Source organism: Hemitrygon akajei, chromosome 20 (assembly GCF_048418815.1).
Source record: "Hemitrygon akajei chromosome 20, sHemAka1.3, whole genome shotgun sequence".
Taxonomy (NCBI): Eukaryota; Metazoa; Chordata; class Chondrichthyes; order Myliobatiformes; family Dasyatidae; genus Hemitrygon; species Hemitrygon akajei.
Window position 1 is genome coordinate 32,822,649 of NC_133143.1, and position 209,648 is coordinate 33,032,296.

General features: G+C 40.1%; 1 protein-coding gene across 1 annotated transcript; it reads right to left on the reverse strand.

The window, feature by feature from the left end:
• Nucleotides 1-32,426: 32,426 nt before the first annotated feature.
• LOC140713932 (collagen alpha-6(VI) chain-like) lies at nucleotides 32,427-165,997 on the reverse strand. The gene is made up of 42 exons (XM_073024629.1): nucleotides 165,910-165,997; nucleotides 156,258-156,358; nucleotides 142,058-142,651; nucleotides 139,059-139,670; nucleotides 132,496-133,119; nucleotides 130,382-130,945; nucleotides 129,013-129,573; nucleotides 127,877-128,443; nucleotides 122,961-123,530; nucleotides 121,205-121,524; nucleotides 118,475-118,553; nucleotides 108,341-108,489; nucleotides 106,406-106,498; nucleotides 105,687-105,740; nucleotides 103,741-103,812; nucleotides 103,634-103,660; nucleotides 102,600-102,644; nucleotides 101,295-101,348; nucleotides 100,720-100,782; nucleotides 86,170-86,235; nucleotides 82,107-82,160; nucleotides 79,112-79,147; nucleotides 77,669-77,731; nucleotides 74,381-74,443; nucleotides 71,620-71,682; nucleotides 65,667-65,729; nucleotides 60,564-60,614; nucleotides 59,446-59,481; nucleotides 59,275-59,337; nucleotides 58,223-58,285; nucleotides 47,715-47,750; nucleotides 47,578-47,614; nucleotides 47,060-47,074; nucleotides 45,960-46,010; nucleotides 44,748-45,241; nucleotides 41,101-41,200; nucleotides 40,237-40,911; nucleotides 36,272-36,338; nucleotides 35,318-35,376; nucleotides 33,972-34,031; nucleotides 33,830-33,834; nucleotides 32,427-33,525 (listed from the first exon to the last, which is right to left on the reverse strand). The coding sequence occupies exons 2-42, from the start codon at nucleotides 156,352-156,354 to the stop codon at nucleotides 33,370-33,372; spliced, it is 7,521 nt and encodes a 2,506-aa protein (XP_072880730.1). The 5' UTR covers nucleotides 156,355-156,358; nucleotides 165,910-165,997; the 3' UTR covers nucleotides 32,427-33,369.
• Between the last annotated feature and the right edge of the window lie 43,651 nt (nucleotides 165,998-209,648).

Below are 209,648 nucleotides of genomic sequence, written 5' to 3' on the forward strand. Positions count from 1 at the left end.
TGAAAGTGTATCGAAATCTATGAAAATACTGGCGTGGAAACTGAAAAAAAAAAGAGAACAGAAAATACAATTCATAGAATTAGGGACCAAAGAAGGAAAATGATAAAAAAATAAGCTAAGTGAAATTCAAGAAGCTTTTGAAGTGTTTTACAAAACTCTATATTCCAAAGTTCCGGGGGAAGCATAACCCAAATTGACACCTTCTTGAATTCTCTAGAGTTACCCACTTTAAGCAAAGAACAAAATAGAATGATGACTGCTGACATATCTGAAGTTGAATTAAAAGCTGCAACTAGTAGGCTTAAATTAAGCAAGTCACCAGGATCAGATGGGTATATGGCAGAGTGGTACGAAGAATTTAAAATTGAGTTAATTCCTGTTTTACTCCCCACACTGAACTGGGCTCTAAAAAAGGCACAAATGCCACCAGGTTGGAAGGAAGTGATAATCTCAGCTATACCGAAAGAAGGCAAGGATAAAATAGAATGCGGATCATTTAGACCAATATCCGTCTTAATGTAGATTATAGGTTATTTACCTCCAACATGGCCAAACGATTAGAGGAGTTTCTACCCATACTGATACATAACGATCAGACAGGTTTTATACGACAATGCCAGACACAAGACAATATATGAAGGACACTTCACATTATGTATCATATACAAAAAAATAAAATCGGAGCAATAGTGATAAGCGTGGATGCTGAAAAAGCATTTGATTTGGTTAATTGGAATTTTCTTTACAGAGTTTTATATAGATTTGGTTTCCAAGACACAATTATTAAAACTATACAGACACTATATGACAATCCTACTGCTAGGATTAAAACCAATGGATATTTATCAAATAATCTTACCCTAGAAAGGGGCACGAGACAGAGTTATGTATGGTCACCACTACTCTTCGCGTTATATCTGGAACCATTAGCTCAATACATCAGACAAAATGAAGATATCAGGGGAATTACTATTAAAGGGACAGAGCATAAATTGGCTTGTTATGCGGATGACATTTTGATCTATCTAGGGCAACCAACATACTCTTTACCTAAATTGATGCAATACTTTGAACAATATGGTCAATTATCAGGATACAAGATCAACATAGATAAAACCCAATTACTTTCATATTACTTTAGCCCACCAAGAGAAATTGAAAGTTGATACCCCTGGGCATAGCACACAAAGTCTTTCAAATATTTGGGCATCATTGTGCCAAAAGGTTTGGCAAAATTATCAGAATGTAATTATCAGCCTTTATATTAAAAAATTAAGGAAGATGTGGCAAGATGAAACCTGATTACTTTTTTCAGTCTCAGTTCAAGGATTGAGACTATTAAAATCAATATACTAACCAGACTGTTGTATCTCTTTCAGACCCTACCAATAGAGATTAATCAAAATCAATTCAATGAATGGAACAAGACGCTATCAAGGTATATTTGGCAGAGTAAAAGGCCTAGAGTTCATCTCAAAACTTTGCAATTAGCAAAGGAAAAGGGGGGATGGTGCTTACTTTCTCTTAGAGATTATTATTTTGCAGCACAGTTGAAAGTTGTGATATGTTGGTGCAACCCACAATATGACGCTCAATGGAAAAACATTGAGGAGTGGGTACTTCCCATCCCCATACAAGCAATTTTGGCTAATAACAACCTGCAAAGGTACATAAATACTATTGATAACCCAGGGGTGAAATTGACTCTTAAAATATGGAAAACTACTATAAAAGAATATAATCTAGAGGGAGATATTGCAATTCTTAAATGGTGTGCATATGACTCGGATTTTACACCAAGTAAATTGGATGCTAGATTTAAGGACTGAACAGCTAAAGGAATAACAGTTCTTTGCAACATAATGAGAGAAGGAACATTGTTCAGTTTTGAAATGCTTAAAGAGAAACACTTATTAGAAAAACAAGATTTTTATCGGTAGTTACAGATGTGACAATATGTTAATAAGACACTTAAAAATGTAACCAAGGCAAATACATGCTTGATAGAGCTCTTTAGAAAAGCATATAATTCAGATAATGGTAGTAGAATTATTTCAAGCATGTATAAGGGGTTGTCAAGTCTTAAAACACATTTGACTTCATACATTAAAACAAAATGGGAGAAGGAAGGAGGGATAATTATATCTGAGGAAGAATGGACAACAATATGGAGATATCAATGGAAGTGTACCAGTTCACAGAAATGGAGGGAGTTTGGATGGAAATACTTGATAAGATATTTTATTACACCCTCTCAGAAATCCCATTATGATAGTAACCTCCCTGTTTGCTGGAGAAATTGTGGAAATCAAAATGCAAATCATTATTATATTTTTGGGAATGCCCTGTTATCAAAAACTATTGGAGGGGGACACACAATGCCCTACAAGACATCTTTAAATGTGAAATACCCTTGGAGAGTAAGACCATATATTTTGGATATATACCAAAAGAGGTATATATATATATATATATGAGGTATATATGATATATATATGAGGTATATATGATATATGGTTGAAAAGAGATAAATATTTAATGAATATACTGTTGGTGGCTGGTAAAAAGACTCTTATTAGGAAATGATTATCACAGGAGAGCCCAATTTTAAATACATGGATGGAAATTACAATGGACATTTACAAAATGGGGAAGATAACAGCATCTGTTAATCATAAGCTGGAACAATTTGATTTATACTGGGAAAAATGGTTTAACTACATAATGCTTCATAGGCCTGATTTTATTCTCACAAATCAATGAATCTGTTGTAAAAAAAAAATCACTCCCTACTTGTACACAGTTCTTTCCTTTTGCTTGTTTTTCCTTTCCACTCTTTTCCATAAGTGTATACCTCAGATAAATACTTTATGGAGATTTGTGATATATGTGATTATATGATATATATGTACAATGTCTGAAATACATCTTATGGAAATGTTTGTTTGATGAACTTCAATAAAAAATAAATTACAAAAAAAAGATGATTGTCAATATCTTCAAATTCTTCATACTTCCTCGACTTGTTGAAATAGTAAAATCATTTCAATTTCACTCCCTGCCATTTCTGAGCATCTCTAAGCCTGAATGCTTGAAACCACAATGTGCAAAAGCAATTCTAACTTGTCATACTACTTACTTCTTGGCAACTATCAGTGACAGAAGTTACTGCTCTTTTTAAAAAACAGAAACACTTACAAGTGTCACTATTTTAAAAAAATGTTTGCTCTAAGTCTGGTGCTGCGAATGTCTAACGGCCACACTATCTGCTCAAAATTGACCCTAATTAAAAACTAATTGGAGTCTCCTGTTCAATTAAGCTACATAGTGTCCCAAATAAATAAAGGGAAACCTGGCTATTTTCTCAATTATTTTTGTTCTTTAAGAGTAGTTCTAAATTAGCACCTGCCCCGATTAACCAAAGGCTCAATTAACAGTAATTGTGTGTACATAATTATCAATACTGCCATCTGTCTTCTATGGCAAAGCCAGTTTTGAAATCAATCTACTAAGTCTCCATGAATTCTGAATGCATTAATCTTCTGGAACTGCATGCCCTGAGGAAAGTTGTCTAAATCTTAAAAGTGAAACAGAGAAAAAAAATAAAGTATAGTATTATAGAAGGTTTGGAACAAGGGCTGTTCCACATAATGAGCTAAAGGATAGGCATAGTTGGAGTCCATGCAAGTACCTAGGCTAACCTTTGAGTTGTAGGAATTGAGAGAGTGCCAGTTCTCCCAATCTGATTAAATGGTTGCTGGTGGGGAGCCGGTTGAAACTTTGATGCAATAATAAATGTAGAACTTTAACTATCTTATACTCTGTTCACTCTCAGTCCTCATGCAGATTCTTGACCTCTAAAACTGTCTGACCCACCAACATCCTCCAGCAGTTTGTCTATTTCTTCCAGATCTGTAGTCTCTTTCCTGTGTGAATGTGTCTCTCAACAAAGTTTAACTTCTTGGTTACTCATAATGCATGATGAAAGTTTCTTAAATAGTTTTGATTTTTTAAAATTCAGTTATTTAATGGATACTGACATGAAAGTTAGACATGTTCCTCCTATCAATAGTTCCTCCTGGTTGGAGCACTCTTATATAATGTATTCACCCTGAGTTATTAAAGCTCATGTAAATCAATGACAAACAATGATTTTTAACTGCAACAGCTAGTCATGTTATTCAGAAAATTAATTCAGTCTTTATTACATGCAATACTTTGCAAACTATCTTTCCAAAGTACATTTTCTTTACAAATACTATCTGGTGAGGCATTTTAAGACTTATTTATTCTATAGTAGAATCTAAAATAATACACTCCAATAAAGAAAATATTACCATAGCATACCCCCTACCATTTCTCTGCTGATCACCATAATCTCATTAACAGAAATGTTTTGCTCTACTACATCAGTTTCTTTTAATATATTCCCAACTCATTTTGAAATAAAGCAAAGATTTTATAAATTGAGCATACTGAGACATAAAGCCCACTAAAAGTTCATCAACTTTGATTTTAAAGCAATTTCACAGTGTAATTTTGGCAACCATCAGTCAAAGTGACTTAATAGAAAACCAGAAGTACACTTGATCTTGCTGACAAATTGCAAAACAGCAAACACTGTCTCCAATCACAAACCCAGGGAAAGATGTCTGGCTCTACAGGAAGGCAATCCAGTCATCACAAACTTTGTAAGGTGCTATTGCAATTTTTAAAATTAAATTTACATAATGCCAGAAATGCAGAAGCTGGATGTGGGTTTTTAATTATGAACATCATCTGCTGCATGTAAACAAAAAAAACCGGCATGGATAAACATCTCACTTTCATGATTTTATTCTCCTGCTACATTACAGCGATCCAAAACAAAAATATTTCCATAGAAATTTGCATAGAACATAACCATAAAACAACTTTTTTGAGCTAATTATACACCAGGAGGATACTCACAATTGTCTTAACCTACGTTCAATATTTTGATTTAAATATCTTCATCCAATACTCTCTGCAAAACGGTCTTCATACTGCAAAAAGGTACCTGCATTTAAAAAATTATATATAGACTAAGTTAAGCTTTCATTTCTCTTACACTCTCAATCCATTTGCTGAAACAACTATATAAAATGAAAGGTACTACTCACTTCTCCCCCTTATGCAGTGACTAGACTGTGACTAAAGCTTTGAAACCTTTTATATAACAGGAATAGCTGCCTGCAAACCACACCTCCCTTTTAGATCCCAGACAAGAGCTTGATAATTAAAGTCTACCAAAATACTAATATTGTCTTACGTTTTACATAAAAGGCTAGGACTTCTGTAAAACTCCTATATCCCAGCTAACCAAACGTTTAAAAGAATGAAATTAACAGCCAGTCGAATAATTCTCCTGGAAGTAAAATTGCCAAGTTTGTTCAGATATGAGTGGAATGCCACATAAATCTGTACTGCAGCTTCAGCTTCCTATTACTTATATTAGTGATTTAGATGAAGCTGCTGAGAGTATTTGTTTGCTAAATGTGCAGATGAAAGAAAGACAAGTAAGTCAGTTGTGAAAAGAATACATGGAGATAGGCTGACAAACTACACAAAATTCCTTCAAATGGAGTACAATTTTGAAAATTGGGAACAATTCACATTGACAAGAAAAATTCTAAAAATACTTTATCTAATACTAAATATCTGCAGAGCTCTGAGATACACAGAGATCTGATCATTGTGAATGAGTCAAAAATAAATCAGTATGAAACATACGGCAAATAATCAGCAAATCTAGCAGAATATTGTGGTTTATTGCAAAATAGATGTACAGAAATAATGTTTGGACTATATAGAACAGAGGGAAGACCACAACTGAAATTTTGTTTACAGTACTGGGGTGTTTATTTGGAGATTTTTGTAAATACGTCAGAGAAACTGTCCTGATACGGCATTTGAAATGAGTATGTCAACTGTTGAAGAAAGAATGAAGAGGATATACCTGCAACCACTCAGATTTAGAGAAGTGAGAAGTAACTTGAGTCTTTGAAGTCAGGAGCAGGCAGGAAAGCTTTCAATACAGAGGTAAACAGACATTTGACAGGGTTAACATATGTTATGGGGAGGTGTTGTAATCCATAAAGAGGACTACAAGAAAGGATTGTAATAGGATATTAAACATAACTTTCAAAAGGGAATGTTTTTATGAAAGTAAAAGAGAGTGGGCCAAAATAAAGGTTTCATCACAGACACTTAGAGTAATCGGAAGACTATAAGAACGTAACATAGAGCAGCAGAATTAGGCCATTCAGCCCATCAAGTTTGCTCTGCCATAGAATGATGGCTGATTTATTTTCCTCCTTAACCCCATTCTCCTGCCTTCTCCCCATAACCTTTGGCATTCTTATTTGTCAAGAAGCTATCAAACTCCAATTTAAACACACAAAATGACTTAGCCTCCACAGCCATTTGTTGCAATGAATTCCACAGATTCATCACCCTCTGGTTAAAGAAATTGCTCCTCCTCTCCATTGGGACTTCTGTTCTGAAGCTGTGCCCTCTGACCCTAGACTCTCATGCTATTGGAAACAACTTCTTCATGTCCACTCTATCCAGACCTTTCAATAATCAGGTTTCAGTGAGATCCCCCATTATTCTTCCAAACTCCAGAAAGTACAGGCCCAGACCAATAAAAAACCTGTTTATAATTAACCCTTTCAACCCTGAGATCATTCTCGTAAGCTAACTCCAGGCACCTCTCTAATGCCAGTACCTGCTTTTTTAGATACGGGTCCCAAATCTGCTCACAATACCCCAAATGTGGACTGACTAATGTCTCAGAGAGCCTCAGTATTTTACCCTTGTTTTTATATTCTTGTCCTCTTGAAATGTATCTTAAAATGGATTTTTCTTTCAATTCCCCTTCATTCTTAGTTCCTTTCACATCAGGACACAAATTTAAGTAGAAACTAGATAATCTGTTTCTGGGCAGAACTTTAAGGGAAAACAAATTTGGATATAATTCGAACAACTTCTTACAGAATATGACTTAAATACTGTGAATTGACAACCAGCATAATGTAGACTAAATGTTGCAAGAACAGCAGAAGTTTCCAAGTGCAATACTACAGTTTTTTCCAAAATGTTAAACAGAAAAAATTGGGACCACCTACTCAAAATTCTTTGAGAGTCACTGCCAATATTTTGCTCCCACTCTCTCCATATGCCATGATTATATGATAACTGGATAGTCATCAAAATCTGCTTCATCCAATTCATTTTGAATGTTTATGTCAATGGACATCCAATAGTACTTAGTGAGCAAGTGAAACTGTTCTGTTTTGTAACTAGAAAACATTAAAAAACTAATCGAAAGGAAAACAAGGGAACCAGGAATGCGAGTCTAACTTCATTTTTATTTTAAGCAAGTCACATACGTATGGCATGCCAGCCTAACGACATATACTATTTACAGACTTTTACATATAACCCGCAAAGCATTATGTAAAAAACAAAGAATGATTGATCAAACAATATATTTACAATATTACACAAATATTACTGAAATATTAAAAACATTACACTCCTCCCTACTTACCTATAAACTCTCACTCAATATAGAATAGATCTCAACTTATATACAGTATATAGAGGTGTGTATATATAAGATTTAATCATTGTAGAGGCTTTCTGATTCTTGTGGGATAATGTCTTTACAAGATGGGCCACTCTACTTGGCAGGTGATAATTGTGGCTGTGAAATAATCTCACATTCTGGGGCCTCCTCCCTGGTGGCTGTAGGAGTTGACTCTGAGACTGCAGGAAGTGATTCTGGCATTCTGGCCACCTTTCTTCTCGAACAATTGACTCTATCCTCCTCAGCTGTTCAATGTGTCACCTCCAGGTGAAATCAGATGCAATCTCTACCATGTAGGAAAGTTGTCCAGATCTGTTGCTCATCTTTCCAAGTACCCACTTTTGATCACCTCTGTAGTCCCCCGCCAGGAGTTCTTGTCCCATGGGGGGGAGACATCGAAATGCCTTGTTTGAAGAGTCTTCAGTTTGCCTCAGCTGCTTGTCCTGTGTGCTACTTCTGAGGTTGGGTTTGAGGAGGTGCGAGACTGAATGCAAGGGATGACCTGGGAACTACTTAGCTGGTGAGTTTTTTATTGTGGGGTGTGCTGCATTGTGATACAAACGTAGGGAATTGGCAAGCTTTTGGTTCAGTGTCAGTGTAGTTTGATCTGCTGACGTTGCTCGCAGTACATCCTTCAGACTCTGGAAAAAACTTTCTGCCAAGACATTTCTAGCTGGGTGGTACGGTGCAGATGTAACACGTCTTATTCTGTTCATTTTCAGGTCGACTGAAACAGTTTCACAACAAATTGTGGTCCAATTTCACTGACCAAGTGTTTTGGAATACAATTCTTAAGAAGCAGCTTCTCAATACATCAACAGTGTACAAGGCTGTAGAGGAGGCTACTGGCTACTTTAGATGTTACAACTCTCAATTTTCCACATATGATAACCCCTGTCAAAGGCCAGTTCATCCTGGTGTTGGTAAAATTGGTGGAACTGGAGTTTCTGCTGAATATTCCATACATTTTGGGTGATCATGTGGACCTGAGATAGTGTAGGGTCTTTTCTGATTTCCCTTTGGATCATCCCTGCTGTAATAGGGTATCTTTTCATTTGCATTAGGTAGAATATATCAAGTGGATTGTTCTCTTTTGTAAATTTTTCAGGTACTGTACTTCATTTTCCAAAGGTAAATGGGACAATCTGTCAGCATTTCCATGATTAGTCCTCCTCTCGAATTTGATTTTGTAATTGTGCCCTTCAAGACACAGAGCCCATCTCTGCATTTGTGTTGCTGCTGTTAGTGGAACACTTTCTGTGGAATGAAAATGGACACTGGTGGCTGATGATCAGTAAATAAGGTAAACTCTCTTGCACACAAGTACAGGTTGAAACATTTTACACACCAATCCAGACTCAGGACATCTCTGAAAATCTGCAACAGTAAAGGAACGTTTTGCAAAAGCTATGGGGGTGTTCACTTCCATCACTCATAACATGTGACATGACTGCATCTATCCTATAAGACAAAGTATCACAGGCCAGCTTCACTGGATGATGTGGATCACAATATGTGAGTGAGTACCTTTTGAAAATCACCTCATACTGCTTTGTCCGTTGCCATTTCTTCCTATTCTGTAGTAATGAGTTCAATGGGTGGAGCACCATTGGCAGCTTTCGCAGGAACCTGTTATTGTTACAAGGAGTGGCTGAAGCGACTGGAAGTCGACCCAAGTGTGGGACACAGGCACGGAGACCTGACATGGAGATAGACTTGGACATGACCCGGACTCGGACCTGGACCTTGACCTTGACCTGGACTTGACTCGCATTCGGACACAGAGCCTGGACTTAGACTTAGACTTGGACTTGGACTTGGACACAGAACCTGGACTAAGACTTGGACTTGGACACAGAACCTGGAATAAGACTTGGACTTGGACTTGGACTTGGACATGGACACGGTGCCTAGACTTGGACTTGGGCACGGAACAACAAAATAATGACAGTCCATTTCAGTAGTGGCAAAAGGCCTGCTTGCTAAGCTGGATACAAGATGACAAAACTACAGCCCATTCGAGTAGCAGCAGGTGGCCTGCCTGCTGAGCTGGATACGAGACGACAAAACAATGACAGTCTATTCGAACCTTGGCTCAGAGAAGCAGCAACCGGCAGCAAATCTCAGCTGGCCATTGAAATAGCAGAATTCGTACCTTTGGCTCAGAGTGGCGGCAAACAGCTGGCATCTCAGCTGGATATGAAAACGACCAAATCCACAAAGCAACCCTGGGCACCAAAGCCACTTAGAGTCCACAAAGAATGGGGACCCGAATCGGGCACAACTGCACTTGCTCAGGTGACAGTGCAGCACTGAGTAGCTGTAAACTGGAGCTTTTATGCGGCAGCTTCGAGTGAGGATCAGGTGCCTTAATCAAGGTGCTGGATGGAATTCGGGGAAAAAAGGAAATACAAACGTTTGTAACTGGAATGAGGAGTCCACGGACTGGACCGTGACAGTTATAGTAATTGGCAAATCCTAAAAAGGGCCGCAGTTGTGATATGTCCTTTGGTCTTGGGGCAAAGCAGCACTTCCTGAATTTTCTGAGCATGCATATGTAAAGCTTGTGTATCAAAATTGTGACGACAGTCATCAATGCTTGGTTTAAAGAATTCACACTTGTTACATCATACTCCGAGTCAATAACCTTCTAATCTTTTTAACACTGTCTAGAGCATTTGGAGATGTTTCTTGTCATCCTTATTTGTAACAATATCATCCATATAACACTGAATGTGTGGAAAGCCTTGCAGCACCTGATCCATAGCTTTCTGCCAGAGGGCAGGTGCAGTTGCTACTCCAAACATAAGCCTATTAAAGTGATAATGCCCTTTGTGAGTGGTGTGAAACACTTTGAACTCTTCTTCCATCTCCATCTGTATGTAGGCCTCAGATACTTCCATTTTGCTGAAGTGTTTCCTTCTGGAAAGGTTTACAAAGATATCCTCTACCCTGAGCAGAAGGTATTGATCTACTGTTAGTACTGGGTTGGTGGTGACCTTAAAATCACCATAGATTCTGACAGACCCATCCTTCTTAGCTACTGGGACCACTGGTGTTGTCCATGGGCTCCACACAAGCTTGGCAAGAATTCCTTCAGCCTCTATGCGATCCGGCTCTCTGGGCACTTTATTATGAATGGTATAAAGAGCTGGATCAACTTTGTAAAACTTGGATGTGGCAGTTTTGTTTAACACTATTTTACCCTCCATAAGTTTGTGCTTTTCAATGCCTTCCTTGTACACTTCTGAGGCATCACCCAGTACCTTCCTTAATACACTTTCAGAGGATGTGGCTTGCAACTGGTGGATGGATCTCCAATCAATCTGTAGTTGTCTCAGCCAGTCATGTCCCCACAGTGCTGGCCCTCCTGTTTAATTTACCACATACAAGACCAATGTAGCTTTTTGGTTGTATTCACTGTTACAGATGTCATTCCCACAGGAGCTTTCTTTTCTCCAGTATAAGTTCTTAATTTGATATGTGCTGGCTTCAGTTCATAATCTTTGAAATCCAGTATTAATCATTTTGTGGAATGACTGAAACAGCCAAGCCAAAGTCTAATTCCACCTAAATTAATTTGGCATTTGCTTCTGGTGTAAGCCATATTGCTTGCCTCGTGTTAGTTTTCACAGAGTGAATCTCAATGCTACCCAGTTCTGTGTCACTCGTATCAGATTCTTCATCAAAGGCAGTCAGATTAATACTCTTTTTGAAACTGCAACTTGACTTTTTATCTTATTTCTTCCCCATGCAGTCCATTTATTATAGTTTGCCTGACATGCTCTTTCAATATGTCCTATTTCATTGCATTGTCTGCAAATTTCACCTTGAAATCTGCATTGATCTGGTATATGTGAGCCCCTGCCACAGTAACAAAATCTGTTCGGCCAGGTCAGCTTCTATTTAGACATTGCAATTTTGTTCACTCTCACTTTCAATCCTTTCTGCAACCCAAATACATCTCAAACAAGAGAAAATCTGAAGATGCTGGAAATCCAAGCAACACGCACAAAATGCTGGAGGAACTCAATAGACAATATACAATAGGTGCAGAAGTAGACCATTCGGCCCTTCGAGCCTGCACCACCATTTTGAGATCATGGCTGATCATCTACTATCAATACTCGGTTCCTGCCTTGTCCCCATATCCCTTGATTCCCCTATCCATAAGATACCTATCTAGCTCCTTCTTGAAAGCATCCAGAGAATTGGCCTCCACTGCCTTCCGAGGCAGTGCATTCCAGACCCCCACAACTCTCTGGGAGAAGAAGTTTTTCCTTAACTCTGTCCTAAATGACCTACCCCTTATTCTCAAACCATGCCCTCTGGTACTGGACTCTCCCAGCATCTGGAACATATTTCCTGCCTCTATCTTGTCCAATCCCTTAATAATCTTATATGTTGCAATCAGATCTCCTCTCAATCTCCTTAATTCCAGCATGTACAAGCCCAGTCTCTCTAACCTCTCTGCGTAAGACAGTCCGGACATACCAGGAATTAACCTCGTGAATCTACGCTGCACTTCCTCTACAGCCAGGATATCCTTCCTTAACCCTGGAGACCAAAACTGTACACAATACTCCAGGTGTGGTCTCACCAGCGCCCTGTACAAATGCAAGAGGATTTCCTTGCTCTTGTACTCAATTCCCTTTGTAATAAAGGCCAACATTCCATTAGCCTTCTTCACTGCCTGCTGCACTTGCTCATTCACCTTCAGTGACTGATGAACAAGGACTCCTAGATCTCTTTGTATTTCTCCCTTACCTAACTTTACACCATTCAGATAATAATCTGCCTTCCTGTTCTTACTCCCAAAGTGGATAACCTCACACTTATTCACATTAAACATCATCTGCCAAGTATCTGCCCACTCACCCAGCCTATCCAAGTCACCCTGAATTCTCCTAACATCCTCATCACATGTCACACTGCCACCCAGCTTAGTATCATCAGCAAACTTGCTGATGTTATTCTCAATGCCTTCATCTAAATCGTTGATGTAAATTGTAAACAGCTGTGGTCCCAATACTGAGCCCTGTGTCACCCCACTAGTCACCAGCTGTCATTCCGAGAAACACCCATTCACCGCTACCCTTTGCTTTCTATCTGCCAACTAGTTTTCTATCCATGTCCATGTCTTCCCCCCAATTCCATGAGCTTTGAATTTACCCACCAATCTCCTATGTGGGACCTTATCAAATGCCTTCTGAAAATGGAGGTACACTACATCCACTGGATCTCCCTTGTCTAACTTCCTGGTTACATCCTCGAAAAACTCCAACAGATTAGTCAAGTCTGATTTGCCCTTGGTAAGTCCATAGTGGCTCGGCCCAATCCTATCACTGCTATGTAGATATGCCACTATTTCATCTTTAATAATGGACTCTAGCATCTTCCCCACTACTGATGTTAGGCTGACAGGTCGATAGTTCTCTGTTTTCTCCCTCCCTCCTTTCTTAAAAAGTGGGATAACATTAGCCATTCTCCAAACCTCAGGAACTGATCCTGAATCTAAGGAACATTGGAAAATGATTACCAATGCATCCGCAATTTCCAGGGCCACCTCTTTTAGTACCCTAGGATGCAGACCAGCTGGACCTGGGGATTTGTCAGCCTTCAGTCCCATCAGTCTACTCATCACCTTTTCCTTCCTAATGTCAATCTGTTTCATTTCTTCTGTTACCCTATGTCCTTGGCCCATCCATACATCTGGGAGATTGCTTGTGTCTTTCCTAGTGAAGACAGATCTAAAGTACTTATTAAATTCTTCTGCCATTTCTCTGTTTCCCATAACAACTTCACCCAATTCATTCTTCAAAGGCCCAACATTGTTCTTAACTATCTTCTTTCTCTTCACATACCTAAAAAAGCTTTTGCTATCCTCTTTCATATTCCTGGCTAGCTTGCGTTCGTACCTCATTTTTTCTCCCCGTATTGCCTTTTTAGTTAAGTTCTGTTGTTCCTTAAAAATTTCCCAATCATCTGTCCTCCCACTCACCTTAGCTCTGTCATACTTCCTTTTTTTTTAATGCTATGCAATCTCTGACTTCCTTTGTCAACCACTGTGGCCCCTTTCCCCCCTTTGAATCCTTCCTTCTCCGGGGGATGAATTGATTTTGCACCTTGTGCATTATTCCCAAGAATACCTGCCATTGCTGTTCCACTGTCTTTTCTGCTAGGATATCCGTCCAGTTAACTTTGGCCAGCTCCTCCCTCATGACTCCACAGTCTCCCTTGTTCAACTGCAACACTGACTCCTCCGAGCTGCCCTTATCCTTCTCAAATTGCAGATAAAAACTTATCATATTATGATCACTACCTCCTAATGGCTCCTTTACTTCAAGATCGCTTATCAAATCCTGTTCATTACATAACATTAAATCCAGAATAGCCTTGTCCCTGGTCGGCTCTCATACAAGCTGTTCAAAGAATGCATCCCGTAGGCACTCTTCAAACTCCCTATTCTGGGGACCAGCACCAACCTGATTCTCCCAGTTCACCTGCATGTTGAAATCTCCCATAACTACTGTGTTATGACCCCAGCCCTCTCCTTTGTGAGAATCAAAAAAGCCCTAGTGAAGGGGGGGGTCAATGACCCAAGAGAAGAGAGAGATACGTGCAGTGTCCCTCGTTTCACGGCGAGGCAAAAGCTGGCGACTGTGGTCATTGTCTCATGGAGACACCTTTGTGAATTGGGAACTGTACTACATGTATACCCTCAGGGCAACGTGGGTGGAGAGATGGAGAGAGAGTGCATCATCCCAACCTGATTGACATCTGAGACCCCGTGAGTTCAGATAAAAGAGGGGTTGTAAAGATGGCCCCCCAGACGCACCAGAAGACACGCTAGAAATCCTGTGACAGCGTTTAATAGCGACAGCCGGTGGGGGGGTTCGTATGCGTCTTTTCCTTGCCTGGGATTGGCGACCTCACCACGGAAGAACGGCTTAGCTACAGGAGAGGCCACAAGTGAGCGGCCATTCCCCAATGAGACTCCGACGGATCGAACTCATAAAGGTTGGAAAAACCCGCCGGGTAACTGTTCCCTACAATCTCTATCGCTCTCTCTCTCTAACAAAGTGCACCACCGCGACACCCCAAAAGACGGCAGCTGGTGGAACTGCAGTGGCCTCGAGAGACTTTTAGATATACATTGGACAATATATACATTACCCCTAGACAACGATAGAGCTTATTTCTTATTGATTATTACTATACCTGCGCTTTAGATTGTGTATTGACAACGTATGTTATCTGAATGTTTGTATTAAACTTACTTTCGTGCCCCTTTATAAATAAAAACGTTTAAAAATGGTACCATCAGACTTCAGCGGACCTCTCTATCTTTGCTGGTAAGTGATCCAGTTACGGGATACGTAACAACTGCGACATTACTTTTGCCACATGCCAATGTTAACTTCCTATTCAACTTGCACCCAATATCCATGCTACTGTTTGGTGGCCTATAGACAACACCCATTAGGGTCCTTTTGCCCTTACTGTTCCTCAGTTCTATCCACACAGACTCCACTTCTCCTGATCCCATGTCCCCCCTTGCAAAGGACTGAATCTCATTCTTCACCAATTCCCCACCCCCTCTGCCACATTTCTGTCCCTACGATAGCATGTATACCCTTGTACATTCATTTCCCAGGTCTGATCTCCCTGCAGCTATGTCTCCGTTATCCCAACAACATCATAGTTACCCATTTGCACCTGAGCTTCAAGTTCATCTGCCTGATTTCTGACACTTCCTGCATTCAGATATAGAATTTTTAGCCCATTTCTCCTCTCTCTGTTTGAATCGCTGCCTATTGTGCTTAACACAGCTCCCCGAACTCCAATCGGGCTATACGCTCCTAGAATTTTGTTGTCCTTCCTAAATTTACTTATTCTTTCTGCACATTTAACTCCACGTCCCGTCAGACCATCCCTCTGTACATGGGTCCTCCTTATCACTTGTTCCGCCTCACTTTTCTCTACTACACACTTAATATTCCGGAACCGTGTAGTCCCCACCTGTCCTTTATTCTTCATCTCACTATCCTCTCTCACATTCTAGTTCCCCGCCCCCTGCAAATTTAATTTAAACCCCCCAAAGAAGCACTACCAAACTTCCCTGCAAGAATGTTAGTACCGCTCCAGTTCAGGTGTAAACCATCCCTTCGGAACAGATCCCACCTTCCCTGGAACAAAGCCCAATTATCTAAAAGCCTGAAGCCCTCCCTCCTGCACCATGCTCTCAGCCACGTATTAATCTGTATAATCCTCCTGTTCCTTGCCTCACTCGCATGTGGCACAGGTAGCAATCCTGAGATTGTTACCCTGGAGGTCCTGCTCTTCAGCTTGGCACCTAATTCCCTGAACTCCAAACGCAGGACCCCCTCACTCATCCTGCCCACGTCGTTGGTCCCTACATGGACCACAGCATCTGGATTCTTGCTTTCCCTCCCAAGAATAACCTGCACCCAATCTGAGATGTCTCGGACCCCAGCACCAGGGAAGCAACATACCATCCGAGACTCCCGATCTTCCCCACAAAATCTCCTATCTGCCCCCCTGACTATAGAATCCCCTATCACTACCGCTCTCTTCTCTTCCCTCCTCCCCTTCCCAGTCGAGGGTCCAACCTCAGTGCCGGAGACAGGACCACTGCAACTTGTTCCTGGTAGGTCATCCCCACCAACAGCATCCAAAACGGTATACTTATTGTTGATGGGAACGGCCACAGGGGTGCTCTGCTCTCTCTGTCTGCTCCCCCTGCCTCTCTTGACTGTCACCCATTTGCCTACCTCTTGACTTTTCGGTGTGACTACCTCCTGATAACTCTTATCTATCTCTGTCTCTGCCTCCCGAATAATCCGTAGTTCATCCAGCTCCTGCTCCAATTCCCTAACTCGGTCTGATAGGAGCTGCAGCTGGATGCACATATTGCAGGTGTGGTCATCAGGGACAGCTGTGTTGACACTGACTTCCCACATACTGCATACGGAGCACACCACTGCTCTAACTGTCTCCCCCATTACCTAATCCCAGAAGTCAGAATAAATGAAAAAAGAACCTACTGACCTTACCTTTTTACCTCAGCAAGCACGGACTCAGGCTCACTGATTTCCTCTCACCGAAGTCCCCTTGCGCCGAAGCCCGCTGAGCCAAAGCCCAGCACTTTGCTCCCACGCACTCTGCTGCCCGCTCCTGAAAGTGGGCCTCTTTTTAAACCCTGTGCTCGCCGCTGACATCACCCGCGCCTGCGCAATTTTACCTTCCTCCTCAGGTACTGTCCAGGTAGGTCCAACGGTCTCGGCCTACCTACAACGGCTGATCCTCTGATCCTCCCATCTCCAGTCGTCTGTCAACCTCGAGCACTCCTTACTCCCGCTCCGCTGCCCTCACCGACACTGCCCGCTCCTGAAAGTGGGCCTCTCAGTAGTCCTGATGAAGGGTCTTGCCCAAAATATTTACTGTGCTCTTTTCCATAGATGTTGCCTGGCCTGCTGAGCTCCTGCAGCATTTTGTGTGTGTCTCTGTCTGTAGTTTGCATTGATACAGCTATTTCAAATGCTCTTTTAAATATATGTTGACTTCCGGTGAGATGGCAATAGTTCAATCGCTTAAAACTGTCGCTCCATTTCATTTCTTGTCTCCGCACTCCTTAACTCTTTATTTTTTACTCCAGACTGTTAAAATTCTTGTTCTCCTACCTGCCTGCGAATATGCCTGTCCTACAATGGCCTCAAAGCTCCCTAAATCTGGGAAAAAAGAAGTATCTGCGACTGTGACTGTCTCTGGTTCCTCTGCCGACATTATCTCCATTTTGGAACAAGACCTCTCCAACGTGCTTCCACGATCAAAAGGTTTTTCACTTGATGTCGATGAAAACAGAGAATAAATGTGCATGGCCTAGAGCCCAACTTGGGCTTGGCCAGAAAAGTAGAGTGGGCTCTGTCTAACTCAGGTGGGGTTGGAAGAATATCCTTCGCAAAAATCTCACAGAGTAAAGAAGAAAAGAAATTCAACAGGAGATCCACTTTCGATAGACTCTGGCAGACCAAGTATTTGTAGATTATGACACCTGCTCTGACCTTCAAGATCAGTTATTTTGGATGTTAACTTGGGGTTATGCTCTCAAATTGGAACAAACGGCGTCCAACTGCTGAACACGACATTTTAAATCTTTGGTAGTTGACTCAAGATGAGAGAGACGTTCGGCATGATCCTCCAGTTTGGAATTAATTTGATCTGATTTTGACTCCAATGAACTGAAAGAAGACTTATGTCTGTTCTGAAATTGTTAGGTTGTGTTTAAGAAAACAATGAAATAGCACACTGCCGTCACCATCTGATCAGGCACTTCATGACAGCATTTTTAGATTTCTCCGGTTACCCCGTCCACACTGCTCCGGCCAATCCGGCGTTTTCAAAATTACACACTCTGGAGAGCGTTGCTGAAAATCTCCATTCTCAGGGGACAAAAATGCTGTTTTAGTGTGGATGGAGGGTAAAAATGAAGAGAAAAAGCTTCGGTTACGGATTTATCCAGTGTAGTGTGGATGTAGCCTAATATGGCCGATAAGTACTTTTTTTCTCTCTGGTTTCTTTTCCTGTTTTCTTTTTAAATTACTGATTTTTTTCATAGTTTCTCATGGGTAGGCTCCTCTGGATTATTACTTTGAGTTAAGTTTAATACTTTTTGATAGAGTTGTTTCTCTTTTCTTTATGTATAATTTTAATTTGTAGTGCATAAGTTCTCTGGTTTTTTGCATTGTTAATTAAACAGAGCTTACGATGATGTTAAGAAACTGGACATTGGTTTTTGGAGTGGTTATTTTTCAGAAGAGCTTGCTGTTGTTTTTTGGTAGTTTTCTTGTTCCGTGATTTTAGAGTCGGGGTAGGCTCTCTAGTGCAAACACTATTTATAGAACCTTTAGTTATTTTTGTTACTCAAGAAATTTTTTTGTCCTGATTCTCTTGTTTTATACTTTTGCCCCAGAGCTGTTATTTGAATGTTTGATTCTGTTTATGCCTACTACCCTTTACGATTTTTAAAAATGACAATGGATGACCTGTTGAATCTTATTAGCTGGAATGTTAAGGGATTGAACTATCCTGTTAAAAGAATGAAGGTGTTCTCACATCTTAAGCAGCTCAAAGCTGACATTGCTTTTTTGCAAGAAACATATATTCGTAGTTTTGATAACTCCTATCTTACGTCAAGGTGGGTGGGACAGCACTTCCATTCTGCCTTCCCAACTAAAACCAGGGGGATCTCAATCCTCATTAATCAAAATGTTCCCTTTGAGCTTCACAACAAAGTACCTGACACAAGCGGTTGTTTTATTATTCTCTCTGGGAAATTGTATAATACCAGAGAAGTCTTGGCTAACCTGGATGCTCCCAATTCAGATAATGTGGACTTTTTTGATTGTTTTTTCTCTTTATTGTCTGATTTGAGTTTATATTCTCTTATATTGGGTGGTGATTTTAATTGTTGATTAGATCCATTTTTGGATCAATCGTCCTCTGTTCCTAGACTACCTAGTAAATCTACTTTATCTATTCATTCTTTTCTTTATAATTATGGTATCTCTGATGTGAGGCATTTTGACATCCTACTGAGAGAGATTATTCCTTTTTTCACATGTCCATCATACTTTTAATAGAATTGATTATTTTTAATGGATAACCAGCTGATTCCATCTGTTCACTCTTGTGATTATCAGAGTATATTGATTTCAAATCATGCCCCAGTTACCCTGTCTATAAGTTTTCCTGGTTTCCCACAAATGAATAAACATTGGCACTTTAAACCGACTTTGTTGTCGGATAATGATTTTGTATAAGTTATGAAGGACCAGATAACTTGTTTTTGAAACACTAACATGTCATCTAAAATCTCATCCCAGGTTGTCTGGGATGCCAGGAAAGCATATTTGAGGGGTCAAGTAATTTCATATACTGGAAATCTCAAAAGAAAGACTTAGTTAGAGTGATTGGATTTGATTAGTCAAATTAAAGCAACAGACCAACTATATGCCCAGACCAAAAATCCCAAACTGTACAAGAAGTGAGTAGAACTTCAAACTAAGTTTGACTTTACTGCCACTCAACCAGTTAAATGCCAACTTCTTGAAAGTAAGAGCCAATTTTATATTCATGTTGATAAATCTGGCAAATTTTAGTCACCCAACTAAGACGCTCTAAAGCTAAATAACAAATTACAAAAATTCAAATTGGAAACGGGAACATTACTTCGAATCATTCTGAAATTAATGACACATTTAAGAATTATTATCCTCGACTTTATACTTCTGAATCTTTAAATGATAGTATCTCTGTTGAGCATTTTTTAAACAGTTTAAATATTCCTTTGCTTTCTTCTGATCTTAAAGTAAAACTCAATGAGCCATTACCACTAGAGGAAATATCCTCTGCCATTACTGCACTGCAGTTGGGTAAATCTCCTGGACCTGATGGGTTTTCTGCAGAATTTTATAAATCATTGTCCTCACTGCTTTTGTCTCAATTATTCATAATTCTATCTGATTCGCTTAAACATTGTAAATTGCCAACATCATTTAATGAGGCATGTATCATTCTTTTAGCCAAGAAGGTAAAGATTCAACAGAGTGTTCTTCATATAGGCCGATTTCTTTGTTAAATGTTGATGTTAAAAATTTGTCTAAACATTTGGCTCGTAGATTGGAGAATCTTCTTTATTTCTGAAGATCAAACTGGTTTTATTAAAAATTGCCTTCACTTTTTTAATATACAGCATTTATTTCATATCTTATATTCACCCTCAGTTGGGACTCCTGAATGTGTCATTTCACTTGATGCGGAGAAAGCGTTCGATAGTCTCGAGTGGAATTATATTTTTGTAGTTTTTTAAAAAATTGATTTTGGACAAAGTTTTATTACATTGATTAAATTGTTATATTCATGTCTCATTGCTTCTGTTTTGACCAACTTTCAGCAATCCCAGTCTTTTAGCCTTAAACATGGCACCCGACAAGGATGCCCTTTAAGTCCCTTACTTTTTGATTTGACCATAGAGCCACCGGCAATTGCATTTCGTGGCTGTGCTGAATTGACTGGGATTTGGAGGGGAGGTGTTGAGCATAAAGTTTCTCTTTACATTGATGATCATTTACTTTTTATATCAAACCCAACTAATTCCTTACCGACAATGTTTTAACTTCTTAATAAATTCAGTCATCTTTCCGGTTACAAACTTAACTTACACAAGAGCAAACTCTTCCCAATCTGTAGAGAAGCACAAGCATTAGTATTTCATGACCTCCCTTTTAAAGTAGTTAATAATCAATTCACTTACCTTGTATTACAGTAACAAGGAACTTCAAGAATCTTTCTTGAGAAAATTTTACTAATCTTTTAAATTCCACAAAACAGAGTTTGACACAGTGGTCACCCTTGTCCATGTATCTGGTCAGTTGAATTAATGTTATTAAAGTGTATATCCTTCCTAAATTTTTATACCTATTTCAATCCGTACCAATTTTTATTTCTAAAGTTTTTTTGATTTGTTCTATTATTTCATCCTATCTATGGAAGGGCAGACATTCCAGTCTTAATAAAGCTCCCTTCAAAAATCTAAAAAGGAAGGTGGTAAGGCCTTGCCTAATTTTCATATATTATTGGACAGCCAATATTTGCTGTCTTATTTTTTGCTCCTTCTTTCATAATCAGTCTGACTGCCTAAAATGCATGGCAATGGAGTTGAACTCTAGAAAGGATCTCTCCATTTCTGCACTTCTTGGATCCGCACTTCCTTGTCACTTGCCTAGCCGAATTGTTAATCCTCTTATTAGACACACTCTGAGAATATGGGCTCAGTTCAGAAAATATAATGCCTTCATGGTTTCTCTCTCTGTAGTCATAATTTACACAATTATCTTTTCCTACCTTCTATGCAAGACTCAACATTTCATGATTGGTGCAGAAAGGACATTAGTCGCTTTGAAGATCTTTTCATAGATAATTGTTTTGCAACTTTTCAATAACTGTCTGTAAAGTTTAACATATGTAATACTCATTTCTTTAGATATCCTCAAATTAGATATTTCATTAACCCTTTAATATCCAACTTTCCTGAGATGCCCGAGGAAAATTTTGTGAACCTGTTTCTTTGTATTAATTCATTGGGTTAAGTTTTACTATCTACTATTTGTGATAAGTTAGAGATCTTGAGGCATGCTCCCTTCGATAAAATTAGAACCTCCTGGGAGCATGATTTAAATATTTCTTTATCTGATGCACTTTGGGATTCAATTCTGAAGTCAGTTAACTCAACCTCTTTATGTGCTCGCCACTGCCTTTTGCAGTTTAATGTTGTAAATAGGGCTCATCTGTCTAAAACTAACCTATTGCAGTTTTATCCTGACATCAGTCCCACTTGTTTACAAGTGCAAAGGGGGCGAGGCTTCTCTTATTCATATGTACTGGGTTTGTCCTAGTCTAGAGAAATTTTGGAGAGAATTTTTTTTTTAACTTTATCCCATATTCTTAATTGCCACTTAGAACTTAACCCTCTGATTGCTCTTTTTGGCATCTTGGGTGAAGCAGACATTCATTTGAGTCTGACTAAACATCGAACATTATCTTTTGCCTCTCTTTTGGCTAGACGGTTAGTTCTTCTTAGGTGGAGAGATGTCGCCCCACCCACTCATGCTCAATGGCTTAGTGATATTATGTCCTGCTTAGACCTTGAAAAGATTCATTATTCACCTCAATTTGGACATAAAGTTTCATAAGGTGTGAGGACCTTTTCTTGAATACTTTCGTAACTCCTCTTTAGATTAAGTTTATCCTTTTTACCATAATCCCTTACTTGCAGCATTTTTCTGTAAGTTTTATGGTTTTTTTATGTGAATTACATTATAGTTTTGGTAGTAGGCATTATATTTTCTTTTTTATATATGTTTACAGCTCTGTGGGGTTGAACGCTCTTATTAATTTTTCTTTTACACATTGAAATGGTCGGCCTGGAGTTTTGTAGTAGGAGGGTGGGGAGGACACTAACTTTATATGATTTTATCTTGGGTGCTTTTTCCTTATTGTTATGAATTATATATTAGACACGTTTGTTTTGCACAAAATAAATCTCCATTTCGTTGATGGTATTTTTTGTTGTTGTGTTGTAGAAACTCAAAAAAATTAAATTAAAAAATTAAATACATGTTGTGCTCAGTTAAGAGCCATTTTTGAATGCCTTCTTGTAAGATTCCACAAACTAAATGATCTTTTGATGCATAATTAAGCCCGTGACAATGCTCAGACAATTGCTTCAATTCAGCTATGTGTACTGAAATGGTTTTGCCTTCCTTTTGATTATGCTTTTGAAACCTAGAGTGTTCTGCAATCAACAATAGTTTTGTTTGCTGGCTTGGTTGGAGTAGTCAAACTTCTAAGCAGACAGTATGCTTTTCCACCTGATGCACGCAACAAAACTGGTACTTGTTTCTCATTTGCTATTCCATTTTCTTTTAATTACTGCTCAATTTGTTCAGTGTACATAATCCAGTAATCTCTTGAGTAATTGAATGCATCTATCTTTCCAATGTAGCCAGACATTTCAGCTTTTTAAAAATTTATGAATATTATCACCTGATAATATCCCATGAATTTATCCTCTTTTCTTCCCTTTTTTAACACAAACATGTCCTTTCTGAAGAAGCATGACTTACACTGTATTTATTTTTACTTGACCATTTCTCACAGCACTTTCTTGTTTAACTCGAGCACCTCGCTGCACTTCTACAGGTAAGTGGTCATCTCAGGTTTGTTTAAAACTTCCTCATTATCACTGTAATGTTATATAACTCTAAAACATAAAAACTAATTGAAAGGAAAACAAGGGACCTGGGAATGCAAGTCTAAATCTGTCTTTCACTTTCAGCAAGATGGATACGTAAGATGTGGCAGCCTAATAACATATGCCATTTACATACTTTGACATATAATCTGCAATGCATCTTGTAAACAATGAAGAATGCTTAATCAAAAATGTACTCAAGTATTACTGAAATATTTAATACACAACAAAACTGTTCTGGTTTACTTATTAACTAGAAAATAATACATTACAGATCAGTGCTCAGGCACAGCTAATAATACTTAATATCAATAATTTGGCTGAGGAGAGCAAATGTCCAAGCTACAAGAAAGACAGGGCCTTTCTCACTTTATGCTATAAAATTGCTCCGATTGCTGACCGACTGCGGCCTAACACTTTTCCAATGACCGATGGCGTTTCACCTCTTTCCAATCGCTTTATTATTTCCACCTTATTTTCAATCGTGATCGTGATTATTTTTCTGAACAGAAACACCGCTGATTCAGAGCTCTACCACCAGGTCCTAATGTCTACCGCACTGAGACAGGTTAAATAAGGTATGGGGTTCCGTTGGGTCCTAAGGTCCACCGCATTGAGTCAGGTTGAATACGAAAATTGAGCATCTGTGTTTTTTGGTATCCGCGAGGGATCCCGGAACCAATCCCTCGCAGATAAGGAGGGCCAACTGTATTGTGTTTAATTCTGCTTGTCTCATCACGGGAAGATTAGAAGGCTTTGCTGGAGGTGTAGTACCCCTACAAAAACATAAATACGCTATGTTCATGCATCAGTCACTTTATGGAATGAGTATGGCGTGTACTACACTGCTCCTCCCCAGTCATTCTGTCAGGCATGAGCAATCAATTGCATGCTGAAGATTGAATGAAAGTCCTTACAAGTTGATGGCAGATTCAGTGCTCAATACTATAAAAGAATATGAATGAATGAATGAATTAATTAATTAATTAAATTTTATTTCGCTCAGTACAAACATAACAAAAAGCATGGTTTTCAATGATGATTTCATAAAGCAAAATTAAAAGAGTACCTTGCCTATTGAATCTCCGAAATTTCAACTGAACACTTTTGCATGTTTTCAAGTAAGATCCCATTTCTTCTCTCAACATGAAATGATAGTCACATGAAAGAAATTATTTTAATGTTTTTAAAGATTATTTGAACAATTATTTATAATTAAATCAAACAGATTTCAACCTTGTCACAAAGGCGCAGAGGTTTACCAGGATGCTGCCTGGTTTGGTGTAAATGTATTATGAGGAGAGGTTAGACAATCTGGGGCTGTTTTCTCTTGGATGACAGAGGCTGAAGGGAGATTTGAAAGAAGTCTATAAAATTATGCAAGGCAAAGATAGCATACTTTTCCCAGGATTAAAATGCCCATTACTAAAGGGCATGTATTTAATGAGAGAAGAAAACAACAAAGGATATATACAAAGCAAGGTTTGTATCAACAGCCGAGGTCAGGGGTGGCACTACATGTACAGCACGTAGAAGCATTAAAGAAACTTTAATGTTTTTAGAAACTTTTAGATAGGCACAAGAACATGCAGAGAAAGGAGGGAAATGGACAACACCATAGTTTGACACAACACCATGGGCTGAAGGGCTTGAACTGTTCTACATTCTAAATCTGATAAATATAGAAGCAAGCAAATCACAGCAATAACTAGATTAGTCAGGGATTAGTTGTGAGAGATCACAAGGATATTATTTTCACAGAATGGGGAATTGTAAACAATAGGATAGGTGGGAAATTAAAATACATTGGCAAATTCTGTGGTTTTAAAAATTAGATTTCGCAACATTACACCCAGTCTGCCTGCAATGAATAATATTTGCTTCAACTACACTGCGGACAAAGTTCTTTCACAAGGGTGTGGACAGAAAAATAGACCCAAGAATTGGCACTACATTTAGAAATTGCCAATCAAATTCCCTCCGAGAGGAATGAGATTAAAACGTCAAACATAAACCAGAATGCAGAAATCTTTTTCTGTTCTTAGTCATAACAGTGTCATTGTGTCTGGCTTGTGAGTATTACAAAGTAGCTCCTGCCTTTCCCACCCCCACCCTCATCACTGGTTAGCTAAGTGGAAATGTGTAGTCAAACTTGAAACTGATTTGATCTTGATTCTGAAGTAAGGCCTGTGTTATGAGACCTGCAGGATCGTACTGTGAGTGTTACTTTAAGAGCGCCTGAGTGAGGCTGGACTATAACGTCAGTCACAGGCTGTGGCAGCCTGCTGTGGACTTAAACACACAGAGACAGAGAGTGAGAAAAACGGGAAAGCTGTTGGAACTTCAGCTCATCACTGCTATGGCTTGGAGCTCTCCTATGCCCAAAGGATGTGGAACTATCACTTCGTATAATACATATGTGTGGATTTCTTGGAGTATCCTGTGGTGTTACTTTTGTGGGCCCTTTACCTGGAATCAGGGTGCTATGTGATATCCACATGAAGAAGATATTTCTGTGACTGTCACCTGGTGGTATTCTAGTGGATTTTGAAATGGCTCGACGGACGAGATCTTCAAAGGCTGTTATTTTGTTTACCCAGCCGGGAAGCTGTGATTCTTCATAATAGCGTTCCTGTTTATATCCAGGATTATAAATCTCTCCCCTCACTCACTTATTGTGTAGCTTACAGAACATTTCTACTTTACCATTTTAAGACTTTAAGAATTGTTCCTAAACTTGATGGTTTGGGAGCTACACATGGATACACACATGTATATACATAACACTGTTAATTTCTGTTTATTTCATTAAAGTTACCATATTGTAAGTAGATACTAATAAAGATACTGGTTTTAACATTAGAACCTGACTCAGTGTATAATCTATTGCTGCTGATCCATTACATAAATTGGGGGCTAGTCCGGGATATGAGCAACATTGGAGCTTACTGATTGATTGATTATCGATCTCAATGGCTACTTCCCTTTTGATTGAATTGTGTGTTGAAACCAGCAGCAATGGATATTGGGGCATTTCTGGCATCGCCAGACCCTGAGGCATTACGGGATGCCAGAAAGGACAACTTCTTGGCCATTACTAAGTAGCTGGGGCTTACTGCGGTGAAACGGGGTATGAAAAAGGTACAGATTCAGAGGATAATAGCTGAGAACTATATTTCTTTGAGGAAGTTTGAAGAGGGGGAGTTAGGAAGTTTTCCTGAAAGTAAACCCAGTGATCTTGAGTTCCGGTACAAGTTGGAAAAACTAAGGATAGACGACAGAGCTATTTGACAAAGGCAATTTGAAGCTGAGGAAGCAGAAAAATAAAAGGAGGAAGCAGAAAGGCGGAGGGAGTTTGAGCTAGAGAAGATAGAGGAACTACAGCAAGGGGGTCTAGTGTTTGATTCTGGTGAGAAGTTTGCTGCCAGTAGGGAAGTTAAATTGCTCCCTCCATTTGATGAAACTCAGGTTGATAAATACATTCAGCATTTTGAGAAAGTGACTCTGAGCCTAAAGTGGCCGGAAGGAAGCTGGCCTCTCTTGTTATAGAGTGTAATTAAGGGTAAGGCTCGACAGGTTTATTCTGCCCAGTCAATTGAAGATGCAGCTAATTATGAGGCAATGAAACAGGCTGTGCTTAAAGCCTATGAACTGGTTCCAGAAGCCTATAGGCAATGGTTTAGAAATTTGAAGAAATCTGTGAAACAGACTTCCATGGAATTTGCTTATGAAAAGTCTGTATGTTTTGAGCGATGGTGTACATCTAAAAATGTGGATAGTGATTTTAACAACTTGAAAGAATTGGTTTTAATTGAAGAATTTAAAAGGTGCGTCCCTAATGACATAAAGGCATATTTAGATGAAAAGGATGCTGCCATGTTGCAAGAGTCTGCTAAACTAGCAGATGAGTTTGCCTTAACCCACAAGTTCAAGTTTACCCCAAGTAAGAGCTTCCAAAAGAGTAGCATGGATAGTCAGGGTAAACCAGAAATCAAATTTGGGACGAGTGACAAAGGTAAGGATGAAGCAAAGCAATTAAAAGAGAAACATTCTGGTCCTACTTGTCACGATTGTAGGAGACCTGGTCATGTTATGGCTAACTGTTTCCTGTTAATGAAGACGAAGGAAAAGGAGGCAGTTCCAGATGCCTGTGGTGAAAACACTGAAATGCCCATAAACCCACAGGGGTCTGGACATTCTGATGAAGCTCTGTCAAAGGCTAAAATATCTGGTCGGGTTTGGAAAGGATTCCTTCATTTTATATCCGATCTGTTTGCTTCAGTAAAAAAAGGATCAGCCCCGGTACCAGTGAAAATTCGTCAAGATACTAGGGCTTCTCAATCACTTATATTAGACAATGTTCTGAAGTTTAGCGATAAGTGCCACTGGTGAGGTAAATCTTATTCGGGATATTAGAGGTGATCCTGTTTCTGTACCTCTGCATAAGGTAATTTTGAAGACAGGGTTAGTTATAGGACCGGTTAAAATAGGACTACAGCCCAGTTAACCCGGTGGATGGTGTTCCTTTGTTGTTAGGGAATGACCTAGCAGGTGGTAAAGTTGTTACTGCAGTGCAGCTGACGACTAAGCCAATCATTGATTATTCAAAGATGGATTCTTAACATTTATCCCTCCTGTGCAGTAACTTGAAGTATGGCTAAGAAATCAGCCAATGCAGATAGTTCTGTGCAGTATGATTCTGCTACCCATGATAGCCAAAATTGGGATTCAGTTTTTGATGACTTGTCAGGGACTTTTCTGTCTTCATTGTTTCACCAGGATCCAGGTATTAAATCTGACAATAAATATTTGTCTCTGTATAGGGAGGAGTTTATAGCAGAACAGAGCAAAGACCCTGAGATTGAAGCTTTAAGAGAAAAAGCTCTCTCAGGTGATGTGATTAGGAAAGTGCCAGTTGGGTGATATTTCAATGATGGAGTATTAATGAGGATGTGGAGGCCACTTGATATTCCTGCAAGTGAGGAATGGTTAATTGTTCAGCAAGTTGCAGTACCTAAAGTCTATAGGAATGAGATTTTAACTTTAGCCCATAGTAAGCCCTTGGGTGGCCATCAAAGTGTGAATAAAACTGTGAACAAAGTTTTGAAACAATTCTTCTGGCCCAGTTTGAGGAAAGATGTTGCAACCTTTTGCAGGACTTGTCACACTTGTCAGGTTGTGGGTGAACCTAATCAGGTCACCCCAGTGGCCTCACTCCAACCTATTGCTGCATTTGGTGAACCCTTTTCTAAATTTATTGTGGATTGTGTTGGCCTATTGCCAAAGACTAAAGCTAGCCATCAGTATTTGCTAACCATCATGTGTACAGCATCAAGATTTCCCAAGGGAATACCTCTCAGAAATATAAAAGCCAAAACATGTGTCAAAGGGTCTCAAAGTATTTCACTTTATTTGGTTTGCCTAAAAAAATTCAGTCTGATCAAGGAAGTAACTTTATGTCAGGAGTATTCCAGCAGATTGTTTATGAACTGAGAGCTAAACAACTTACGCTGTCTGCGTACTATCCAGAATCACAAGGGGCCTTGGAAAGATACGATTCTACGCTTAAAACCATGATTAAGACATTCTGTATTGAAAATGAGAAGGATTGGGATGAGGGAGTTCATTTGCTTTTATTCGCAGTGAAAAAAATCAGTACAGGGATCCCTAGGTTTTAGCCCTTTTGAACTTGTGTTTGGCCACGGGGTCCGCAGACTGTTGGCATTGTTAAAGGAACAGTGGTTTAACAAAGACTTGCATGTTAATTTCTTAGACTAAGTTTTGAAATTCAAAGTCAAATTACACAAGGCCTGTAGCCTAGCAAAAGAGAGATTAAAAGTGTCTCAAGACAAAATGAAATGCTGGTATGATAAACAGGCTTGTGTGAGAAAATTGCAGGTGGGCAATAATGCCCTTGTGTTATTACCAATCCAGACAAACCTGTTACAAGCATGGATACCATAGATCTTATGAGATAGGGTCTGAAGTCAATGAGGTAGATTTTGTAGTCGAAACACCAGAGAGGAGGAAGCCAACACAGCTGGTACACGTAAACATGCTAAAACCATATTTTGAAAAGCAAACAGCAGCTGTGTCTGTTGGTGTCAATAATAAGGAGTCTGGTTTCTCTGGGAACTCATTAACTGATGCATATTAATATTAAAACAAACATTGTCCCAGCTAGACTGACAAATTCAGCTGTTTTGGGAACACTTGATAAGAAATTAGCACATTTACAGCCACAGCAGCAGCAGGAGATGATGCAGTTAATTATGAAATATAAAGATTTATTTACCAATGTTCCCAAAAGGACCACAGTCACCTGACATGACGTAGATGTGGGAAATGCCAAACCCATAAGACAACATCCATATCATATAAACATAGAAAAATGTAAACTTGCTGAGCAAGAAATTGAGTATATGCTAGAAAATGGTATTATTAAACCTTCAACATTAGATTAGAGTTCACCTTAAGTTATGGTACCTAAACCAGATGGTAGTATTAAGTTTTGCACTGATTATAGAAAAGTGAACTCTGTAACAAAAACAGATGCTTATCCCATTCCTAGACTGGATGATTGCATTGACAAGGTTGGAAAAGCTAAATTTCTTCCAAAGATCGCTCTTTTAAAAGTGTATTGGTGTGTTCCATTAATAGATAGAGGTAGGGAGATTTCTGCATTTGTAACACCTTCTGGGTTGTATGAATACAATGTTCTAACATTTGGAATGAAAAATGCTCCAGGAACATTCCAGAGAATGATTAATTTGGTAATTCAAGGGTTAAAACATACAGATGCCTATGTTGATGATTTAGTCACAGGGAATGACACCTGGGAAACACATATCTCTGCAGTGGAAGAGTTGTTTGAAAGGCTCTTGAAAGTCAATCTTACAGTTAACTTAGCTAAGAGTGATTTTGGCCATGCCACTGTGGTTAAGGAAAATGGTTGAAGAAACTCCAATTTAGCAACAGAGTTTAATTTTTCTGGAGTGTGATATCATGATAACTCACATTAAAGGCAAGGATAATATAATTACTGATTGCCTTTCCAGATCTTAAACTGCGATAGTCGAGTGGAATTTATTATTTGTATACGCTTCTGCAATGTATTGTATTAGTCTGTAGTATGCTATAAGGTAACCACAAATGTATTGTTTCACGTATTGTAGTTTTCAGTTAATTTTTGCTCATAGATCAAAATTTTCCTTTTTTGCAGGGGGGGGGGAGTGTTACGAGACACACAGGCTCATACTGTGAGTGTTACTTTAAGAGGGCCTGAGTGAGGTGGGTCTATGACGTCAGTCACAAGCTGTGGCAGCCTGCTGTGGGGAGGGAGGGAGGAAGAGAGAGGGGGAGAGAGAGACACACATATACACACTGTTATGAACCCTGTAACTGGGTCACTTACCAGCAAAGATAGAGAAGTCCGCTGAAGTCTGATGGTACTATTTTTAAACGTTTTTATTTATAAAGGGGCACAAAAGTAAGGTTAATACAAACATTCAGATAATATACGTCGTCAATACTCAATCTAAAGTGCGGGTATAGTAATAATCAACAATAAGAAGTAGCTCTATCATTTGTCTAGGGGTAAAAATATTGTCCGATGGAAATATCAAAGTCTCTGGAGTTCATGCAGGCTTTTAGCCTTTTGGGGACCGCTGGGTTTCACGTGTTGGAGAGAGAGAGAATTTTTGGTGAGAAAATAAACTTGCCAGCCTTTTGGACTCAAATCGTTGAATCGGGAAGGTGGGTTCCCCGTTGTCAGTTCGAAGTCCTTTTTGGGGTTATCAGCCACTCATTCCCCAGGCTAGGGGAACCGATCCACACGTGGCTCCCGAATAGCTTCCTGTCATCACGGGAGCGATGAGCGATGGTGTCTCCTTCTGGTGCGTCGCTAGGGTACTGCCTCCTGCAGCGCCCTTTTTATCTTGCCTTGCAGAGTTGTAGATGTCAATCAAGGTGGGGTGATACAATCCCCACCCCACATTGCCCGAGGGTGTGCACGCAGCCCTGATCGCTGGCACGTAGCATAGAGTCGCAATCCACACAGGTGTCTCTAAGAACAATGGTCAAAATCCGTTGCTTTGTATTTCTGAGGATTCTCTCTCATTTCCTGGGTCCCAGACCCGAATTAATAGCGATCTTGCGATTCTCAGGAAGGAGGGGGCTGGGTTCATAACAACACACACACACACACACACACACACACACACAAACGCTGTTGGAACTTCAGTTTGTCACTACTCTGGTTTGGAACTCTCCTTATGCCCAAAAGGTTGGGTAGATTATCGGCACGCAGTGCACAAAGAATGTATGAATTCGTATAATCAATATGTGGGGATTTGTTAGAGTACCCTGTGGTGTCACTTTTGTGGGCCCTTTACCTGGAATCAGGGTGTTATGTGATAACCACTTGAAGATGATATTCCTGTGACTGTCACCTGGTGGATTTCTAGTGGATTTTGAAATGGCTTGACGGACGAGATCTTCAATGGCTGTTATTTTGTTTACCCAGCCAGGAACCTGTGATGGCCTTCCTCTCTACATTATTTCCTGGATTACAAATCTCTCCCCTCACTCACTTATTTCATGGATTACTGAACTTTTCTACACTACCATTTTAAGACTTTAAGAACTGCTCCTAAGCTTGATGGTTTGGGAGCTACACATATATATACATAACACTGTTAACTTCAGTTTATTTCATTAAAGTTACTGTATTATAAGTAGATACTAATAAAGATAGTGATTTTAACATTAGAAACTGACTCAGTGTATATTAAAACTTACAAATAAATCCTATTTTCACTTCATAACCTCAGAATATTGTAAACCAGCTAAAAGATGTGTATTTCTATTGCTTGATTGGGCTACCATTGCTGGCAGAATGATTTTATTCACATGCACATCTTCTTCCTAATCATGTTCATGAGTGTGCAGGAAATGATGAAATAGAAATGGAACTGTAGCTTTGGGTTACTTTGTTTTATTTCAAATCAAAAAGCAGTATTTTTTGTAGATGGAACATATGCATGAACAAATTCTGAGTATAAACATTTGCTGCGAATAAAGAAAACCAAGAGTACGCTACATGATACGACAAAGACGTGTTAATGAAATGAAGTTATCCTGGTTACTAACGGAGCTTTTCCATGCCCTGACACAGAATCTAGCACACTAAGGACTCGTTAAGGTCTAAGGTAGATTCACGTTATGAGCAGTATATATTTACAAGTTTCAACATCTATTCCGCAGAGGTACTGGTCTCGCACTTTGGAAACAGACGCATGTTATTTTTTTAAAAAACTAACTTCTAATTTGTGCAGATAAAATAATACAATTTACATATTTATACTTAATGCTTGTTTATCTCTTTTATGTCAATTTCCTTGTATAATGAATTCTGTTCCTCTTGAAGCCTTGCACTCCTTGTACTACAAGAGTTATTGCAAATGAATGAGTCCCAACACTGAATGGCTGAGAGCTATTCAATTACAATGGGCATCACAGCCATTTACTCTTATTTACTTGCTCAAGCAGAAAATTCCAGCAAAAAGGATGATCATTTTAGTCTGTAGCTGGACTCCTGGCTGACATTGCTCTCTTCCATCACAGTCCAGGGTCAAATACAACCATGGCCCAAGTCAAAGTTGATATTTTCTGACTAATTCATAGGATAAGGATACTGAGCCCTCAAGTATACAGATTCTGAAACAATTATATCATTGCACATCACACACAATGCTGGAGGAATTCAGCAGGCAAGGCATCATCTATGGAAAACAGTAAACAGTCGAGACCGCTCAGTCCTGATGAAGGGTTTCAGTCAATCTTTTACATATATGCTGCCTGGCCTGCTGAATTCCTCCAGCATTTTGTGTGCATTGCTTGGATTTCTAGCATCTGCTGATTTTCACTGTACATAATTGCTACAACATTTTCTAGTGTGATTTGAGGCAGATTTCTTTACAAGGGTAATGAATCGATGCTTATTTCCTTCGCATCCGCCATACCAGAATTGTTGACAAACTTGCAGACCGTTGTCAAAGTACCACTTTAAGTCATAGTTCTAGCATCTTCACATATTGTCGAGGGATCAGTCAGCTGTAATAAAATGAAGAAATGACATAACAGGATTGTTTTTCCCAGGATAACTGACTAGATTTTCTAATGGACCAAAATATTGCAGGGATCACTGCATCTATCCCCAAGCAAGGACCATGAAATTTGTCACAAGAACATGCATCACACCAACTTAGCATTCTCTGCAGATGATTTAGCACATGTGTGAATGTGGTCAAATACCTTTTTGTATGTGCTGTAACACCAAAACAGAATTGACTAGAATATTTATTTCATGCTAAATCACATACCAAAACTAAAATATGGAAAGGGAAACAAGACTGAGATTAAGAGATAAAGGCAAAAATTGTATAACATATTTAAAATATGATGGAATGAATGTTTTAAAGAGTATTGAAAAAGGAGTGCATGCTATTATCCCATTGCATTTACCATGAAGTGTGTTTGCTTCTGGTCCCTCTGCAGATATTTCAAATTCTTCCTCAACTTCAACTAAATTGCAAAAAAACATACTTTCAGTGCAAGAAAAGGTGCTTGGGAATAATTAAGGTATCGTGTCATTAGAAGTTCAGTTGTATAGCACAGCTGGTTTACTTTTGGAGAAATCAATGCATTCCATTGACAAGTAATTTGGTAATGGATGTGGATAGTGAGTTGACTACAGAACAAATAGGAAAAGCTTGAAAACCAATTTCTGATTCTGTGTTTAACTCTACATGTAATGTTGGAGTTGCTCTCTGATTTGATTATGACAAACCGCTAACTTTGTTATTTTTACCATAAAATCTGGTAAACTGATCTTATATAGCAACAGGGTCTCAAAGTTGCCACTGCAGCATTGGTTAAAATACTTCAAATTAAACAAAAATGTTTAATTTTTTAAAAAAATATTTGTAATGCAACTTCAGATACCCCAAAACATATTAAAGCATTTTTACAGCCAGTTATGAACTTTCAGAAAGGCAGACACTTCTAACATAGGAGCACAGGAGGTAAATTGTCAACCAATCTCCCTTCACACAGGAATGAGACTAAATAATTTGATTAGTCTGAACCAAAATCTTCTCTGCCCTTAATTAAAATAAGGTCCGTAAGGGTTAAGGAAAACAGTGAAAAGGCAGGAGAAGGGGATTAAAAAAATAATGATTGAATGACAGACCAAACTCAATAAGACAAATGGTCTTATTCTGCTCCTATAGCTTTTGGTCTTATGTACACAGCATATTCTATGTCTATCTATAGAGAGCAGGGTGGAATTTTGAATAACATTATGTTGCCCTGTGGACTATCCGATGGTACTGCATTGTGGTCTGAAATGTTATCCAGAAGTCTCAATGTGATTCTTGAACTTCTGATGCACATTTCAATGAATTGGAACAATTCAATTCTGAATTTGATTATCTCATGCACATAGCAATTTCTGGAAGAAAGGCTGCACTACAAATAGACAGTCCCATAAGATACACTAAAATTGATCGTGTTGTTTTCCTGATGCCTTGGCCAGTACAAAGTTTACAGCTGCTCCTGGTGGCATGAAATTCCAGTGGTCCTATTGCCTTTGGCTGACTATACCACTGATAAGTTTCAACAACATGGAAATAATCCATGAGCAGACAGCAAATTACTTTGCTGTAATTATAACACTGGCTGCTCAAATGCTTTGCTTCCAATACTATGTGTACATAAACTGTGCACATATTATAGTTTTAAATAACTTAGGGGAAAAAGAGCCTGCAGACATCGCATTGTAAAATTATATAAATTGTCTTGTTTCTCACCTCTGTAGCTCCATTCTGGAATTAGATCATCATTTGCCGCAATTCTGAGATTATATTCTCTGTAGAACAAGCAATAATTACACAACTGGCATTAGAGTCTAAAAATAACTTGAATGGCCACAGTTTTATGCACAGGAGTGGAACCCAGTATAACCTCCTGGTGCTGTTGCCCATCCATTTCAAGATCCCATGTGACATGTGTTCAGAGATGTTCTTATGCACACCACTGTTCTAATGCATGGCTGTTTGAGTTACTATTCCCTTCCTGTCAGTTTGAAACAATCCAGCCATTCCCCTCTGATCTCTCTCATTAACAAGGCATCTTTGCCCACAGAAATGCCGCTCACTGGATGATTTTTTTTTTTTGTTTTTGGCATGATTCTCTTTGAACTCTAGAGATTGTTGTGTGTGAGAATCCCAGAAGATCTGAAATTTAGATGCCATGATAACTTAGCAGTTAGCACGATGCTAACAATCCGGCTCTGGGTGTCGGAATTGGAAGTTCAATCCCAGTGCCACCTGTAAGGAGTGTGACCATCCGCCCTGTGGAATGTGTGATTCCTCCAGGAGGTCTGGCTTCCTCCAAGAGTTTGAAGACTGTTAGCGGGTCAATTTGTCATTGTAAATTATACTGTGATTAGGCAAGAGGCTGTGGCTGGAAGAGCCTATTTCACACTGTATCTCTAAATAAAAAACATTCTGAGATACCCTGTCTGGCATCAACAATCATTGCATGGTCAAATTCATTTAGATCACACTTCTTTCCCATATTTGGCCTGAACAACAGCTGAACCTTTTGACCATGTCTGCATGCATTTATGTATTGAGTTGCTGCCACATGATTTGCTGATTGTGTGTTTGCATTAACTAAAAGGTCTACAAGTGTATCTAATGAAGAGTTTATACAGAAGACTTAAGCATAAATTTAATAATCCAATGCCTTTTAAAACATACCTTATACGTCCAGGTAGAGCGTCACATTCCTCCTTTAATTGTGGAGGAGGGTATTCATTGATTTCAACTGTAAAAAGCAAATTTTAGTAAAATTAGTTTTTTTAAAAATGTAAGCACATCAAAATCCCTAATGTTTGTTTTTGAGTACAGTACATCAAAATTAAAGTCATCAGTAATGATTACGTATATATTAGGATTAATTGAATTCATTCTAAAGGTTTTTTTATGAAAACATCAGACTTGGCCCCAATCCCAGATATGCTGTATTTCCCTTTGTGACATCATGTGCAGGTGAAGTTTGTAGAAATAGATTCAGATCTGCAGGAGTGACAGCAATAGAATAAACGATGGAGGTTGTTATAAACATTGGAAAAGGCCAAAGATCTGGGAATGATTTATGAACAGGTGACAATATTGAGGACAAGCAGGTTAATATAAAAGCTGAATATATAAAGTCCTGTTCAATTTCCTACACTGAAGCATTTGCAGTCCAAAGACCTTTGAGAACTACTTGAACCTGTAACACAGTAGAAGCAATGCATTTTATTGCACAATTTAGCAGATTACAGACACACTTAATACTGATGATGTAATCTGTACCAATGGATATATGAATTAATTGACATCAGATTAATAGGTGGTCTAACTGGGATATTTTAAGGTGATTAAAGATATCAGGAAGTGTTGATAAAAAGTTCTCTCAGGTCACAAGTCTTAAACTTATAATTTAAACAGAACAGTTTAAGGATGTGCTCCGCGAGTATATTCTACATAAAGGCTGGAACTGATTTGTTTAGTATAAATTGCTAAATGATTCAGGAACAATTTCTTTCCCTCTGCCATCTGATTTCTTAATGGATATTGAACCCATGACAAGTTTTTGCACTGCTTATTTAACTATTATATATACACACACACTTACTGTAATTCATTGGTTTTCTTTATATTGCATTGTACTGCTGACGCAAAGTTAACAAATTTCACAACATATGCCGATGATGCTAAACCTGATTTTGATTCTGATTCTAAGATCCATTCTGATCTCTTTAAATCATTTTGCTGAACTGGTTCAGATCTTACAGCCATTGCTCCAAACGTTCAGAGTCAGGCTGACAATCAGGTTTATTATCACCTTATATAAAGACAAGAAATTTGCTGTTTTGTGCAGTACAGTGCAAAGTCAAAAATGATTGTAAATGACAAAGCAAATAAAAAGTGCAAAAAAAAAGGAATAATGAAACTGTGTTTAGGGTCCCTACAGTAATCAGATGGCTGAGGGGATGAAGATGTGTCTGAATCACTAAGAGTGGGTCTTCACGCTCCTAATGGTCATAAGAATAGGGCATTATGGCAGTGGAAAAAGTGGTACAATATCATTGACTACATGACTAGACTTTGAGCAAGTATTGAGAGCAATCAGGGCATTGAAATGTCCAGAACAATTTCCCAAAGGAGGCTAATTAACCAAGAGAAAATACCGAGATTCTCACCAGGTATCTAAGAACCCACAGAAGTCAGAGGGTGAGCAAAGTTAAAGTTAAAGTTTGTCCTGAGCTTTATAGGCTCATCAGGCTGGTGCTTATGCTGGTTTTCATGGTGTGAAGCGACTGAGAGTACGAGAATCCTCCCCCGATAGGACACCAGTCTATCATGAGGAAGGGTTAGCAAGCCCCATGACATCTTAAGAAGGCTGATGGAGATGTCGCAATCTGTTTCTTTTTTTAACATTTTCCTGTTTCTAACTGACACTGGACAAGTTTTTTTGTTGCTTTCTCAGAATGTTTTTTGTTTATGATAGACTGCTTGAAGCTGAACACAAATATAATCTCAGACTACTTGCATCACGTAGGAATTTGAAAAAAACAAGAAATGAACTTTTATTGAATATAATGTGTTTAATTGCATAATCTGCTGATGCTTTGCAATAGTTCAACTAAGCTAAAAATATTTTGTAGATGATTTTGATTTGCACTCAGTGCCTAGGGCTCCTCAATTGTGTCCAAAAATCAGCTGGCAGTGATGGATTCCAGTTGCCCTGAGACTGTTTGTTCATGATTGCAATGTCTTGGACAAACCTTCACCATGCTCATCACTGACAGCACTAAGATTTGCAGGGAAGAACGCTAAATAGGAATGTAGACAAGGAATCGTTAGTGACATGTTGCACTTCATGGTTTTGTATGCTTGAAGCATGTTGTCAACCAGCTGTCTGCCTGCAGTTTGGTACTCTGTGGTTGCCCAGAGCATTTTCAACAACATCCTTGAATTCCTTCCATGCGATTTTTTCTGGTCCCACTAGAAATTCTTCAAATTGCCTATTGTTGATGACCTGTTTGATTTGTGGACCCACAAAATGCTTTCCTAGTCTATGAAACATCTGTCACAAACATCAAAATCCTTCACGGAAATTTATAGCCTTTTTAACACCTGTCCTGCCATGCAGCATCTGCCCTGCCTAAGCATGCCCAGGTATGCCTGGACAAGATAGAGAACTTTTCAGTTTACATTGTTGGCAACATTTTAATTGACTTAAATTATGAATTGAAAAAACAAGTATAGGTGATTTTTAAAAACATTTATGTGATAATTACCTGGATGAGGAACTGGAGGGATGGGTTAGTAAATTTGCTGATGACACAAAGGTTGGAGGTGTTGTGGATAGTGCGGAGGGCTGTCAGAGGTTACAACGGGACATTGATAAATGCAAAACTGGGCTGAGAAATGGCAGATGGATTTCAACCCAGTTAAGTGTGAAGTAGTTCATTTTGGTAGGTCAAATATGATGGCAGAAAACAGTATTAATGGTAAGACTCTTGGCAGTGTGGAGGATCAGAGGAATCTTTGGGTCTGAGTCCTTAGGACGCTCAAAGCAGCTGCACAGGTTGACTCTGTGGTTAAGAAGGCGTATGTTGTATTGGCCTTCATTATTCTTGGAATTAAATTTAGGGGCCAAGATTTTGCCTGGATTGGGTAGCGTGCCTTATGAGAGTAGGTTGAGTGAACTTGCCTTTTCTCCTTGAAGTGATGGAGGATGAGAGGTGACCTGATAGAGGTGTATAAGATGATGAGAGGCATTGATTGTGTGGATAGTCAGAGGCTTTTTCCCAGGGCTGAAATGGTTGCCACAAGAGGACACAGGTTTAAGGTGCTGTGGAGAAGGTACAGAGGAGATGTCAGGAGTAAGTTTTTTACTCAGAGATTGGTGAGTGCATGGAATGGGCTGCCAGCAACGATGGTGGAGGTGGATATGATATGGTCTTTTAAGAGACTTGTAGATAGGTACATGGAGCTTAGTAAAATAGAGGGCTATAGGTAAGTCTAGTAATTTCTAAGGTAGGGAATTGTTCGGCACAACTTTGTGGGCCAAAGGGCCTGTATTGTGCTGTAGGTTTTCTACATTTCTATGTAAGAAATTTCCGGTGATTTTCATGATCAGCAGTGCAAAATCTGTAAGATACACCTAAAGGTATTCAGGAAACATAATCTTTGTTGTCCAATGCAATTTGCAAAATGATTATTACGTTGACAAATTTATTTTCACCCTATCACAAATATTCCCTCTGATCTGTTCCCCCTTCCCTTCTCTACAATTTAACACATTCATTTCCTCTCCTTTATGAAGGAACTTCACCCCAAATCTCTGACCTCCTGACTACTTCCAGCTTTTTTGTTTTTAGTCTTGGATTTCATGCATCCAGTTTGCTAGATTCCTCATGTGACAGAGCAGTTAACCAGGGCAAGCTACAGCTGGAAATCAGCATAATGATGGATCTACTTAGCCCTTTATCCCTTGGTACCTATCATTTCACAAAAGGAAGCAGAATTTGAAGTCTGCAAATCCAGAAAACTGAAAATAATTATAAAGAAATACATTATCAAAGGTCTGGCTAATATAGAAGCAGGAATTTCTCTATGTAAATACAGGGTCACTTTTTAAATTTAGTTTTACATTAAGCGTAACTTACGTGTGAGACTTTTCAGGAAGGCCCGAGCGAACCTTTTGGCGTAAGCCGTTTCAGAATCAAGCAGCCAACCAAGGTGAAGAAAGTGTTGGTTAAACGGAAAACTAACAGTTGTATCCAGGTTGAATCTGCCAGTTTCCTTACCAAGGAAAACCGTAAAGACCACAAAACCTTTGCACCTTGCTTCCTCAGACACTATGTTTAGCATTTCCATGCCAAGAGCGCTTGTTCCTCCCGCAAGTATTACAAAGATCACTTTATGACGGCGTGCAACTGGGTTGCTGCTAAAAACATTATTCATGGTCCATTCAATAGCATGGCCAACCCTAGAGGGTCCATCTAACTTATTAAATGATTCTTTAATGTACTTCTTCATTATATTTTTGCTGTTGTACTTCAAAAACCCAAATTCCAGATTGACTGGCTTACGACCAGTACCAGGGACGTAATCTGCTGGTGAGTGTTGTACCATTGCCACCCTGGCATCATTATCACTGATGTCTGGTCTTCTTGAAATCACAAACATATCCAGCATTGAAGTGAGGAAATACTTAATTCTTTCAAAGTCCATTGTTTTCATATTGTGTGAACCATCAACAACAAAAGCAATGTCCATGCTGATTGAGATTGGAGGTGGGGACATATTGTGTTGACATTGGGCCCTTGGTTGACACATATCTGTGAAGAAAGAAGAAAGCTGAATGTTTAGATCTAAGGAATCTGCGCAGATCAAGTACCTTTAATTTTATACTTAAACCATTTTCCTATTGTTTCATACCAACAATGCAGAAAAACATAACCTCTGTAAGTATTTGTTGTTAAATTTTGATTTACTATACTAACAACTAAATCCAGCTGAAGTCATACCGAAACAGAAGGTGCATAATCGGATTGTGCGTAACTGCTCCTGGACTTGTCGCTGCTGTTTTGACAATGAAGCTACTCGAAACGTTCTTGTATCATCAACCTTTCTCAGGAGGAAAGACAGGACATTAAAATTTCAAAAAAACAGTAATTTCTACAACTTTAAGGTATACAAAATTATGATGGGTTTAGATAGGGTAAATGCAAGCAGGGTTTTTCCACTGAGGTTGGATGAGTCTATAACCAGAGTTCATGGGTTAAGGGTGTAAGGTGAAGAATTTAAGGGGAACATGAGCAGAAACTTTTTCACTGAAAGGGTGATCAAAGAATACAGACAACCTCAACTTATTTGGTCAAAGTCTCCTGAGAGGAATCGTAATTAATTCTCTTTCCACCTCCACAAGATTCCTTCAATGTTTGATCTTTATATTTATTATAGTATGAAATTTCATCAACATCATAATTCTTCTTCTCAAGCTTGTATATACTATTTGGCAAAATCTCTGGTTTTAGTTCAGCTGACACTGTCTGATCCTATCATCTGATACAGCGGTTTCTGGTTAAATGGGGCATCATTTATTTGGGCAGCCACTTATTTGAGACGATTCTTAAAGAACAAAAACTAATCAAGAATATAGCCATGATTACCTTCATTTATTTGGGACACAATGCTGCCTAATTGGGGCATGTTTCTCACACTCTGCATGCCACCTTGGCTGAGCAGAGGAGCACTTCTAGTAACAGACTAAAACAGCTGTTTTACAGTACGTTTTACAGCTGCTCCAGTACGTGCTGTATGAGGCATTCTTATTAATTGAACATCACTCAACTTCACTTGCCCCATCACGGAAATGTTCCCACAACTTATGAACTAATTTTCAAGGATTCCGCATCTCATATTCATGCTATTTATTTATATACTTGTTTATTTATATTTTTATTATTATTTTCTTCTTCTTTCTTTTGTATTTGCACATTTCGTCATCTTTTGCACTCTGGTTGAGCATCCTATTGGTGCAGTAATTAATTGATTCTATTGTGGTTATTGGATATATTGAGCATGCCTGCAAGAAAATGAATCTCAGGGTTGTATATGGTGACATTGATAATAAATTTACTTTGTACTTTAATCATTGAGAAGGAAGAAATGCACAGATTATTTTCTAAATGGAGAGAAAATTCAGAAATCGGAAGTGCAAAGGGACTTGAGAGTCCCCTGTGCAGGATTCTCTGAAGGAAAACTTATAGGTTGAGCTGTTGGTAAGGAAGGCAAATTCAATGTCAGTATTCATTTTTTGAGTACTAGAATATAAAAGCAAATGTTCAATGCTAAGGCTTTATAGTGCATTGGTCAGACTGAATTTGGAGCACTGTGAGCAGTTCATAGTCCCCTTATCAAAAAAAGCATTTTCTGGCATTGGAGAGTGTCCACAAGAGGGTCACAAGAATGATCTCAAGAGTGAACTGGTTAATATATGAGGAGTGTTTGAAGGCTCTGGGGTTCGCTATATGCGGATGATTTATTAGTTTACATTTCAGACGCTAGGAAATCTACTCCTTTTATGTTATCTATATTTACGGAATTTAGTATTTTCTCTGAACATAAACTCAACTTGCATAAAAGTGAACTATTTCTTATTAATAATTTTTCTGATTATTATGATCAAATACCTTTTAATATTGCTAAAATCTATTTTACTTACCTTGGTATTAAAATTACTAAAAATTTTAAAGACCTATATAAGTATAATTTTTCCCCTCTAATTGAATATACTCAACAAGCGCTTTCTAAATGGTCGCCTATGTCGATGTCATTAATTGGTCGAATAAGTTATTTAAAAATGGTTATTTTACCGAAATTTTTATATACATTTCAAGCAGTTCCATCTTTTGTTCCAAAAATATTTTTTGATAAAATAGATTCCATGATCTTGTCTTATATTGGGAATAATAAAAACTCCAGAGTGAATAAATTTTCATTGCAAAAATCAAAAAAAGTTGGAGGACTGGTACAACCAAATTTTAGATTTTGTTATTGGACAATTAATATTTGTTATATCACCCTCTGGATTCATGGTATAGATAACCAGGATTGCCCTTCATGGTTACATCTGGAGGAGAATTTGGTAAGGGGGTTTTCTTTAGCTTCTTTACTGGGAGATCCTCTTCCTTTTTCGTTCTCCAAGATAGTTAAGATAAGGTCTTAGTCCTATTGTTAAACATACTTTAAAAATTTGGTTTCAGTTTCGTAGATTTTTTATTAAATAACTTTGAACTCTCTAGTAATATCTATTCTAACTTTTTCTTTAAACCATCAACTCTGGATAAGGTTTTTTAATATGGAAAACTAAGGGAATAAAAACTTTTTTATATTTGTTTTCAGAGCATTGTTTAATGTCTTTTTCACAGTTAATGGATAAATATGATATATCTAGTGCACATTGTTTTAGATATTTACAAGTTAGGAATTTTTTACGTGATTTTTTACCGAATTATCCATTGGCTTATTCACCAAATTTGATTTATTCTATTTTTCAGCTTAAACCATTTCAAAAATGATTAACAGCTACTATATATAAACAGTTAATGAATGCACATATGATGCCTAATGATAAGGTTAAATGTACTTGGGAAACAGAACTTCAACATTCACTTTCAGATGATTAATGGAGTAAAATTTATTATCTAGTTAATAATTCATCTATCTGCACACATCACTCCCTAATTCAGTTTAAGATAGTACACAGGGCCCATATGTCAAAAGATATATTAGCGCTTATTTTTTCTAATATTAGCCCCATCTGTGACAGATGCAACGCTGAGATAACTACTCTAACTCATATGTTTTGGTCCTGTGTAAAGTTAAATAATTTTTGGAGGGATGTGTTTAGAATAGCTTAATATTATATTCAATTGACCTTGACAGTATATATTCTTTTGCTGCTACTACGTTTGTTGTATTATGTATTTGTTAAAACTTCTCCTCTGATTTGTATCTTTTTCTTTGTTGGAAAATTTCATTTAAAAAATTGAAAATGAAGGCTCAGGGGCTTTTGTCCTGCACTCACTGGAGTTTAAAGAATGGGGGATGGGGGTGGCGGGACAGATCACATTGAAACATATCTAATATTGAATGGCCTATATAGAAGGGATGTGGAGAAAATGTTTCCGATAGTGAGTTCCAATAGTGGGGAGTCTAAGACGAGGGGGCATAGCCTCAAAATAGAAGGACATCCCTTTATAACAGAGATGAGGAGGAATTTCTTTAGCCAGAGGTTGGTGAATCTGTGGAATTCAATGCCACAGGCAGCTGAGCCAAGTCATTGGGTATATTTAAAGCAGAGGTTGACAGGTTCTTGATTAGCAAGGGCATCGAATGTTACTGGGAGAAAGCAGGGTATTGGGGTTGAGAGGGATAATCAATCAGCCATGATGGAATAGCAGAACAAACTTGACAGGCCAAATGGCCTGATACTGTTCTAATGGTCTTATTTACATCCTTACATTGGGATCCCATTGGCAGATGGGGTCAATGACCGAAAGAGGAATTTGTATTACAGATGCAAGCATAGGAACCTTAAACAGGAAAATGTGATGGGGACCACAAATAAATGCGTCATTTGTAAAATATAGTAGATAGTATCATTTACCTGGAAGGCAAGCTGTATGTCAGGGACATCAGCAAAAGAAATGACAACTGGGGTGATGTCCAAGGCACTGAACTCGAGAGCTGCCGTCACGATTGCTGACTTGTCTTCAGATGGTCCATTAGTAATAAATACTGCTACCTTTCTGGTAAGAATGCCACCACGAGTATGCTTGAAAGTATTTCTTGCAACAAACCTCATTGCTGATCCAATATCCTGCCTTCTAGCTGACCGCTCATAAGCTAGATCCTGCAGTGATTCCAGAAATTTCTCCTCACTCCTGTGTTCTGAGAATCGTATGAACATTTTTGGTGTGGAGCTGTAGGTAAGAACTGCCACACGTGCTCCCTCTGGGCAAGTACCTTTGGTTATTTTAAGATCCTGCACCAATTCTTTCACTATTCTCTTCATTCTGTTAAATTCAGCTGGGGAAACATCTGATGACAAATCCAACGCAAACACGAGGTCCAGAGGATAAACAGGGCACTCAGAGCTTTCTGAAATGAGAAATCGCTCATTCTTTTAAGGTAGAAAAATAAAAATACACTTGTATTTTTGTAGCATGTTACATGGCATCAAAACTGCTTTCAAACTAATTAAATACTTCTGAAATGTAATCACCACTGTTCTAGGAAATCCAACAAGCAACTTGCAAGCAAGATCCCAAAAACTGCAGGTGAAAAACCAAAGAAAAAGTGCAGATGTTGGAAGTCTTCCATTGAAGAAAACAGAAACACAGAGCAGGGCAGGCAATATCCATGTTGTATACACCTTTCATTCAGAATTGAGTGTGAATTGTTAACTCTCTTTTTCATTCCATAGACTTACTGAGGTTTTCCCACATGTTCTGTTCTTTTGTCCCTATAAACTACAATGTTGCTATTTAAATAGTTAACAGTTAGATAACACATTGGACAGGGAAATATCCTCTCTTTGAAACAGTTTCATAGCATCATAGAATCATGTTACATTGATCAAGTGGCGATTCCGCCCAATATGTCAACGCTGTGCAGAATAAGCCACACAGTCACATTCACACAATTCTCCCCATTGACTGTGTACTTGCATTCCCCAACCTGGCGATATTATTTGAAGGTGCTGGATGCTTTTTCTTTTACTGCTCTCGCAGTGAGTGCATTTCAAATCATAACAACTCTGTATGAAAGTATTTTGCCTCATGATCCCCTATCCTCTTGAAATGGTTCTTGAACTAACCAGTAATGGAAATGCCTCCTTTCCACTTGTACTCTTTAAATCCATTATGACCTTGTATAAAAACAGAAAATGCTGGCAGAACTCAGCAGGCCAGACAGCATCTATGGGAGGAGGTAGTGACAACATTTCGGGCCGAAACTCTTCATCAGGAGGGTTTCCTGCACCAAACTAAAGGTGTAGCCATGGGCACCTGCATGGGTCCTAGCTACGCCTGCCTTTTTGTTGGCCATGTGGAGCAATCTATGTTCCAAGTCTACACCGGTATCTGTCCTCTTTTCTTGCGTTATATCGACGACTGCATCGGCGCTGCTTCCCTGCACACATGCTGAGCTCGTCGACTTCATTAACTTCGCCTCCAACTTTCACCCCGCCTTCAAATTCACCTGGTCTATTTCGGACACCTCCCTCCCCTTTCTAGATCTTTCTGTTTCTATCTCTGGAGACAGCCACTCCTGCTGAAGGGTTTCGGCCCGAAACGATGTCACTACCTCCTCCCATAGATGCTGTCTGGCCTGCTGAGTTCTGCCAGCATTTTGTGTTTTTATTTACTTCCAGCATCTGCAGATTCACTCGTGTTGCCGTATGACCTTGTATATCCTACTTAATCTCTTCTCAGCCCTCTTTGCTCCAAGGAAAAAAAAATCTCATTTCTACTAAATTCTGAGATCTCTAATATTCCATCATCAGAACTTTTATACTCTTTTTTAAATAATGCGACAAAAATGAGATTCCAGTGTTATTGAAGATTTAGGATGTCAGTCCAAATTCAAAGGTGCAAACATTAATTTATTATCAAAGTATGTATGAAGTATATAACTCTGAGAACTGTCTTCTCCAGATAGCTAAGAAACAAAGAAAACCACAGAAGTCAGATTCAAAGAGAAACAGCAACCTTCCCTCTTCCCCACTGCACACTACAAACGGCAACATGATCACCAACACCCTCTCAAAATCCCCTCACCCTGCACAAAAAGCAACAAGAACAAGAAAACTTAGGCTTTCAACAGTGCAATTCCCCTGTGTTAGAATGGAGGTATAATGACTTGATAAATGAATTAAAATAATGCAATTGTAAATTTAAAAAGAGCAGAAACACTCACTTGATGAACAGCAAGCTGGCAGGGGAAAATAAGGAAAAAAGATCTAATTACTTCCTTTGAAAATAAACATTACATTATAATTTAGAGATAATACATCCCTAGGGAGATGAAATTTAGTAACAAATACATTTTGCTTTCATCTAAAAATAATTTTACCCAGTTGTATTCAGTGCATTTAATATTATCTCATAAGAAAAATGTTAACAGGGAAATTATCACACTAGCTAAAATTCCTGTTGTGTGCCTGATGTCATGGAATAGTCTAAATAGTCTTTTTCTATTGTTTAGGATTGTATTTAAAGGAGCATTCAAAAGCCACTAAAACAAAAATTAAATGCATTCATCTGGGAAATTGATCACTTTTCTGCCTCAGTGTTTTAAAACTTTAGTGACATTACTGTAGTTATTATGAATAAGTGTCAAATTATATCTTTTCAAAGTCTTCTGTTGATTAGTAATTAAAAGGAATTAATTTACTTTAAAAACATGGTAATGTATTTAAGAACTATAGTACTCACGACAATTGTTTCGAATATATGACAGGAGTTCACATGACTGTAAAAGAAAAATTAATAATTCTGGATCTAGAGGATATCATAAAATTCATATTTTTGGAAAGAGTTTGCAGGTCACAGCATGCTTAGAAATGACTTACGCCAATGGATGTTTTCCCTTGTGATCCTTTCAAACCCTGAAACAGCAGAAAATTAAAATAGTCTTTTGAAGTTTTGCATGAGACATGATACACGCATGCATGGACTAACTCCATACTAATTTTAATAACTGAATGCTAATTCACCTCTAGACCTTTTTCCACCATCCTTTGTTCTAAATCCCATTTCTCCTTCCAGATTTTACCTACATCTTTAGATCTTGCCTTCTCAGAACATCCGAACAATCCACCTACATCAGTCCTCAGCAGAGGCCTCCGTTTTATCTCCTTTTGTCCCTCTCTTAATGAATGCCAAGACCAGCATTACATCGAATGCTTAGTTCAATGTCTTTACCTCCATGACCATATCTCTAGTTTTAAAAAAAAATTTTTAATCTCCAAATTTCACAATCCAACGAGAGCCTGCCCTCAAGGTTAGTTCCCCATTCGTCATTGCTGACTGCCAATGAAACAACAGTGACTGTCTTGATGGTCTACTTGTACTCACTCTAACCTAACCCTTTTGAACTTTTAGTAGTTTGCTGAGAACATAAGTTTACAAGACATAGGGGTAGAATTAGGTCATTTGACCCATCTCTACGGCACAATTCTATCAAAGTTGATTTATTATCCCTCTCAACTCCATTCTTCTGCCTTCTCCCCATAATCTTTGAGGGCCTGACTAATCAAGAACCGATCAACTCCGCTTTAAATCTACCCAATGACTTGGCTTCCGGAGCTGTCTGTGGCAATGAATTCCACAGATTCACCAAACTCTGGCTCAAGAAATTTCTCCTCATCTCTGCTATAAACAGACATCCTTCTCTTCTAAGGCTGTGCCCTCTGATCCTAGACTCCCCACTATAGGAAACATCCTCTCCACATCCACTCTATCTAGGCCATTCAGTATTTAAGAGGTTTCAATTAAATTCCCCCTCATTCTTCTAAACTCCAGTGTGTACAGGCCCAAAGCCATCAAACACTCCTCATACATTAACCCTTACTTTCCCAGGATCATTCTCGTGATTCTCCTCTGGACCCTCTTCAATGCCAGCACACCTTTTCTAAGGGACCCAACACTGTTTACAATATTCCATCTGCAGTGTGGCCAATGCATTATGAAGCCTCAATGTCACATCCCTTTATATTGTAGTCCACTCAAAATGAATGCTAACATTGTATTTGCCTTCTTTACCACCGATTCAGCCTGCAAGATAACCTTTAGGGAATCCTGGGCAAAGACTTCCAAGTACCTTTGCATCTCTGATTTCTGAATTTTCTCCCCATTTACAAAGTAGTCTATGGCTTTATTCCTTCTACCAAAGTGCATGGTCTTAAACTTTCCTGCAGTACATTCCATACACTGTAAGGACTAATCCCGCAACTTTATCATCTGTATTGGAAAGGGTGGAGTTGCTATATTATGGCAAACATCAGCTCTAAAGTATCTCCTCATACTTCTGTCTGCACCCTCACCTACCACTCTATATCAGCATAGGGTCCATCATATGATTACTGACCATATTTCCTCATGAGATCTTCTTTCAATAATCTCAAACCTCATGGTCATTCAACCCCAATAACAATTGGATAATCCCAGCAGAAATAATGTTTCAGTCTGCTCACATCCTACATAAATGGGTTATTCATACATTGACTCTATCCTTTCTCTCTCGTCAAGATGGCCTACCAAGGAGAGCTGCAGCAGTCAGATCTCAGGCACAGAGTCTGGCTCTTTGGCTTAGAACCGAAGAGAGGAAAAGAGAAGATCAGGAGAGAAAACAGGAAGTTCTGTAGACAAGAAAGACTCTTGGATAATATATCGAAGTCAGAGACATCTCAGACTGGTCCAGAAGGTCCAGTTGCTTGGCATTCAGGATGAAATAGTAAATTGGATTTATATTACCCTCAAGGAAAAAGCCAGAGAATGTTAGAAGACAGTTGTCCCTCTGACTGGAGGCCTGTGCGTATTGATGTGCTCAGGGAGTGCTGCTGTGTCTCTTGTCGTTTGTCATCTATATTCATGATTTGGATGACAGTGTGGTAAAATGGATCAGCACATTTGCAGATGACACCAAGAATGGAGGCATAGTGGATGGTGAGAAGGCTATTAAAGCTCACAAAGAGACCTGCACCACCTGTGAAAATGAGCTGAAAATGGCAGATGGAATTTAAAGTTTTCAAGTGTGAAGTGTTGCAGTTTGGGAGGGAAATCCAGAATAATACTTGGAGAGTGAATGGCAGGGCACTGAGGTGTGGATTAGAACAAAGGAGCCTGGGGTACAGATCCATGTCCCTTGAAAGTGACATCACACATACAGTACTCTGCAAAAGTCTTTGGCACGTAGATATATAGTAGCTAGGTTACCTAACTCTGTCTTTTATTTGTCAGTGAAGAAGAGAGCAAATCAGTAAATCTGATGGGAGCGAAGTATGTTGAGAATGACAAGGATGGTGTGCCACAGGAAGGATGTGGGACAGGTGGCAGAGAAGAAGTACCAGTGGTGGGGGTTGACATAGGTACAAACACACGCAGCCCTGAGATACCAGGCAAGATCATTTGATTATGAAAATTTGGTTTATTGATCATTACAAATGTCTCTCTGGTGTTGCCTTCACCCTTTTCCCAACCTTGATTCCGTATCCTTGACCCCCTCACACTCTCAGTCCATGATAGAGACATATCAGAATCAGGTTTATCGTCACACACGTCATGAAATTTGTTTTTTTTATGACAGCAGTATAGTGCAATATTAAAATGACTACAGTCCTGTGCAAAAGTATACAGTCAGCCCTCCTTATCTGCTGGGGATTGGTTCTGAGACCCCCCCCCCCCCATGGATACCAAAAATTGTGGATGCTCAAGTCCCTTATTTAACCTGTCTCAGTGTGGTAGTCTTTAGGACCCAGCAGAACCCTGGACTTTATTTAACATGTTCAGTGTGGTGGACGTTATGACCCGGCGGTGCAGCTCTGAATCTGTGGTGTTTCTGTTCACGAAAATAATCGTGATCATGATTGAAAGTAAGGTGGAAGTAATAAAGTGATCGGAGAGAGGTGAAACGCCATCAGTTATTGGAAAAGGATTAGGCTACAAGTCGGTCAACGATCGGAACAATTTTAATGGAGCATGTGAAAGGCCCTGCCCCAATGAATGCTTGAATGCTACAATTATTACTAAGCAACACAGTGGTTTAATTATTTAAATATGTATGTTTCTTAAGTGTTTTATATGCATAGATAGGTAAAATATGTACTATATACTAAGAAAAACGTTTGACTAACTGAAGCTAGATAATACCGGATGTACCTGTTCCGACTTCAAATCTGACTTAAATACGGACTCAGGAAAGGAACTCATTCATAACCCGGGTTTTTAAGTCATTTCTAGATGACTTATAATACCTAATACCTCGTAGATGCTATGTAAGTAGTTGTTATACTGTATTGTTTAGTGAATAATGACAAGAAAAAATTGTCTGTATATGCTCAAACAATGAGTGCTGGAGAGAGAACTTCCGGGTTTTCCCACACCACGGTTGGTTGAATCTGCACATGCGGAATCCATAGATAAGGAGGGCTGACTGTATATAAAGCATTTGCACACTGTTGCAGATTGAATCATAAAGAGAGTTTTGGCACATTGTTCTTTATAAATTAAAGTATGAGTGCAGGAGTTGGAATGTTTTGTTGAAGGTGTATAAGACCTTGGTAAGTCCAGCTATAGAGTACTGTGTCCATTTCTGGTCACTTATAGGAATGATAGCAATAAGATTGAAAGAGTGCAGAGAAAATTATTTGAGTGGCTGAGTCACCAGGATAGGATGCATCGGTTAAAACTCTATTCCCTGGAGCACAGAAGAATGAGGGGTATTTTATAGAGGTACTGTATACAAAACTATGACGGATATAGAGAGGGTAAATGCATGCAGGCTTTTTCCCATCAGGTTGGGTGAGACAGACTAGAGGTCAAGGTTTTAGATGAAAGGTGAAATATCTAAGGTAAGTCTGAGGAAGAACATCACCCTGGTGCGAGTGTGGAATGAGCTGCCAGTAGAAGAGATAGATGTGGGATGAATTGTACGATTTAACAGAAGTTTCGATAGATCCATTGATGAGAGGTATGAAGGGCTATGATCTAGATGCAGGAAGATGGGACCAGGCAGAAAATCAGGCCAGCATAGACCAGATGGGCCAAAGAACCTGCTTCGGTGCTGTAGTGCTCTATGATTCGATGTTGAATCACTCCTGCTTTTATCCGTTACTCTTCAGGTGCCTCTGCCAACCAACTCAACTTCAATGTGGACATCTGAACCCACTGCATCTCCATTTCACATCAGGCGAGTAGGGGCCTTAACTTCTCCCAAACAGACTGCCTAGTTTATCCAGTTGAACTTACTATACGGAACAGCTTGTTCAATTCCACTCATTTTCTCCAGGTCAAAGGTGTAGCTATAAGAAATCAAGAGTCCAAACTCCTTCTTGTAGGATATGTTGAGCAGTCCCTGCATTAGTCCTACTCAAGTCTTTTCTCTGACTACTTTTTTTCTAGTACATTGATACAGTAATTGGTGTTGCTTCCTGTATTTACAGAAAATTGGAGAAATTCATTATATTCATTACTAAAATCCACACTGTCCCCACTTTCTTCAAGTCCATTTCTAACATTCCCTTCTTTTATCAATAAATGTCACTATTTCAGCTTAGCTATCAATATTCGTTACAAATCCATAAAGCCCCACAGTTGTCGTGATGACAACTCCTCCTGCACTTTTTCCTGTAAGGGTTCATTTCATTCTGCATTCCTGTCATATCTGTTTTGATGATAAGACTTTCTATGCAGGTGATTCTATGATTTTTTTTCCTTAACCTTACAATATTGATAGGTCTTTCAAGCATGTCTGTTTTAAACAGAGATTCATATACCCATTCATGACACAGGAAGTAACTGTATTTGACTCCAAACAGAGCCAATCTAACAGTCCAATTCCTCCTTATTCTTGCTCAAATGCACAGCACTCTCCTTTTCATTCTTTTGCCATTTTGCAACACTAGGGGACAATTTATAGTAATCAGTCGTGATATATGCTTACTGCTTGGTTGTTTACTAACTTGTTTTCCAAACACAACAGCTGCCACTTGTAAGTTCAAAAACAAATGTAAGAAAACTTCCAACTAACAGTTCATTTAACTTCTAGTTGTAAATGGAAGTCAGTCTTCAGTTCAGTTCTTGAAATGTAAATGGAAAGCATTAATCAGCTTGAAGTTAAAACTTAGCTTTGTAAATAAGGTTTGTATTTAGAAAATGTTATTTCTGTGTATAAGCAGATGTTGGTCATTACAATTGCTTTCTTATGGCTCAAGAGTAGAATATAAGACAATATGTTCAATTTGAGTTGTTTCAAACAGACAAGCTGACCCTTATGTTGCTTAGTTCAAGGAAACTTGAAGAACTGATGTACTACCATTTAGCATATCAGTAACTAATGCATTTGTAGTTGCAAGGTTTATGAATTCAAGGAAGTTAGCTTTATAGTGTTACTTGTAAACTGTGAACATTAAGCTTATGTCTATCTCTCCAAAAATGCTTTTAGAGCATTTGTGTTAACGATATCTGAGGAAATATCATAAATGTGTGAAGTCATCTAAGTGGGAGAAAAATGATAAAATGCAGAAAGCAGTTCAGGCTTCCTAGGAATGAGGAAAGGAACATCAAGAAACTCTGAAAGGAACATGGGGTGAACAAGAATCCATTCCTCCCGCTTTGGTTTCTGCAATAGACAATGTGTTCACATGTATTGTGTGTGTTTTAGTTTATAAGAATTGTACCTGTACTTTGGAACTCTTTTATTCTAGGTTTAGGGAGCTTTCTCAATAAATGTCACTATTTCAGCTTAACTATTAAAGTTAGCAATTTTGGAAATAGTTGGTGTTTTATAAATGGTTTATAGTTTGGAAATGTTTAACATAGAAATCATTTGAGTTTTAAATGTACTTTAAGGTTTGTGTTGGATTTAAGTTTGTTATACTGAAAACAAATGAACTGTGTTTACAACAACATGCACAAAATGCTGGTAGAACACAGCAGGCTAGGCAGCATCTATAGGGAGAAGCGATGTCGACGTTTCGGGCCGAGACCCTTTGTCAGGACTAACCGAAAGGAAAGATATTAGGGAGAAGCGATGTTGACGTTTCGGGCCGAGACCCTTTGTCAGGACTGACCGAAAGGAAAGATAGTAACTATCTATTAAAGTTAGCAATTTAACTAACTATTAAAGTTAGCAATTTTGGAAATAGTTGGTGTTTTATAAATGGTTTATAATTTTTTAGGACTGTCAGGACTGACCGAAAGGAAAGATAGTAACTATCTTTCCTTTCGGTCAGTCCTGACGAAGGGTCTCGGCCCGAAACGTCGACATCGCTTCTCCCTATAGATGCTGCCTAGCCTGCTGTGTTCTACCAGCATTTTGTGTGTGTTGTTGTTGTTTGAATTTCCAGCATCTGCAGATTTCCTCATGTTTGCTGTGTGAACTGTGTTTAAGTCCTTTGTTAGCTGGAAAAATTTTCTCCTTGGTAGGGAGAGAAGACCCACCACCTGACCATAAGACCATAAGACATAGAACCAGAATTATGCCATTTGGCCCATCGAGTAAGCTCTTACCATTTTATCAGGACTGATATATTTCCCTGTCAGCTCAATTCTCATGCCTTCTCCCCATAAATCTTCATGCCTTGACCAATCAACAATTTTAAATGTGCCTTAAGTATACCTAATGACTTGGCCTCCACAGCCATCTGTGGCAACAAATTGAACAGATTCACCACTTTCTGGCTAAGGAAATTCCTCTTCATCTCCATTCTAAATGGATGTCCCTCTATTCTGAAGCCAACGTGCATGACCATATAATGTCCTCTCATCCTAGACTTCCCAACATAGAAAGTGTTCTCTCCACATCCACTCTCTCAAGGCCTTTCAACATTTGATAGGTTTCATTGAGATCCCCCCTCATACTTCTGAATTTCAGTGAGTACTGGCCCAGTGCCATCAAACACTTCTCAAATGATAAAGCTTCCAATCCTGGAATCACTTGCATGAACCTCCTTTGAACCCTTTCCAATGTCAGCACAGTCTTTTAACATAAAGGACCCCAAAATGCTCACAACACTCCTTATAAAGCCTCAACATTATATCATTGTTTTAATATTCTAGTCCTCTCATAATGAATTGCATTATGAGATTATGAGATTATGAGAAATGCACATTGCATTTGCCTTCCTCACCGCAAACTCAACCTGAAAATTAACCTTTAGGAAATCATGCATAAGGACTCTCAAGTCCCTTTGTTTTTCAGATTTTGAATTTTCTCTCCATTTAGAAAATAGTCTATACTTTTATTTTTTCTACCACTGTGCATGACCACACACTTCCTGTCACTGTATTCCATCTGCCACTTATTTGCCAATTTTCCTAGTCTGTCTAAGTCATTCTGCAGCATCGTTGCATCCTCAATACTACCTACCTCCTCCACCTATCTTTGTATCATCTGAAAGATAAGCTGGCCACAAAACCATCAATTCCATTATCCAAATTATTGACATACAACATAAAAAGAAGCAGTCCTCTGTGGAATACCATTGGTCAACGGGAGCTAACTGGAAAAGGCTCTCTTTATTCCCACTCTTTGCTTCTTGCAATCCACTAATGCTCTATCTATGCTAGTATGTTTCCTGTAGTACCATTGGCTCTTAACTTGATAAGCAGCTTCATATGTGGCACCTTGTCCAGGCCGTCTGATAATCCAAGTTCACAACATCCATTGATTCTCCTTTGTCTATCCTGCTTGTTATTTCTTCAAAGAATTCCAACAGATTCGTCAAGCAAGATTTTCCCTTAAGGAAACAATGCTGACTTCAGCCTATTTTATCATGTGCCTCCAAGTACCCCAAAAGCACATCCTTAAAAATCCAACATCTTCCCAACCACTGAGGTCAGACTAACTGTCCTATAATTTCCTTTCTCTGCCTCTCTACCCTCTTGAAGAGTGGAATGGCATTTGCAATTTTACAGTCCACCAGACCCATTCCAGAATCTAGTGATTCTCGAAAGATCATTACTAATGCTTCCATAATCTCCTCAACTACTTATTTTAGGATCCTGGGGTGCAGTTCATCTGGTCCAGGTGACTTATCTACGATCAGACTTTTAATGTTTTAAGCTTCCCAAGTATCTTCTCTTTAGTAATAGCAATGGCACTCATTTCTGCCCCCTGACACTTTCTTATTTCTGGCACTCTGCTAGTGTCTTCCACAATGAAGACAAGTGCAAAATACTTAACTTTATCTGCCATTTCATTGTCTCCTATTACTACCTCTCCACGTTAATTTCCAATGGTTGCTATCCACTCTCTTCTCTCTTTTACTCTTCACATATTTGGAAAAAAGTTTTGTATTTTCTTTTATACTATTGGTGAGCTTACCTTCATATTTCAGCTTTTCTCTTTTTATAACTTTTCAATGGTTTTCTGTTGGTTTTTAAAAGCTTCCCAATCCTCTTCCTTCCTATTAATTTTTGCTATAGATTTACCATGGTTGCCTCACTCTCCCTTTAGAATACTTCGTCCACTTTGGGATGTACCTTTCCTGCACCTTCTGAATTGCTCCCAGAAAATCCAACAATTTCTGGTTTGTCATCGACCCTGCTAGTGTCCTCTTCCAATCAACTTTGGCCAGCTCCTCCCTCATGCCTCTGTAATTCCCTTTGTTCTACTGTAACACTGATGCATCCAATTTTAGCTTCTCAAAATGCAGGGTGATTCTAATCAAATCTGGGTCATTACATAACACCCAATCCAGAATTGTCATTCCCCTAGTGGGCTCAATCACAAGCTGCTCTTAAAAAAAACCATCGGATAGGCATTCTACAAGTTCCCTCTCTTGGGATCTAACACTAACCTGATTTTCCCAATCTATCTGCATATTGAAAACCTCTACGACTATTGCAACATTGCATTTTTTACACACCTTTTCTGTCTCCCTTTGTAATTTGTAGCCCCCATCCTGGCTGTTGTTTGGATGCCTGTATATAACTTCCATCAGGGTCTTTTTACCCTACCAGTTTCTTAACTCTTCCCACAAGGATTCTACATCTTCTGATCTTATCTCACCACTTTGTAAGGATTTAATTTTATTTTTTACCAAGAGTCACTGCACCTCCCATCCGCCCACCCGCCAGTCCTTTCAAAACAATGTATATCCTTTGATGTTAAGCTTCCAACTATGATCTTTCAGGCATGACTCAGCGATGCTCGTGTCATACCTGCCAATCTCTATCTGGACTACAAGATTATCTATCATATTCTGTATACTGCATGCATTAAACTATAATACCTTCAGTTCTGTATTCATCATTCTTTTCAGTTTCGACTCCCTATACACTTTAACTTATCCCATTGACTGCAATTTTGCCCTATCATCTTCCTCACCGTAAATAGAAAAAAAGAGTAGTGTATTCATTCTTGGATACAAAAGCAACATGTTTGATTATTGATTAATTCCGAACACATAGAGAGAAAACTTTCCATATAGTCAAATAGCAACAAGTTCAGGTCACTTAATATGTTTAATAAATGAGGTAACATGTCATCATTGCAACTACAGCAATCCAGCTAAGAGCAAACTTCAATAAATTAGATGCAGAATTATCTGCCCCTTGACTTTTTAGCTGTGATCATGTAATGGAAATTCATTTTGCATATTTTTGCTATAATGTGGTTGAGTTCAATTTGTAAATTTGATAAACTTGCAAGGAAGATTCATTTCATTCATTCTCCAAGAAAACACAATGTCCTAACTTCTCCAGATTGTGATCTCAGCTGTGTCAAGCCAAATTATTTTTCAGAATGTTGCCCCATTGCATTTCCTGTCGTGAGCGTTCTTGTGTCTTGGTAAAAGATCTTTGTGAGGATATTTCATTGAAGGGAAGTAAACTGAACCAATCATGGTGGAGCAGACTAAAAACATAGATTTATATGTTTACTATTCCTATTCAATTAGTAGAGCTTTCTAATGCAGCTGTCTCTACTATATAAAAACACAGCCATCAGTGGCATTGATTTTTTTATAAATAGGTTTCAAAAGCAGCAGATTATTTTTTGCAACACCTTTTCTCTTGGCTTGCAGAATCAATTGGAAGAATGAAAATCTGTAAAATTATCCAAAAGTTTGATTAAAACCAAAGTTAAATACATATATATTACTATTTAGTGGATTAGGCACCTAAAATAAGGAATGAAAAATCTCATTCTGCCAAAAAAAATCTCTAGGACCTTCTGGTATTTAAATTATCAATTAGCTTTGCTTTGACATCTGTGATGGCACGAGAGTGGTTTCTTTTATTCTGAGCATTAATAAGCATATAAGCAAAATATACGTGAGAATGATTTCACATGCAGTCACTGGAAATAACTTAGCAACAAAGCTTCTAGTTTTCTATCCCAAAGTGTGTACCTTACCCTTGTTCCTGGAGCTCCTCCTTCTCCTGGGTTTCCAGGCTCACCAGATTGACCAGAGTCCCCCTTAAACAGAAATGTTAAGCTTTATTCAGTCAAAACAAAAAGTATTCTTATTTGTTATAAAATCTCTCTGCTTCCATCAGTGTAACATATCTAATCATTGTTCTTTCTTGATCAATATTCCAAGTTTCACACAATCATTTTGTGTTCTGATGACTTTCACAGCATTTAAACTCTTAAGGTTGCTTTATCCAGGAATAAAAGAGATGCAGAGAAATGTTGGAGGAACTCAGCAGATCAGGAAGCATCTATGGAGGGAAATAAACAGTCAATTTTGGGCCAAGACCCTTGATCATGACCGTCAAGGGAGGGAGTAGAAGCCAGAATAAGGTGGGGAGGGGGAGAGGAGTGTAAGCTGGCAAGTTGAAAGGTAAAACCAGGTGAAGGTGAAGGTAGTAGGTGGGGGGATGAAGGGAGAAGCTGGGATGTGATGGGTGGAGAAGGTGCATGTTTGAAGAAGAAGGAATCCAATAGGGAGAGGAAAGTGGACCAAGGTGAAATGGGAAGGAGTAGGGGCCCTAGAGGGAGGTGCCCTTAACCAGGAAATAATTTTGACAGTGGCTAACATCAGTCAGAGCATTTCTATATAAATTTTGTTATTCTTCTCTAACAAGGCACAACACTTTATTGATAAACAGCAACTGGAGTGTAAGTGTCAGAAATTTTACCTCAAGCCTGATGTTTCACAAGATGTTTCAACAACTCAACTCCTTTAAAGAAGCATGGCTTGTTGCATTTGGAAGATGTGAAGACGTTTATATGTTTTACCTATCAGGTGGACAGCAATTGGGTAAATTGGGTGGACAGCAATTTAGATGGAATAGAGGGAGCATATGGAAGAATATCAGGCATTGGTAAATTCATACACCATCTAACGTTTCAGAGGGATTTCTAAAAACATTTATTTTGTTAGATTTGCCAGCTCCCTTATATAAGACAATTTGGGACTAAACCTAAAAGGTTCAAAGCATTAAGCAAACAAATTGACATACTCTGCGTCCTCTTGATCCTTTAGGGCCTCTTTCACCAGGAGTTCCAGGGTCACCATCTGGTCCCTGAAAATTCAGAAGACAATTTACACAGATAACTTTCTCATGTCCTTTATAAATTAAAAAAAATACACTGTACATCTTTTTACAAACATAAATGTTTTCAACAAGTACCTGTGGACCAAGATAACCAGGGAATCCGGGTTCTCCCTTAAACAATAAGAAAGGGGAAGAAATTAGACTGTATTGTTCAACTAGTTATACTCTTATCAATGTGATGCTGTTATAATAGCATCAGATTACACAGATGGAATAAAATTCATACAGCAATGTATCACTAAACTTTCATACATATTTACATATATTGTAATGGAATAGGATAGGATAGATGTTGACTTTATGGACAAACTTGTCAGTCATTGCAATGAATAATAACAGAAATCAAGAGAGACGTCCATTTTACATTCTGACACATGGTTGATTACCCCAAAGACTGCTTATGCAACAGCAGCCATTTTACATAAGACGAGATTCACAGATGGAAATTGCTAACTTTTGTGAAGCTTGTCCATATTTGGAAAACTTAATCCGGTGATGTATATAATCTCTGTATAATTACTTTTGATATGTAGCAATGCATTATTTTGTTCATATGTTCTTTATAAATAATGGTCCAGATTTAAAGGGGGAAATTGCAGTCCTTGTGTAATTAACTCTGGGATATCTACGCACAAAAAAAGCCTGAAACATCAGTTGAAGAAGGGTTTAAGATCCCCTCCTTGTATTTTGTGGAATGGTTCCTTTCTCCAATCATGGTTATGCATTAGTTAATATTACAGAAGTATTACTGACAATAAGTACACTCACTAGTGCATATTATAAATATGTATGCTGAAGACCAGATTGAACCAAATTACTTCTAACACATTGCAGATTATTGCATTATTAGGACTAATATTTGCACTGTGCTTGTACATATTCAAAGAAGTATTATGCCAGCTGACAGAATTCTAAATGTGTATGATTATCAATGTGATCTACCACTCACTAAAATTAATCTGATAGAGTACAAGAAAAGAACTTTCATTTGTACAATTCCACTAGTGCACTTTAATTTCCCAATCTGCTTTTTCAAGAAGTGGGATTACACAGACCCCAAGGGTGATGACTGAAAGACTGATGCAAAAATAATGGTTTAGGAAGATGATCATGTATGTGTGCATATACCATGAAATTTTGTACTGAAAGCAAAATAAAACATTTGCTTGGTTTCTGGCATTTTGTTTCCTCACCTTTCGTCCGTTTGGTCCAGGATTTCCAACCATATCAATCCCATCCATGCCCTGTGTAATATGAAACAGAGTGCATGTGAGTCATCTCTAAACCCCTAATTGTATCACATTTGCATGAATTGAACCAAAATAAACATACATTTTGTCATTACAGAAAAAAAATAATACAAAAAGCAACAGCATCTCTGACTACTTGGCAGCTGGATGGAAAATCATAATGAAGTTCATCTTTGTGATAGGTTTTCCTTTCAGTTAAACTCAATTTACGCACTGCGTACAATCAGACACAGTCTCCACAACTTTTCTTAAATTCTTCAGTCTCCTCTTTCTTTTTTTTTAAATTTTATTTAATTGCATTTTTAAATGATTACAAGTGTAGAAAAAAAAGTATGTGACCCTTCCCCCCTCCCCTTAATCCCTCCCCCCTAACTTCCCTATATAAAAAAAATTAAGAAAGAAAGAAAAGAAAGAAAGAAAGAGTGCCTGGTTGTTGGAAGGTCTCCACATGCTCCATGGAGTTCTTAATAACTTTAGTATATATATTTATTTCTTTCCCCAAGTAACCATTAATTTTCTCTTCAGAGCACCTATATATTTAATCCTGTCTTTTGTAAATAAGGGCCCCAGATTTTCAAAAATGTTTCATATTTATCTCTTAAGTTATAAGTAATTTTTTCTAATGGAATACAGCCATAGATTTCTTTTTTCCAACAATCTATACTTAAATATGTATCTGATTTCCAAGTAATTGCAATAGCCTTTTTGGCTACAGCCAGCGCAATTTTTATAAATTCTTTCTGATATTTAAAGTCTCCTCTTTCTTAAACAGTCTTTCAGTATCGAGGATTATTTGCATCCACTTTTGTTTTGTGGGTTTGAGGAGAGACAGGAGCCAACATGGGAACCACAAACTTATCCACAAATGGGACAGATGATGCTTGACTGAGCACTTGAGTATGCAATTTCTGAAATACTATGTTCCTTCCATGCCGTACTCTGGGTTACAGTGTGCTTCCAATACAAAACCAGAAGATTCTCAATGCAAACACAAATGCTCCTTATCCTCTTGAAGTGATTATGTACCAGAGATCTCCCAAGAGTAAGTGGGTGTTTGTATTTCTTCAAAGAGGTTTAATTGCAGCCTTTACTGCTTCTTTCAACAGATGTTGCCTGACCTGCTGAGTTCATCCAGCTTTTTTGTAAGCCTTTACTACATTTGGAATGTTACATTCCAAGAGTCGGGTGTTCAGACTGTGAATAATATGACTTGTCCAATGTAGCTGATAGAATATAAATTGGACCTCACTGTTGACCTGGGAGTGGATACCAATATAGGTTTCCCCCACCAACCAAAAGTAGAGCGTTCCTATGAAACGGTTTATAAGCCGGAATGTAGTAAAGTGAAGAAGCAATTACCATTTATTTATATGGGAAAAATTTGTGAACGTTCGCAGACCCAAATAATAACCTACCAAATCATGCCAAATAACACATAAAACTTAAAATAACAGTAACATGTAGTAAAAGCAGGAATGATATGATAAATACACAGCCTATATAAAGTAGAAATACTTTTCTGCAATCATTGCAGCACTGTCCACTGTAGCGAAAATCTCACACAAGTGCTCTCGGCAGAAACACTCTCTCCAGTAACCTTTAAGCTATGAAGCTGCCAAATCATACCAAATAACAAATCGTACCAAATAACATGTAAAAATACACAGCCTATATAAACTAGAAATAATGTATGTGAATTCAAAGGCAACACGAGTGAATCTGCAGATGCTGGAAATAAATAGAAACACAAAATGCTGGCAGAACTCAGCAGGCCAGACAGCATCTATGGGAGGAGGTAGTGACGACGTTTTGGGCCGAAACCCTTCATCAGGAGTGAAGTAACATGGGATGGTCAAGGGGGGATAAGAAGTGGGGGGAGGGATAAAGTAGAGAGCTAGGAAGTGATAGGTTGGACGGAAGTGGGCTAGGGGGAAGGTGGAGAATTATGGGAAATAAAAGAGAAAGAAAGGTGGGGCTGGGGGGAGATTATAGTGAGGGGGGAAAAAGAGAGAGAAAGAAAACCAGACTGAAATAATAGATAGGGATGGGGGTAAGGGGGGGGGCAGGGGTATCAACGGAGGTCTGTGAGTTGGATGTTCATGCCGGCAGGTAGGAGGCTACCCAGGCGGGAGATAAGGTATTGCCCCATCGACCTGCGCATGGCCTCATCTTGACGGTAGAGGAGGCCATGGACAGACATGTCGGAGTGGGAGTGGTCTGTGGAATTGAAGTGTGTGGCCACAGGGAGATCCCGCCACTGCTGGAGGACTGAGCTCTGGTGTTCGGTGAAATGGTCTCCCAGTCTGCGGCGGGTCTCCCCAATGTATAAATGGCCATATCGGGAGCACCAGATACAGTATATCACCCCAGTTGACTCGCAGGTGAAGTGGTGCCTCACCTGAAAGGACTGTCGGGGGCCTGGGATGGTAGTGAGGGAAGAAGTGTGGGGGCAGGTGTAGCACTTCTTCTGTTTGCAGGGATGAGTGCCCGGAGGGAGGTCAGTGGGGAGGGATGTGGGGGATGAATGGACAAGGGAGTTGCGTAGGGAGCGATCCCTGCGGAAAGCCGAGAGTGGGGAGGAGGGGAAGATGTGGCTGGTGGTGGGATCACATAGGAGGTGGTGGAAGTTATGGAAGATTATACGTTGTCTGTCCATGGCCTCCTCTACCGTCAAGATGAGGCCGCACACAGGTCGATGGAGCAATACCTTATCTCCCACCTGGGTAGCCTTCTACCTGCCGACATGAACATCCGACTCACAGACCTCCATTGATACCTCTGCCCCCCCTTACCCCCATCCCTATCTATTATTTCAGTCTGGTTTTCTTTCTCTCTCTTTTTTCCCCCCTCACTATAATCTCCCCCCAGCCCCACCTTTCTTTCTCTTTTATTTCCCATAATTCTCCACCTTCCCCCTAGCCCATTTCCCTCCAACCTATCACTTACTAGCTCTCTACTTTATCCCTCCCCCCACTTCTTATCCCCCCCTTGACCATCCCATGTTACTTCACTCCTGATGAAGGATTTCGGCCCGAAACGTCGTCACTGCCTCCTCCCATAGATGCTGTCTGGCCTGCTGAGTTCGCCAGAATTCTGTGTTTTTAATAAAGTATGTACAGTGCAGTATCATTTACCGGAATTGGAAAGACAGCAAGCACACTGCTGATGGTGTATTAGGCTGAGTCGTTGGAGGTTGGGGTGGTGGGAGGTAGAGGAGACTGGGGTGTCATCTCATTGTCGTCTGTTTCCATTAGGGCAGGCAGGTCATCTTCTTCTATGTCTGACTGCCTCGATGTCAAAGGTCGAGGTTCATCGTCTGCTGTGGCTGATGTGGAAGGCTTGAGAAACGACAGTATGCTTGACTGCTTAGCCTCTCACATTTTTCTATCATACCGTTCTTTGTAAGCGCTCAAACCATCCTGCAAATATGCCCTAAACCTATGTACCCTTTCAAAATTAAAGTCATACTTTTCTGCAATCATAGCAGCATTGTCAATCGCAGCGAAAATCTTATGCAGTTGCTTCACGTTCAGTTCCTGGACGATTTCACTTTCGGTTTGTTCGCTACTGCATTTGGTTTCAATTGTAATCCATTCCTCTTCCAATTGCATCAGTTCTTCATCTATCAGTTCTTGGTCATGGGATGCCAAAACCTCTTTAACATCATCTTCCTCAACTTCCACAAAACCAGCCTCCTTAGCCAAACTCACTATGTCTTTACTTCCTTCACCACAATCGAAACACTTAATTATGTGTAATTTTATGCCCTTGTAACACCCTTACATGCTCTTTTAGGCTTTTCCAATACCTTAGAACTCATCTTGCTAACAGATGCACAAAAGAAATTGTCATAAAGCACAGATGCTCACAGGCACGTGTTTAAGCAATGCCAGCCAGAATGCAGTTCCAGGGGAGGAGCTTGGCTGCTCAGGGCACACGCTGCCTTTTATTGCACGTTGCCTTTTCTCATTATAGTGAAAGCACCTTCTGTTAGCAAAAACAGGGTAACTAATGTAGGTCTTTCATAACAGCGAGGTGTCGTAAAGCAAACGTTCGAAAAACGGGGGTTACCTGTATTGGTTCACTATCCTTCCAATGAACTTGGAGGAGTTTGCAGAGACAACATAGTTGGAATTTTCTCCGGTGCTTCAAGGTGCCTGCTGAAGGGATTCTAGATCTTAGAGCTATGCAGTAGGGCAAGGAACATAGAGAATGAGTTTTGTGCAAGTCCTGAGGTCTTCAAATACCCTTTTCCTGAACTGATCAAAGGTTGTATTGATAGTGAAGGTTACAGTTAGTGTTAGATTAATTTTTTCTTCAATTTTCCTTTGCCTAGAATGTTCAACATTTTCTAGGGGCTCACTGTGAACATTTGTTTTTGGAAGGGAAAGGTGGTGAACTAAGAGTAGGTTTGTAAAGGATTTTGGTCTTATGGATGTTGAGTGGAAGGTCTATCCTCATGTATATTTCAATGGTCATGTCAATAATGGCTTGAAGACCAGCTACAGCATTGAGCCAACATAAGCATTGTGTGAGTACTGTTGATTAGCTACCTAGCTTCAGGTGTTTTTGGATTTGAAGTGCAGTTCTATATTTCAAACTGTTCTAAAAGTAGCTTGACACAATCCAGTTTAGAGCAGCCAGCTTGTTTAAGATATCTCTCCCAAAGCCCCATCACTTTAACTATTCTTCTCCTCTCCTAGAAGCACACAGTACTTACCATATTAAAGAGGAAATTATTTTCTGTCAGCAAAATTTTGTCACATCCAGTAAATAAACATTCTGCAAATATCTTTCAATTGCAGAAACAATCAAACTGTTCGCCATCCTCAAATGAGACCCACTAAATACTTCACATGAACTATGTCCTTGGCTGATGGAAAACACTTTCCTAATTCTGTATTTCCAAGAGACCGAAGAACGTTGGTATATTCCTGATACTCACGATGTGCGAAACATCTGATTGACTCTGGCTGTCAGTTTAACAAAACAAAATCTCAATAAATTTCAAAAAATTTAACGGTGGCAAGGTAAAATCAAATTAACCTGTAGTCCACGAACTCCAGTTCTTCCAAACTCTCCTTTCTGACCCTCTGGTCCATCTTCACCCTGAACACAATTTCCATGTGAGTTATAATGTCATATTTAACATAACTTAGTTCTACATACTATTACAACCTTCTGTAGTGTGTGTCTCTGAATGATAAAAATCACTATTACTTAATCATGTAAAGTCTTTTTACTGTTTGAAGGGGAGAATTAGCCATAGTTAATGATCCCCAAAATACCCTGAAGTCTATTTTCAATCTAGTTGTTGGAAATGACAAATAGAACCCATCTTGAATGGGATTGTCTTTGACCTGTTTCATAGCTTAGCCTTATTTGTTCCAAGGCGTGCCATTTTCTAATCCATGAACTTTAACTGAACTGGTACAACTTGGACTAAGGGGCTGTAAGTGGTAAATAGAAAACAAAGCTTGATGGTAGGAATTCAGGAATTATGAAACTATGAAATTAACTGTACTTAATTGGAATGAGAACCAGTCTTCAATATTTAAAGTAAGTTGCAAGCAGTAACCAGTTTGAATTAAAAAGACAATATTTTAAACTAACAGTATTGTCTAAAGAACAAAGGCAACTAGCACACAGCAAGGGACTGCCTTCTCAAATGATATGGTTTGCAAACTGATGTGACCATAAGATGTTCTTGTGTGCATCATCTAAATGTAAGACATTGGAGAAATGATAGCTGGCCTACATCAAATGAAGCAACATTGGCCAAGTTATTTAACACCTTTGTGACTAATTTCAAGGAAGCTTGCAGATCAAACTAATTTTGTCCCTTAGCACATCAGACATAGTCACAGGCATATTTGCTTTATATTTGTGTACTGGGAGAGTTAATCCTCATAGCATTATTTTTGGGTGTCCAGATTATCTATTCTCAGAAACTTTAGATCATCTTTGTGAATTATTTTGTCTCAGCAAAGCTGAATATTCCATGTTGCCTCCCATTGTAGAAATGTAATTCAATGGAAGCATTATCAGACTTAAAATACTGAAGTAGATCATGTCATTGTAACTATTGAAATTGTATTGAATTCCCAGCTCACAACTTTGGAATATTCTTAACTGCCTCACAGCCATTGAAAAATGTGTACGTAAAGTGTAAAATTATCCAAATTTGGTACCTTCAATTTTTTTTCAGCACCACACTGATGTTTCAGTCTGGATTATGAGTTCAAATATTCAAAGAAATGTGAACAATATTAGCTGAAAGGTATTCTATAAACAAGGTATTTTTATATTACAAGAAACATGGTTGCAATAAACTTAGGGAAGCAACTACATTCAGGAAAGAGATCATTCCATGAGCAATAACTAAGAATTGGAATGAATCATTTCATGGCACACAGTTGTAATACATGTGCACTATACATGTCTCCTGACGGTACTACTGTTGAGTTCCGCTTTGCACATGCAAAACATTGTTCCACTAAGACTTGTATATAACATTTGCTTCTCTGTATGGCAAGGTGAACTGTTTGAGACTTTACACATGCTTACCAATTAAAATCTACCAATATTGAAAATCTAAAACAAAAGCTCTTTAGAGACCGTGTTAGGGAACTGGAGCTGCAGCTTGATAACCTTCATCTGGTCAGGGAGAGTGAGGAGGTGATAGAGAGGAGCTATAGGCAGGTAGTCACCCCAGGACCACAGGAGACAGAGAAGTGGGTAACAGTCAGGAGAGGGAAGGACAAGAAGCAGGTACTAGAGAGTACCCCAGTGGTTGTCTCCCTTAACAATAAGTATTCCTGCTTGAGTACTGTTGTGGGTGATGGCCTACCTGGGGGAAACAACAATGGACAGACCTCTGGCACAGAGTCTGGCCCTGTAGCTCAGATGGGTAGGAAAGGAAGAGGATGGCAGCAGTGATAGGGGGTCAGATAGGCGATTCTGTGGACGCAGGAAAGAACCGTGGATGGTAGTTTGCTTTCCACGTGCCAGGTCCGAGATGTTTCTGATCACGTCCAAGATATCCTGAAATGGGAAGGAGAACAGCCAGAGGTCATGGTACATATTGGTACCACCACATAGGTAGGAAAAGGGAGGAGGTCCTGAAAAAAGACTACAGGGAGTAAGGAAGGAAGTTGAGAAGCAGGACCTCAAAGGTAGCAATCTCGGGATTACTGCCTGTGCCACGCGACAGTGAGTATAGGAATAGAGTGAGGTGAAGGATAAATGAGTGGCTGAGGGATTGGTGCAGGGGGCAGGGATTCAGATTTCTGGATCATTAGGACCTTTTCTGGGGCACGTGTGACCTGTAGAAAAAAGACAGGTTGCACTTGAATCTGAGGGGGACCAACATCCTGACGGGGAGGTTTGCAAAGGCTATTGAGGAGAGTTTAAAGTAGAATTGCTGAGGTTGGGAACCGAACTGAAGTGACGGCAGAAAGGGAGGTTGGCTCACAAATAGAGAAAGTTTGGAGACAGTGCAAAAGGGAGGGTAAGCAGGTGATAGAGAAGGGACGCGCTCAGACCGATGGTTTGAGATGTGTCTGTTTTAATGCAGGGAGTATCATGAATAAAACGGATGAGCTTAGAGCACGGATCAGCATTTGGAGCTATGATGTTGTGGCCATTACAGAGATTTGGATTGTGCAGGGGCAGGAATGCTACTTCAAGTGCCAGGCTTTAGATGGTTCAGACAGGATAGGGAGTGAGGCAAAAGAGGTGGGGACGTGACACTGTTGATCAGAGATAGTGTCACGGCTGCAGAAAAGGAGGAAGTCATGGAGAGATTGTCCACGGAGTCTCTGTGGATGGAAGATGGGAAAAGGAAGGGGCCAATAACTCTACTGGGTGTTTTTTTACAGACCACCCAATTGTAACAGGGACACCGAGGAGAAGACAGGGAGACAGATTCTGGAAAGGAGTAATAATAACAGTGTTGTTGTGGTGGGAGATCTTAATTTCCCAAATATTGATTGGCATCTCCCTAGAGTGAGGGGTTTGGACGGGGTGGAGTTTGTTAGGTGTGTTCAGGAAGGTTTATTGACACAGTATGTAGATAAGCCTACAAGAGGAGGGGCTGTACTTGATCTGGTATTGGGAAATAAACCTGGTCAGGTGTCAGGCCTCTCAATGGGAGAGCATTTTGGAGATAGTGATCACAATTCTATCTCCTTTACCATAGCATTGGAGAGGGATAGGAACAGACAAGTTAGAAACGCTTAATTGGAGTAAGGGAACTATGAGGCTCTCAGGCAGAAACTTGAAAGCACAAATTGGAAACAGATGTTCTCAGGGGAACGTACCAAAGAAATGTGGCAAATGTTCAGGGGATATTTGCGTGGGGTTCTGAGTAGGTACGTTCCAATGAGACGTGGAAAGGATGGTAGGGTACAAAATCCGTGGTGCACAAAGGCTGTTGTAAATCTAGTCAAGAAGAAAAGAAGAGCTTACAAAAGGTTCAAAAAACTAGGTAATGATAAGATTCTAGAAGATTATAAGGCTAGCAGGAAGAAGCTTAAGAATGAAATTAGGAGAGCCAGAAGGGGCCATGAGAATGCCTTGGCGGACAGGATGAAGAAAAACCCCAAGGCATTCTACAAGTATGTAAAGAGTAAGAGGATAAGATGGGAGACAATAGGACCAATCAAGTGTGACAATGGAAATGTATGTATGGAACCGGAGAAAATAGCGGAGGTACATAATGAATACTTTGCTTCAGTATTCACTATGGAAAAGGATCTTGGCAATTGTAGGAATGACTTGCAGTGGATGGAAAAGCTTGGGAATATAGACTTTAAGAAAGAGAATGTGCTGGAGCTTTAGGAAAGCATCAAGTTGGTTAAGTCACTGGGACCGGACGGGATGTACCCCACAATACTGTGGGAAGTGAGGGAGGAGATTGCTGAGCCTCTGCCAATGACCTTTGCATCATCAATGAGGACGGGAGAGGTTTGTAGATGTTGTTCTCTTATTCACAAAAGGGAGTAGGGATTGCCCAGGAAATTATAGGCCAGTGAGTCTTACTTCAGTTGTTGGTAAGTTGACGGAGAAGATTCTGAGATTTATGAACATTTGGAGAGGCATTATATGATTAGGAATAGTCAGGCATGGCTTTGTCAAAGGCAGGTTGTGCCTTACGACCCTGATTGAATTTTTTGAGAATGTGACTAATCATATTAGTAAGGTACAGCCGTAGATGTAGTGTATATGAGTTTTAACAAAACATTTGTTAAGGTACCCCATGCAAGGCTTATTGAGAAAGTAAGGAGGCATGGTGATATTGCCTTGTGGATCCAGAACTGGCTTGCCACAGAAGGCAAAGAGTGGTTGTAGACGGGTCATATTCTGCATGGAGACCGCTGACCAGTGGTGTGCCTCAGGGATCTGTCCCGGGACCCCTACTCTTAGTGATTTTTATAAATGACCTGGATGAGGAAGTGGAGAGATGGGTTAGTAAATTTGCTGATGACACAAAAGTTGGGGGTGCTATGGATAGTATGGAAGGGTGTCAGAGCTTACAACAGGACATTGATAGGATGCAAAACTGGGCTATGAAGTCGCAGATGGAGTTCAACCCAGATAAGTGTGAGGTGGTTCATTTTGGTAGGTCAAATATGATAGCAGATTATAGCATTAATGGTAAGACTCTTGGCAGTGTGGAGGATCAGCGGGATCTTGGGGTCCGAGTCCATAGGGCACTCAAAGATGCTACGCAGGTTGACTGTGTGGTTAAGAAGGCATACAGTGCATTGGCCTTCACTAATCATGGGATGGAGTTTAAGAGCCAAGAGGTGATGTTGCAGCTAATAAGGACCCTGGTCAGACCCCACTTGGAGTACTGTGCTCATTTCTGGTCGGCTCACTATAGGAAGGTCGTGGAAACCATAGAAAGGGTGCAGAGAAGATTTACAAAGATGTTGCCTGGATTGGGGAGCATGCCTTATGAGAATAGGTTGAATGAACTTGGCCTTTTCTCCTTGAAGCGATGGAGGATGAGAGGTGACTTGATAGAGATGTACAAGATAATGAGAGGCACTGATCGTGTGGATAGTCAGAAGCTTTTCCCCAGGGCTGAAATGGGTAGCATGAGAGGGCATAGTTTTAAGGAACTTGGAAGTAGGTACAGAGGAGATGTCAGGGGAAAGTTTCTTTACACAGAGAATGGTGAGTGCATGGAGTGGGCTCCTGGTGATGGTGGTGGAGGTCGAAATGATAGGGACTTTGAAGAGACACCTGAATGGCTGCAAGGAGCTTAGAAAGAACGAGGGCTATGGGTAAAGCCTAGGCAGTTCTAATGTAGGGACATGTTCGTCACAGCTTTGTAGGCCGAAAGGCCTGTATTGTACTGTATGTTTTCTATGTTTCTATGTTTTTGAAAATGGCTAATTCTGGAAATACTTAGCAGGTCAGTCTGCATACGAGCAAACTGAAGCAGAGTTAATATTTCAAATTAAAGACTCTTCATCAGAACTGGGAAGACAAAGGGTGACTGTTAAGCTGCAGGGAGGGGGGAGAAGGGAGAATGTCATTAAGTACATCCGACATTTCCTGTTTTCATTGTTGAAGTCTCAAGTCTATTCAGATATCACTAAATTAACCTTTAGTGAGACACCTGTGGCTGAACAAATTAAACATTATCTTACGGTTACAATTAGTTTTGGTTCCATTTGAATGTCATTCCTGACAGCGGTGCTGGTTGTTCTGAAATGTCAAAATTGTATGAGTGTGTTTGCGTGTGTGTGTACCTGAAACTGGAAAGATAAAAAGGTTAAGGGAGCTGCCTGATATTAGTTATAATGTACCTTGGAGAAAGTAAGATTTTAAAAAATGTATGCAGAGGACAATGGGTAACAACTACATACACCTATTGCCCTCAACAAATGGCAACTGCTTGTACTCAGATTTCCATTTGCCATTGCAACATGTTCCATATTATTATGCACTAAAAGATGAAACACAGAATAAGAGATTATTCACAAACCTTTTGCCCTTTGAATCCATCACTTCCTTTCTGACCTCTGAAGCCTTTATCTCCAATTGAGCCCTGAAACACAAATCAAAGTAATGTTAAAAATAAAGCATGTATGGGCATGTTTGAGTGGGAAAGCAAATTGTGCAGAAGATACGGAGAGTCTGCAGAGACATAGATAGGTTAAGTGAATGGGTGTGGGTTTGGCAGATGGCGTACGATGTTGGTAAATGCGAGGTCATCCACTTGGAAGGAAGAATGGAAGAGCAGATTATTATTTAACTGGTAAAAAACTGCTGCATGTTGCTGTGCAGAGGGATTCGGGAGTGCTCGTGCAGGAATCACAAAAGTTTGGTTTACAGGTGCAACAGTCTATCAAGAAGGGAAATGGAATGATAGCCCTCATTGCTAGAGGGATTGAATTTTGAGCAGGAAGGTTATGCTGCAACTGTACAGGGTACTGGTGAGGCTGCACCAGGAGTACTGAGTGAAGCTCTGGTCCCCATACATGAGGAAGAATACACTGGCTTTGGAGGCAGTGCAAAGGAGGTTCACCAGGTTGATTCCAGAAATGGGGGGTTTGAGTAGGAGGACAGATTGAGTCGCCTGGGACTGTATTTGCTGGAATTCAGAAGAACGAGAGGAGATCTTGTAGAAACATATAAAATTATGAAAGGGATAGATAAGATAGAGGTAGGAAAGTTATTTCCAGTGGCAGGTGAGACTAGAACTAGGGAACATAGCCTCAAGATTCAGGGGAGTAGATTTAGAACGGAGATGAGGAGGAACTACTTTTCCAAGAGAGTGGTGCATCTACGGAATTCTCTGCCCAATAAAGCAGTAAATATATTTAAGACAAGGTTGGATGGAAGTTTGCATAGTAGGGGAACTACTATTGGTTGTGAGGAAGAGGAAGGTAGGTGGAGATGAGTCCATGTCCAGACCACCCATGATCTTATTGAATTGTGAAGCAGGCTCAATGGATCAGATGGCCTGCTTCTGCTCCTATTTCTTCTGTTCTGATGAGCCAATAATACAAGAGCATCAAGTTAGAGGGCCATGCCCATCAGCTTCCTGTAAAAGATGAGGCAATGGGGTAAAATCCAATGTGTATCGTTCTGAATAGCATGCTTCTCTTGACTGTTCAATAGTAGTGAGAAGGATTCAGTGTGAGATTGTAGGCAAAAAAGATAAAGTTGAAACAATTTCATGAGTTATGACTTTATATGGATTCAGAATAGAAGAATGCAGAAACTTATCATTTAATCTGAGACCAAAATGTCTTTAGGAACACTCAGTCCCACTGTATATTATAAAACTCACTATCTGCATCTAAAGCAAACAACTCTGATGTTACATTTAGCACCGTGCAAAACTTTGGAGTACTTATGCAGTAACTACTTCACAGCTAGTGAAAAATATCTAAGCTATAAAATGTAAACTGATTCCGATCTGGTGCCTTTGAAAGATTTCAGGAACTTTTAGGTCAAATGGCCTAAAACACTCCAAAAGTTTTTTTTGTAGTGCTTCAAAGAACAAAAGAGAAAGAGATTGTGGGAGGTTTTAAACAGGGAATTTCAATCTTTGTTTTAAGCTTAACAGCTGAAGGCATGATGGTCAATAGACAAGCAACTAAATTTGACAAGGCCAGAATTGGAGGATTGGAGATATCTCATGGGGATTCCAGCATTTCACGAAGTTACAGGAATAAAGAGGGGACAAGATCATGAGAGGAATTTACAAAAAGTGTATGAAATTAAAGCCAAGTCATTGTTTAACTGTGAACCAACCTAGTCAAAAAACATGGGGATAAAGGGTGAGTAGGACAATTTGAATCTAAGTACAGGAAGAGGAATTTAGGATCAACTCAACTTTGCAAGTAGTGAATATGGGTGCTCACTAGGAGTGTGCTAGAATTGTTCAGTATAGAACTATTTGTTAGAATTGGATTCTTGTTTCATGTATCTGTGATCTCGCCGGAGAGGCAACATGTGGATAAAACTATGGAGGGACCAGTATGGATCTTTGGTGAACGTGAAACTTAACATTCACAAATGTGAAGATTTTTTTATTTGCAGATATATCTCTCGTTACTGCTTTTATTTTGTTATTTATTCCTTTTACAGTCCAACAAAAAAGTGAGCATTAATCTATCACTCATCCCTGGAGTACTAAGGATCAAACACATTGGAGGATCTCAAATTGGAGGAAAGTCAATTTGGGCAGGATAGATTTCCTCTCCTGAATCACATAAGTGAATATTTAAGGGATTTCCCTCAATCCAGTATTTTATTGATTATCATTATTTGTGACAAAATAGGTAAAGATCGAACAATGCATCTCATTGGCTTTTGTTGAACCTTACAGTATGCAGATTTAATGTTGTCTATGATTCATGAAGTTTATTGGGAACAAAGAGCATTAGGATGTTGTGAGGTTGTGAAAGGACTGTTCCAGGTGCCATTCCCTGCCATCTTTACTATTTAGACAGTTAAGGGCCATTGGCTTGTCCACTCTACAGCATTAAACAGAATGCAAGAATGCATTCATACTCTATTTTATGCTGTCTCTTTGGAAAAGGGGTAAAGAAAAGTAGAAAAATGCTAATTTAGTAAAAGCTCAAGGAATTCTGGTCTGAGTTTCATAGTTAAGCAAGCTTAGTGGCAAAATTCTCAGCAATGCTCTCCATAAAGATCAAATTCTTAGCAAAGGGCTCATGAAAGTTCATATTTGTTACATAATTCAATAAATTATTGACATTACTCTTACTAACCTGAGGTCCTGACAATCCAATCTCTCCTTTTCTTCCAGGGGGACCAGGAATTCCATTAGTTCCCTGAAAAATAGGGAAAAACAAGATCCCTAATATTAGCAATGTGACAAAGATTAAACACATGCTAATATTAATTATTACTCATACCAGAAAATGGGTGAAACACCATTCTGAAATTTACTATAATCCAATCTTGTTTATTTCCATTATTTTAAATATTTTGATGTAAAAAAATAGCAAGAGACAGAAGTCCTGAATATTGGAATCAGAATGTACAGATGCTTAGACAGAAGAAACTATGTGATTTTTTTTCACCTTCATTTTGACACCTCCTGCCTTCAATCAGAATCAGTTTTAATATCATTGGCATATGTCATGAAAATTTTTCTTCTGTACATTACAATAAATAACTATAAAACTAAAATTTCTCTAAGTATATGTAATAAAAGAAAGTTAATTTAAACAAGTAGTTCAAAAAGAGAGGGAAAAATATTGAGGTAGTGTTCATGGGTTCACTGTACACTCATAAATCTCATGGCTGCTCCTGAAATGTTGACTGTGTCTTCAGGCTCCTGTACCTCTTCCTTGGTGGTAGCAATGAGAAGAGTGTATGTCCACAGTGATGGGTGTCCTTAATTATGAATGCTACCCTTTTGAAGTATCACCTTTTGAAGGTGTCCTGACTGCTGGGAAGGCTAGTACCCATGATGGAACTGGCTGAGTTTACAATTTCCTGCAGTTTTTTTTCCAATCCTGTGCAGTGGCCCCTCCATACCAGATGAATGGTGATGCAACCAGTTAGTATGTTCTCCATGGTACATCTGTAGAAATTTACAGTGTCTTTGGTGACATACCAATTCTCCTCAAACTCCTGTCATGCCTTCTTTGGAAATGCATCACTATGCTGGGCCCAGGATAGGTCTTCGGAGATGTTGACACCGAGGAGCATGAAACTGCTCACCCTTTCCACTTCTGATCCTTGATGAGAACTGATGCGTGTTTCCATGACTTCCCCTTCCTGAAGTCCACAATTAATTCCTTGGTCTTATTGAAATTGAGCACAAGGCTGTTGCTGTGACACCACTCAACCAGCCAATCTATCTCATTCCTGTATGCCTCCTCGTCACCATTTGAAGTTCTGCAAACAATTGTTGTATCATTGCAAATATATAGATGGTGTTTGAGTTATGTATAGCCATCCAAATGTGGGTATAGATAAAGTAAAGCAGTGAACTAAGCATGCATTCTTGCATTGTGCCAGTGTTGATTGTGAATGAGGAAGGGAAATTATTTCCGATCTGCACAGACTGTGGTCTCCCAATGAGGAAGTCAAAGATCCATTTGCAGAGGGAGGTACAGAGGCTCAGGTTTCGGAGCATATTAATTAGAACTGATGGTGTGATTGTGTTGCACACTGAGTTGTAATCAATAAGCAGCAGCCTGTTGCCGGTACTACAACTGTTTAGAACATCCAGGGTCATGTGGAGAGCCAGTGAGGCTGCATCCACTGTCGACCTATTGTGGCAACAGGCTAATTATAGAAGTCCAGATCTTTACTGAGGCAGCAGTTAATTGTAGCCATGACCAACCTCTCAAAGCATTTCATCATAGTAGATGTGAGTGCTACTGTGATAAAATGCTTTGAGAGGTTTATAAATAATACCATGAGGATCAATTATAATTGTTTTTAAAGCATTTTGAAACAAATGGCACAATTTTAAAAAGGACCAGAATCAGATTTAATGTCACTGGCACGTGTTGTAAAATTTGTTAACTTAGTGGCAGAAGAACAATACAATACATGATAATACAGGAAAAATTAAGTATGTAAATCAATCACAGTAAGTACATATATATGTATACCAAATAGTTAAATTAAAAATAGTGGAAAAACAGCAAAAAAAAAGTGAGATAGTGTTCACATTTTCAATGTCCATTTAGGAATCGGAGGGGAAGAAATTTGTTCCAGAATCGCTGAGTGTGAGACTTCTGGTTTCTGTGCTTCCTTCCTGATGGTAACAATGAGAAGAGGCCATGCCCTGAGTGATGGGGGTCTTTAATGATGGATGTCACCTTTCTGAGGCACAGCTCACTGAAGATGTCCTGGGTACTATGAAGGCTAGTAAGCAAGATGGAGCTGATGAATTTTACAACTTTCTGTAACTTCTTTAGATCCTGTGCAGTAGTCACCCATACCAGACAGTAATACAGCCTGTCGGAATGCTGTCCATGGTAAATCTATAGAAGTTTTCAAATGTTTTATGTGACAAACTGAATCTCCTCAAAATTCCAAATGAAGTATAGCTGCTCTATAGCCTTCTTTACAGCTGCATCGATATGTTGGGACCAGGTTATATCCTCAGAGATCTTGACACCTAGGACTCACTCTCTTCACTTCTGATCCCTCTATAAGGATTGTGTTCCCTCATCTTACCCCTCCTGAAGTCCACAATCAGCTTTTGGGTCTTACGGACCTTGATATGTGATATTTGAGGGTGGCAAGATAGGCTAAAAAAGGTTCTTATAATTGTGGGTGGGATCATAATTAAAATATAAAGTGAGAAAGCAAACATATTATGCTGAACCTTTGAAGCTGGTGGTTTGGGCTTAGTGAAGGCCGATGCCCCAATCAAGGAAGTTCTGCATAGGTGCCAAGGTTTTGGAGAGAGAACAAAACATTTACAAGCCTTCCAATATATGCAGGAACTTTGATAACTCCCCTTACAGAATGAGGGTTAATGGAAGTTACAATAGTGTTGCTTAAAGTTATGCAAGCATTGGATGGAAAATATGACAAGAGAATGATGAAAATAAAGGCTGGATCCTTTAGTTTCTGTAAAAGGATTTTCTGTTTGCTAAAACACTCAAAGATTAGCAGGAAATAAAACTGAGGAGGAAGCACAATTCTATCCTGACTCCAAACAATCTGGCTATAAATTAATCAATATTAATTTTCTTCTTTCATTAGTATTCTATTTGCAAATATTATCTTAATGTATACACTTAAGTTGAGAACAAAAATTTAAAATAATCATTTAAATTTAATGTCAAAAAAATCAGAGATCATGAAATTGTTTAAATATTTTAATTTAAATGTTCCACAATTGTATCTTTTTATACTCTCCTTTATTTAGCCAATAGCATTAGAGACTATTGACTAACTTGCTTCAATCTCTTTAGCCAACACTGCCTATTATATAGATTTATAACTGTAAATTATTCTGTTCAACAAATACACCAAATTTCCAGAGATATTTTGTCTTCCACATAATAACTACTTGCATTCACCTGTTGGCCTTGGAATCCAGGGGGCCCAAGGGATCCTCTGATACCAGGTTGTCCACTGCGACCCTATAGGAGGAAGATCTATGTTATTTAGAGAACTAAGAAAAGTAATCATAAAGGTTGCAGAACATCAATATTTCTTTTCTTGATTTAGAGTGAGATTTCCCATTCTGCATTCAATAGCCACAAGAGAATTAATTGCAACGTCCTCCTGGCCTGGACACCATGTACCCTACTTATCAGAGGAGAGGAGTAAGAAAAACTTCTGCTATTTCCGTTGAATAATCAGATTCAACTTGACCTGTTATCTGTTCCCAGCATTTTCTGTTTTTATTCCAGATTTCCTGCATCTTGTTTTTCGCTCTTCAATAGTTTTATCCAATTGCCATGTTTTGAATGGAAATTAAGAGCTACAATCACATCTAATTACCAATAACAAAATAATTTGGTTTTAATAACTGAAAACTACATAAATATGGGATTCATTTGAGAAGCTATTGAAGTTCCATATGTGGCCAATCTTCCCAGCAAAAAGTTGCACATATTATCAAATTGTGAGTTCCTTTTGAATGTAGCTGTTTATAAATATTACCATCCTAATTCATTCTTTTTGTATTAATTTCGAATTGGTAGATTAAATCATCTGATCAGATCAGACACTCATTTTGCACTGCAGTGTTAACCTCATAATGGAAAAGCTTTGTAAAAGATAAAACCAGTTCTATATTGAATGATGCATGTTTCAAAGTAAGAAAAAAAGAAAGGTACGTCACATCCGGAATTTTTCCAGTTAGCGGACGACTTCCTCCCACGCTGTTGCGACAAAGTGGGAAATTGCATACAAGGCAATTTACAGCAGTAGTTTGCCATTGCCTTCTACCGGGTGAGTTTTTTCAAAGAGATCACCAGCTCTTAACTCAGCACAGATGAAAAGTGTGCAGGGTAGCTGGCTGGATTCGAACTCAGGACCTCCTGCCCCGCAGTCCAGTGATGATGCCACTACACCAAAACCAGGTCATGTTTCAAAGTACATGTGATAAATAAATCTGAAATCTGAATAATTTAATCTGATGTCCAAATGCTCTGTCACTACATAATTCTGCAGTCTCAATCCATCAAAAATACATTCAGTGGCATGCTATGTACCAGCCCCTTAACTTGACTTCACAGGTACCACTCAGTTTCCTGATCCATCTACTCCCAGAACAAATAAAGGCACATAGATCTTCCCCAGCAAGCAGCAATCCAAGATAATATCCCCCCTTGTTTTCAAGGGACTATGGTATTGTTATTCCATATCAATACAGTGATATGCAACTAGATTGAAATAGACAAACCACAAGCCAATGATTTAATATAACAGACAAGATATCTGAGAATGAACATTTTCATACCACCATGCTAGAATTTCTCAGACTAAATTAGCACTTTAACTAATAAACGTACCTCAATACCCATAGCTCCTCTCCGACCAGGTCGTCCCTTTAAAGATATAAAAGTATATTTGATTTTGACTGTTGATCAAATCCAAGAGTTTCCATTGCATTATATAACAATATAAGGGTAACAATACTGTAGTTCATCTCAAGTAACAATCATAATTAATCTTCTGGGTATTTGGACAGCAATTAAATTTCCAGTTTCAATTTGGATTGGCTAACAGAGAAATTGTAATAGCAATAAAGGGATCATTTTCATGAGGGTGGCTGTGACTGTTGGGGTGCCATGAATATGGAGTGAAATGATTGAGTATAATCTATCCAAAATAGCTGATGATACAACGCTCAGTAACTGTGTGGATTGTGAGGAGGCTACAGACAGGTGCCGGGGTGCGGGGATGTGTGGGGGCTGTTAGATAGCCTAATGTAATGGTCAAGAACATGGCAAGTGAAATATAATGTGTGAAATCATGAACTGATCCACTTTGGTAAAAAAAAATGATAGCATCACAGAGTGTATTTTAAATATATTTTATATTTGAGAGTGTTGGTTTTTAGATGGGCCTGGATGAAACACTAAAAGAATATAAATTCCAAGAGCATCAGGAATCATTGGAAATCTCTCTCCAGTTTGGCTGTCGAGGCTTCGTCAGTGAACTCATTCAAGACGGAGTTACATTTATTGATCCCAAGTGCATCAAGTGATATGAATTACTGCAAAAAATGTTGCTGAGATCAGAAAGTAAGCATCAATCAATGGCAGATCAGGCATTAAGGGCTAGTGGTTAGTTTATTCTGCTATTAATGTTCTGAAAAAAATCAGTGCTTACTTGAACTCACTTAGAATCAAATAGAGTAAATGGGAATGGAGAGCACTGTAGTTAATCAAATCATGCAAAACAATTTACATATTTTAAACTGATTTAAAACATGTAAACAAACACCAGCATTCAAGAGCGGAAACACGATGTTAACTAGACATTAACAATAGGCTGCTTGATGGTTTGACCTGTGGAGCAAGTGTTTTGTTGCCAATTAATTCACTCTCCAGAGTGAAGTGGGCAGTATGTATTCTCACCAACTTCTGAAGCCATTAACTGCAGTGGTTGTTGCAAATTTTCAAAAAAAAAACCTTCACCCTTTACGAAGTTTATAAACAAAGTTGATGACGAATCAGCATACATGTCACAACCATGGATTCAGCAGCACAGTAGATACAGCAATTGTGCTTCAGAATTTGCACGTGTCAGCTAATTATTATTTAATCGTGATAGTATTTCACTCCATACTTGTCATCGTAGTGATTGTCGAGACTTGGACAGAGCATAGCAACACTTGACTTTTGTTTTGCATTGGCCTTCCCTGAGAAATTGGACTGTGGAGTCAGCTGACTCTGAAGACTCACTTTATTTGTTGAATGTTCTTTTCAGCTGCAGTATAGGCTTCGTTTCCCATTTGAGAGTTTTAGTTAACGGCCCTGTTTGGTCTAGCGTTTATTGTTTTATTTTCCCTTGAACACTGTTCGCATTAAAGTTTTGTGAACTATTGACCCACTTCAGCATCTCTCACTCTGCACTTGGGCCATATCCGAACCACAGTGACAATACAGGAGGGAGACTGAAAATGTGGCTGAGTGGTGTCAACACAATAACATCTCACTCAGCTAAACAAAGACCAAGGAGTTGATTATTGACTACAGGAGGTCCATGAGCAAATCCTCTTTGGGAGATCAGAGGTGGAGAGGGTCAGCAGCCTCAAATTCCCTAGCATTATCATTTCAGAGGACCTTTCTTGGGTGCAGCAGATACGTATCAATACATAGGAAGCACAGCAGTGGCTCTACTTTCTTAGAAATTGGTGACGATTTGGCACATTATCTAAAACTTTGAAAAACTTCTATATATCTGTTTTAGAAAGTATACTGACTGGCTGCATTACAGCCTGGTATGGAAACACCAATACTCTTGAATGGGAAAGTAGTGGATACAGCCGAGACCATCATGGGTAAAGCCTTCCCTACCACAGAGCACATCTACGAGGATGTGTTACAGGAAAGCAACATCCATTATCAAGGACCCCCATCATCCAGGCCATGCTCCCTATTCACTTGTACTATCAGAAGGGAGGTACGAGAGACTCGGGTACACCAGGTACAGGAACAGTTATTACCCCTTACCCACCAGGGTCTTGAACCAGAGGGAATAACTTCACCTGCCCCAACACTGAACTGTTCCCACAATCTATGGACTCAATTCCAAGAACTCTTCATCTCATGTCCTCGATATTTATTGTTCATTTATTTTGTTAATTTTGTATTTGCAGTTTGCTGTCTTTTGCAGAATGATTGTTTGTCCATCTCAATATGTGCAGTTTTTCATTGATTCTATTGTGTTTCTTGGTATTTACTGTGAATGCCTGTAAGAAAACAAATCTCAGGGTTGCATATGGTACATATATGAACTTTGACCATATATTTACTTTGAACTTTGAAGTTAGTAGTTTATCTGAAGAATGAAAAGCCAGCAGGGAAATGTCTGTATTATTCAGTCACAGCACTTGGAAATCTTCATGCTGAGGTACATTAGAGAGATAGGGAAGGTCAAACAACCTTATGCAAAGATTGCTAATCTTGAAACTGAGATTGCTGTCAGTATATTATAAAAGTATGCTTTTAAGTCGAGCCAAGTATTAGACACAGATAGCTGAATTGAACAGTCTGTTTTGAGCTCACACATAAATATTCCAAGAATTAAGTAATTGAATCTATCTGATAAGTACACACACAAGATCTAGTTTTAGTATATTGTGTTGGATTCAACTTGCCAGAACACCACCAAAATGAAAGCAATTATTGTTCCCAATTTAGAAATAAACATAGCAATCAGTTAAAGGCAAATGTATTTACAAAAAACTATACATAAAATATCAAAATAGATTTGTGCAGCAAATATGAAGAATTTCACACGCGTTCTAGGTAGCCAATTAGAAGCAAGGTATCTTACCTTATTTCCATCTTGGCCAACCTTGCCTGGTCTACCTCTTTGCCCAAATTCACCCTGTGGATTAAAAAGACAGGTAAAGTTTCACTGTTACTGCAATTGTAATCCCAACATTTTCACATATGGAAATGAGACCATAATGAGAAATCTCACTATTCTAATGAGTGTAGTTTCAAAATATTCCTAAATTTTGTTAGAAAATATTCTTTCCCTTGATGCGTTCTGTGACTTCCTCTGATTTTATTTTATCAAGCAATTTCCTTTTTAGAAGCTTCTATCTTGCCATATGATCCTGAAGCTGGGAAGGTTAAGCAAGAACACAAGCTGTATTTATGGCTCCAGTTTGAAAGTGAACAGTAATATTTAGATTAGTCTGGCTGAAGAGCAAGGAGACTGGAACAAGAAGCTTAAAGTTAGAATGACACCATTCTTACAATTGGGGTGATGTCGGGAATCACTGCTTTTCACTAATGTCAGAAAAATCTGCAAATTCTATCGCACAAAAAAAAGTCAGTGTTGCTCATTTAGTATAAACATTTTGAATCTGAGACTGGCATACATTTATTGGGTGAAGAAAATATGCTTGCTGCAGTAAATGGACTTCAGACACAGTTCAGTCATAACATAAGCCAATTGACTGGAGTTGAGTTTGTTTCTGTAAGTCAGTTTCAAAATGCTACAGTGTCTTGAGCTGTTGGGGGGGGGTGGGTAGAGACGGCCCTTCAGAGGAGATCAGCAGCAAGATTGGGAGTGTAGTGGGCAGCAAGGAAGACCATCATGTTTTGCAGCGGGATCTGAACCAGCTGGAAAACTGAACTAAAAAATGGCAGGTTAAATTTAATGCAGACACGTGTGAGGTTTAGCACTTTGGGAGGACCAACCAGAGTAGGTCTTACACAGTGAGTGGTAGGGCACTGAGAAGTTTGGTAGAACAAAGGGAGCTGAAACACAGATCCATAATTCATTGGAAGTGATATCACAGTTAGAGAGGGTCGTAAAGGAAGGTTTTGGCGTAATGGCCTTCCTAGACCAAAGTATTGAGTACAGGTGATGGGATGTTGAAGTTGTATAAGAGATTGGCGAGGATTATTTTGGAGTGTTGTGTGTAGTTTTGGTTACCTACCCTCAGGAAAGATGTAAATGAAATTGAAAGAGTACAGAGAAAAATTGCAAGGATGTTGCTGAGGCTGGGGGACTTGAGTTATAAGGAAAGATTGAATAGGTTAGAACTTTATTTCCTAGAATGTATAAGATTGAGGGGGGAATTGATAGAGATTTACAAATTTGAGGGATATAAATATGGTAAATGCCAGCAGGTTTTATCCCCTGAGGTTGGTCGGACTACAACTAGATGTCATGGATTAAGAGTGAAAGATGAGAAGTTTAAGGGGAAGATTTTGGAAAATGTTTTCACTCAGAGGGTTGTGTGAGTGAGGAATGAGCTGCCAGTGCAAGTGGTTCATGCGAGCTCGATTTCAATGTTTAGGAGAAGTTTGGATAGATACATGGATGGTTGGGGTATGGAGGACTGTGGTCCCAGTGCAGGTCAATGGGAGTACATTCAAGAGGAACTCACAATTTGATAATATGTGCAACTTTTTGCTGGGAAGATTGGCCACATATGGAACTTCAATAGCTTCTCAAATGAATCCCATATTTATGTAGTTTTCAGTTATTAAAATCAAATTATTTTGTTATTGGTAATTAGATGTGATTGTAGCTCTTAATTTCCATTCAAAACATGGCAATTGGATAAAACTATTAAAGAGCGAAAAACAAGATGCAGGAAATCTGGAATAAAAACAGAAAATGCTGGGAACAGATAACAGGTCAAGTTGAATCTGATTATTCAACGGAAATAGCAGAAGTTTTTCTTACTCCTCTCCTCTGATAAGTAGGGTACATGGCGTCCAGGCCAGGAGGACGTTGCGATTAATTCTCTTGTGGCTATTGAATGCAGAATGGGAAATCTCACTCTAAATCAAGAAAGGAGATATCGATGTTCTGCAACCTTTATGACTACTTTTCTTAGCTCTCTAAATAACATAGATCTTCCTCCTATAGGGTCGCAGTGAACAACTTGGTATCAAAGGATCCCTTGGGCCCCCTGGATTCCAAGGCCAACAGGTGAATGCAAATAGTTATTATGTGGAAGACAAAATATCTCTGGAAACTTTGTGTATTTTTTGAACAGAATGATTTACAGTTATAAATCTATATAATAGGCAGTGTTGGCTAAAGAGATTGAAGTAAGTTAGTCAATAGTCTCTAATGCTATGGGCTAATTAAAGGAGAGTATAAAAAGATACAATTGTTGATCCACAGGAGATGGGTGATGTCTTTAAAGAATACTTCTCAACTGTATCTGCTGTGGAGAGGAACATGGAAGCTATTATGTTCAGGGAGGAGAACAATGATACCTTGAAACATATCAACATTCAGAAGTAGATGTGTGGTGGTTTTCAAACACATGAAGGTGGATAATGCTGAATGCCTGATCCAGTGTAGCCTATGATATTGTGGGAAACAATGGAAAAAAATTGCTGTGGCCCTGGCTGAGGTTTTTGTATCTTGGTTAGCCATGGGTAAGGTACCGGGTGACTGGAGGATAGCTAAAATTTACCTTTATATTCAAACAGCTGAAAGAAAAAGCCAAGAAACTAAAGACCCATGAGTTTGACATCAGTGGGAGGAAAGTTCCCGGTTGGGATTCTGAGTAACAGCATCTATTTGCATCGGGAAAGACAAGAACTGATTAGGGAGAATTAGCATTGCTTTGTGTGTGGGAAATTCTGTCTCACAAGTGTTATTGTGTTTTTTTTAAGTGATCTGGATAATCAGAACATATGGGATCCAGTATGAGCCAGGCAGTTGGATATAAAATTGGCCTGGGCGTTGGATGTAGAGTGTGGTAGTAGAGAGTTGTTTTTAAGATTGTAGGCTTGTGAACAGTGGCATGTCATAGGGATTGATGCTGGATCCTGTATTTGTCATATGTGTTAATGATTTGGATGAGAATTTAGATGACATAATTAGTAAGTTTCAGATGACACCAAAGTTGGGTGGATCATAAAAGTAACAACAGGATCTTCATCAAATAGAAAGCAGGCAAAGGAATAGCAGATGAAATTTAAGTCAAAGTGATGCATTTTGGGAAAATAAACCACGACGGGACATTTACAATGAACAGCAAGGCCCTGGAGAGTGAACAGAAAGTAACCTTAGGGCACAAGTACATGGATACCTGAAAGCTGTTACACAGGTAGGCAGAGTGGTGAAGAAGATGTATGGCATGCTGTCTTCAGCCGCTATGTTTTTGTTTGAGCTATCATATTATGGTTGCATAAAACATTGGTTAGACTGTATTTAGAATATTGTGTGTAATTTGATTGCCACACCTAAGGAAGGGTGTAGTTATGCATGAAAAGACCACAAGTTCTCAATCTCATTACTCATTCATTTCTTCTGTTACCTGCTCTGGAAGGCCAGAGCTTCAAGGAGAAAATGGACAGGCTGGGACAGGTGTCTCTGGAGTGAAGGAGGCTTTGGGGTGACCTTACAGAGTTTTACAGAATTATAAGGAGCATAGATAAGGTAGCTAGCCACAGTCTTACCCCCACAGTAGGGGAGTCGAAAACTAGAAAGCATTGGCTTATGGTGGTGGGAACAAGGATTTGAAGGGGACTGAAAGGGAAAATTTTTCACTCAGAGATATTGGTTATGGAATGAGACACCAGAAGATGTAGTGAAGGCAGGTACAATTACAACGTTTAAAAATTAGTTGGACATATGCACAAATAGGAAAGGTTTAGAGGGAAATGGGATGAGCTGAGGTAGAGATCTTGGTTGGCACAAAGTAGATAGACCAAAGGGCCTGTTTCAGTGCTGCATAACTCTGTGGATCTATGATAGGAATGGAATTTTAAAAGTTCTGTATTTACACCTAACATACATGCCTGGAAATCCTCTGTCAACTTTGCTAAACACTCTACATACTAATAACAGCACATTCTATATTCTCTCTGAAATCCATTCTGATTAAGTAAGAAAGGAATAAAGAGTGTACCTGTAAACCACGTTGTCCTTTGTCACCCTTCCTTCCTTTAGAGTAATTATCTACACCAGATGCACCCTGAAATAAAAAGTACATGCAATTTACATACAGAATATACTCAAGGATTTAGTAATCTGACAAATTTGTCTCCAACCTAAAATGAGAACTCTTTTCCCATTTTTACAGAGGCTCAATGTTTCTAGTATTTTCTGGGGAATTTCAATACAGACATTTCTCAGTTTTCATTATTAGTAGACTTTAGTGGACATAGATGACCTCTGTGTCATATGATGTGCAAGAACATGATTGGAGAGAGTTCTGAGCATGCGCAGGAATGATAGAAAGATTGAGAACCTTGTTATTGTAAAACATGTGGTGGTTGTTGTTAAATAAAAGTTCTATTCTTCCAGAATATATTTCTTCATTAGTAACCCACAGTACATATGAATATAAAGAATGCAACATTGTGTAAGAAGTCGGTCTGGAAGAATAATAGCTTCCTAACATGGGAGAATCAAAGATAATTTTCTGAAAAAAAGAGTTAGAAGTGTTTTGGTGTGTGCCAACAGTTTTACAAATGGAAGGTTTGCAGCCTCCATCGACACTTCAATTGTCTGGGAAAGTAGTTGAGAGGTGGAGAAAATTTAAGCAATGTTTTGAATTGTATTTATCGGCAATTGATGCAGATAGAAAACCGGAAAAAAAATGAAAGTTGCGCTTGTACTTCACGTAATAGATGATGACGCAATTGAGGTATATAATCGTTTTATTTTTGAAAATTGAGATAATTTATATTTAAAATTGATAATGGACAAACTTGAAGCATTTTGTATACTGAAGCATAATGTGACATATTAGCGGTACAAATTTTTTACATGTAAGCAGAGAGCTGGTGAAACTATTGATCAATATGTTACTGAGTTGAGACACCGAGGTAAAACACGCGAGTCTGTAGAACTGACAGACTCTCTCATTAAAGACAGAATTGTTTGTGGCATTCTGGATAATAGTCTGAGAGAAAAACTGTTCAGTGAACAAGAATTAGATTTGGAAAAAGCTTTGATGCTCTGCATAGCTTCACAAACCATGATGTCACAAGCTAAAGAACTCTTCATTTAGAGCTGCAACGTAGATACTGTGAGGAAGCACAAACATATTAGAAAAAATAGTAAAATGACAAGAAAACCAACAGAGTGCAAGATGTCATCTGAGAGAAAAAAGCTATATGATCACTGTGAGTGGCAGCATCAGCCAAACCAGGGTCCAGCAAATGTGCAACGACTGTGGTGAGAAATCAGTTTTCATGTTGTTGCAGAAGTAGAAAGGAAATAAAACAAGTAAATGCAGTGCTTGAAAATGAACCTGAGGAGTTTTATATAGATGTGCTTTGTGAAAACAAAGTAAGAATGACTGGACTATTCCATTGCAAGTAAACCAAAACAATATTCTGTTTAAACTTGATACTGGAGCACAAGTAAATGTTCTTGCAGAATCTGAGTTTTATGCATTAAAGCCAAGACCAAAGTTACATCAGACAAATATAAAAGTGACTGGGTATTCAGGTGCAGGTAAAGGAACATGTGTGGCAAAAGTATCACACAAAAATATTGTGCACACGTTTTCATTTGTGGTGGCGCCAAAGAATGTACAGTCAATACTGGGTTTATCTGCCTGTGAGAGACTGAATTCAGTGAAAAGAGCCTTTGTCCTGGACAGTGACACAGAGTCAGAATACAGTGACTTGATGAAAGAGTATGAGGACTTGTTCAAAGGGCTTGGTTGTCTTCCAGGAGAGCACACAATTAAAATTGACAACACAATGCCATCTGTAGTACATCCATGTAGAAAAGTGCCTTTTCAATTACGTGACCAACTGACAGCAGAGCTTGACAGAATGGAATTGTTAGGGGTTATAAAAAGAATTGATGAACCAACTGAATGGGTCAATTGGCTTGTCATTGTTGGTAAGAAAAATGGAAAACTGAGGATTTGCTTAGATCCAAGAGACTTGAATTGAGCCTTTAAAAGAAAGCATTTCAAATTGCCTACTTGTGAAGAAATTATGTCACAGTTTGCTAATGCAAAGCACTTTAGTAAATTAGATGCATCCTCTGGATTCTGGCAACTTAATCTAACTGAACCGAGTTCAAAGTTGTGTAACTTTAACACTCCTTTTGCCAAATAATGTTTTCTTCCGCTTCCATTTGGAATTGCATCAGCTCCTGAAGTGTACCATAAAACCATTCACATGCTAGATGAGCACATTGAGGGTGTGGATACTTCCATGGATGATATTATTGTTTGGGGATCATTTAAACAAGAGCATGACGCCAGACTCAGACAAGTCATTGAGGCAACATGCAAGACAAACCTGAAGTTGAATAAAGACAAATGTCAGCTAGGAGTGACTGAACTTACCTTTGTGGGAGATATCATCAGCAATGAGGATGTGCATCCTGATCCATTGAAGGTTTCTCTTATTGAGAACATGCCAAGACCGCAATGTAAAAAGGATGTTCAAAGGTTCATGGGAATGGTCAACTACATGGGAAAATTCATACCCAATCTTTCGGAACAGCTTCCTCCATTGAGGCAGCTAACAGAAAAGAAAAATGAATGGAGCTGGAATCATGAACAGGAGAAGGCATGGCAAAATCTCAAGAAAGTGCTCACTAAAGAACTGTGTTGAAATTCTATGATGCTGAGCGACCCATCAAAATCTCATGTGATGCATCTCAAGCAGGCTTAGGGGTAGTATTACTCCAGAAACATGATAAGGAATGGCTAACAGTGGCATATGCATCTCGTTCATTATCTGATCCGGAAACAAGTTATGCCCAAATTGAAACCCACGGTATGTATGAATATAAATAACACAACAACCTCCACTTCAAATGTTAAGAAACATGACTTCTACCATCACACACTTATGATTCAACACTACCGCAGGACAAATATGGACACACAAGCTGTTTTTAAACTCCCTGAAACTTTTTACAAAGGGGCTGCTGGTGTCCAAAGACACTGACAATTAAACTTGAAATGAATCTTCTCAATTTAGTAGGCCTGAGCTTAAAGAGCCAATAATTTAGTGTAAAAAGGGCTAAAGAAAACATTGATTCCAAAACAGGATACTTTATTCGCATCTTAGAATTCAAGGCAGAATTCATTCATCCATTACTTGTTTACATCAGCAAACAACATCTTAATTCTGAGAACTTTTTTAAACCGCTACCTCAAAACATATTCAAAATGATTTAAAAACTACACCTGGGATTTCCTGGTGGTGGCTGATGGAGTAACAGCAATCTCCCATTGCTCTAACTCTAACTATCTTACTATTTCCAACCTGCCTTGAAACTTACTTTTTAAGTGTGATATTTTTTCATTATGGCTACATCAAGAAGTGGCAGAGGTACTAAAAAGGATGATCGCCCTGCTTCTTTGGATTCTATTATGGATTTGCTGCAAAGTCATACACGAGAAGTCTCTGAGAAGTTTCAACAATTCAGCTCTCAATTTAAACAAATAGATGGTAAATTGGATTCTATTGAGCAAACACTTAATGATCACGATAAATGTATAAAAAATAATGAAGCAATGTTGTCATCTCTGGAAACAGAAGTGGATGAACTGCAAAAGCTTTGTGAAAAGCAATTGAAGTCTAATGAAAAGTTAAGACTGAAGATTATCAACATAGAAAATAGAAGTAGAAGGAACAACCTATGGGTTTTTAGTCTCGAAGAATTAATCGAAGGTAATGATCCTATGGAATTCTTTGCAAACTTTCTGAAATTATTTCCTGAAATTTTGGCGTCTTTGCCTATGATTGATCAAGTTCACATGTCTCCTATGTTTAGACCTCCTAACAGAGATAGACCAAGATCAATAATAATTCATTTTCATAAATTTAAAACAAAGGAACTGTTAATATGTGAATCTCATTGATGAGGCATGATTGATTATCGTGGTGGCAATATTAGAATTGTTGAAGATTACTTGCCTGAGATTATGCAGGAACATGCTAAGTTCAAAGAAGTGATGTCCGAGTTTTTTAACAAGGGTTTTAAACCCTGCTTTCGCTATCCAGCTCGTCTCAGAATCACACTTAAATATGGTTCTTTTGAATGGTTTCATTTGACTGCTGAAGCACAAAGATTTTTAAAATCTGAAGGCTAGCTGCTTAGTTTGTCCTTACAGGAAAACACAAGATTAAATGAGAAACTTTTAATTTGCATATCCTGTCGAAGAGGCATGATTTGTTATAGGGTGGAATATTAAAATTCTCGAAGTCTGTTCGCTTGAGGTTATGCAGGGATGTGCTAACTTCAAACAAACTTCGTTACGTTTGACAGGGTGATTTAACACTTTCACGTTAGAACTGAGTAAATTAATAGTTTGGTCCATTTTTAGCATTATTTAAAGGGTTAAAATATATTCCAACCCACGCTAAACAATATCCAAACAAGAAATTCAATTCTTGTATATCAAAAATACAGTATTAAAGAAAAGGAAGTTAGTTACAAAGGTTTACCAGAAGTAAAAGATACCATTATTCATACAGAAAGACATTAAACATTTAATCTTATATCTTCATGAAAAAACAGGCTAAGCAGTTAGCTTTCAAATTTTAAAAAATCTTTATGCTTCAGCATTCAAATGAGATTCTCAGTCAAACTAGATAGCCAAGGGACAGGTTAAAACCCTTGTTAAAAAAATTCCAATAAGATTTCTGCTTATATTAAGAAATTTAAGGTCCCTATTATTTTTTTACAAGAAACGCACGTACGCAAATGTGATCATCTGTGATTTTTTAGCCATTGGAATGGACTTTGGTTTCATTCATCTTTTCAGGTCAAATCTAGAGGAATTTCAATTCTTACAGATAATACACTTCCCTTTGTCCAAAATAAAGTAGTGTCTGATACTAATGGGTGCTTTGTTATAGTTTCAGAAAAACTAGATAATAAATTAATAGTATTTGCCAACACGTATGCCTCAAATGTAGATGATCCCGGATTCTTTGCATGTTTTTTTCTCTGTTTTTACCAGATCTGAGTCTTTATTCTTTGGTGATGGGAGGAGATTTTAACTGCTGGCTAGACCCAATTTTAGACCGATCATCTTCTAAACCAGTGCCTCTTAATAAATCAGTTTAGTTTATTCAATCATTTTTATTGAAATGTGGTATTGTTGATGTTTGGCGTTTCTTATATCCTTTAGATAGGGGTACTCGTTTTTTTCCCATGTTCATCATACATATTCCAGGATTGATTATCTTTTTATTGATAGTCAAATGATTTCATCAGTTCGTTCCTGTGAATATAAAGAGATTGCTGTTTCAGATCATGCTCCTGTATTTCTATCTTTAAATCTCCCTGGTCTTCCTCAAATAAACAAAATTTGGCATTTTAATACAACTTTGTTATCTGATAAGGAATTCTTAAAATTTCTAGAGAGGCATATTATTTTGTTTTTTGAAGAGAATAATAAGGAAGAGACTTCTAATCTTATTGCATGGGATACTTTCAAGGCCTATAAGAGAGGACAAATTATTTCTTACACTGCGAGTGTTAAGAATAAAGCTAATAAAGGAAGAATTGAATTAGCCAATCAATTGAAACAATTACATCAAAAATATGCTATAGCTCCAGACCCTGTTTTATATAAAAGACGTGTTGAAGTTAAAACTAAATATGATCTTTTGTTAACATATCCAATTGAAACTCAACTTCTTAAAGATAAAACTCCATTTTACATTCACAGAGATAAATCAGGTGAAGTATTGGCCAACCAACTAAAAACTTCTGTAGTTAAACAACTAATTAAAGAAATTTGCAAAACTAATGTGATAGGACAACTGATCACTCTGAAATAGAGATTAGAGAATTCTATTCAAAATTTTACAGTTCTGATTCCCCTAAAGATAATACTGTAATGAATAATTTTCTACATCAATTAAATATCCCTGCACTTTCTGCAGATAATTGTAAACAGATGGCTCCACCCATTTCTTATGAGGAAATTGCAGAGGCTATACGTTCATTACACTTGGGGAAGGCTACGGATCCAGATGGATTTTCTAGAGAATTTTATAAGATTTTTTCTTTATTAATTATACCACAGTTACACTTAGTCTTTCTTTTTGGATTCTTTCAAATTGGATAGCTTGCCTCAATCTTTCTATGTAACCTCTATTTCACTTATCCTATAGAAGAACAAGAACCCAACTGAATGCTCTTCATATAGGCCAATTTCACAACTCAATGTTAATATGAAAATCCTTTCTAAAGTTCTGGCTCATAGGATTGAAAATATTCTACCTTCTATTATTTCTGATGTTCAGACCGGATTTATTAAAAAGTGACATTCCCATTTTAATATGCGCCGTGTATTAAATGTTATTTACTCTCCCACCCAGGAGATATTGGAATGTGTGATATCCTTCGATGCTGAGAAGGCCTTCAATCGGGTTGAATGGAATTATTTATTTAAAACCTTAGAAAAATCTAATTTTGGACCAGATTTTAATCAATGGATTAAATTACTTTATCTATCTCCTTCTGCTCGGGTTGTTACTAATTTTCAAAAATCCAAACCATTTAAACTTCATTGCGGAACTAGACAAGGCTTTTTGCTCTTTGATCTAGCTTTAGAACCTCTTGTCATTGCTTTTCGAGAATCTAATGATATCCATGGTATTTTAAGGAGAGGTATTACTCACAAAATTTTGCTTTACGCTGATAATATATTGCTGTTTATCTCTGATGTTGAGACCTCATTACCTTGTGTACTTTCTTTACTTTCCTATTTTAGCCACTTTTCAGGATATAAATTGAACCTACATAAGAGTGAATTATTTCCTTTAAATAATTTGTTATCAATTAATACTAATCTTCCTTTTAAAGTTGTAAGGAATCAATTTTCTTATTTGGGTGTAACAGTCACTAAGAATTACAAAGACCTGTTTAAAGAAAATTTTGTTACTATACTGAATCATGTAAAAAGGTTCTTATTAAATTGGTCACCTCTTTCAGTATCATTGATTGGATGAATTAATTCTATTAAAATGAATAGTCTATGATGCACCATCAATAACTCTTGGAGATGGGATGCAAATGATAGGCTTTTATTAGCTGCAAGAAACCACCACACAACATCCTGGAGACTGAGGGAGGAGCAGTGCCTTCAACCACCTTTATACAGGGGTCTGTGGGAGGAGCCACAGGAGCAGTCAGCAGAGGGGCATGTCCAGACAGGTATATGTAGTTCACCACATTCACCCCCCACCCCCCTTGTCTTAAAAGAGAGTCCCCATGGGGCGAAGTTTCTTACAAGTATATTTACAGGTTAAGTCTATCAGGCGGTCGAATCTGTCGCTGCGATCTACGTAGCACCGGTGGTGATTGCACCGGTGACAGTGGTTGTGCTGACTCCGGCCTGACTGGAGGTGTCAGCCCATTAGGCGTCAGTAATCCCTCATGCGTGTGCGAGGCGCTCGGTATGGGAGTGTCGTGAGGGGTCTGTGTAGGGCTTGGTGTGCGCGGTGTCTCGTGGGTATACACCTCGGTGGGTACGGGGTTCATAGTCACCGTGGAGTGTTTAGGGTAGGGGTCTGGTGCTCCTGCGGGTGCCAGGTTGTGAACAGAGACCATGTCCTCCCGCCCATCAGGTAAGACCACATAGGCATACTGGGGGTTCGCATGAAGTAGGTGAACCCTCTCGACCATCGGGGAGTATTTATTGCTCCTCACATGTTTCCGGAGCAGCACTGGCCCTGGGGACATCAGCCAAACCGGTAGGGTGGTCCCAGAAGCAGACTTCCTGGGAAAAGAAAAGAGTGACATTGGTGGACGTACATAACAGGGAGCGGATGGAGTGGAGCACCTCGGGGAGGACCTCCTGCCAGCGAGAGACCGGCAATCCCTTGGACTTAAGGGCTAAGAGTGTGGCCTTCCACACAGTGGCATTCTCCCTCTCCACCTGTCCATTTCCCCAGGGATTATAGCTCGTGGTCCTACTAGTAGCAATGCCCCTAGCCAGCAGGTACTGGCGCAGCTCGTCACTCATAAAGGATGACCCTCTATCACTGTAGATAAAGCTGGGATATCCAAACAGAGTGAAGAGCTGGCGCAGGGCTTTTATGACGGACGTGACAGTGGTATCGGGGCAGGGGATGGCAAAGGGGAACCGCGAGTACTCGTCGATTATGTTGAGAAAGTAGACATTGCGGTCGGTGGAGGGAAGGGGGCCCTTAAAGTCAACACTCAGTCACTCAAAGGGGCGGGTGGCCTTGATAAGTTGTGCCTTTTCAAGATGGTAAAAGTGTGGTTTGCACTCAGTGCAGACTTGGCAATCCCTGGTCATTGTCCTAATTTCCTCAAGGGAGTAAGGCAGGTTCCGGGCTTTCACGAAATGGTAAAATCGGGTGACCCCCGGGTGGCAAAGATGTGCATGGAGGGCGTATAGCTGGTTGAGCTGTGCACTGGCACACGCTCCCCGGAATAGGGCATCAGGGGGCTCATTGAGCCTTCCAGGCCGGTACAGGATATCATAGTTGTAGGTGGAGAGTTCCATTCTCCACCACAAAATTTTATCATTTTTGATTTTGCCCCGCTGTTGGTTGCTAAACATGAACGCAACTGAGCGCTAGTCGGTCAGCAAGGTGAACTTTTTGCCGGCGAGATAGTGCCTCCAGTGCCTAATAGCTTCCACTATGGCCTGGGCTTCGTTCTCCACCGCGGAGTGCCGAATTTCAGGGCCCTGAAGGGTACGAGAGAAGAATGCTACTGGCCTTCCTGCCTGATTGAGGGTAGCAGCCAGCGCGAAGTCGGAGGCATCACTCTCTACTTGGAAGGGAATAGTCTCGTCCACCACATGCATCGTTGCTTTGGCAATGTCCCCTTTAATGCGGCTGAAGGTCACGCGGGCCTTGGCAGAGAGGGGAAATGTGGTGGACTTGACCAGGGGGCGGGCCTTGTCTGCGTAATGAGGGACCCATTGGGCATAATAGGAAAAGAAGCCCAGGCACCTTTTGAGGGCTCTGAGGGTGGTGGGAAGAGGAAGTTCCAACAGGGGGCGCATACGGTCGGGGTCAGGGCCAATGACCCCGTTCTCCACGACATACCCAAGAAGAGCATGTCGGGTCATTCCAAACACACACTTGTCCCTGTTATAAGTAAGGTTAAGAGCTTTGGCCACTTGGAAAAATCGTTGGAGGTTAGTGTCGTGATCCTGCCAGTTGTGACCACAGATGGTGATGTTATCCAGATATTGGAACGTGGCTTTCAGTTGGCACTGGTCCACCATCCGGTCCATTTCCCTCTGGAAGACAGAGACACCATTCGTGACACCGAAGGGGACGCACAGGAAGTGATAGAGCCTGCCGCCCGCCTCAATGGCAGTGTAGGGGCGGTCCTCCGGGTGGATGGGGAACTGATGGTAAGCAGATTTCAGGTCTATGGTCGAGTACACCTTGTACTGAGCTATCTGATTGACCATATCTGCGATGCGGGGTAGGGGGTATGCATCAAGCTGCGTGAACCTATTGATGATCTGGCTATAGTCTACGACCATCCTATTTTTCTGCCCGGTCCGAACAACAACCACCTGGGCCCTCCAAGGGCTTGTGCTTGGCTCAATGATCCCCTCCCTGAGCAGCCGCTGCACCTCCGACTGAATGAAGGCCCTGTCCCTCACGCTGTACCTCCTGCTTTTAGTTGCCACAGGTTTACAGTCGGGGGTCAGGTTGGCGAACAGCGATGGGGGAGGGATCTTGAGGGTGGAGAGGCTGCAAGTGGTGTCAGTAGCGTGGCTGTTGGCATGGTGCTGGGTTGGATGTGCGGGTCGGTGGGTGTGTGTGGTCAGTAGCGGGGTATATGACGAAACCCCACAAAACAGGATTTCTGAAAGTGATTTGTGGGAGTGGCCCGTCATAATTCATTGTCACACTTTTCAGGTGGCTCTGGATGTCGAGCCCCAATAGCACAGGGGCACACAGTTGAGTCATGACCAGTAACGCAAAGTCCCGATATTCTGTGCCCAGCACCACCAATGTCACTATACAACCCCCCCGGATGTCTGTGGAATGCGATCCAGAAGCCATGGTGACCCTCTGGCTTACCGGCTGTGTCACAAGTCCGCAGCGTTGCACTGTGTCCAGGTGAATAAAACTCTCAGTGCTGCCCGTGTCAAACAAGCAGCTAGTCCTCTGCCCCTCCACCAGGATGTCCATCATTGACCTTGCAAGCTGGTGTGGAGCACATTGGTCGAGGGTTACGGAGGTCAGAGTTGAACCGCCATCTTGGTGACCAGTAAGCACCCGTGGGTCGGAGGCGGGGCAAGGTGGCGCCGACAAAGATGGCCACCCCCATGACTCGCACGAGGCGGGCAGGCAAGATGGCGGCGACCAAGATGGTGACCCCCATGCCTCACATGTAGTGCTGTTCGACCCCGCTTGTGGTTTAGACTTACAGGCCTTGGCGAAGTGGCCCTTCTTTCGGCAGCTGGAGCAGGTAGCTTCTCGGGCTGGGCAGCGTTTTCGGGGGTGCTTTTCGAGTCCGCAGAAGTAACACTACACGAACTTGCGACTGGCAGCAGCTGTGGTTGGTTTCGGGGAGTTCGTGGACTGACAACTGGCAGCAGCCGTGGTCAATTCGCCGGAGGGTTGTGGGGTCTGCAGCGTCCATGGGACCGGCGGGAGATCGCGCGGCTGGACAGCATCAGCATTGTGCAGAGCAGCCTCCAATGTGTCAGCCAGCTCGATCGCTGACTGTAAGGTAAGATCGGCGTTTTCCAGCAGCCGCTGGCGCACGTACACTGACCTGATCCCCATAACGATCTCCTGCAGTCGCAGGCCCGCACAAGTGTCTGTAGGGCCCGGACAAACTCAGCACTCGACTCTCCGGCCTGCTGCTGCCACAGGTACTGTCTTTTGAGGGCGTCCAGTGCCCCTTGGTAGGTCGGCAGGTCTCTGATAAGGGAGTACACCCGCGGACTGACCCTGGAGAGGAGAACTCTGTGCATGATAACAGGCTCAGTCACGCGAATCTCTTCCAGGTACAATTGGAAGCATGCAAGCCAGAGTTCAAAGGCAATAGCTGCTTTGGGAGCTCGAGGATCAATGTCCAATTTATCCAGTCGTAAAATGCTCTCCATGTTTTAAAATTGCAGCTAATAAAATTGATGCACCATCAATAACTCTAGGAGACGGGAGGCAAACGATAGGCTTTTATTAGCTGCAAGAAACCACCACACAACATCCTGGAGACTGAGGGGGGAGCAGTGCCTCCAACCGCCTTTATACAGGGGTCTGTGGGAGGAGCCACAGGAGCAGTCAGCAGAGGGGCGTGTCCAGACAGGTATATGTAGTTCACCACAGTCTACCAAAATTTATATATCTTTTTCAGGCATTACCCATTTTTATTCCTAAATCCTTTTTTGACTCTCTTGCTTCTAATTTATCCTCTTATATATGGAAAAATAAATGACCTCATTTAAATAAAGTTCATCTTCACAAATCTAAAAAGTCTGGAGGTTTAGCCCTACCTAATTTAGGTTTTATTACTGGGCAGTTAATATACGATATCTTATGCTTTGGCTATATTATATTAATCGTGTAGACTGTCCGGGATGGGCTTCTTTAGAAGCTAACTCTGTTAATAAATTTTCTGTTATTTCTCTTCTTGGATCCTCACTTCCTTTATCTGTAAGTAAACTAACTGATAATTTAATAGTTAAACATACTCTGAGGATCTGGATACAATTTATAAAACACTTTGGTTTATTGAGATTTCCCCTTTCAAGTCCTATTTATTCTAATTTTTTTAAACCCTTGTATGTATGTAATTAGTTTTGCTACAACAAGTGTATGGGACATTGGAAAAAAGTTGAATTTCCCCATGGGGATGAATAAAGTATCTATCTATCTATCTATCTATCTATCTATCATGACTGATTTAGTTTTTAAAGAATGGGACAGGTTGGGTATTAAATGTTTTGGGGATCTGTTTGTTGGAGGAAATCTTTTTTCATTTGAGCAATTGTCAGCTAAATATAGCTTACCCAAAACTCACTTTTTTAGATATTTACAAATCAGAGATTTTTTTAAGATCTAAATTATGCACATTTCCTATAAGCTCAGTTAAGAACTTACTAGACATAAATTTTAGTTTGACAGCTTTTCATAATGGTTCAATATCTAATATTTATGGTATGTTGCTGGAGACAAGGAATGTTCCTTCAGACAAAATTAAGAATCTCTGGGAACCAGATTTACAGACATCAATATATGAGGAAACTTGGAATGAAATTTGTAAACTGGTTAATACTTCAATGCTATATGCTTGTCATTCCCTCATACAATTTAAGATGGTACATAGAGCTCACATGACTAAGGATAAGCTATCTCGTTTTTATTCAGATTTATTTCCCTACTGTGACAGATGTAATAATGGAGAAGCTTCACTAATTCATATGTTTTGGACTTGTATGAATTTTGAAAAATATCGGAAGGAACTTTTTTCAAACTTTTTCCTTACTTTCTAAAGACAATTTTAAGCCTAACCGTCTGACGGACCTATTTAGTACTGTTGCAGAACAAGATATTATGAGGGCATCTCATTTACATATTTTGGCCTTTAGCTCTCTTATAGCTAGGAGGACGCTTTTGTTTAAATGCAAAGATGTTTTTCCTCTTTCTCATGCTGAATGGTTATGCGAGGTTATGTCATGCTTAGATTTAGAGAAGTTTTGTTGCTCAATTTCTGAATCTCGTCAAGTGTTTCAAACATTGTAAGGACCTTTTCCAAATTATTTTCAAAACCTTCAATGTGTTGTTTAAACTCAGATGTTGGCTAATATTAATTTTTATTATACAAGAAGGTATTTTACCTTCTTTTCTCCTTAATGAACAGCTTCAGTCTTGGTAGGCGTTAGGTTCTTTTTTTTGTAATCAATTAGTATAGTTCAGTATAACTTTTGATTAACTTATATGAACACTGGGTAATGAGATTGTTATTATGAACAGATATGCAATTGGTAGTTTTTTTTAAAAAAATTGACGTTTTATACACTTTCTTGTACTCTTTATTCTTCTATGTAGAAACTAATAAAAAATATTGGAAGGAAAAAGTACATGTAATAGATCTAAGTGAAGATCTTTGTCTTTCATAATTGCAAGGGAAGTCAATAGGAAGCTATATCAGCCATGGGGAAAAATAAAAGTTATTGAATTTCCCTTATTCTTATGACAATAGGTTTAGGTTAAAGTAATTCTTTCATACAACTAGGGCCCTTAATGTTACACTGCACAACCATTGTTCTGGGGATTAAAAAGACTTTTATCAGATGATTTATAATATTTAGTTTCACTTGTATTCAGCTACTTTCACCTTTTAGAGTCCACAGCATTTTACCAGAAAGTTTGAAGTATAGCAGGACCATAAATGCTGCAAGAACAGATCAGGGCTGAGCATCTTATGATGAGAGACCCTTCTATCAGTCCCAAGGGAAAACTGAAGTCGGTGATGGAGTACTACTACATCGACTCAGGCCTAGGGGGCCGGCGTCTGTGATGGAGTATTCTCGTAACCTTGCTCACTTCTAAAGGGCCTAGAGCATCTGAGGTAGAGTAGTATATTCGAAAAGAAATGGCTTAAATATTCACTCATTCTACAACTAGATGACAGCGGCTGCAATGCATACTGAATGTTGCACTGGCCAAACTGGAAACTCCTCCTCCTGGAGGGAGAAGGCCAGCAGAAAAGAGGAACTAGTATCAGTTTCCAGTTCCCTTTCAAGTTATATAATATTTCAACACTCCATTGTCACACAGTGTCAGATTTGTGGAATTCCTGTGGATATTGGACCAGCTTCATTACACCGTTCCAGAAAGCATTTTGTGATCGCTCTGACAAGAGGAAGTGGATAACAAGTGAATGCTAACCATGCTGGTGGTACCACTATCTTTGGAATGAATCACATGTAATTGGACCACTATTGACTTCCTAAACTCTAATTGTACTTTGCAAATATTCATGTTGGTTTGGTAGGCTTATGCTAGCACTTGGAGTGTTCCCATCAGACTGGTTGTCCCCCGTCTTACTTTGCTGTAACCAATATTCTCTCACATGCCCATCATCTCATTGATTCTCCTGCTAAATTATGTACACAAGGGCCAACAGAACCCAATCAACCTAATAACATCTCTTTAGAATGTGGGATGAAATCATGTGGTCACAGGAAGAATATACAAGGTTTACAAGAAAAGAATATTAAGAGAAAGATAGAACTTAATCCATCACAGAAATGGGAAATTAGCAACTAAATGTGACCAGGATACTTGAATTATGATCTAATCTGAAGTGGTAGCCGACTGGTCAAGTCAAAATGAATATTCAGCATCCAGCTTGTTACAAAATTCACTATGTATAAGCAAGTGCTGATCAATGGAATGATTAAAAAAGCTACAACAGGATGGTTGTGCATATAAAAGTATGGTGCTATCTGTTTAAAATGATTTAGCAAATATACATAATGTATAATGATGATTTATCTACTTACTGTGTCCCCTTGTAGACCTGGTTCTCCACGGTCACCTTTAGGTCCTCGAATGCCTTTGCTTCCCTGAAGAGTATATGTGACAGATTAAAATGAGAACACTGAGAAATATCAGATGAAATTTTCTGAAAGCTACTGGATGCAGATCTCTCTATGGGTCTTTGTGTACTCTGCTTATACTATTTTTAGTAATTGAACAGGTATACATAACTTGGCTGATCAACACTCAGAAATTGGGATACTCATAAAGAGGAACACAGAAACAAGATTGTTAAAGAGTGGAATTGCTAGCTTTATAAATGCACTCTGAAGTATAAAAAGCAGGGAAATCATAGTCAAGCTTTTAAAATCAACGCGAAAGCCAACTCAGGACACCACATGCTTAATCCTAAAATGAACTTAACCATAAATGAACAAATAACTGGAAGGCAAATGGGTTTTGATTATTAATAGTCTGTTTATAATGGAGGATGAAATAATCATATTTGTTATTTAATGTTGTTTAGTTGCAGACTGCATTTAATGTCTTTTGTGTATATTCTAAATTCAATAAAATCTGATCCAAAAAATGTTTTTACAGTATTTCCATCAGCCCCTTTTTCTCCATCGACTCCAAGAATTCCAGGATCTCCCTGAAAGATAATATATTGGATTCATTTACAAAAAACATTTATTGCATGAGATCAAAATGAAACAGAAAATCAATCATGCTACTACATTCATATAACATTTGCTTGCAATTTCAAATTACACAAAAGCACATTACAGCTATGAAGTGTAGCTACTATTTCAATGCAGAAAACTTTATAATCAATTAAAAGATATTCTCATAAATGTTAGTGACTTGTTAAATTATTTTTGGGATATTCATTAAGGATTAGATAGTAACTGAGAAATTTTAAAAACTCCCACACACTTTGAACTCCCACATGATCTTTTTCTATAATTTCATTTGGACATTCCTGAGAGATTAACTCAGTAATAAAACCAGCAAAATACAAAATAACTTCTTGTCAGATTGCTACTGCAAATTGGGAAAATCTACTATCAATATTACTGTCTGTGGTTTTCCATCAATATTGGTTGTGGCTCAAGGTTTCCATTCTGCTCTCAGGGTTGAAGATGATTTCTCAAATCCCATTTAAAGACTTGAACACAAAAATCTAGGTTCACATCCCTGTTCTGCTCTAAGTATGCTCTGTACTGTCAAAGGTGCCATCTTCTGGTTGAAATAAATCCCAAGAAACCACTTTGCAGGAGGAGACTGGACAAACAATCAGCTGATCTGATCAACATTTATCTTTGATCAGCATCCCCAAATAAGTTTCTCTGGTCAACATCTCATTACAGTTTGTGGGATCCTACTATGGAGGAATTGCCCCCTGTATTTCCTACAATACAAGATTGTCTGCATTATGGAAGTATTTGCTAAATCCTGAGACTGTGAAAAGAAGTTTATAAAGTCAGGCCTTTCTTCCTTTGTCAAAAAAGCCATGTGCAAACAGTAGATTAAGACAACAACCTACAAAGAATCCCATCACTTTTACATTTGGAGCATTCATTTTAATGGGAAGTGGGTATGTAAACAAAACCAATGGGTTCTGTGCCTTGAGACCTCCAGTGCAGGAAAAAGCAGAAAATTACAAAAGAGAAGTCTTTACCCTGAACCAAATTAAAATAGTATGAAAGGCGTTTAAAATGCAAAGCGTGCAATTTGATGCGATTATGTAAAAACTTCCTGATAACTGACAGATTTAAAGGCATGCAGGTTTGATAGGCATTCCAGTGGCAATGTGGCCCTTCAGTCCTACAGCCGAATCTAACCCAGTTGTGGGGAAATGCTGGAAACAGCAGTACAAAAAGTATCTTGAATCTTCACATACCTCCTCTCCATCTATTCCATCCAAACCACCGGCAGCCGTGTCACCCTGTCAAGAGAACATTAGTCCTTCAGTGAAATATGCGGTACCATATAGCCTACATTATAAAAAGGGACTAATTTATGTTGTAGTAACACGTTGCATGCGCTATTAGGTGTGTATTAATCTGTATGTGCGCGTCAAGTTTGGACTCTACCAATAAAGAACCATGAAACTTAGCTCCCGTCTCCAGCTTTTTTATTAATAACATAGTTACGTAACCAAGGCACCTACACAACAAATTGGCGACGAGAATTATGAACCTACATCTTATCGGAACGCTATGTTTCAGTTGATAACGGCACTCGGAGGAGAAGTGAGGAAAGGAGCGACACACGCATCTAGGCAGAGTACGCTGTTAGCGCTATCAAAAAGGTCATGTGAGTTAAGGGGAATATGAAGTGAATGCAAGGAGCTAGCTAAAAAGAAAACAAGGAAAAATGGATTAAATTAACATAATAAAGATAGCGATGATTGGAACCATTACAGTATTTGATGGTAGTATTGAAAACTGGGTAACTTACATTGAAAGAGTCGATTTATATTGTGATGCTAACGGTGTTAATGATGAAAAGAAAGCCAATATCTTACTCAGTGCTATGGGATTAAAAAACATATGGGCTGCTACGGAGCTTGTTAACCCGTGAACAGCTAGCTGACAAAACGTTCAAGCAAATAGTAGACACTCTCCAACAGCATTTAAATCCCACACCACTGGTCATTGCTGAAGGATTTAAATTCCACAAACTGAATCAGAGCAAAAATGAAAGCATTTCTGAATATTGTGCTGAATTGCACAAATGATCAGAACATTGTCATTTGGGAGTGGGTCCAGTAAAGAACCATGAAACTTAGCTCCCGTCTCCAGCATTTTTATTAATAACATAGATGTGTAACCAGGCCACATACACAACATATGCCTAACAGATAAATAGGCATTCTATAAAGTAATTGCAAAATTTGGATGGAAAATTGGTTAAGCCTGAAAGCATATTTACCTTCTGTCCTCTATGCCCTCTTGATCCCTGAAAAACAATGAATATTAAGTTAATCCTGGAGTTTTAAACCGAGCCAAGATGCAAATTCATCCAATTAAACCACATACCTTGTGGCCATTGGGACCTTGGCATCCATCTTCTCCTCGAGCTCCAGTAATACCTGGACCTCCCCTTCTACCCTAAAGAGCCGGAACACAGATTATTGGTGACAGTGAAAAGGCCATATCACAACATAAACATCATAGTAGACACTGTCCTTAAGCTTCAAAATTCCTTCCTTGTATTTTGTCTGAAATACTTTCATTTGCCACTCACCAAAGTGAAAACACAAAGGAAGTATGAAGGCAAAGGCTTGAATAGAAATACATTTGTATCAACTTTGTTTGTATTGCAAGCGATAGGTAAAGAACAATCCAACTCACTATTCAAGCCTGCTCTACCTTTCAAAATTTCAGAGCTACTTTTCTAACAAGCAAGAGAAAATCTGTGTAATAAACACAAAATGCTAGAGGAACTCAGCAGGCCAAGCAGCATATCTGGAAAAGATTAAACTGTCAATGCTTTGGGCCAAGACCTTTCATCTGAAGTGGGGAGAAAAGAGACAAGACCTCAGAGTAAGAAGATGGGGGAGGGAGGAAGAAGTTTAATGTAGTAGATGATGGGTGAAACCAGGAGAGGGGTTGAGGTGAAGTAAAGAGCTGGGAAGTCCATCAGTGAAATAAATAACGTGGTGGAGAAAGGGGTATCTGATAGGAGAGGGCAGAAGGCCATGGAAGAAAGGGAAGGGGAAGGAGAACCAGAAGGAGGTGATGGGCAGGTAAGGAGATAAGGTGAGAGAGGAAAACAGGAATGGGGAATGGAGAAGGAGGGCAATTACTGGAAGTCTGAGAAATTGATGTTCATGCCATCAAGTTGGAGACAAGCCCGATGGAATATAAGGTGTTGTTCCCCCAACCTGAGTGTGGCCTCATCACGGTGGTAGAGGAGACCATGGACTGACTTGTCAAAATGGGAATGGGTAGTCACCGGAAGATCCCACTTATCGTGGCCAACGGTGCATAGGTGATCGGTGAAGTGGTCTCTCAATCTATGTTGGGTCTCACCAAACTACAGGAGGCCATACTGGGAGCACCAGATACAGTAGATGACCACAACAGACTCACAGCTGAAGTGTCGCCTCACTTGGAGGGTATGTTTGGGGCCCTTAACAGTAGTGAGGGAAGAGGTGTAGGGTCAGGTGTGGCACCTGTTTCGCTTGCAAGGTTAAGTACCGAGAGGGAGATCAGTGGGGAGGGCCAAATGGACCAGGTACTCTTGTAGGGAGCAATCCATGCAGAAAGCAGAAAGTGAGAGGGAAGGAAAGATGTGTTTGGTGGTTGGATCCCATTGGAGATGGTAGAAGTTATGGAGAATTACGTGCTGGACACCGAGGCCAGTGGGGTGGTAGTTGAGGACAAGAGGAACTCTATCCCTGGAGGGGTGGTGAGTGAAGGGGTGAGGACAGACATGCAGGAAATGAAAGAGATGTGGGTGAGGGCAGTGTGGATGGTGGAGGAAGGAAAACCACTTTCTTTTAAGAAGGAGGATATCTCATTAGTTCTGGAATGTAAAGACTCATCCCAAGGACAGATACCATGGAGACAGAGGAATTGAGTGAAGGGGATGGCATTTTTTACAAGTAACAGTTTGGGAAGAGGTATAGTCCAGTAGTTGTGAGAAACAGCTTCACCCACTGTCACAACTGTATTTTTCTTGCAACTGTCTGTGATGTCTCTGCAAATTTGCTCCTCTAAATCCCATTGAGTATGGAGTGGTCTATAATATAATCCCATCAATGTAGTCATCCCTTCATTTTTCATCAGTTCCACCCATAAAGCCTCAGTAGGTAAGTCCTCCAGCCTGTTCTGTCTGAGCACCACCTTTACATTTTCCCTGACTAGTATTGACATGTCACGCCCTTTAATACCTCCACCTCTATCATATCTAAGCATTTAAATTATTCATGTACAAAACATCACTCTTGAAAAAACTTGCTATATTGCATCAGACTTACCTCTTTTCCCTCTTCACCTTCATATCCTTGAAATCCTTTTTGACCTTTTTGCCCCTGAAATTAGATCATGGCAAAAACAATTATCAAGCATGCTAAAATTAGATACTGGAAGCTTCAGTGTTAGCTCAAATAATGTTTTAATCAGACAGGATTGTTTTGCATGACCCTGAATCAAGACTTCAGATCAAATCTTAATCTGAGCCACTTTACCAACCAAATTAACTGATACAAGTCTGCAATTGTCCTGATTCTGTATCATAAAAGTTAAAGAGACAATACCATGTTAAAGAACTAAAGAATTGCTTTAGACACACGACCTGCATTTTGGCTCACTTATCAGCATGTAACTTGCAGAGTTCTGTCAGGAAATGTCCAGAAATTCTAACACAGTAAATCATTGTAAATATGCAGTTTGTCCAGATTGTCAAGGAAGGCTTTTCCAATTATTCTGGAGGTGCCAGAATACGGCACCATAAGGTGTGTCTGCTGGTGGATCAGGGAGGAACTCCCTTCATTTACACAGAAAAGTGAATTTACCATTAATGAGATTTTAATCTTTGAAACTAGTGAAATTTAATTGACATTGTACATCCCAACTTCCATTGGTTAAGGGACACAATAATGTTTAATGTTCAGAAGTTCAGCCATTTAATCAACAAACTATCAGAGCCACATAAAGAAGCCATATTCTGTTGAGTAGCATACAATTTTTGATTTACCAAAGATCCTCTTTTTCCTCGATCTCCTCTTTTTCCTGATTGCCCTGAGCACTTGCAAATTATTTTACAGCATTTTCTCTCTGCAATTGTGTCCTGCAAGAAAATATGTGAGAAAGATTAATCATTAGTTGGAGCATTTTTAAGATTAAAATATTTTCTATTTTATTTTTATTTATGATGTGAATGAAGAAAGATTAAGCTCCTTAACCACTGTGAAGGACAAATTGTAGTGGGTTTTCTTTAGAAGACGCAGTATTCAGCTCTAATTCCAGGGCATAATAAAAGATATGCAAACTGTAGATACATTAAGCAAAATTGTGGTTCATCCTCTGTGTCAGAGGTCTGCATAATTACACAAAGTTAGAGTCAGCCTCAAAAAAGATGCTTATGTATTTTTCAGAGGATGATGATAGCAAATCCTAGTGCATCCTAGTGCGGGGTACCATACGCTGTTTGGACAACTTAAACTCTGACCCAGATAGATGGGATGTTCACTCCTCTCTCCATGGCACTGAGGCTATGAAAATTGCCCCAACCTCTGTGCTCTGTGCCTGCTAACATAATGAACTGATACCAAGGCATTGGGCCTATTCCGGGCTGTTCCAGGGTTCGGATCTAAGGACTCATTTTGGTTCAGAATGTTCTTGCTCACTTCTATTGTTTGTATAATTTGAGTTTTCTCCCCCTTTCTCTGTACATTGGGTGTCAGTCTTTATTTTAAATTGGTTCTTTCAGGTTTCTTGTTTTGAGACTGTGTAGCCAAACAGATTTCAACGTCGTATAATTTATACATTCTTTGTTAATAAATGGACTTTGAAACTTTGAAATAGGTTGACATGTTAGCAGCTTTAGTATGGATACGTGTCAAATAGAACATAGAACAATACAGCACAGGAATGGGCTCCTCTTTGCATGGTGTCAGTGTTAAATACAATGCCGAACTTAACTAAATCTTTTCTGCTTGTGTGTGTTTACATCCCTCCATTCCATGAACATCTACGTGTCTATCTATCAGCCTCTTAAATGCTACCAAGTTACCTATTTCCACCATTACGCCCTGTCAGCCTGGTCCCAATACCTGCAAATGTTGTGTAGAAAACTTGCCCACACACTTCTTTCTAACTTTCTCCCTCTTATGACATGCATGAGCATGCCTGTTATATTCACTTATTTCAATGGATTCAAATCATGTATGAGGAATATAAGCATGTCAATTGAAGCTTAACTTTAGCTTCAAGGCCTCTATGATATATAAACATATAAATTTAAAGTAAGCCAAATGGATGCTAATTCATATTCTTTGCATTAATGATGCTGTACAAATTGTAAGTTACAAATTATAAGTTAATATGACAGTTCATACAGTCCCCTTGGTGCAGTAAAACATCCCACCATGCAGCACAGGAGCCCGTCCAAACAAATTCTGTAGGTGTGACAGACAGACAGGAATCATGATGTTCTCAAAAGGTCGTGTGACTAGATAAAATGCCAGGAAACTCACAACCAGGCAAAAAAGCTTTTAATGGAAACTACCCTCAATTTCCTATTTAAACTTATGACATTTCTCAGATGCGCAATTTAACTTGGAGTACATGATATAAGAGATGCACAACACATTGTTGATATCACTGCACACACCTAGAGGTAGATGCATTTCATATACACTGTGGGTCCAGATTATGTTTTATCTGGATGTTATTTGTCATTTAGATATCATATATTGAATTAGCATGATAAGTCAGGCATTAAGCCAGCTACATGTTCAGTAATGTAGTTCATAATTTGAAAACAAGTTATACTTTTCAGATACCTGATTTGCGCACTGATTCTAAAAAAGATTCACTTGTAAAACACAATTGACTAAATTAATAAATAGTTTATTGCAGATATTTTCTAATTCTTCTGATGACATTAGACTTTTACAAAATCACTTACAATTGCTGACAATAATTCATTTCCAATATCCGGCTTGTTAATCATCAGTTCCTCTCGGTAACCAAACCCTCTTCCAAACTCCAGTTCAGCAATTTTGTCAGCATTTTCTGTTCCTTCCAGGGGAACAAAGATCAGTCCATGGATATCCTCTTGGAAAGAAAAAAACAATGATTGTCCATTATTAAAATAATTTTCAACTTCTTGAATCCTACATTAATTAAGATGTTTCTCTTGGAATTTTACACTTTAGCACATTACAGGATCATAAGTGAACTTCTGTTCATGAGTTGTCTATTTACTTGTTGATATTTCCCAAACATTCCCATTGCTTCAGCAACTTCCAGTGGAGTTCAGACAAAAAATGTCGAAAAGCAGGCTTGGGAAATGAGCTCCAAGAGATGCAGAAAGATGAGGTGAGGGAATCCTAGAGCTTGGAGTCTTGGTGACGACTGCCCAGATGCTGGGCAGCTCACTTACATGTAAAAAGATATTAATCAGAGACAAAAGCTGTCCTCAATCTCCAAATAAGACCAGGTTTTGGGGGGGGGGGGGGTTCCAGTGACGTTATCATTGAGAATGGCAGCTTAAGTCACTAGCTCCTCCGGAAAAATGCGTATTAAGCCCCATTAACCCATTAAATATAGCACTTTTTGAAAGTATTTGAACTGAAAAGAGGGGCAAGAATGGGGAAAAAGAATGGAAATAAAAAAAGCGACACTGCGGAGCCTGCGGCCGAGGGGAGTGCAGCGAGCGGCTCTCCTACCCGACCATGTGCTAGTGAGGCGGACGCTGGGCCTCGTTCAGGTGAAGCAGCAAATATGATCGAAATTTTTAAAGAGGTAAGGGAGATCCAGAAAGATATAAAACAGCAGCTACATGATATTAAGTCAGAGCTCGCTAACGTCAATCAAAAAATAGCGGTGGCAGAGACTCGAATTGAGAAGGTGGAAGATCGCGTTCAAAACATAGAACAGATACTGAGTAAGATGATAAAAATATTAAATCAACAAGAAGATAAACTGCTTAATCTGGAGGGAAGGTCATAGTGGAAAAATATCAGAATATACAATGTTCCCGAATGAGCGGAGGGCTTGTCTATGACAGTTTGTCAGAGAGTTGCTGCGGGATGCGCTGGAGCTTCCCTCAACTATGGAGCTGGAAATTAAGAGAGCGCAGTGTGTGCGCGTCCCGAAGCCTACCCGAGATAGAACAGATAAGCCACGCTCAATGATAATTAAATTCCTTCAATACAGTACCAAGGTGGAGATTCTACGAAGGGCCTGGGGTAAGAAGAGGGTGCTTTTAGACATTGAATTAATATATTTCGACCAAGATTACCCCCCCCCCGCAGTCCTGCAGAAACATAAAGTATACTCTGAAGTAAAACGAATAGTAAAGCAAGAAAGGATTAGATTTCAAACTCCATACCCTGCTAAACTTCGAGTGTTTTATGAAGATGGGATCCAACTGTATCAGACAGTGGAAGAGGCGACAACAGACATGAAGGGAGAGGGTTGCCCGTCAGCATGATCAAACCGAGGGAAAGCCTGGCAGAAGAATTATCCCGCTCCACTTGGGAAATAGTGTGAGAATCGAGAAGGCAGGAGACGGGAGGAGGTGGAGAGAAGTATATCAGGAAAAGACTGGGAGTTTTCCAAAGACAGCCTTCACCCCCTCCAGAAAAGCCATAAGGTTTGGCAAACTTTAAAAATGCTGAGAAGCTAAATGGAAGCAAAAGTAGACAGTGATATACCTATCTCGAGAAATACTTATTATAATGTGGATTTTATATTACTTAGTTGTTATTCTTTATTCGCTCACTTACTCCTTTTTCACCACCAAAATATATATATATAGGAGGAGTACACAGGGAAATCTTTTCTGTGTGATGGATTTATTCACTGACTTTTATGAATACTGTGATGGGGGCCCTCAACTCACAAGTAGGAGGGGTTATACCCCGCAGCTAGACATTTCCTCGAGCTCAACGCAGGGACCAGAGACCAGAGACCTCAGCCTTGGAATCACACATTTGTTGCTATTTTCGTTATTATTTGCGTTTCTTGGTTCTTATTTGTTCAGGGAGTAGATCGATTAAGTTTTATTCTGCTAATTTCAATGATACATTGACAGAAAATACAGATGGCTAAGGACAAAGTAAAATTCATTTCTTTTAACGTCAATGGGCTATTAAATCCCATCAAGTATAATAGAATTCTATCCAAAATGAAAAAAACAAGCCCATGTAGTATATTTACAGGAAACTCATTTAAGTGATGATGAGCATAGAAAACTAAAGAGAATGGGCTTCACTAATTTGTTTTTCTCCTCATATAAATCAGGACATAGGAGAAGAGTTGCTATTCTTATCTCAAGTAAGCTAAATTTTGAAAAAGCATTCAAAATGGGAGAAAAAAAGGGCAGATATATTCTGGTAAGGGGGAATATAGATGGAAATTCAGTTACTCCATTGAATATATATATATATATGCACCCCCGGGAAGTGATATTGGTCTCTTTCAGAAAATTACTAATATTATGGTAGTGGAAACAGAAGGTCTCCTGATATGTGGGGGAGACTTAAATTTACAATAACAACCAAACTTAGACTCTTCCAATACAAAAACCTATGAAACAAAATCCTTACAAAGAAAGTTAATATAATTTTTCAGGATGTTGGTTTAATTGATAAATGGAGGGACCTTTTCCCTGACAGAAGGGATTACACTCATTATTCTGCTCCCCATTCTGGATATACAAGATTAGACTATTTCATAACATTTGGAAAAGACAAAGACAAAATAAACACTTGTGGAATTTGGACAATAGATGTAAGTGACTATGCACCTATATATTTATCTGTTGATTTTGACCTACAACCAAAGAATATTATTTGGAAACTAAATTCAAGTCTACTGAATGATCCGTACTTTAAGGAACAAATTAAAAAAGAAATTGGTCTCTACTTAGAATTTAATGATAATGGAGAGGTTTCACCTCCCATTTTATGGGATACTCTGAAGGCAGAAAGAGGGAAAATTATAGCAATATCTTCATATAAGAAAAAAATAAGGAATAAAACATTAGAGGAATTATAAAATAGGCTGAAGGAACTAGTGAAAAACACAAATTGAATTTGGCACAAGATACATTAGGGGAAATTTTTAAAATTAGGAATGAAATTAATAGTTTGGCTACGCAAGAAATCAGGAAAAATTTAATGTTTCTGAAATAGAGACATTATGAAAGTGGGTCAAAGTCTATGAAAATACTGGCGTGGAAACTGAAACAAAGATTGCAGAAAATACAATTCATAGAATTAGGGACCCAAGAATGAAAATGATAAAAAATAAGCTAAGTGAAATTCAAGAAGCTTTTGAAGTGTTTTACAAAACTCTATATTCCAAAGTTCCAAAGGGAAGCACAACCCAAATTGACACCTTCTTGAATTCTCTAGAGTTACCCACTTTAAGTGAAGAACAAAATAGAACGATGACTGCTGACATAACTGAAGTTGAATTAAAAGCTGCAATTAGTAGGCTGAAATTAAGCAAGTCACCAGGATCAGATGGGTATATGGCAGAGTGGTACAAAGAATTTAAAAATGAGTTAATTCTTGTTTTAATCCCCACATTGAACTGGGCTCTAAAAAAGGCACAAATGCCACCCAGTTGGAAGGAAGTGGTAATCTCAGCTATACCGAAAGAAGGCAAGGATAAAATGGAATGTGGTTCATTTAAACCAATATCTGTTCTTAATGTAGATTATAGGTTACTTACCTCCATCATATAAATACTTAAATACCAACATTTCCATAAGATGTATTTCAGACATTGTACATATTATATATCATATAATCATATATAACACAAATCTCCACAAAGTATTTATCTGAGGTATACACTTATAGAAAAGAGTGGAAAGAAAAAACAAGCAGAAGGAAAGAACTATGTACAAGTAGGGAGTGATCTTCTTTTAACAGCAGAGTCATTGATTTGTGAGAATAAAATCAGGTCTTTGAGGCATTATGTAGTTAAACCATTTTTCCCAGTATGAATCAAATAGTTCCGCCTTATGGTTAACAGATGCTGTTATCTTCTCCATTTTGTAAATGTCCATTGTAATTTCCATTCATGTATTTAAACTTGGGCTCTCCTGTGATAACCATTTCCTAGTAAGAGTCTTTTTACCAGCCACCAACAGTATATTCATTAAATATTTATCTCTTTTCAACCATTCTTGAGGTATATATCCAAAATATATGGTCTTACACTCCAAGGGTATTTCACATTTAAAGATGTCTTGTAGGGCATTGTGTATCCCCCTCCAATAGTTTTTGATTACAGGGCTGTCCCGAAAAATATGACAATGATTTGCATTTTGATTTTCAAAATTTCTCCAGCGAACAGGGAGGCTACTATCTGAATGGGATTTCTGCGAGGGTGTAATAAAATATCTTATCAAGTTTATCCATACAAACGCCCTCCATTTCTGTGAACTGGTACACTTCCATTGATATCTCCATATTGTTGTCCGTTCTTCCTCAGATATAATTATCCCTCCTTTCTTCTCCCATTTTGTTTTAATGTATGAAGTTGAATGTGTTTTAAGATTTGACAACCCCTTATACATGCTTGAAATTATTCTACTACCATTACCTGAATTATATGCTTTTCTAAAGAGCTCTATCAAGCATGTATTTGCTTTGGTCACATTTTTAAGCATCTTATTAACATATTGTCACATCTGTAAATACCGATAAAAATCTTGTTTTTCTAGTAAGTGTTTCACTTTAAGCATTTCAAAACTGAACAGTGTTCCTTCTCTCATTATGTTGCAAAGAACTGTCATTCCTTTAGCTGTCCAGTCCTTAAAACTAGCATCCAATTTATTTGGTGTAAAATCAGAGTCATATGCACACCATTTAAGAATTGCAATATCTCCCTCTAGATTATATTCTTTTATAGTAGTTTTCAATATTTTAAGAGTCAATTTCACCCAAGGGTTATCAATAGTATTTATGTACCTTTGCAGGTTGTTATCAGCCAAATTGCTTGTATGGGGATGGGAAGTACCCACTCCTCAATGTTTTTCCATTGAGCGCCATATTGTGGGTTGCACCAACATATCACAGCTCTCAACTGTGCTGCAAAATAATAATCTCTAAGAGAAGGCGGGCCCCATCCCACCCTTTTCCTTTGCTAATTGCAAAGTTTTGAGATGAACTCTAGGCCTTTTACTCTGCCAAATATACCTTGATAGCATCTTGTTCCATTCATTGAATTGATTTTGATTAATCTCTATTGGTAGGGTCTGAAAGAGATATAGCAGTCTGGGCAGTATATTCATTTTAATAGTCTGAATCCTTGAACTGAGACTGAAAAAAGGAATCAGGTTCCATCTTGCCACATCTTCCTTAATTTTTTATATAAAGGCTGATAATTACATTCTGATAATTTTGCCAAATCTTTTGGCATAATGATGCCCAAATATTTGAAAGACTCTGTGTGCCATGCCCAGGGGTATCGACTTTCAATTTCTCTTGGTGGGCTATAGTAATATGAAAGTAATTGGGTTTTATCTATGTTGATCTTGTATCCTAATACTTGACCATATTGTTCAAAGGATTGCATCAATTTAGGTGAAGAGTATGTTGGTTGCCCTAGGTAGATCAAAATGACATCTGCATAATGAGCCAATTTATGCTCTGTCCCTTTAATAGTAATTCCCCTGATATCTTCATTTTGCCTGATGTATTCAGCTAATGGTTCCAGATATAACACGAGGAGTAGTGGTGACCATGCAAAACCCTGTCTCGTGCCCCTTTCTAGGGTAAGACTATTTGATAAATATCCATTGATTTTAATCCTAGCAGTAGGATTGTCATATAGTGTCTGTATAGTTTTAACAATTGTGTGTTGGAAACCAAATCTTTGTAAAACTCTGTAAAGAAAATTCCAATTAACCAAATCAAATGCTTTTTCAGTGTCTACGATTATCACTATTGCTTCGATTTTATTTTTTTGTATGTGATCCATAATGTGAAGTGCCCTTCGTATATTGGTATATTGTCTTGTGTCTGGCGTTGTCGTATAAAACCTGTCTGATCCTTACGTATCAGTATGGGTAGAAACTCCTCTAATTGTTCAGCCATGATGGAGGTAAATAACCTATAATCTACATTAAGAACAGATATTGGTCTAAATGACCCGCATTCCATTTTATCCTTGCCTTCTTTCGCTACAGCTGAGATTATCACTTCCTTCCAACCTGGTGGCATTTGTGCCTTTTTTAGAGCCCAGTTCAGTGTGGGGAGTAAAACAGGAATTAACTCATTTTTAAATTCTTTGTACCACTCTGCTGTATACCTATCTGATCCTGGTGACTTGCTTAATTTAAGCCTAGTAATTGCAACTTTTAATTCAACTTCAGTTACGTCAGCAGTCATCGTTCTATTTTGTTCTTCACTTAAAGTGGGTAACTCTAGAGAATTCAAGAAGGTGTCAATTTGGGTTATGCTTCCCCCTGGAACTTTGGAATATAAAGTTTTGTAAAACACTTACAAAGCTTCTTGAATTTCACTTAGCTTATTTTTTTATCATTTTCGTTCTTGGGTCCCTTATTCTATGAATTGTATTTTCTGCTATTTTTTTTTCAGTTTCCATGCCAGTATTTTCATAGATTTTGATCCACTTTCATAATGTCTCTGTTTCAGAAACATTAAGTTTTTCCTGATTTCTTGCGTAGCCAAATTATTTATTTCATTCCTAATTCTTTTAATTTCCCCTAATGTATCCTGTGCCAAATTCAATTTGTGTCTTTTCTCTAGTTCCTTCAGCCTATTTTGTAATTCCTCTAATGTTTTATCCCTTATTTTTTCTTATATGAAGATATCGCTATAATTTTCCCTCTTAAGACCGCCTTCAGAGTATCCTTTAAAATGAGAGGTGAAACCTCTCCATTATCATTAAATTCTAAGTAGAGACCAATTTCTTTTTTAATTTGTTCCTTAAAGTATGGATCATTCAGTAGACTTGAATTTAGTTTCCAAATAGTATTCTTTGGTTGTAGGTCAAAATTAACAGATAAATATATAGGTGCATAGTCACTTACATCTATTGTCCAAATTCCACAAGTGTTTATTTTGTCTTTGTCTTTTCCAAATATTATGAAATAGTCTATTCTTGTATATCCAGAATGGGGAGCAGAATAATGAGTGTAATCCCTTCTGTCAGGGAAAAGGTCTCTCCATATATCAATTAAACCAACAACCTCAAAATGTGCATTAACTTTCTTATGTAAAGATTTTGTTTCATAGGTGTTTCTATTGGAAGAGTCTAAGTTTGGTTGTAATTGTAAATTTAAGTCTCCCCCACATATCAGGAGACCTTCTGTTTCCACTACCAGAATATCAGTAATTTTCTGAAAGAAACCAATATCACTTCCCGGGGGTGCATATATATATTCAATAGAGTAACTGAATTGTCATCTATATTCCCCCTTACCAGAATATATCTGCCCTTTTTATCTCCCATTTCGAATACTTTTTCAAAATTTAGCTTACTTGAGATAAAAATAGCAACTCCTCTCCTATGTCCTGATTTATATGAGGAGAAAAACAAATTAGTGAAGCCCATTCTCCTTAGTTTTTTATGCTCATTATCACTTAAATGAGTTTCCTGTAAATATACTACATGGGCTTGTTCTTTTTTCATTGTGGATAAAATTGTTTTATGTTTGATTGGATTTAATAGCCCATTGACATTAAAAGAAATGAATTTTACCTTGTCCTTAGCCATCTGTATTTATCTGTCAATGTATCATTGAAATTAGAATAAAACTTAATCGATCTACTCCCTGAACAAATAAGAACCAAGAAACGCAAATAATAACAAAAATGGCAACGAACTTGTGATTCCAAGGCTGAGGTCTCTGGTAGAAGACCCTGCGTTGAGCTAGAGGAAATGTCTAGCTGTGGGGGATAACCCCTCCTACTTGTGAGTTGAGGGCCCCCATTGCAGTATTCATAAAAGTCAGTGAATAAATCCATCACACAGAAAAAATTTCCCTGTGTACTCAAACATACACATACATACACATACGTGTGCGCGCACACACACACACACACACACACATATATATACACATACACAAATGTTACATACATACACATATATGCACACATACATATATTCTCATTTTGATGGGGAGAAAGGAGTAAGTGAGCAAATAAAGAATAACAACTAAGTAATATAAAATCCACATTATAATAAGTATTTCTCGAGATAGGTATATCACTGTGTACTTTTGCTTTCGTTTAGCTTCTCAACATTTTTAAAGTTTGCCAAACCTTATGGCTCTTCTGAAGGGGGTGAGGACTGTCTTTGGGAAACTCCCGGTCTCTTCCTGATATATTTATCTCGGCCTCCTCCCGTCTCCTGCCTTCTCGATTCTCGCACTATTTCCCAAGCGGAACGGGATAATTCCTCAGCCAGGCTTTCCATCGTTTTGGTCATGCTGTCCAGCAACCCTCTGGCCTTCACGTCTGTAGTCACCTCTTCCACTGTCTGGTACAACCGCATCCCATTGTTATGAAACTCTCGAAGTTTAGCAGGGTATGGAGTTTGAAATCTAATCTTATTTTGCTTTAGTACTCAATTTACTTCGGAGTATTCTTTACATTTCTGGAGGACAGCGGGGGGGGGTTAATCTTGGTCGAAATATATTAATTTATCCTCTAAAAACACTCTCTTCTTACCCCAGGCCCTTCGTAGAATCTCCGCCTTGGTGCTGTACCGAAGGAATTTAATTATTATTGAGCATGGCTTTCTATCCCGGGTAGGTTTCGGGACGAGCGTGCAGTGGGCTCTTTCAACTTCCAGCTCCATAGCCGGGGGAAGATCCAGCGCATCCCGCAGTAACTTTCTGACAAACTCCATCACTTACAAACACTCAGCTCCTTCGGGAATGTTGTAGATTCTGATATTTTTCCGCCGTGATCTTTCCTACAGGTCAAGCAGTTTACCTTCTTGGTGATGTAATATTTTTATTGTCTTACTCGGTATCTGTTCCACGTTTTGAATGCGATCTTCCACCTTCTCAATTCGAGTCTCTGCCACTGCTATTTATTGATTGACGCTGGCGAGTTCTGACTTAACATCACAGAGCTGCTGCTTTATATCTTTCTTGACCTCCATTATTTCTTTTAGGATTTCGAAGATATTCGCCACTTCACCTGAATGAGGCCCAGTATCCGCCTCACTAGCCCACGGTCGGGTAGGAGAGCCACTTTTTGTATTTCCATTCTTTTTCCCCGTTCTTGCCCCTCTTTTCAGTTCAAATATTTTTCAAAAAATATTATATTTGATGGGTTAACGGGGCTTAATACATTCCCTCTTTTGACCATATGATAGAAGGAAAGTCACTGAGGCAGCTGAAGATGGTTGGCCCTATAACACTTCCCTGAGGAACTCCTGCAGTGATATCCTGAGGATGAGATGATTGACCTCCAACCACCACAATCATCTTCCTTCGTGTCAAGTATGATTCTAACCAGCAGAGGGTTTTCCCTCTATTTCCCATTGACTCCATTTTAGCTAGTGCACCTTGATGCCATAGTCAGTTAAATGCTGCCTTGATGTCGAGGGCTATCACTCTCACCTCACCTCTGGTATTTAGCTCTAACCGTGGCACTCTTTGTGTAATAATTAAATAAATCCTAAGTGTAAATATCTAAAAGTACAGACCAAAAGAAACTCTTCCATTATACTTTAAATTATTCACCATCAGAAAAATTGGCACAGTGTGAGGCAAAATGAAACTGATATAATCTCTGTCTAGCCACTCAACTGTTTGGGTAAAGTGCCATTACAAGCTCAAGTAGAAGCAAAAGTTTCCTATTTTATTTTGTTTCCATTTCTGCATTGAAATTGCCTTCTTCTAAATATCTGAAAATATTCTGAGATTTGAAAACAAAATATGATCTCTGGATTCAAATTGAAAATGTGGCGTTTAATATTTAACAGATAAAATCACATTCCCGAACACTTCTCATTAATGATATAATTCTATGCCAAAAATTAGTGCTCACAATATCTTCAAAACAGTATTGCATGTAAATGCCAAGCAAGTTACCTTTAAGTCGGAGTTTTTCTGATACTTTCTTTAATTTAGTAATTTCATCATCTATTCCATCTGTAAATATTACAATTACCTGTAAAGAGAGGGTTTAAAATGTACAATCAGAATGGGTAGGTCAACTCAAGGAAACCACTGTATGCAGTTCACCAATTATTCACTCCTTTTTATAGCAAAGTACCATGAAGGGTTTAGCAATACTGCAACTATTTCCTGTATGAAGGCCTTATCACTGAAATAAATGTTTGGAATAGATCTACTACACAATACATGGAAACCCTGAAATATAGAGGGAAGATGCAGTCACCTCAAACACCAATGGAAATTCAAGTTCAAGTATAATTGTGGTGTGGAAAGTTGGACGATGGATCTCATCTTCAAAGATTACCTTGTTTGAATTTTTCCAGAGATATAGTTGACATTTGTATCTAGAAAAGAAGGGAAGCATTGACAGATTCTCTCTTCCTCAGCTCAAAGATTTCTATAGATAGTAACAGCAGCCTCAAAATTAAACAGCGCTTACTTCTCGGGAGGGCGGCAATGGCAAATTTAGATAAAATACTGAAGAGCAGAGACATAACATTGTCTGCGAAGATCTGTATAGTCAAGTCTATGGTATATCCAGTTGTGATGTATGGCTCTGAGAGCTGGACTGTTAGTAAAGCTGAATACAAAGGATTTGACACCTTTGAACTTGTATGCTGTAGGAAAGTGTTAAGAGTTTGTTTGACAGTGACAAGATCTGACAAGTCAAATTCAGCCAGGCTGCTCACTAGGAGGCTTGATTATGAGACAAAAGCTCAAATATTTTGGCCACATCATGAGAAGACAGGATTCCTTGGAGAAGACTCTCTCGTTAGGTAAAACAGAAGGTAAAAGAAGGAGAGGAGGATAACAGAGACTACGATGGATAGATAATATTACTAGACAATGTGTATGACCTTGGGGGATCATTGAGAGAACTTTCCAACAAGAAGGCTTGATGTTGAGGAGTCCATGGGGTCACCAAGAGTCAGATTTGACTTAATAACTGAACAACAAACTAGGTTTCTATATGATCTAGCTTACCATGTGAGATCTAATCAAAAGCCTTCCTAAAGTCCATGTAGGCAAGTGACCATCTACATCTCTGACCTCTTCAATCACCTTCATTACCTCTAAAAAAAAACTGTCACATTCATGAATCAAGATTTCATGCAGAAAGACATATTTGACAATTCTTAATCAATCTTTGACTTTTAAAACTTAACCCGTTAATATTTCTTTGTGAATTGCTTTAATCCTCTTCACTACTTGCCATTTTTCCACTTCCGTGTCATCTGTATATTTCTCCACAGTACATTCATTTCCTTCCTCTGTACCATTGTTATATTATAACAGCTCTAACCTGTGTGGCACTCCACTAATTATAGTTTGCCCACATAAGATAGACTCTCTTATCCCTACTCACTGTCTCCTGTTTGTTAGCCAATCCTCTAGCCAGACTATTATTTTACATCCAACACCATGAAACCATTTCTTGCCAAGAAATCTGTTGCATGCACCTTGTCAAGCACCTTCTGAAACTCCAGGTATACAAAATCAACTGGTTTCCCTCTATTCACTCTGGCTGAACCTTCCATTAAAAACTCATACATTAGTCAGAAAAGACTTCATGAAGCCATGCTGATTCTATTTGACCAGGTTATGATTTTCTTACTATCATCTCTATGTTCATTCATCCTTACATTTTTCCATTAATATTTGCCAAATTAATAAGACAATAGTTACCTGCTTAAGAATTCCATATTAGTGTTTTCCAAACCTACAGCAGTTTTTCAGATTCTAAGGAGTCTTGGAAGTTTCCAACAAAAGCATGCACTATCTCAATAGCCACTTATTTTACAATCTTAAAACAAACATCATTAAATCCAGAAAAATTATCATTCTCTGGCCCTGTTAATTCACCAAAGAATTAATTCTGAAATGTGCGATGATACAGTTTAACTCCTCTCCATTTATTAGCATTTCTGAGATGTTTGTAGTATCTTCTACCATTGGAGAATGAACAATATGTTGGTCAAACTCTTCTACTTTTTCTCTAGTCCCCATTAGTATCGCCATATGTCTATGTTTACTTTTAACTCCCTCCTTTCTTCTGTACATAAAGTCACGCCAAATGTTACTTTCTTCTATATATTCATTAGTTTGCTCAAACTGTTTATTTTTCTCCTTGATGATTTTATTTTACTCCTCCTTTACTAGAATCCAAATTTAACCTTATTTTTGGGTTTATTACTATTTTTTGCCATCTAAGATGTATTCTCCTTCCATTGAGTACATTCGTCAACTCCTCTGGTTCGCCCTGGTTTGTTCATTCTGTCCTCTCTCACCCACCCCCCTCATTTTTCACCCTCATCTGGACGTATTTTTTCAGGGAAACATATTCACTGAACAGCTGCCATTGTTCATTCATTGTTTAATCTGTTAATCTGTTTTAGCCAACTCTATCCTCAGTCCTTTGTAAGTTCCTTTATATTTGGCTCAGACCCAAGTTTCTTAATTTTAAACTAGATGATAAATCCAACCTTACTGTGATCTTTTACTTGTGATTCATTTTTTAAACCTATAAATCTTAATCCCAATAAATTATTCAACTTTACTATAGCACATGAAATGAATTAACATCAGTTGTAGCCAATGATTTCTTTTTGCAGGTATTGTCTCCCCAGACTTATCAAATGTTACCTTCACATTTCCTTCTGCTTTCAGACTAAATAGCCTCGAAAAAGATTGCAGATAATCGGCATTCAAGACCCTGTTGTCATTTTGCATTGATGTTAGTTCTTCCCTGATTTCATTGGACTTAAACTGCTTAAACTGCAAATCAAAATTCGAACTGGATCGGTGGAATCCAATCTTAGTTGTGATGCCATTGCCTGACTTGCAGCTGATGTTGTGAAGATCCATCATTCTCTCAATGATGCCACTCAGATGACTGCCATGTGATTCCAGAAATTCCACATGATTACTGAGATCTAGTCCCATAGCAATATCGATGGAGCATACTGGAAGGAAAAGAACCATTTTACAAACATGTTCCAGTGCAATCAGGTTCTCATCGTTTATTCTACTGATAGTGCCATGTATATCTAATGTCAAAAGGGAACAGTCTAGTCATTCAATTTCCAAGCAATTTAATGACAACGTTATTTTGTTTCACTGCTTAATCATGTGGAAAGGAAAGTCCCTCGCAATCAGCTTTGAGAGACCAGTGGAGATCAGACTCCCTACTAAGTTATCAGACATTTTAGACCAGCTTGAAGTCATGTGAATCTCTTTGGATGAAACATCCATCACAGAATAGGGCACAGAGCCAAGACTTCATAATGTCCTTCCACAGGACAAATTCTGCTACAACTCCATCCTTAGATTTGTGAATGATACCATCGTAATGGGCTGTAGTTCAAATAATGATGCGCTGGAGTATGGGAAGGAAATAGAGAGTTTAATAACATGGTGTCATGAAAACCAACTCTCCCTCGATGTCAGCAAAACAAAGAGCTGGTCATTGACTTCAGGAAGGGAAGCAGTGCACATGCTGTACATCAGTGGTGTTGCCGTCCAGAGCTTCAAGTTCCTGGAAGAGAACATCATCAATAACCTATCCTGGTCCCATCATGCAGTCACCATGATCAACACTTCTACTTCCTCAGGAGGCTAAAGAAATTTGTCACATCCCATCATCACTTACCAGTTTTTCTTGATGCACCTTAAAAGCATCCTACCCGCTGTATAATAGCTTGGTATAGCAACTGCATTTTGTGTTTGTTGCTTTGGATTTCTAGATTCCGAGAATTTTTTGTGTTTGAGATTCTGCCTTGTTATTATTTTACCTTGTTCTACCACAATGCACTGAGTAATGATTTAATCTTTATGAGCAGCATGTATGACAAGCTTTCTCAATGTATATCAGTAAATGAGACAATAATAAACCAATTCCATTTCCAATTTTAATTCCTGTCCCATTCTCAGAGATTATTCTACTTTTCAAACTACTCTTTCTATTCATCATTTCTGGAAGCTAATAAGTAATGCATTCGTTCTCAGGGTGCAGACTTGGCTATATTTTCTTTCTATAACTTATCAGAGGAGATAACAGACTGACATATTTCAAAAGTCATCTTAGAATCAAGCAAAAGGTGCAACTGATAGCACGACTAGAGTAAGCCCAATAAGTTCCCTTTCCTAAAGGAAATAAGTGAGCTTTTCACATTAATTTAAATATTTTATGGTTTTATTCATACCAATTTGTTATTATTTAGTTCAACCACTGGCAAGGTGTGTTTTCAAATGAGCTTGGGGGTCACATGATATCTTAACCGGTCTACACCATATTGCAAAACTGTAGAAATTTTACATATATACTCCTGACAATCTGTATACAGACAGTAATCAACACTGACCAATTAAATAAAAGGAAGAAAAAGAGCTATTCACTCACCTGATGATGGCCTTTCTGTGCAGATACTGCGGACGAACCTTTTTTTAATTTTCTCCAGGCCTTGAAAATTCTGAACCTGAAAGATGTTTGAGCTGGACCCTGAGATTTGCAGAAGTTGTCTCGGTTGTACTTTCCCTATACCCACAGCAAATACATTTATATTATCTTGTCTCAAGCGATCTGCTGGAGAACCCACTTCATCTTCTGAATCTCCATCAGTGAGCACAACCAGATTTTGGGGCTCTCCAGAGGCACTCCTACTACCTGCTTCCTTTGTGAACATGGAGACCAAATTTTGCAGGGCAAATCCAATTTTGGTACCTCCTCCCATTTGAGTTACTTGGTCAAGTTCAGCCAGCAAGGATTCCTTTGTTGAGAAATCTTTTAAGTCAGCTATTTTTTGGAACTCTGAACTGAACTGCGCCAGACCAATCTGCACTTTACTTGGGTGGATAGTAAAAATGTCAATCAGGTGTTTCAGAAATGATTTCATTCTGTCAAAATCAGTGTTACTAATACTTCCTGACCCATCCATGAGGAAAATAATGTCTGCTTTCTCGAGGACACAATCTATGAAAAAAAAAACAATTATGAATTTATCTCAGGCCACAATACTCCTTTCTTCCTTCCCCTATCTACAGCCCCCATGAAAGTGACCGATTCATGTTCTTCAAAATGGTTACATAGTTTTTGCGTTCCTTTAAAATATAAATATAGTATTCACAACAGACACATTGGTGGTAATACAATACATTGTCAGTGAAGCATTCCTTGCATTGCTAGTAAGGAAGCCATTGGAGTAGATATTGATGACATTGTTTCTGCCACCCTTAGAATATAGATTTAGTGTTCATTGCAGGCACATTAGTTTCCACAATCAATACATGAAGGTCCCAACTAGAGAGAGTGTGATACTGGATTGCCTATAAGGAAATGAGACAGGGAAAATTACAGAAGTGTGTGCAGGGGAACACTATGGATTTAGCAATCATAATTCCATCAGCTTCAAAACAAATATTCAAGAAATAAGAGAACAAGGATAGTAAGGGGCAGCACTGACCATCTTGAAGATCAGTGTATCCATCTGTGCATGGACCTGAACGAAATGAGGGAGACTTTAAATGGATTTTTTTCATCTATAAAACTCAGGCAAAATAGTAGTGAGGTTATGGACCATGTATGGATTGCAGAAGAGGAAGTGGTTGCTGTCTTGAGGAAAATTAGGCTGGATAAGGTTTCAGGACCTGACAATGTGCCCCCTAGGATCTTGTGGCAATCTGGTTTAGAAATTGCAGGGGTCCCGGAAGAGGTATTTAAAACACACTTAGCCAAAGGTGAGACGCTGGAAGACTGGAGGATAGCTAATGCTGTTACATTGTTGAAGAAAGGCTCTAAGATAAAGTTCAGAAATTATAGGCTTCATGAGCCTGATATCAGTAGTGGGTAAATTATTGGAAAGTTTTTGAAGGAGATGGATATATAAGTATTTGGATGGACAGGGCCTGATTAAGTATAATCAACATGACTTGTCATGTGGTATGTCATGTCTAACCAATCTTATAGTATTTTGAAGAATTTACCAGGAAAGTTTATGAAGTAAAGGCAGTGGGTGTTGTCTAAATGGACTTTAGCAAAGACTTTGAAAAAGTTCTGCTGGTCAAGAAAATTGGGGGTATAAAGAACAGTAAGAAGGCTATCAAAGCTTTTGGACAAGCTGGAAAAATTGGATGAAAATGGTAGATGCAATTGAATGCAGACAGGTGTGAGGTGTCGTATTTTTGGAGAACTAACTAGGGTAGGATTTATACAGCGAATGAAAGGACACTGAGGGGTGTGGTAAGACAGAGGATTCTGGGAATACAGATCCATAATTCCTTGAAAGTGGACTCACAGGTAGATATGGTTGTAAAGTGAGCTTTTGGCACATTGGCTGTCATAAATCAACCTACGGCATACAGAAGTTGGTATGTTATGTTGAAGTTGTATAAGAAGACAGAGAGACCAAATCTGGTGGATTCTGTACAGCTCTAGTCACCTACAAAAGGAAAAGGTATCAATAGGATTGAAAGAGTACAGAGAAAATTTGTTGACGGGCCTTGAGCACCTGAGATTTAGGAAAGATTGAATAAGATAGGAGTTAATTCACAGGAGTGTACAAGAATGAGGGGAGCTTAGGAGGGTTATATTCTTAACCCACTCTCTTTGTTGTCAGCCATTGATCCCTGACCCTTACATTCAGGCTTGCTGGGCATTTCAGACACAATGTGGAATATAAATGTCAAGGAGCAGATAGATCATTTAATTTGCTTTCTTTTTCCCATTCTCTACAACAATCCTGACATCTCTCCTTACCATCAGAAAGCCATTCCAATGCCCAAGAATGATTATAAATAAATGGCAATGGAGAGTATGCTTCAGAGCAAACAAACAGTCCTCACAGAAAATGCTTTGTATTCTAGTCAGCTTGATCAAAACCAGAAAAAGTTGGAAATAATCATCGCTTCAGGTTGCATTCATGGGGACAGAAATAAAAATAAAGATTCAGGTCCATGGCTTTTCATCAGAATTGGAATGCACCAGAAATGAATTCAGCATTAGGCTATAGAGACAGGGAGGAGGGGAGAAAAGGAAAAAGATGGAGAGATGGAGGCTTTAAAGGAACAGATTTGGTTGTGTCGACCGAGAGAAGGAGCAAAGGTTTGCCTGGCAGAAACATAAATCAATTAAATTTTAAATATCAGAGGAGACAGAGAAATGAACACAAATATATCGTGCTGGAAATATAAAAAACAGTAAAAAGCTGATCATCTGATTTGGTGAGTTTAGTGTGGAAGACAGAAGAAAAATAAGCAAGTTTTCAAGAATTCAGGTCAAAGTGGGAGAAAGAATACTTCAAGGTTGCAACAGAGCATATTACCAAAGTATAATAAATAATTTGTAAGATTAATGAGTCTAAAATATAGTAAAAAAAAAGTGATAAGATAGCATGTCTGTTGCCTTTCTGCTCATTGGCAACTCTGCCTTCACAACAGTTGGCCTGGATGTCCTCAGAGATCCTTGGCACTGATCACAATTCCAGCTGAAGAAGTCCAATAAGCCTGCGAACTGCTCGATCTTACAGAATGAAAGAGCCCAAGCTTATTACTTAATCTTGTATATTAGTCAGATATAAATTCTAAACCTAATCACTTTCCTTAATGAGAGATACATAAGCAAGTAGGCATGTAGCCATCCAGGAGTGTCTTAAAAGACCCTATTGTATCCACCTCCACCACCGTTGCTGGCAGCCCATTCCACGTACTCACCACTCTCTGAGTAAAAAACTTACCCCAACATCTCCTCTGTACTTACTCCTCAACACCTTAAACCTGTGTCCTCTTATGGCAACCATTTCAGCCCTGGGAAGAAGCCTCTGACTATCCACACAATCAATGCCTCTCATCATCTTATACACCTCTATCAGGCCACCTCTCATCCTACTTTGCTCCAAGGAGAAAAGGTCGAGTTCACTCAACCTATTCTCATGTCATGCCCCACAATCCAGGCAACATCCTTGTAGATCTCCTCTGTACCCTTTCTTTGGCTTCCACATCCTTCCTATAGTTAGGCAACCAAAACTGAGCACAGTACTCCAAGTGGGGTCTGACAGGGTTCCTATATAGCTGCAACATTACCTCTCGGTTCCTAAATTTAATTCCATGATTGATGAATCCACTGTACAGCTTCTTAACCACAGAGTCAACCTGTGCGGCTGCTTTGAGCATCCTATGCACTCAGACCCCAAAATCTCTCTGATCCTTCACACTGCCAAGAGTCTCACCATTAATACTATATTCTGCCATATATTTGACCTACCAAAATGAACCACTTCACACTTAGCTGGGTTGAACTCCACCTGCCACTTCTCAGCCCAGTTTTACATCCTATCAATGTCCCGCTGTAACCTCTGACAGCCCTCCACACTAACCACAACACCTGCAACCTTTGTGTCATCAGCAGACTTACTAACCCATCCCTCCACTTCCTCATCCAGGTCACTTATAAATATCATGAAGAGTAAGGGTCCCAGAACACCTTCCTGAGGCACCCCACTGGTGACTGACCACCATGCAGAATATGACCCATCTACAGCCACTCTTTGCCTTCTGTGGGCAAGCCAGTTCTGGATCCACAAAGCAATGTCCCCTTGGACCCCATGCCTCCTTATTTTCTCAATAAGCCTTGCATGGGGTACCTTATCAAATGCCTTGCTGAAATCCATATACACTACACCTACTGCTCTTCCTTCATCAATGTGTTTAGTCACATCGTCAAAAAATTCAATCAGGCTTGTAAGGCACAACCTGCCTTTGACAAAGCCATGCTGACTATTCTTAATCATATTATGCCTCTCCAAATGTTCATAAATCCTGTCTCAGGATCTTCTCCATCAACTTACCAACCACTGAAGTAAGACTCACAGGTCTATAATTTCTTGGGCTATCTCTACTCCCTTTCTTGTATAATGCAACAGCATCCATAACCCTCCAATCCTCTAAAAAAGAACTTCATCTAATCATATCACAATGGTTTATATCTGCATGTTTTAAGGCCTCCTAGACCACATGAATCAAAACTTTATAATTTACTTACCTTCCTAATTAATATGCATGGTCATTATGAGGACTGTGAACAGACAACTCCATTTTAAGTAAAAAGATCTGTTTACATGAGGTAAATTTATAAACTTCACTTCTGACTCAAAGGTAACCAAGATGGTATTGGGCTAACATCACCACCCCACATCCATCCCTCAGCTCCCCATCCTCCAACAGCAATGTCAATATAAAATGCAGGGCACTCCCAGGTTAGTAACTACATTATAACTAGTCACACACTGTTTTTGTTCAACTCAAAGGTACATATATACACATTACCTGGATTAGTTTTACTACAAATCAACTGAGATGTATTTTTAATTACATCAACCATGTTGTCAAATCTTTGCATATTGAAACGTTTTTTATCAACATCTAGTATTCCCACCAGCACTTCTTCTTTGCCACTGGATGGACTCACGGTGATGACAGTCGCTTCACTCTGTCCAATGTCTGCCTCTAATGATCGTTGCAAAGAATCTATGCCTTTCCTGTTAGTCATCACTGTGATGAACTGTGAGTCTCCTTTTAGGCTTCGGCTTCCATTTGCTAAAAGCTCTTTTGCCAGCTTAAGATCAGGTGTAATATCGACAGCTTCTGCTGCTAAGTTCATTTTGTTTATGGCTTCGCTGATCTCTGTTTTGCTCATAGATTGACTCAGCTGGAATTGGATATTAGGTGCATCACTGTACAGAATGGCACCAAACTGCACATTGCTGGAAGAAACAACTGAATTGTTCACCATATTTAACATGAAAATTTTCATCTGCTTGAACTCATCTGGCTCTGTGTTAATGGATCCATCAATTACAAAAACAATGTCTGCTTCATCTGTTCTCAGACAGGCTGCAGGAGAGAAGGAAAAAGACATTTACCTCATGTGGAATACCCATATTCTGAAACTGTTAGGATGCCAGAAAACTTGCAATTGGAACTTAGTGCCAGGTCACTTGAGAAAGGGACTGTACAAATAAAAGGTGTCCCTTGGTTTGACCCACATGGTTGGAACTATGGGCAATATTATAAGCATTCAGCGTTCAATAGCATCAGACAGCTGAGGGTGATAGAAATCAAAGCGCAAAGGATCTTCCCCAACTCACAGAGTTATCCACTATAGAATTACTCCAAATACATTTCCAACAGTGTCTATTTAAGTCCCTGACAATTAACAACTCCTTTACATCAGGGGTTCCCAACATGCGTTCCATGGACCACTTGCTTTATTGATATTGGTTCAGGGCATAAAAAAGTTTGGGAGCACCTGCTTTACATCTATTTTATGATCAAATCATGCCAAATGTTTTGAGTTTTGGCCACAAATTAACAAGCTAGTTAATCTTCCTCTAATTAAAGAAGGATTATTTTAAAATTTATCTTTTCTTTGTCATTCCATAAGAATAATTCAATGTTCTTACTGTCAACGTGACTGCAGATTTCCCAGTATATTTTTTGGTCCAGATCTTCAAGTTGAGTGAAGTCTTCAACATAATGAACTTTATCTTGAGATCCTCCAATTTCCAGAAGCTGACTTACGTTGGCTTTCGATACACCCACGGCAAACACTATGATTTCTTCATTCCTGATGGATGTTGCTGGGCCCAGGACCTCATCCTGTGCCTCTCCATCAGTGATTACTATGAGATATTGTGGGATTCCAGGCCGACCACCTTTAGACTGGGCAAAGTACTCCTCTGTAAAGCTCAGGGCAGAGCCAGTCATAGTCCCTCCTCCTATTTGCCGCACTGCAGTAATTGCCTTGCGTATATCATCTTGAGATGAATATCTACCAAGATTAAACTCTAGACGGGAGTCTTCAGCATATTGTATTAGACCCATGTGCACATTCTCTGGACCAATAGTGGTCCTGTTCACAAAGCTATGCATAAACTCTTTCATTTTCTGAAAATCAGTGGGACTTATGCTTCCTGATCCATCGATTAGGAAAATGATGTCACTCTTCCCCATCTTGCTGCAGGCTGTGAGAGAAAAGCCATTGTTATTCTGAGAATCTTGTTCTTTGTTCATGTTCTCCCATCCTAGCAAGTGCACTGTACAATCATAATGCAATTATTGCAAATCATTTCAAACTATCTCTATGCATATGACTAGACCAGATCCAGCCGTATGACGAGCAAACTTGTAGTGGGACAGAAATTGAGAATCATAGTCTTTTTTCTTCTATTAACAGTTTGCAAAACCTGAGCTTGAAGTGAATGATTTTGCAATGTGTCATCCTTAATACATCAGCAGTGCCAGGGGCCATTGCTTTCCACCCTTATTCTATGGGTTTGGAGGTGGCTGATGAGCTGAAAATGGGAACCACAGACCAAAGGTTTTCGATTAGGCAAATAGGTGAATTGTTTGATATACTTCGCTCTACCTATCCACTTAATATAATTGCTCAACACCAAATATTTTCTCGGATCCCAACAACCTTATTGTTACTCTGACTTTTATGTTCTTTAGTAATGTACTGTATAAATGGAAAAACAGAAGAAGATTATCAGCTATTTAGTAAAAGTAATGATCCAGATTGATGCAGAAAGAGGAATGTCAGGGCCAGAACTCAGTACTCAGTTTTATCCTTAGTAAGGATCAATAGTCAATTATAAATCCTCCTCTTTCTTTACAAATACTATTGTTCATTGGGCCCTCTTATGCAATTTTACAGCCATAACTTGTTCTATTTCTCATAGTAAACATAACAGAGTTACCAGGGAACAATAAAGCTAACAGAAGAATTCTCAGTCACCATTTAGAAGTGTTTTCGAATCCAATGCTTACCTTCCTGTGAACAGATTGCCCGCACAATGTTATTCTTTATCTCCTTCAATGCATCAAAGTTAGTGACATAGTAAACTCTTTCTTCAGTTCCTCCTGCAACCTGTTTAAGTTCTTCATTACTTGTATTCCCTACTCCTACTGCATAACAGATTATTCCCTGCTGTTCCAGATCTCTTGTGGGTTCTTCTACTTTATCATCTGCCTTTCCATCGGTGAGAGTGATCAGGACCTGGTGCACTTCATGTTTACGGCTTTCCTTTGCTTCGCTGAAGAGACCTTTCATGTAACTTAATGCACGGCCTGTCCAAGTTGTTTTCCTAATTTGAGAAATTCTTTTAACTGCTTCCTCCAAACTAGTTTTATTGGTATATTCAGTGACTGTAAATTCAGTTTGTGGATCCTTTGAATACTGGACAACCCCAATGCGAACCTGATTTGCACCAATAGTAAAAGCTTTAATAACCGTGATCAGGAATTTTTTTACTTCTATGAAGCTCTCTGGTGAAATGCTGGACGACCCATCAACCAGAAAGTAAATATCAGCTTCTTCAGTTTTAGTACAGGCTGAAAAAGAAGAATTGCTTTAGGTACTGAAGAACAATAAGAACACACACCAAAGTTGGGATGCTTACAGAGACAATGGCATTGAACATCCGATATTGAGTATCAGTTGGTAAATATATTAGCTCTGCAATGAATAGCAGTTGGCCACTCAAGCATTATACTTAAATGCACAACTATGTACTTTACCCAGGTATTTTCATCTTTTTTCTTCAGATTTGTCAGTTTACATTTTGAAGGCAACCATTGAATTTCAATCCACCTTGCTAGACCATTTCTTTCCAAATATTAACTAGGTGTTGCATAATTACTTTTCTGATGTGGGGTACAAATAAATATTAAAAACCTAGCACTGACTGACACAAGTAAGAGCAATTACAAACTAACATACCTCACTGCATACTGAACAAAATCAGAGGAACAATGCACACTTTTAGCTGACAGTTTGAGAGATAATAACAGTGAGTTCCTCTTCATTGGTCAAGGGCTAGTACATCTGACCTTTTCATCTGTCAGTTGAGAACACTGTGTCCAGGGTTGAAAGGCAAGATCTTATTGGTGATTCCTCCCTTCTCTTGGATCCAACATAAAGTAGTATTAGCAGAATGGATCAGGCTATGAAGAATTCATTACCCTTTAATCCAAGTTTCTATCTATTCATTTATGAGATGCAGATAAATCTGGCAAGCTCAGCATTTAGCATCCATCTCAAATTGTCCTTATAACTCGGTAGCTAACCAGGCTAATTCAATGGCAATTAATTTTCAATCATATTAATAAGTCAGAGTTCACATATTGGCAGGGATAATAGTGAAACTATAATATTTATCTCCCTCTCTCCCTCCCTCCCTCCTATTCGGGACTTTAATTGAATTGTCAGTTACTTACAATCACTACCAGACTGGCAGTTAAAGGACTATTCCATATAAACTTAGACTGACAACATGCAATATTCAGGGAGGATTACTCTGCTTGTTTTGTGTTGTTTTTCTGATGAAATATTACATGAAGTCTCGCTCGCCTCCATTAGATGGATAAGAAGGTCTCATGGTACTACTTAGGAATTTTTTTCTGATGTTCCAATCAATGTCATCTTAAAAATATAGGTTACCCAGGCATTATCATAGTCGTGCTTGTGACAGTACTCTTTGCATAACTTAGCTTCTACATTTCCTGCCTTGCAACTCTTCCAATGTACTACATTTCCTATAAAAATTTTGACAGGCACTACAAGAATGATACTTCAAAATGTGGAGTGATTAATATTAAATTTATATAGGATATACAGTTTTTAAACTAAGGCATAAAGGGTTAAATCAAACTCCAATAACTAGGACCATTGCAAACTAGAGAATTTAAAATACTTGAACATTTTGTTAAAACTAAACAATAATAATTAGACAGAAGGGATTAAAAGATATATTGAACAATTAAAAACTGAACTCTACCCTTGAATAAGTTTTATGTTAGATCGAATGTGCAATCAATAACAATAATTATCAGACTGGTTATGGCACAAAATTCATAGAAAATTTACAACATCTTCTTCAAACCTTCTTTAATGATGTCCTCTTCGACAGCTGTCCCTGAGGTTTGAGAGATAACCTCTATGCAAATCCTATTCTGCAAGATGTCTGCGGCAGGTGACAGCATGAGGAAATCCTCTAATCTTAAAACATATTGTTTTGGTGGATATGAAGCAATTTTCTCCAGCTCGTTTTCGGTGACATTCCCAATGCCCAAGGCAAAAATATTAACACCATTACGACGCAGTGAGATTGCACTGTCCGCATCCTCAGTCTGGAATTCACCACCAGTGATCAAAAACAAAATTTGGGGGATCCCTTTCCTGACACGACTGCCAGCCTGTGTCGTAAAATAATTTTCCCTTACAAAGTGAAGGGCAGCGCTGGTCTTTCTTCCTCTTCCCCCTCTATAGGGCATTGATCTTACATGATCCAAGATGTCACTCTTGGTGTGATAGGTTGTTAGTTTAAACTCTTCTTTTGGTAAGACACTGTACTGAGCCAAACCAACACGGACACGGTCAGCTGTCACATCCAGTGTATTGATTAGGCCTTGTAGAAAACCACGGATTAGCTGAAAGTTGGTGACTCCAATGTTGTCAGATGTGTCTACCAAGAAGACGACATCAGCAATTGAAGCAGTCGTGCATGCTGTGAGGAAACAAAACATTGTTCAGGTCAAGAATGATTAAACATGTGCAGAAGTAAATTAACAGCAATTTGTCACTGACATTGCTTTGGTGGTGACTTCATTAAAGTGAAGGGGAGTTCTCTGTGGCTCTCTGATCAATATTTATCTCTCAAGCAAATTTGTTATTACAGTTTATCTGCTCATTATCTCATTTTGTTGTGAGAAATTTGCTATGAACAAATTGGCTTTTGATTTTCACAGGAGCAACCAAACTTTGAAAAGCACTTAACTGGCTCTAAGCTGTAGCAGCATTGTAAGTAAACCTTTATTCATTCTAGTTTTGTCATTCAAATAAAAGATAAAATGATGAGAACTGGTTGCATTGTTTATGCTAGCATTACTTCAACTTCTGATGAATATTCCAATTAACACTTAAAATGACTAAGTTATTTGTTGCGACAGTGGAAACCTTTCCCTTGAACAAGGGAGTGGAACAAATGGGAATATTTTTACAGATGATGTCACAAAGCAGTTCTTCAAAGAATAAGTATTGGAAATCTAAAATGTTCTTTCTTCACAAAACTGTTGATGCTAGGTCAAATAACATTGAGAACATTGATTGATAGCTTTGTGTTAAGTAATGGTTTTGGAGGCTATGAGTTCATGTTGTGTCAACAGGCAATGTGGTACAGTTCAGACAAGATATAAATGAAGCGAAGACAAAGTTCAATTGTCTGAATTACCTCTGTTTAATATCTGAAAGCTCCAATTCATCATCAAAACACAAGTTTAGCACAGCATAATATCAGCAATATACTAAACTACAAAGTGTAAGTGTAGAACCTTCTTTCTGTTTTGTCCTTAATTAAATTTAATGAAGATTATCTTTCATACAATCATTTCAAAATAAGGGATTTTCTTCATTAGTATCAAAAATTTTCACTTTAATGTCATCATACCATAAGACATACTATAAGAGCAGAAATAGGCCATTTGGCCCATCGAGTCTGCTGAAGCATTCCATCATGGTTGATCTATTATCCCTCTCAACCCTATTTTCCTGCTTTCTCCCTGTAACTTTTCACACCCTCATTAATCAAATAGCTATCAATCTTCACCTTAAATACACACAATGACTTGGCCAGCACAGCCATTTGTGGCAATGAATTCCATAGATTTACTAAAGAAATGTTTCCTCATTTCTGCTCTAAATGGAAGTCCCTCAGTTCTAAGGCTGTGCCCTCTGATCCTAGACTGCCCCACTGTAGAAAACATCCTCTCCACTTTATCCACACCTTTCAATATTTGATGGGCTGTAATGAGATCCCTCCTCATTTTTCTAAACTTCAACGAGTGCAGAACCAGAGCTATCAAATATTCCTCCTATGTTAATCCTTTCATACCCGAGATAATTCTAGTGAACCCCCTCTGGATCCTTTCCAATGCCAGCACATCTTTTCTCGGATAAGGGACCCAAAACTACTAACAATATTCCAAGTGCAGTCGGACCAATGTCTTATAAAGCCAAAGAATTAGATCAAAGAATTCCAGCAGATTGGTCAGCTAAGATTTCCCCTGCAGAAAACCATGCTGACTTTGGCCTATTTTATCATGTGCCTCCAAATACCAGAAAATCTCATCCTTAATAGTTGATGTCTTTCCAGTCCCTGAAGTCAGGCTAACTGGCCTATAATTTCCTTTTTTCTGCCTTTTTATTCTTCATGTTCTGTTCAGATTCTGACTCACTGTAATGTCTCCTGGTGAAATTCGCTCTTTGCGAGTCTGAAACATTATATACTTTGTCTTTCTCCTTTAGTCATATTTTTTTTAAGTTTTTTAAAATTGTGAATTCTGTCAGTCAAAAATAAGAACAGGCTGCATATGTGGGAAGAAAAACAAGGTTAGCATTTTGGGTCAAAGACAGCTTTGCAAAGTTTAGAAGCTGTGTTCTGCTAACTTGTAACCTCTCTCTGATTCTATGATACTCAACAGAGTAGTTGACCTCTGTTAGAAAGTGCAGAAGCTACAAACCTGACAAGCTGACTAGCAGTTTGTGGCAATCATGAATTATCCTATACCAACACCCTCAAAGAACTAACCATCTTGACCTGGATAACTTGATAGGGAAGGAGAAAATACTAAAACAAGGATGGTTGATATACTGTATCATTCTTCTTTTCAAGTGAACACTGGATATTGTCGAATAACGCAAGAAGAGTTGACAAAGTGGAGCTATTTTTTATTTGAGGAACTGAACAAGCAGCCAGCAGCATGTTAGGTCAATGATGTAATATCCAGAAATATTCTTCCTAAAAATGATAGACATCTAAAGTGCATTTTCTACTCAAAGCTGTTGATACTGACAATGGGAACACATTGATTGACAGCTTTATGTTAAGTAATGATTTCAGATGTGTAAAGGTTAATGTGGTTCATTTCATGATATAACTGACTGGAAGACCAGGCTCAATTGGTAGAATGAACTCTATTTAACATTGAACATGCTACCCGAAGGAGCCTGGACTTCTCATCGTGCATCTTGGAACCCATCCAATGAGGCAAATGTTGCTGCAATTCACAGATGCACACTGGTGCTCATCGCCAACCTATCAGGAACTCAGCCTGTACATCTTAAAGTAGGACTTCACAAAACTTATTCAGAACAATCCATAAATGGCAACCTTTAACTTCCTAAATCTATAACTATAGGAATAGGAAGCAGGCACGAAGTTTTAAGCCCCAGGAAAAAGTACATACATTTCAACAAGAGGCAAAATATTGAGGTAAATTTAAGGTGAATATGCAGAAGCTATCTGATTATCTTTACAACAAGAAAGGGAAGCAACAGATCACCATTTTCATTTCCCATTAATACCAGACAGTTAGAGTGAAGACACCTTTATAATCAGCTCTTGACAAAGTAATGTTTAAAAATATTTGTGCCAGGACGGGATAAACACACCCGGGGAGACCTGAAGACCAAAGGACCATTAGGAGCAGAATAGGGCCATTCAGCCCATTGAGTCTACTGCACTATTCTATCATGCTGATCCCAGATCCCTGTCAATGCCATGCACCTGCCTTCTCAACATAATCTTTAGATGCTTTGACCGATCAGGAAATGATCAACTTCCGTCTTAAATATACACACAGACTTGGCCTCCACCACAGTCTGTGGCAGAGCATTCCACAGATTCACTAATCTCCAGCTCAAAAATATTCCACCATACCTCTGTTCTAAAAGGTCACCCTCAATTTTGAGGCTGTGCCCTCAAGTTCTGGATACCCCCACCATAGGAAACATTCTCTCCACATCCACCCTATCTAGTCCTTTCAACGTTCAGTAAGCTCCCATGAGATCCCCTGCATCCTTCTAAATCCTAATGAGTACAGGCACAAAGCTGCCAAACACTCCTCATGTGCTAAACCCTTCATTCCTAGAATCATCTTTATGCACGTCCTCTGGACTCTCTCCAACGCCAACACAGCTTTTCTGAGATATGGGGCACAAAACTGTTGGCAACACAAGTACGGCCTGACTAGTGCCTTATAAAGGCTCCGCATTATCTCCTAGCTTTTATATTCTACTCCCCTGGAAATAATGCCACATTACATTTGCCATCTTTACCACAGACTCAACCTGTATATAGGGTGGATATAGAGTGCGAAATGAGAAGCTGCTACGTGCTTGTTCTTGCAGAAACATGACACCAGCACAACATCCCATGCATCATCAGTCTTCAAGCCATGATACTTAGGGCTTGGGCATGGTTACGTAGCACAATGTTTTACAGTACCCAGGCTAAAATCCTACCACTGACTGTAAGGAGTCTCTATGTTCTTCCCGTGATAGTGTACGTTTCCTCCAGGTGATCTGATTTACTCCCACAGTGCAAAGATGTACAGGTTGGGGCTAGGATTAAATCGGGGGTTGCTGGCCAACATCACTCAGAGGGCCAGAAGAGGCTGTTCCGCACCGCATCTCAATAAATAAATATACTTTAGCGACTGCATCTGTTTATGTTATTGTAAATATCTGCATTATATGTGCGTCTGACTGTACATACTTTGTTTTGTATCTAACCATGGAGGAACACTGTTTTGTTCAGCTACTGTACCTATAGAAGGTATTCACCACCCCACCCCACCCCATGGATGTTTTCATGTTTTATTGTTTTACAACATTGAATCACATCGCTACATGGAGCTCAGAAAAATACAGGGCTATTGGTAACCCTAGGTAATTTCTAAAGTAAGGACATGTTCAGCACAGCTTTGTGGGCCGAAGGGCTTGTATTGTTCTGTAGCCTTTCTATGTTCTATGTTTCACAGTGGATTTAATTTGGATTTTTTGACACTGATCAACAGAAGAAAAGACCCTTTCCAGTCAAAGTCAAATCAGATCTCTACAGTGTGATCAGAATTATTTACCAATATAAAACACAAAATGATTGATTTCATAAGTATTCACCCCCTTCATGTCAGTATTTAATAGATGCACCTTGGGCAGCAATTACAACCTGGAGTCTGTGTGGACAGGTCTCTATCAGCTTTGCACATCTGGACACTGCAACTTTTCCCAATTCCTCTTTACAAAACTGCTCAAGCTCTGTCAGATTGCATGGGGATTGTGAATAAACAGAACTTTCAAGTCCAACAACAAATTCTTAGTTGGATTGAGGTCTGGGCTCTGAATGGTCCATTCTAGGACATTAACTTTGTTCTTTTTTAAGCCATTCTTCTGTAGCTATTTCTTTATGCCAAGGGTTATTGTCTTGCTGGAAAACAAATCTTCTCTCAAGTCGCAGTTCTCTTGCAGACTGCAAGCGGTTTTCCGCCAGGATTTCCCTGTATTTTGCTGCATTCAGTTTACCCTCTATCTACACAAACATTCCAGGACCTGCTGCAGTGAAGCATCCCCAGAGTATGATACAGCCATTACCATGCTTCTTTGTAGGGTTAGTGTTTTTGATGAAGTGTGTTGTTTGGCTTACATCAAACAGTGTTCAGTCTGGTGGCCAGAAAGCTCAATTTTGGGTTCATCATACCACAGAATCTTCTTCCAGCTGACATCAGTCTCCCACATGCCTTCTGGCAAACTCTAGCCAAGATTTCATGAGAATTCTTTTTCAACAGTGACTTTCTCTTTGCCACTTTCCCACAGAGCTGTGACTGGTGAAGCATCTGAGCAACTGTTGTATGCACAGTCTCTCTAACATCAGCCAGTGAAGCTTGGAACTTCTCCAAAGTTGTCATAGGTCTCTTGATGGCCTCTCTCATGAGTCCCCTTCTTGCACAGTCACTCAGTTTTTGATGATGGCCTGCTCTGAGCAGATTTACAGCTGTGCCATATTCTTTCCATTTCTTCATGATTGATTTAAACTAGACTCCAATGGGTATTCAGTGACTTGTAAATCTCCTGACTTGTGCTTTTCAATAACTTTTTTGTGGAGTTGCTTGGCGTGTTCTTTCGCCTTCATGCTGTAGTTTTTGCCAGGATACTGAATCACCAGCAGATGGACCTTCCAGATACAGGTGTATTTTTACTGCAGTCATTTGGAACATCTTGAATGCACACAGGTTTCAAAAACTGGATCTCCATTTAACTAATTAAGTGATCTCTAAAACCAATTTGCTGTACCAGTGATGATTTGCTGTGTCATATTAAAGGGGGGGGGGTGGTGAATACTTAAGCAATCAATTATTTTGTGCTTTATATTTGTAATTAATTTAGATCATCTTGTAGAGATCTGTTTTCACTTTGACATGAAATAATCGTTTTCTGTTAATCAGTGTCAAAAAAGCCAAACTAAATCCACTGTGATTCAATGTTGTAAAACAAAAGAACATGAAAACATTCAAAGGGGGTGAATACTTTTAATAGGCACTGTGTATTCATATGTTTGTTCAATAACAATTAAATTTGAACTTGATGAATGCCAAAAGAAACCAACAATACCTGCTGATCTTTCATATATTTTGTATAGATATTCCTGTTTTATTATCAGCTTGATTGCATTGTATATTTTGCTTGGTAACTGAGCAAATACTCCAAAATCATCACTCTGGAAAATAAATTCAGGAGGGGCTATTTTCTCCAGCTCAGTCTGGTTAGCATTCTTCACACCAACGGCAATAGCCTTCACCCCTTGTTTTCTTATCTCCCTGGCAGCTGCAGTGACATCATCCAGTGAAGGTGCCGAAGTAAATATTATAGCAATCTGAGGAACTCCTTGAGCTCGTCGACTTCCAGCAGACACTCTGAAGAAACCCTTGTTCAGAACATCAATGGCATTGCCCATTGCTGGCTCAAGTCGTCCCTGATATACAAAATTACTGGGATTCTTTATGTAACGTGTCACTTGAGCATTTGTTTGGAAGGCACTCAGTAAGAATTCTGTATAGAAACTAGTACTGTACTGAGCAAGACCAACTTGGAACTTGTCTGCCCCAATCTCAAGTTGAGAAACAACATTCAAAATGGCTTTTTGGATCCGTTGAAATCCTGCAGACCCCATCTTCAGAGAACTATCAACTAGAAAAACGACATCAGCATAATCCACAGCATAGGCTGTAAAGGAAATAAAATGATAGATTAGTTCAAAGAGCAAATCTAGAGAACTGTGAAATCCCAACCATCAAAATAGTTCCCCTGGTAATACATCATGGCAAAAATGCGAACTTCATTGCTGTATGTAGGAAGGACCAGAGTAAGGAAAGGCCATAGAAAGCAGAGTGGAGAATAGAGGTGAAAAAAAAACTGATGGAATAATAGAAGTGATTAAATGGAGGGATAGAGAATGTGATCAAATGGAGGGGTAGTAGATGTGATTGAAAGGAGGGATAGTGGATGCGACTGAATGGAAGAAATGTGGATGCAATCGAATGGAGGAGATGTGGATGCGATGGAATGGAGGGATAATGGATGAGACCAAATGGAGGGATAGTGATATGATCGAATGGAAGGATATTGATATGATTGATTGAAAGGAAGGATAGTGAATGTGATTGAATGGAGGGATAGTGAAATGTTTGAATGGAGCGATGGTGAATGTGATCGAAAGGAAGGATTGTGGTCGAGATCGAAAGGAGGGGTGCTGGTCGAGATCAAAAGGAGGGGTGCTGGACGTGATCGAAAGGAGGGGTGCTGGACGTGATCAAAAGGAAGGATTGTGGTCAAGATCGAAAGGAGGGGTGCTGGACGTGATCGAAAGGAGGGGTGCTGGACGTGATCGAAAGGAAGGATTGTGGTCGAGATCGAAAGGAGGGGTGCTGGACGAGATTGAAAGGAAGGATTGTGGTCGAGATCGAAAGGAGGGGTGCTGGACGAGATTGAAAGGAAGGATTGTGGTCGAGATTGAAAGGAAGGATTGTGGTCGAGATCGAAAGGAGGGGTGCTGGACGAGATTGAAAGGAAGGATTGTGGTAGAGATCGAAAGGAGGGGTGCTGGACGAGATTGAAAGGAAGGATTGTGGTCGAGATCGAAAGGAGGGGTGCTGGACGAGATTGAAAGGAAGGATTGTGGTCGAGATCGAAAGGAGGGGTGCTGGACGAGATTGAAAGGAAGGATTGTGGTCGAGATCGAAAGGAGGGTTGCTGGACGAGATTGAAAGGAAGGATTGTGGTCGAGATCGAAAGGAGGGGTGCTGGACGAGATTGTAAGGAAGGATTGTGGTCGAGATCGAAAGGAGGGGTGCTGGACGAGATTGAAAGGAAGGATTGTGGTCGAGATTGAAAGGAAGGATTGTGGTCGAGATCGAAAGGAGGGGTGCTGGACGAGATTGAAAGGAAGGATTGTGGTCGAGATTGAAAGGAAGGATTGTGGTCGAGATCGAAAGGAGGGGTGCTGGACGAGATTGAAAGGAAGGATTGTGGTAGAGATCGAAAGGAGGGGTGCTGGACGAGATTGAAAGGAAGGATTGTGGTCGAGATCGAAAGGAGGGGTGCTGGACGTGATCAAAAGGAGGGGTGCTGGACGAGATCGAAAGGAGGGGTGCTGGACGTGATCAAGAGGAAGGGTGCTGGACGTGATCAAAAGGAAGGATTGTGGTCAAGATTGAAAGGAGGGGTGCTGGACGTGATCGAAAGGAGGGGTTCTGGACGTGATCAAAAGGAGGGATGGTGAATGAGATTGAAAGGAAGGATGGTGAATGTGATCGAATGGAAGAATAGTGGAACTGATTGAACCAGTGGAAGTGAAGGTACGCAGGGAGAAGAGAATAAATTCAATAGTCGGGGTAATTGACTGCTGATGGAGACTGGATAATAGAATTGTGGAGATGATAGGAAGATGGAGGTGAATAGCTAAGGAAGACAGCATACTAAAATCCCAAAGAATATATTTGAATATTTCAACCATGTGGATAAACATGAAACTGTTCATTTGAGGAGTGTTGCATTACATGAGCAGTGTTTTTGAAATGTTTATCAATGTAAGAGATAGAAAAAGGATTGCAAAAGGTGCTGGAATGAAAGAGAATTAAAGACTTTAGGATGGGGCTCATCAATTACCAAAAGTAGCTCTGATGACCATGGGACTATGAGGAAAGTATCAGTGAACACTCAACCGAAGAAAATATCATCACTAGAATATACAATGAGATGGAGCCAAGGGTAGGATAGATTGGTCTAATAAAGAAGATGAGCATTGAGGATATAGAAGGAAACAAGTACTGAAGGATACAGGTCAAGCTATCAAAACTAAAGACATGAAAGTATAAAATACATTGGCAATGGTGAGTATGGGTGAAGCTGGACTCAGTGTGCTCAGCTTAGAAAACACCACAATAAGAAGATAAGAGGAGGAAAGTCTAAGTGATCAGTGCTGAGAAATGGATCATAGAGATACTTATGGGATAGATAGATAGAATGGGATAATAGCCGTCCCAGATGTACTCAGACAAAGGAATTATTTTTTGTTTTGTGTAATTTCATGACTGTATTTCAATTGAACCAACCTTGGATATAGTCTACAACTACCCTGCACACCGACTCCAAAACTCTGTTTGAAAATACTGATTCAGACAATTTGTCAAAACTTGCAATGTTGTAGACATACTTATTAAATGGTTTACTGGATAAAAGTCTGAGTGCCTTTGCTGGTTGGACATTAACTCCAATGACAAAAATTGTGATATTTCTGCTTCTCAGCTGTTCAGCTGCCTTGGCTGCCTCAGTAATAGATCCTCCATCGGTGATCAGAATGGCAATTTGTTTCACACCTTCTTCGATTCTGCTCCCTGCTGACATAACAAAATGTTCTCTGTCCAGGAATTCCAGAACTTTTGTCACATTTGTCCTACCCCTCTTTTGTGACAAATCTTGTATATGGTCCAATATGTTCTCTTTTGACAAATACTTATTGAGAAGAAACTCAGTCTTTGGATCTGTGCTGTACTGAGCCAACCCAATCCTCACTTTGTTGCTTGCAATATCCAGTCCACGAACAAATTTACTCAGAAATATCTTCATGTTTACAAAGTTCTCATCCTTTATGCTTGAAGAACCATCTATCACAAGGACAATGTCAGCAACTGTGGCATCCCTGCAAGCTGAGCACATGAAAATAATATTCTTTGTTAAAGTAGCTTTTGCAAAATGGAAGTAGACAACAGAACCACCAACATCCCTTAATGCCTCACACTCCCCTATATGACTCTAAATGCCTTAGAGTCATAAGGTGTTGTATGGTTAATATTTAAGCTATTAAAAGATATAGTCTTTGTATTTTAAAAAAACATGTGATCCATTTTACTATGCACAATCTCACATTCTAATCAGTGGCAGTGTTAGCTGTGAGGAGGATGCTAAGAGGATGCAGGATGACTTGGATAGGTTAGGTGAGTGGGCAAATTCATGGCAGATGCAATTTAATGTGGACAAATGTGAGGTTATCCACTTTGGTGGCAAGAACAGGAAAACAGATTATTATCTGAATGGTGGCTGATTAGAAAAAGGGGAGGTGCAATGAGACCTGGGTGTCATTGTACACCAGTCATTGAAAGTGGGCATGCAGGTACAGCAGGCAGTGAAAAAGGCAAATGGTATGTTAGCATTATTTTGGCATTCATAGCAAGAGGATTCAAGTACAGGAGCAGGGAGGTTCTACTGCAGTTGTACAAGGCCTTGGTGAGACCACGCCTGGAGTATTGTGTGCAGTTTTGGTCCCCTAATTTGAGGAAAGACATTCTTGCCATAGAGGGAGTACATAGAAGGTTCACCAGATTGATTCCTGGGATGGCAGGACTTTCATATGAAGAAAGACTGGATCAACTGGGCTTATACTCGCTGGAATTTAGAAAATTGAGGGGAGATCTTATTGAAACATATAAAATTCTAAAGGTACAGGACCGGCTAGATGCAGGAAGATTGTTCCTGATGTTGGGGAAGTCCAGAATGAGGAGTCACAGTTTAAGGATAAAGGGGAAGCCTTTTAGGACTGAGATGAGGAGAAACTTCTTCACACAGAGAGTGGTGAATCAGTGGAATTCTCTGCCACAGGAAACAGTTGAGGCCAGTTCATTGGCTATATTTAAGAGGGAGTTAGATATGGCCCTTGTGGCTAAAGGGATCAGGGGATATGGAGAGAAAGTAGGTACTGGGTTCTGAGTTGGATGATCAGCCATGATCATACTGAATGGCGGTGCAGGCTCGAAGGGCTGAATGGCCTACTCCTGCACCTATTTTATATGTTTCTATGTTTCTATGTTTTCAGCAATTTCTGACAGCCATTTTTCCTGTTTGTTCATCAAAGATTCTCTCTCTCTCTCTCTCTCTCTCTCTCTCTCTCTCTCTCTCTCTCTCTCTCTCTCTCTCTCTCCCTCCCCTCCCCCTCCCCCTCCCCCTCCCCCTCTCCCTCTCCCTCTCCCTCCCATACTCACCTCTCTTTCAGTCTCTTGAAAATCAAAAGGCATAAGCACATAATTGTTCTCTAGTTGGATGCAATTGTGTTATGATGGAAATAGGATTTAGTTAATCCCACATAAAGGGCATAAAATTGGTACCATGAGATCCAATCTGTCTTGTCTTGTATCCAAAAACCTCTAAACATTATCAAACATTATCAAACGTAACATTGGAATAAAAAATTACTGAGGCATCAAATATATTGTGTAAGTAAGCAGCACAATACCTATTTTTAGTTCTTCTTGTTTCAAAATCAAAGCATTTTATCCTGTCTGACTGAAGAACCGTAAGTAATTATTTTGGAACAGGAAGCTCCATCATACATAGGGTAATTACCCATAGCTTCATTCTCAGGATTTCTTCAAATGGTCAGACCACCCAGAAAAAGGCTGTTGGCAGCCATTTTTATTAACATTCATACTAAGCCAATTTTTGGGTTTGGTGTTGAATCCTTGTTGTGGTTACATGTCCTGGTATTGAAGTTGGAGTGTGAATTCTTGACCAGAGAGTGGTCAGATATTTAGTTGGGAAAGTGGTCCATGCTGATCAAGATTCCCAGCTGAGTTGTTCCGTGTGCCTAACCAAGATTCCCATCCAAGTTATCTTTTCAGATAGTAAAATGTTCATTACCTCGCTGATCACATCATGCCATGTTTTACACTACACTTATGAGAGTGGATTTGCCAAGATGGTAATAAATCGCTAACCGTTGCTGAACAATTCTCACCTATTCTGTCCACCTGCTTTGGAATGATCATTCTGAACAATACTCCTGAGATTGTTGGGGTAGAATGCAGGTCTGTAGCAAATTCTTTAAGTACTGCCACTGGAACAACAGTTGCCAATGTTTTTGCAAGCAGGATGGCTAACACTCAGAAGTGATCTGCATCTTCCAAGAGGCATTATTATAGGGCTGATACCAGAGCAAGTTAATAGAGAATAGCAGAATGGAAATCCTTTATCTGCAGTTTCTGCCTTGTCTCTGTAGCCATTAAACAGAACGGGGCTACATGCTGAGTCACATTCTTGTAACATCAGAACCAATGGAATGCGCTTAAAGAAATAGTCAAGAGTCAGAACTTACTCAGTTTTCCAGGCGTTAGCCTTCACCTGTGGGCTATCAGCCTTGCATAGTTCTGTACAGATTTACCTGAATAGTAAAAACTCTGAAAAAGTTAAACTACTTCTTTGTTCACAATATGGAAATTACTCGTCATGCCAATATTTGTTCTTTATCTGTAATTGCTCTTGAACTGAGGAAGATCTGACACTTTGACGGTATTGCAATGTCAAGCACATTGCATCTGTTCAAAAAATCCAAAACACCAAACTAAAAAAAAGCTTAGAATCTTGCATTCCCAACCTTAATGTCTTCCTAAATACAATACCTAGGGATGCCAGTGGGACGTTGGATATTTCATGAGACGCCTCTTGCACCATCATACACAAAAACCAGATGATAGCCTGTGAGATTTCCCTCAGATCATCAAAGTCAGCTACATTGTACACATAGTTTACAGCTGGTTCACTGGCAATCTGCTTCAGTTCCCTCTCATTGGCATCTTGAATACCAATGGCATACACAATGATCCCCTGATCCTTCAGAGCCTTTGCTGGCAAACTAATGCTATCTTCAGACTTCCCATCAGTGATAATGATAGCCACCTGTGGCACGTCCATTGAAGCCCTACTTCCTGCCGACTCCACAAAATGTTTTTTCAGCATGAACCTCAAGCCCAGCCCAGTTCTTGAACCACCTCCCTTCAATTGTAGTTGCTGTATCTTCCACAGGATATCATTCTTGTCATAAAAAGAATTCAGGATAAACTCTGTACGAGGGTTTCCACTGATCTGAATGAGGCCAATCTGCACTTTGTCCTCTCCAACATCAAATCCATTCACCAAAGTAGAGAGAAAATCTTGGACTTTTTCAAAGTTGTGGGATCCTATACTCCAGGATCCATCAACTAGGAAAACAATGTCAGCAAAAGAGGACATTGTGCAAGCTATTAAGACAGAAAAAAAACCCAGAAGTTAATAAGATAATGACAAATTCATCGATCTTCAACCTTTCACCGATGTATCTAAGATTTCCACCAGTTTCAAAAGGTTAACTAACACACTGGTGTCCAAGAACCAGAATCAAAATCAAGTTTAATATCACTTGCAGATGTCATGAAATGTGTTGTTTTGCATTAGCTGTACATTGCAATACATAATAATAAAAACTATAAATTGCAATAACAAGTATTAGTAAACTAAAGAAAATTAAGTAAGCAGTGCAAAATGGAGGAAAAAATACTGAGGTAAATGTCCATGGATTCATTGTCCATTCAGAAATCCATGGCGAAGGGGAAGAAGCCGTTCCTCAAACGTTGAGTTGAGTGACTGAAATGAAGAGCAGGGTGAGATGCCTCAACCACTGTCTCCCTGTAGAGAAGTGCTTTGCGAGGTTAGGTATGGCTGGAACTAACTCTTATCTGAGCAGGGGCCTGTACCTGTTGCACTTCAACAGCTCCACAGCAGACACAGTCTCACTGGCTCTCTACTCTACATTGGAGCACCCAGACAACTACAGAACATATGTCATACTTCTATTTATCAATTAACGTTTGGCATTCAACACCACCATTCCCTCATTAGAGATCACCAAGTCTCAATGCCTGGGGTTCTGTACTTCCCCCTGTAACTGGATCCTTAATTTCCTCATTGGGAGACCACAGTCAGTGCTATCAGCAACACATCTCCTCCTTGCTGACAATCATTGCAGGTACACCTCAAGGAAACATGCTTCGTCCACTGCTCTGCTTTCTCTAGACTCAGGACTGTGTGGCTAAGCACAGTTCAAAGCATTAGCTATAAATTCACAATTGTCATCACTATTGTTCATAAAGTCTCAGATAGCAACAAGGAGGCATTCAGGAGTGGGATAGATTGGGAGTTTGAATGTCGCAAAAACAAGCTCATTGGCAAGACAAAGGAATTGATTGTCGTGGGGAAATCAGGGGAATAGACACCAGTCCTCACTGAAAGCTCAACAGTGGAAAGGGAGAGCAGCTTCAAGTTCCAGGGCAAGAACATCTTAGAGGATCGATCTTGGACTCCACACGTTAACTCAATCACAGATAAATCTCTATTGCATTAGGAGATTTGGTTTGTCTCCAAAAACTCTTACGTATGTTGGAGAGACTTTTGACTGGGTGCCTCACAGCCTGGTATAGAGACTCCAATGCACAGCATTGCAAGAGGCTGTGAACAGTTGTAGGCTCACCCAGTTCTATCATGGGCATGCCCTCCCCACCACCAAAGATGTAATGATTCTGAAACAGCTTGGACCATAAGGCCATAAGACACAGGAGGAGAATTAGACCATGTGGCTCATCGAGTCTGCTCTGCCATTGGATCATGACTGATCCCTTTTCCTCTCAATCCCATTCTCCTGCCTTCTCCCTGTAACCTTTCACACCATAACTTATCAACAATCTATCAACCTACGCCTTAAATACACTCTATGACTTGGCTTCCACAACCACCTGTGGCAAAAAAATCCACAGATTCACCACTCCCTTGTGAAAAAAATTCCTCTTCATTTCTATTCTAAATGGAGGTCCCTCTGATCTGATATTGTGCCCACTGGTCCTAGACACCCCACTCTATGAAACATCCTCTCCTCATTCACTTTATCTAAGTGTAGGGCTCTCAGAACCAGTAACTGTGGTGTTAACTGTTCGGGCTAACAAAATAACTTCTCTGTATTGTTATAATGAAATGGCTTCTCTGTAATGTTACTTAATGCTGGAATGGGTTTCTGAACCTGGAATGTTTGGGTTATAACTGTAGATAAGGGGGACCTAACCAATGGAGAATTGTTATGCTATCTTGCATCTGTGAGCTGAGCGGCAGTTTGCAGTCTTTTTCGAGAGGCGAATGAGGAGGACGGACGTGTGAGGAGTGGACAGCGGTTCCAGAGCGGCGGATACTGGATGTCGGCAGTTCGGACGGTGGCCGAAGGCTCGGAAGGTCATTATCGATGGAACCAGAGGTGTGAGCTCCAATGTATTAAAATATTATGTGCACAAATTGATTTACTGATTTGGTGCCTTTAGGTTATCTGTTTCTACTAACCCATCACTAAGAAATAACTATAAAGTTGCAATTATTTACTCGCCTTTGGTGTATCGTCTGATATTTGTGATGCAAGTGTGTACTGGGGGGGGCATTACACCATATTTACACCAAAGTATTGCATTATTGGCGGAGCGACGGTGGTTCACCCTCGGCAAACGGGAGTAAATTGGGGGCACGGATGCTACATAACCCTTTCAACATTTGATTATGATTTCCCCCCCCCCCCCATCCTTCTAATTTTCCAGCGATTACAGGCCTGGAGCCATCAAACGCTTCTCATATGATAAGCCTTTCATTCCTAGAGTCATTTTTGTGAACCTCCTTTGAAATTTCTCCAATGTCAGCGCATCCTTTCTTCGATAAGGGGCCCAAAACTGCTCACAATACTCCAATCACAAACAAGAGAAAATCTGCAGATGCCAGAATTCCAAGTAACACACACAAAATGCTGGAGGAACTCATCAGCCTATACAGTACCTATGGAAAACAGTATAGCTGATGTATTAGCCGACACCCTTCAGCAGGACTAGAGAAAAAAAATGAGTAGGATTCCATCACCAAGCAGATCTTTCCTTCTCTCCCACCATCATACTCCCCTCCCACTTCCTGCTTTCTGCAGGGATTGCTCCATGTGCGACTCTCCTGTCCATTCGTTCCTCCCCACTGATCTCCCTCCTGGCACTTTTCCCAGCAAGTGGATCAAGTGGTACAATTGCCCCTACTCCTCCTCCCGCATTACCATTCAGGACCCCAAACAGTCCTTCCAAGTGAGGCAACACTTCACCTGAGAGTCTGTTGGGGTCATATACTGTGTACAGTGCTCCTGGTGTGACCAGCTGTATATCGGTGAAATCCGTTGTAGATTGGGCATCCGTTTCGTTGAGCACCTATACTCCATCTGCCAAAAAATGTGGGATTTCCCAGTGGCCATCAATTTTAATTCCACTTCCCACTCCCATTCCAATATGTGTATCCATGGCCTCTATTGTCGCGATGAGGCCACACTCAGGTTGGAGGAACAACACCTTATATTCTGTCTGGGTAGCCTCCAACCTGATGGCATGAGCATCAATTTCTCAAACTTTCGGCAATGGCCTCTCATCATTCCCAACCCCTTTTCCCTTTCTAGCCTTATCTTCTTGCCCGTCTATCACCTCCCCCTGTGCTCTTCCCCCCTTTTCTGCAATGGCTTCTGTCCTCTCCTATCAGACTGCCCCTTCTCCAGCCCTGTATCTCTTTCACCAATCAACTTCCTAGCTTTTTACTTCACACCCCATCCCGCTCTCAGTTTCACCATCAACTTGTGTTTCTTCTTCCCCTCCCTCCACCTTCTTGTTCAGACTCTTCATCTTTTTTCTCCAGTCCTGCCGAAGGGGTCCGTCCGGAAACATTAACTGTACTCTTTTCCATAGATGCTGCCTGGCCTGCTGAGTTCCTCCAACATTTTGTGTGTGTGTGCACGGAAAGACCACAATTGCCTCCCACCCGACTTGGCACATAATAAAGAAATGATTAACGTTTGCAATTTATAGTAATTTTATGTTTTTGTACTGTACTGCTACCATAAAACAATGAATTACACATAATTTAAGTCAGCGACAATAAATCTGACTCTGATTCTGGCACCCACCCATTTCTGTAACAAAATGCATTAAAAAATCTGGTTATGTACCAGCATTTTCTTCAAAATATCAGGAGTATTTCCTGCTTCTCATACTCCTGTTCTAACATCTTAATTTCCTCAGAGTTACAATGAAGGCCCAACTAAGTTATGGCAGTACCACCTGCAAGGTTATTCCAAGAAAAAAAAAGAGCTCTAATTGTTTAAATACTGTATTTTAAAGAAAGACTATCCCTCAATACCCCAGCAAACAAATTTTACACAAGCTAAGCATCTCATTTTCTTGCTAACAGTTTTATGTTGGTCAGAGTACTGATTTATTGCAGAGTTCTTGCCCATCCCAGCTAATGCCCTTGTTCCATCCACTGAGGATATGCACAGCTATACTGGGAGCCCTATGTGAGCACCCATTCTGCAGGCTGTTGAACTTCACTGTGTCGGAAACCTGAATATTGTAACCACTCATCCCCCCACAGATGTTCTTGCAGTAAAGAGTTGCCCCACAGCACAATGCGGAGAGGCTGCCTGTAGGGCTGTTATTGGGTGGTTTAGAGTGGACGGTGCTCTCGCTGAAATTCAGGGCTCAGGCAACACTGTGGCCAATGCAGTGAGTGTGGATCCTCATTGACAGATCACCTGGACACTACAATCTCACTCTTCGCCTCCTGGTGAATGTGATGGAAGCCGCTGTCTCCTCCATTCATTGATTGTAACTCTCCCCAGCCTGGAAGTAGCTCTATTGTGATAAGCAAGTTAAGATCGAAATGTTTCTGGGCTGGGGAAAGCAGTGCAGTATAATTAAAAGAGGAAGAAACAGCAATTCCAATCACATTCTATAGGAAGTGATGGGAGAGATTACAGCATCTATAGAAGAGAGAGATTAGCGGTGGAAGGATGTTAATCTGAATGGAGGTTTGTGACCACTGGTGTCCCACAGTGATCCATTCTGAGACCTCTGCTTGTGATATATGTCAATGATGGGGAATGAAAAATTAGACAGGTGGATTGGCAAGTTTGTGAATGGTGGAGTTGTAGGCAGTGTTAAAGACTATCAAAAAATATAGTAGGTTATAGATCAGTTACAAATATGGGCAGTAAAGTGGCAGATGCAGTTTAATCCATGTGGAGTTCAATCCACATGGAGCAGATGTTATCAGTCTTCAGCAATGGCCTGCATTCACAGTGATGGTCAGGACCCCCAAGCCCCACATCTTAGCACTGAGCAGCCACACTGTCTCTCAGCCAACCTCACACCAACTCTCACAGGCAGCCCTTCCACACCGAACTGTAAATTTGTTGCTGAGTTTGCCCGATTTTCCAGGATCCAGGCTCCTGGCTCAGAAAGACACATCGTTGGTAAGGGTAGGCTTCACATCCGGTTCGCTGCACAGAGATGAACAGCAGCAGGTAGGGGGTTGCTTCAGCTTCCTGGCAAGACAACATTCAGGGGTGGGGAGGGCAGGGTGTAAGATTTTGTAAATAAAACATGCAAGAGTCATTTAATATGCTTAACAAAAGCCACAACTCTTAACTCCAATTACGACCACCGACATTATTACCTCAGACACAGTCTTTTAAAGTGAACACACCAACTCAATGACAATGTTTGTGAATTATGTAGAACAGTTTCTAATATGAAAGATGTGGCATCATTACATTCCACTATACACAGTGTCCCTCCAGGTTTCACCAAACCTGGCATTGTGAGTCTGTCTGGAGCTCATACGAGCCACCACAACTTGGGTTCTGGGTGCCTCGGTTGGAGTAACAGTAGGGGCCTCTGGCTAATCTAGGTGTGGGCTGACATGTTGTGATGCAGGGGGTATGGTAGTGGAACCATCTAGATCTCGGCAGGCTGGTTCAAGATGATCTACAGAAATACTGTAGATTCAGGCTTACACTCCCTATCTACAAGAAGAGTCTTTTTGCACTCTTCCAAAACGTGGAATGGGGCATTGCAAGGGGGCTCAGAATCAGAATCAAGTTTAATATCACAGGCAAATGTCATGAAATTTGTTGCTATGTGGCAGCAGTATATTGTAATACATAAATGTATATATTTAAAAAGTTAAGTTAAATCAATAGTGGAAAAAGAGACAAACAAAATAGTGAGGTAGTGTTGAGGGATTGAATGTCCATTCAGAAATCTAATGGCAGAGGAGAAGAAACTGTTCCTGTAACACTGAGTGTGCATTCAGGCTCCTGCATCTCTTACTTGATGGTAGCAATGAGAAGAGGGCTTATCCTGGGTGATAGAGGTCTTTAATATATGGATGACACCATTTTGAGGCATTGTCTTTTGAAGGTATCCTGGATGTAAGTATTAATATTGTCCAGGTGATCCAAGACGACATGAAGTGCCAATGAAACCGCCTCCACTGTTGACCTATTGTGGTGACAGGTAAATTGCAGTTGGTCAGGACCTTGCTTAGGCAGTTGATTCTAGCCATAATCAACCTCTCAAAGCACTTCATCATCGTTTGTGCCAGTGTTATTGGACATTAGTGATTACGGCAGCTCACCCTGCTCTCCTTGGGCACTGATATGATTATTGCCCTTTTGAAGCAGGTGGGAGCTTCTGACCACAGCAATGAGTGATTGAAAATGTCTTTGAACACACCTACCAGTTGGTTGGCACAGGTTTTCAGAGCCCCACCAAGTACACCATTGGGGCAAGTTGCCTTGTGAGGGTTCACTCTCTTGAAGGCCATTCTGACATCGGCCTCTGAGACAGGGATCACAGGATCACTGGATTGGCTGAATCTTCATAGCTGTAGTTTCATTCTCTCTTTCAAAGTGATCATAAAAGGCACTGAGTTCATCTGGGAGTGAAATATCACTGCCATTCATGATGTTAGGTTTTGCTTTGTAGGAAGTAATGGCCTGCTAGAGTTAATATGCATCTGATTTTCCTCTAACCTCAAATGGAATTATTCTTTTGCTCTTGAGATAACCCTCCATAAGTCAAGCCTGGCCTTCTTGCATAGTTCTGGATTACCAGACTTGAATGCCACAGATCGAGCCCTCAGCAGACTATGAACCACTTGGTTCATCCATGGCTTTTCATTTGAGTACGTACATTATGTTCTTTTAGGCACACACTCGTCCACATAGCTCATTCAGTCAGACTCAAAGAAGAATTCATGAATAATTTTCAGTCCTGTAAGTGCTCCTCTGCCTCCCTTGTCCATACATTCTTGGTCCTTTCTACTAATGCCGCAGTCTTCAGTCTCTGCCTAAACTCAGGGAGTAGAAGTACAGCCAGACTTTCCAAAGTGTGAGCATGGGATGGCATGGTAAGTATTCTGGTTCATAATATAACAGTGCTCCAGTGTGTTTTCTCTTCTTGTTCCACAAGTGACATGTTTGTGATAATTATTTAAGTCCATTTTCAAGCCGACTTAAGGGGGTGTCAATGTGCATCATGGCAGATAAAAACAAATGAGGTAGAACATAGGTTAACTGGAACCCAAAAGTGTTGTAATGATAAGAGGTAGGAATTAAGTTTCAAGGAATTAAGTTTACTGAGGAGGGCAGAATGCTGCTAAAACAGCCACCAGGTGGTTGTGGAATTAGGAATAAAATCACCCAGAACCTGTAGTGGCTACACATACACTAACTCCTCTGCAGAGGACTGCAGGTCTTCTCTTTGAGTCATTCGGAGCCGCAGCAGGATCCACAGGAGACGATTGTGCCAACACTTGTCCATCAGGGAGGCCCTTTGAACAACCTTTAAGGAACAGTGAAACCATTCACACAGGTCATTGGACTGCTGTGATAACCCACGTTGTGACGCAATTTAATACAGAGGTTCTGGGCCATCATGGCCCAGAGGTCTGACGTGTATTGAGGACTGTGATCAGGAGAAATATCAGATGGGGTGCTGAACTGATGGACCCAGATGTTGATGAGCACTCAAGTCACGTCTGCAGCCATTATCGATGCTAGAGGGACAACCTCTGGCCTCCTGGTGGTATGGCCCACCACGGTAAGAAGATGCTTGAAACCACGGGACAGGTGAAAGCAGACCAACCAGGTCCACACTAACATGGTCAAATTGTCGCTCAGGGATCTCAGAAGGTGCCAATGGTGCCCAAACATGACAGTTAATTTTCACCCACTGACACAAACTGCAGGCTGCACTCCAGTCATGCGTATCTTTCCTAAAGCCGCTCCACACAAACTTTAAAGCAACCAGTTTCTGCAAAGCCTTCGCACCCAGAAGTGAAGTCCATGAATGGAGTTAAGAGAAAGGTCTCCTCAATTTGCAGGCACTATGGGGTGAGGACAACAGGTTGAGATATCACACAGGAGGGAAACTTGTGTATCTCAAAATTGGCATCTGCCAACCTCGGGCCTGTGACTGCTGCCCTGTAAACCTGGACCCTCGGTTAGTGGCTTGGTCAGCTGCCTTGCTAGCATAGTCAACCCCGATGTCTATGGCATCAATAGCAGGTCATGAGAGACATTCATTTATAGCATAATTTTCCCTTCAATGTACTGTAGGTCCATCGTGAATTCTGAAATGTAAGCCAGGTGGTTGCAGTCGAAGGGTCTGACATTTTGGCCATCGTGGTTACGAGGGGTTTGTGGTCAATGAATGCTGTGAAATGCCGACCGTCCAGCAGAAAACAAAAATGGCGGATAGCTAGATAGAGACTGCGAAGCTCACAGTCAAATATGCTGTACTTCCTCTCGGGTGGGGTGGAGCAGCCGGCTGAAAAAGGTGAGCGACTGCCACACACCTCCAACGGGCTGTCCATGCACAGCACCGAAAGCATAGTCTGTGGCAACGGTAGTGATGGCTATAGGTACATTGCGGAGTGGGTGCGCCAATAGGGTTGCATTTGAAAGAGCTCATTTGGTGTCAACAAATGCTTTGGTCATGTCCGCTGCCCACTCAAGCATGGGATTAGGGGCATGCATTTCAGGCCCTGTACAAGGGGAGCATAAATTCAGCAGTTTGCAGAATGAAACAGTAATAGAAATTCACCATACTACAAAACATTTGCAGTGCTTCGCTAGTGCTGGGCAGTTGTAAGTCTGTTATAATGGCAACTTCTGATGGAAGGAGTGTCGCGTCTTCTGCGGTGAAGCAGTTCATGAGAAAATCAATAGTAGACAACCCGAACTGGCATTTAGCAAGGTTAATAATCAGCCCAAGTTGCCATAGCTGCTTGAAAAGTATGCACAGATGTGATCAGTGTTCAGTTTTGGATGCACTAGTGCCAGTTTGAAAAAAAGGAAAATCCTTTAGCACAGAGTTCATTAGCTGCTGGAAAGTCTGTGCTGCATCAAATCAAATGGCATGTGCAGAAACTCAAGTAAGCCAGACGGGGTTAGAACAGCAGTTTTGGGAATGTCCTTAGCGCACACAAGCACATGATGGTAGATCCTGACTAAGTCACAAGAGTCTGTTGACAGGGCTTATCAAGACAGGAAAAGGAAGAGGAATGATTCACCTCTGCCTGGCTGAGTGAAGACTATCAACCATTTTAGCAAGCTCTCTGTAGTCCTTCATGGGTATATTAGTGTGGGCTGTGCAAACTTGATCAATCATTTGTTGCATAAAGAGTTCTTTAAATCTAAAACAAGGATGGTGATTGCTCAGGACAGAAAGCACGTGATCCATTAGTTCTGGAGGCCTAGCATCACCCAGCCTAGGCAAGGAGAGCAACTGTTTGGCACAATCAGAGTCAAACAGTCCAAGAGTTTGTAATAGTTGAGTTTTCAACGCAATGTATTTCAGATGTGCAGGTAGACTATCTTGTATACTTACCCCTCTGGCTGTAATTAAACTACTTAGCGATGCAGTAAAATTTTTTATAATCTGCAGTGAATTCTCACAGCACAAACTGGACTTCTGCTGTCCAAACGACATTGTAGCATGCTGCTCCCAAACCTCCAGCAGTTTTAAACAGCTGTGATGGTCAGCATGTCACTGAGTAACTCTGGAATTGTCTGAAAGCATCGTGGTCACTAATGTCGGATTTTGTGAATAAAGTATGCGAGTGGTTTTATGTGCTAAACAAAAGCCACAGCCAATTACTTCCATTATGAACAAAAGTCATTGTCTTACACTGACATCACTACGTCTAACGCCGTCTCTTAAAGTGAACACAACCCAATGATGTTGTTTGTGAATTATGTGAACAGTTTCAGTTATGAACAATGCATGTCATTAGTCATCCATTACATTGCCTACAAGGGTTTTATTCTATGGTCCCAGGACAGAAGCAGAGTCAGTCATTTATCTTACTATATAATGATTGCTTTTGCTCTCAAAGCTGAAGTCTACACTTACCCTTACAACTGTAAAACTGTACTTGATAAATTGTAAACAGAATGCAACATGAACAACTTGAAAATGCTACCCAAAAACCTGGCTTTTGACTTTATTATTCAAACTACTCGAACATTCTGCAAAACATGCAATAAAATTATAGCCAATAGTTGGGTAGAATCCTAAATAGCTTAAATGTTACAACTTAAAAGCAAGGTACCAGTCTGTTGAGAGCTAGCAGATGGTAAACTCATTGCGAAGAGGAGGCTGATCAGTACAGTTGTAAAATCAACCATTTTGATGGATCTTCTGTTCATCTCCCTGGAGAACAAGAAAAACATAGTTACCAACTTTTGTTCAATGATAACACATTGCAACAAACTGCTCTCTGTGTTGTAAATTGACCTATTGATCACCAGGATCCATGCACCCACCAAAACTGGTTCACTCTCTACTCGAATCAAGTAAATGGCAACTGCAAACAAACTGAAGATGATGAATATCTCAGTAAAACAGTTTTGCCCATCTATTCCTAAACTAGAATCTTACCTTACAAATGTTTCTTTAAATTTATTAAGATTATTATCTTAACTTCGATTATATACTGCAAAGATGGTGGATAAACCTCAGAACATACAAACTACGTAAGAAATATATGCTCCAAGTAAAGGTCACTTGTCATCATTATATATTGGTTACTCTGAGTGCACTTTTCCATCAGCTGTCCTCTCAGAATCAGTGAATGTCTTATTTTAATGTTCATATTGGATTCAAAGAAAACCTTGAAAAATTATTAACATTTTAGGGGTTGCATCCTCAATTTGCTTTCATCAAATTTTACTGACATTGGAGTGGGTTCAGAGAAGATTCACAAGAATGATTCCAGGAATGAAAGTGTTACCGTATAAGTAATGTCTGGCTGCTCTGGGATTGTGTTCCCTGGAGTTCAGTAGAATGAGGGGGAATCAGATAGAAACATACCAAATGTTAAAAGACCTGAACAGATTAGATATGGCAAAGTTATTTCCCATGGTAGGGGAGTCTAGGACAAGAGGGCACGACTTCAGGATTTAAAGATGTCCTTTTAGAACTGAGATGTGGAGAAATTACTTTAGTCAGAGGGTGGTAAATCTAAGGAATTGGTTGTCATGAGCAGCTGTGGAGGCCAAGTCATTGGGTGTATTTAAGGCAGAGATAGATAGGTTCTTGATTAGCCAGGGCATCAAAGGGTATGGGGAGAAGGCAGGGTAGTGGGGATGACTGGAAGAATTGAATCAACCCAGGATTGAATGCAGACAGACTCGATGGGCCGTATGGCCTATTTCTGCTCCTATATCTTATGGTCTTATCAGTATTTCAAAATAACTTCTTAGTAATGTCTTCATTTAAATAATGGGATTTCAAAGTTCAAAGAAATATTTATTATAGAGTACATATTTGTCACCACATACAACCTTGAGATCTGTTTCTGGGACCATACTTAGCAAATCTATATCTAAATCTCTAGAACAGTAATTGTAAACTGTAAAGATCAGGAACTGTTAACTGAGAACAAACTGTGCAAATGCAGATATAAATAAATAAAATGCAGATTTCCAATGGAAAATAAATTCTTGTGCCTTAACTAATTTACTACAAAATGTTCCCCACCTCACTTGGACATGAAGCATTCTGTTATCTACATCAAGACACAAGCAGTTGACTATTATGTAGGAAAAGTTCATCTGAGCCACTCAAGAGTTAAACACACCAGCTCACTTGAAAATGTGTCGCTATTCATTTGTTGCTTTTGGATTAAAGTTGAAGAAATCTTTTACTGAAAAGGATTGCTAGAATATTTCATGAAAGGAGCACTGCTGTTCAAAAATCAGCTCACTAACATCTTCTTAAAGACACATAGAGATGGGCAGCAAACATTAAATGTTGGAGGATGTCAGTTTGACAGACAGCATCTGGAGTTCCTCCAGCATTTTGTGTGTGTTGCTTGGATTTCCAGCTTCTGCAGATTGTCTCTTGTTTGCGATTAGAGATGGGTAGAAAATTTTATCCTTTCCCAACATCACACCCAATGCCTTTAAAGAATTATATGCATTTTTGTCACTTAATTTTACAAGTTATAAATATATATATTACTTTTCAAATGTAGTAAGTATTGCAATGCTGGGAGAATGACAATCAATTCAACAGAAATCTCAAAAGCAGCAATGAGATAACTGACCTAAGATCGGGCAGTATGTTCCAGTGGCTCGACAGTAGATATTTTTTATTGCAGCCACAATTTGGCAACAATTTGTGGCAAAAGGAGCTCACATCTGATTAAACGTAGTCCTTTTAATATAGCAAATGTTATTTTACTGCTCTTTTACTGCAGCTGCTGCCCCATTCATAAACCAAATGTTAGTGTTGGGGCAGGGATCATCCTCCTCCTAGTTCAGTAAAACTGAAACTATTTGTAAACCCTGCCAAGTTACTACCAGATCAACTCAGAACTGAGCTTACAAAGAACGTAACAGCATTTTCCACAATATATATTAAAAGGTTCCCTATGGCTGTTAAGGCCGGGAGTGGTAATGGGGACAAGCTCCCGCTACCTGGTAAATGTTCCCTCTGGGGTGCGCCTCAAATAGCCTCTGACAACCAAGTCCAGCTACTAAGCCCAGTGGAACCATTTCTACTGGCAGGAGAAGGGCAAAGGTGGGTTACTGGTGCCTCAAAACCAGATGCTTCGGGTAGATGGAGCTCGAAGGAAAATTCTGATCTCAAACCTCCACTGCCTTGCGCCTATACCCACTCATGGGGAAGGCTTCGGGAGTAAACCCAAAGGGAAAATCCAGGAGTTCGCGTCTCTAAGACAGTCCTATATTAAGTTCAATGCTGACTGACAACTCCTGCCACACTGCTCGTACCAAAATGTATCAGTCTCTGCCATTCCTATGGTTTTATTAGATGTGTGGTGAGGGGGAGCTTGTAACATTGGTAACAGCTTGCTCTCCATATTGTACTGCCCAGGATTGCATATCTAGACAGCTAGGACACAATATCCATGGTCAACTCTGACCGACAGAGGCCCACTTACTAAAAGATAATCATGGTAATTGCATACATGGTTCATAATTATGCAACTGTTATCCTGGTTTTCAAATCTTTGTAATTTCACTTAACATGACCTTAGATTAAGTTAGCTTGTAATTATAAGAACATTCCTAATCCATGTTATTGCTGTAAATAGCTTTCAAGATTGGAATCTCTGGTGAACAAATTTCAGCCATGCTTTCTGCATCCAAGTGGTCTCTTTTGTGAACTTGGCAAGAACTTTGGAGGTGAGGGAATTGAGCATAATGAGGACATCTGAATTCTCGGAAAAGCCAGTGCCAGATGTGTCTGAGAGATGTTTTAACTAAAAGTAAAGAATTGACTACACACGAGATGACCGGGAGAACTTCTTGAATCTCACTTGAATAGACAGAACCTTTCATTTACACATGAGAGGATAGATTCTAGCTTTAATTTTCACCTGAAAGGTGGCACCTCAGGTCCGCTCAAGAATTGCAATTCAACAGAATTTGACTAAAATTCATTTAAGTGGTAACTGATATGTACTAGGATCCACCAGTGACTCCTAAAATTCATGACTAATTACCAGCACCTAAAGAAACAGTACGAAATGTAAACAACACACACAAAATGCTGGTGGAACACAGCAGGCCAGGCAGGAGCTATAAGGAGAAGCGCTGTCAATGTTTCGGGCCGAGACCCTTCGTCAGGAGTACGAAATGTAAAATTGGTTTTCCTATGATCCAAGCATTCCTATGAAATCAGGGAACTAAATGAAGAATCTTCCGGTAATTGGGAATGACACCAAAAGTAATAGTGAATATTACAAAGACAGAATTCCCCATTGCTGAGGAATTCAAGCAAGGAGACCATTAGACACCAATTTGAATAGCTGTATGGCTCAATCACATCCATGTCTAAATGCCCAGTAGGTGCTGAAAGTAAAAGCTCACAATATTGAACAATCATAATCACCTTATTCATTTTGAGTGAATTAATTGTAGTCTTAAAGATGATCAAACAATATGTAAAGGTAAATGGAGATGAAGAATTTCCTCTGATGGTGATCCTTTGGAGCAGTGTAAATTTACAATGCAGAAGAGAGGCCACTTGGTACATAGTTTATGTGCTGATTAAAAAGCACTACGCATCTAATACCCATTTCCAGCACTATATCCAGAGCTTTGCAAGACAGAACTCTTCAAATCCATGCCCAGGTCTAATGAGCATTTCTGCCACCGTCAATCATTCAAACAGAGTTCAGAAGCTCTACCAACTTTTTCTTCATCTTCCCTCCACTGCTTCCATAGCTTCTTTTCAATCTACACCCTTGATTTCTGATCACTCTGCTAAGGAAAATAGATCTTTCCTATTTAATTTTAACTTGCTTTGGGTACTGTCGATGGGGAATGACCAACTTGAAGGAATCTGCAGTGACCATATTTTTGGTAATGAGCCAGACTCTGTGGAGAAGATTTTAGGGGATTCTATAGCTAGGGGAACAGAGAGACCATTTTGTGGATGTGAAAGAGACTCCAGATAGTATGTTACTTCCCAAATCTCATGGGCATCTCAGATCAAAGATCCAAATGCCCATTAGGTTTAACTAAGTAAGTTAAATATTGAAACATCTAATCATTATTATCAGGAGGACACAAATGATGCTTTGTTGATCTCAGAGGTCAAAGCTAAGGCTCCTTTACAGTTCTTTGGAGCACTTACGTTCTCATAGGTTACAGCATATGCATTTCATATCCGTAACTATCATGCCACCAGCCTATCCCAGAGGAAGATTTCTACATATTTTTCAAAGCTGTTTACCACAATCAAGATCATGCAGTTGATCTTCATTCGGTATTTAATTAATGGTCTACTTTTAACTGTTACTCTGGGACATTCTACCATGGCCTTTTAGTGTACAAATCTATTCCATCCCTCGTCCTATTACATTTATGTGTCTAACTTCTTACATGGTTGCAGTGAAGGTTTGAGGAACATCACACACCAGCTTCCATCCAGGCAAGTGGCAGCCTTCCAGGCTCAACGTCAGCAATTTTCAATAACTTATACTTTCACCTTGCATCAGATGACAATTCTGCTGTCAGGTTATTCTCTGCACTATTAATTCAGATTCAAGTCTTCTCTCTCTATAGATGCACTTGATCTATCTATCCACAGTCTCTTTTGGCTTCAGCTCTCAGCAATAGTCTCATTTACTGTATGTTTCACAGCTTTAACATTTCTCTCCATTTTCTCTCTCTCTACAAGTGTCCCCATTCGTCAAAATATTTTGTCATTCAATGAGATCTCCTCTCATTTTTTATCTGCTCCTGGCCAAAGGCTATAGATGCCTCATCAGGTAATTGAAGAGAGCAGCCCAGTGTATGATGCATAATTCATGAGAAACGATGAAAATTACCAAGTGGAGAAACAACAAATTCGAAAAGTCAAATGATATATTGGTGCTTAATTTAAAAAGATTTCAATGCTCGAGTAAAGATGTAAGACCTTTTCAGATCGTACCTGAAGGTAAAAACATAGAAACATCAAAAACCTACAGCACAATACAGGCCCTTTGGCCCACAAAGCTCTGCTGAGCATGTCCTTACCTTAGAAATTACCTAGGGTTTCCCACGGCCCTCTATTTTTCTGAGCTCCATGTACCTATCCAAGAATCTTTTAAAAGACCCTATCGTATCTACCTCCACCACCATCACCGGCAGCCCATTCCACGCATTCACCACTCTCTGTGTAAAAAACTTAGCCCTGACATCTCCTCTGTACCTACTTCCAAGCACCTTAAAACGGTGCCCTTTCGTGCCAGCCATTTCAGCCCTGGGAAAAAGCCACTGACTATCCACACGATCAATGCCTGTCATCATTTTATACACCAAATTAAGGAGTTTCTTTGACTACAGGAATCAAAATAATCTGGAGCAAAAAAAAGGGCAGAAAAAGACCGAAGGAACTGAAGCTTTCATCCCTTTAGGCACAGCTGTACAACAGTATCTGTAAATCCCCATGTAATTGAAATGGCTTCCTTCTAATTAAATAGTGTGATGTCGCTGCAAAGTTTCGCAGTTCATTTCTTTCACTTTCTGGCCTTAAATTCACTTCCTGCCTTCTTTCATGGTGAGGGAGAAAGAGAGATAAATAGTTGTTAGCAGCTAATTATTTTTCCTCTTGGTGGGTGGCCCAATAATTCATCCAAAGAATGCTGAGAGCAGAAGATACCAAGTTCATTGACCAAGTATACCACAGAAATACTGGACACAAAGTTGTGTTCCTGCCCTTTACTTGAATTGACTGCTTAAAATCAATGCATGTGTTTACAGTGAGAAAACATAATATGCTGGCAAACTAATCAAGGAAGTATATCTCATGAGAAATTTCTTGCTATTGTCATGCTGATTCCTATTAATTATCACACAAGTCCTGCTACTTACTGCAGATAGCACCAGATTGATTCACAAAATACAAAATTCTTTGTATTTGGGAAATTAACATATTAGAGATCTGGAAACTATTATCTTGCTTTCAAAAATTCTTAGGTCTACAGAAAATAAACACACCCATTCATATGCAGCACACATCCTCAGAGGAGTTATGAAGGGTACCATTGGCTATATACAATCATTGTGTCATTTGTGGGTTGTGAAAGTTATGGCCAGACTGACATTTTGCTTCTTTTTCTAATCTCCTTTTTGAATTGTGTGGCCAGTTGACCATTGCGAATCACAGTTAAAAAGTTAATCACAATGGAGCCTCTGAATACTCAAACAGACCAGATCAGGTAAGCTCAGAAGATTTTCACACTGAAAGGACACTGATGAACAACTTGAAGACTTGGGCAGCTTTGACCTTGGGAAGTGAGCTGGGGTAAGTGGCACAGCAAATGGAAAAGACTGTCAGGAAATTCGAACCGTCCTTATAATTGTAAGATCTACAATATTCTTAACTTCAAGATTAATGGCTTTGTCTGGCTTTGTACAAACATTACAAATAACATGAAATAACCTTGGAAAACATAGGCAAAGCTACAGTAAGATATAGGTGGTGGCTTAATGCTTTCATTAATTAATGAACAGATTTTAAAAGTTGACATTGCTCCATGTGAAGATGATCTTCTTATAGATGTTTTACATTCAGGACAGAAAGGAAGTAAGGAAACTTTTCAAAATAATTTCCAAATGTGTTTCTTTGCTGATAACACAAAAAGTGCAAAGTCAATAACAAATTGCTGGAAGAACTCAAAGGTTCACATGGCATTTATGGGGAAGGATGAACTGTCAGAGGGGATTACATCAGTAGCTTTAAATTCCTTAATGTTAACATAGCAGAGAATCAGCTTTGGAACCAGCAAATAAATGTCATCAGAAAGAAGGCATAGCAGCACTTTTACTTTCTTGAGAACTTTGGCAGGCTTTTGTAGATGCACAGTGGAGAGTGCCCTAACTAGTATTATCTTGGCAGGGAATGGAAACACCAATGCCCAGGAATGTAAAAGGTTTCAGAAAGTGCTGGATACATCTCAGTCCATCACAGGCAAAGCCCTACCATCATTCAGTATATTTACATCAAGTGCTGCCTCAAGAAAGCAACATCCATGATCAAAGACCCTCACAATCCAGGCGATGTCCTCTTCTTGCTATTACCAACAGGCAGGAGGTACAGAAGCCTTAGGAGCCACACCACCATTGATTGACTCTGTATCAATAAAATCAATACCAACAGCAGCTACAGATAATGGACTGCTTTCAATGCAAGATTTTGACAATTGCATCCTCCAAATCTGCATTTACATTGTAACATTGAAGATGATTGTCAATACCTTCAAATTCTTCATAATTCCTAGACTTGTTGAAATAGTAAAATCATTTCACTTTCACTCCCTGCCATTTCTGAGCATCCCTAAGCCTGAATGATTGAAACCACAGTGTGCGAAAGCAATTCTAAATTGTCATACTGCTTATTTCTTGTCAACTATCAGTGACAAAAGTCACTGCTTTTTTTTTTACACAAACACAAGTGACACTATTTTAAAAAACGTTTGCTCTAAGTCTGGTGCCGCAAGTGTCTAACGGCCACACGATCTGCACATAATTGAGCCTAGTTAGAAACTGATTGGAGTCTCCTGTTCAATTAAGCTACATAGAGTCCCAAATAAATAAAGGGAATCCCGGCTATTTTCTCAATTAGTTTTTGTTCTTTAAGAGCAGTCCTAAATAAGCACCTGCCCCAATTCACCAATGACCCAATTAACAGGAATTGTGTGTGTATATTCATCAATACTGCCATCTGTCTTCTATGGCAAAGCCAATTTTGAAATCAATCTATTAAGTCTCCATGAATTCTGAGTGCCTTAATCTTCTGGAACAGCATGCCCTGAGGAAAGTTGTCAAAATCTTAAGAGTGAAACAGAGAGAAAAGATAAGGAATGGTATTATAGAAGGTTTGGAACAAGGGCTGTTCCACATAACGAACTAAAGGATAGGCATAGTTGGAGTCCATGCAAGTGCCTAGACTAACCTTTGATTTGTAGGAATTGAGTGCCAGTTCTCCCAATCTGATTAAATGGTTGCTGGTGCAGAGCTGGTTGAAACTTTGATACAATAATAAGTGTAGAGCTTTAACTATCTTATACTCACTCCACTCTCAGTCCTCATGTTGGTTCTTGACCTTTAAAACTGTCTGACTCACCTGCATCCTCTAGCAGTTTGTTCTATTTCTTTCAGATTCCAGATCTGTAGTCTCTTGCCTGTGTGAATGTGTCTCTCAACAAAGTTTAACTTCTTGGTTACTCATAATGCATGATGAAAGTTTCTTAAATAGTTTTGACTTTTTTAAAATTAAATTATTTCATGGATACTGACATGAAATTTAGACATGTTCCTCCTATCGATAGTTCCTCCTGGTTGGAGCATTCTTATATAATGTATTCACCCTGAGTTATTAAAGCTCATGTAAAACTTTCCTTGGAATCAAATCAATAACAAACAATGATTTTTTAACTGCAACAGCAAATCATGTTATTCAGAAAATTAATGCAGTCTTTATTACATGCAATGCTTTGCAAACCACCTTTCCAAAGTACATTTTATTTACAAATACTATCCGGTGAGGCATTTTAAGACTTACTTATTCTATAGTAGAATCTAAAATAATACACTCCAATAAAGAAAATATTACCATAGCATACCCCCTACCATTTCACTGCTGATCGCCATAATCTCATTGACAGGAATGCTTTGCTCTACTAAATCTGTTTCTTTCAATATATTCCACAACTCATTTAGAAATAAAGCAAAGATTTTATAAATTGAGCATGCTGATGCATAAAGACCACTAAAAGTTCATCAGCTTTGATTTTAAAGCAATTTCACAGTGTAATTTCGGCAACCATCAGTCAAAATGACTTAATTTATAACCAGAAGTACACTTGATCTTGCTGACAAGTTGTAACACAGCAAAAACTGTCTCCAATCACAAACCCAGGGAAAGGTGTTGACTTTCTTATCTGTCTGTCTCTACCGGAGGCAATCCAGTCGTCACAAACTTTGTAAGGTGGTAATGCATTTTTTAATTTAAATTTACATAATGCCAGAAATGCAGATGTGGGATGTGGCTTTTTAATTATTTACATCATCTGCTGCATGTAAATGAGAAAAATAACAGCATGGATAAACGTCTGACTTTAATTATTTTATTCTCTTCCTATATTACAGCGATCCAAAACAAAAGCATTTGCATAGAAATTTGCACAGAACATGCCATATAACAACTTTTTTGAGCTAATTATACACCAGGAGGATACTCACAATTATCTTAATCTATGTTCAATGTTTTGATTTAAATATCTTCATCCAATACACTCTGCAAAACTGTCTTCATACTGCAAAAAGATACCTGCGTTTAAAATAATTACATATAGACTAAGTTAAGCTTTCATTTCTCTTACATTCTCAATTGATTTGCTGAAACAACTATATGAAATGAAAGATACTACTCACTTCTCCCCCTTATGCAGCAACTAGACTGTGGCTACAAGCGTTGAAACCTTTTATATAACAGGAATAGCTGCCGGCAAACCACACCTCCCTTTCAGATCCCAGACAAGATCTTGATAATTAATTAAAGGCTACCAAAATACTAACATTGTCTTACATTTTATGTAAAAGTCTAGGACTTCTGTAGAACTCCTATATCCCAGCTATCCAAACGTTTAAAAGAATGAAATTAAAAGCCAGCCAAATTATTCTCCTGGAAGTAAAATTGCCAAGTTTGTTCAAATATGAGTAGAATGCCACATAAATCTGTACTGCAGCTTCAGCTTCCTATTATTTATATTAGTGATTTAGATGAAGCTGCTGAGAGGATTTGTTTGCTAAATGTGCAGATGAAAGAAAGACAAGTAAGTCAGTTGTGAAAAGAATTCATGGAGATAGGCTGAGAAAGTACACAAAATTCCTTCAAATGGAGTGCAATATTGAAAACTGGGAACAATTCACATTGACAAGAAAAATTCTAAAAATACTTTATCTAATAATAAAAATCTGCAGAGCTCTGAGATGCACAGAGATCTGAACATCATTGTGAATGAGTCAAAAATAAATCAGTATGAAACATACTGCAAATAATTGGAAAATCTAGCAGAATGTTACGGTTTATTGCAAAATAGATGTACAGAAATGTATGGACTATAGATAGATGTTTTTTAACAATAGATGTTTGGACTATATAGAACAGTGGGAAGACCACAAATGAGCTATTGTTTACATTACTGGAGTGTTTATTTGGAGATTATTGTAAATATGTCAGAGAAAATGTCCTGATACGGCATTTGAAATGAGTATGTCAACTTTTGAAGAAAGAATGAAGAGGATATACCTGCAACCACTCAGATTTAGAGAAGTGAGAAGTAACTTGAGTCTTTGAAGTCAGGAGGAGGCAGAAAAGCTTTCAATACAGAGATAAACAGACATTTGACAGGGTTAACATATGTTATGGGGAGGTGCTGTAATCCATAAAGAGGACTACAAGAAAGGATAGAAATAGGAAATTAAACATAACTTTCAAAGTAAAAGAGAGTGGGCCAAAATAAAGGTTTCATCACAGACACTTAGAGTAATCAAAAGACTATAAGAACATAACATACAGCAGCAGAATTAGGCCATTTGGCCCATCAAGTTTGCTCTGTCATAGAATGATGGCTGATTTATTTTCCTCCTTAACCCCATTCTCCTGCCTTCTCCCCATAACCTTCAGCATTCTTATTTGTCAAAAAACCTATCAAACTCCAATTTAAACACACACAAGGACTTAGCCTCCACAGCCATTTGTGGCAATGAATTCCACAGATTCATCACCCTCTGGCTAAAGAAATTGCTCCTCATCTCTGTTGGGACTTCTATTCTGAAGCTGTGCCCTCTGATCCTGGACTCTCATGCTATTGGAAACATCTTCTTCATGTCCACTCTATCCAGACCTTTCAATAATCAGGTTTCAGTGAGATCCCCCATTATTCTTCCAAACTCCGGAAAATACAGGCCCAGACCAATAAAAAAACTCTGCTTATAATTAATCCTTTCAACCCTGAGATCATTCTCGTAAGCTAACTTTAGCCCCTCTCAAATGACAGTACCTGCTTTCTTAGATACGGGTCCCAAATCTGCTCACAATACTCCAAATGTGGACTGACTAATGTCTCAGAGAACCTCAGCATTTTACTCTTGCTTTTATATTCTTGTTCTCTTGAAATTAATGCTAAAATGTGTTTTTCTTTCAATTTCCCTTCATTCTTAGTTCCTTTCACATTAGGACATAAATTTAAGTAGAAACTAGATAATCTGTTTCTTGGTAGGACCTTATGGGAAAACAAATTTGGACATGATTCAAATAACTTCTTACAGAATATGACTTAAATACTGTGAATTGACAACCAGCATGATGTAGGCTAAATGCTGCAAGAACAGCAGAAGTTTCCAAGTGCAATACTGCAGTTTTTTCCAGAATGTTAAACAGAAAAAATTGGTACTACCTACTCAAAATTCTTTGAGAGTCACTGCCAATATTTTGCTCCCACTCTCTCCATATGCCATGATTATATGATAACTGGATAGTCATCAAAATCTGCTTCATCCAATTCATTTTGAATGGTTATGTCAATGGACATCCAATAGCATTTAGTGAGCAAGTGAAACTGTTCTGTTTTGCAACTAGAAAACATTAAAATACTAATCGAAAGGAAAACAAGGGAGCCAGGAATGCGAGTCTAACTTCATTTTTATTTTAAGCAAGTCACATACGTATGACATGCCAGCCTAAGGACATATACTATTTACAAACTTTTACATATAATCCACAAAGCATTATGTAAAAACAAAGAATGATTGATCAAGCAATATATTTACAAGATCACAGAAATATTACTGAAATATTAAAAACATTACACTCTTCCCTACAGACAAGCTGGATGAACTCAGCTGGTCGGGCAGCATCCGTTGAAAGGAGCAGTCAACATTTCGGGTTGAGACACTTCATCAGGACTAAAGAAGGGGGGGGGCAGGGGCCCGTATAAAGAAGGTGGGGGGAGGGTGGAAAACCAATCAGAGGAAAGATCAAGGGGTGGGGGACGGGAAGCAGGGAGGGATAGGCAGGAGAGGTGAAGAAAGAATCTAAGGGGAAAGCACTATGGGTAGTAGAAGAAGGCAGGGTCATGAGAGGTGATAGGCAGCTAGGAGAGGAGACAGAGTGAAGGTGGGATGGGGGAATGGAGAGGGAGGGAATTACCGGAGTTTGGAGACTACCCAGACAGTATAGGAGATGTTGTTCCTCCAACCGAAGTTTGGCCTCATCATGGCAGTAGAGGAGGCCATGTATAGACATATCAGATTGGGAATGTGAAAGAGAGTTGAAGTGAGTGGCAACCAGGAGATCCTGTCTGTTGTGGTGGACGGAGCGTAGGTGCTTGATGAAGCGGTCCCCAATCTGCATCAGGTCTCGCCAATGTAGAAGAGGCTGCACCGAGAGCACCAGATGCAACAGATTACCCCAACAGACTCACAAGTGAAGTGTTGCCTCACCTGGAAGGACTGTTTGGGGCCATGAATGGTGGTAAGAGAGGAGGTGTAGGGACAGGTTTAGCACTTATGCTTGCAGGGATAAGTGCCCAGTGGGAGATCTGTGGGGAAGGACGTGTGGACCAGGCAGTCGCGGAGGGAACGATCCCTGCAAAAAGCAGAGAGGGGTAGAGAGGGAAAGATGTCCTTAGTGGTGGGGTTCTGTTGAAGGTGGCGGAAGTTGCGGAGGATAATTTGCTGGATCCGGAGGCTGGTGGGGTGATAGGTGAGGACAAGGGGAACACGGTCCCTGTTGTGGTGACGGGAGGATGGGGTGAGGGTCGAAGTGCGGGAAATGGAGGAGATGCGGGTGAGGGCATCATTGATGATAGCAGAAGGGAAAACACGATTCTTAAAGAAAGAGGACATTTGGGATGTCCTGGAATGGAAATCCTCATCCTTGGATCAGATGCGGCGGAGATGGAGGAACTGGGAATAGGGAATAGAACTTTTGCATTTGGCAGGGTGGGAAGAGGTCGGAGGCTGGTGGGCTCAGTCTCCATCTCTGGAGATAGACTGTCCACTGACATCTTCTATAAACCCACTGACTCCAATAACTACCATGATTATACCTCTTCCCACCCTGCCAAATGCAAAAGTTCTATTCCCTATTCCCAGTTCCTCTGTCTCCGCTGCATCTGCTCCAAGGATGAGGCTTTCCATTCCAGGACATCAGAAATGTCCTCTTTCTTTAAGAATCATGGTTTCCCTTCTGCCATCATCAATGATGCCCTCACCCGCATCTCCTCCATTTCCCGCACTTCGGCCCTCACCCCATCCTCCCGTCACCACAACAGGGGCCTTGTTCCCCTTGTCCTCACCTATCACCCGACCAGCCTCCGGATCCAGCAAATTATCCTCCGCAACTTCCGCCACCTTCAACAGAACCCCACCACTAAGGACATCTTTCCCTCTCTACCCCTCTCTGCTTTTTGCAGGGATCGTTCCCTCCGTGACTGCCTGGTCCACACGTCCTTCCCCACAGATCTCCCACCTGGCACTTATCCCTGCAAGCGTAAGTGCTACACCTGTCCCTTCACCTCCTCTCTTACCACCATTCAGGGCCCCAAACAGTCCTTCCAGGTGAGGCAACACTTCACTTGTGAGTCTGTTGGGGTAATCTATTGCATCCGGTGCTCCTGGTGCGGCCTCATCTACATCGGCGAGACCCGACGCAGATTGGGGGATCGCTTTGTCAACACCTACGCTCCGTCCGCCACAACAAACAGGATCTCCCAGTTGCCACTCACTTCAACTCTGCTTCACATTCCCATTCGAATATGTCCATGCATGGCCTCCTTTGCTGCCATGATGAGGCCAAACTTTGGTTAGAGGAACACCATCTCATATACCGTCTGGGTAGTTTCCAGCCCCTTGGTATGAACATCAAATTCTCCAACTTCTGGTAATTCCTTCCCTCTCCCATCCCCCATCCCAACTTCACTCTGTCTCCTCTTCTAGCTGCCTATCACCTCTCATGACTCTGCCTTCTTCTACTACCCATAGTGCTTTCCCCTTAGATTCCTTCTTCACCTCTCCTGCCTATCCCCTCCCTGCTTCCCCTCCCCCACCCCTTGATCTTTCCTCTGATCGGTTTTCCACCCTCCCCCCACCTTCTTTATGGGGCCCCTGCCCCCCCCTTCTCTAGTCCTGACGAAGGGTCTGGACCCAAAATGTTGACTGCTTCTTTCAACGGATGCTGCCCAACCTGCTGAGTTCATCCAGCTTGTTTCTATGTCTTGATTTGACCACAGCATCTGCAGTGTACTTTGTGTTTACACTCCTCCTTACTTACCTATAAACTCTCACTCGATATAGAATACATCTCAACTTAAATACAGTATATATAGAAGTGTGTATTGTTACAAATCAGCAACAATGAATATCACTCACAAGCCAATCAAACAAAAGAATTGAGTATTTCCCTTTTCCAAAACACCGATCAAAAATGAAACAAGCATTTAAACTCAAAAATGATTCAGATCCCGGACGAGCCCCCATTTGTTACAAATCAGCAACAGTGAATATATAATTGAGGCAGGGTTTTTTTATAACAAATAAAACATTTATTAAACACAGTAAAAACCCACAAGTAAACAAATGACTAATGTAACCGGAAGTCAGCTGTGATACAGCAGCTCGAACAGTTCTTAAAGCGGTAATGTGAAAACAGTTCTTAAAGTAGTAATGTGAAGGTCCAAAGTTTTACACAGTCAGTTAAAAGGAGAGACTTCTTGAAAGGTGTTAAATTCTCTTTTGTTGCGTTACTGCTGATCCCAGCTGCAGTATGCTTTTCCCGGAGGATTTCTGATCGAAGGAAATAAACGGTTTAACAGGCACTGACCTTTCTTTGGCGAAACTTTGTGTCCAACTCGCTGCTCTTTTTTATTGGCAAAGCAGAAATTATCACAGACACAAGTTACTACTTCCTCGTGTGAAGATTAAACAAAGGTCAAATCTGTTTCACCGTCGACATTAACTTTCCAAATCCTTCAGTATGTCTGAAATCTAACGAATCTTCACTCTCCGCTGTCTTCACTGGCAGTAATATAACAAAACTGCCAGCAATAACCTTTGAGACTTAAGGCAGAAAATAAAACTCCACTGTTATACGAAACTGTGTCATAATATCAGAATATGCAGCAGCATGGAGTCAGTAGTGAATTCAGCAATGAACTGCCCATGTCACAGGGTGGGGTTCTCCTTTTATACCCGGTTGAAAAAAACTATCACATGACCTCTCAATGGCAGGAAAATGATGTCACTCCCCCATCACAAGACCATTACCTCATGTCCAGCATAACTTCAATTACATCATGGTCACGTAACAGGTACAAGACACACACATGTACGTAACAGTATATATAAGATTTAATCATTGTGGAGGCTTTCTGGTTCTTGTGGGATAATGTCTTTACAAGAGAGGCCACTCTGCTTGGCAGGTGATATTTTTGGCTGCAAAATAATCTCAGATTCTGGGGCCTCCTCCCTGGTGGCTGTAGGAGTTGACTCTGAGACTGCAGGAAGTGATTCTGACATTCTGGCCACCTTTCTTCTCGAACAATTTATTCTCCTCAGCTGTTCGATGTGTCACCTCCAGGAGAAATCAGATGCAATATCCACCATATAGGAAAGTTTTCCAGATCTGTTGCTCATCTTTCCAAGTACCCACTTTTGATCACCTCTGTAGTCCCCCACCAGGAGTTCTTGTCCGGTGGGGGGGAGGGGGGAAGACATCGAACTGCCTTGTTTGAAGAGCCTTCAGTTTGCCTCAGCTGCTTGTCCTGTGTGCTACTTCTGAGGTTGGGTTTGAGGAGATGCGGGCATGAATGCAAGGGATGACCTGGGAACTACTTAGCTGGTGAGTTTTTTATTGTGGGGTGTGCTGCATTGTGATACAAACGTAGGGAATTGGCAAGCTTTTGGTTCAGTGTCAGTGTAGTTTGATCTGCTGACGTTGCTTGCAGTACATCCTTCAGACTCTGGAAAAAACTTTCTGCTAAGACATTTCTAGCTGGGTGGTACGGTGCAGATTTAAATGTCTTATTCTGTTCATTTTCAGGTCGACTGACACAGTTTCACAACAAATTGTGGTCCAATTTCACTGACCAAGTGTTTTGGAATACAATCCTTGAGAAGCAGCTTCTCAACACATCAACAGTGTGCAAGGCTGTAGAGGAGGCTATTGGCTACATTAGACGTTACAACTCTCAATCTCCACATATGATAACTCCTGTCAAAGGCCAGTTCATCCTGGTGTTGGTAAAATCGGTCTAACTGGAGTTTCTGCTGAATATTCCATACATTTTCGGTGACCATGTGGACCTGAGATAGTGTAGGGTCTTTTCTGATTTCCCTTTGGATCATCCCAGCTGTAATAGGGTATCTTTTGATTTGCATTAGGTAGAATACGTCAAGTGGAGTGTTCTCTTTTGTAAATTTTTCAGGTACTGTACTTCCTTTTCCAAAGGTAAATGGGACAATCTGTCATCATTTCCATGATTAGTCCTCCTCTTGAATTTGATTTTATAATTGTGTCCTTCAAGACACAGAGCCCGTCTCGGCATTTGTGTTGCTGCTGTTAGTGGAACACTTTCTGTGGAATGAAAATGGACACTGGTGGCTGATGATCAGTAAAGAAGGTAAACGCTCTCGCATACAAGTACAGGTTGAAACATTTTACACACCAATCCAGACTCAGCACCTCTCTGACAATCTGTGCCTAACTTTTCTCTGCAATGGTAAGGGAGCGGAATGTAAAAGCTATGGCATCACTCATAACATGTGACATGACTGCACCTATCCTGTAAGACAAAGTATCACAGGCCAGCTTCACTGGATGATGTGGATCACAATATGTGAGTGAGTACCTTTTGAAAACCACCTCATACTGCTTTGTCCGTTGCCATTTCTTCCTATTCTGTAGTAATGAGTTCAATGGGTGGAGCACCATTGGCAGCTTTCGCAGGAACCTGTTATTGTTACAAGGAGTGGCTGAAGCGACTGGAAGCGGACCCAAGTGTGGGACACAGGCACGGAGACCTGACATGGAGATAGACTTGGACATGACTCAGACTCAGACCTTGACCTGGACTTGATTCGAACTTGGACTCAGACACAGAGCCTGGACTAAGACTTAGACTTGGACTTGGCCTTGGACTCAGAACCTGGACTTGGCCTTGGACATGGAACGATAAAACAATGACAGTCCATTTCAGTAGCGGCAAACGGCCTGCCTGCTGAGCTGGATACGAGACAACAAAACGATGACAGTCTATTTGACTCTCAGCTCGGAGGAGCGGCCACCGGCAGCAAATCTCAGCTGGCCATGGAAAAGGCAGAATTCGTACCTTTGGCTCGGAGTGGCACCAAACGGCCGGCAACTCAGCTGGACACGAAAACGATTGAATCCATGAAGCAACCCTGGGCACCAAAGCCACTTAAGAGTGCACAGTGACCGGGGACTCAAATCGGGCACAACTGCACTTGCTCAGGTGACAGTCCAGCAGTGAGTAGCTGTAAACTGGAGCTTTTATGCTGCAGCTTCGAGTGAGGATCAGGTGCCTTGATCAAGACGCCAATGGAACATGGGGAAAAGGAAATAACTGGAATGAAGAGTCCATGACCCGACCTTGACAGTCACAGTAATTGGCAAATCCTAAAAAAGGGCTGCTGCTGTGACATGTACTTTGGTTTTGGGGCAAAGCAGCACCTGCTGAATTTTCTCAGCATACTTGTGTAAAGCTTGTGCATCAAAGTTGTGACCACAGTTATCAATGCTTGGTTTAAACAATTCACACTTGTTACATCATACTCTGACCCAATAACCAGCTAATCCTTTTAACACTGTCTAGAGCATTTGGAGGTTTTTCTTGTCATCGTTACTGGTAACAATGCTGTCATCCAGATAACACTGTGTCATGGTCCGGTCCGTGAAGTCCGCGTTCTGGCTCACGGTCCGGTCCGTGGACTCCAGACTCCAGGTCTTCTGGCTGTCCCTTGTCTCATTTGGGCTTAATCATAGGCACCTGATTCTCATCTTGGGGCCAGGAATATAAGTGGCCCTGGGTTCGAGGGTAATGGTGAGTTTGTCTTATCAGTATCCTGTCCTGGTCTCTGTGGGGGTTTCATCTTGTCAGTATCATGTCCTTGCCTCTGTGTGGGTTTGTCCCATTGGTATCCTGTCCTTGCCTCTGTGGGGTAAGTCAGGCTGTCCTTGCGATTACCCTATGGTGGGATCTGTCCCTCCTGGTCCTTGCCTCCATTGGGTAAGTCAGGCTGTCATTGCCATTACCCTGAGGCTGGACTGTTCCCTTCCTTCCCTCCGAAGCCCTGCCTGCAACCTGTGCCTGGAGCCTTGCCTTGCCTGGAACCCTGCCCTGTTTGGAACTGTTTGTCCGTGTCCACGCCTTCGATAGGTAGGTCTGGCTGTATTGCCAATTCCTAGTGTTGGGAACTGTCTCGTTGTGTTCACCATTCTGTGTAATGAGTCCCAGCCCTACGTCCTGAACCCAAGGAGGGGTCCCGGCTCTGTGTTCCATGTTCCTGTCTCTCCCTCGACTCTGGGTTCTGTTTTCCTGCTCTCCCTCGACCAAGGTTCTGTGTTCTGTGTTCCTGCTCTCCCTCAACCCGGGCTCTGTGATCTCGTCTTGTCGACGTGCCTCTCTCAGCCCAGGAGTACCTTGCCCAGACTGGCGCTGGGGTTCCCTCGTCCTGTGCTGGGGTTCCCTTGTCCTGTCCAGGAGTCTCACGTCCAGTCCTGTGCCTCACCTCGTCCTGTAGCCACGTCTTGTCCTTGCCTGGTTCTGGAGTTCGAGCCCGAGTCAAGACCCAGGTTCTGGGTCCTTGTCCAGTCTCTGGCTCAGAGTCCAAGCCCAGGCTCCTAGTTCCCAGTTCCATGTCCTGGTTCTGTTATCCTTGTCAAGTCCTAGCCCAGGCTCGGATACCTTGTCTCGTTCGGGGCCTGCACCATGTCCAGCATCCTTTCTTCCTTGCTTCTTTCTCATGCCTAGTCCTGTGCCTGGTAGATCAGTGTCTGTGTCTTGCTTTTGGGTCCACTCCCAGTGCCACCTTATGACACACTGAATGTGTGGAAAGCCTTGCAGCACCTGATCCATAGCTTTCTGCCAGAGGGCAGGTGCAGTTGCTACTCCAAACATAAGCCTATTAAAGTGATAATGCCCTTTGTGAGTGGTGTGAAACACTTTGAACTCTTCTTCCATCTCTATCTGTACGTAGGCCTCAGTTAAGTCCATTTTGCTGAAGTGTTTCCTTCTGGAAAGGTTTACAAAGATATCCTCTACCCTGAGCAGAGGGTATTGATCTACTGTTAGTACTGGGTTGGTGGTGACCTTAAAATCACCATAGATTCTGACAGACCCATCATTCTTAGCTACTGGGACCACTGGCGTTGTCTATGGGCTCCACACAAGCTTGGCAAGAATTCCTTCAGCCTCCATGTGATCCGGCTCTCTGGGCACTTTATCATGAATGGTATAAAGAGCTGGTTCAACTTTGTAAAACTTGGATGTGGCAGTTTGGTTTAACACTATTTTACCCTCCATAAGTTTGAGTTTTTCAATACCTTCCTTGTACACTTCTGAGGCATCACCCAGTACCTTTCTTAATTCACTTTCAGAGGATGTGGCTTGCAACTGGTGGATGGATCTCCAATCAATCTGTAGTTGTCTCAGTCAGTCATGTCCCCACAGTGCTGGCCCTCCTGTTTAATTTACCACATACAAGACCAATGTAGCTTTTTGGTTGTTGTATTCACTGTTACAGATGTCATTCCCACAGGAGCTTTCTTTTCTCCAGTATGTGGTGAACTACATATACCAGTGTGGTTTGCTCCCAACAGACCCCTGCTGACTGCTCCAGTGGCTCCTCCCACAAACCCCTGTATAAAGGCGAATGAGGCCTGAGGCCGACCCTCATTCTCCAGGATGTTGTGTTGTTCATTCTTCCAGTCAATAAAAGCCGATATCTCACTTCTTACGTCTCAGAGTGAATTATTGATGGGGCATCAATTTTATTGACTGGAAGTTTTTAAGCATGGAAACCGTTTTACATCCGGAAAGATTGGATCTGGACCCCCAGGACCCTGAAGCGGCTCTTGCCTTTGAACACTGGCTTGCATGCTTCCAATCATACTTGGAGGAGGTTAGTGCAACTGACCCTGCTGTTAGGCACAGGATTCTCCTCTCGCGAGTCACCCCAAAAGTTTATTCATTCATCAGGGACCTCTCGACCTATGACGGGGCTCTGGCCGCCCTCAAACAACAGTACCTGCGGCCGGTGAACACCGTCTACGCAAGACATCGTTTGGCTACCAGACGGCAGCGGCCTGCGGAATCGTGCGCCGAATTTCTCTGAGCCCTACAGACACTCGTGCGGACTTGTGAATGCCAAACGCTCACGGCGGAACAGCATGCGGAACTCTTGGTACGAGACGCCTTTGTGACGGGACTGAGGTCAGTGTATGTGTGGCAGCGTTTGCTGGAAAATCCCGACCTCACCTTACACTCGGCGATCAAGATGGCCGAAACACTCGAGGCTGCTCTACGCTATGCTGACGCCGTCCAGCCGCGCGATTCCCCGTCGGATTCGTGGACGCCTCAGACCCCGCCGCCACCGGTTCCCGCGAGCGAATTCGCCAATGCCGCTGCCAGTCACGATTCCACGAACTCCCCAAACCCGTCCGCGGCAGCGTCCAAGCAAAAGCCGGGGCTCTGTTATTTTTGTGGACTGGAGAAACATCCTCGAAAACGTTGCACAGCCCGCGAAGCGACCTGCTCCAGCTGCGGAAAAAGGGGTCATTTCGCCAGAGTCTGTAAGTCTAAATTGAAAGCGGAGTCGAGCTGCACTGCATTTGAGCCGTGGGGGCCACCATCTTGCATGCCCGGATGTGGGCGGCCATCTTTGCCGGCGTCACCATGCCCCGCCCCTGACTCACCGGAGCTTACCAGGCACCAAGACAGCATTTCAACTCTGGCCACCGTAACCCTCGACCAAAGTGCCCCACACCAGCTTGCCAGGTCAATGATGGACATCCTGGTGGAGGGCCACAGGACTAGCTGCCTGTTTGACACGGGCAGCACTGAGAGTTTTATTCACCCGGACACGGTGCAACGCTGTGGACTCGTGACACAGCCGGTACGTCACAGGATCACCTTGGCTTCTGGGTCGCATTCCGCAGACATCCGGGTGGGTTGTGTAGCGACATTGGTGGTGCAGGGCACAGTATATCGGGACTTTGCGCTACTGGTCATGCCTCAACTGTGCACACCTGTGCTATTGGGGCTGGACTTCCAGAGCCATCTCGAAAGTGTGACTATGGCATATGACGGGCCCCTCCCACCACTCACTGTCAAGAATCCTCAGTTTGGTGGGACTTCGCCATAAACCCCGTTACTACACACACATACACACCAAACCACACGTCCCACCCAACACCATGCCGATAGCTGTGCTACTGACACTCCTTGCAGTCTCTCAACCCTCAACGCTGTTCGCCAACCTGACCCCCGACTGTAAACCGGTGGCAACTAAAAGCAGGTGGTACAGCGCAGGGGACAGGGCCTTCATTCAGTCAGAGGTGCAGCGGCTGCTCAGGGAGGGGATCATCGAGCCAAGCACAAGCCCTTGGCGGTCCCAGGTGGTTGTTGTTCGGACTGGGCAGAAAACTAGGATGGTTGTGGACTATAGTCAAACCATCAATAGGTTCACACAGCTTGACGCGTACCCTCTACCCCGCATCGCGGATATGGTCAACCAGATCGCTCAGTACAAGGTGTACTCGACAATAGATCTGAAATCCGCTTATCACCAGCTCCCCATCCGCCCAGAGGACCGCCCCTACACCGCCTTCGAGGCAGGCAGCAGGCTCTATCACTTCCTGCACGTCCCATTTGATGTCACCAATGGTGTCTCGGTCTTCCAGAGGGAAATGGACCGGCTGGTGGACCAGTACCAACTGAAGGCCACATTTCCCTATCTGGATAACATCACCATCTGTGGTCGTGACTGGTCGGATCACGACGCTAACCTCCAATGATTTTTCCAGGTGGCCGCGGCTTTGAACCTTACTTATAACAGGGACAAGTGTGTGTTCAGAACCACCCAACTCGCTATCCTTGGGTATCTCGTGGAGAACGGGGTCATTGGCCCTGATCCCGACCGTATGCGCCCCCGTTAGAACTCCCTCTTCCCACCACTCTCAAAGCCCTCAGACGGTGCCTGGGTTTTTTTTCCTATTACGCCCAATGGGTCCCCCATTACGCAGACAAGGCCTGCCCCCTGGTCAAGTCTACCACTTTTCCCCTCTCTGCTGAGGCCTGCGTGGCTTTCAGCTGCATTAAAGGGGACATTGCCAAAGCAACGATGCATGCGGTGGACGAGACCATTCCCTTCCAAGTAGAGAGTGACGCCTCCGATTTCGCGCTTGCCGCTACCCTCAATCAGGAAGGCAGGCCAGTAGCATTCTTTTCTCGTACCCTTCAAGGCTCTGAACTTCAGCACTCCGCGGTGGAGAAAGAAGCCCGGGCCATAGTGGAAGCTGTTCGGCACTGGAGGCACTATCTCGCCGGCAACAGGTTCACCTTGCTGACCGACCAGCGCTCGGTTGTGTTCATGTTCAGCAACCAACAGCGGGGCAAAATCAAAAATGATAAAATTTTGCGGTGGAGAATGGAACTCTCCACCTACAACTATGATATCCTGTACTGGCCTGGCAGACTCAATGAGCCCCCTGATGCCCTATCCCGGGGAACGTGTGCTAGTGCACAGCTCGACCAGCTGTATGCCCTTCATGCACATCTTTGCCATCCGGGGGTTACCCGATTTTACCATTTCGTCAAAGCCCAGAACCTGCCGTACTCCCTGGAGGACATCAGGACGATGACCAGGGACTGCCAAATCTGCGCTGAGTGCAAACCACACTTCTACCGTCCTGACACGGCGCAACTTGTCAAGGCCACCCGCCCTTTTGAGCGACTGAGTCTTAACTTTAAGGGCCCCCTTCCCTCCACCAACCGCAATGTCTATTTTCTCAGTATTATTGACGAGTACTCGCGGTTCCCCTTTGCCATTCCCTGCCCCGACACCTCTACCGCATCCGTCATAAAAGCCCTGCGCCAGCTCTTCACTCTGTTCGGATATCCCTGCTATATCCACAGTGATAGAGGGTCCGCCTTTATGAGTGACGAGTTGCGCCGGTTCCTGCTAGCTAGGGGCATTGCTACTAGTCGGACCACGAGTTACAATCCCCGGGGGAATGGACAGGTGGAGAGGGAGAATGCCACGGTGTGGAAGGCCACACTTTTAGCCCTTAAGTCAAAAGGGTTGCCGGTCTCTCGATGGCAGGAGGTCCTCCCTGAGGCACTCCATTCTATCCACTCCCTGTTGTGTACGTCCACTAATGTCACCCCTCACGAACGCCTATTCTCTTTTCCCAGGAAGTCTGTCACTGGGACCACCCTACCAGTTTGGCTGACGCCCCCGGGGCCAGTGCTGCTCCGGAAACATGTGAGGAGTAATAAATACTCCCCGCTGGTCGAGAAGGTTCACCTTCTGCATGCTAACCCCCAGTATGCCTACGTGGTCTTGCCTGATGGGCGGGAGGACACGGTCTCTGTCCGTGACCTGGCGCCCGCAGGAGCAACAGACCACTACCCCGAACACTCATTTCTTATCTCCACACAGCTTATCTCTTTATTTTTTACTCCAGACTGTTAAATTGGTTGTTCTCCTATCTGCCTACAAATACATCTGTCCTACAATGGCTTCAAAGCTCCCTAAATCTGGGAAAAAAGAAGTGTCTGCAACTGTGACTGTCTCTGGTTCCTCTGCCGACATTATCTCCATTCTGGAACAGGACCGACAAGAGGTTATATCTGAACTTAAATCTGAATATAAGTCTTCTTTCAGTTCATTGGAGTCAAAATCGGGTCAAATTAATACCAAACTGGAGGATCATGCTGAACGTCTCTCTCACCTTGAGTCAGCTACCAAAGATTTAAAATGTCGTGTTCAACAGCTGGAAGCCATTTGTTCCAATTTGAGAGCATAACCCCAAGTTAACATGCAAAATAACCGATCTCAAAGGTCAGAGCAGCTGTCATAATCTATGAATCCTTGGTCTACCAGAGGCTATAAAATGGATGTCCTGTTGAATTTCTTTCTTCTTTACTCTGTGAGAATTTTGGGAGGGATATTCTTCCAACCCCACCTGAGTTAGACAGAGCCCAGCCTGAGTTGGGCTCCAGGCCATGCCCATTTATTCTGTTTTCATGGACATCAGGTGAAAAACCTTTAGATCATGGAAGCACATCAGAGAGGAAAATTGGATTACAAGGGTCATTCTATCCGTATTGTTGAGGATTACGCTCCTCAAGTTCTGAGGCTGTGCAATATAAAGAAGTTATGAAAGAGTTTTACAATCGTAGAATCTGGCCCTCTCTGCATTATCCAGCCCATCTCTGAATAACTCTTAGTACTAGGGACAAAAAATGGTTTAACTCAGCTACAGTAGCTCAGAAATTTATCAAAAGTCTCCCTGCCATTTCGAGTCCTTCAGACTCGGTCTGATTATTTAAAATGGCTGATAAGTACTTCTTTCTGTTTTTTTCCTGTTTTCTTTTTAAATTAGTTTTTTTTTCATAGTTTCTCATGGGTAGGCTATTCTGGATTATTACGTTGAGTTAAGTTTAATACTTTTTGATGGAACTGTTGCTCTTTTCTTTATGTATAGTTTTAATTCGTAGTGCTTAAGTTGTCTGGTTTTTGAATTGTTAATTAAACAGTGCTTATGATGATGTTAAGAAACTGGAACCTGGTTTTTGGGGTAGTTATTTTTCTGTAGAGCTTGCTACTATTTTTTGGTAGTTTTCTTGTTTTGGGATTTGGGGTCAGGGTAGGCTCTCTAGTGCCAACACCATTTATAGAACCTTTAGTTATTCTTTGTTACTCAGGACATATCTTTTTGTCCTGATTCTCTTGTTTTATACTTTTGCCCCAGAGCTGTTATTTGAATGTTTGTTCTTGTTTATGCCTACTACCCTTTATGATTTTTTAAAATGACAATGGATAACCTGTTGAATCTTATAAGCTGGAATGTTAAGGGATTGAACCATCCTGTTAAAAGAAGGAAGATGTTTTCACATCTTAAGCAGCTCAAAGCTGACATTGCTTTTTTGCAAGAAACACATTTGTAGTTTTGATAACTCTCATCTTATGTCAAGGTGGGTGGGACAGCACTTCCATTCTGCCTTCCCAGCTAAGGCCAGGGGGTTCTCAATCCTCATTATCAAAATGTTCCCTTTGAGCTTCACTACAAAGTATCTGGTGCAAATGGTTGTTTTATTACTGTCTCTGGGAAATTGTATAATACTAAGGTAGTCTTGGCTAACCTATATGCTCCCAATTTGGATGATGTGGACTTTTGTGATTGTTTTTTTTTTTCTTTTTATTGCCTGACTTGAGTTTATATTCTCTTATACTCAAGTTTATATTCAAGCTATCAGACTCCTCAATACTCGAAGCCTGGACTGACACCTTGCCCTACTGTCCAGTTTATTATTTATTGTAATGCCTGCACTGTTTTTGTGCACTTTATGCAGTCCAGTGTAGGTCTGTAGTCTAGTGTAGCTTTCTCTGTGTTTTTTTTTATTACTTAGTTCAGTCTAGTTTTTTGTATTGTGCCATGTAACACCATGGTCCCGAAAAACATTGTCTCATTTTTACTATGCACTATATCAGCAGTTATGGTCAAAATGACAATAAAAATTGACTTGACTTGACTTATATTGGGTGGTGATTTTAATTGTTGACTAGATCTAGTTTTGGATCGATCATCCTCTGTTCCTAGACTACCTAGTAAATCTGCTTTATTTATTCACTCTTTTCTTTCTAATTATGGTATCTCTGATGTGTGGCATTTTTTCCATCCTACTGAGAGGATGTCTATCACACTTTTATTAGAATTGATTATTTTTAATGGATAACCAGCTGATTCCATCTGTTTGCTCTTGTGATTATCAGTGTATATTGATTTCAGATCATGCCCCAGTTACCCTGTCCATAAATTATCCTGGTTTCCCTCAAATGAATAAACATTGGCATTTTAACCTGACTTTGTTGTCGGATAATGATTTTGTAAATGTTATGAAGGACCAGATAACTTTCTTTTGAAACACTAAAGTCATCTGAAATCTCATCCCAGGTTGTCTGGGATGCCATGAAAGCATACTTGAGGGGTCAAATAATTGTGCATACGGCAAATCGCAAAAGAAAGACTTATTTAGAGCGATTAAATTTGATTAGTTAAATTAAAGCAACAAACCAACTATATGCCCAGACCAAAAATCCCGAATTGTACAAGAGTGAGTAGAACTTCAAACTAAGTTTGAGCTTATTTCCACTCAACCAGTTGAACGCCAACTTTTTGAAAGTAAGAGCCAATTTTATATTCATGGTGATAAATCTGACAAGTTTTTAGTCCACCAACTAAGGCTACGTTCACATTACAATGGATAAATCCGTAACCAAAGCTTTTCTCTTCATTTTTACCCTTCGTCCACCCTAAAACTGCGTTTTCATCCCCTGAAACTGGAGCTTTTCAGAAACGCTTTCCAGGGTGGGTATTTTTGAAAATGCTGCTCAGGCAGATCAGTGTGGATGGGATAACTGGAGACTTCTGAAAACACTATCAGACGGCAGCGCGCTATTTCATTGTTGTCTTGAATGCAACCTAACAATTTCAGAACAGACGGCAACAAAACTGACGCAAGAAGAGTTAGAAATGTACTCACCAAGTACTTTGACCTATAGCTTACTGAATAAATAAGTATACTCACATTGCCCTGTTTTCTGACCTTGCTCGTATGAAGGTGGTTTCCCTATTTATGCAAGTACTTCTCTGACAATAGATGTGTAACAGCTTAATGTAACATTGTATGGAAATACAAGATAATACTGATGCAGACATTAAAACAGTTATACATTTATCAAGGTGTTTTATTAATGCAACAGAATTAGTCAGTTTTTCAATGTTTGTGGTCAGCTGGGTCAATCTGTCTGTGAACTCCCTGTCGGTTGCATCCGTATGCTCCAGTATTTGATTTTTTTTTACTTTTAAGTTCTCCTGCATGAGAGCCAACACCTGTCCATCGTTTTAAGTTTTTCTAGTCTGTAACTACACAAACAAGCACTTTTACACCGAGATTCAACACCAAACACGTCACTTGTTTTCAGTAGATATGTCCTGCGCATGCGTAGTAGGAGGAAATTTGCTAAAATCTCTGTTTCAATGTAGACAGAGACACTTTTAACAATGCATAGTGTGGACGCCTATCATTTTTACATGAATCCGGCCTTTTCAAAATTATCCGGTCTAGTGTGGATGTAGCCTAAGACGCTCTAAAGCTAAACAACAAATTACAAAACTTCAAATGGGAAATGAGAATATTACTTCAAATCATTCTGAAATTAATGACACAATTAAGAATTATTATTCTTGACTTTATTCCTTTGAATCTTTAAATGATAGTATCTCTGTTGAGCATTTTTTAAACAGTTGAAATGTTCCTTTGCTTTCTTCCGATCTTAAAGTAAAACTCAATGAGCCATTATCACTAAAGGAAATATCCTCTGCTATTTCTGCACTGCAGTTCGGTAAATATCCTGGACCTGATGGGTTTTCTGCAGAATTTTATAAATCATTTTCCTCACTGCTTTCGTCTCAATTATTCATAGTTCCATCTGATTCGTTTAAACATTGTAAATTGCCAACATCATTTAATGAAGCATGTATCATTCTTTTAGCCAAAAAGGTAAAGATCCAACAAGAGTGTTCTTCGTATAGGTGGAGTTCTTTGTTAAATGTTGATGTTAAAATTCTGGCTAAAGTTTTGGCTCATAGATTGGAGAGCGTTGTACCTGCTATTATTTCTGAAGATCAAACTGGTTTTATTAAAAATCACCTTCCTTTTTTAATATACAGCATTTATTTAATATCTTACATTCACCTTCAGTTGGGACTCCTGAATATATCATTTCTCTTGATGCAAAGTAAGCATTCAATAGTCTAGAGTGGAATTATCCTTTTGCAATTTTAGAAAAATTTGATTTTGGATGAAGTTTTATTACATGGATTAAATTGTTATATTCATGTCCCACCACTTGTTTTGACCAACTCTCAACAGCCCCAGTCCTTTAGCCTTAAACATTGCACCCAACAAGGATGCCCTTTAAGTCCCTTACTTTTTGATTTGGCCATAGAGCCACTGGCAATTGCATTTCATAGCTGTGCTGAATTGATGGGGATTTGGAGGGCAGGTGTTGAGCATAAAGTTTCTCTTTATGCCAATGATCTTTCACTTTTTACATCAAATCCTACTACTTCCTTACCCCCAATGTTTTTACTTTTTAATCAATTTAGTCAGCTTTCCGGTTACAAACTTAATTTACACAAGAGCAAACTCTTCACAATCAATAGAGAAGCACAAGCATTAGTATTTCATGACCTGCCTTTTAAAGTAGTTCATAATCAATTCACTTACCGTGTATTACAGTAACAAGGAACTTCAAGAATCTTTCTCGAGAAAATTTTGTTAATCTTTTAAATTCTACAAAACAGAGTTTGACACAGTGGTCACCCTTGTCCATGTATCTGGTTGGTCAAATTAATGTTATTAAAATGCATATCCTTCCTAAATTTTTATACCTATTTCAATCTGTACCAATTTTTATTTCTAAAGTTTTTTTTGATTCATTAGATTCTATTATTTCATCCTATCTACGGAAGGGCAAACATTCCAGACTTAATAAAGCTCCCTTCAAAAATCTAAAAAGGAAGGTGGTATAGCCTTGCCTAATTTTCATTTATATTATTGGGCAGCCAATATTCATTGTCTTACTTTTTTGTTCTTCTTTCATAATCAGTCTGACTGCCTAAAATGCATGGCAATGGAGTTGAACTCTAGTAAGGATCTCTCCATTTCTGCACTTCTTGGATCCGCACTTCCTTGTCACTTGCCTAGCCTAATTGTTAATCCTCTTATTAGACACACTCTGAGAATATGGGCTCAGTTCAGAAAATATAATGCCTTCATGGTTTCTCTCTCTGTAGTCATAATTTACACAATTATCTTTTCCTACCTTCTATGCAAGACTCAACATTTCAGGATTAGTACAGAAAGGGCATTAGTCGCTTTGAAGATCTTTTCATAGATAATCGTTTTGCAATTTTTCAACAACTGTCTGTAAAGTTTAACCTATCTAATACTCATTTCTTTAGATATCTTCAAATTAGACATTTCATTAACCCTTTAATATCAAACTTTCCTTAGATGCCCGAGAAAAATATTGTGGACCTGTTTCTTTGTATTAGTCCATTGAGTAAATGTTTAATATCTACTATTCATGATGAGTTAGTGATCTTGAGGTGTGCTCCCTTTGATAAAAATAGAACTGCCTGGGAGCATGATTTAAATATTTCTTTATCTGATGCGGTTTAGGATTGAATTCTGAAGTCAGTTAACTCAACCTCTTTATGTGCTCGCCACTGCCTTTTGCAGTTTAATGTTGTAAATAGGGCTCATCTGTCTAAAACTAAACTATTGTGGTTTTATCCTGACATTAGTCCTGTTTGTGACAAAATGTTAAATGGGTAAGGCTTCTCTTATTCATATGGACTGGGCTTGTCCTAGTCTAGAGAAATTTTGGAGAGAATTTTTTTTTTAACTTTATCCCATATTCTTAATTGCCACTTCGAACCTAACCCTTTGATTGCACATTTTGGCACCTTAGGTGAAGTAGACATGCATCTGAGACTGACTGAACATCAAACATTATCTTTTACCTGGACAGTTAGTTTTTCTTAGGTGGAGAGATGTGGCCCCACCCACTCATGCTGAATGGCTTAGTGATATTATGTCCTGCTTAGACCTTGAAAAGATTCATTATTCACTTCTCAATTCAGACATAAAGTTTCATAAGGTGTGGGGACCTTTTCTTGACTACTTTCATAACTCCTCCTTAGATTAAGTTTATCCTTGTTCTTTTTACCATAATCCCTTATTTTCAGCATTTTTCTGAAAGTCTTATGGTTTTTTTATGCGAATTACATTATAGTTTTGGTAGTAGGGATCATATTTTCTTTATATATATATATATATATATACAGCTCTGTGGGGTTGAATGCTCCAATTGATTTTTCTTTTACACATTGAAATGGTTGGCCTGGAGTTTTGTAGTGGGGGGTGGGGAGGACACTAACTTTATATGATTTTATTTTTGGTGCTTTTTCCTTGTCGTTATGAATTATATATTAGACACGTTTGTTTTGCACTATATAAATCTCCATTTTGTTGATGGTTTTTTTGTTGTGTTGTAGAAACTCATAAAAAAATTCATTAATAAAAATTAAATATATGTTGTGCTCAGTTAAGAACCATTTTTGATTGCCTTCTTGTAAGATTCCACAAACTAAATGATCTTTTGATGTATAATTAAGCCCATAACAGAACTGACAATGCTCAGACAATTGCTTCAATTCAGCTATATGTTCTGAAATGGTTTTGCCTTCCTTTTGATTCTGCTTTTGAAACCTAGAGTGTTCTACAATCAACAATGGTCTTGTTTCTAAATGGACCTGCTTTATTTTCATATCTGCAAAGCTCATTTCAGCTGGCTTGCTTGGAGTAGTCAAACTTCTAAGCAGACTGTATGCTTTTATACCTGATACACACAACAAAATTGGTACTTGTTTCTCATTGGCTATTCCATTTTCTTTTAAATGCTGCTCAGTTTGTTCAGTGTATATACTCCAGTTATCTCTTGTGTAATTGAATGCATCTATCTTTCCAATGTAGCCAGACATTTCAGCTTTTTTAAAAATTTATGAATATTATCACCTCATAATCACTGTTTATGAATAAATTTATCCTCTTTTTTCCCCTTTTTTAGCACAAACATGTCCTTTCTGAAGAAGCATGACTTGCACTGTATTTATTTTTACTTGACCATTTCTCACAGCACTTTCTTATTTAACTCAAGCACCTCGCTGCACTTCTACAGGTAAGTGGTCATCTCAGGTTTGTTTAAAACTTCCTCATCACCACTGTAATGTTATGTAACTCTAAAACATAAAAACTAATTGAAAGGAAAACAAGGGACCTGGGAATGCAAGTTTAACTCTGTTTTTTCACTTCCAGCAAGGTACGTATGTATGATGTGGTGGCCTAATAACCTATGCCATTTAAATACTCTTACATATAATCTGCAATGCGTTTTGTAAACAATGAAGAATGCTTAATCAAAAATATACTCAAGTATTACTGAAATATTTAATACAAAACAAAATGGTTCTGGTTTACTTATTAACTAAAAAATAATACATCAGAGATCAGTGCTCGGGCACAGCTGATAATATTTAATATAAATAATTTGGCTGAGGAGAGCAAATGTCCAAGCTCCAAGTTTCTTGATGATACAAACCATCTGGAATCATGAGTAGGAGGAGGATGTACATAGGTTTTAAGAAAATACAGACAAATGAGTGAGGGAGAACATAGCAAATGAAAAATGAACTTGAAAAATATGAAGCACTTATTATTAGTGTCTGTATATAAAAATTAAAATTTACACTTAAAATTAACAGCCATTACCACAATGCATTAGGAAAGCAAATGATTTGGTCTTTAGTACAAGAGTAAAGGAGATGAGGCTTCCATCAGTCAGGGTCGACCATGGACATTGCATCCCAGCTGTCTAGGTAAGCAAGCCAGAGCAATCCAATATGGACGACAAGCTGGTGCCCATGTGACAGGCACCTCCTCTCCACACATCTGATGAATGCAAAGGAACGCAGAGAATGATACAATTTGGCACCAGCAGCACTGCAGGAGTTGCCAGTCAGTGTTGAACTCAATTTAGGACTGCCTTAGGGACTCCAGCTCCATATTTTTCACTTGGAGTTTACTCCCAAAGCTTACCCATGAGTGGTATAGCCACAAGGCAGCTGTGTTTTGAGATCACAGTTTTCCTTCTCCTAGATGAGCTGCCAGATACAGCTGCTGAGCACTATTTGCCCAAAAGAAGAGAAGTGCTTTTGTATTGTAATCATGCAGGATCTTTTAAGATGGTTACTGATTACAGTTTTGTGTCCATAAGCGATACATCTGCCATCGAAGAATTGCTACAGGTATCCTCCAGATAACTTCATGGAGTCACAAGTCACTGCAAATTCCAAAATCTGAAGCAACAAATAAGATGCTGGAGGGGCTCAATAGGTCAAGTAGCATCTGTGGAGCAAAATGGACGGTTGATATTGCGGGTCAAAACCCTTCAGCTGGACTGAAAAATAGAGGGGAGATAGTCAGCATAGAAAGGTGGAGGGAAAGGGTGCAGCAAGGGAAATAAGGTGGGTCTAGATGAGGAGGGATGATAGGGGCAACATCTTATTATAGCCTCGTACGACATGGGGCTTCTCAAGGTGAAGGAATTACATAGATTGAGCCTAATTTTCCAAGTTAGAATTAAAGGTGATCTCATGAAATTCACAAAATTCAGGGCCCAAGGTGGTGAATACAGCTAGAATATTTCCACTGGCTGAGGACCTCAGAATCAGAGATCATAGCGTCAGAAAGAACAAAAGGAATGAGATGCAGAGGAATTTCTTCACCCAGGATAGAGAACCTTTGAAATTTGCAGGGAAAACTCTGTCATAGAGTGCATTCAAAATAAAGATTGATGAATTACTCAGTACTAATAGGAACCTGTCACAACCACGGATTCACAGCGCAGCAGACACGGCAGTTGCGCTCGTGAATATGCACGTGCAGCTAATTATTTCATTGTGGTAGTATTTAACTCCATTCATTCTGTTGTAGTACTTGTCGAGACTTGGACATGGGCATAGCCACGCTTCGTTATCTCCATTCCGCCTTGCCTGAGGAATTGGACTGTCGAGTCAAATGACTGCAAAGACTGGTGGTATTCGTTTTACTCTTAGTTGTTCTTTTCAGCCACAGTGTAGGCTTCGTTTTCCATTTGAGAGTTTTAGTTAACGGCCCTGTTTGGCCTAGCGTTTATTGTTTTCTTTACCATTAATACTGTTTGCATTGAAGTCTGAACTATCGACCCACTTCAGTGTCACTCACTCTGTACTTGGACCATGTCCGAACCAGGTGACAGGAACCAATGGACAAAGAGATAGTGTAGGAAAATGGAGTTGGGAAGCTGAACAGGCAGATCAGCTTTGATGTTGAGGCATGTCAGAACAGGCATAAAGGGCCAGAGAACCTACTCCTGGTCCTTAATGTTATATCCTTGAAACCCCCGGTTTCCTTGGCTGCGTAAGTCCAGGTAAGATGCTCCTTGGTCCCGCCAAACTCGTGAGGTTGAGACGAGTCTCCCACCCCAAACCCCAGTTTGTGTGGATGCTGTTTAATTTGCTACCCTACTACAAGTTAGTGCCACAAAATGACAGACAGTCCACAGTATACAATTAAAGGAATTATCTTTATGAATCTTACCTTAACTAAAGGATTAGTAAAGAAAACATTGAGTTTTAATTAAACAGTCAAATGTGCACAATTTGGAGCTCGAAGTTTTGCCATATTCACAGATCCTCAATTGATTTCGCCCCTGACTTCATCAAATCGCAGTCCCGATTTGATTCGGATTCACAATCGAATCTTACAAACTGTTTTCTCCAGCATCTTCTCTCTCCTTCCGATGAACAAAAACAAAAACCCCAAGCCCAACCTAGTGCCCCTCACCAGAAAAACCTCCCGTCAATTCTACCATTCTAACTGGATGGCACACGTTCCTAATCATTCCTTATCTTCAGCAATAACCCAAGCAAGCTGAAAGCAGAACAGAATGCTAAATGAAATACATTCAGTATAACCTTAAATATATGAATCAGGGCATTACACCTTTATGCTGAAGTAAATATAATCTACTTTGAACAACAACACACGCAAAATGCTGGTGGAACACAGCAGGCCAGGCTGTGGGGAGAAGTGCTGTCGACATTTCTCCTGATGAAGGATCTCGGCCCGAAATGTCGACAGCACTTCTCCCTATAGATGCTGCCTGGCCTGCTGTGTTCCACCAGCATTTTGTGTGTGTTGTTGTTTGAATTTCCAGCATCTGTAGATTTCCTCATGTATAATCTACTTTGTTTGTTTTATCGTTCATCTTTTGGTATCTACATGGAGCAAATCAGAAAAGCAACATTAATTCATGGGATTAATTTCACAATAATGACTTGATACCTGTGTCACAAAAATGGAGCCATGTTATTTATCCTCCACCCAAATCTTCTTGTGTCACACTTCCCCCATCTATGAGTGTACCTTCACATTTCATTTCTGCTACAATTTCTGATCTAGCTTCTTCTGTAATGCAACTTTATAATTTAATATATGAAACTATGTGTAATAACTATGTGGTAGAATACTTTATTTTTCACCACTCTTGGAATCCCTTTTAAAAAGAGACAATATGCCAGTTGCCTTCTGAGCTGGTTGTTCCACCTTCACAGTAACTTTCAATGATCTGTTTACAAGGACATCTAGATTCTTTGAAATTATTTTGAAAATATCTAGCTGTTTGGTTTTGAGTGCAGTATCAAAATGGATGACTCCATTTTTTGCTATATTTACCATGTCTTCATACACTCACTTGTCTACATCTCCTTAAAGCCTCTTCATTAGAATATCCTCTTCATTACCAACACATTCCACCAGAAAAACACCAAACGATCCTGTACTATGTTTTGATAGTCCAATATCCAGTAGTCAATTCTTGACATTTTCTCCCTATCTTTAGTACTGAAACTTTGTAAGTCTCACAAGGGAAACTAACTAGTTCAAGGGTTAAAACATTACAAGAAATTACTCTTGGATTGCTTCATCAGTGCACTGCAAAGGCCTTGCTGGATATTCACGCACAACTTCAATACTTCTGAAGGTTCTGCCAAATTGTGCTTTTTCTGGTTCAAATTAATTCAATACCATGCAAAAATGTTGAAAAATCCAGAACAGAAGCCAAACGTTTCCCTCCTTTAGCCAAACGTTTCCCTCCTTTATCTCCTGACAGTCCAACATCCTTCCAAAAAGACATACTCAGAAGAGCAATAGCAGACCCTCCATTTACTCGAAGCTGGCACCATCCAGCTCATACAGCCAACTTGAGTAGCAGCCTGTCAACTGGCTAAGAAAATCATCTCCCCACACAAAGCACAATGAATTCTTTGTGTAGCATGCATTTAAGTTACTTGCTTTGCATACTCCAATAGCACTTCCCAAACCAATCCGATCAGACACTGGAAAACCAACCCCATTGCAGATTCCCCTCAAGGCACACACTAACATGATTTGAAAGTGTAGTATATCGCCAGTCTGTTATTATCACCGGACCTGTTTCCTCACACTCCACACCCAACAGTACTATGGGAACATCTTCAGCAAGAAGGCACCACTATCACAGGGGTAACGAGGGATGAAAATAAATGCTGTGCTTCTCAGTGACACTCAGACCAGAAGCAATATAATAAGTATCTAAATAGAAAGGTTTGATCATGAAGAGGCTCTAGTGTTGTGAAATTCTTGTTTGTAGCACACAGCCTGCCTTCAGAGAGCTTGTGACTGAGATTTTACACTGGGCTAAATAGATATAAAATTGTTATCAGGGAAATTTTTAGATTATTGCAAAACAGAATTGAGGGGTGCAGGCATGCTCAGTGCAGGAGCAGAGGACAGAGTGTGGGGCAGCAAGAAGACGACTGGTGAAGTAGCCTCAGATGTAGCTTTGAGGACAACCCACAGGACATTCAACAAACAGCACAGGAAAAGGCCCTCTAGACCAGGGGTCACCAACCTGTTTGCACCAGACTGGTTTAATATTGGCAATATTCCGGCAGACCGGCAGACGGACAGGGTGGGGGGGGGGAGGGGAGGGTGTACGGAATATAGGTGCTAAGTCAACTATAAGTCACTTATAAGTGACTAATACACTCAATTTTGTTTCTGAAAGGGTTTATCTAACAAATTTAATATTAAGCACACAGCGCATATTTTCACATGAATATAGTGATAAGTCACTTATAAGACATTAGCATCATAACATTTTAAGTAACGCTTGGATTTTAAACACACAGCGCCAGGCCGGTACCAATGGCACTTCCCGCCGGCCGCGCAAGGTGGCCGGTTACCCGAGGCCAACCGGTGATCCCTGGTGCGAGGGCATCACTGTGTTTAGGCCAGTGGTCCCCAACAACCGGGCCGCGAGTCAGCTGCACCTTTCCTCATTCCCTGTCACGCCCACTGTTGAACTTGAACGCAAGAGAAGCCATTACCCATGCGAGGTCATCAGTCACCTAAACGCAGTGATACCCTCGCCGCAAAGAAAAGATATATGGACTCTGTGAAAGAAATAACAGATCTAAATGTGTGACATATCATTGACGCTGCGAGGGATCGTTCGATGTGGAGAGTCATGATCGCCCAAGCGTGTAACACACAAGGGACCTGAAGAAGATGAAGACCTCAGGTAGAACATAATGGCATCTGAGGGAGTGCAGCTCAAGTTTATCAAAATCCTAGTGAAACTGGAAGTTTTAAGTTATGAGAACGTGTTGAAAATCTTAAATTGCTTCAACTTAATAAGATTAGGGATTGAACTTTTTAATGTTTGTATACAATTAATGGAAGGAAGTATGGATAAAGTGTTTCTTCTGGCAGAGAATTAATTGGAAAAGGAAATTACCTTCAGCATAGAGATAGTCAATTATCAATTGAATTGGGGAAAAATTCTTACACAAAGGATAGTTTAAGCCAGGTGCTCCCTTAGCCAAAGAGATCTGGGTTAATTGAAGTTATAATTAATTGGTAAGAAAAATACTATGATCCATTAATATTTGAAGTTAGATTTTGAAACAGTCCTGATTTTATTGAATGGCAGAATAGTCTTGAAGGATTTAATGATTTATTCAGTTCCTACATCCAACACTGATCCACAGGAGAAACACATTGTAGAGTAGGTGAAAGATAGAACAACTAATCACTCTATATACCTGATGTTAATCCTGCTTAATCCCTGTGTTAGACAATACAATGTATATTGATCACATTTGTAAATTTTGTTACAGAGAAACAATCATAATCCAGCACCTTTGATACTTTTAAAATGCTGGATTGGCAGATTTTCCATATTTTTACATCTAATGTGTTATCTGTTATATCCAGGTGTATTTCTTTATATATACAATTTTCTGGGATTGTGTCCTACCCATCATGATCTCTATCCAAAAAATTTTCCAAGTTATTTGGCAATATTTTAAGATTGTTCCATTCTTTGTGTGATGTAAGATAATGTCTAATTTGGAGGAATTTATAAAAGTCATTCGATTGAAGTTCAAATTCATTTTCGGGTTGGGAGAAAGATTTGAGCGCCTCACCATCAAACATTTGGTCCACAAGAACCAGGCCGCTTTGCACCCACCTGTTAAAACCAGAATCCTGTCTTGTTGGAATAAAATCTGAAATGAATGCAATTCTAGTTCCCCTTGGAATCCTTGGAAGATCTAATTTTTTCCTAATTCTATCCCATACTTTCAATGTATAGTTAACCCATTCATTCTGAGTCCCAACATTCTTCCACACATTTGGATTTAAAAAGGGAAGAGCTGCTAAAGATAACTCAACAATGGAATTTGGCTCTATGTGAACCCATCTTGAATCCCTGTCTTTCCTGATCCATGACACAATTGCTCTTAACTGGGCAGCCCAATAATTTTGCTTGGAAAATAAGGATCAGTACTTTAAAACTTTGTTAGTAATATAATTATATGCAGAAAAATAACACCAGACTTTGCTGGAGAGGATGTGGCCTAGTGGGAGATTTTGCACATATATTCTGGGACTGTCCCAAATTAAGGGAATTTTGGTACAAGGTCACTGAGGAAATAAAAAGGATTTTAGATATAAGTATACCCTTTGAACCTAGTCATTTAATTTTAGGCAACCTCCCGTGATCTGCATTAGAGAAGAATAAACTATATATGTTAAGAGTTTTGATTCTGATTGCTCATAAAAGAATAACTGTCAACTGGCTTAAATCTCACCCACCCACTTTGAAACAATGGATACAGAGACTGAAAGAAGTGAACTGTGTGGAAAAAATCACTGCAAGTTTACAACTGAAAACAGACTCTTACTTGGAAAGATGGAACTCTGTTATAGTGTACCTGTATACAGGGCCTTGGTAAAATGTGGGACTTGAGTTGATTTACTGAGGACTGTGATTTTATTTAAAATAGATATAAGTCTACATTGAGGGGTGACATAAAGTATGTAGATCATGTGTATGTTTATATGTAAATGTATGTATGTGCTTTTTGTTTCTTCTTTCTCTTGCTTCTACACTCTTCGAGCCCTGGTATTGTTAATATAGGTATTTACCATTGTGCAGTGAACTGTGGACTGATAGCCGATGCTTGTTTGTGTTTGTTCAATAAAGTTAAAAAAAAAATACATGTTCTAAAGTATTTATGGAAAGCAGAATGTGTGGCAACTGAGGAACTCCGTACTTAAAAGGGAGAAAGAAACTGCCAGGTCCACAGGACAATGTTTCCCACCTCTTTCATCACATCAAACCCATGGTCACTTCTAGTGTAACATACACAAAATATAGGAGGAATTCAGCAGGTAAGCTATAGAAATAAATAAAGAGTCAATGTTTCAGGCCAAGTAAGTCCCTTCATCGAGGCTGCTCTTGTGCCACCCATTCACCAGTGATAACAGTTATTTCATGGATTTTAGCTCTGCTTTCAACACTGTTGTTCTAGATTTGCTCCACAGAAAGCTAGCCAGCTAGCTGTACCCTAGTGTATCTGTCTTGGAAAAAGGGAATCGGTATATAAGGCTGATCTCCTACTTGCTCAATCTAATGTTTATAAGCACAGGTTGTCCCCAGGGCTGTGTTCTTTCACACCTCCTGGTCTCCTATTATGCAAATGGCTGTACCTCCACAAGCAAATCCATTAAAATCCTTAAGTTTGCAGATGACATGGCTATAGTTGGTCTCATCTCTAATAATGATGTGACCTGCTGTCAAAGAGGGGAAAACCATCTTGCAACATAGCATGCTTGTTACAAGTTGGAGTTTTACACTATCAATGTAATGGAAATGAGGAGTGACTTCTGCCAACAAGCCCCCACCTGCATACCCCCTTAGAAACTAATGATCAGGCTGTGTCTGGGGTCGAGTCATTCAAGTTTCTGGGGAGTACAATTACAAACACATTGAAGTTATGCTCATTACTGGGAAGGCCCAGCAGAGATTGTTCTTCCGACACCAGTTTAGGAAAATTAATATCCTAGGGCGTATCCTGATGGATTTTTACTCAGCCGTCATTCAGAATGTTGTTACAACGTCCGTCAGCATTTGGTTTTCCACCGCCTCCTCCCTCTCCAGGTCCCATTTGCAACGAGTGGTCCATTCAGTGGAGAAGATCACTGGCTGTCAGCTACCAAAATTAAAACTCCCATTCAACACGAAAGTGAAGAATAGAGCAAAAGAATTACTGCTGACTCCACCCACCCTAGCAGTCACGCAGTCACCAAATTGTCATCAGGGAGACGCTACAAATCGATCACCACCAGGACTACACATCATCATTGAAGCTTCTTTCCTGTAGCTATCCAGCTTCTCAACAAAATTCACTCAGATGTAATATTCTTAACAGTCCCTGCACAACATCCATTAAATGATTACATTTAATGGATCCATTACATGGTAAATGGTAGGGCATTGAAGAATGCAGTAGAACAGAGTGATCTAGGAATAATGGTGCATAGTTCCCTGAAGATGGAATCTCATGTGGATAGGGTGGTGAAGAAAGCTTTTGGTATGCTGGCCTTTATAAATCAGAGCATTGAGTATCGGAGTTGGGATGTAATGTTAAAATTGTACAAGGCATTGGTAAGGCAGAATTTGGAGTATTGTGTACAGTTCTGGTTATGCAAATTATAGGAAAGATATCAACAAAGTAGAGAGAGTACAGAGAAGATATACTAGAATGTTACCTGCGTTTCAGCACCTAAGTTACAGGGAAAGGTTGAACAAGTTAGGTCTATTCTTTGGAGCGTAGAAGGTTGAGGGGGGACTTGATAGAGGTATTTAAAATTATGAAGGGGATAGATAGAGTTGACGTGGATAGGCTTTTTCCATTGAGAGTAGGGGAGAATCAAACAAGAGGACATGATTTGAGAGTTAGGGGGCAAAAGTTTGAGGATAACACGAGGGGGAATTTCTTTACTCAGAGAGTGGTAGCTGTGTGGAATGAACTTCCAGTAGAAGTGGTAGAGGCAGGTTCGGTATTGTCATTTAAAGTAAAATTGGATAGGTATATGGACAGGAAAGGAATGGAGGGTTATGGGCTGAGTGTGGGCCAGTGGGACTAGGTGAGTGTAAGCATCGACACGGACTAGGAGGGCCGAGATGGTCTGTTTCCGTGCTGTAATTGTTATATGGTTATATGGTTAAATGATCTTTCCTGCTCTCCTTGTTCTGTTGATAATTATTGAGCCTGTTCATATGTTCACATTTATTTAAGCTGATTAGTGATGTTTGTGCATATGACCATTCCGCTGATTGTTGATTGTTCATGGCTATTTGCACTATCATCTTGGAAATTGTTGGTTGCTATTGTGCTGTCGGATCTGGGATTGTCCTGTCTTTTATGCTTGGCATTGAACCACAATCAATTCTGATACATTTCACATACTGGCAATGAAGTGATTCTGATTCTGATTCCAACTCACCTGGGTGAAAAGAAAGTCTTCATCAGATCCCTTCTAAACCTTGTATCACCAGTCCTAAATACGTTATCTAGGTTATGACTTGGGAGCTGTTTCCTATTGCCTGCCTCTTCATAACTTTGCATACCACAATCATATGCCTACTCCTCACTAGCTCAATAATAAGAATAGCAGGATATATCAGATGAATGCAGAAAACAGGGGTTCGTATTTGTGGATTATTGGGATTTCTTCTGGGATATACTGTGGTTGGCCTGTACAAGGGGAACAGATTGTGCCTGAACTGGAGAAGGAACCAACATTCCAGGGGCCAGCTTTGCTAGTGCTATTGCAGGGTTTAAACTCAATTATCAGGGAATGAGATCCAGAGTAGAAGAGAAACAAATAATCAATAGCTAGCAGCATAGCAAGAAGTGAAAATCGACTATTGGATTAAGTTACATTTATTTTACTGCAAGAGGGGATTGATGGTGAGGTGGATGAAATTAGGGGATGGATATCTCATTTAGACAACCATATTATAGTTTTTAGAGAAACATGACTATTAAGGACGAACACAACTGGCAGCTAAGTGTTCCAGGGTACAGGTGCTGTAGGTGGGATAGAGATGGAGAAAAGAGTGGAGAAAGAGTTGCATTTCTGATTAAACAGAACATCACAGCAGTAGTCTGAGCTGAAACTACTGAGTGATCATTCAATGAGGCTTTGAAGGAGGAGTTCAGAAATAAGAAGGGGATGGTGGCCTGGTTGGGATTGTACTATAGATCAAATGGAACAAATATACACTGCAGAATACTACAGGAAGTTGCAAGACCATTAGAGTTGTCATAATAGGGTATTTTAACTTCCCCAATATCCACTGGGATTGCCATAAGGGCTTAGATAGGGTGGAATTAGTAAAGTGTGTTCAGGAAAGTTTCCTCACACAATATTTCAAAGACTCCACCGGGGAGAAGGCAAAGCTTCATGACTAATTTGATTTTAAATTGTAGTAGTTATGAAGAGACAGATCTGGTGCACAAGTTAAAGTTCTAAATTCAGGCAAAGTGCAATGTGATGACATTAGAGATGAACCTACAAAGGATTGGAGTAGTTTGCTTACAGGCAAGGTGACTTCTGACAAATAGAAGTCTTTTAAAAGGAGATTTTGACACATTCAGAATCTCTTATCTCTCTAAGATTTTGAGAGATCAGGATCTGCATGTTCCTGTTAAATTGATGGGAAGAGTGGCAAACATAGGGAACCAGGGATGGTGAAAGATACTGAGGCACTGACCAGGAAAATGTAAGGAGACATGGGTCAGGTACAGGCAGCTGAGATAAAGTGAATCCCAGGAAAAGTATAGGGTTTGCACGAGTATATTCAAGGAGTGGGGCTGAGGAGGGGCAAAAAGGATCATCCATGACTGAATGGTAGAACAGACACGATGAGCCAAATGGTCTAATTCTGGTCCTATGACTTCTGGTCTTATGGAAATCAGAAGGGGAAAACAGTGGCATGATCTGTCTTTGACAGAGAATCTTCAGGAGATTCGAAAGAGATTTTATGTATAGTAAAGGAAGATGGGTGAGAATAGAACCCTTCAAAGACCAAAGTGGATATCATTCTGTGGAGACACAGGAGATGGACAATGGTCCTCAATAAGTATTTCTCTTCTGTTTTTACCATGGAGAAGGACATGAAAATTTTGGACTTTGAGGCAATTAACAGGGAGGTTTTGGGGCTAGTCTTTATTATAGCTGAATTATGGAGGTAGATACTGTAATTCTCCGGGGCCTGATCAGCCAAAGTCAATGTCAAGTTTATTATCATATGCACAGATCAAATGATAAACTTACCTGCAACAGCATCTTAAATACATAACATCATGTAAGCAGCATTTATAACAAAAAGCATACATTTTTACAAGAAAGAACATAATTAGAACAAGAAACGTCCCTTTTTAGTGCAAAGAGGTCAACCTGCTAACCTGTGAGACTTTCAGGATCACTGTGGGAAGTGAAGAAGAAATTGTGTGAGCCCTGGTTGAAATATGTGCTTCATCGTTAGTGAGGGACCAAGTGCCGGAAGACTGGTGGACACTAATATATGTCAATTTAAGAAGTACTACAAAGAAAATCCTGGGAACTATAGACTAGTAGGCCTAATATCTCAATGGATTCTGAAGGATCAGGTATACAGGCATTTGGAAAGAAAGGGGTTGATAAGGGATAGTCAGCTTGATTTTGTACATGGGAGGTACCTCATAAATAACATATAGGTTTTTTTGGAAAAATTAACCACATCAATGATTGCAGAGTTGTTGATGTAGTCTATATGGACTTTATAAAACATTTGATAAGGTTTCTCATGGTAGGCATCAATTTTTTTTTAATGGATCAAATGGGATCCAGGGAGAGCTATGTAATTGAATACATCTTTGGCTTGGTGGAAGGAAGCAGAGGGTGATGATGAAGGATTGTTTCTTGGACTTGATGTCAGTAACTAGAGGCATTTCCAAGGATTCAGTAGTAGTACAATTGCTGTTTGTCATCTACACCAATGATTTGAATGCAAATGTACATGCTTGTTAGTAAGCTTGCAAATTACACTAAAACAGGTGGTGGCATTGACAGTGAATGTGATTATTATAATTTACAGAGAAATCTCAATCACCTCGGTAAGTGGGCCAAGGAATGACAAATGGAGTTTAATCAGGACAAGTGCATTTTTGGAAGACAAATAAGGATAGGACCTTCACGGGGACTAGTAAGGTGGCTGGGGAGTGTTGTAGAATAGAGGGACTCAGGAGTACAAGTAGATGGCTCCTGAAAGTGATGGTGCAGGTACACAGAGTGGTGAAGAGGGTTTTTGCCATGCTGGTCTTCATCAGTCAGGGTGTTGAGTATGGAAGTTGGGAGTTATGTTGTAGCTTTCAAGAGTTGATGAAGCAGCATTTAGAATATTGTGTTCAATTATCCTTACCCTCCTAAAGGAAAATTGTTGGAAAACATCATTTAGAATCGGATCTGCTTATATCTAGAAAAACACAACATTGTTATCAATACTAAGCATGACCTTTTGCCAGGATAGTCAAGTCTTATAAATTTGATTGAGTTTTCAGAGGAGAAGCTGATTGATGAAGGTAAAATGGTGGATGTTGAGTCCGTAGATTTTAACAAGGCATTCAACAAGGTACTGAAAATTAAGACGCATGGAATCCATGGTGACTTGGTTGATTGGATCCAAAATTGGCCTCCTCAGAGAAGGCAGGAGATAGAGGTGGGTAGGTTTTATTCTTTGCAGAGGTCTATAATCAGTGGTTTTCTGCAGGAATCTGTACTGGGACTTCTATTGTTTGACATGCTTATAAATTATTTGGATGAAGATCTGGTAGGAAGGGTAATGTCACAACCATGGATTCGGCAGCGCATCAGATTCGGCAATTGTGCTTGTGAATATGCACGAGTCAGCTAATTATTATTTTATTGTGATAGTATTTAACTCCATTCATTCCGTCGCGGTATTTGTCGAGACTTGGACACAGCAACACTTCGCTTCCTGCATTCCACCTTGCCTGAGAAATTGGACTGTTGAGTCAACTGAATCTGAAGGCTAGTGGTATTCGTTTAATTCTTAGTTGTTCTTTTCAGCCACAGTGTAGGCTTCATTTTCCATGTGACAACTCCTGCCTTCTCAAGGACATAGACCTGCTTCAACTTGCCACAATAGGTCTTCAGCAGAGGTAACCTCACTGGCTCTCCACTTGGCCTTGAATCAGCAGGACAATAGCAATACCTATGTCAGGCTGCTAATTATTGACCACAGCTACACGTTCAACACAATCATACCCTCAGTTCGAATCAACATGCTCCTAAACCGGGGCCTCTCTATCTCCCTCTGCACCTAGACTGTTGACTTCCACGCTGGAAGACCACAGCCTACCCAGATCAGAAATAACATCTCCTCCTGTTGCAATGGATGGATGAGGAAGCGGACTCAAGTGCAGGACACAGGCACGGAGACAGACTTGAACTTGGTGACAGGACTTGGTCAAGACTTGGTCTCGGAGCTTGGAACTGGACTTGACTTGGACTCAGAGCCTGGACCCGGACTTGACTTGGACTCGGAGCCTGGACCTGTACGTGACTTGGACACTGAGCCAGGACTCAGAACTTGGATATAGAGCCGGGACTTGGAGCTTGGACTTGGACACAGAGAGGACAATACCATACAACAACAGACAATTTGTATCACGGCTCAGAGCAGCAGCAAACAGCCTGCAATACTCAGCCAGACATAAGATGACAAGAACAAACAACAATAGACAATTCATATTGAGGCTTGGAACAACAACAAACGGCCTGCAATAATCAGCCGGATACGAGAGGACAAACACCAACAACTACAGTCCATTTTTATCTCTACATCGGGTAGCACATGAAACGACAAATGGCCGGCAAACTCGGCTGGACGACAGACTCTCGACTCGACCTGGGAACTGCAGACGACAGACTCTCGACTCGACCCGGGAACAGCAGATGACAGACTCTCGACTCGAACTGGGAACAGCAGACGACAGGCTTTCGACTCGACCCAGGAACAGCAGATGACAGGCTCTTGACTCGACCCGGGAACAGCAGATGACAGACTCTCGACTCGACCCGGGAACTGCAGACGACAGACTCTCGACTCGACCCGGGAACAGCAGATGACAGACTCTCGACTCGACCCGGGAACAGCAGACGACAGGCTCTCGACTCGACCCGGGAACAGCAGACGACAGGCTCTCGACTCAACTCGGGAACAGCAGACGACAGGCTCTCGACTCGACCCAGGAACAGCAGAAGATAGGCTCTCGACTCGACCCGGGAACAGCAGACGACAGGCTCTCGACTCGACCCGGGAACAGCAGACGACAGGCTCTCGACTCAACCCGGGAACAGCAGACGACAGGCTCTCGACTCGACCCAGGAACAGCAGACGACAGGCTCTTGACTCGACCTGGGAACAGCAGATGACAGGCTCTTGACTCGACCCGGGAACAGCAGATGACAGGCTCTCGACTCAACATGACTCAACTGGACTCATTCTCGGCTGCCCGGAATGAGCATAGCCACTCTGCTGAGGTGACGAACCAGCAGCGAGTAGATGAAAGCCTGAGTTTTTATGCTGCCGGTTCAAATGAGGATCAGGTGCCCTAATCAAGGAGCCCAGTGGAACATGAGGAAAAGAAAATTAACTGAAATGAGGAGTCAACGGACCGGACTGTGACAGTACTCCATACCCCCCAGTTGGAGCCTCCAGGCGACCTAACAGGCTTGCCAGATTATCAATGACCCGGGTGAGTTGTGGGGGGGGGGTTTGGCAGGAGGGGACTCTAGTTAGCGAGAGATTGTAAGACAGTGTCTGTGTCCGCTGGGTCCGTGTTTGGCTGGTCCGTTCTGTTACAATGTGTGACTAGGAAGTGGACACAGGTGCAGGACACAGGCATGGAGACCCGGTACAGAGACGGACTTGGACGTGACTTGAACTCGAACCCAGGACTTGGACTTGATTTAGAGTCAGAGCCTAGACCTGGACTTGACTTGGACTCGGAGCCTGGACCTGGTCTTGACTTGGACTCGGAGCCTGGACCTGGACTTGACTTGGACTCGGAGCCTGGTCCTGGACTTGACTTGGACACAGACCCGGGACTCGGACCTGGGACCCGGGACTCGGAACTTGGACACGGACCCGGTACTTGGAACTTGGACTCGGAACATGGACTGGGACCCGGGACTCGGAACTTGGACACGGACCCGGGACTCGGAACTTGGACTCTGACCCGGGACTCGGAACTTGGACACGGACCCGGGACTCGGAACTTGGACACGGACCCGGGACTCGGAACTTGGACTCGGACCCGGGACCCGGAACTTGGACACGGACCCGGGACTCGGAACTTGGACACGGACCCGGGACTCGGAACTTGGACACGGACCCGGGACTCGGAACTTGGACTCGGACCCGGGACCCGGAACTTGGACACGGACCCGGGACTCGGAACTTGGACACGGACCCGGGACCCGGAACTTGGACTGGGACCCGGGACCCGGAACTTGGACACGGACCCGGGACTCGGAACTTGGACACGGACCCGGTACTCGGAACTTGGACTTGGAACATGGACTGGGACCCGGGACTCGGAACTTGGACACGGACCCGGGACTTGGAACTTGGACACGGACCCGGGACTCGGAACTTGGACTCGGACCCGGGACCCGGAACTTGGACTGGGACCCGGGACCCGGAACTTGGACTGGGACCCGGGACTCGGAACTTGGACACGGACCCGGGACTCGGAACTTGGACTCGGACCCGGGACCCGGAACTTGGACTGGGACCCGGGACCCGGAACTTGGACACGGACCCGGGACTCGGAACTTGGACACGGACCCGGTACTCAGAACTTGGACTTGGAACATGGACTGGGACCCGGGACTCGGAACTTGGACACGGACCCGGGACTTGGAACTTGGACACGGACCCGGGACACGGAACTTAGACTCGGAACATGGACTGGGACCCGGGACTCGGAACTTGGACACGGACCCGGGACTCGGAACTTGGACTCGGACCCGGGACCCGGAACTTGGACTCGGAACATGGACTGGGACCCGGGACTCGGAACTTGGACACGGACCCGGGACCCGGAACTTGGACTCGGAACATGGACTGGGACCCGGGACCCGGAACTTGGACTCGGACCCGGGACCCGGAACTTGGACTGGGACCCGGGACTCGGAACTTGGACTCGGACCCGGGACTCGGAACTTGGACACGGACCCGGGACTCGGAACTTGGACTCGGACCCGGAACTTGGACACGGACCCGGTACTCGGAACTTGGACTCGGACCCGGGACTCGGAACTTGGACACGGACCCGGGACCTGGAACTTGGACACGGACCCGGGACCTGGAACTTAGACACGGACCCGGGACTCGGAACTTGGACTTGGTCTTGGACACGGAGATGACAATACCATACAACAACAGACAATTCATATTGTGGCTCAGAGCAGTGGCAAACGGCCAGCAACACTCAGCCGGACACAAGACAACAAGAATAAACAACGACAGACAATTCGTATCACGGCTTGGAGCAGCAGCAAACGGCCAGCAATACTCAGCCGGACACGAGATGACAAAGCCAGTCAACGACAGTCCATTCACATCTCAACTCCGGGTAGCTCATGAAATGACAAAATGGCCGGCAAACTTGGCTAGACAGCAGGCTCTCGACTCGACTCAGGAACTGAGGATGACAAACTCTCAACTTGATCCGACTCGACTCATTCTCGGCTGCCCGGAATGAGCATAGCCACACTGCTGAGGTGACGAACCAGCAGCGAGTAGATGACAGCCAGAGTTTTTATGCTGCCGGTTCAAATGAGGATCAAGTGCCCTAATCTAGGATCCCAGTGGAACATGGGGAAAAGGAAACTAACTGAAATGAGGAGTCAACGGTCCGGACCGTGACACCTCCTTTCCGACAATGAACACTAGCACACCTCACGGATGCATGCTTAGCCCACTGTTCTAATTTGTCTACACCCATGACTGTGTGGCTAGGCACAGCTCAAACATAATCTATAAATTTGCTGACACAGCTCTTGTTGGCAGAATTTCAGATGGTGATGGGGAGGCGTACAGGAACAAGATAGATCAGCTAGTTCGTGGTGTTACAGTAACAGTCTTGCACTCGACATCAGTAAGACCAAGGAATTGATTGTGGACTTCAGGAGGGGGATGCCAAGGGAATATACACCATTCTTCATCGGGGATCAAAAGTAGAAAGAGTGAGCATTTTCAATTCTTGGGTTTCAACATCTCTTAGGATCTATCCTGGGCCCAACATAGTGATGCAATTACAAAGACAGTGGTTATATTTCATCAGGAGTTTGAGGTGACTTGGTATGTCACCAAAGACACTTGTAAAGTTTACTGATGTGGAGAGCATTCCAACTTGTTGCATCACCACCTGATATGGAGGGACCACTGCATGGGATCGGAAAAAGTTGCAGAAAGTTGTAAACTCAGCCAGCTCTATCATGGACACTAGCCTCCCTAGCATTCAGGACACTTTCAAAATGCAATGCCTCAATAAGTTAGCATCCATCATTAAGGACCCCCGTTACCCAGGGCATACCCTCTTCCATTGCTATCATCAAGGAGGAGATATAGAAGCTGAAGACACACACACATTTCAGGAACAGTTTCTTCCCCCCACCCCCCATCCCCCCCGATCAAATTTCTGAATGGACAGTGAACCCATAAACACTACCCCAGTAATTTTTCCTCCCTTTTTGCTGTACTAAGTTAATTTAGTTTTCATTTTTATATATACTTATTGTAATTTATAGCTTTTATTATTATATCCTATAATGCACTACTCCCATAAAACAACAAATTTCATGACATATGCCAGTGATATTAAACTTGATTCTCAACTCTTACAGGAAGATTAGAAGGCTTTGCTGAAGGTATAGTAAATACGTTATGTTCATGCATCAGTCACTTTATGGAACGAGTATGGCGTGTACTGTATTGCCCCGCCCCACGCATTCTGGCAGACATGAGCAATCAATCGCATGCTGAAGATTGAATGAAGGCCCTTACAAGTTGATGGCAGATTCAGTGCTCAATACTATAAAAGAATACCTTGCCTACTGATTCTCAGAAGTTTCAACTGAACACATTTGCATGTTTTCAAGTAATATACCATTTCTTCTCTCAACGTGAAATGATATTTGCATGAAAGAAATTATTTTAATGTTTTTAAAGATTATTTGAACAATTATTTATAACTAAATCAAACAGATTTCAACCTTGTCACAAAGGCGCAGAGGAGGTTTACCAGGATGCTGCCTGGTTTGGTGTAAATGTATTATGAGGAGAGGTTAGACAATCTGGGGCTGTTTTCTCTTGGATGACAGAGGCTGAAGGGAGATTTGAAAGAAGTCTATAAAATTATGCAAGGCAAAGATAGCATACTTTTCCCAGGATTAAAATGCCCATTACTAGAGGGCATGTATTTAATGAGAGAAGAAAACAACAAAGGACATATACAAAGCAAGGTTTGTATCAACAGCCGAGGTCAGGGGTGGCACTACAGGTACAGCACGTAGAAGCATTAAAGAAACTTTAATGTTTTTAGAAACTTTTAGATAGGCACAAGAACATGCAGAGAAGAGAGGGACATGGTCAATTAGTTTGACACAACACCATGGGCTGAAGGGCTTGAACTGTTCTACATTCTAAATCTTATGAATATAGAAGCAAGCAAATCACAGCAATAACTAGATTAGTCAGGGATTAGTTGTGAGAGATCACAAGGATATTATTTTCACAGAATGGAGAATTGTAAACAATAGGATAGGTGGGAAATTAAAATACATTGGCAATTTCTGTGGTTTAAAAAAATAGATTTAGCAACATTACACTTGGCCTGCCTGCAATGAATAATATTTACTTCAATTACACTGCAAGCAAAGTTCTTTCACAAGGGTGTGGACAGGAAAATAGACCCAATAATTGGCACTGCAGTTAGCAAATTGCCAATCAAATTCCCTCCGAGAGGAATGAGATTAAAATGTCAAATAGAAACCAGAATGCACAATTTTTTTCTTTTCTTAGTCATAATAGTGTCATTGTACCTGGCTTATCAATGTTTCAAAGTAGCTCCTGCCTTTCCCACCCCCACCCTCATCACTGGTTAGCTGAGTGGAAATGTGTAATCGAACTTGAAACTGATTCGATCTTGATTCTGAAGTAAGGCCTGTGGCTGAAAAAGTTTCAGCTGTTCAATCTTACTTGTCACCCAAGGACCTGGGATACAGACTACTTTATCTCTATGGACATTTTGTGCATCAAAATGGAAGCAACAGTCTCTTCCTCAGTCTTCCCTCCAAGGAACCCTATCCCTCAACCATCACACTCCTCCCACATTCTTCTTCCTCGGTTCTCCAACCCTCACTCTTCATGGATATTATTGGCCCTTAATTCATGACCAAGGAAATTATCATGTAATACTGTCAACAGCCAGGAATCTGTTCTTCTTTATGTCTTTGTAATTCATTTCTCAGGTCACATAGCAGTTAGCACAAAGGTGTAGCTACAAGATCAGGGTTCAATTCTTACCATTGGTTGTTAGGAGTTTTTATGTTCTCTGCATGTTTACATGGGTTTCTTCTGGGTGCATTGGTTTCCTCACATATTCCAAAGACGTACAGATAGGGTTAGAGAGTTGTGGGCATGCCATGCTGACACCAGAACAATTTTTGCTCATTTGATTTGATGTGAACAATGTATTTCACTGTCTGTTTCAATGTACATGTGACAATTGTTTAATCTTTTCTTCTTAATTAAAACTTACAAATAAATCCTATTTTCACTTCATAACCTTCAACCAGGAACCTGTGATGGCCTTCCTCTCTACATTATTTCCTGGATTACAAATCTCTCCCCTCACTCACTTATTTCATGGATTACTGAACTTTTCTACGCTACCATTTTAAGACTTTAAGAACTGCTCCTAAGCTTGATGGTTTGGGAGCTACACATATATATACATAACACTGTTAACTTCAGTTTATTTCATTAAAGTTACTGTATTATAAGTAGATACTAATAAAGATAGTGATTTTAACATTAGAAACTGACTCAGTGTATATTAAAACTTACAAATAAATCCTATTTTCACTTCATAACCTCAGAATATTGTAAACCATCTAAAAGATGTGTATTTCTATTGCTTGATTGGACTACCATTGCTGGCAGAATGATTTTATTCACATGCACATCTTCTTCCTAATCATGTTCATGAGTGTGCAAGAAAAGATGAAGTAGAAATGGAACTGTAGCTTTAGGTTACTTTGTTTTATTTCAAATCAAAAAGCAGTATTTTTGTAGATGGAACACATGCATGAACAAATTCTGAGTATAAACATTTGCTGCGAATAAAGAAAACCAAGAGTACGCTACATGATACGACAAAGACATGTTAATGAAATGAAGTTATCCTGGTTACTAACGGAGCTTTTCCTTGCCCTGGCACAGAATCTAGCACACTAAGGACTTGTTAAGGTCTAAGGTAGATTCACATTATGAGCAGTATATATTCACAAGTTTCAACATCTACTCCGCAGAGATACCGGTCTCGCACTTTGGAAACAGGCACATGTTATTTTTTTAAAAAGCTAACTTCTAATTTGTGCAGATAAAATAATACAATTTACATATTTATACTTAATGCTTGTTTATCTCTTTTATGTCATTTTCCCTGTACAATGAATTCTGTTCCTTCTTGAAGCCTTGCACTCCTTGTACTACAAGAGTTATTGCAAATGAATGAGTCTCAACACTGAATGGCTGAGAGCTATTCAATTACAATGGGCATCACAGCCATTTACTCTTATTTACTTGCTCAAGAAGAAAATTCCAGCAAAAAGGATGATCATTTTAGTCTGTAGCTGGACTCCTGGCTGACATTGCTCTCTTCCATCACAGTCCAGGTTCAAATACAACCATGGCCCAAGTCAAAGTTGATATTTTCTGACTAATTCATAGGATAAGGATACTGAGCCCTCAAGTATACAGATTCTGAAACAATTATATCATTGCACATCACACACAATGCTGGAGGAATTCAGCAGGCCAGGCAGCATCTATGGAAAACAGTAAACAGTCGAGACCGCTCAGTCCTGATGAAGGGTCTCGGTCCCAAATGTCAACTGCACTCTTTTCCATATATGCTGCCTGGCCTGCTGAATTCCTCCAACATTTTGTGGGTGTTGCTTGGATTTCCAGCATCTGCAGATTTTCAATATTGTTGATAATTTCACTGCACATAATTGCTACAACATTTTCTAGTCTGATTTGAGGCAGATTTCTTTACAAGGGTAATGAATCGATGCTTATTTCCTTCGCATCCGCCATACCAGAATTGTTGACAAACTTGCAGACCATTGTCAAAGTCATAGTCCTTTAAGTCATAGTCCTAGCATCTTCACATATCATTGTCGAGGGATCACGCATCTGCAATAAAATGAAGCAATAACATAATAGGATTGTTTTTCCAAGGATGA

Excerpts from the sequence above, each read along its gene's own strand:
- LOC140713932 (XM_073024629.1), bottom strand. The coding sequence starts at position 156,354 with ATGAACAGAAGATCCATCAAAATGGTTGATTTTACAACTGTACTGATC. Across the intron at positions 123,531-127,876 it reads TTGTAGTAAAACTAATCCAG|ATTGTGTCCTCGAGAAAGCA; the intron begins GTAATGTGTATA and ends TTTTTTTCATAG. Across the intron at positions 40,912-41,100 it reads ATTATGCACCTTCTGTTTCG|ATATGTGTCAACCAAGGGCC; the intron begins GTATGACTTCAG and ends CTTTCTTCACAG.